General features: G+C 41.1%; 1 protein-coding gene across 1 annotated transcript; it reads left to right on the plus strand.

Annotated features, from left to right (window-relative positions):
• Window positions 1-4,268: 4,268 nt before the first annotated feature.
• Antxr1 (ANTXR cell adhesion molecule 1) lies at window positions 4,269-231,028 on the plus strand. Its single transcript, XM_076833319.2, has 18 exons — window positions 4,269-4,746; window positions 32,776-32,847; window positions 37,583-37,654; window positions 61,320-61,401; window positions 62,053-62,086; window positions 63,428-63,507; window positions 66,234-66,302; window positions 67,717-67,797; window positions 80,577-80,637; window positions 91,993-92,091; window positions 107,664-107,733; window positions 109,132-109,210; window positions 135,756-135,851; window positions 152,106-152,147; window positions 165,363-165,458; window positions 165,982-166,149; window positions 174,874-174,954; window positions 227,200-231,028. The coding sequence occupies exons 1-18, from the start codon at window positions 4,595-4,597 to the stop codon at window positions 227,458-227,460; spliced, it is 1,695 nt and encodes a 564-aa protein (XP_076689434.2). The 5' UTR covers window positions 4,269-4,594; the 3' UTR covers window positions 227,461-231,028.
• Window positions 231,029-288,087: the final 57,059 nt, after the last annotated feature.

Here is a 288,087-nt window from a genome sequence, read left to right on the forward strand (position 1 = left end):
TGGGTTGGGGCCCACTTGAATGGGTTTCATCTCTGCATTGAGGTCATTATTAACAGAGCTTTGGGCTGGGGTTTGGTTTTCCCTGAATTAAATCAGAAGATAAATTGGGCTGAATTTATTCTTAAACTAGAATTGCCTAAGCTTTGGTTGAGGGATTAATGGGATGCTTTGCTCAACAAGGCTTTGACTGTTACTGGGCTGAAATTGTGGATGGCTTGGCCTTTGGGATACCATCAGGGCATCTTGCCCTAGACTGTGGTTCTGCATCTGGGCTTAACTTTATTACTAGTGCCTTTGTTTTTTCTATTGGTAAAACCTATTACTTGGTTGATTTGAATTCTTCAGAAACTTTGTTATTCCAGTTGATAAATTGCTTTTGGAAATACCCTCTTTATTTTTTGCTGATAGTAGTCCAGGGACCAGTGAGACCTCCAAGAGTGGATATATTTGATTGACACAAAATTTACTGGAAAGTATCAGATTTGTCCCTATTGTGGCAAGTATTTCTAAGAAAATTTTTTTCACAAATTTTTCTTGGATAGTTTGTTATCTGGAACTTTTTCCAGAATCTTTGTCAAGAACTCAAACAGCACTTGAAAGTCCAGTGGGATTCTTGAAAGGTTAGATGAAAAAATTATTAGGATGGCAAGCTTCATGTTGGACATCTTGACAAAAGGGGCTAGGTCACAATTGTTAGGGAGTGTGAGAGTATGCAAGTAAAGAACCTATTTAATAATTTAATAATATTTAACAATTACTGTAAAATTCAGATACAGCAGTGATTGTAGTTCAGGATGAAAGCCTTGCTATGATGAGTCTAGCAAGACAAACTCTCCAAAGGAACTTGACATTTCTGGCATGCTTAAATATCTTGAGATTCTTCCTGTGGCAAATAAAACATCTGAACATTCACAAGTTATCTCTTGAAAGAGAGGTTTCCCCTTGCTATTAACTCAGTACAATCTAACATCCCTCACTTTCATTGGAATGCTCCTGGGTGGCACAGTGACATTCATGTCAAATCAATGGTTTTTTTCAGGGCTTATTCTCCTGACTTCCACAGCATGAGCACTATTGACTACTTCTTCCCTGCCTTGGCTTCCACATGCATGATTAATTTTCTCCTGCATTTATTCAACTCCAGAAATAACTATCCATAGCCTTGACATCACCGTGTAAATTGTTCTCTCACTCATTTAAATTTAAGAGGCAGGGGAGTTCCTTCCAAGTCTCATATACCTATCTCCATGAACCTTGGTCTATCCATCTCTTCCAGAGCACTGGAGTCCTTGAAAAGGAGTAGGGTCACGATATTTCCAATCAGGTCAGAACATTGAACATTACTTCAAAAGGATGGTAACATTTAGGCAGGGGACTCTGGATATTCAAATGTCTCTGAACTCTGAAATTAATCTGGGAAATTCTCTGCTGAGAGACTCTTCCCAAATCCTGCTCTAGCCTCCAGGGACTGATTCACCTCTCCTGTCTCTCTATGTGCACTAAGTCTGAGGTTACCAAATCCCAACAACCAAAGGCACAAGCTGATGCCAATTCAGAGCACTGGATACTGTCACCTTCCCCAATGAGCTACCATGCTAAGATCAAACAAGGGACTTCATTTACCATTGTTGGAAACTATGGACATCTTTGTCTATTTTACATCTTCCCCTGAAAAAATCATATGTCTGTAATTCAATGTCAAGTTCACTTCATGAGAATGTTTGGGAGACATCTCCTCCAGTGAGTGAGGCAGCCTGGAATGGATTTCTCTGAGATAGACAAAGAGAAGGGTAGATCCATTTTAGGATCTGGAGATGATCAACTTGTACCAATAGATATCTTTTTAGAATCTTGGAAGAAAAGCAGAGGCAGCTGATACACTCAAATATTTTAACCATTGCAACTACTTCCCTCTCCTCTTAAGCACCATACTTGTCCTAGGGGAGACTCTTTCACCCTCTCCCCTTCCCTATACATTTATTCACATGAAATATACCCCTGCCTCCAGAATGTGGGCCTTCCCCTGTCTTTGATGTGGATGTCTCTAATTTGAAGACCTCTATTAGGACACCTCATGCTTCCCCTCTTCTAGCTAACTTCATAAATTATTTTCCCAATGAAATGCTCAAGATATTCCCCTGTCACTCAAACTCTTAACCAATCTAAGAGGGCCCTGGGGGCACGAGGATGAGAGAAGACTTTCCTAATGCCTCCCTGATTCTTTCTGCCCCCGCCCCCAGTCCCTTAAGGGACATTCAAGCCCCTTCCTGCCAATCCCATAGACATTCTCCCTACCATATTGTCCTAGCTCATATTCCCTTACTTTCCTGACCAGTTAGTTCCCTCTGGTTTCCCAGCCTTCATGTACCCAGCTAATTTCTATAGATTTCCCCTTCTTTCTCATCACAGGTCTGTAGCAGGAACAAGATGGGTTTTCCATCTTTTGAGGATGACAAAAGTATAGAAAAAGAAGACTTGGATAGATTAGAGTATTTTTAATCCCCACAGTTATTTTTTTCCAGAAAGCAGTAATTTACAAAATATGAGTGTCAATGAGTATCATCTGAAAAGAATAGTTTCATGGTCAAGGAAATCTGGGAAACAATTAAAAAAAATCTCCCCACAGAAATATCCAGGCTTTTAATAGGCATTTATTAGTTATGTATTATTGCATAACAAATCGTCCCAAAGTTAGAGGCTTAAAACACCAATAAACCTTTTATATGGGACAGGAATCAGGAAGGGCTAGCTGAGTGGTTCTGCTTTGAGGGTGGGGTGTGGTCTCTGGTGAGGTTGGAATCACCGGAAAGCTTGACAGGACTGGGAGATCCACTTCTAAGATGGGAGACTCACATGGCTGGCAGTTGATGTTGGCTGTCAGCAACGAAGCTCAAGTTTCCTGCTGTCTGGATTCCTCCAGAGGGCTGCTTGGGTGTACTCATGATATGACAATGGGTTCCCCCAGAGTGACCCATGGAACAAAGGGGAAAACACACAATCTCCATGGCCTAGCCCCAGAAGTCACACACCATGAGTTCTGCAATATCTTATTAATTACTTATGAGTCAGTCATGTCCATCTGGAAGGAATGTGAATACCAGGAGGTGAGGGACACTAGGGATCATTTTGGAGGCAGGCTAGGGCAATGCATTATGAGTCTCCAAGACTTGTTTGAAAATGCAATTAATGCTGCATGGAGCATTTCAAGACACTGGGATTTCATGGTATACACATGAGAACCACCTTGGATAGTTCACTGGTGTGTGTCTTGAGGGATCAAAAGTAGAAAGGAATATGTGTGTTGGTCTGGGGGAAGAATCCTAAACAATGAAGCATGCATGTGCATTGAGGACTCCCAGAGTTGAAGGCAGGGGAAGGTAGATCTAGGGTCCTATCTTGAACTGGGGCTCAGAGACCACTCTAAAGAAAGATTCTGCAGTTTAGAAAGGAGAGCACAGGATATTTTTTTTTTTTTTTTTTTTTTTTTTTTGCCAGTCCCAAATGTACACTTCTGTAAGCTGTTTACTTCTTCTGTCCTACATCAAAGATGGGGGAAGAAAGTCAAAGTTCATGGGCTGAAAGGATGAACTGTTGTCACGGAACCCCTAAAATATGGAGATGGAGACAATGTAGAGGGTTCAGCTGTTCCAAGCCGGGAGCAGAGGGAGTAGGAAACTTTGGACATTAGGCGTGCTGCTTTCAAAAGAGTCCTAACAATCTCTTTCATGATCTGGACTAAGAGTATATAAGGTCACTTGATAATTCAGATCACAACGACTTGTTTTTCTCTGCTCGATTTGCACAATGGTCTGTGTTTCCAAGCCTGGAGCCGGAGCCACAATGCTTGGAGGAAATGAGTTCTCATCAAATGTTTACACTGCCCGTATCCGCAGACATAGAGAAGGAAGAGAAAGTATAAGAAGACTAGAGAGAAGGGAGAAGTGGTTGGGTGCGGGGGAAAGGAGGAAGGTGCACAAGGAAAAGAAAGGAATAAGAAAAATATGCCCTTTACCTGAAAATGATAAGGAACATAAGGTTGGTACCCCGCATCTCTAAGTCTCCCCAGCTCCCTTCTGAGCCACACTCCCAGGGACCCCGGTGCGTGCTTTCGCCATCTCTGGCCACAAGGTGGCACTCTTTGGACTTTGTGCCTCCAAAAAAAATAAGAAAGGGGGGTAAGGGGGAGGGAGAAAAGGCAAAGCACTGCCCCAACCAAGAACAATTTGAAAACCCACCCCATAATACTTAAAATCTGGGACAAAGAACCGTCAGGACGGAACTGCTTCAATTGCAAAACCTCCGCGCAGCCTGGGGAGCGGTCCCACCGTCCGAACCCCGGAGCAGTCTCTTTTTTGAAAAAGCGGAGTACAGTATTGAGATTCTTGAAACCTGAAACCTAGAAACAGAATCGAAGCGGAAACCAGAAGGAAAACCTTGAACTCCTCCAGACAATTGCTTCCGGGGAGTTTCTAGGGAGCGAGGGGGAATAAAGAGCCCAAAAGGAGGGGCCCTCGGATGGCGTGTCCCTGAGGGTCGTGGCAAGCTCGCGGAGCGTGAGAAGAAGACCCCACTCTCTCTCCCTGGGCTGTGGGTCATGGCCACCGTGGAGCAGAAAGCCCTGGTCATTGGCTTCAAGTGGCTCTCTTTGGCCACTCTTGTGCTCATCTGCGCCGGGCAAGGGGGACGCCGGGAGGATGGGGGTCCAGCCTGCTACGGGGGATTTGACCTGTACTTCATTTTGGACAAGTAAGTGCCATGAGCCTTTCACTCTAGGCTAAGCTGGTGATGATGCTTTCTCCCCGGTCAGGGCGGGTTGGCAGGGTCGCTTTGGGACAGGCGTGCATCTCAAGGGACCAAGAGGGACCACGGGAGGTGGTGGCGGCGAGTGCTGCGCCTTTGTTGGGGAGCGCTCCTCCCATCCCTCTCCTGTGCCGCCCCATCCCGCTGGAGAGGCGACGCTGCTGGTTTGGGGCACAAACTTCTTTTCTGTCTTGCTCTTTGTGACCGAGGAGCGTGCGTGCAACTTGGAGGATGCTATTGACTCACTGCGTTTCTGAGGCTCCTTCTCATTTTCCTGAGAAAGTCTTGCTTGCCAGAGGAAGAACTTGCAGACACTTTAAAGAGACGTCGGCATTTCAAAGTCAATGGTCTCTTGTTAAAAACCGTGTCCTACAAAAAATGCATTATCCTTGTCCCCCGTAATATAATGTGTGTTCAGCCTGGGCACTTAATGAAAATGCAAGATAGGGTTTCTCAACCATAACACTATTGAGGTTTAAGCTTGGTCATTCTTTGTTGTGGAGACTGTCCTGTACCTTGCAGGATGTTTAGTTGCAACCTTGGCTCCTACCCATTAAGATATCAGCCACATTTCCCCTCTGCCTAGTAAATTCTCTCTCCTTTGCCTTGAGAACCTCGGTGGAGGAGAAATCAGGCTCTTGATCATTTTGACTGGTGGGCTACCAGGGAGGTGCTGGAGCCCTGGTTTCCTTGTTAAAGGTGGAGAGTGTTTAGACTTCAGGACTTTGATCAAGGGAGAGCTGAACTCTGACCAGTTCAACACTTCCCAGATTCCCATAGGCTTGCCAAGCTGCACTCAGGGAAGCCCCTGCTATCCGTTAAAAAACACCTTCAACAATTAAAAAAAAAAAAAAAGCCCCTCAGAGAAGATCCCTGTTCACTAAAACCAGTGGAGCGCCTTGCAGTTACAGCGGTAGGGAGATGAATTTCACAGACTGGAAAGTATTTGGGAATTGGAAAAAGAGTCCAGCAAAATAAGCTGGCCAGCTAGACACCAAATGTGCTTTGCAGTTGCCCCTGGAGTTTGGTTTTTCCGTAAAGTCTGTTTTGAAACTCCAGATTCTTTGGATGAAAAGTGAGATCTCTTTCTTGCAGATTTATGAGAAGGTGGATACTGAAAATATAATCCAATACTAAGAAGTGGAATTTCTTTTGTTAACTTCTGGTGGCTGGGAGCACTAGATCCTAGACTCAGGGACACTGTCTGAAAACCCTCAGAGATGATCAGCATTTGTGTTGTTTTGAAAACTAGTTCAGAGGGGCAAAAAGAAAAAACTTGACAAAATGGGCAGAATCACCATTCCCCAAATGGAATGCCTCAAAACTATAATCAGTTCTCCCCAAAGCAATTCATACAGTGAATTAAACTTTTTAGTCTAAGTTCTGAAAGAATTTATTTTGGTGATGGCTGGAATTTAACAAAATGGTTCTAGGCTTATCTGATAGGGGGAAAAACACAAGTAAAAAGAAATAAAACATTTTTGGAAATGAATAATAAAGAAATACTTTCAAAATATTAAAAAAAAATACAAGTTAATTAAAACAGGAGGGTAAAGGCCAAAGAACAGAGAGACAAAAATAGAAATCCAAGTACATATAAGCATTTAGTGAAATTTCGAATCAGTAGGGATTTTTTTTGGACAAAGGGTTGATAACGTGTGGGGATCCAAAGGATAGATTTATACTTTATACCGCACACCAAAATAAATTCTAGAAGGACTGAAAATTTAAATGTTTAAAATGAAATGATCAAAGAGCTAGAATATCATAGAAGATCATTTAGATGAATATTGCTGTAATCTTAGGTTTAGAGCTTTTAAAGCATAATAATAGTATAGAAACTCTAAAGAAAAATACAGATTTAAATATATCAAAATTCTACACTTTCATAAATAAAAATGCATGAATAAGATATAATAACAAGTTACAGAAATGTTTGCAACATTAATCATTCTCTTAAGGTGATCTTACTATATAAAATGTGGAGGGGCCAGAAAGGATGTAGCTTAGTGCTAAAGTGCTTACCTAGCATGTGGGAGGTCCTGGGTTTGGTCCCAACACCAAAAAAGAAAAAAAAAATACACACACACACAAATATATATATATATATATATATATATATATATATATTATATATATATATATATATATATATGATATACATATTTATGTGTAAAACTATATGTAAATATATACATACCAACTATATTATATTTACATATTAAAACACACACATGCATCATCTCAATAAAAATAATCTACTGCATAATTTACAGGAGAAAAATATATATGAAAGTCAACAAATAGTCAAAAAAGTTCAACTTTACTAGTAATCAGAGAAATGAAAAAAAAATCAAACAAGATAAAATTTTGTTATTAGGTTGGCAAAGAATTTTAAAGATTCACAATATTCATTACTGGCCAGCTTGTAAGCACTGTCACATCTTACTAGGGAAAATATAAATTGGTACCCTCTTTCTAGACTTGCGGTGTTCAATAGAACTTTCTAAGATAATGAAAATATTCTGTGTCTATGTTGTCCAATAGGGTAGCTTCTAGCCATAGGTAACTGTTGACACTTGAAATGTGTCTAGGGAGACTGAGGAAGTGAATTTTTATTTTATTTGTTAATTTAAATAGTCACATGTGGTTACTGTATTGAAGACCAGAAGATAATTTGGCAATATATACCATATGCTTTAAAAAATATGATGGGGTCTACTTTTCCACCCAACAATTCTATATCTTAAAGATAAATCCAAATAGTCACAGAAAAGTACCTAAATGTATGCTAATGGCCGTGCTGTTTAAAGCAATAAAAAGTTGAAAATGACATAAATGTTCAACAACAGGGGATTTAAGTAAGACATGTAATATGAAGAGTATTAAATATGTATTGTATATTTTACATGCTGGGAAGATATTTTAGGAGAAATAGGCAATGTTTATACTCTAGGGAGAAAATGCCATTAATTACCAAACATTGTATGCATTTTGATTCTACCTTTGTAAAAAATGAAACACATATATGCATGTCTATTTACCTGATATGGTAATGGTATTTCTCTGCAGAAGCATGATTTTTTAACTTCTGCTTTTATGCTTTTCTGAATTTTTTTAACTTTTCTGTAATAAGCATACATTAATTATATTTTCAACAAAAATACATTAGTTTTTTAAAAATCAGGTGTGGAGAGAGAAGGTCTCTAACCAGTGTGCTGAGTTCCTTGCCCCTCTATTTATACAGGAAGTTGCTTCTTTTGTATTTACTCCTGAAATAAATTTTTGAATGTGCTAGTGGATCTTTTGAAGCACATTAGGGAACCCAAAAGGCTCAAAGGATAGGGAAACCTTTATAGGCACATACTTTTACATTCAGGTGGATGACTTTGAGTTCCTTTGGTTGTCCTGTTACCTGAAGACAGGGATAGTATGTGCTGAATAAAAACTTGCTAGGACTAGGTTGTCCATGTGTACAGCTCCAGCTTGTCACCTCGAGCCAGGCTAATTTATGTGACTGTTGAGTCCAGAGCTGGGGGATGGGCCAACAGGCAACCAGGACAAACAGCCTCCTGGGGTGGTCCCTAAAGATATAGTCTTTTGTCTTAGAAAGAACCTCCTGAGACATTGCTGTCCAGCACCCAACCACAGCAGAACAGGAAGGGAAAAAAATGCTGACTCGTTTTTTTCCTTGGGCTTCTAAGATCTGCTGACTGCCTAGACCCTGTCTACAGGCTGAGACCAGTGGATCACAGGGAATGAATCCACCATTCTCTTCTTCTCCCCAACCCTGCAACTGGTTCTCTTTCCCATGGCATTGAATTCCAGCTCATTTCGACTTCAGGCAAGATGCATCTCTGGCTTGGAGGGAACCCAGATTATGCATTCAATGGAATGTCATGTTTTCTCAACCAGGAGCAAAGACTGCATAATGATAACCTAGGACACCACAGTAACACAATAGGGCATTATTAGCAGCTTTGGCGACTGGGCTGCACTAGGCTTTGTACTGATGGAATTTCATGTTCATTTAAACATGCTTTTCTTGTTATAGTCAGGAAAAGTAGATTGCTGGGAATTCAATCAGGGATTTGAAAAGTCAGATTTGGAAGGCCTCTGTCCAGAAGAAAAACAGTAAAAAAACAGCTAACCTCTTCTAAGTCTTCCAGGCCAGGATTGCAAAGATTAGTGCACCCATTTGACCAATCCATGGACAAAAATGGCCCTCTCCTTCAGGGCCCTTCTGTTATTACAGTATACATTTATGTATCACACCTTGGTTTATTTTATATTGAGCTATTAGACACTTAATTGCAGAAAGTGGGTTTTCCATCTTGACTCTGGCTATAGTATATATGCCCTAAAGACTTCAAAAATAGAACATGGGGAATAGAACAAGAGAGTGGAGGAGGTGACAGGGTGGGAGAAGGCACTGAACGACTCTATTTATAGAACTTTCCAAAGTCAACACCTGTCATTTCTTTCCTGCACCCAATAAATCCTTACATTGAAAAAGGCCCCCCACAGCCTCACCATGTGCTCCTTACCATGGTAGCCCCAAGTCCCTTTTCCTTTTTGTCCAGCATCAGTTTTCACCTCTTTTCCCCATACACAGGCACCCCATCTTGCCATCCACCCAGACTTCCAACCACAGCACCCAGCATTGGGTGACCCCCTGGTGGTGATGATTTGTAGGACCCTTACTATGTGTTATGCCCCAGAGATATGGTCATGAGACAGATTTTTGTAGGTTAGACTGGAAACATCACTACCGGGTCTAGTATTGCTTTTCTGAGAAAATACCTTCTGGATTCCCAACTATCTACTCACAAAAGAAATTCTTTAGAGTTGAAACTTATGCAAGTCTCACAAACTCTTACACTCCTTTACAAGGACATCAGAGACAATCTTTTTTGGTAGGTAGAGCCAGCACAATTGCTGTTCCTAATTTATGGATGAGAAGAAAACCTTTGTTCAACCCACTGGGTTAAGTGACCTGCTCAGGGACGGGGATTAGATCATGACACAGCTAGAACGACGTCTGCTTCTGACTCCCAGCCCAGTTCTTTCTGTTCATCTCTGCCCTGCACAGTTGGGCTATAATGAGAAGCACATGGCAGTACAACTGGAGGAACTGGGTGGGTTCCAGGAGTTAAAATTCCCTGCATCAGAGTTTCAGTAAATCATGGTACAGAAAGCAGCTCAGATTGCTTAATTGAGGAACTACTGCTCCATGTTAAATCAGCTGCAGTTGATTGAAAGTTTCAGGAACTCCGACCCCCTGCAGCCCACCCAGATGCTGTAAGGATCTGGGGGAGGGGGGTGAAGTGATGCAGCTGACCTTGAGGTATATTAGGACATCTGGTTATCCTGCACTTAAAGGTCTGATAAGTTGGTGAATTGTTCAGTCTGAATCTGAATGGAAGAGGGAAACTCAAATCTGTAGATGGGCTAAAACACATGGATATAGCGTAGTTCAGAAATACTTTGGAAGATGGCTTAACGTAATGAAAATGCAAAATTGGCTCTGAAGAAGGAAAACGAGTCCATTAGAAAGTACTTTTAAAGTGCTGCAATAGTAACTTAAAAAGACATCAGAAAAAGAATTCTTCAGAGGACAGGATATTTTCCCCTCCCTCCCTCCCTTTCTTTCTTTATTTCTCTCTTTCTCTGTCTTGAGATGGATTCTGTGGTTAGATCTAAATGCTCCACCTAGGGGCTGCAGTTGTAGCTCACTGGTCGAGCCCTTGCCTACCTAGCATGGGTGAGGCCCTGGGTTCAATCCTCAGCACCACATAAAAATAAATGAATAAAATAAATGCATTGTGTCCATCTATAACTAAAAAATATTTTTTAAAAAATATTTCACATATTAGGTTCCAGATTTGGAGAAGGCTTATTAGACCAGGCAATAGTCAGTAGAACTTCCCACGAATTGGAAGGTTTGGCATATGGATCAAAAATAAAGTAAATAAGGCAAAAGTGTTTTGTTTTTCTGTCTGGGTCAGCCAAGTAATTATCTCTACTTTCCTTAGCTGAGGAGAACTGGTAAAACTCAGTGTCAGGCTGAGAATAGAATCCAGGAGTGCTGGAAGAAGACATCCGTCCTAAGATAACCTATAATTATCTCCAAATGCTAAAGGACTCCTAGTGGTCTAGGAATAAACTTTGGCATCCCTTAAGGAGACTTGGCTGTCACATAAATGCAAATGAGATTTGCTTCATGCTAATTTAGAACGTGTATCCATTTTTGGTGTGGGAGCAAGGGACTGGATCTCACTTCTCCCACTCATGATTCTGTAGCAAAAGAGAAAGAAGGTATTTGGGCATTACTTGTCATGGTTTTCTGATGTGTCAGGGTCATATTGAAAAAGTAATGAGATTTCTTCAGTTTGACTCAACTGATTCTTTCCATTCATTTAGTGTAAATACATCTCAGTATTGAACTTAGGAGTGGACAACAGTAAAGATAGGTATAACACAATACTTGATGCAAACAACGTCTGGTAACATTTTACCATTTAGTCTGTGCAGTTCTCACAATGTCTGTACAGTCACGATCATCATTTCACACATGAGGAAAATGAGGTTTAGGGAAGGTAGCCCAGGCCACTCTCAGTGGTGAAATCAAGGCTCAGCCCCAAGCCTCTCTGACTCACAATCTCTGTACTAAGATAAAAAATCCAAATAGGCAAAAGAACATTGAACCAGCCGGGCTTGGTGGTGCACACCTGAAATCCCAGCAACTCAGGAGGCTGAGGCAGGAGGATTTCGAGTTCAAAGCCAGCCTCAGCAAAGGCAGGGTGCTAAGTAACTCAGTGAAACCTTGTCTCTAAATAAAATACAAAGATAAAACCAATCTACAGCTTCTGCAATAGCCATCACTGAACTGCTTGCAGAACTTGCCTGGACTATGTATCGCTTGTATGCATTGTGAACTCACTTGTATGCATTGTGAACTATCTGTTGGTGCAGCGACTTGTGGTAGTGTTGGGGTATTTATGCTGATGGTGTCATCGGTGGTACAATTTTTCCAAAAGGAGCCGTCAATTGGCTTGGTGTATCTTCCTCCCTTCTGCTTATCATGATCGTTCAGCTAAAATTTTGGGGCCAACAGAGGTGAGGCAAAGAACCTCACCACCACCCCACCCCGATGGTACAAAGACCTCTCCACAGGTGTGGCTGTATACTGGACTGGTAGTCAGTGATGGGTAAGATCCAATTGCAATGGTACCAACCTAAGACAGGAGGCTGACGCCTTGAGGTCAGCTCATCTGATAACGGGTAAGGACCATATGTACTATTGGACAACCTAAGGCAGGCATGGTCCCTAAGCCACATTCTTGTTGTTTAAACAGAGAGGGGGAGATGTTGAGAGCCACAGCCAAAGGGGCCCCAGCAAACTTTCAGACTGCCAGCTGATGATTGGCTCACAGCGGCCCCAGCAACATCTAGCTGATTGGCTCCTCTGCGGTAATGCTCATTGGGCTGTTTCCCTGCCCTTTCAGGCCACGGAGCTGCTCATTGGGGGACTTTTTGGCTCCACCCATGTGACCCAGCCAATCGGCCTCTAGAGCAGGAGGATTGTGGGAGGTGGAGAGGCTGGTGGTAGTGAGAGAGGCTTGTAGGAAGCCGGTGGTGGCAGTTGGGCTCTGAGGGTTTTTCCTGAGGAGCTGTTTTGTTTGGCGTGTGTGGTTCTAAAAATAAAGTTCGTTTCTTTTGACAAGTGGCTCCTGAATTGTGCCCAGCCAGACTGCGGCAATACAAAATAGGGCTGGAGATGAGGCTCAGTGGTCAAGTGCCCTGGGTTCAATCCCCGGTACCCAAAATATAAACAAACAAACAAACAAACATTGAGCCAATCAGAGTTGGTGAGGTTATGCCATGGTAACAAATAGGCCCAATTTCAGTAAAACAGGAAGAGTTTATTCTCTGGATATGCTCCATGTTTGATGGGGCACAACAGGGGCTCCTCATGGTTGTTTTGGGAGCCAGGCTGGCAGAGACTCCTTCTTGGCACCTGTTTCACCATCCAGCTGCAAAGGAAGAAAATGCTGGAAAATGCCTTGCTGGCAGGGAGATGCTCTAGCCAGAAATGGCAGCATCCTTCCACATACAGCCCATTGGCCAGAACTAGTTCACATGGCCTCATCCTATGGAAAGGGACCAAAGAGATGTGTCCAAAAGAAAAGGAAAGCCAGAAATGGGTGGGCATGAAATGCCTCTACTGCAAACATAATTATACACTGCTATGGCCTGAGTAAGCAAGAAAGAAATAATCATAGAGATAGGGGAAGAGGTGAGACTTCTGGAAAAAGGTCAGTTTGGAGCTATGTCTTGGCTCTCTTCATCAGTCTGGAATTACTGTCAGACATGAGATTTCACATCTGCCCAGGGTTGGAATGTGATGCCTCCTGTTCATTTCCTCCTCTCCCCAACCTCCCCTATTTCAGGTGAAACATTCAGTGCAGTAGGTAGGGGATAAATTAGATTAAATGAAAGGTTGAAAGAGAGTTTAGAAGTGCTTCTCTGCCACCTAAGTTTACATGAATATTTATGAAAGATAAGAATCTCTTTTTCCATAGTTGATGGAATATGAGGGAATTCGACAGGCCGGGGAGGGAGAGAAGCCCTTGAAATGCTATAGCGGCTGAACTAAGAAGGATGCCCATATACTAAGACACTGACTCAGAGTTGAATCAAGTGTCTGGGTTCCAACTAGTGTTTCTCCAAGTGGATGCTGTTGGCATATTCAGTGAGATAGTTTTTCACTAGAAAGGACTGGAGGATGCTTAGCCTCTCCGATCCTTGCTATCTGAGTACCATTAGCCTTCTAGTCATGTGATAAACAATACATAAATACCCTTACATTTGCTTTTATTTTTATTTTTGGTACCAGGAATGGAACCCGGGGCACTTAACCAATGAGCCACATCCCCAGCCATTTTTTTAAAAATATTTTATTTAGAGACAGGGTCTTGCTAAATTGCTGAGGGTCTCTTTAAACTGCTGAGGACAGCCTTGAATTTGTGATCCTCTTGCCTCAGCCACTCAAGTTGCATGGAATAGAGGCATGTGCCACTGTGCCCAGAGAGATGTTATTTTAGATTGTGGTAAGAGGGGCTCAACATGATATAGAGGAAGAAAAGACAAGGTTACAGGTAGGTTGTGCTTTGCTCTTCAGTGTCACCAGGTCCCACCTCGTCTGTGTATACATGTAAGCCATGCTGTTCACTAACTCTGCTCCCTTTATGACAAGACTCCAGGCATGGACTGTACTCTGGTGCTTCAAGGCAATGAACAGAGCCCCAAACATAGGGGTTCAGAGGAACAGCTTTGATATTAGGTATTTCCATTTTCAAGCGTCAGCTCCATCATTCACCAATCATTATGAGCTTGGCAAATTATTTAAGTCTCTCTGAAACTCAGGTTTGTTTTTCATGAATATAATAGGCATTTTAATGTATGCTCACAGAAGTGTTATAAGGATTAAATAAAATTAAAGCCTTTCAAGAAATTATTTGGCACGTGTGTGCCAAGTGATAGATGGTGATGATGATAGGCTTACTGATGATGTTAGTAATGGGTGCTAGTGATGATAATGATGGTAAGGATGATGAGGCTATTCATGATGATGTTAGCACTGGTGACAGCAGTGGTGGTGATACAGTGACGTTTGTGATGGTAGTGATGGTGGAGATGGTGATAGTGATGGGGGGATTGTGATGGTAGTGATGGTGATAGGAATGATAATGATGATGGTGGTAAGAGATGCCAGTAGTGGTGGTGGTGATGGTGGTGATGGTGATGGAGTAATGGTGGTGGCAATGGTAATGATGATGTTTGTGGTCATGGTGGTAGTGGTAATTGCCCCTAGAGAAACAATGCAGTCCTCTAGAAAAAGACACCTCCTAGATTCTAAAGAGTCTAGGGTAAGGAACATGTCATGTCAACTTGGTATTTATCATACTGTGCTGGACTTGTGGAATTACAAAATGCTTGAGAGACATATCCTGATTCTCCAGGAGCTCACAGCTTAGTGGAAGAGACAGGCACTGGGGAAACAGTTAATCAAATAATTTTGATTGATATGAGGGGGATTTAGGAGGCTTCATAGAGGAGGTGACATTGAACAGGATTTTGTCACATTATAAACATATAGGAAAGGTAGGTGACATATCTTTTTCTCTGTGATATAAGTGTGACAGGAAAAGACTCTGGAGAGGGTTTGGATTTTATCCCATCGAAAGTATGTTTTGGGATGCAAGTTTGTAAAGACAGAAAAGGCAAGTGTCTCTGTGTGGGTATCACCTATTCTTGTAGAGAGGATGTGGAAAAAATAAATGAAATTGGAAGCTCTATGTACACAGTACCAATAGGACTTGAGTGACTTACTGAGAGCAAATGGGGCAGTAAGGAGCGTGTTTCAGAGGGAAAGAGCTTGGTATGGACGTGCTGAGTCTGAACATGTAGGACATTTGGGTGGAGACGTTGAGTAGGCGGTTGGATTGGTGACTTGGAACTGAAAATAAAGGCTTGAATGTTGTTAGCCCGAGGGCAGTAGTTGAGAATGTGGGTGTGGCTAATAAATAATATCAAGATATTATCAGGATTTTAAAATGTCAGGAAGAGACGCAGTTTGAAGAGGAAGATGGCTAAGGTCCAGGCCAGAGGACTTGCCAACAGGAATTGTCTGGGTAAAAGAAGAAGCGTCATGAATCAGAGCTGAGAAGAAGCAGTCGGAGCAGTGAGGGGGTGGGGATCTGGTGGAGAACTGAGCCCTGGTACCAGGAGGGACAGCCTTTCAAAAGAAGGGTGCTCATCTAGGAGTTTCCCCCCACAGTCCTTTCCTTCTCTATTCCTAGTCTTGGTGGCACCATAAACCAGGGCAGTACTCCTCTTTTTCACCCTGCAAGGCCTGACCATGTCAAATCCCACAGCTGCCCTGGAATACCCATTCTCTGGCTTCTCGGTGCCTATCTCCACCGTGTTTCCCCAGTTTACTGAAACATTCTCAAAACGACTCTCTTTGCCTCCTTTCTTAACCCCTCTCCATACCTTGTATTCTTGGCACTGGTCCCAAATTGATCTTTTAAAACATAAATATAAGCTCAACACCATCTTCCCCAAGTCCCACCTCTTGGCCATTAAACACCTATGAAACTTTTTCAGGAAAAATATAAACTTCTTAATAAATATGCAAGACTCTTATTGCTCGGTTCACTGTATGTTTCCCAGTTTCAACTCTGACCACATCCTGTACCTTTGCAATTTCTAATGAAACTACTGTGTAGTTTCTGAAACTAACCCGTGCATTTTCTTGCCACTAGCTGTGATGCCCTTCACCACTGCTCCTATCCTTACCCAGGTGGTGCCCACTTATCCTTTGACAAGATTACTCGTACTCGGTCCCCTCCCATCATTAGTTGTGGGCTGCCTGTGTTCCAAAAGTAGTTAAGAAAAAAGAGTTACCTCCCACATTACATCTTTATTCAAAATCCCTTCCCTGGCCAGGCAAGGTGGTGCACGCAAGTAATCCCAGCCTCTCAGGAAGCTGAGGCAGGAGGATCACAAGTTCAAAGCCAGCCTCAGCAAAAGCAAGGCAATAAGCAACTCAGTGAGACCTGTCTCTAAATAAAATACAAAATAGGGTTGGGGATGTGGCTCTGAGTTTAATACCTGATTAAAAAAAAATCCCTTCCATGTACAGAATTTCACAGCCCCATATAACTCATATCCCATAATAAGCAGTGCAGTGGTACATTATCAAGAAATGGAGAAGAAAATAAAGGAAGAGAAACTAAGAAGGGATGATGGGAGGGAAAGTAGAAGTACCGGGGACTAAAATGGAGCAAATTATTCCATCCATGTATGATTATGTCAAAATGAACCCCACTATTATGTATAACTACAGTGCAATAATAAAAGCATTTTTAAAAGAGAGAAATGTACAGGGAAAACTCCAGGGTTTGTCCTCCAGTGTCTCTTCCAGTGACCTTATTTTCTTTTCCTCATCCAAGATATGCAATAAAATGAACCCCTGATTAATAAGTACCTGTAGGATCCCTCTGGAATATGGCTTTCCCAACATTTGATGGCATAAAGATTGTGATCAGAATCATAACCATTCTGCCACTACCCACTACATAAAAATAATGAAAATATTAGGTTTATAGAAAACGTAGAAAATAAAAGTGAAGAATCTTGAGTGTAAGTTTCCAACAGTCACAGTCACCATGGATCATACTAAGCATAAATAAATGTGAGGTATAAAGATCATTGTTAACAGGACAGCCAAATGTTCTGATTTGTCCATGACAGCAATGGTTTATTCTTATTGTCCCAGAGTAAATAACAATGTCCTCTTTAATTCTCAGAAGTGTCTCCATTTGAGTTTTAAATTAAATGGTCTTCCTGAGTATTAACTGTCATATAAAATATCAAAGAAATAAAAGGGAGGAGGATTGAAGGCACCTTGTATACTTTGTTCCATTAAAATGGGGAGCTATGTCAGCACTCCCAGTGCCATTAAAGTGGCCCAATTTTAAACTTTTCCTGGAATCCCCACTTCCAAATTCTCATAATAATTAGTGAAAATTCTCTGGTACTGCTCACTATCTCAGACCCAACACTGAACCGTAATTATACATTTCCTGACCCCTCCATGCGGGGGCAGCATTGCACAGTGGTTAAGAGCACAGGGTTCCACATCAGGAAGACTTTATGAACAGTGTTTGGAACCAAGAGTATGAACTCTTAAGACTAAACCACCAGAGGTCAAATCCCAATCCTACCACTTAATAACTGTGTGTCCTTGAGCTTCTCAATGTGTACTTAGCTTCTCTGTGAAGTCAGTTTTCTCATCTGTAGAAAGGGCAACAGTAGTATGTATTGCATAGAGTCCTGCTCAGAACAGAGCAGGTCACAATGCTAACTGTGATGATGACATGACAATGAATATAAAGTGCCTAGAACAATTCCTGCTGCTCAGTGAGTACTCAGTATATGGAAAGTGTTGTAATTATCAATCTTTGTGCATTACTGAGAACCTACTAGGTACTCAAAAATCAGCTGGCTGAATCAACAAATGACACTTTCTAAATAGGTCCAGCAAGATAAGAACTAAAATGTTTTAGCTGAAATAAAGGCCTTGATGACTTTGGGAAGTGTTATTTCAGGGAATCATATAAGCCCCCAAAGTAAAATTGAATAGGAGGGGCTCAATGAAAATGAGAAAGTTTACAACTTTGGAAAAAGAAGCTAAGCATAGACAGCTTCTCCCTCCTTTGTCCCCCATTATCACCTAAAATTGACCCATCCTCCCCAAAGAGAAGATCTTAGGATGTGTCCAGGGGAAGTTGACATCCATAGGATGGTGGCACTGACATGCAAAACATAAGAAATGACACTAGAAAGCAAAACAGTGGACTGAGTCTGAAGGAGGTCAATCAGAGTTGACTTTCAATTCTGTTGCCAAGTTATAAAAAACACGGAGAAAAAGATTTTCAAGGAGTAATATTCCATTGTGTATATATACCACATTTTCTTTATCCATTCATCTATTGAAGCGTACCTAGGTTGGTTCTGCAACCAATCTAGATGTGAATTTAGGTTTAGCTATTGTGAATTGTGCTGCAATAAACATTGATATGGCTGTGTCCCTGTAGTATGCTGTTTGTAAGTCTTTTGGGTATAGACCGAGGAGAGGGATAGCTGGGTCAAATTGTGGTTCCACTCCCAGTTTTCCAAGGAATCTCCATACTGCTTTCCATATTAGCTGCACCATTTGGTAGTCCCACCAGCAGTGTATGAGTGTATCTCTGCCCCCCCCCATATCCTCGCCAACACTTATTGTTTTTTTGTATTCTTAATAGCTGCCATTCTGACTGGAGTGAGATGAGATAAAATCATGGCATTTGCAGGTAAATGGATGGAATTAGAGAATATGATGCTAAGTGAAGTTAGCCAAAACCAAATGCTAAATGTTTCCTCTGATATAAGGAGGCTGATTCATAGTGGGGTTGGAAGGGGGCACATGGGAAGATTAGACGAACTCTAAATAGGGCAAAAGGGAGGAAGGGGAAGGAAGGGTGCAAGGGGGTACAAAATATGGTGGAATGAGGTGGATATCATTTCTCTAAGTCATGTATGAAGACACAAATGGTGTGAATATACTTTGTATACAAACAGGGATATGAAAAATTGTGCTCTATACATGTAATATGAATTGTAATGCATTCTACTGTCATATATAACAAATAAGAATACAAAATTTAAAAAGAAGACTTTCAAGTTGAGAGTTTCAAGAACAGTTCCAAATCTGGAAGTAAGTTTGAAGTAAAGAGTGGGACACAAGAGGGACAAGAACATCCCCAGGGAGCCCTGTTGTCATTGTGCTTCATTATAAAGAAGCAGCTGCGTTGGATGGCAGAAGGGGAACCACCGAGGAGACACCTGTGGACACCAGGAATCTTCATGAGAGTGACTCTGTCCAGCATTACTGAGTCCCTCCCATAGACCCTGGGCCTCCTGAGGAATGGGAGAGTCCTGTGTTTGATTATGTGGCTACAATGGGGATAAGGAATGAGGCCCTAGCCTCAGTACAGTGCAATGTGAATCTGGGGTAGAGACCACACAAAAGAAAAAGAAAAAAAGAAAGCCCTACATAAGGCAAGCTGGAATGGTGTATCCATTTCCAAAACAAATAAACCTTGCAAAGAAAAAATTCCTTTGTGGAAATAATAAAGATCAGTTCTATTTCCCATTCTCCCCTGATTGATAAAACAACATAAGCTTACTTAGTCATCAAGACCAATGCCCATTCCCTAGATTAAGTTCTTGGAGAAGTATATAAGTATGAGATAATGCGAAGAAACAATATAATAATTATACACACATAAATATATGTATATTAGATACACCCATATAAAATGATATGCATATACATATGTACATACCAAATATAGTTTGGAGCTCAATGACACCTTTCCATATACAAGGATTAACAATAGAGCCTGCAAAATTTTAGTAAAGTAAGTGATTAAACAAAACTCTTGAGGTAAAAGAAGAATGTATTAATGGAAAGCATTTTCAGTAGTAAAAAAAAAAAAAGGTCAATTATAGAACCATGTGATTTCATCAAGGTTAAATAAAACAAGAAAATGTGAAACACTTTAAAATATGAAATGAGAAGACAAGGAAACCTAGAACAATTCAGGAAGTATAAAATAAGATAGTCGATTTTTAAAGTCACCTGAGAAGCAGTAAAGAGCAGATGGCAATGCAGAAAATGAAACAAATGATAAAAGCACATTTGAGAAATTCTCATAATTTGAACAGGAAACTGATTTAGTTAGATAAAAGTGATGAGAGAGAAGATGATACATAGAGAATGACAAAAAGAGATATTCAAAGTTACTGGATATTTTGCATTGTGGAAATATAGTCTAGAAGAAACATTCAAAGAGAACTTTTTTGAATTTAGAAAAAAGAACATAATGCTAAGAAGATGCATCTGAAGATGCAGATTGAATAGACTCACCAAGTAACAATTGAAATTATTTTTTAAGAGACTAAATAATAAAATATATCCTAGTGTACCTTTTTTATTTTAAGGACTAAAGAAGAATCATACACCAGAAGAAAACAATGTCCTACAAAAACTTTGCAATGTTAAATGGAGAGAAAGTGTGATTGATAAAATTCATCTTTTATGATGGGTAAAATTATTCTGGTGGATATGCAGACTAACAGACTAACTAATAGTGGATATGTACCTAACCAAGTGTCACTTGCAAGTGAAGAAAATATGAAAGCATTTCCAATAGATATGCATTCTTCTAGAAAGGAGAAGACAGATCATTTACATCAGGAGATTATTATCCAAAAAGCAAATCAAGTTTTAAAAAGACATTTATAATAGTTGTCACATAAAAGAAGTGGTAATGACCATGGAAACCTTTTCAGCAAAAGTAGGTCTTATTAGTATTTTCAATAAGTGTTGAGTTGATAGCCTCTTTAGCACACATGAGCAATCTATCACGAGAAAGGAACAAATTGAAAATGAGATTTTTGGAGAAAAAGCCTAGAATGTTTCTGAATATTCAAATCCATTGGCAGCAGTGACTGCCCAACTGAATATTGCAAAAATCAGATCTAGTTCATCTGAAGACAGTTTGAGAAACTTTTTCCAGAACTTAAGCAGAGGTATGCAAAAATTAAAGTTACGAAGAAAGAGCTTAGTAATACAAAGGATACCTCATGGATGTCAACAAGAATTCTATGAAAGAGCCTTTATGAGAAATACCACAGAAAACAGTCATGACACAGATTGTTTTCCTGAGCTACAGAAAGAGCAGAGTCTTCAGATCCAAATGATGGATGAAGTACTCAGCCTGATTTTTCAAAGTGATCAATAATTTTAAATAAATCTTAAAATATATTAATAAATAGGGAAAATATGCATTCTTCCAAAAAGGAAAATAAGAGGCTTCTCCAACCGAAAGAAAATGAGACTTGATTGGCTTTATTTTTTTTAACTCTACAGTAAATGCTCAAAAGCCTCAATAATTATAATCTTGAGTGAAATATGGTTTTTAAATTCCCTTAGCCAGCGTTTCTCAGACATGCAAAAATTCACAATGTATGCCATCCACAGGCCCTTGCTGAATAAAATACTTGAAAATACTGTATGTCAAAATGGAAAATATATTTGAAATAAAGTATGAGAAAAAGGCATGGCATAAAAGAAGCAGAAGTAAGGAATGGCCTTAGAAAAGTTAAGAAGTAATAATAATGTTATTATTATGTAGGAAGACACAAACCTTAGAGAATAGATTTTCAAAAGATAAAATTTATTCAGGATAGCAAAAAATAATTGCTCTTGCATTTATACATACATGGATATGTAGTTTATTTTTAGCTTCCAAACTCCTCTTCCTCCTCCTAAGTCCAACTACTAAGTCCCCAAGTCTGGAACACAGTAGTAATAATCACCCAATCTTGTTATTTTTAGACATCCCCTTAGTTAAGATTTCCCCAATTAGATTTTGCCTTTTCCTCACCAATAGAATCTGGGTGTTTGAGGGTGCTGACTTATCCTGGTGAGGAGATCGTTTGATTCCAGACCAGTTGATTTCATGGAAAGTTCTAAGACATCTTCAAGGAACAGAAAATAAACAGGAAAAGATAGAGCATTTCTCAGTTTATTTTAGGAAGCTAGCACACATCAGACGTCAATATCTACCAAAGATAGTATGTTCACAGGCAAAACTTTTACCATCTTTTGAATGTAAACTTTCAATCCTAAATTAAATACATTTCCAACAAAACTAGCAGTGTAGTAAAAGAATACTATATTACAACCGAGTAAAATTTATCCTAGAAATGCATGGATGCTTCAATATTTAGAAAATATTTTAAGATAACTCACATTTATTTTGACTGCTGGAGATGAAAACCACATTATCTCAGCCGAAATCTGAAAGACATCTGTCTGAATACTTCCACGTTCCAGGGACAGAGAAGATATGAATAATAATTAATCAAGCTGATTTAATAAATATATTTTGAACCCTATGCCCCTCAGAGAATAAACTTTCCTTTCAAATGCCCATGAAATATTTATTAGGTCACAAAGAACGCCTCCATGTATATCCCAAGGCACAATTTTTTCCAGTTCACATTCTCAGTAATAAGTAACAGGAAATGAGTGGCGAAGTACACTAAAACTTCACTTATCAGGGCGGGGAAATGTAGATTTTTTTTTATATTAGCTTGTCATGAGAAAGACATGATAGTGGATATAAGGATAGCAAAAAATAGAAAGTAACTGTCTGGGACAGAGGTTGGCAAACTATGGCCTGTAGTCTGTTTTTGTAAATAAAATTTTATTGTAGCATAACCACATGCATTTGTTCCCCTACTGTCAATGGCTGCTTTTGTGCTGCAAAAGAACAGTTCAATAGTTGCCATGGAGACAGTAGGCCGGCCCCCATCAGCCTAAAATATTTACTGCCTGGCCCTTTAGTGAAAAAGTTCCCTGAATCCTGGGCTGAGAACCTGTAACTCAATAGAGAATGGGCCCAAAATAAAGATACAAGGGTTAGCTTCATGGGTGTGGACCGGTACTGTCACCCAGGACCCTTGTTTACAAAACATTTGACTTAATGGGCTGCTAGAACCATCTTGAAATTCTCAATACTTTTCAAAGAGGCCCTGCATATTTGTTTTACATTGGATTCTACAAAGTATGTAGCCAGACCTAACTGATACAAAGAAACCCAAAGGAATAATAATTTTTTTTAAATTGTGGCTTATAATTAAATACTTCCAAATTAAAACTATAATGAAATCATTTAGTCCTTCCTCTGCCACCTCACTGCATGGTCTGGTTTACCTTGATGTGGATACAGTCTGTAGGACAGTTGCCTCCCTGAGACCCAAACATGAATCTCCCATTCTTGGCACCTGCCACCCTCTCTCTTTTCATAATTCTCAAGGAACAGAAGGGGCAACTGAGAACTCTCTATGCTTCTGTCTTCTTCCTTTAGCTAAAGAATTCAGGGGGGAAAAAATCTCCCTTTGGACAAAATCTTATTTTCAAACTATCTATCTTGCTGCAAAATCACATTTTAAATCTCAAATATTAGCTTTTTCTTCTTTGCATCACTGCTTGGAACAGCCAATCCCCCACCCCTGCACTGTGGTCCCTGGCAGATGGATACCTTGGACAGACATGGTGTGTTAGGTCACTTTCTGTACAAATGCCAGAGAAAAAGAGCACAGTCAAGTGTTAAAATATTCCCCCTAATATATATAAAAATGTAGTTATAAAAATGTTCATCGTATTGCTGTTAAAAGTGGAAAAAAAAGGAAGCCATCCTATGTACATGTACATGGATGTACATCCAATGTACATGTACATCTGCATGCATAACATGCAGATCTTGGAAATGATGCTCGGGAACATTATTTAATGAAAATTATAGTCGTGTTCATTAACCATACTAACAGGTAAAAAGAGCAGGAATCATAACCTATAAGTGGACAAAGTGGACATGCCTAGAGGAAAAGTCTAGAAATTGAGTCACTATAATATGGGCAGTGATTATACCTGGACTGTGGGATGATAGGTGATTTTTGTTTTCTGCTCTTTGCTTGTCCCCTCCTGTTTTCATTTCTAACAGTGAACATGTTGCTGTAATAATAGAGTATTTTAAAGTCCACTTCTGTGGTGCCCTCATTCTGAGTCACTTCCTCCCAAGTGATAACATCCATAGCCACCTCTTTTGAAGGGAGGAAGAGTGGCTCTTATGGCCTCATCTCTGAATCTGGAGAGTGTGAGAAATAAGTCACTGCTGTGCACTCCATTATGGGAAATATCTTCTGGGCAACTAACCCATTGTCTGTGTTTTTTTTTGTTGTTGTTCCAATTAGTTATACATGACAGTAGAATGTACTTTGACACACCATACACAAATGGAGTATAATTTCTCATTCTTCTGGTTGTACATGATATAGAATCACAATGAATCATGTACTCATATATGTACATAGGGTAAGAATGTCGGATTCATTCTACTGTCTTTCTTGTTTTTTTGGAGGGGTGGGAGTACCAGGGATTGAACTCAGGGGCACTCAGCCACTGAGTCACATCCTCAGCCCTATTTTGTATTTTATTTAGGGACAGGATCTCACTGAGTTGTTTAGTGCCTCACTTTTGCTGAGGCTGGCTTTGAACTCACAATCCTCCTACCTCAGCCTCCCGAGCCACTGGGATTACAAGTGTGAGCCACCAAGACCGGTATCCTTCTCTTATATTGAATTTGCACCAAGAATACCAATAGTTGATATTAGGAAATGTTTTTAGGCTTTTCCTGCTGTGTGTGTTTATGTGTGTGTGTGTGTGTGTGTGTGTGTATGTGTGTGTTTGTGTTGGAAAAGGTAGAGTGGGGATAAAGGAAACAGATATTTTGTTATAATATTGTTTTGATGTGACTCATGGAAAAAAATACACTTTACATCTTAATGCAGCACATATGTGATGCACATAATTGACCAAAAGTTTCATGCAACATTGCTTTCTGTTTCTACATGCAGTATATTCTGATATTTCAATTTTATTATTATTATTCTTTAAAGTTGGCAATATCCCACCAAACTGATTTCCCAATTCACAAGTAGATTGCATTCTGCAGTTTAGAAGTCATTGTTTTCAAAGCTATCATAACTAACGATTGACGAAATTCTTCACAAATCAGTAGGGTGGGGCTGGCCATCCTGGGCTGGGGTCTCCACAGCCCAGGAAAGAGCAGGATGGGTGGTCCCAAACTCAAGAGTACAGTACTTGGGGACTGGATTTGGGGCTGGGCCGGTATCTAAAGAAGTTGGAATGTTTGGCTGTGACCCCAGACAGTAACAGGAGGACAAAGGCTGAAGGCGTGGGCAGGCTTAGGGTTCCAGCCAGTTAGGGTGCAGTGTGAGGCCACAGGAAGGAGGAGGCCAAGGAGGAAGCGGGGGAGAGGGGCACACTAACAGGTGGGTGCAGCATCTCTGAACTAATTGTGGGTCCACTTAGTGACATGTGAGGCTGCTGATATACCCATGGCCTTCCCAGGTTGGCTGGGGACCTGTATGGTTCACTGAGGTCATGAGTGACTTCAGCTGGGTGGGGCTAAGGAAAAGCAGGGGCTGACAGTTTTTTAATTTCCACCCTTAGAGCTATTCTGCTTTTCTAGATTAAGAGACTCTGGCTGATGGTTGCAACTATAAGCCGCCTTCTTCCCTTTTATTATATTCTAATCTATATGCAAAAGAAAGGGAGACAATTTCAAGCCAGTTTGGCCCATTTAGTCCTGACTCTGGTGTGGCTAATGGAAAGAGCCTGTGTTTTCTGAGGTGCTAAACCACAGAGAGGTTTGGAAACTCTTATAAACACACAGAACAATGCATTTTTTTTTAATCCAGAAAACAAATCAGAATAAAATTTGGGGTTCTTTTTTTTTAGAGAGAGAGAGAGAAAGAGAGAGAGAGAGAGATTTTTTAATATTTATTTTTCAGTTTTCAGTGGACACAACATCTTTATTTTATTTTATGTGGTGCTCAAACCCAGCACCCCGCGCATGCCAGGAGAGCGCATTACCGCTGGAGCCACATCCCCAGCCCAAATTTGGGGTTCTTATTTTGCTCCTACTTTTTGCATATTAGACCCTTGGAAATAATTGAATGCAATGCCTGGTTCCATGCAGAATTTCTCACTGGGAACACACAGTGAGTGCCATGTCACAAAACTTTCTTAACTTCTTACCATGTTCCAAACACTGGAGAGAGCATAGCAAAACAAAAATAAGAAACTCTGGCGCTGCCCCCAGCAGGGACTCTCCTCACACCACTAGTGAGAACTGGTGACTCTCCCTTCTCTAGGTGGTGAGTGAGCTCTTCTGCAAAGGCACATCAGAAGACAGCATGAGAGGGTATGGACTCTGACCTGGAGTATTGAATTGAATATTAACCAAGTGCCCAAAATCCCAAGAGGAAGCCTGTACCTTCCACATCCTCCTGATATCCAGAAGACACATGGAAATCTTCAGGGACTAGAACTGTTTATGAGTTAGGATTTGACGACACCAAAATCAGAGACCTTTCACATTCACTGATTTCTAGAACGTGGAACTGTAACTCTCTGTAACTGTAGTTTACTCAGCAATTATGTGTTAAAAGCATTTCTGGAAAGAAAAATATCCACGACTAAGTCCAATGGAACATTTCGAGTCTTATTTGTATTTGGACTTAGAAGGAATTTTTTTTGTTTCTATCTAACAGCTTGGGACGACAACGTCTGGGCAAGCCATAGCGTCTGAATGTATTATTGGGACTCCATAGCTAGAATTTAAAGTCATTAATCTTAAATAGGCTGGCATGATAAATGAGATGTTTTATATAGTGTAAAGTGGAGAGAACCTGGAATTGGATTCACTCACTGCCTTTTCTCCAACCAATATCTGGCTTCTTCCAGCTGCGACTAGGACTCCACTTAGATCCTTGGGGTTGAGAAGAAGCCAAGGGTCTGAATTACCCAGAGTTGATTATTCTGGGAATAGCCCCTGGGGCAGTTTCCAAACCACAAAGTTGTTCACAAGGCAAAAGGCAAGGGAGACATGCATTATGCAGCAGAAAATTCAGACTGAGACAAAGTCCCATCATGCTCATCACCCTGGGAAAGGGGCAGGAACTCTACCGGTTCCCATGAGTATTTGCTAGAGGGTCAGAAGATGAGCTTTGATGCTTGAGGACTGTAAAGCTCAAATGTGGCACAAGGGGATGTATTTTGGTGAAGGCTTAGATAATTATGTAATAAATGATCACTTACACATACATGTACACATACAAAACAACAGACCTCAACATTGAGAATGAGATGGGAGAAGCCGGCCTGTCGGTACCATCCGGCCCCCAGTTTGCATCAAATCTTCCATTTTCTTCTTGAGAAAATTTGGCACCTGCCCATTAGAAAGGGTTTTGATGACCCCAGATTAAAAAAAAAAAAAAAAAATTAACACCCAGGACAGTCCTTTGGACCTGCCTGTTTACCTAACATCAACAAATCCAATGAATCTCAAAATCATAAATTCTACATGTCAGTTGAATAGAATAGTGAAAATGAAATTTTAAAAAAAATTTTATTTGTTTTAATTAGTTATACATGACAGTAGAAAATGAAATGTTTTAAGACAAAATAAAGTGTGACTTTTCTTCAGGTGACCCTGTTTAATAAATCAAGGAATGTGAATTGATTTGTGGGCTGTAAAATAGGGCCAATCCTTAGAATTAAGAAATTGTATTCCAAAGAAGGGAGGCAGGAACAGTGTCCCAATTTTAGTTTGAGTTCCTATTTAATTTGTGTTCCTCCCAGTAAAATTTCCATACTGCAAATCATCTCTACTGGTGAAGAAATCGTCACAGGTAGAGGAGGTAGTATGGGGGTTCCCCATTTATCCGTAGGCATCTTACCCTTCTCCTCAAATTTTAAATTCTGTTAATATAGACCAAAAAAAAGCACTGCATTTCAGAAGTAAGTGTGGATCTTGTTCAAGGAAATCTCTTAAGCCCTGTGCAAAGGAGATGTAGATTCTGGATTTGACTATGACTGCTAGACGGTCATGTGCAGCCTCTCCAAAGGCACCTGGACCACTCACCTGCTAGACCCTCACCTAACATCCCCAGGACCAGAGCATCTACCCAATGGCTAAAGAAGAGCCTCCCAGACCCAGTCTTAGAGAGTCAAAGCATACAAGGGAATCCTGTTCAAGAGGATGGCTGAGGTCCAGATGAAACGGTTTCCAGTGCTTTAAAAGCCCAAGGCAAAGATGTGCTTTTCTGGTGAGCTCTTGGGAGACTCCCAGCAGCCATTGTTTATTGAAGCCACTGTTGATGGTCAGGCAGACCCCTTCACCGTGGAGCAATGGGAAGGCTCCTTAGTTTCACACAGGGTCACAGGAGTTGTGTGGATCTGAATCCCAAACCCAGGTTGCTTATTCAAGCCAAGGTGATTTCACTTGTTGGCCAACAGGTTGGCAGAGGACCAGGAGGCTTCCATGAGAATAGAGGCATCCATGATATTTGGGAGCTTGAGGAAAAATATGATCACGATTGACTATCAGACAGTGGTGACAGCACATGGTGCCCCGGGAACCCGAGGCAGGCTCAATGAGTCCCTCTCTGTTGGTCAAAAGCAGCAGGTGGCACTGAGCTGAGTCTTAGACAACGAGTGGGAGTTTGCCAGTGGGGACAAGAGTGTCCCAAACAGACAGTACAAAGGCTGCAAGAAGGGAACCAACAAAAGAGATTGCTGTACCTCTTGCTCATCCTGACCCCTGCCCCTTCTCCCCAACGCCTCACCCCATCCTCCATGGGCTCTATGGTGCTGCCACATGAATCTACTGCATCCTCCCCAGCACAGCCTGGCCTGGCTTACTTCAGTGTTTCAAGAGGGTGCTTTTTCTCCCTTGTCTTCCCCAACTCTAGCCATCCTTCCAGATCCAGGTCAAAGACCGTCCCCTCCTCAGAGCCTGCACAGACACAGCAAGCCATTCCCTCTTCTTTGTTTCAAAAGCACAGACCTCAATAATACTTGTCATGACATGTGACATTTTAATTTATCTGTATCCCCCGTTCCACATTGAGTTCTTAGAGAGTAAGCACTATTTCTTATGCAACTGTGCCTGTTGGGCAGCTCAATAATAGTGCTAGGCAATAAATTATGTTTGCAACTTGAGAAATATGAAATCCTCAGTATAATTCCCCTGTTGCTGCTGGTTATACCAAATACTATCTCAAATTAGACGAAGTAGGGTTTAAAATCAGTTCATAAAAATAGAATTTTATTGAATATCTCTTATCTTTATATGGAAGGACCGAGGATTTTGATTGTCTACAGAGTCTTTTGTAAAATTCTAGAACAATGTATATTCTTTTTTTTTTCTTTTTTTTTTTTGGTACTGTAGATTGAACCCAGGGGTGCTTAACTACTGTGCCACATCCCCAGTCCTTTTTTATATTTATTAGACACGGGTCTCACTAAGTTGCTTAGGGCCTCACTAAGTTACTGAGATTGGCCTTGAACTTGTAATCCTCCTGCCTCAGTCTCCTGAGCTGCTGGGATTACAGGTGTGCACCACTATTCCTGGCCAATCTATGTTCTTAAAAAAAGTAATAAAAATTTAATAAATATTCAAGAGTTCTCTAAAATAAGTAACTATTAACAGATTTTCGCATTTGTTTTAATGGTTTTTTAAAAAGAAATATGCAGTGCGTGCATGTGTGTGTGTGTGTGTGTGTGTGTGTGTGTGTATTCACAGATTACATGTTGATGGATATTGAGGTCATTTGTAATGCCTGTAATCCCAGCTACTCAGGTGGCTGAGCCAGGAGGATCACAAGTTCATGGCCAGCCTGGGCAATTTGGCAAAAGCCTGTTTCGAGACAATTTTTTTTTTAAAGGGCTGGCAATGAAGCTCAACAGAAGAGCACTTTCCTAGCATGTGTGATGTCCTGAGTCCAATTCCCAGCATTATTACCTCCTAAAGTTGGGGTTATTTATAACACTTTTCTGTGGCAAACAATGCAGCAGTCACCATCCTTATTACACAAGATCCTTCTGCACGTTCCTTGTTTCCACAAATGATAACCCTGGTCTTAGGAAATGCTTGCTTTGAACCACACAATGCATTCCCAAATGGCTCTCCAAAGGAGTTCCATCAATTCCCATGTCTATCAGCAATATAAGAGGATTCCATTTTCTCACCAACACAAATATTGTCAGACATTTTCCAAATCTGAATGGTCTAAAGCAGTATTTCACAATTGTTTATGCATTTCTATGTTTACTAGAGGAGTTGAATATTTGTCATATGTTGAGTTCCCATCTTTTGTTTTACATAATCATTTCAAACATCTTTCATTATTTTCTTGTCTTTTAACATATTTATGATATCTTTTTATCATTCAGAAATTTGGGTGTTTCGAGTAAACTACATAATGCTTTTATTAAGAAATGATTTTTAATTTCCATACCTACTTTGAGAACCCCTGCACTGATCTGAGGGCATAAGAACCATCAATAATTCTCACAGATTTAAAAAAAAAAATTGTGTTTTTTCCATTAGATTTAAAATATATGTAGGGTTACATTTGGTAAGAAATAGGAATCTAACTTTTTTTTTTTTTTAATTTTAAAGAAAACTCTTTGTCACGGGATCTTGTGCCAGAGGATTTATTCTCCCTCCCAAATCTGAATTGCCTCTCTTCCTCGGTAGCCAGATCTCACATAGGTTGAGATTTGGGCTCTGTCAGTCAGCTTTCTGTTTCCGTAACAAAATACCTGAGAAAATCAGCTTATAAAGAGAAAAGGTTTATTTTGGTTCAGTGTTGGAGATCTCAGCCCATTGTCGGGACTCCTTCCTTTTGGACCAGTGGTGTGGCAGCGTATCATGGCAGGAGTAAGGGGTGGATGAAGCTGTTCACCTCAGGTGGCCAGGAAGCAAAGAGAGAGGAGGAAGAGGCTGGGGCCTGACAGTCCTCTTCTAGGGCATGTCCCTGGCAACCTAATACCTCCCACTAGACCCCAACTCTTAAAGTTTCTACCCCCTCCCAGTAGCACCAAGTTGAGGGCCAGTCTTCAACACTGGACCTTTGGGGGGAACCCCAGGTCTGAACTCCAGCAGGCTGCCAATGCTGTTGCATTCACTCTCTGGAATGTTCTATGCCAGGTATACAGGGGTCGTTATATTTGATAGGGAAAGCCCTCTCCCCTTGTTCTTCTTTTTCAGCATCATCTTGAATAGTTTTCGACCTTTGATCTTCATTTCATTTTACAATCGGTTTTTAAGTTTCACAAAATTTTTTTTTTTCAGCATTTTCCCTAGAATTGAAATTATAGGTTAACTTGGGGAAAGTGAGGCATCCTTAGCATATGGAGTCTTTAATTATATGACCATAACGTACTGTGTCACTTTTTTCAGGTAGGAAAAAAAAAAAAACTCTCGTTTCTGGATATGAGACAGAAAAATCATACTCTTCATAGAGATCCAGAGCCAATCAAAATAAGAATTCTTAGGAATCCTGTACCCTGGGAAGAAGGACGTAAAATCTACTTTGCCCATATTCCTCTTAAATGTCTATAAAATAGTTTGAGACAAGGAAAACATAGCAACAGGTAACTCTGTAGAAATTAATATTACAAAAAAAGTAATCGAAACCTAATGGGAAAAGTTTGAAGTATAGTAATAGAAGTAAAGTCTGAGCTCAGCAATTATTAGGTAGCAGGCAGAGATTTGGGGCTCAGCTGACACAGACCAGTAAGTGAAAGGAGGAAGCATCTCAGCAACAGGAGGGAATGGGTTTGAAGACAGAAAGCTAATATTAACTCACTGTAGCAGACTGAGTACAAGCCCTGCAGAAAACACACGGGAGCAGGACATGGTGGTGCACACCTGTAACCTCAGTGGCTGGGGAGGCTGAAACAGGAGGATCCTGACTTCAAAGCTAGCCTCAACAAAAGCAAGGCATTAAGCAACTCTGAGACCCTGTCTGTAAATAAAATGCAAAATAGGGCTGGGGATGTGGCTCAGCAGTTGAGTACCCCAGTTCAATCTCCAATACCGCCTCGTGTCCCCACCCCCACCCCCCAAAAAGAAAGAAAACACATAGAAACTAAATTGAAGTGGTAGGTCATATTAATAGTGAAACAGTAATCAGATTTAGGAAATAAAGAAGATCCTTTGCAGATCTAAAATCCTGTGATTATAAATGTTCTGGAAAAACAAATTCCCTCTTTTCAGCAAGAGAATTCCTTTTTAATATAATAAAAAGCAGAATAGGGTTTTTTTGTTTGTTTGTTTACAATATGATGAATCACATTAGATTTCCTTAAACGTTTGACTGTAGTACCTTCCTGAAAAGAACTCTACCAGTTAATTAATGATTTTTTGATTCCTTGCTAATGTTTTATTTAAGGATTTCACATCTATATTTACAAATGAAGTTGGACTCTTGGGAGTTTATTTATCTTTGTTTTCTCTGTGTTGATTTCACTTAAAAGAACTGTAATAACTTTCTCTTCTGCCATCAGAGGAATAATTTAACTAGCACAAAAATGACCATTTTGCAAAGATTTGGAACTGACCTATGAATCAGTGTTTCTGTGTGGTTGTGTGTCTTTCAGTGCATGTATGAAAAACACATCAGTATGTGGAGTAGCAGTGGGGATGGTGGAGATGGAGTTGGGAGAGTTCTTGAACAAAAATGTTAACAACTCTAACAGGAAGTCTAAACCGCCTTTCGGATAATTTCCAAAGCCAAGATAGGGAGCCCTGCTAATGGATAAGTCAAATGTAAAATGATAGAATATGAAGAGAAATAGCATGAGGTGAAGACAAATGAATTTCTGAGTCAACAATACCTGCTCTGTCTCCCTAGGTCAGGAAGCGTGCTTCATCACTGGAATGAGATCTACTACTTTGTGGAACAGCTGGCTCATAAATTCATCAGGTGAGAAATGCAGTGCTTTGATTTCTCTTATATTTCTCTGCCATGAGTAAAACCAGTCTGTCTTGTTGTTGTGCAAACTCCTAACCACTTTGGGGATGCTTTTTGACAAAGGTGAACTACCAAGTCTTGGACCAGGGACAATTTGTTTTGATCCATCCCATGTATTAGAGTAACTTTGATTTAGTGTTTTCAGGAGGAGCTAGATTTAGTTACGAAACCAAAATTTTTAATGTTTTTTTCCTCTGTGGTTGAATAATGTGTTCTTGTTAAAGGATCATTAACATTTTTCCTATACGGTGCATCATGCAGGAAGAGTGGGTGCATTCTAGCGGACTTGTATGTAGGGTGTTATCAGGTGTAAACTACTCATCTCAGTTTGCCCACAGCTTCCTGTTTTTCAAACCAAGAGTCTCCCTGGAACACACCTTAGTCCTGGGTAAATTGTCATGGTTGCTTGCTCCAGCCATGTACCCTCTCAGGTACAATCCTCTGAGCATCCTCTACACCACTTTCCCAGACAGGTTTAAACCTGATCAAGTTAAATACTGGGGGAGTCCTCGAGGTGCTCCTTTCTATTAAGTATGGTGCCCATGAGTCACACTTCACTCTCCCTGGTGTAGCCTCCAAGGGATAACACAAGTGACAGTTCTGTGGTTGTGTTCGATTCTTTATCTCAGAATACAGGGTATCCTTTGAGCCTAGGTAGTGACAGACGTGCTCCTCCCAAATTCAGTTATGGATCAACACGTACCTAACTGCCTAATTAGAAGGAAGGGATTAGGAAGTGGCCTGTCCTCAATGCCAAAAATTGGAAGCTGCAGCAGGAATCATTTAGACTCTGATGATTTGGGGAAAACAAATGCTAAAGGGAGGGATGGGAGTAAAAATACAGAGAAAAGAGAGAAGCAACATATGAGTGGTATTGCAAAATATGTAATAGGATCATTGAGACTTAGAATTGGGAAGAACAACTTCCCAATCTGTCTTTGGAGGTCTTCAGCAACCCCCATCTTGAATAGCTCTGGAGAGAAACCACTGTCCGTTGAAGCAAACAATCCAGGAGCTGGACAATGTCAGTTTTCAGAAAAGTCTTTTTGTCATTGAGCCAAAATGTCCTTTCCTGCACTCTCACCCATTGGTCCTTTGGAGTGTCTTAAAACACATCTGCCTCCAGACATTTGACAGTGTGTGCTCTGCCTCCATTTTTTTTTTTTTCTCATTTTCTGCTCCCCTGAAGCCGAGAAGTCCAGTGGGACAGACTTTGAAGTTAGGCAGATGTGGGTTTGAATCCAAGCTCCATTGTGCAACCATAGCAGTCTACTTACCTTAGCTGACCCCTGATTTCCATGTGGAGATTATCAAAAGAAACTGTGTGCAAACTTACTAACCCAGCACCTGGCTTAGAGTGGGCACACGTCTCTCCTGCAGCTGTTCCAGACTCTTCACTATCTTAAAGTCCAAAGAGGGGGAAGGAAGTTGGGACTAATCCATTCCCCCTTGCTTTCCAAATGAATAACTAAGGACCAGAGAAGTTGGTGTGACTTAATCTAGACTATGAGCCACTTTCCTCTGGCTGGCTGTCACCTCTGTCCTCCTTGGTTATGGCCCCCTCAAAGTCTGACACTAAGGCATTACCATCATGGAAACCCCATACGGCAGGGATGGTATTTTGTTGTCTGTTGGAGCCCAAGTGCCCGTGACGGTGGCAGACCCAGTAGCATATACATGCTCAATCAGTATTTTCAAATAAGTGAATGAATGGATGGTTTTTATTTATTCATTTTAAAGAATAGTCTAAGACATTGATACTTCATGGGGAAGATGCATTCATTAACAATGACTGACCATCAGTGGAATCCTTAATACTTCAAATCCTTTTATTTATCTTGATCCGCACCCCTCCCATCTTCTTAATAATGATTCTAATTCTGCACCACTTTCTTCAAAATGGAAATTCCCAAACTATGCCTCATACCCCTCATTATCAGAAAAGAGTCTACCTCATTAAGGACCCAGAGAAGAGTAAACGGAGTGATGACCTCAAGTTCCAATCTTACTCCTTAGAAGATGCTTGCACGTCTTTCCCACCAGTGCCTGAGAGCCAAGCAACCCCTGTAGCCAATCTCTCCATTTTGGTCCCACTTGATACCATTATCTCTAGTCTCCTGTGGGTCCTTGTTTCACTTTTGTATCTTCCTCTACTTTCCCCTGGCTCCTTCCTCACAGTTTACAGACATAAACTAACCTTTCTTGCTGCTTATTCCCCCCAAAACCAATGACAAGAAATCTCCTGATCAGCCCTTCAGTGTTGGCATTGGTCCTGTGTTTGGCTCATCTCCATTTTCACTGTAGATACTGTCTCTGAACAACTTTGCCACATCATAACAGTGTCCCAAAAACTCACAATGTTAAATTGTCTCCAGCCTAGACTCATACACCAGTTGTGTCCAAGACATCAAATCCATCCTTTTCAGAGCCAAACTCGGTAGTAGCTAAGGCAGTATAATAGAGTAGTTAAGAGCCCAAATTCTAGAATCAGAACTTCCAAGCCCCAGCTCCACCATTCACCCACTGTGGAACCTGAGGAAAATAGTTTTTAATCTTTCAGAGCCTCAGTTTCCCTTGATGGAAATGATGAATAACAATAGTGCCAATCCCATAAAGTTGTTCCAAGCTTAATGAGATCATACAGCCAAATCATGATAGTGTGTGGCACATAGTAAGAACTTGTTGAGATTGGCCCTATTATAATACTACCATCATCATGATTATAATTATCATTTATAACATGGTGTCCTGCTGCCCAACCAATGGTGAGGTGGTAGCAGGTAGCACAGGATCACGGCAGAGAACTGAAGTTAGTTTCGAAAGACCAGTATTCAATTCACCAGGTACTACTTAGGCTCCTACCAAGAACTAAACACCATGCTAAGGATTTCTAGAGATGTGTCAGATATGTAGAAATAATGTAGACTCTATCCTGGAAACAGTAGGAACCATTAGAGTTTTATAGCAGATAGGTGACAAGATCTGGAAAATAATTGGGAGAGAAGTGGGAAGAATTAATCAGAACAATGAATGATGCTAAGCAAGGACATGGGCTATGAAGGAATTGCAGTAGTCAGGTGATTGAGGCCAAGGTCCTAAGCTAAGAAAAGGAAAAACCACAGGCTTAAGAAATGTTTTGGAAAGTGGAAACTCTTAGCACCAGATCAGGTGTGGGAGGCAATTGTCTAGTGAAGACATAGTTTGATGTTCTTCTGGATGAACTATTTGGTCACCCAGAGGGAGCCCACAGGATGGAATTGCTTTGCCAAACCCTCTACAGTCTGGAATTCTTGCAGAATGGGAAGTATGTTTGGTCTTCAGCTGAGAGATGTTCTGTCTCCCCGAGTGTGAATTTTACATTGACAATGCTCGTGAACATTGCCATATAAAAACAATGTCAATTTGTTCATTAAGAATGACACCTATAAGAGACTGAGGCAGGAGGATCACAAGTTCGAGGCCAGCCTCAGCAACTCAGTGAAGCCTTAAGCAACTTAGTGAGAACCTGTCTCTAAATAAAATACAAAATATGGCTGGAGATGTGGCTCAGTGGTCGAATGCCCCTGAGTTCAATCCCTGTAACCCCTCAAAAAATCAAAATAAAATGGACTGGGCTAGGTGTCCATCAACAGATGAATTGATAAAGAAAATGTAGCATTGCACAGTGAAGTTTTATTCAGCCACAAGGAAAAATGAAATTATGTCATTTGCAAGAAAATGGATAGAACTAGAGACCATTATGTTAAGTGAAATAACCCACACCCAGAAGGTTAAAGGTCATATATTTTCTCTCATATGTGAAAGCTAAAGAGGAAAAAGGAAAAGAAAGATGGTGGCCGATCTCATGAAAATCAAAAGGAGATCAGTGAATGAAAGGGCCCAAGGGATGGGAGGTGGGAAGTGCTGGGAGGTGATATTGACCTGATTATGTTGTTATATGTTGTATTGTATGCATGTATTATGTAACAACAAATCCCATCACTATGATAGCTATAAAGCACCAACTAAAAAATGTGGTAAAAATTAAAAATAAAAAGGATGGGGGATGTAGCTCAGTGTTGAAGTGACTCTAGGTTCAATCCCCAGTACCAAAAAGTAAAAAAAAGAACCAGAGAATGAGACATACTGAGTGGAAGAGAGAGTCTGCGGCCAGTCAATTCATTCTCTCCTTATAAGATAACCTCCTTGGGAGGCTAAGGAGAAATTAAAAGTTGGTGATGATGTCACTTTTAGATCAAAGGAAGGTCACGGTATGAGGTCAACAGATGGTGGCATCAAAGGGCTACAATCTGAGACAGTCCCTTCATTACAGGATCCACCAGGCTACTGTGGGGACACGGTCAGACTTTGTCTGCCAGAATTTCTGAACCTATCGACACCTTGCAGACCAGGCTCCCAGGGCCATGCTTCAGACGACCCAGGGTCGTGATGGACTTTGTCTTTCTTTCTTGTAATCCATTCACTGAGCAATAGTGTCCAATCAGAAGTGGCTTCCAGAAATACACAGCAGGTCACCACCCCTTTGGTTTGTTCACAGCTTCAAGATGAGTGCTAGTTAAATGCTTGTAGGTCCTCAGCTCTGGCAGCCATGATTCAAAGAGAAGAACTGGTCGGAAACCTTGGTGGGAAAGAAGGGTGTGCTATGGTCTTTTCTGTCTGCCTTAATGGAATTTCTTTCCCTTTCCAGCCCCCAGCTAAGAATGTCTTTCATTGTCTTCTCTACTCGAGGAACGACCTTAATGAAACTAACAGAGGACAGGTAAGATCCTTCTCAGCTCTGTCTTTAGAAACCCCAAGTTCCTAAGTAGCACTGGGATTTGTACTCTGGTGCCTTAGCCTGTTGATCATTTTAATCTAATGGCTTTCTCATTTAACTGAAGCCTTGAACTTTGTATCTGGATCCTTCTGCTATTTTACTCTCTTGTGGTTTGTGACAGAATTTTTTAATGTTGAAATTTTATCAGTGACTAAATCATATTAAGATAAATATTACGTTTGGTAATTCAGTTTGCTAACTTGGAGCAAAATGTTAGCAAACCGAATTCTTGGGAGGCTATACTTCCTTTAATTTGTTTTTTAGATTAGGGTTTCAGAGATATGATGAGTGTACCATAAGAGAAGCAAGAGCTTGAAATATTATCATAGGTAATTTCCAAGGAAGAGAATGGAAAGGGAGGGTTTATGATACTAAAAAAAAATAAAAGAAAATTTGAATTGGGTAAGGCAAAAATGTTCACATAAAAGGAGTAGTTAGACCCAGCTTAAAAAAATACTCCTGGATTTAACCACATTTTACTTAAAGATGAAGACTAACAATAGCAAGGACAAGTCATTTTTTGATAGTTAGGATGGTATATTGGAGAGGAGAGAGAATAACTTTATTATACTAATGACACTATACAAGTTTAAAAAGTGATAAAATCCATATGAGGAAGCACTGTTGGGGACAGATTTTTATGTGTACATATAGGAAAAAGGAAAGGAAGAAGGACAAGTGTTTCAGTCCATGTTTTGTTGCTATTAACAAAACACCTGGGGCTGGGGTTGTGGCTCAGTGGTAGAGCACTTGCCTAGCATGTGTGAGGCACTGAGTTTGATTCTCAGCACCACATATAAACAAATGACTAAAATAAAGGTCCATCAACAGCAAACAAATAAATAAATAAATAAAAATACCTGAAGCTGGGTACTTATAGAGAAAAGTCGTTTCTTTCATTCACATTTCTGGAGATTCAAGAACGTGGCACCAGTATCTGCTCAGCCCTGGGGAGGGCCTTCTGTCTACATCTAACATGATTGATGGCATCATAGTGGGAGTGTATTCAAGAAGGAGAGATCACAAGATGAGATGGGAAGTCAGAGATAGTTGGGGGCCAAGCTGACTCTTCTTTAAGGACTTACTCATTCAGGAGCCAACCTAGGTCCTGCAAGAGCCTCTTTAATCTCTTCCGGGGGGGAGGGTGTCCCCATTGACCTAATTACCTTCCACTAGACCCTCCTCTCCACATTGCCCTGCTGAGGACCAAGCTGCAGGCATGTGAACCTTTGGAGGACCCACTCAAACCATCTAAACCATGGCAGAAAGTAGAGGGAGGGCAGGAAAACTTCCTGCTACAACATTCTTACAGAAATTTACAGGGTGGAGTCAGATTTTCTGGCTCAGATTGGAAAATCTAAGCTAGTTTCCACTTTTTTCTATGCCTTTGTTTCCCATCTAGACGTTTTCAAATTCTGTTCCTTCTTACATGCATGCATGCTATTGCAGAACCAAGAAACCCTGTTTTTAAAAGGCTCCACATTCTTTCTGGTTTATCCTGCAGCCTTCTGTTAAACAGAGAATCAAAAACCCAAGTAGCCTGTGTGGCTTTCCTTTAGGATTGGTCAAGAATTTTGAAAAGCTGAACGTCTCTAGCCATCTGCAAGACTCCCAAGTCTTACTCGGTGTTTCTATGATGCCTTTAGTCATAAAGGTATGCAGGGATGTCTTTGATTCAGAGATGGGGAACACAGGAAAGACCTGGTTGATTCTGCCAGTAGCCTCTGCTTGTCTCAAGGTGGAGCATTTGTGTTTGAGTACACTCACTTGGTACAGAGAACTATGAATGGCTCTTTAAATCAGCTGTCACTGCTTTAGTTGCCCACTCCTCTCCTACTTGGATAATTGGTAATTCTAAAGCTAATTCTTGCCGATGGATGCTGACCTTCCTTGCAAGGGGATATCCATATTTATCAGGTCAAAACCCATATTAGTTCTCACTTGTGTGAGTTCTTCACACTCGGCTCCAACCCAGGGCGTCGCAATGTAGCTTCAGGCTAACTGCTGTTCCATGTATACACCTTTGGCAGAGAGAGAGCAAGCTCCTGGATCATTTGTGTGCTGTTGCTCACAGCCTCTGGGAAGCTGGGAATCATCACAGGGGGGTTAGGGATATATAAACACTATCAGAATGTCTGGGCTTTCTTATCCATTTTGGCTTGTTGTGTTTGTTGAAATTTGTCATCCTCTGAAACTACTTGAAAATTTTTTTTTTACCTTAATATCACAACTACAGGTTTCCTGTGCCAAAGAGATGCAGAGTTTAAAATCTGTTCTTTGCTGGAAACTGTATTTAATAAAGGCCAAATGCACACCCAACAACAGCCAGGGACGCCTTGTTAAAGACTGAGATTGACATGGCCACTGCTTGGCTTGACTCAGCTGGCAGAACCCAGGGAGGTTCATTGGTGCTCATCCAACCTTATCAACCTAGAGGTGTGGGCAAGGGAGCTCTCTAAAATGCCTTCTTAGAAGACCGTCCAAAAGAATGAGGCTTTCCAGGCTATTACTGCCTGTGATTTACATGACTCACAGTGTCTTAGTTAGGCACTGAAATCTGTACATTTTTATCTTCACCATGTCTCCATAAGACAGTAAAAGATTCATTTAATCTGTATAATCTTTGAAGAAACTTAGAGACTTTTTAAAAACTTGTTTAAATACAATATGTGAATTAGCAAAGACTCATTTCAACAAGAGCAAAAGATCTGGGGTAAATTAAAAGAAATAATATCCAAGATGTATTTGCATGTAATTCTTGGGATCAAATATGCATAGTGGAGGCAGGGTTGTGGCTCAGTGGCAGAGCACTTGCCTAGCATGTGTGAGGCACTGGGTTTATCCCCAGCTTTCCATGTTAAAAAAAAAAATAACAACAAATAAAATAAAGTTATTTAAAAAATACATGCATGAAAACTATGGGAAAGTTGAATGGATTGAAAAAATGAATGTAGTGTGTTAAGATGTAGTAAACAAACTATAATTAAAATAATGATACCATTTGTGATATTTGCCTAAGCACTTTATGTATCATTTCTTATAATTTTGATAATGACTGTTGGTCATTCGAATCATAGTTTTATATAAAACATAGTTTTTCTCTGCTTTTAAAATTTCTTCTTTATCTTTAGTTCTCAGAAATTTGACTAGGATGTGTCATGGCATGATTTTGAGTTTATCCAGTTTTGGCTTGCTGAGCTTCTTGGATCTATAAACTTGTATTTTTCCTCCAATTTGGGAAGTTTGCAGCCATTACTTTTCAAGTATTTCTTCTATATCAATCATTTTTTACCCTCTTCCTGGATCTTCAATGACTCAAAAAATGTTAGACCTTTAGATTTGGTTCCACATGCTCCTGAAATTCTGTTCATTTCTTCTTTCTATTTTTTTTTTCTGTTCATCAAATTGGGTAATTTCTGATGACCAATCTTCAAGTTCACTCTTTCCTCTGTCACCTTCCTCTAGCTATTGAGCCCATCAACTTAATTTTTTTGTTACAGATATTTTGTTTTTCGGTTCCAAAATTTATATTTGGTTCTTTTTGAAGATTTTATTTCTCAGCTAGAAAATTTCAATCTTTCTGTTTATTTCAAGTGTGTGTACTGTGATCTCATGGAATACAGTTTTAAAGTCTGTGTTATAATTCCATCAAATTATCTTTTATCTTTTAAAAATTCTTTTCTCTTGAGAGTTGATCATATTTTCTAGGTGTTTTGTATGTTGAGTAATTTTAGAGTATAACCCGAAATTTTTGAATTTCATGTTGTTTAGATTTGGGATCCTGTTCAAATCCTCTGGAAAATGTTGACTTTTTTTTTTTTTTTTCCTGACGTATGCAGTCATACTGGTTAGGTTCAGACCACAAACTCTATCTCTTCGGTGGCTGCTGGTTTCAATGTTTTCAGCTCAATTTTCAAAGACTCTACTGAACTCTTGTATCTGTCCAGAGTCTAAAACTGTTCATGTGCAGTGGGGGGCAAGAGCCTGGGACTAACACAGCTTCGAATTGGGGGATCCCTCTCAACTCACCCTCTCTAGGATCCCTCCGCACATTAACTGGCCCATGGGAACTTCTTTCCCAAATCCTCTAGCAAGAAAGACACGGTTTCTGTTGGAGTCTTGGCTACCTACACTGAACATATAGTTCTCCACTGAGGCTTCCTTGGGAAAGAAGGAATAAAAAAGAGAAAGATGGATATTTTCTCCACATAAGGGGTCCTTTTCCAGGGGTTCTCAGAAATTTGGGGATTTTTCTGGCCTATAAAGGCTACATCTCAGCCACGGCCATGTGACTAAGACTCACCTTCCGGTTAAGACCATAAGAGAAAAGAGGAAAACTCTATGGAACTCACCTTCATTTCTCCAGGATTAAATGACTTCCCCAATCCACCAGCTTTGTGAACTTCTTGAAGTTTTTCCATGGTTATTTCTTTATTTTAACCAATGGGTTTTTGGTAGTCAGAGACATAGGCAAGTAGCAAGCACACTATATTCATTGCACCTTGAGGTTCAGTGAATTTAGATAACTTGCTGAGGTGAAATAACTAGTAAATGGCAGAACTAGTGTCCTGATTTCTGGATTCTAAATTGGTCCAGTTCATGCACTTTGATTCATCTCATATTGCTCTTCCAAAATTTTTTAGCTTCCTCAGTTTAAACAATTGACAAATGGTAACAAAATGTGTAGGTCATTTCATTAGCATAAGAGTAGATAATGCTAATTTATGCACTAGTAGAATAAAAGAGTATAGTGTTAGCTTCTTCATATGATTCCCTGAAAACTCCAAGAATAGTCTTATTTTTGACATTAACCAAAATACTTTTAACTTTTAATCATTTGGAAATGAGAACATGTCCAGGAAGTCCAATAATCTATTTAAAAGAAATCAGGAATAAGAGGTAATACTGAGGAATGATAGTGATCAAATTACATTGTTATAGCATGAGCATGTAAAATATGTAACCACAATCTCACCATTATGTATAATTATAATGCATCAATAAAAACTATGGGCAAAAAAAATGAATCCATGTGTACTTTGTCGTAATAACATGGTTGTAATTTTTTCTTTTATCTACTAGAACAGTGAAATTCATTAAAAATATTTTAAAATATTGGATTATTATTATATTTCTGGCTATACTTGGTTATGATATAGTCTTTTCATGCATATCTGAATTCTGTTTTGTATATATTATTCAGAAACTTTATAAGTTTTTACCATAATTGAGATTGTGTTGCATTTGTTCTTTTTAGGAATATCTTTTTAGGTATTCTTAATTTGTTTTCATTTAAATTATTACTTCTTTAAGAGTTTATTTATGATATAAGGTAAAAGGCCAACATCCAACTTTTATCCCCAAGTGATTTGCCAGTTTTTCCAACACCATTGTGGAATAGTTTTTAACCAATCATTTTACTAAAAAATTAAACTCTTTGCTAGATTTAGGTCCATTGGTAGGTTTTCTATTCTATTGCTATTCTGTTCTTTTTCTATTTCTCTACTCAGATCACATTGTTTTGATTAGCTTTAACATCTGGAGGGCCAGTTTCTTCTCAATTCTAATATTGGGCAAAAATCTCCTCGGTCTTTAGTGGATTTTTCCAACCATGTGCATTTTAAATACTTTTTTATGTTCTAAAATGTCCTTGGGATTTTTATTTGAATTGTATGAAAAGTACAGATTAATCTCAGCCACAATGACTCTGCACTTTTATTATATCTGCTTATTCTCTTACTTCAGGACATACCACTTTTTCTTTTGTGCCCCTCAGTCCGGTTTGTTCTGAAGGTCAATTTCATACAATGGCTGTTAACTTTATTCCCAGGCATTTTAAAGTTTGCTTCCGTTGTGAATGGAATATTTTTCTGCTTTATTGTCTGGATTGTTCACTAGAGCAGTGAACTCACATTGTGTGGTCCACGGGCTTCTATTAAATTCTATACAATGATTTACTGAAATAATCATGTCACTGGGTTTCTATGGAGAGAGGATGTGGTTTGTATCAGAGGCAGCCTGTGATGCCACCATCCCAGAAAAAGCTTAAGAAATACTGGGGGAAATGATTGGTTTTATAGATATGTTTCTTGTCCCACTGTTTTAATAAAACATTTCATGAATTCTGATACTTATCCTAATTACCTGATGATTTGTTTCTAAAATTTATTCTTTGTTTCTGTTTTGTGTACTTTTAGAAATTTTATGATTTATTATTTTATTCTTCTGCTATTAATAATTCCTTCCTTGTGCTTCTTATAGCTTTTCTTTTCTTATATTTTTGAGATGGGATTTTATTCATTATATTTTCTTCTTTATTAATAATCAAAACTATATATGATTACAAATTATACATTAGATCTGAACGTGGTTGTTGAATCTCTCCTGTCCTGAAATGTCCTGTTCTCATTGTTGTTAATTTCTAAATAGTTTGCATTCAGAATATTCTCCTTGATTTAGAATGATTTAGGAGGGTGTTTCACCATTTCCATGTAATTTTTGTTTATTCTTTTCTCAATTTCTAGAGTCATTGAGTTTCTTCACAGAATATGGTTGAGGTCATTTTAGGTTTTTTATTTATTAGTTTTTATTGATAAATTATCAAATGACCAAATTTTATCTGTCATCCAATGATGTTAGAAAATATTGATGCCCTGATGAGTAGAAAGTTTCATATAAGAAATATATTAGTTAAATTTTCAGATATTTTATATTTTTGTTTATGTGGTCTGTAAAAGTGGACATTTTGAAGTTTTCTACCATGACTATGTTATTTGAATTTCCAACATAATGCTTTATTATTTACACCATATTATTTAGCTCATTTGCATTTTTATTTTATTAGGGAGTGTACTTTTTTTTTTTTTTTTTTTTTTTTTTTTGTACTGGGCATTGAACTCAGAGCCACATCTCCAGCCCTATTTTGTATTTTATTTAGAGACAGGGTATCACTGAGTTGCTTAACACCTCACTTTTGCTGAGGCTGGCTTTGATCCTCCTGCCTCAGCCTCCTGAGCCACTGCTGAGATTCCAAGCATGTGCCACCAGCCTGGATAAAGTATACTTTTAAAGAATATAAAATGATCTTTTGTCACCTTTTATTAAATTTAAATTTTGTTTATATTTTTTGATATAAATTGATGTATTCATTTTCAACCCTTCTTTGCTATTTTGTCTAATTTTCCAGTGACTTGAAAAGTATAATTTCATTTTCATTCTTATAATGATTTTTTCCCTTTATAATAGCAAAATTAAATAATATCTTTAGATTGTCTTTGCTGATTTTTTAAAGAAATATTTGCATTATATTTTGCAAGCATATAAAAAATTATTAAACTTGTAAGATTCATTGATTTCATTCAATATATATGAACCATACATACACACTTTCTTCCTTTCCAGGACTTGAAGTTTTATTATTGTCTTTAAATTTTTCACTTTGCTGAGTCATTTTTTAGGTAAGACTTTCCTGAAAGTACATGAATATTGAGGTTTCTGTGTCTCTATTTGTCTGAAAATTTCTGTTTTTTCATTTATAGGTAAATATTTTAATTAAATAAAAAATTCTCATATCTTGTTGATCATTTTTCTGTTTCCTAAAGGTAAAAACCCATTTATCAGCTCTGCATGTAGCAGAGAAATGAGAGGTGCCAATTTAATATCATTCTTTATCTGTAGCTTTATTTCTTCTCTTGACACTTGTAGAACTTTTTTCTTTGTCTTGGATATCTTAAAAAATGTCTACAGAATATATCTAAGAACAAGACGTTCTTTTAATTTTGTATAGCACTTTGTATAGTACGTAAGCCATTCTATCCAGATGCCTAAATTTCTTCAGCTTACAACATTTTTCTTCTGTTATTTATTTTATGATTTCTGTTCTTCTGTCTTTTCATTGATTTTTTTAGTTTTTATTGATAAATTAATCAAGATCTCTTTTATATTCTAATTTTTAATCTATCATTTTTCCTCTAAGTTCAGGGTATAGAATTCTTACTGGTTCTCTAATTTATTAATTTGAATTGTTTCTTTTCTTTTCTTCTTTCGTTCTTGTAGTATTTGACTTTTCACCACTTTGCATTTTCAACTGATAAATATCCTTCATCTCTACAAATACTTTCTTCCTCCTTAGTTTTACCCTGTGTGTGTGTGACCTTGCTCTTGTTTTAGAAATGGAATGTCTTCATCATAAATATGAATTAGAATTCGTTTGTACCCCTCTGTTTCTAACGTGAGTTTATTTCAAAGAAATTTTTTCTCAAATTCCTAAATTGGGTCTTTCTGCCCAGTTTCTGAGACTTTTCCCAAAGAAAGGAACCATTGGGGCTTTTCAGTACCAGGACTTAGGGTGGCTTATGTTAGATACTATGCAAGTTCATGATTGAAAATGTTATGATCTCAGGCGAAAGAAAACGGGTAAATTCAGAGGTAGTGTAATTTTTTCTTAGAGACCCAGCAGTTTTTCCAAAGTAAAGAAATGGAACCCAGATGAAGATGGTCAGATACAGGCATTGGATCCCTCTGGAGAACTCCCCACTCCCTTCTCATGACCTGGAATTCCAGGGTAGGGTGTCTTTCCCTCACTCTGATCTCAGCAGTTCTGCTTGTGCCATGACTGTGACACCCCTGCCTATCTGCCAACAGTGAGAAAAACATTTTCTTGATTGCCCTAGATTTTTTTTTTTTTTTATCTACATAATTTGGAAAGAGAAGTGAGAGTTAAAATGGGTAGACCGAGATCACTATCTTTGACTGGAAATGTCTTTCTTCCAAACTTTGCAAGATTGAAAAACAAAGCATAACAAAACAACCATGTGCCAAAGAATTACTTTATTTTACCCAGCCCACTGACCTCACTTTACCACTGAGAAAAACGATTCCCGAAGAGATTGAGCTATTTGCCCCAATTCATTCATATTCTCAGAGACAGCCCAGGTTTTTGCTTTATTCACAAAATTTAAAACACTAAACCCAGTGATTTTCCATCATTTACCATAGCTACCTAGTACACATTGCTTTTATATATAGGTATATGCATGTGCACATACATATACATAGGTGTGTAGCCATATATAATCTTTTATTAAGGGCTTACTATGTACCAATAACCTGGAATATTTTCCTCATCTATAATAATGAAAAATAATTGTACCCACCTAACAAGATTATTATGAGAATCTCTCCATTTATTTTATGTATTAGAGTTGGGGATCGTGAGACAGAAGCCTCAAGGCCATTCTGCTGTACAAGTGTAGGGGCCTGGGTTTGATCCAGGAAGCGTTTCTCCCCAGAGGCCATGTGGATTGCTTACTCACCATGTTATTTGATTTCCCACAATTTTACTATTATGTACAATTTTAAACTTGTTTAAAAAAACAAATCCAAGAGCACACAATTCACTACCCAGACGCTTTTTGACTTCTTCAGGGAAACAGTTCCCTGAAAGCCCAGGCCTGCCACCCATTTCATCTTCATGGTCTTGAAAGCTGGCGCTTGGAAATGTTCCTCGCGTTGAGGTAAAAAAGAGGTGGCATCAGCATTTCACAGATGGGTGAAGAGGTGCAGGATCCTGCTTATTGCTTAAGGAGGCAGAGCGCAAGCCAAGAATGCTTGGCTCCAGCTGCTGAGTGGAAACCGAGAGACCACACTTCTCTCTCCCTCTCAGTCATCCTTTGGTTTGGTTGAGAGTGTGGTTTTGACATTAGTGTCACAGGGGAAAATGACATATTCTGGACGCATCACTTGATTCCTGGAGCAGAATGATTACAGGTTGCCATTACCAAGAGACAGAGTTCCCAAAGCCTTTTCTAAATTTAAAAACAACGAGAGAGAAGAGTCATCAGATATTTAGTGCTTGAAAGAACTTGGATTCATTCCATGTTGAGGTAGTATGCATTCAGTGGTGAGAGGGCTTCATGGCAAAATTCAGAGAAATGGCAAAGCAGTGGGGGGATTTATTTATTCTCTTGTTCTGGTTATTGAAAGTCCATGAACAAATTTCTTACCTCTCTGTGCTCTACATTTTTTTTAATCTATAAAAATGAATATAATGATAGATTGTCCCGACCCAACAAAGTTTTGGGAAGAATTATCAATGCAGACATGTAGTAAGTGCTCAATAAGCAGTTGTTACTAGCATAGTGGTTGTTAGTGATTTTGATAAGTACCTAGACAAACCGCATCTCGAGTTATCACAGCATATTCAACAGTTTTTCAAAAACGAGACCCTGTCCTCCCTGGTTCATGCCCTTCTCTGAAGTTTTTAACATTTATCTTGTCTGCCCCTGTAAAAAGGTAGTGGTAGAAAGTTCTGCTTGAGCATGAGGCCAGATAAAAATTGCTGTCTAATAGTCAAGAAAATACAGACATTGTCTTCAGAAGACATTTTGTCTGAAAGCTCTCCAGGTTGAATCATGACAACAATAACAAGAACCCACCTCGGGTAGCTTAATGGATCTGGAACACGCTGACTTGTGAGGGTGTGATCTCGTGTTTCTCAAACTTTTCCTCTGGAGTCCTTCGGTTGGTAGAAGAAAGAACAAATCCCCTCTTGGGGCCCCAGGGTATCATGTGATATAGTCTTGAAAGGACGGAATTTCTTCAGAGTTCTTTATCTCAAAAATTCATGTGTATTTATATTCAGTTGCATAATATGCCAATATTTTATATTATATAAAACTTACATTGAGTTCTTTCTCAATTTTGAAGTATGATTTATGCTCCAGAAAAGAAAAATGTGTTCTTCATGTCTTTGGGTAAAGCACACTGTTACAAACTCTAGGGAAAAAAAAAATGTGTCCTTCATGTCTTTGGGTAAAGCGCACTGTTACATACCAAGTTTGCACGCTACAGATGAAATAACCAGAATACGGACTTTGCACCAGGATCCGGTAGGGGTTCCAGTCTGGGCTCCACCACTCTGTGCATGTCACTGCATTTCTCTGGATCTGTTTTCTCATAGTTTAGTGAAAATAATAATGCCCACCATACGGTGTGAGGCTTTTGCAAATAAACGTATGGAAAGTGCCCAGCTGACACCCTGACACAAAAGAGGTGCTCAGGAAATATTTCTTATTGATCCACCTGCTATTCCTCATGTGGCAAATACAGACAAATAAAGAAAAAGAAAGAAAGAAGGAAAGAAAACTGACAGAGTAACAACCAGAAACATTTCTGTTGTCTGGTTGAAAGGAGAAAGACAAATTTCAAAGTTGTCAACAGAACCAAAGCATGCTGGCATTCTCATATCCAAAGGTGGCAGCCCAAACCAGGAAACTTTTTGTTTTCAACAAAAACAACATCAGACAGTGACACTCCCACATCACCTGACTCTTTACACCTAGCAGCCAACGGAATGGGCTCTGAGGCTTGGTCTTAGTGCTGCCTGAGAGATACCCTGAATGACTCCTCACAAACTCCATATTCCACCCTGTTCTCACCTCAACAAGTATCTTAAAATTATTAAATATTTGAGGTGTAACAAAAGTATGGAAAAAAAGTAAATGAAACCCCTTTACCCACCACCATGCTTGTGAAGTAAGGTATTACAGGTAATACCCTGTACATACATGTTCCCTCCTCTCTTTTCAGCAAAGATAATCACTATCTTGAATTTGGGGTCTTTAATTTTAATAGATGTATACTTTTATATACCCATAAATATTTTTTCATATTAAAGAATATGCTCATAATGTATGTATTTTTCTTGAATTTATTTTTCACACTTAACTTCATGTTTTTGAGACCTTTTCCATGTAGATCTATGTGCTTAGCTTATTTGAACTATCGTATCCTTTTCTAATGAATTAGATTCTATTGTGAGGATGAACCACCTTGTACCTTCTATGTTCTCCTATTTGTGGACAATTAGTTTGTTTCCTGCTTTCTGCTATTATAAACAATGCTGCAGAGGACCTTCTTGTACTTGTGTCCCGTTGAGGGGTAGAGGTGGGCAGAAGCAAGAATTTCTTTATGTTATATACCTAGGGAATTTCTAGGTCTAAGGGTATGTGATTATATAATTTCACTAGGTATTACTTCATTGATCTTCAAAGGGTTGCACCAGTTTTCATTCCCAGAGTGATTTGTAAGAATTCTTGTTGTCCCACACCCTCTATATCTTGATATTATCTCCCAACTCTTCTTCACAAACAGATAATGCCCACATGTGACTTATGGATGAGGTTATCTGATATGGATCTAGTATGTTCCTTTCCACTTCCACATCTTTGCAGTCCAGTGTTGCTGTAAAGGTGATAGAAAAACACTCTCATTGGTAGAGAACTACAGTCTGTGCTGGCCTACACTAAACAGACGTGGTCTGGCCACAACAGAAGACTCTTGCCTGTCATCCACCTTAGGGCTATCTTTCCCAGCTTCCATCCCAGAAGCTGATGCTGGGTCCACCAGTCTCTGCTGTGCAGGACTTGTCAGACTGCCACTCTTTTGTGCCCCTCCAACCCTCACTGTGGTCATTGGCACTGAACTCCAGTCCATCATGCTGATCATTCTATATGCCCACCAGCAGCAGGAGAGATCTTGAACTCACAGGAGCATAGAACTGAAGGTTCTCATAAGAGAAAACTACACATTTGTGCAATCCTGAAAATAGAGTTCACTCTCCATAACTCTCATCGCTTGCAAACTGTGGCTGAGCTGAGGAAAAGAGTCAGGGATAGGGAAGATCTTACATGGTGTGTTTCAAAAGTCAAACGGAACCACAAGAAATCACGTGGTGAAACCATTGCACATAAAAGAGCTAAATAAAGAGGAGTTTGAACAAATGTATCACCCTGTGAGTAAACTATCCCTCCTGTCCTTTTAGTTAGCTTAGGCTGCAACCTTTGGAAATTCCTTGATGGGCTCTTTTTGGTGAACTTAAGTTCTCCATCATGGGCTACTCCTATCTGCTCAGTGTGGACTTTTCAGTTTCCAGCAGATGCCCAGATTCTGTTTCTGTTCACTCTCTGTGGTCCCCACCTAATATTAGGTGTAGTACTCTGAGACTTGATAGATCCTAGAGTTCTATACTTCTGTTGAACATTTGAGAAAACTCAAGTTCAGGGAGGTTAGCTGGCATAGCTCAGAAGTGATGAAACTGGAATTCAGTCACGAATCTTCCACAGAAGTCGGTGCCACTTTGAATAGACTTTGGTATTGAAGCCAGGGGGAAAATGATTACCTTGCACAATAGTGTAGGTGTGAGAATGGGGGTGGGTAGGTTGCTGAGTTCTAGAACATTCCAACCTTTAAAATTCTAGAAGAGAAGGAAAAGTCTACATAGAAATCTGAGAAACAACTAGTGAGGTAAGAAAGAGCATGGTGCCATGCAAATCAAGAGAAGAAAGCAGTTTTAGGTGATGGAGGAGTCACATGGGCCATGCGGCAAGAAGTAGCATAAGATGAAGCCAGAGAAGTGACCACTGGGTTGGCAGTGTGAGAACCTTGACAGGAGAAGTCTTAGTGCTGTGGACACGAAAGTCAGCAGGAGAGTCGAAGACTCTGAATTTGAAAATGAGGAATAAAGATATTTTCATCCCTTTCTCTAAAAGAAAGCACACCCCAAACCAGGGATTCTGGAATGAACAACTTAAAGCAAAAACACAAAGCTCATCACTGAAGGAACCAAGAAACATTTAAATCATAAAAACACTACGTCTGAGGGCAGAAGGAGATAGGAGAGTGATAAATGATGGGGCAGCATGGAGAAACATCAAATGTCACAAAAGAGGAATAAACTGAGAAGCCTCTCAGATGCCTGGAAAGCTCAAAGGACTAGAGTGACAATGGGGTAGTCAAACTGCAGGCCACCAACCCTCTCACCTCCTGCTTGCAGTCTAAGGATTACCCCTTCTCCACCTCCACCAGGGAGGAGAAGCATAGTCCCTGGCAAAACCGCACAAGAAATATCTGTTTCGTGGTTAGGGACACCAGGCTCAGACATGATCATGGAAACATCTGCATAACAAATGTCACTGCTTCCAGCCTCCCCTCTTGCCCAATTCCAGACTGGACACCTAAGGAAAGAGTGTGAAAACTACTTCCTTATAAAAATAAAAGTCCTAGAGGAAAAAAAAAATGTCCCTACACTGATCCTTGAAGATCCTCAGCAAAAAAAAAGATTGTTTGCAAAATCCAGTCATCCACCCATTGACATGCCCCACCATACCCGTGGAGCTGCCCACATGTCTTTTGGTCTTGCTCCTTCAGTGTGAACAGCCAGAGATCACTAAATGAGAGGCCTCGTCTGGAGAGGCAGGAAAGTTAGGAACTGAATTTTAAGAAACTATGTCATGAAGAGGGGTGGTATGGGAATATGTGGGGTCAAAGAGGATTTTTTTTTAAAGATGAGACATACTGAATTATATTACTATGCTGGTGATCAGCCCCTCGTGTTTTGCTTCCTCCCTTGAAACAAATGTGCAAATATTTAGTAGCCTGTATGGTTCGTCTGCTTCTGGTTAGGATATGGAGGGATGTGAAAAACCTTCATTTCCATGGTCAACCAGAATGGCCCAGACAAAATAAAATTCATATGTTTCCATGGGGCTGGCCAAGACACAGGAAGCACCGATGAACTGAATTAGAGGGAAACAAGCCTGTTATAGCTCATCAGAGATCCACCGAAGCCGCCATATTTGAGGTTGGATGGCTGGTGTGGGATGGGCAGTTGGGAGAGTAGGTCTACCATGAACAGAGATAAAGAAAAATCAGCATGCCTGGAGGATGGGCCAGACTCTGAAATGAGAAAAGAAATCTCAGCCTCACAGACTCACCACGCACCCACACCTCTGACATTTTTTCAAAGAAAATAGCAGTGAAAGAATTGATGAAAGTAGAAAGAAATCTCTTAGTCACGTGGGTTCTTGAAGTACTTAGATTTTCTAGATTCTTACCAGAGTTGAATGAAAGGGTCAGGAAAAAACATCTGAAGCTGCACCTAACCCAACCCCAACTTAAATACTGAAAAGAGCACACAAGCAGGGAGGGCAGAAGGCCAAGGGTTGGACTAATAACAGGGAGCACATCCTAATTAGAGCTGCGGCCCTGCCCAAGCTCTGCCTAACTCAAGGAGGAATTTAAGTGACCAGTCCCTCACCCCAGCTCACAAACAATAAAGGGCTTACACTCTGTAGTGAGGAAACAACAACAAAAAAATTTATATTGTAAATAAACCCCCACAGGTTTTTTTATGCACAGTGTATAAAACACAAATTAAATGATTATGACTGTGGGAAGGAGCAAGGAAATGTGACCCATAGTAAAGAAAAACACAGTAATAGAAGCAAACCACAGATCATGGCTCAGTTATTGGCATTAGCATACAGGGACTTTAAAGCAACCATTACAACAAATACTAAAGAATTCACAGAAAAAAAAGATGACTAGAACTGGGAAAGATAGATAAGAAAAACTCAAAGAACTAAGTGAAAACTGGAACTCAAAAATATAATATCTGAGTAAAAAAAAATTCATTTGATGGGCTTAAAAGCAGATTGGATACAGCAGGGAAGAGACTGTGAATTTAGAAACAAGTAAATAGAAATTATCCAAACTGAAAGAGGAAAGGGGAAGATTTGGGCATTAGAGGAAAAGAATATATCAGGTCCTATGATTTTTGGGCTGATATCAAGTTGTCTGATACTTGTATAATCAGAACATCAATCATGGTACTCCCCAGTTAGATCCAAGAATCTCAACAACTTCTAAGCAGGACAGATACAAAGAAAACATCACCTAAATGCTTCAGAGTCAAATTTCTGAAAAAAAATTAAAAACAACCAGAGGAGAAGTGCAAAAGACCTTTTGCAAACAGGAACAATATTGAGAATAACAACTTATGTTCATAAAAAATATACAAAGACAAAGGACCAATGTCTTTAAAAAGATGAAAGAAAAAAAGTCAATTTAGAGTTCTATTTTCAGCTACAATATCTTTAATTGAAGGCAATATTAAAACATTTTCAGGGAAAACTGCATTTTCATTTGCTGATAAGAGAATTCTTACAAATCTACACTACAAAAATAAAAAAAAAACAAGAAGAATAAAAACAATGGGTAATGGAATTCTTCAGGCCAAAGGAAATTGACACTAGGTGAAAATTAGGTGTGAGAAGGAAAAGGGGAAAAGAAGAAGAAGAGAGGAAGAAGAAGAGGAGGAGAGGGGAGGGAGAGGAGGAGGAGAAAGAAGAAGTGGCAGGGAAGAAGAGAGTCTAAGAAATGATCAATATTTAGGAAAATCTAAAAGGCTATTGTTTATCTTTTCTTAATTTGATAAAGGGACAATTTACTGTTTAAAACAGAAACACTAACACTGTACAGTAGTCAACCCTGCCCCCACTCTACCTATGGTTTGTTTTCCCTGGTTTCAGTTACCGAAGTCAACTGATCTGAAAATATTAAGTGGAAAATTCCAGAAGTAATTCATGAGTCTTAAATCATGTGCCTTTCTGAATAATGTGATGAAATCTTGCTCTATCCTGCTTTCATCCTGCCATCGATGTGAATCATGTGTGGCCAGTGTATCCACACTTTGTATACTACCCACCCAATAGTCACTTAGCTCTTTCAACTGTCAGATTGCCTGTAGTGATTATTACAGTGCTTTTGTTCAACTAACCCTTATTTTACTTAAATAATGCCCCCAAGATGCAAGAATAGTGATGCTAGCTATTTGAAATATGTGAAAGAGAAGCCACAAAGAGCTGCCTTTGGGTGAAAAGTTAAAAGTTCATAAGAAAAAAAAATTGTATGCTGAGTTTATTAAGATCTATAGTAAGAACAAATCTTCTGCATGTGAAATTGTGAAGAAAGAATAAGAAATTTTTGCCGGTCTTGCTGTTATACCTCAAATTGCAAACGTTATAGTCATCGTGCATAAGCGTACGTATGTTAAGATGGAAAAGGCATTAAATTTAGGGGTGGAAAACATAAAAAGAAAATATGTTCCAAATGATAATGACATCATGTTGTGCAAGAAAGCATAGAGCCTATATGAAGACGTCAGCAAGAGATCCCCTGAAATGAGTGACCCCAACTACTTACTGCAAGTAAAGTTGATTGCATGGATTCAGGAACAAATTTGGATTGAAGAATATAAAATGTATCGGACAAACTGCATCCGTATGCATGGGAAAAAAACATACCTATAGTTATATATGCATAGTTCATATATATTATGGTTCAGCACTATCAGAGGTTTCAGGCCTCTACTGGTCTTAGAGCAAAGCTCTGGAAGATAAGAAGGGACTAGTATATTCTGGAGTTCATTACAAATATAGAAATAAAATGTATGACAATAATAGCACAAAAGAGGAGAGGGAGTTATATAGATGTATATAATATTAGAGGGTTGTCCCTTATCTGAGAGGTATCAAAATATTACATATTGTAATCCATAAAGCAATTGCTAAAGAAGAAAAATGAGAAGGAGATAACAATAGCTATATATAGCTTTATGCTTTTAAAAAGTCCATAGTTGATATTAGAAGAAATCTTAATCAATGCAAAAGAACATAGGAAAAGAGAAACGAAGTGATCATTACCAAGTAAATGACAAGATAGAGTGATGTAATTTCAATCTCAGCCCTGTAAATATTTGCAATAGATATAAAGTGAACAAAATATTCCAATTAAAAAGCAGAGAATGCCATACTAGATGAAGAAGCAAGAGCCAATATATCCTTCATCAATTGCTGCATTAAAAAAAACCACAAGTATTATTAGTTTGAAATATTAATATCTTGTGCTGGTTTCACCTGGACTTGTTTATGCAACTTTATTTTCTGTAGGATTCTCTGGTGAGGAGATTTGGCTGCGCTAGGAAAGATAATACATCCGAGAGGGTGGAGGATCATTCCTTCAATATGGGCTTCCATTCCCAAGGAAGCTAGAAGACCAGGTTTCCTCCTTGGTGGCTGTAACATTCCATGATGGTGAACTCCCATGAACAGGTGTCTTGGCTTTTGTCATATCTACTGATGCCTCCTAGGCCAACACAAGTGACATGGCCAAGTGCAGAGGCAGTGTAGGAGAAGACTATTCACAGACAGGAATTCTGGAAGGTGTGGTCTCTGGGGGCATTAGCGAAACAATTCACTGCACTCTTATATAAGAATTATAGGACACTCGCTTTAAATGTAAATATGGTGAGGGTAAAGTGAAAGAATAGAAAAAGGTATACTGTGCAGATGCTAATCATGGTAACATTGCAATGGCTGCACTGATTTTAGACAAAGTCAATGCTGAGATAAAAAGAATTTACTAGAGATAAGAAGTAATCAAAGAAGATCCATGTGTCAAAAGCAAGCCATGTGTCAAAGAAAAATCACAAGGGAAATTGGAAAGTGTTTCCAACTGAATGATAATAAAACCCTAACATGCTGGCATTTGTGGGCTGCAGCTAACACAGTGCTTAGGAAAAAAAGAACAGCTTAAAAGATTTGAAACCAATGATTTCCTTCTTTAATTTATGAAGCTAAAAATGAAGAACCTATCAAAATCATAGTAAATGAGAAAAGAAAATTGAAAATAGAAAGTAGAGAAAGCTACAAAGCATAAATTTGAGTATTTTAAAAAATAAATTGACAAATTCCTAGATTTCTAAAGCAGGACAGAAAATACAATTCACAAATAATACCAGGAATAGAAAGGGGGCTATTACTACAGATCCTACAGATGGTAAAAGATAAAGAAATACCATGAACACCTTTATAGAAATGAACTCAACAATTATAAAGTAGGAAAACAAACTCTGTGCATATATATGCTATATTTAAATTGTATCTCATTTAAAAATATAGAGAAAGGCTTGGTTCAGCATGCACCTTATCACAAATCATCTTGATCTATCCTTAATAAAAACCCCCAAAGAAATTATGATTTACATAAATTATAAACAAATAAAAACAGGTTGTTGTTTATTTGTTTGTTTGTAGAACTTCATTACTCCAAAAGTAGCAGCAATTTGTTTTTAATCTGTGTTTTCTATTCTGTTCACACATTTTGATTTTCAGTCAAGGGCCTACAGCCATTGGCCATCTGGAAATATCGTTAGAGGAAGGTTAGTGGTAATAAATCTCAACCTGTGTTTCTATACAAGCTGAGACTCCAAAGCCAAAAACTGTGAGGAACTTCAGAAAAGTTCAAGTCCATGGACATTCTTGTACAAGAGACAAGAACGTTGACAATGCAGAGCTGATGTCGGGTTATTTGGGGAGTGGGGGTGGAGGTGGTTTTTGTAGGGGAAAAACACGCTAAATGCTTCATGAGCCCAAGGGGGGTTTTTGCAGTGGGAGTATCAGTAGGATATTTGTTGAAGTGCTTTTTGACATGCATGTATGTGTTAAGGCTTTCATCAGCAAATATTATCAAAATGTCACAGCACAACCCAAATCCCAGAACATAATCTTCCTAAAGTGTAGAAAAATTCCCAGATCAACAAAAAAGTCCAGAAGATAACGTGATTGATTCTCCCCATCCGCTATCCCTACAAACAAGCATGCTTGGTGCAAAACATGTGCTCAGAAACATAGTAGTGGCAGTGAACAAATGATGTACCCAAAATGGAATAATTCCTTTAGCAATCACCAACTCTGTGCCCATTATTAAGTGTTGTGGGAGTCACAAAAGAAACATAAGACAGTGGCCTGAAAACCCTCAGCTCCTAAGTAAGAACAGTGGCAGACATGTGAAACCACCAAGGAAAATTAAGACCTTTTAATAGCAGTTTCTCTCCTAGGATTTTCAGCCTGTCTCGTTTCCCAGGAAGATAACATTGCATCTGGAAATAACTGAGTTCTCAGAGAAGTTCTTATCATCCTTTAAAAGATCTCTCTCCCAATTTTCTGGTTTCTAAGAGAGTGCAAAGAATAGACCTTTAGTAATAGTTCTGGTGTCCCAGAATTAAAACAGACCTACGATTCCCATGAAACCATCTGTTTTGTTTGTCTAAATGTTGTGGGTGCTTAAAAAACAGGCTGGGAGTGAGGAGGTAGGGCCACGAGCTACGTGATCTCTTAAGAAACTGGTATATCGGGAAGTTGTGATCGCTGCTCCCAGTTCATGAGCTCCTATCTCAACAGACACAAAGCATCAAGGATAAGGACATTTTCCAAAACAGCCTTTGCTTGTTCTGGTACAAAAAGAAAGAAAGAAAGCTCAAGAAAATGCTTATAAAGGAAAGGAAGTAGGCTTAGAGAAAAATACCCCAGTTCCCAGACTTTATTTGGCAGGGAAAAAATATAGTGAAGCCAAAGAACCTTTTCCACACCCCCAATATGCCCCCCCTTTTTAACCCTATTTTTAAAAACTTCAGTCTTAACACGGTCTTCCAGTTTTTGTGTTACCAAAATGTTCTCAGATCTCACTAGTCCATAGCCAAAGAATAAGATCATATATACTTTTAGTGCCCAATCTTCTCCTACCTAGTTGTCAGAAATTACCCCCTCTCTAGTAGGGCCCCCCACTGTTCTGCAAGATTTTGTGGTGCTATGTCTGTGTGCTCAGGAACAGAAACAGACCCTGATTTTCCTATCCCAGACTCACCTTCATGTCGCTTTGCCACTGCCTCTGCTGCTGAGACCCTCATGGAATTGCCAGGACAGGGCGGCCCTCTGCCAAATGACTGCTCATGCCATCCACTCCCCGCCCCAATGGCCTTGGGGAAGGACATAGCTCTTTTCTTTATCTCTCCTCAGGCTGCATGGGATGTTTCCTGTTTCTCATTACCAAATAACAGAGTTGAAATTTAACTGTGCTTTTTGTTGGGTTATATTGGAGGTAATATAATGAATACAATACAAAGAACGTTTTAACCATTGAAAGGACCCAGATTTGTCCTGATGCCAGTTACCAGGCCAGCTTCTGCTTGACCTTCCTCCACATGGCCAAGTAAAGTTCTTCATCCCTTTCCCTAGATTGACCTCTTCCCAGGGTGATTAACAATGGAGATGTTCATTCCTTCCATCCACCACTTCAATATTTGTTGAACGTCTATTTTGTTTCAGGCACTCCAGTGGACCCACAAGCTATAGTGGGGACCCAAATGCACATGGTCCAGCTCTGATGGGGTTTAAAGTCTAAAACTAGGTGGGGGAAAACACTATATAAATAATTACCTACTTAAATATTATGGGTTACAAAATGTTCAAAGTGTCATAAAGTGAAAGTTATGGGATCCCATGAGAACGTCTAATAGAGGGAGATCATTTAGATTGGGGAAGGCTACTTTGAGCAATTGACATTTAAGCTGGAACTGAAATTTGGGTAAGAATTAGCCCTATGGGAGAGTAGCTCAGTGCTTGCCTAACATATGTGAGGCCGTCGGTTTGATACCCATCATCACAGAGAAAATAAGTAGCCCTATAACCTGTTTCTCGGGCAGCGGTGATTGCTGATAAGAAGGATCTGTCACAGAAAGGAGCATGGGAAGAGCAAAGTGACGGAAGGAATTAGGGGTAAAGGGGTACAAGATGAGGGTGGGCAGGGAGGCAGGAAACATCCCATGTAGACATTGCAAGTCCCCATGAAGGATTTGGGAAGAGCTCCCAAATATAATGGACCGTTACTGAAGTATTTTGAGTAAGGGAGGGAATGGCATGAGTTGGTGTGTGTTTTAGAAAGACTCCATGTATATTTTAAAGGGGACAAGAGGGCAAGTCCCAGTGATCTAAGCAAGAGATGACGATGCCCCAGACCATGTTGTTGTCAGAAGAGATAGAGAAGCAATCCATGGTCTAGATATGTTTGCAGTAGAACACCGGAATGTGCTGCTGGCAAATGTTGGAGAATAGGAAAGAGAAGAGTCTGCCTAGAGGTTCAAGGAAGCCTTCCAGTTCTGCCTGGGGCAGCTGGGAATGTGGTTCAATATCTGAGCACTGATAAGATAACAGACAACAATCAGTACATTTCCCCAAGTCTGAGTGAAGTCATCTTAAATATTCCACCATTGAAGGATCTGCAGCCTAGGGACAGGCCTCAGCTAAGCCTTTTTCAGTCTGTCTTTTAAAATCTCCACCAGTCAGGTGATCCAGCCTCGCCTGTGGCTACCATCACATCTGTTTTCACATGAGGTTGGTTTTTCATTGGAATTTCTCCCCAAGCATTACCAGGATGAACTCTAATGTTTCATTCATTCATTCATTCATTCAAGATAGAGTTTTTCACACCAATTGAGAGCAGGACCTCTGGGATTAAATCCCACCTCTGCCACTGGTGAGCTGAGAGGCCTTGGACAAATTTCTTAACCTCTCTCTCTCTGATGCAGTTTCCTTATCTGGGAAATGGAGGTTACAGTGGTATCTACTTCAAAGAACTTAAGGAGATGAATAACATTCCAGGTGTTCAGAACAGAGCCTGAAACATCATAAATACCCAGTTGATGTTAGAAAAGACCATTGCTCTTCATATGAGGTAGATTTTAGATGTTATTGAGAGCTGCCTGCTTCTCCAACACTGTTCCATTCTGGGACACTACTTCACACAGTAAAAATTTTAAGCCTTTTGGGGGTCAGACAGATTTGACTTCAAGTCTCTGTTCTCCTACTGAACCTCTATGAGCTCAGGCTTTCTCACCCACATTGGATACAGAAATCCCCACCTTGAGTGGTTATCACAAGGGGGGGAGTCAGAAATCTTTGAGCAGTGCTTTGAATATAGCAAATGCTCAATAAATGCTAGGTTATTTTCCTACCCAGAAGGAGCTTCCCTTCCTAATTTAAATACTGCACCTCCACCTCTGCCACTAAAGAGCCCTCAGTGGGAGGAAGGCAACTTCAAACCCTTTCGTAGGCTTACAGTTTATGAACAAGGTTATGGTTTGTTGTTGTTTTTTTTTCATAAATTATACTCTCTGGCCATTTTGGGCACAATGTGGAGCAATTTAAAAGCCAGGGATATGAATGTGGGCATCTTATTCTCCAGAGAGAATGGTCCACAACGGTTCCACTTGGATCCCAAACCACTCATGTTTTCCAATACCAGTCCCGCTCTTTCCCATGCCATGTCCCACTTCCTCCTCCTGCCCCCACCATCACCTTGAAGGACCAGAGTAAGAAAACACAGGCACCAGCCCACAGAAAACACTCTTGGTCATCCTGGAAAGCATAGATTCCTCGGGTCTTTATTTTCAAAGCTGACTGCATGGTTTCCTTTGGCGTAGCCGGGCATGTGGCAGAGTTTGCTCTGGATGCCTCTCCCTCCTGCCGGTGGCCTTCCTCTGGCTGCCTGGTACATGCTTTTTATCTGGTTCACATGAGCTACTTGCCCTTGCGTACGTTGTTGGGACCCCTCTGGAGCAGTTGTGTTTTAAGACTCATTTCCAGCACCAAATGAAAACTTTGTCCCTGTTATGGGGAGGGAAAACTTTCATGAGCAAACAGAATTTCCTGCTGAAGTGACCTTTCCCTCAGCCCTTGAAATCTCACTCATCCTATGCTATGGCCAACCCTAAATGGATAATGTAATATAAAGACTTTCCCTCGATGGTTTTAGCGGGACTTTGGGGGCAATACAGCAGTGGCCACAGAAATATGATGACCAGCAAGTAAGACTTTCAACAGCAAAGTAAGCAGTGTTGTTAGAAGACTAACAGGGTATCTTTGGATTTCAGGGAACAGATCCGTCAAGGTCTAGAAGAACTCCAGAAGGTTCTGCCAGGAGGAGACACTTACATGCATGAAGGATTTGAAAGGGTAATTTAAAGACCATTTTAAACCCCAGGCATCAAGTGTGATGTTGAAATGTCAACATAGGGATGACTGATGAGATAAAGCACATGTTTTAAGGCAACTGAATAACACCCAATGGCAAGATGGTACAATTTTTCTCCCTATAAACTTGCACTGGTTAATTATATCCAAAAGAACTAAGGAAATGAATTTCTTTCTTCCTTCACTGACACTGATGAAGGCCTTGTTAACTAATGATTGATGTCGCTCATGACTCATGACACACCCAAGTCCCCTAATTCGCAAAGGGATCTTAGTTGGATGGCAGCAATAGTGACTGAGCTAATTTCAGTGTCTTTAAGAGACACTTTTGTTATCTTAAAGCCTTTTGTTATCTCAAGCAAATCAGTATTATAAGTGGGATTTTCTTGCTGTCTAGCACTCTACAAGTCTAGACTCTGAGAAGTGAGACATTGATCCATGATCACAACTGTATTGATTAAAATTTAGAGGAACTTTACATGAATATTACCCATTGATATCTGGGTGAATTACACGAAGAATCAAGACTGGGGCCAGGCCTGCATACCCAGCCCCACAGCCTATCACCCAACATGGTATTTGGAGTGACAAATAGTGGTTGTAGGTCTAATGGCTTATTCATGTATTTTTCAGGCCAGTGAGCAGATTTATTATGAAAACAGTCAAGGTAAGATTGTGGTATAAATTACCATTAAGACATATTTAGGGCTGGGGCCATAGATAGTGGTAGAGCACTTGCCTCATAGGTGTGAGACACTGGGTTCGATCCTCAGCACCACATAAAAATAAGTAAAGATATATTTTAAAATATATTTAACATTTTTCTGTGTTTGTTTCTGAAAAAAAATGTCTCAGTAATTTCATATTTCAAAAGACATGAATGATACTGTCAATAATCCTTGGATACACACTCCATTACCAAAAAAGAATGCATAGAAAATGGCACATACCAGATCAAATTCTACTGTCCTGGGGGTGCCAATAAGAGTTACATAAAAATAATTAAGATCCCATTATGAACACAGTCTTTAATTCCTATGAATAATTTTGCATGTTGAGTTCATTAAAGTAGTAAATGCTTGGATGGATTAGTAAAGTCTTGGGTTTTTATGTCAAATCTTGTTACCTTGTCCTTCTCTGAGTACCAAGCCTCTTCATTAACTGTGTTTGAATATATTAAGATCAAGATTTTAATTTGTTTTAAACATTTCTTCATTTAGATAAAAAAATGCTTAAAATATACTTAGTAGAGTGTCTAGCAACAGAAATATTGACCAAATTTGTTATCGTTTGAGCTATTATAACTACAGTGTCTTTCATGGGTAGGCTTTGTTTATCTCAAGCAAATCTCTTTTAAAAAATCAATATTGTAGTGGGGATTTTTCTTGCTAGGCCTGTAGAAGTATCCACTTCCTGTTTGCATTTAAACTGCAACAAATACAAGGGAACCAGAATGAACACCAAAACTTGCTGGTATAACTCAACCATGAGCATTGTTACTAGAAGTCTAAATAACACTGAAAGAATTCTAATAAGTTTTGCCAGCTGCCATACCGCTTCCAGTCAGCCTGTGAATCATGATGCCTATTACTTTTTGCCAAAGTGCATTCAAGGGATAATGTATGTGGTCAACTACAGCATGTGAGAGGGACTAGTAAGCCCGGTGGTAGAGGCCTGGGTGACAATCACATGCATTGCTAACAAAAAAGTAATCACCCATGGTTCACTGGAGCTCTTGCCAGTTATTGATTCAGTGACCATTTCACCAAGTCTGACTATTTGGAGAGATGGGACTGAGAAACACGGAAACCAAATTTATGCCTCCTTGAGGCTACTCTGATGAAGTTTTCTCCAACCTGAAATTGCTTCCCAGTCCCCAAAGAAAGGATAGTATTTCTCACAATATTGACTTCCAGGTGGTTGAGATGATAAGAGATCAAATGCCAGGGCTAAGAGGGGGTTTCCCAGGGGGCAGGACGACTGAGTTGGTCTGTGTTGTTTTGAGCAGGGTACAGGACGGCAAGCGTCATCATTGCATTGACTGATGGGGAACTCCATGAAGATCTCTTTTTCTATTCAGAGAGGGAGGTAAGTAATGGCCTGGCCTTGTCTAAACACATACCTGGGGGCAGGGAGGTATCTCAGTGGTAGAGCATGTACTTACCATGTGCGAGGCCCCGGGTTCAATCTGCAGCATCCCAATATAACAAACAAAACTCTTGAAACAGGGCTTGTCTTTGAAATGGGCTGCACTCTTTGAGATGAGCCTCTTTACTCAGGCAAAGTGATAGATGTTCTCTGTAAAACCCCTGAATGAAATAGTTTCAGATGTAAAAACAATCATAATAATTCATTTTTTAAAGTGAAGTTTTATGTCTTTCACATGGTAGATGTTTTTCCCCTTTCAAAATTTTGCATATTGCTTTGTGCTTAGAGGGATAAAAAAATATCTATTGTGCCTTTATTAAAGGCATCGTATTGCTTTAGCAGTTTTGACATACTATTTGACATACTTTTAAGCAAAAAAAAAAAAAAATGGTACCGTTTTTCCTCCATTTTTCCTCATATTTTCTTCTAAAACAAGAGGAAGAGAAAGAATTGCTTAAAATATGTAAAAGCCAATCTTGTCCACATGTGCTAACCTTTAAGATTGTCCCTCCAAGAGCCAAAGTTAAACAATAATTGGTGACAGATTTTACTGTATTCTCTCCTTCTGTATTTCTTCTTTGCCTTGATTATCTTCTCAAAATACTCTTCAAAGCAAGTGAAGGAATTCTCTAAATGAAGCTTCCATTAAACTTAAAAAAAAAAAAGGTTTACTCAGGAATTATAAAGTTGTATTTACACTTAGGAAATGCCTTTTATCCATGTTTTGGACTTGAACTCTATGTATAGGTTAGGAAACATGTTAGCTGTGGGAATGTGCTGAATGAAGCCTCATCAATGCACAGGCTCACTCAGGCCAAGGTAGAAAGAAACACAGGAAAGGACAAGGTAGTGGGGGAGAGAACTGCTGGGTCTGGGAAAGGATTTTGTCATAGTGTTACATGTGCCTCAAGCTCTCGACTACGATTTAGTTTAATTTTAGTTCCCTCTGCAAGTATGAAGTATGTACTCGTTCGTTCACTCAGAGCTTGGCATGTGTTGAGCTCTTGTCTAGACACGAGAGACACTGGTAAGCAAGATGCTGTTGTTGCCCTCAGGGGTCTCACCGTAAAATAGTTTGGCTTCATTATCTCCCTCCTCCCACTGGAACAGAGGATGGCCCAGCATGGGGAAAGACACAAGTTCATGTGACGGACACCCCTGAGTATTTGGGAAATGATACATTTCTATATTCTAAGGTCAAAACTATGTGATGGGAATGCAGAAATAATAGCCAAATAAAGTAAAAACCCTCATAAGGGAAGAGCTGAAAATAAAATAAATAATGAGTGTCAGTGGCTTAAAATAGGGGTTAGTAGAAAGGCATTTTAGGTATGGCACATACAGACTTGGAAAAATATTTGGAATGCCAATGCCAATAGAAGAAAGCTTTACGAAAAAGATAAAGCTCAAGAAGATATAAAGAAATTAAGCTTTCCCATTCTTGATAATTCTATAGAAAGCCCAGCTAAAGGAGAGCAGTCAGAGTTGTTACAGATAAGGTGGGTGCTAGACTAAATCTAAACATTTATTTTATCCTGAAAGCCATGGGGAATGTTTCTAACATGAGTTTTAAAAAGAGATGTTTCTGTTATTTCTCGAATTCAGTGTTAGACACAAGTAGGTTGGGGTATTAGGGGAGGGAGGGAGGATAACACAATTCAAATCAACAAGCACAAATTGAGCACTTACTATATGCTCACTATTGATTAATCACTGAGTACCTACTATATAAGCCAAGGATTTCCAATTTTTGTTCTGAAACATGGGAGAATCTGGAAATCAAATATCAGAGCCTTTAATAAACCAAATATTAAAATCAAGCCTAAACCCAAATGTTATTCATTATGTTGCCCTTTCTTTTAAAAAAATATTATTTTTTGTTGTAATTGGACACAATATCTTTATTTTATTTATTTTTATGTGGTGCTGAGGATCGAACCCAGGGCCTCGCACATGCTAGGCAAGTGCTCTACCGCTGAGCCACAACCCCAGCCCTTATATTGCCCTTTCAATGATTAATTATTGAGAACACAACATAATGAATTGGGTTCACTTATTCAAATATAGACCTACCATTAAACTGATTTATTTTATAGAAATGAAAAAAAAAGCCTTATTCATAGGGAATCCTGACATATGCAAGAATCTATATTGTTCTAGGCCTTCTGAAACAAGCTGTGCTTGTATTATCTCATTTAACCCCCAAACCACTTTACAAAGTAAAGTCAGCCATCAAACTCAGATATATCTGGTCCCAAAGGTCACATTCTCTTATGATACTATGCTGCCATTACAAAGAAAAATGTGTCCAAAAAAATCTGTTAAAGAATGGAAAGATGTTCTTTCCTCAGAATATTTAACATGACTCATCTTAGCCTTCAGTTTTCCTTTCTTCCTCTTGCCTTTCAAACCCCTTCATCAAGACTCCACTTCAGAAGATCTTTCTCAACACCTTTTGCTGGAGCTATCACTCCCCTTACTTGCATTAGGTTAGAATGGGATGCCCCCTGGAGTGGGAGCTCTTGGGGACAGAGATTGTTTCTCCAGTGCAATGCCTGGCATACGTGCTCAATAAATACCTAATTGTTGAATCTAGTCTGACAAATCCAAGAGGAGTATTCTTGCCACTGCTTCTCTTTCTAATGTCTTTTGTTTCCCTGTCCCAGGCTAACAGATCCCGAGATCTGGGTGCAATCGTTTACTGTGTTGGTGTCAAAGATTTCAATGAAACACAGGTACGTTCATGAATTTCCTCAGATGTGGGAACATACTGACTCATAGAGAACATATATTCAGTATAGAGGGTGCATCGGCAAGAAAGAAATGCCTTAGATAGGTTATTTTTCCAGAAATGCTAAGCAGGAAAGAATTATTGGATGTGTAAAGAATGTGAAATCACTTTTTGAAACACTTGGGGTCTTCAACATGAACCACTTAAGCAGCATCTTTCTTGGTTGGCTTTCTTGGTGAACATTAAATTGCCAAGGTGTTAAAACAGATCTGAATTAACTTGAAAACATTTTTTAGAATAATTAAAATGACAACAATTTTTTTTTGCTATAAAAAATACAATGCATGGTCAATAAAAAAATACAGAAATAATTGGACCAGTGGTCCAAAAGATGCACAAGTACATTTCAGTAAATCATGAAAACTTGCTAATGACTGAAATAAGTGCTCCTCAACATTGTTCCTGATTTCTTTTTGTTATAATGGCATAAGTAAATGCTTATGATTATTAAGAAAATAAAACAGAATTACAAAGAAGATAATAGTAAATGCTACTTTTAGAATAAATTTGTATGCAATTTGCACTGAGAGGTATGAACAACTATATATGTATGTTTATATAATTGTTGATAAAGATAGATATAGATAGAAGGATTATGAGTAACTTTTATTTTCTTTTTATATTAACTCTCTTAGTTTTTCCTAAGTTTTCACAATGAGTATGTGTTATTTTTGCAATTGGTAAAAACAGTCAGAGCTATTTTTAAAACCATGCCTGCCAGCACTGAATTTGACTGGGGCCCTCCCCAAACTATACAGAGATGGAGGTTGGGATAAAGCTCTCAGATCAACTTCTCTTTGCCCTCTGTCTTCTGCCCCATAAAGCAGGAGCAGTTAAAGTTTTTGCTATTAAAAAATACAGTGGTCCATTCCTTTGTCAACAGTTTCAGTGAAATTCAGGGGTCCACATTCATTGACCTAACCCAACACCAAAGCCTGAATCTATTTTTAAAGTTGCTCTGAAAGGAAACTTGAGTCTGCTTGATTCAAATAAAGTTGCCAACAGGAATTTGGGTGAATGGGAGAAAAATGAGCCAATGGCATATCCCCAAATCCATAAATATATCAACCCAGGCCAAATGTTCATCCATCTGGACAATCTTACCTCTGCTCCCAAGGAGAAAAGTATTTAAACAAATGTAAAGGCTGGAGCTGCCCCTCAGTCTTGCTCCAGAGGGGCTCCTGGTAAGCTCATTACTGCTGAAGGCTCTTCAGAGATGCCCTGGAGCCCACCGAGGGCCTCACATGCCTCAAGCTTCTAGAAATAGGTTGGGCCCCTCGACCCAGTAGCTTTCCTAAATTCTCCACCTCCTCTCCTGACATGGCTCCATGTGATTCGTGTGTTTGCTGTGTTCTCAGCTGGCCCGGATTGCGGACAGTAAAGATCATGTGTTTCCAGTGAATGATGGCTTCCAGGCACTGCAGGGCATCATACACTCCGTGAGTAGAGCTCTTCCTCTGAGGTGGACGTGCGTGCACATTCTATCTCCAGTCTACAACAAATACCCCTGTCCCCTCTTTCTGAGGCTGGTGTTTTTCTGCTAGAGAGAACGTTCCCCCGTATTATCTTTGGGTCTACCATGTCCCACATCTTCCTTTGGCCTTTCGTGCATGTTTCTTTCCATTCTCCTTTGCCAATTCTACCCTAAAATGCAATACTAAAAAGTGAGGGGGTCCCTACCCAGGCAGTGAGCCAAACTTCAGGCAGCTCCTCACTTGTTCTACTGGACAGACTGGCTGGTGGTGTGCTTTTGACTGACCTCATTAGAATCAGCTGCTGTGACTGAACACTAGCTGATTCTAATGGTGGGCCAAGGTTGGGAACTCCTGCGTTAGACTGCTCACGGGGCTTCACTGTTTTCCAGAGTCTGCACAGTCACCATCCCTCATACACACACACACACACACACACACACACACACACACACACGTGTTATTCTGTAGCCCTTCTCCTGGGAGGTGAGCAAGACACTGGCTTCCAGAGCCTCTCTCTCCACTTTCCATTCACAGGCCAGGCCTTTGGACCAGCTGAAATTTTGGATGCTGCTGGTCTTTACACCCTCAGCTGGAAGGCCAGTGTGTATGTTTTCTTATTTGTAAAAAGGGGCTGATGATTAAACTGACATTATAGTCTTGCTGGAGGATTTTAACATTATTGGTGATATATCTAATATTTCTCCATGCACATAATAGGTACTCAAGGCACAAGAATAATAATTTTTTTCCCATTTCCTATCATTATATGATCCTCTAAGCTTTCTTGAATGTGCATAAAAATCACATGAGAATTAATACCAATTCCTAGGCCCTATTCCCAGAAGATTCTATTGCTGTCAGTGGTGGTTTATCCAAGGAATCTGCATATTTTAAGTCTCATTTTTAAAGAATAAGTGCACAGGGTATACTTTTGGAACATTGATATATGTGACCATAAGTTTTCAGAACTGTGAAAAATAATCCCATTTCAGGTTGGACATTTTTATCTTAAATGTGTGATGGTTTTCCTATTGAAGATGTGGTGGTTGGCAAGGAACAAAAACCCAAACTGCCTTAGCCAGAAAGTGGAAATTATGGAAAGCATAGAAAAGAATCAGGTCCAATATGGGACCAGTTATGCATTTTGCTCCAAATAATTTATAGGGTCACTGTAGCACACTTGGTTATATAAGCACCAAGAGCTACAATACATATAAAAGAACAACGCAACAATACAGAATATGATTAACAGCAGGACTTGGGGCTGACCACGAATCCGCTAGAAGCTCAGAGGTGGATTATTCTGGTGGGAGTCTTCATGAGAGAGTAGGGCAGACCTAGCTCACTGAAAGCTCAGTGGGGTGTTGGTGGGTGGCACCAGAGGGGAGATGGCAGGACCTCTGCCTCTTTCCCAGAGGCTGGAAAAGAGCGGGCATCTTCAGGAGGCAATAATGATAATACCTGACTATCTAGCAGGAATGTTTCAGGAATAATGGAACCTGGACATTGATTGGATTGGAACAAATTTGCAAAAGTCTTGAAAGGGTTTTTACTCTAACCTTTAAATTTTATTTTTCTTTCCTCTTTACATGTAATAGTTGTACTTATTTATGGGGTACAGTGTGGTATTTCAATACGCATATATAACATGCCTTGATCAAATCAGCATAATTAGCATTTCTATCTCCATATCATTCCTTTGTGTCTGGAGCCTTTGAGTGCCTCTCTTCTAGTCCTTCATAAAGTAATGGAACATTTTTAACATGCAACAAACGATATTTTAGGAGAAGATTATTGGCAGTGTCTACATACATAGGAAGAAGGTTGGCGACACCAGATGCAGTATCAGGTAGTGAGGACAGTAGACCTACCTTCAGATGATAGGGATACATCTTTTTATACAATTTTTTAATCTCTAAGATTTCTTATGAGCCATGTGCTTAACATTCAAGAGTTTGTTCCTACAAAAAAAAATTAGATTCTTTTTATCTGCGTAAATCAGTGTTGTCCTTGAATATTTTATCTTAACAGCTCTCTCATATTCAACATGAGCCCCGGATGTTTGTAAAACTCCCCTCATTCCCAAACAGAAATAACTCCAAGGATGTGTTAGAAGTTGAGCAAAACAGTGCCCCAAAAAGGGAAGAAAAATAATTTGAGACTTCAGTCTCCAAACGTTTAGCTGAATGATAACATTCTTGCAAGCGTTTATCTGGGAGTTAGACTAGTGGTTTTGATCCTCCCAGTACTTGAAACCCATGTTTATGGCAGTTGTTAATTGGTTTGCTTGGACAGAGAAACAGGGACAAGGCATAGCAGGGCTCATCTTTCTCAAATCAGACAGAAATAATTATGGCCTAAAAGCCAGCTAACTATTTTTAAGAAGTAGGTTCATTTCCCCTTCTGGATACGGAAAAGAAAACCCTCATTTTTTGCCCCATCTGAAGCATCTATTCCAGCTTGTTCTCATGGAAGTTGTTTTGCGACTAGTAATTTTCTTATAATCAAATAGAACTGGGCTTAATTACTCAAAATAAGGTTGCAGAGCAGCTTCTAATAAGCTCAAATGGTTTACAAAGTTTTTTTGCCCATAGAGATGGTATTTTCAAACCTCAAATGAAGATGTAGGGGTTAATATTCATTCATCCATCAAAGATGCATTGAAAACCTTTCTGACCATTCAGTTAAAACTAACTCAGATAGTGGCTGTGTCCTGTGGAGCTTATGATCTAATGAGAGAGACACATAAAAACAACTGTGTGTGTGTGTGTGTGTGTGTATAAAATTATAATGCATATAAAGATATACAATTAAAACTGATAATGGTTAAAAGAAACAGTATTTTGAGAGTAGGAGTAAGGGGTTGACAGAGAACCCAAGCTCCTTTGTAGGGGTAACCTGAAGGATGAAATGAAGCCATCCATGAGAAGAGAATAGCTACAATGTTCATAGCAGAGAACTGTCCTAAGATGGTGCAAAAGAGAGTGAAAGAGGAGTGTCAAAGGTGGAGAATGACAGAAGATGAAGAAGCACACAGAACTAAAGGCTGTGGAACTGACCTGAAGAACAGCAGGAACTTACAGAGAGATGCGGAGTTTAACGACAGAGCAATCATGGCTGCAGTCGAAACTCAGGAGATCCAGACACTGTGGCATCTTATCCACGTCTCCTGTGGATGGTGAGTCCCCAGGCACTCAGAATCCGTGGGCACCAGGACTGTGCCCGTGTGAAGAAACAGCACCGACTTCCTGAGCATCTCTCTCCACCAGCTCCGCTGCTAGGATCTCTCCAGCCACTCCTAGGAGAAGGGTTTCTATCCCCAGTGTACAGGTGAGGGGACTGAGCCGCAGGAAGTTTGGGTAAACCTCCATGTCTGCCCACACATAGCGGTTGAGTGGGGAATTTAAAACCCAGGTCTGGCTCCACAGTTCCTGCCCTCTCTGTGATGCTCAGCTGTGCAAGTCTAAGGAAATGGGAAGTCACTGCTGGATCACCAGGAGCTGATTATCCAGGGATAGTCATCCAGGTGGATGAACTCAAGTCCCCCGATGCCTTAAATCTGGTGCCTTCTTGGTCTTTTCACAATTTCTCAATCTTCTCTCCTTTAAGGCAAAAGTACTTAGACATCAGATTTATAGAATGGGTTATCTTTCAAAGTGCTATTGCTTGGGCTGGGGTTGTGGCTCAGTGGTAAAGCGCTTGCCTAGCATGTGTAAGGCACTGGGTTCAATTCTCAGCACCACATATAAACAAACAAATAAATAAATAAAGTCCATGGACAACTAAGAAAATATTTTTAAAAATATGTTGACCCTTTATCCCACTTAATATCATTCCATTTATAAAACCCACCAAGTAAATATCTGTATCCCCATTTAACAGGTGAAGAAACTACAGCTAGAAAGTCCACCCAAGAGCACACAGCTCTAAAGGGGAAAGCAGGGTGGGAACCCGTTCTGTGACTCCAGAGCCCATGCTTTCTCCCGCCTCTGTTTCCTTACAAAGGTAAAAATAATAATAATAACACAACCCACCAGCTAGTGAGTTTTTATCATATACCAGGCACTGTGAAAATCATTTTACACAATCATCTCATCAGATTCTCACAAGCACCATTTGCTGTTGATATAAAGTAGATACCTTAAGTTCAGAGAGGAGACCAGAATCCCTGCAGCCTGGTCTGGGTGCACAGTAGGTGGGTAGGGAGCCTTTGCCTTTTACTGCTGATGGAAAGCACCTCCAAAAATCTCAACTACTGTTCACTGGATGAAGTTTCCATGATCATGAGAAGGTGACAATTTGACAATTAGCCTCAGACGTTGGCAGACATTTAGGCCAGGCATTTCTCTTAAGCTATTGTTTCTATTCAGCGAATGAAAATGTCCCAATGTAATAAAAATTCCCATATCTGGAAAAAGCTACAGAGATCACAAAGGGGCATGTTCAGACCAAAAGGAACACCTTTCCTTCCACATCTACATAGGACTCTGCCTCTGAGGACATGAGAGTATTTTTAGTAGCTTTTGCAGAATACACTGATAAAATTTTAAGGAAAATATGTGAATGTTTGCAAGTTCATAGCCCTAGAAGCCAATAAAGCTGTAAAGGAAGAAGCTATTCCTTTGCCTTCCTTTTGTGGCTTGTTTTGGGGAATTTCCACAGACCATAACTGGTGAATTTAGCACCAACTCTTATATGAAAATATGAAGCAAAGATTCCAGTGTCTTTGTCTCCTTTTTAAAGTGCTGTGGGCAGTGAAACAGGAATCTGCATGAAAGCTGAGTTCAGATAACACTGAAATGGGTTGGCAGCTTTGAATCCCAACCCTTGACCCAATTACCATGACGCCTTCTCCCAGCTGTCCCCACTTTGTGTGCAGTTGAGGGCAGTGTCTGGAACCAGGAACACTGTCTACGAGAGGGAGAGCCCAGTTGCTGGCACCAAGCACCTCCACCTAGGAGCACTTTCCTGCCCTATTTAATCCTGATTTGGCTTCCTATTAATAAGAGGGTGAGTCAGCACATGGAGCTTTCTGCATGTTTGATCTGCAATAAACAGCAAGCATTGAGCAAACACAACAGCATTTGCAAGAATTTTTTTGCAAGCTTTGGCATAAACATCCTTGTTATCATGAAATCTGTAAGATCATCAAAACTGAAGAATACGTCTGTTCCATGGTATATATCAATTTATTTTTATTTATAAAAACTGGATCCCATGCTGATTTCTCCCTTTCACTCATGGGAAGGTAGAAGAAATGTACCCACCAAATTCTGGCCTAGGCCCTAGAAAAACTGACAAGAGGCAAAGTCTGTCTGCCAGGCTTGCCTCCCACCCACCCTTCCAAGACCCGACTGGGAACTGATAAAGGATTCTCTCCAATCAAAATCCATGTCACATTCCCAAGATGTGTCTGGCTGTTGAACTGGTCCTCTTTGCAGGATTAGAAGACAGAAGGCACATTTCAGCAGCAGCTTAAATCAAGTTTATTTATCATTAGTGGAAACCCCTGCACCTTTGCCCCATCTTGATTCTGTCTCAAGGTCTGTCTGAATTCCAAGGCACTGCTCAGTCTCCTCCAGGGAGCCTGCCCTGGTCTCTCCTCCATCACAGACTCTGGATGCCTTGAACTTCAGTAGCATCCGTCCTCAGAATCTCTTGCATGGCACTTGGATCCCTGCCACGCTATACACCATTCCTCATGGACAGATGCTAAATTGTGCAATCCCAGAGTCTGCCCGCTGTGTCATATTTCCAGCACTGTGCATGGCGTATTTATTAATTATAAAGGATCCCAGAGGACTGTACAATATTCCTGACCCATGGAAGACCTACACTGCACAACAGATGGGCAGTTCTATGGCTCTGTTTCTTGTAAAAATCCCCTCAGTGCCCCCCCGCCCCCCGGCACCGACTCTCTCTTCCAAGATTTCATCTAGAAAAGATGGCATTCTGGACTCCATTCACATTGCCAGGACTGGATACAAAATATAAATAGAATCAATTGTAGTTGCTGTAGCAGGGCAGAAAATCTTAAAAAAAAAAAATCGTTTGCCTCAGCAGTCATTAATTAGACTCAGACTTTGCAGACACTCGGGCCAGGCAGTTTTGCTAAGATGTTGGTTTCTATTCAGCTTTTTTAAAAGCCTCAAAGTAGTACAAATCCCTTAGCTTGAACAGGTACAAAGATGCGGAGGGGGCTTATCCCACTCCTGTGCAGCTCCTTCTTCACCTAGGAATCTGGTAAGACCCATTGTAAAAGCAACAGCAGAATTTTAGAATAAAATCAGCTCCCACAGAAGGCCATTCCCTTCCCCAGCACACAGGAGCCACAAGCTCATCTTACTAAGTAAACCCCGTTTTGGAGTTCACAGCTATCTGAGCTTTCCTTCTGAAAATATGAAAGGAAAATGGCTTAGAGGGAAACAAAAAAAAAAAATGAATTTCCTCAATTTCAGAAGCTTGTTTGTCCTTCACTTCTCCAGACCAGATGCTCACAGTGTGTGAGACTAACAGAGAAGAACAGCATTTGTGTAAGCGAAGCTGAGTATCCTTCCTCAGCAAAAACTTCTGCATGTTCTGAGGCAAAGCTTTATTGTTTTAAATCCCATAACCTTTAATGATGTGTTTTGTGCATGTAAGAGTCTTTATTTGGTATAATGTCCTAGCATACATAAAACCATGTATGAATTCCAGAGAGATGTGTGGATAATTTTCAAATTCTATTTTAGAGTCAGACTCTGTAGAACTGACATGAACTTAGGATAATGGCCAGTGTGAACAATAGAGGTGGAGTGGCATTTGAAGTGTGGAATGGAATTTAATTAGGAAAAGTGAATATGTCTTTTTTTTCTAACATTTTACTAATAAATTGTACAGTAAATCACTTCAAAATTCACAGAAGCAACACTGACAATCTTGAATTCATAGGGGAGCCACTTTTATGTCCCAGGCTACCTGGATGTTCCTAAAAGCAGTGATCCCCAGGCTTATCCAACATGCTTTCTGCCATCAGCTGTGATGGAGGGTGTGATCCTTCTGAGGAGCCTGAGTCCCACCTGCCAAACACAGACCTCTACGTTTTTTTGTTTTTTTTTTTCAAGTAAAGAGGTCAAGGCCTTTTACAAAAGCAGGCCAACCTAGATCTTAGGGGGAAAGGATACACTTACAAGGTGACTGTTGAAGAGATCAGCGATTGAAGAAATGGAGACGATGAAGCAGTCCTCCCAGGAAGGCAGTTCCCAAAGATGGTCTCGCTTAACATGAAGAGCCAGTCGCTACAGGATGCAGAATACGATCTTGTATTCAGATGACCTTCTAATTCCACTTCCAAGGGAAAAAAAAAGGAAGCTAATACATAATGTGCTATAATCCCATTTATAAAGCCATGCAGGAAGTGTGCCATTTATTCATTTATTTATCCCATAAATATTTCTTTAATGCCTACCTGTGCCAGGTTAGGCATCATGGCTATGGCAGTGGGAGAAAACAAATCCAATCCTTGCCCTGGTAGAGTTCATAATCCACAAAGACAACAACCAAACAATCAAAAAACCAAATATGTGATTTTGAACTATGAGAAATCCTCTGAAGGATGGTGGTTTACACTAAATTGTAGGTAAGCGTGGTGGTACTGCACTGGTCAGAGTAGCAGGACTTAGTGGCAGAGTTTATATTGAAGTAGTAGATGACAAAGAGAGCAGAGTAGGATTTTTTGTCTTAGGAAACTAGACAGATGCAACCTGTCAACAGATAGCTAACCATCCTCAAACCAGCCTACTTCATAAAACAAGTACATTCCCCTCGATGTAAGGAAGACATCAAGGAACATCCTCCAAAAGACTTTTTGAAAACATGTGAAAGCAAAAGGCCCCTGTACTATGAATGGAAAAAAAGAGGATCATCCATGATGAACCCACACAACAGGAAATGGCCAAGTAAAGATTGACTGCTTGTGGCGTGCGGGAAAGAGGCATGTCTGTCCTAAGGCAGAGATTCCTAATAACTGTGCAAATATTCACGTGTTCTTTAAGGATTCTTGAGAAATCTCTGCATAAACAGAGAATTTTATAACAAAGGACATTAGATTTTTAGATTCCAAAGAGAGCAAATTCTTTTATACAACCTGGACTGGTCCACAATGGATTTCACTTAAGCATATTAAACAGCTCTTTGAACTTGGCAAAGTCCTTTTCCAGCTGCTACCTCTCTTGCTCCCCCAATAATTCAAGAAGGTTCGCGAAAGTAACCCTACCAGTAACAACACATTGCGTTTAGTTCTTTATGGATTTAAGCCTGCTTTTTCATCTGTTTTCTTATTGAAATCTATCCAAAAGTTGGCAGGAAAATAGTTTAACATGGGTTCAGTCTCCACTATATGATTAAGCATGAGGCTCCAGTGAGTGACTGAGCAGAAACATATATGAACTGTGGTTCCTGCTCAAGGGTTGTAGCAGCAGTGGTAGGTAACGACACACAGCTACCATTCTTTGAATATGTGTCAGATGTCCTCCTGTGGGATTTTTACCAAGGTTGTTCAGAACACATTTCTTGGTGTCTTATTTTTACAAAGTACACAGGCCAGCTGGTGGCCAAAGGGTTGGAAAATAGTTTAACATGGATTATCTGTTGAGCGATCAATTTTGTCCAGTTCTGTCTATAAGACAAAAACCTTATAGCTTGCCTTGATCTCACTCTGCCTCACCTCCAATCCCCCATGAGTTTTATCACCTAAGTTCAATTGATTTTACAAACTCAATATCTCTGCATGCACGTCTCTTATTTCATTGAACCATCATGCAACCCTTTGAAGTCATGTTTTCCTTATTCAGTTTTATGGATGAGATTCTGAGGTTTAATAACCTGTCCAAGCCCAATTGCCAGTAAGTGGTAGGGCTTGGATCTCAATATAAATACATTCAGAGCTCAAATCTCTTCTCTATCTCTGGAGCCCAAGTTCTTGGTAATAATAGCTCACATTCATCAAGCACATAACCAGGTTCCAGGCACTGTGCTATGCTCTGCCTGCATGATCTTATTTAATCTTCCCAGCACAATAACTTTATGCTCCTGCTTTTGGTAGTATATCATGATCCCACTCTTACAGATGAGGAAAGAGATTCAGAGAAATCATGGGGCTTTCCCAAGTTTACACTGCTCAAGCCCAAGAAATTTGATTCCAGACTATTATTCAGTGTGCTCAATTGCTTCCCAAAATTGGGGTTCAAAAAGTTCAAAGAATCATCAAGGAGCCTAGATCAGGTAAGTGTAGGATCACAGCCAAGACCCAACTCCTCACGTGAGATCATATCTGAAGCATGTGACAGTATCGTCCTGGTCTTTTATATGAACCAGTTATACCTCACCTGGATGTCACCTCAACCCTCTGTGAGTCTCTTCCTTTTCATCTAGTGATTTCCCTTTAGAGATTCCCCAGAGCTGTGTCTACATCTCCTCCATAGCTACTGTTGCCCGGGGCAGGGAAGGAAGCCTCTACCTCCTCACTGCCCTATAAGGCTGCAGTTCCCTACACTGACTTGCTATCTGCTACAGTTCAGACAGACTAATTACCCTGTGACTGGGCTGCTAATAATCAAGGGAACCCCCCAAATCCACTTAGTACCATTATGACTTCCTACTTTTTGGAAGCAGACGTTTGAAACAAATAGAAGTCAGCATCCCAGACAAATCCTGCCCATCCCCCTCACTGATAAATTTTACTCTATTGGCTGTAATGCATCCCTTCCAGATGTTTTAAATTAAGATTGGGAAAGCTGTGTTTTTACTTGATTGAATCACAGCACTTGGCTGACATTTTTTGGCCCTTGATGCACTCCTTAGATTTATCAGCTAATTGCACACACTTTGAGAGAATAATATAGCATATGTATGTTTTGACAGACTCTTGTTAGTGTGTCTTAGTGGTCAAAGATTCACTGGTGTTTCTCTTACTGATCCCTGGTTAGATGTTAGAGTTGGTTCAAAAACATTGATCCAAATCCAGAAACTTATGTACATGGAAATTTTATATATGTGTCTTGGGAAATGGAGACAGGATAAATCCGATTATTTAGTTCTTATTCTTGGACTGTTTTGAAATCTTTAAGTTGTGGGTGATAAAATAACTTATTAGGAGATGTCCAGTGCCTGAGGAATTTTATTTAAAATGTCAAAAAATAGCTTCATGTTGTTCTAATGCCACTATTTACCAAGGTTTTGCCTCTGAGTTAATTCTTCAAATGTGGCCTGTTTGGACACTCATGCCTGAGGACATGTCAAGAGGGGTGACAGTTCCCCTCAATCATGGAAACCACTGGCTGAGATGGCCCATGAGGCACTAAGAGCCCAATGGCAGAAAACTGGAGATAGGGGAGATCCTCACATCCAAGTGCAGCAGCTGTCATTTTGGATACAAGTCACTGTGCCCCAGGATCCCAGCAAGCCCCAGTCCTGGGATATTGCTGAAAGCATGAGTCCAGAAAGGCAGATGGACCACAAGAAAGGGAAGATGTAAAAGCCAGCAGGGAAAAATGGGTGCCCTGCATGTGTCTTTGGGGTCCCTGATGCCAAGTCAGACTGAAATTGAAGAGAAAGCCAGAGCTCACTGTTGACTCCAGGTGCCCAGAGCCAGGTGTGTGAGGACCACAGACTCCAACAGAGATGCACGAGGGATACAGGAGTCTGGAACACTCGCTTCCTGCTGTGGTCAGACAGGCTTAGGGGCCAGTGGAGGTACCAAGGTTGCACCTGTGTCTGGAGGGCAGGGGGCTGGTGAGCCAGGGGCCAGGAATTAAGGCATAAACTCAGGGAATAGCTCCCAACTATAGAATTAGTAAACAGATAGGGGAAGCAAAGTACTAAAATGCCATGGAATTGTACAGAGTGAATTCTAGAAATGCCAAAAAAAGAAATGCTGCTTTGCATGACTTAGATATACAGAGTTACCTAAAGGACATGGTTGTAAAGGAACCTGTTGGGATAACTTTTAATGTTTTATCATTTAAGCATCAGATAAAGATTTTTCTTAAGCTTATTTCTTCATTTCCTTTCACAATGCTTCTCTATGAGGACGCCCAGATTTCTCTCTGGAATGGGTAAATATTAGCTCTTCTGAGACATGGTTTTTATTCCACAGATTGAAACACTCATAAATGTCTGACTTTTTCACTTGCTACTAGAAAGCTTGGAATTAAGTCCACTCCTAGCGAGGAAATAAACTCCTCAGAGCATATTTTTGTGTGTGCTTTTCTCACTCACTGTATCATCTTTCGCCTGTTTGCCCTTGAATCCATTCCCCCATTATAATTTATTGCATCTTTATTTTATTGTGTCTTGTGGTGTATGTGTTGCTTAAGTTGGAACAAGAAACATATCTAACTAAATGTATCAATGCAAATAAATAGACATACCCCAGTGCAAAAAGATGGTTTCTTCTTTTACAGTTTAAATTTTATAATTACATCATTAGTCGCTTTAACAAATGTCTTTTCATGAATAGAAAAAAAAAAAATGGTTTCCTTCAGACCCCTGAACCATCTCCAATTTCAAAGTAGTAAGCCCCCAGAAATGATGTCACATTTGGTTAGCAAATTAACTCAGTGTTCTATACTTGTTTAAAATATTTGGTTCAAATTTTAGGATCTGTATTCAACAAGAGGCAGGATTCATAGCTAGTGGAGAGAAGTTAGACCGGGCAGATGCCCTGCTCTGGCCAGAAGTCTTCATTACTAATTCCCTGTGTGGTCATTGCGTTCTTCAGACTCCCAGTGAACCCTGCAAGGCTCATTTCCAGAGTAGAGTACATTTCCACTTAACTAAGGCTCAGGTCCTCTTGAAGAGAGGGGTACAGCCCTCTGCCACATCCTCTTTCCAGATTTTTCTTACAAAAGAAGAATAATCTGTGCAGCACCTAGGGACAGTTGGTCATCCGCACCTTAGCCCTCCAGCCTTATCTATTATCACTCTTTTATTTCTACTTTTCAAGCTCTTTTTGTGGTAGCTGAAGGGGTCTGTGCATTTCTACTTTCTCACTTCTGCTCCTGCCATTCCCAACCTGGACCCTAACATGCCCTTGCCCACCTCTCTCCATCTCCTCTCCACCCTCAGTTCCCACCTTTTCCATGAAATGTACCTGCCCAAACTATCTTCCCCAAGAACTTCAGAGCTCCCACTATGTGTCTCCTCACCCTCGATCCCACCACATAACTGGCCATTGTCATTTATCATGTCAAGTGTACATCACGTTTCAAGAACTCTTTATCAAGCCTCTACTGATAATTCTCTTTTTTTCTATCTCTCCTTTTCTTTCTTTCTTTCTTTTTTTTTTGGTACCAGGGATTGAACCCAGAGGCACTTAACCGCTGAACCACATCCCCAGTCCTTTTTTTGTATTTTATTTTGAGACAGGGTCTCACTGAGTTGCTTAAGGGCCTTGCTAAATTGCTAAGGCTGGCTTTGAACTCACCATCCTCCTGCCTCAGCCTCCCGGCTGCTGGGGTTACAGACATGTGCAACTGCTCCCAGCTGCTCAGCTGCTGATAATTCGTATTCATAATTCTTATAGGACACCCAACAGCATCTAACACAATCTGGCACATTAATGTTTGGTGTTGATGATACTAGTAAAGATATTACCCTCCCTTACACCTACTGCTGCTTCTAAAGGCTTTGAATTTTCCTATCTGTATCTCAGTTATCTCTTAACAAATTATGCTGGACATTGACTTTTTTATTTCTTCTCCTAGATTTTGAAGAAGTCCTGCATTGAAATTCTAGCAGCGGAACCATCCACCATATGTGCAGGAGGTAAATTGATATTAAATGCTAATTGCTTTCATACCACTGATATTTTGAATTCAAATCGCATGTTTACTTCTTTGGTGGGGAGCGGTGAAGATAGGGCAGGAAGAGGGTGGGTGAAAAAGGGAATATAAATTGCTAGCTTGCTTTTCTTCAGGGAAAGAAAGAAAAGAAAGAAGCAACATGTCCATATTTTTAAAGTTTGGAAAAGTCCATGCAAATACTGTCCTCGTGGTACCAAATTACAAGGGAATTCTAGAAATGCTGAATTCCCACACCAGTACTGAATACTGACCACCAGTCTGCCTCTGGAAAGAAATGGAGTCACCCAATAAGCACAGTGGGGCATGCACATAATTTCAGCAGCTCTGGAGGCTGAGGCAGGAGGATATCAATTTCAAGGGTGCTATCCTTTCTACATAGTTAATGTATTTACTTAATTGTTCGATCCATAAAATGGTAGTGTATGACTTCAGTTGTCCTGATAGAAGCCATGATAATTTTGTCATTAATACAGGAAGTCTCTACTTACACTCAGAAGCAGCCTTTTTAAAATCACAATGTTTTCTCCAAGTGATGAAAACTGGGGTCTTGCTCTTTCTGTGTTTTATAATAGGCTGCCTGAGACGTCAGCCATGCCAGCTCCTCTCCTATAATTCTAGACAGATTTCCCAACACTCTTCCTTCATTCATTTAAAAAGCATTGTGAAGCATTTACTGCACACCAGGGACTGTGGTGGGTGCTGGAGATACAAGAAGGACCAACTGTCTGCATGAGTCCCTGTTCCCTGGGGACTTTCATCTTTCAATATCGACAGTTCTCTATTGAGATCAGCTGTCTGGCCTCAAAGAATATAAAGTGTTGATCATTATTTGCCAACAGAAAAAACAGGCAACCCTGATAAGACAGTGAGCCTTGAAGGAAGACCTTTCAGGCTTATCAGACACTATACATTTCAATGCTTATGGCATGTTTTATCAGTATAAATGAGGGAGTCGCCTGAGGATTTCCTCCCAGTTTCTATATGTTAGGACAATTGAAAGACTCTCAAGGAGTTAGACACTAAGTAATCTGCCAATATGAAAGTATTAAGTATTCATATAATTACATGAAGTTAGCAAACCTGGCATCTAATTACCTACATACATAAATATAAATATACTAAATGCATATAGATATTAACACATGAAGATGTTAGCAAAAAAAAATACCTGATGACTATTCAGAAATATGTTAATGTTCCAAAGAAAAACAATAAAAAATTGCCTATTGATGTTTAAATAAATTGCTACCTAGCAATACAGATGGCAGGGGAAACTTTTTTTTTACCCCTCCAAGGAAAAAAATTCAAAGCTTCACAATTTGAAAAAAAAAAAATATGAACCTGTCAGAACCTTTTAAGGGGCTTCTCTGCATAAGGAGCTTCAGTGAGACTCTATTAACTTCAATCATCACTTTAGGTTCTGTATGCTTCTAGTACAGAAAATGTGTGGGTTATTACAGATCAGTCTTGTGTATTGTGTGAGTGAGCATCATACATTTTTATAGTTCCCTGATTTTAAAGCAAGTGGAAAACAAGGAAGCCTTCCATTGTGCAATTATCCCATTCATGAAGAAAACCCAGACTTCCAGTTTAGCAATCCCACTGGGTGTGCTGCAACCGCGTGATGCGCAGAAAGTCCAAAGTCCATGAACACAATTTCTAATTCACGAGCATCATCGGCTCCCTTCCTGTAGGCATCCTGAACACACAGGAGGAAGCTTATCTCTCCCCACTGCCTGCTGCCTCGCCAAGTGCCTGGCACTTAACACGTGGTCAGTAAAATTTGGCTGAACGTCTTGCTTCAAGCCTTCCCTAAAAGCCTTTTGATTATTTGAACCTCATTGACTCCTTTCATAAGAAGTTAATGTCCTACCTTGAACTGTCTAATGAAAATAGCACAATTAGAAATTCATAGCCAAAAATAGAACAAGACCAAAATATAAGTAAAAATCTTAACCACATGGACAAGAGAAAAGCGCTCCTCTATAATCCTAGTCTCAGCAAGTAAAACAAAATCCCTTCACATACCATTAAGGTGTTCAAGACTATAAAAGCACTGCATATATAAACTTGAATATGGCGCAGAAATGTGAGGGCCACAATACCTGATCCTAGGAAATTAGTGGATTTTTTAATACATTTCTTTTCTTGTGGGGGATTTTTGTTTTGGTTTTGGTTTGGGTTTGGGTTTTTTTGTTTTTTGTTTTGGTACCAGGGATTGAACTCAGGGGAACTTTTTCTGTATTTCTATTTGTTTATTTGTTTGTGTTTAATTTGAGATGGGTTCTTGCTAAGTTACTTAGGGCCTTGCTAGTTGCTGAGGCTGACTTTCAACCTGTGATCCTCCTGCTTCAACCTCCCAAACTGCTGGGATTATAGGAGTGTGCCACCAAAACTGGTTTAATACATTTTTTATTCAATAAAAAAGAAAAAGAAGCAAAATTAAGAATTAGTAAAAGTTTTTTTTTAAAGTTAAGTGAAATACAAGAAAAAAGTTTAAAAATGCACTAAAAAAATTAAACAAATTAAAGCAATTTAACTGATAAATTATTCCCAGAGCTATTTTCTTGGTAGAACCAAAAAGATAGATAAATCTCTGATAAAGTCAACCTAAAGGATCTTTCTTTAGATATTTTTACCATCACTGGCATGTTTGTAATATCACATATTATAGACAAACTATCCTGTATCAGAGCAAACCATCCAACTCTATTTCCTTTATTTCTAATAAAGAAAAAAAGTAACACAAGACACAGTGATGGAAGCTAGTCCTAAAATTTGAGAAAAGGAAATCTCCTACTTCTCTTAAATCAGAATCATAAGGGTAAAAGAAGGACTGGAAACGGGAAGAGCTGAAAATGAAATTGACCAAATTATTCCATGTACATATATGAATACACCATAATGAATTTCACCTTGTATGTATATCCATAAAGCACCAATTAAAAAGTAAAATAAATGAGTAGAAGAAAGACCTTTGAGGAAGAGAAGCAGGAGAAGGGAGGAGACAGTGAAAGTGGAAGTACTAGAGATTGTAATGCAGCCAATTATATTCCATATATGCATGAATATTTCAAAAGGAACTATTACGTCTAATGATAATGCAATCATTAAAAAAGCATTTCAAAAACATGCTGATTACAAAATAACATTTCTAGGAAGAAAAATCAAACCTCTAAAGGATAGCCTTACATCAAAAGTTCTTCCACGGGGTTCCTGAAGGTCAGTCGTTGACTGTTCTCTGTAGTCAGCAAGGCTTTCAGGAAGCATTGGAGCCCATTGCATTGTCCATGGCCTTGAGATCCTGGAGCCAAAACCTCAGCATGACTCCTCTGTGATTTTCATTAGGCTACTTGGAGGATCTAGGGCTTACCAGGGATTTCCATGAGAGTGTTTCAAAAAGCATGAACTGTGGTACAAAACAAGGTGACATTATTGTCATCAACATCATTTTAATGAGGATTTAAAGGTTAAATATGGTGCTAATCATGTCATATCTAGATGAGAAAAACATGCGTGTGTGTTTCTCCACTGAAAGATAATCGGGGAGGACATTGATAGAGTTCAGAGTATCTACTAAATAACTAATTAATTCAATATGCGTTGTGGGAGAGGGTAAACAAGGAAACAACTGTTCCCATTTCTCAAGTACAATGGTCGGACCAAGCCCTAGACAGATCTTGAAAGAAGGCAGAATTTACTTTCATCCAAAACATTGTCTCCGAGCCCTCTCCCCTCATTCTCTAAATTACATGCCTTCATTGGCCCCCAGAGCAACCCTGCTAGGGAGCCCCACCCAAGTCTGTCTCTGCTGACGATGACATTCCCCCAAGACAATGATCTCACCTGGCTCTTGCCCCAACTCAGCCTCAGCCGTGGTTCTGATAGTAAACTGAGCTCTGAGAGAGGCCGAGAGATAATGCCCTGGGTGGACAACAGAACCCTGATACCACATGGGCCTCTAGGTGCAGGGCTGCAAAGAAAGTGAAATGTCATGAGACAAATAGAAAAGTTTCAAACCTGGTCTGAAACAGCCAGTTTCACAAATCAGCAGTTTTAGGCAAATCTGACTTAGTCACAATTTTTTTCAGGGGACAAGAAAACACAAGGACCATCCTAGCTCTCTTGATAGCCAGTAAGAACGCCTTTGGCCAAAAAGGACTGATGCAATCTTAGGGTGCATCAGTAGTCATCTAGGTCCTAGTGTGTGGGGGGTTCAGACCACATGGTCCAAGGACCATCCTTAAAGAATTGCAGTGACAACTGCGTGTCCACAGGAGACACAGTGATGGAGCTGAAAACCATGTGTAATGATTCATTCATAGTGACTTTCTTTTTCTCTCCCTTCCTTCCCTCTTTTTATCCTTCCTTGCTCTTTTCCTGCTTATTTCTTCCTTTCTTTCTTTCCGGCAATTCTTAGTATCGACTATGGCGATGTGAAAACCTATGAGTACAAAAACTCCCTGGACTTGCTCCCAGTCCCCTATGAAATGCAGTCAGCTCTGGGAGGTTGCCAGATGCTCAAATAAATGACAAGACCATGCACTGAGCAATATAGCAGAGGTCTGCTCCTGCCCAGTGGAGATGAGATGCTTGTGAAATGAGGAAAGATTAAAATAACCAGAGATTAGACAAAGAATTGAGACTCACAAGAGTATCTTCCAATGTCTGGAGGATTCCCATGCAGAAAGGAAATGTGAGACTCATTAAGCATAAGCTTCAGGAGACCACCACCGGAGAGGCTGGAAGACTTCAGGGAGGCAAATGTTGATTTCATCCATGCAACTTTCACAACTCAAGTTTTCCAACAACGGAGTGGATGGCCTGAGGTCTCCACCTCTAGGATTATGTGAGCAATGGCAGAATGGCCATCTGTAACCAGATGCTATCCAGAGGAGACCTCCATTGGGTCTCTTTTTACAACTTGAAGTTTCTAAAGACTCCATTCAGTTTTGGCTAAGGTATTAATGGCTGATTTGTTTTTTAATGACTGAAGAAACAAGTACTCCTGAAACTATTTTTCATTTTAACTGGAGATTCTAATACAGAGAGACAGTTGAGGCAATATTTAATCTGTTCTGGTTAAAAAAAAAAAAAAAAAACCTCAGTCATTGATGAAATTATCTGGGAAGAGGAGCCTTCTCAGAATTCCACTCTCAGGAATTATAAACTGGCAACCTCTGGACCTTAGCTAATCTGCACACATGTTCTTTTTGAGCCACATTGAATTTTTTGAAAATTTAATTTATTGCTAACATTTGAAAAATTCAGATTTTGCCTAAAAATTCATATTTTCATCTTGTTAAAATCAGATCTGGTCATATGGGACCTGTGTTTATTATAAGGTAATGGTTATTAGGGATTGAATAACTTCCCTCTAAAAGACACATGTACTCCCCACCAGTCCCTGTTGTTACCACAATGACTAGAACAATTATAGTGTTGCCATTTAGCATGGTGCTTACATCACTGACTCATAGTCCCTCTTTTTAAGTATTCAGAAGTCATCTACTAGTGGAGAGCCTTTACAGCAACTTTGGCATCACCTGCATTTAAGTAATTCTGCTTTGCTCACAATATGGACTTTTCAAAAACTTCCTAGTTGGGTGCAGTGGTGCACACCTATAATCCCATCCACTTAGGAGACTAAGGCAGGAGGATTACAAGTTTGAGGCCAACTCAGCAACTTAGCAAGGCCCTGTCTCAAAATAAAAATTTTAAAAGGGCTGGGGATGTAGCTCAGTGGTAAAGCACCCCTGAGTTCATCCCTATTACCAAAACTTACAAATAACAAGTTCCTATTAGATATTTGTACAGATTAGCCTCTGTGTACTTAGGAAAATTGGCCCTATAATAGTTTGGCTCCACCTAATTTAGTCCCTTTCTAGGAAATGCATCCTGAGCACAGTTTAATTCTGGTCCAACTCAGCCTCAGACTTGCATAGATCACAGTATGCTGTGTAAGCAAGTACTCCAGGAAGGAACTAATTGGAATCAGTGTACAACCTGCCAACTGCTTTGCATTTGAAGTTCACATAAGAACATCCAGAAAAGGAAGTTGTAATGAGCTTCTCACATTGACAGTCACATCATTCCTACTGTGTTCCCCACTGGTTCTGATAGAGCTGGGTGAGTTAGCCCACAGGGAAAATTGTTTCAGGCTTCATATTTACCATCTGGAAATTAGCTGCTTAAAATAGACACATTCAGGCAACATCAGGTAGTAGTTCCATTTCTTTCTCTTCTTGTTTTCCAAAGCACTCATACTGGGCCACTAGGCTTCTGAATGGATTGTTTCATCTCTGCTAGGTCTTTCCTTTCATTTAAAGATATTTCCATTCTCATTCACTATTGGTTGGAATGTAAAATGGTACAACCACCTTGGAAAATAATTGGGTAGTCTCTTTAAAAAGTTAAATATATGCCTACCATGTGACCCAGCCATTGCACCCCTAGGTGTTTAAAAGAAAAGGAAATCTATGACCAAAGATGTATATACAAAAGTTCATAACAGTTCTATTTGTAAGAGCCCAAAACTATAAACAACTCATATGTTCATCATCTGGTGAGTGGATAAACCAAATTGTGATAATACTCAGCAATAAAAAGCAATAAATTATGTGTAAACCTCAAAATAATCATAGATGAGTCTTAAAATAATTATGCTGAATAAAAGAAGCCAAGTCCAAAAAAATACTTATTATATGATTCTGTTTTCATAAAATTCTAGAAAATGCAAACTCATGTACAGTTACAGAGAGCAGATCTGAGGTTGCAAGGAATTGGAGGTCGGGAAGAGCAGGAAGAGAGATTAAAAGCAGCACAAGGAAACTTCTCATCAGCCATCAGAAAGCGCCTATTAAATATCAGTCTGTATATTGTATGTTAGATGTTCATGCCACATTAAGCATTAGTAGGAGAGCAAATTCAAACTAACTCACAAGATGAAATTGCACCAAGAGTAATTTGGTACAAAAGTCTTGAGTGAGCAGAGCAAGCAGAGAAGATGTAGCTGTCTCATTTTCCAATAAGGTGACTGATGGGCAATCTTTACTGAAGTCATCTCAAAGCTATGTTTTTCACATTTTTTTAGAAAAACAAATGGAATAAAAGCAAAGAAAGAAAAGAAGGAACAGAATGGAATAAGTTTATCAAACCACTGACTTTTTTCCTTGGGTTAAATTGAGCTATAATGCACATACTATAAAATCCACCTTATAAACTAGACATTTCAGTGGTTTTCAATATATCAGAGAGTTGTGCAACCATAAACACTATTGATTCCAGAATACTTTCATCTACCAAAAAGAAACTTATGCCCAACAAGCAGCTGTTCCCCCTTCCTCCTCCCTCCAACTCTGGCCTAGATGATCTATTTCCTGTCTCTATGGACCTGCTAATCTGAACATTTCATAAATGGAATCATGCAATATGTGGCCTTTTGTGTCTGACTTCTTTCATTTAGCAGACTGTTTTTAATGTTCATCCATGTCATAGCATGTTATCAAAACTTGATTTCTTTTTATGGCTAGATAATATTCCATTGTATAGAATAATATTCCATTTTATAGAAATACTATATTCATCAGCTAATGGACATTTGAGTTGGTTCCCATTTGAGTCTATTATTTTACAAAGACATACCATTTTACATACTCACCAAAAATGTACACAGCTTCTAATTTTTTCACCAGTACTTGTTATATTATTATTATTATTATATCATGGATTGAACTCAGGGGTGCTTATCCACTGAACCACTTCCCTAGCCCTATTTATTTATTTTAAATTTTGAAACGGGTTCTCTTTAAGATGCTTAGGCCCTCACTAAGTTGCTAAGGCTGGTTTTGACCTTGCAATCCTCCTACCTCAGCCTCCCAAATCGCTGGGATTACAGGCATGTACCACTGAGCCCAGTTATCCATTTCTTTTAGTGTAGCCATCATAATGGCTATGAAGTAATACCTCATTGTGATATGCATTTGCATTTCTCTAACGACTAATGATGTTGAACCTCTTTTCAGTCATTGACATCATAAAATTAACAGTATTAAAACTGGCTGACTCCTAAGTAAATAACTACCTTGTCCTTCCCCTTTATTCCCTGTGTCAAGATGTATTATTTATTTGTTCATTCAGTGAGCCCATATTGAGGCCAACTCAACCCTGGGTTAAGCACAGTCAAGCATTAAGAAGAAATAGAAATGCCTGATGTTGCCATCAGAAAACTTATAGTTGGGAATAGAAATGACTAAAGAATCATAATGAATTTATATCTTTTAAAACATTCTTAAATGATATGTTTCGTAAAAAATTAAATCAGGTAGAAAATTCCTCTCTAAAGTCCTATGGTCCCTAGACATTTCTGTAGAAAACTGTAATCCCAAATGAAAATTGCCTAAAAACAATGAGTCTTACGTATTTTGAAAGGTAGAACCAGGGCTTTGTGGATAAATGAAGTTAAAGTGATATATCCCAGTTCTAATGTGCCCTGGCTCTCACTTGCTGGTGGATTCTTTCAACAGCATTTAGTTACATAACATCTTTGTGCAAAGAGCTGACACTCTGGTTGGGCTGCCGGGTCAAATGTTCGGTTTCTGGAAACCAAATGTGTGCACTAACAGAGAAATTGTACCAGGCAGGCTGGAAGCTCGTCTCTCTGCTCTCCTGTGCTTCCCAGGGCCTCCTTTCCTCCACCTCCCCAGGCCTGGAGATTGCATTCTTTGGTTTCCACCAGGGCCAAACCATGGATCCCTGCTGTCTTTTTTCCTAAACTCCCTGAGATTGGGCCAAGCAGACATGTGTGCAGCCTCTTTTATAGAGGATTCAGCAGCTGAACTGGTAATGCTGGAATATGGTGTTAGGGAAGAGACCTTGGCACGCAGTCTGCGTTTCCAAAGTCTTCTCTGCCTTTGCTGATTTTTGAGGAAACAAGAGAAGTAGGCATAGCAGCAAGGCAGAAAAGCATTTGGAATCAGCAAAAACATCCAACAGCAGATGTCTGTATGTCTAGCATACAAACTAGAGACAGAAATAGGTTTCTTTAGACTTAATTGAGCAAGTAAGATGAAATGATTCTTCCACAATGCTTGCCATTTAATAAAATGCTTGTTGAACCAACTGAATAATCAATCACATGCCTGGCAAACATATAAATAAAAGTATTAAATCCATCTTTCTAATTTCTAAATGTAGTAATTTTGTCTAGGCATCAACATGCATAGGTAAATCCTTAATAAGACCTATGGTCCTGAGAAATCATATGCCCACGACCTTCATTAGTATAATTCACAGCTTAGGCTCTGAACACTTGGATATAAGTCCCAGTTTGCTGCTTACTAATTACGTAACTCTGAGCAAGTCATTAAAATGTCAAAATCTCGATTTCCTTATTGTTAAGGTCTCTTATGCTTCTAAAAGCATTCTGTTCTTATTTGTACTCCTTGTGGTACATGCAGTGCCTCCGGGTTCTTTTACTTAGATTTCAGTTTCTTGCTTCACATCCAGGCCAGCTCCACTTTTCTGCAAAATGAGCAAACATGCCTGAAATTAAAATAAAATAAGGTTCTAAAAAAAAATCATAACCCCCAACTTCTAAGTTACTCATCTGTCACAAGACAATGAGTATCTATTTTAGCATAATGGTTAGGAGGAAAATGGCCGATTTCTACGAACATGGCATTTGGTTCCTGGCAGACCTGGATTCTAGTTCTGGTTCTGACAGTTATTATCTGTGAAATCTTAGACAAATTACCTGACCTCACAAAGATCAGTTTCTCATTTGTTCTTCCCTGGGCTGCAGTGAGGTTGAAGAGACATCAGACATATTCAGGGTTTAGCACTGGAGCTGGCACACACTAAAGGATTAACCATCAATTATTATGTCCTGGCAAACAGGACTTCTAAATTAATTTCTTGGGAATGAAAGTGACATAGACTCAACAGTTATTTAACTCCAAAAGAGTCCCATATGCTAGTTCTCTAATTCCATTCTCCCTCCAACAAAGTCTCCATTTGGATAGCAGTTTACAATTGAAGATCCATTTGCACAAATACTGCATTTTTTCCCTCTGACTTTTAGTCTGTTTCTATTTTTATATGCCATATAGCATTATCCCAACCCCCAATTTTTGTACACATAGGAGTGATAAAAATAAAAGAAAGTGGAGCATTGATCGTTAGATATCATCAGTTTTGAGCAAATATTCCTAAGTGTTGAGCTAATTTGTTAGTTGTTTTTTTCTTTGATACAACTATTGTAAATAATAGGTTTTTATTCATATACATTAATTCAGTGTGCATCAGTGTTAAATAATATGCAGGCCTGGGAAATATATTATCTCTGCTATTTGGAGAGAAACAAGTGCTACACTCACGGGCCAGTGTCCGTTCAATCAGGTCTCGCTTGACAATTGACCATAGATGAACAAGACTTGCATATATTGCTATGAACAGTTATGCCAGCCCCAGGTGCGGTGGCGCACACCTGTAATCCCAGCAACTCAGGAGGCTGAGGCAGGAGAATCACAAGTTCAAAGCCAGTCTCAGCAAAGGCGAGGGCCAAAGCAACTCAGTGAGACCCTGTCTCTAAATAAAATACTAAATAGGGCTGGGGGTGTGGCTCAGTGGTTGAGTGTCCTTGAGTTTACTCCCTGGTACCAAAAAAAAAAAAAAGAACAGTTATTCCTATATAAACCTACACACCACCACTGTGTCCCCAGCAGAGATAGGATTGCAGCAGCATATCCAACAACTACCACTAAAGCGGTGTTTTTCTAGTTGGGGGATTAAAAAAAGACAAAAGAACAACAGCAGACGTTACATAATTACATGCTGCACTGTGCAGTGCTGGCTGAGAAAGAAGTGGTTTCCAAAAAAATGTTAGGCACCCTGGGCTCTAGAGAAATCCTTTCAGGATCCCAAAATGTAAAACAGACCCAAGGAGACTTGGGTTGATTGAAGAAGGAATGGAGAATCCCTCTCTGTGGCCCCTCTTGCTGTTTTTAAAAACTTCCTGGGCTCAAAAATACAGGTAAGATTTGAATGGAAAGAGGAGGGAGGAAGGTATTCCAATTAGGAGGACCCTCAAGAGGAAAGGTAGGAAGTGGGGAGTTCATTAGACCAGGTAATAAGCCTTGGTCATGAACACCTGGTGAGAACAAGTGGTCGGTGGGAAAGGGAACAAACATGGTTGCTTTGGGTTTCCAACAAATATTTTAAGCCTGGCGAAAGAGCTAACAAATGCTGTTAAGTTAAAGCAGATTAAAAGCTTAAGGGTGATGGTCAAGTCATGTGTCCTGTCAATTCTCCATTTCAGAGTCATTTCAAGTCGTCGTGAGAGGAAATGGCTTCCGGCATGCCCGCAACGTGGACAGGGTCCTCTGCAGCTTCAAGATCAATGACTCGGTCACACTCAGTAAGTCCTTGCAGAATTGGTGGATTTTCCAGCCTGCTTCAGGGGAGGGAATTCCCAGCCCATTTTCCAGTAAGGCCACACACATCGAATCTGCAAAGAGTCTTCATTACTGGAAAGTTCTCCAGCAGGGCACAGTTAGCCCTATGGTGCCTTGGTCCTGATCAGAAAAGGTGCCCCTCTGCGTGGGCACAGCACTGAGGGTGCCCCACTTGGGCAGCCGGGCAAGGCTGTGTGAGCCTCCAGTTCCCCACCAGCTTCACTGCTGCAAGCAGATGTCCTGCCCCGGCCCTCAGGAGGAAGAGGGTACTTGCTTCCTTGTCCATCTCCGTCTATAAAGTCAGTCACTCCCAGTTGGCTGTGTAGGCACTGAGTAATCAGGGTTTGTGGAGTTGAGGTTTCTTAACAAAGCATTGCAGACTCTCCAGTGGGAAAAAAAAAAAAAAGAGGTGCCTTAAATTTATTAATCCTGAATAAACCAAAAGCCAAACTATTAGGTTTGCATGCGTAGATTCTGGAACATCTTTCCATCTGGATGATTCTTACTTGGAGTAGCCAAGAAACTCTCATCATGGTGAATACCTTACATGAAATACAGGAATATGGAAGTAAAACGAAGTGCATTTCATGAGAAAAATGAATTGTCATAATATTGGAACCTGCAGGAGACATTTGCAGCAGGCAAGTTCTTAGTTGAAAGCCATGTGTGATTCATGGGGCTGTCCAGGAGAGTTGGGGAACACTGACTATGGGAGTTGCAGATGCCAGGAGCAACTGGTTATTGTTTGCATCTGGCATCCATCATACAGATAATTATTGATTCTGCATCTGCAATGATAAACAGCACTCATAATATACTGCATTTTCCCAAGTGCTCTGTGCTCTCAATGCTGCATCATTTTGTCACCGTGGCTCTAACAGGTAGAAAGAGCAAGGATGAGAGGACTCGCATTTACTGGCTGACTGACCACTCACACTAGTTCCATCCTCCTTAGACCCCGGGGAGGGAGGTCTGATCCTGTCTTTAAAAAAGAATTGAGAGATGTGCCTTTTTTTTTTTTTCCTCCCTGATGTCTTAAAACTCACTTGAATATTTAAACAGAGATATTTAGTGGCTTTCTTGCAAACATCTGGAATTCCTGGCCTTGGAATAATATCAAACATTGGAAGCATTCAGAAAGTTTTTCTAAAAATTGGAAATGGTCTCACATATCCAAAAAGTGCGTGCTGTTTGAAAACATTGTGCAATGTCCCTGAGTAGTCAAGGTGTGACAGTTGGATAAGTGCTCCCTGCAGAGTTCTTTTTCCCTTCAATTGTGATGTCACTTAAATCTGCATTCCCTCTCCTGAAACCAAAAACCCAAGTCTAATCAGAAATTCCTGGGGGTTTAATTGCCTCCCAGACAAGAGAGCTTTCAAATTCAACTTCTATGAAGATAAATGGAAGTCAAGGGGTGGGAAAAAAGTGCCTATTCTGTAATCCATTACTTGAAAGGTCCCACAAGATGCTCTGTTAGGATAAGATGAAATGCCAATGGACAGTAACATTTTGAAGGCTTATTTTCAACTTTAGCATGGAATTTCATTTCTTATGAAACCAGCTCATCCTCTTACTCCCTCCTCTCCTTATATATACTTACCAACACATGCAAAGGCTCTCAGCCTCATTCATATTCAAAAAGAAATAAAGGTCATTAGGTTAGGCAGTTGGCTTAAACCACAAATCTAATTAGCTTCCAGTACAGCACTAACAGTTAAAGAAGACTTTAAAGTTAGGAATAAAATAACAATACAACCCAGTTCACCACTGTTATGTAACATTGATCTGAGGTGTTACATCACTGTCCAATAGAACTCTCAGAGATGATGGAAATCTACTGAAATGCTAGCCAAGATAGTAGCCACAAGCCATAGGTGGCTGTTGGGCATTTGAATTAGGGCTAGTGCAATGGAATAATTGAATTATTAATTTATTTTTATTTTAATCAATATAAGTGTACTAGCCACATATGCCAGTGACTATCATATTGGCCAATGCCACGAGCATTACAATACCACAAGAGAACAGATGAAAAATGTCACTGCTTTTAACATATTTGTATTTTCCTAGAATACTAGAGTTAGCAAAGCTACTAGACTAATAAGAAGATTATCAAGCTCGATGTTTTCAAAATAAAATACCTCACATAAAACAATCAATAGCTTTACCAAAACCCAATAATGACCAGTTAGAAAATATCCTAGGAAAAATATAGCAACAACAAATATAAGCCAGGAACCGTGGGACACACCTATAATCCCAGTAGCTTGGGAAGCTGAGGCAGGAGGATTACGAGTTCAAAGCCAGCCTCAGCAACAGCAAGGCACTAAGCAATTCAGTGAGACCCTGTCTCTAAATAAAATTCAAACTAGGGCTGGAGATGTGGCTCAGTGGTTGAGTGCCCCTGAGTTCAATTCCAAGTACCAAGGGGAAAAAATAAAATAAAATATATATAATCTAGTAAGAACTAATTTGATCATATTTGTAAACATATTTAAAAAGAAAGTTACAAAACTTTGTGAGGGAGATGAAGAAAGTCTGAATAAATAGAGAAGTGGTATAAACTGAAGGCAGGGCATAGGTTCAAGAGGCAAAGCACTGGGAGAAGACTCCTGGCTCTGTGGCCTTAGCAAGTCAGTAAACATCTCCATCCCTCAGTTTCTCTGTCTCCAAAATAAGTATGGTAACAATGGCACCTTTATCACAGGTTGTTATAAGGTTTAAATGTGTGAGTTAGGCTTAGAACAGGACCTAGCATCCGTAAGCAGCCAATGGCTACTGGCTGCTGGTATGACTTTATGATTATCACTGTTATTAAGTGGACCAGTAACTGGGTGTTGTAAAAACATCAACTGTCTTCAAATGAATATTTACTTTTAATTCAGTCTCAATGAAAATTCCAGTGGGGCTTATTCAATTAACGAAATAAGTCTTAAGTTTATATGGACGAATAATTGTACCCCAAAAAATCCAAGGAAAAAAAATGTGGAAACTTGCCCTAATCAATTTCAGGAAGTATAAAAAGCTGCAGTAATTGAAACAATGTATAACTGGTATCATAATTGACAAACTGAGCTTCATAATGTGGCCCATAAACAGTTATGTACTTATGAGAATTTAGAATAAAATAAAGTGACCTTTCAAATCAGTAAGGAAAGAGTGAATTATTCAAAAATCACTGTTGAGACATCTGGCTAACCACTTGGAAAAACAATTAAATTTGATTTTTATCTCATACTTTACATTAAAAAATTCCAGATGAACTACAAATTTTAATGTGAACATGAAAACTATAAAATTACAAGAAGGGAACAAAAATAAATATTTGCATAATTGCCTGGCAGGCAAAGACTTTTTAAGCATGAAGGGACATACCATGAAAGAAAATTTCAATAGTTCATGCAAATGTTTTTAAATTCTTCTGTTACCCACTCCAACAAAAAGCAAAAGGAAAACAGAAAACTAGAAAAAATGATTTATTATATATATAAAACAAAGGGTCAGTAAATATAATATAAAGATAGCTCCAAATCTCAGTTTTTAAAAAAAAAAAAAAAACTAATTATCAATAAACATATGAGGGGCTGGGGATGTGGCTCAAGCGGTAGCGGACTCACCTAGCATGTGTGCAGCCCGGGTTCGATCCTCAGCACCACATACAAACAAAGATGTTGTGTCCGCCGAAAACTAAAAATAAATAAATAAATAAATAAATAAATATAAAATAAATAAATAAACATATGAAACTGCCCCGTGTAAACAAGGAAATGTAAATTTAAATAATCAATTGCCATTTTTTACTTTATCGAACTGGCAAAGATGAACAAAGACATAATACCTAGTATTGGTAAAGACGTAGAGGAGAAGGTTTTCGCTTACCATCAGTGAGACACCACTTAGAACTTTTTACAATTCTTAAAATGAATTAAACTGCTTTTGTACATTTTTGACCCAGAATTTCAATTTCAACTTCATCAAAAGAAGTGATTGGGAATGTTCACAAAGACTGGACATGTGGCTATTTATCATAATATAGCAAAAACAAGAGGAAAACATCTAAATGGTCTAATAAATATTTCACAATACATAATCTAATATCAACTACACTTCACCCCTAAATAATTAAATAATGTTGTACAAGAATAATTCCTGATGTGGAAAAATGTTAATGATATGGCTTCACATGTTAGAATCAGTATCTGAATACTCTTTTTGTTTCTCCAAACAACATTTACATATAGAAAGAAGCTTGGAAAACATATCAAAATGTTAACAGCAGTCACCTCTGAATGAGAATGCTATTATTTTCTTCTTTCTATTTGTGTTTTCTAAGTTTTCGACTATCATATATCCCTTATATAATAAGCAAAAAAAAGCTCACTAAAGTTATTTAAAATTTAATTTAAAAATTCTTGTTAATTATATAGAACTAGCATACATCTTAAAGTTAGTGCTTGGTCGGTTCTCCAATCAACAGGCCAAATTCACTGCTGGCCAAGAAAATATCTTGGAAATCTTCACACAAACTTTATTTATTCTGGCTGCACTTTTTCCTACTCCAGTATTCAGTATGCTGTGCCAAGAAAAGATCTACTTTCAACTGAAAATCCATTTGCAGAGAGATTAGAATGCTAAAATGGAGACACTGGGGTTTGAGCTGAGAATTGATCCATTTTATGCACAGTAAATAATAAATGGACGTTTTAGTAATGCAATAATGAAATATTTTCAGTCTACCAAGTAGTCTAACCCTGGCATTGCATGGAGACACATGACGTATGACTGTAAACAAAAAGAAACCGATTTTTTACAAACTCACTAATATTTCATATATAGGCCATGCAAGAAATCTGTTTCATGGTTTCATAGGCATGCTCTCATTCTCTAGGCCTGGTTGCACTTTACTTTTCGTATAGTCCCAAAGGATAAAAGTTCACCCCCTTTGAAGATATTTTCTCAAACTGAACATTAGTCACAAAGGCTAAGAGTTCCAAAGATGGGTTCAGTGTCCCCAAGAAAGACACTCATTTGAATATGGAAGTTCCAATGTGTGTGTTTTTAAAAATCTGACCAGATTTCCAGAAACTACATCTTAGAAAATATCTGGGCTCCAGGGTTGCTGAGGACCCTCTAAAGAGATCATGAATATACCTTTGGTGGCAGATAGTGGGGAAGGCAGTGGGGAGGAGGAACTGTAAACTTCCTAAACAGAAGCGTATTGTTTGCTCTGTCGTGGGTTATGGTATTGTTTATATTGGTCAAAGATACTAATGCAATTTAGATGCATCCCTGGGGCTCCCGGGTCATATGAAGAGGATGAGATTATGCTTTGTGTAACTCAAAGTGAAGAGACATAAAGAAGCCTTGAGTCTCCCTGTTCTAACTGGGGGTGCACATCTGCATCACTAGACAGCAGCATCCAAATGATAGCACCTACTGATCGATAAGCACCTATCTTGTGTCTGATATTGTTCAAGTACCCTCCCTATCTCGTCTCAGCAGCCCAGTGAAGGTAGAGTTACTTGTGTCCCCATTCTTTGTTGATGAGGAAATGAACTTAAGAGAAGTGAAGTGCCCAAGACCACCCAGAAGGCCAGGGGTGGAAACAATTTGAACTTGGACAGTCTAGCTCCAAAAGCCTTAGACCATTTATCTGCATGGCTTCTGAAACATAGGACCCCCTGCACCCCCCAAAGACCCTTGGCTCCCCATGCCTGGGTGACTGATGTTACCTAACTGATGCACCTACTTTAGGGACATTGATTTTGACAGATTCTCCCATTCTTGCAATGGGAAACTAAGTGAGCTCATATTTACCAATATCACAGAGCATGTTAGTAAGGCAGTAGAGACTTGAACTCAGGCTCAAGACAAAAAGACCCCAGACCAAGTAAGGAAGAACCCCAGGCTTTAGAGCATCTGTGCCCATCACTGACAATGTGATCACAGGTGAGGGTCCCTGAGTGGGCATCGTTTTCATGAGCCTCAGGAGCTTTTTTGTGTATCTGGTGGTATCTCTTTCTCCTTTGCCCATCCTTTCAGACAGACCTCTGGTTTTTCCCTCTGATTTTTGAAGTGGCTCATGGAAAGAGTGTATTAGTGCATATTCCCATCTTTGAGGCCCAGAAAAAAAAAATAGAGAGAGATCAGTTAAAATTTACTGCAGGCATATGGACTGGTGTAGAGATACTCCACCACAGGCAGCAAGGTGGCAAAAATTTTCATTTGGGATAAGGATAGCTCATTCTGGGGGTAAGTTGGCACAATGCAAAATGAGCTGCAGCAATGCCTGTCAATAGTCATCTCGACTTGGCCCCTGCTCTACCAAATGTACAATGGTCTCCAGGTGAAAATTGAAAACTTCATGCAGATTCAGGCCCACAAAGCACTTTTTTGAGGCATGGTTGGGAGGGAGGTATGCTTAAGAACTCCCCTGAACCCTGCCTTCACCCTAGCCCTGCTGTCCTGAGTAGGGCAAGTTGGCATCCCAGAAGTCTGGGTTTTCATGCACGGTGACCAGCAGGTGAATGGTGGATGATGCCCTTCCTCATGCTTCCTTATCATTTCCATAATTTTATGGAAGAGAAAGTGGTAAATCTAATAGTGGCCAGATTCCTGGGAACCCTAATCAGGCTAATAATATGTATCCTTTCACGCTTGAAACATTTTTTTCAACTTGAATTTAGAAAAAAAATTGGCTGCTGCTGAGAAAAAGGAAGAAAGTGCTACTGGTAGATCTCTCCTCTGTTGGATTCAGCTCTGCCCTATCCTGTGTGCCCTAGTAGCTTAGGGGCTATTCTCTGTTAATCAAGTGTATACCTAGCTCTCCTCCCATGTCTGAATTTCTATGCAGGTTTAGTCTTTTAAGAGAAATCACTGTTAGGTACAAGCTGAGGTCATGATCGTAGGGAAGTCTTTAGCCATTTTGGTAGACTTCCCTTCCATCCCAATCCCAAAGGTAAAATGCTTCCAAACCTAATTGTGCACAGCTGCAAGAGTTCATGTGTCAGAAGCCACATACCTTGTACATGAATCCTGAGTTGTCCTTTAGCAAGTAAAAACAAAGCTTTAAAAATATATTTATCCTCAGTAAATTACAGCTGTTTTGAGTGCAGCAGTTTTTCTGACCTCAGGATTACAAAATTTTAAAAGGCTGATACTTTACTTAGAAGATAATTTGTAAGTTTTACAGATGTCAGCAGTCAAGAATTTTTTTTTTTTTTTGGTGTGGATTTATTAAGAGGATAAAATGCTCTGCAGGAACCCTGAGCCTCATTATCTTCATGTAGTTTGCAACACCCCAAAACTGCCTTATCAACTTCAGGAGATATAAATACAAAACACCACAAAATTGTGTATGCTATGGTCCCAATTATATAAAAAATAATACACATAGAAAAGAATCTAGAATGGTATACCCCAAGGCATTAACAGTGTTTATCATTGGGAATTAGGATTATCAAGGATTTTAACTTTTTACTTATTTTTTAAATTTCAACTTCTTTACATTTCCCAGACTTTTATATTAAATGTATATAATTTTGCAGTTAATAAACATAACAATATGGTTAGGTGATAATTCACATCCCAGAAAGTCAGATTAGCTGTGCTGACAACCAGTTCTAAAGACTGGGGTTCCCAGAGCTATAGGGGTCACAACCTTGCATGGGACTTGGGAAAATATAAACCCAACAGAGACAATCCAGAGGGTGCCAGGGCTGCTGCATCCTGGGCCCACCCTCCTCTGGGATGCATGGTCTTTGATCTTTTACTTCCTCTCCTTCTGGGGCCAGGATGTAATCTTGATGCTCTTGAACACAATGACCAGATAAGCCAGAGTCCTTCTGGGACTGCCCTTGTCTCTGCGTCCTACATTGGTGTTTAAGTATGAGATGCTCTGACTCCACAGCCTTCTCACCCACATCATCTTGGAGCCCAGGCAGCTACATAAGACCCATTCCCAGAGTGTCCCATTTCTCTTATAAAGCAGAGTGGCTCAGGTGTTATGCCATCTACCACTAAGAAAGAACACCTGGTCCCAGCTAAGCCTACAGGGAGGAACTTACCAACTCCTCTACTCACTTCAGCCAGGACTTGTTCTCCAGTTCCTCTTTAGCCGTTACCCCTTCCTCCTTTACTCCTCATCTTATAATACCTGTGTACTTTCTGGATATTGCAGCACTACCCAGAGGGCTGTGAATTACCCAGTAACATCTCCAGGTCCCTCTAAAATGGACAAAAGAAAGGTATTAGGCCCTGGTAGACATTATTCCAGATTTTTTTTTTTTAACCTCAGGAGTATTCACATTTGGGGCTGGATAATTTTTTCTTGGGGCGTGGGCTACCCTGTGCAATGTAGATGCTAATACCATTCCTTCCTCAGTTGTGACAAAGTCTCAGACATTGCTGATTGTCTCCTCAGAGGCAAATCACTCCCATTTGAGGATCATTTCACTGTATACAAGTCCACAGATCCTGTTTGGATATATGACTTGCTTCTTGTCTCGCTATCCTATATACTCCTGACCTAACCTGATGGGCAAGTTGTAAGACCCACTCAATTTTCAGACACATTTACACTTTGTGTTATACAGATGATGAGGCCAGTAGTACCCCACCTTAGTAATAATGCTTCACATGTGTTGAAGGCCTATTAAATGCTAGACATTTAATACCATCATTGTTAACTTTTACAACAATTTATGAAATGAGTATTATTCCCATCTTCTAGGACAGCACTCTGAGTTATGAATAGGGTGAGAAGGTTTGCCCAAGATTACACTACCATTGAGTGGCAGAGCCATGATGGCTGTCGACAGCACGAGCTCTTCATGGGCTTATTGCTCCCCATCCTATTCTACTCTGCCCCACAGAACAGGATGGGAAAGCAAGAAACATATCCTGGATACCTAGAGCATACAGAAACTGGTGAAATAGTTATGTGTAGACCCAGCCTGTCCTCTTATCTCATGGCAAGTAACCAGTGAGGTCTTCCAAGGAAATTCTAAACGACTCCAGGCCAGGAAAGGGGTGGGTGGGTCTAAGATATGTCTAAGGATTAGGCCACCTGCACCTTCTACCCTCTCTTCTCATTTTGTTTTGACTTTCATTACTCAGTCCTCTGACTTGACAACCACGGTTCAGATTTTCCAAGTAGAAATCATTCTCTATACTTTCAAAATCTCTGCTTTGTCCTCTGAGGTAGAGTTTAACATCTCTGTCAAAAGAATTCCTTAGCTAGCCAGGTGCGGTGGCTCACACCTGTAATCCCAGCAGCTCCAGAGGCTGAGGCAGGAAGATCCCAAGTTCAAAGCCAGCCCCAGCAAAAGTGGGGTTCTAAGTAACTCAGTGAGACCCTGTCTCTAAAGAAAACACAAAATAGGGCTGGGGATGTGGCTCAGTGGTCAAGTGGTCCCGAGTTCAATTCTCGGTACCCACCCCCACAAAAAAAATCCTTCGCTTCTTATCACACCTACATATGAAATCCTTCCAGGGCCAGACACATAGTATTACCTAATAAATGCTGGTTGCTTTCTGCTCTCAGCACTGGAGCCTGCTGAGCTTTCAACAAGACTCCTACGTTCGTGAATTATCATTGAAGCAGCCCCAGTAGGACAGTCACCTCCTTTCTGGCTGGGACTCCAGAAAACTCAACCCAGATGCTTTGAATTTCACCAACTTGGAGTCCTATTGAATATGATTTTACTTCAGATTTTTTCAAATATTTTGCATAATATTTAAAAGCATAACTTTTTTTCTAAACCGGTTATTTTTGAAGGCAGCAAGGAGGTGGGAACCGCCAGTCTAGCTTGTCTGCTCTCCTTTCATTTGGAGCCACATTCCCAAACCAGCTGATAATTTGGTGCTGGACAGTTATCCTTGGCTCTGGGATGCCATGAAAATGCTCCCTAGGCCCAGGGGACATTGGAAGAAACAGCAGGGTGAGCTCATTCAGTTCCTAACCTCTACTATTTTTCCCACTACCTAATGCAAATGTCACAATAGGAATGTAAACTCTACTTGGGGGCTTACATCAGCTTTTGGAGGGTTTCAACAAACTCCCCCAGATAAGACTAGGGGTTATTTTTCTTTTCCTTTTTGCCAGAAATAAATATTTATATCAAGAAAACATTGCCAAGACTTGGAAAGTATTTGAATTATTTAATCAGCCCTATAAAAGGATTCACTCCAATCAGTGTTTGATTTGGCTAATGAATTTTAATCCTGGTTTTATCCCAAACCCATTAGAAAGTTACCAAACTACAGGGAAGAATTCTGGAAACGTTCTTCTTCACCAGTCCCAAGGCCAAAAACTGGGAATGTATACACTTGAGTGTATACTTCAGAACATGGGTCTGTTCCTGTTAGATCAGGGCCTCCCAGAAGGCTCTGGACCTTATCACAGGGCTCTTCAGCCCTAGTTCTCTCTCCTGGAAGGCATACCTCTGGTGGTATCCAGCCTTGCCCATTGACAGTATTAACCATTCACCTCAGTGTGAAGAGCCTTAGTTTCTGGAGTACTTTTGGCTACATCATAAGACCAGTTGGATTGACCCCAACTAGTCATTTCAGCAATACCTGAGTTCACATTGCAGCTCTGATACTTTCTCATGGTGTAGCACTAACTCAACTAATATCTCTAAGCCTCAGTTTCCCAAACTGCAAATAACCATAATGGTATCTCTTCCAGAGGGCTGTGGAAGCACCAAATGAGACCATGGCTATAGAACAGTAGACAAAGTTATTGTGTGTGTGTGTGTGTGTGTGTGTGTGTGTGTGTGTGTATATACACACACATATATATACACACACACATATACACACACACACACACACATTCTCTAAAGGCTTTTATTTTTCTAGGAATTCCTGATGTCTAAAAATATGTTAGTTTTGCAGAACAATATATTAAGCAATCAGACATTTTGAAATTTAAAACCTTCAGTTCTTTGACTTTAAACCACACATTCATGTAGTCTATTTTAAAGATGTGAATATCCATGTAATAGAGTGACATTTCCTGGGTCCTTATCAAGTGCTAAGTGTCATGCTTAGTGCCTTCATATTTACCCCCCCATACACACACCTCTGTGCAGTGATGCCATCATCACCAATTACAGATGAAGTCATTCCCCAGTTGTATACTAGTAAGGGGAAGATCTGGGACTGTAGTCTCAATCTGTCGATTCCCAAAGTCTCCTCTTCCCTCTCTGTGCCCTCTGAATCCAGCTTCTGGGATGCCTACCTCCTAGGTCTGGGGTGCTTGGTATTAACTGATGTGATGACCCTCATTGATCCCCAAGTCCTGATTTAAATCAAGCTTCTGTTTGGTTATCAGACTCCTGTAGACAGATGCTTTAGGTTAACCTATGTCATGAGGATGCACAGAATCCTGAAATATCATTAGGAATGACAAGAAAATTTATATTTCAACATCATCTATTAGTAATTCCATTTAACTTCTGGTCTCCAACTCCTCACACTTCCTTTATTTCCCCCTCTGTTGCAAACAAGAGCTCAGTAGGCTGCCCCACTCCTCCTAGCCTCTCAGTGCTAAGGAGCATTGAAGTGGCTGCCTGGTAGGCAGAGAGGCAGGGGCCTGGGTTGTCCTCAGAGTAGATTACGGTCTCATAAACTATACAACTCGCTGGCTTTGGCACTAGCATGGCCCCTGAGCCAGGCTTGGCCCAGTCAGGGAGCAGACGAGGAAGGCTTTGTGCCCTGCTTCCCAAGTGGACATTCCAGGAAGGAGTCAGATGATCTGAGTTATGGAAACCAAATGGCCCTCCTTTGTTTAGAGAGAAAGAGGAGGGGAAAGGGAAAAAAAAAAAAAAGCCACTCATTTTTGTGGTAAAGTGAAAACAGGCTCCAAACCAAACAATCCCTCTGAAAATGCCAGCTCCTCAGAGCAGCCCACAAATCTTGGAGGCTGACAAACTGCTGAGAGGAGGTATCAGAGCTGTCCTGCAGCTATGACCAGAGCTCTTGGTCCTCCCAGCAAGGTGTTCCCTCTGCCTTACTCCAGAAACATTTGGACTCCCAGGCAGGAAAGGAGAAGGAAAAGAGGAGTAAGAAATACCTACTTATCTAGGCCATGCTCCTCCTCCTTTCCAATTGGGATGGAGGGAAGGAGACAGGAGGTATCCAGCCCAGAAGTGAGCTCAGACACTAGCTGAGGCAGGAACTTGGGCCTGCAGCCCCTGCATTCACCCTGGCTCTGCCCCTGCCATGTGCCACCTCAGACACCCTCCTCAGCGTGACCCAGCTCTTCCCACAGAATGCAGCCCAGAGTCACGAGGCCTCTTGTGGCTGTTCTGTGGCTGCCCGAGGTTCTGTGGGTTGGCTCTGTGGGCAGGAAGCTGCACTCCCAGGTATTGCTGGGCATGTGCAACAGGATAAGCCATGGCCACGAGGAAATAAATATAGGTTCTGCTCAGCGATGCCTGTCTGCACTTTGATTTGTTCTCTAATGCAAGTGTTTCCTGGGACGGAGAGTCTTTTAGGGAGGAAGGAATAATGCAGAAGAATTCGATTGTAGTCCTGGTTTTGTCTCCAACTTGCCATGTAACCAGAAGTCACAATTGTATCCCTGAGCCTCCATTTGACATCTGAACAATGAGCCTGGTGATCCCTGCCCGGCCTTAGCTCAGGTGGAGAGACTGGGTGATCCTGGCTGTCATCCAGGGCGGCAGAACCGCCTATCAGATAAGCTTGTGGACCGCAGCCAGCCTGCCTGGGGGCAGATTTAGGTGCCCACATGCAGCTCTGAGCAAGCTACTTAATCTGTGTGTTCTCACCTTTAAAATAAAGGGAGCAGTACCCCTCTCTAGCACTGCTAGAAGGTTAGATTTGACTGAGTGATACATGTGAAGCATTTAGAAAGCACCCACACGTGGCATGCCCCAGGTGAGCCCAGCTGTCATGGTCATCATAGCCAGAAAAAAACCAATAATGCCAGGTTCAGGCACTGCATGACCCCTACTGTCATCATGAACTTCACAATTTTATATAACACCCCCTCCCCATTCTAGTACTTCCACAGTCTGCCAACAGTTGATTCTCAATATAGTGGAAAACCTCCAACAGTACCCCTGTTGCTTTTAGGAAAAAAAAAAAATCCCAGAAAGTCCCACTATGTCCCACCCAGCCTTGGTCATCTAAACCCACTTCCCTTTCTAGTCTCATTTTGAGCCATTGTGTGTCTCGATCAAATTCAAGTCTCATTGGCCTTTTACCTCAAAAGGTCTGGATTTCTTCCTGCCCCAGGACTTCTGCAGTGTCACCTCCCCACCTGACTTTCAGGTTTCAGTTTAAATAACTTTTCCTCAGGGAAGCCTTTCCTGCTCAACCAGATGAAGATCAGCTCCCCTGCACCTGTGTGTGCTCATCCCGGTTATAATTAAATACGAATTTATATGATTACTAGCCTGTTAGTTCTTGAAGTCCTTAACACAGTGCTTGGAACATATTAGACACATAAAGAACATGTGTATGTATTTTTAATAAATATATTTTAAAAATATGTTGAATGACTATCTCTCCTGTGGCTCCTATAAAATTCATGAAATTCTTTTCTCAGGGCCCATATTTCTAGCACATCATGGGGCTTCAGCAAATATTTGTGGGACATATGAATGAACAAATGACTTGGAAGAACCTCTACTTTTCGCCATAGGAAGATTTCCCTGGACAGCATCCTCTTCCTCTTTCCAAGAGGGACACAGTGCTTTCATACGTCCTCTAACTCCTATCCCAGGGGAGTCTGTCCCTAAATCCAGGCATGAAGGAACCAAGGCTTACTAATCTCCACCCAGGCAAGCACGTGATGTCAAATGTATTCTGCAGTCATGACTTGCACAGATCCTAGGAGACAACAATTTCACAGCAAAAAAACAGTTGCAGAAAATTGTCCTTCAAAAATATATGTATCCCCTTTGTATCTTCTAGCTATGGGTAGATTAAAGAGACAAGTTTTATTCATCCTTGTTTGTTTGATGGGTCATACCACAACCTTCTGTAAAGCTTGTGTAGCCAATGAACCCTGGGGCATGAAGGATTGACTGTTGTCATCTGAGTCTACTAACTTGTCAGCCCTGCCTCTGTGCCCCAAGACACAATGAAGTTCTTAAGGAGTTTGAGATTAAAGGTACTTGAGTGTTTTTTTGATCAACTATAAGAGTGAGAATGTTTCCACCTCTGAGTCTCCCTCTCCACTGTAATTCATTTTCCATAGCTATATCTGCTAAATCCTCCAAATATATCACTTTGATTTTGCTCCGAAACCCTCCAAGTTCTTTTCATATTTTATAGAACTGATCCCAAATCCCTCAGACTAACTCAGAGAACTTGGGCCAAACTTCTTTCTATACTATTGATACCACCAGTTAGAGTTCTGCTCCTTCACATGTTGAAGCATAACAGAGAAGCACGCCGAGGCAAGCATGTAAAGCAGGGTTTATTTAAAAAGGGGGAACATAGACTTCTCCCAGGAAGGAGAAGGGGGCCATAGTTGGTATCCTGGTATCCCAAGAAGCAGCCAGGGTGTTTTGTCTTTTTATATGTCCTAGGCTTCCTTGGTTGTCCTGCTTTCTCACCCTTATCTCTCCTTCCTCCCTACATGACTAGACTCAGGAAATGCTTGGTGGGATGGCCAAAAGGTGGGAAACAGGTGGGCTGAAGGGGGAAGGGCAAGATGGAGTACCCCTGACACAATAATCAACAACCTTATAGGTCCCTTTAGGGAGGGGCAGGTTACCTTAGCCACAGGTTGGTGCAGGAGCAGTTCTTGATAAGGGTGGAGGAAGGGCTGCGAAGGAATTAACATTTCAGTCCCCCAGGGGGCAGTCTCCAACTTCCTGGACTCACTGAAATTGGCCTCCTTGATCCAACCTGACTGATTTTACCTATCTATATTGACGACCTGTCTAATTCTGGCTTCACTGTCTTTTCAAGTCCTACTTACCCCCCTGCCCTGGGACACACCTCATTTGCCCTGTCTTAGTTCATGATAGTATCCTTATTGTCTCTTACCCTTCTCTCCACTAGCAAAGCTCACGGTTTGGATTTTCCTGTGACCTTACCATGTCACCCATGTAAAAGGAGCTCCCTGACTTCTGAAGCCCAGTGATATTTTGGTCTAGCTACTTTTTGTACTGGTCACACACTTTTTCCACGAATATGGCTTCTTTCTCAAACTAGACCTAGACATGAAGTACATTAGGAACAGTCCAGTGTTTCCCGTTTCCCCTCAGTTATTTCTGAGGGGGAAATAAACTCAAATCATAACTTATGAATTCAGTCTCTAGTTGCTCTGACTGACTCAACTGAATACAGTGGGGTCAGAAGACTAGTATGCAGGCGGGAGCCCTGGAGTTCACTGCTAATGGATTTTAGAGCACACGTAGAGGTTGTATTTCAGAAAGTGCTTGGTCTTCCTCTCCCTGGATTTTTGGTCAATGATCTCTAGAAGTTAATAGATTTGAAATTGTAAGCTTGTCTCACTCCTTTTAACCCACTCACTTCCTTCTTTTTACAGATGAGAAACCCTTCACTGTGGAAGATACTTACTTGCTGTGTCCAGCGCCTATCTTAAAAGAAGTTGGCATGTAAGTTTTTGCCAGCAATAATCTCTCAGACAGGGAGGAGAAGGGAGGTGGACCAGACAAAGGGAAAAGAAAATTTCTCTCTCCATTATCGTGATGGAAACTTTCTCTAGATTTCCTGCAGTAATGATGGCGCCAATGCCTAAAGAGAGCCAGGCACTAAGATCATTGTTTTACAGAGTATCTCTCTTCATCCTCCCCAGTTCTCCATAAACAGATGTTCCCATTATACAGATGTGCAGACTGTGGCTGAGAGAATTTGAGTAACTTGCTCAAATTCACACAGTAGTCAGAGGAAGAGCCTAGGCTCAATTCCAGGTCTTTCTGACTGAATCACAGCTATCTTTCTAGAAAGTTCGCACATGTATTTCCCTACCCTCTCATCCTGCTCTTCCTGCTTGATGGTTGTTATCTCCTCCTGAGACATAAGGAAACTCAAAAAGAAGGCTTAGAAAGGTGAAATGGGGCCTCAACTGGTTCCTGACCAACTGAGACCCCAGATTCAGACTTCACTGTCACCTTTAGCGCCCCTTCCTTACTTCTCTGCAGAGCATTGGGTGCTCACCCAGACAGCTCCCTGAATTCATTTATGGGGGAAATATCATGATAGTAAGTGCTCATGCGAGTATGACCAAAAGCCTGTGCAGAAGAAAGAGAATTAGCACCTGAGCAAGAGAAGAATTAGGTGGGGAAACAGTGTCGGTGCAGAGGACAGAAAACAGCCTTTCCAAAATCGTATCGATGACAGCCTGTTGATAAGATTGGCTTTAAGGGAAAAAAAAGTGGAAGTTGTTCTTCTGAATTCTGCTTTTAATCACTTAATCTTATTATAAACCCTTCTGTTCTGGTTGTCTGACATCAACTTATGATATCACGGATTTCACAAACTAGCTCAGGGTCCTCGCTGCAAAATGTGAGCTCATGTTTGAGTTCTCACAGAAGGGAGGAGGACACAGCAAATTAGTTTCTCTACTGTTTTACCTCTGTGCCTCTGCAGGATGGTAACAAAGCACCCCCATCAATTCTTAGAGTCCAGATAACGACAGCAGAACATCTAGCCAGTTTATCTCCTTTGACGGGATCACTTTTTAATAATACTTTGTCCTATTACAATGTGACAAGTAGGTTCAACAGAAGCGGGCTTTGCTCATTCAGTGCAACTCACCACAATATAAGGCCTCAATGCCTCACCTTGGGATGCTAGCCAAGCATATCCTGACACCATTCTAGATTGTTACAGGTGGATGGGTCAGAGAGACTATCCTCCACATTTCATAAGGAGAAGTCTCGGACCCTTTAGGGAAGAGCCTACAGGGTAGTTAGAAGCAGAAGCCAAATGAGACCTGTGTATCTGGCTCTCCACCCACTGTTCATCTCGATCTGTTTCCCCTGTTATTTCAGGAAAGCCGCCCTACAGGTCAGCATGAACGATGGCCTCTCTTTCATCTCCAGTTCAGTCATCATCACCACCACGCACTGTGTAAGTCAGAACCTCTCCCTTTACTAAAGGGCTCATTATTATCATCGCCAGCATTTCTCAAACACCAGTGTCCACATGTGTCCCTGGGAAGTTTTCTGGTTCTTTTTTTTCTGTGTGTGGAGCTGTGATCCTGGCACTGTGAGGCCAGTCATGGGTTGGATCAGGGAGTGCTATGCTCTGGAATATGCCAGGAAGCCTGTGTTGGGTCCTTGGGTTCCGCCTTTCTGGTGTGGAGGGAGAGCCCCGAATGCTCTGGCCTGGCCAGGGGGTAAGAAGCACCAAGTCGGAGCAGTAGTGAGGGTCACTGCTTGCATAGAGCACTCTTAAGAGAAAATGAGCAGAAAGGATTGGACAACATATTCAGAAAGCATGTCTTAGGGAGCTTTTCTCTCAAGGGAAACAGGAAAATTGGCACTGACTGGAGGAAGATATGGAGTTTATAGAAGACTTTGTATTTAGGACAGGACAAATTGAGAGTTGTTTATATGATTGGGTAAATAATCCAGAAGAAAATGGAAAACTGATGGGGCAGGAGATGGGGAGAAGGGACCCCTGCATTAGGGTTGAAGAGGCAGGAGTGGGAACTACTTTCTCTCTACCACTATCTCAGAGAGCTCTTCTCTGGATCCTTCGTGTCAGGTAGTTTTCATTTCTGGCTACAAGTAAAATCACCTGGAAAACTTTTTAGGGAAAATAATGCTGTCGACCTCATGCCAGACTGATGGAGCCAAAATCTCTGGTGTGAGCCTAGCTTTGGTGGTTTCAGGCCTCCTTGAGGAGGTGGGGTGCAGCCTTGGCTGGGAACCCTTCAGCCTCTGTAGTTGCTCCTGTCCATGGTCACTGTCACAGGGCTCAGCCTGTCAGGGACAGCCAGGGCTTAGCTCATGTAAAGAATTTAGCCCCTAAAATGAGCATTTCCACATCAACCTTTGTCTGAATATTTAGTTTCTTTAACCAAATTCACTTTCTCCATTAGATCATGAAAGCAACTGACTGATGGTCAGTTCAGGTAGTTGCACTGGTTACCACCTTGTTGCCTTTGGAAGACATCTTGGTAAAACCCCACCATATGATATAAAAAAATGAGTTACATCATAAACAAAGAGGAAGCCAGGCCTCATAATGGGAGACACTTACTTCTTCCTAATTCCCTCTACTCTCCTTCTTCATCCTGTATTAATGCCAAACCTATTTTCCTGGAAGCCCAGAAAGTCAGTAAAATGGATATAGATGATGAAAAAGTTTAAATTGATCAAAGCAAGAAACTAAGATTGTCACAAAGAAGTGTCACCACTGAGAAATGTCCATGTCTCGGGCATCTGGTCAACCCTCAAAACTGACTACCAGAACAATACTCCACCAAATTTGAAAACTGTATGCAGAAGCAGTGAAATTTCATCAAGTGTACCCTACCTGAAATTGACTCTTTTGGAACCTGAAAACCTGCAGGAAATGATTAAAATACCCCAAATCCAATAACTCCATTCCAGATTCCTCCCAGCTTTTGAGTGATCCAACAATATGTGCCTGTATTTCTCATTATGTCTGACCATACCACAGAGAAATAGCTACTGCCCTTGAGACCACAAGAGCAGGGCAAGAGGAAGGCAGGGACATCCTTGGACTAAGTTCTGGTATTACAAATATAGGACTAGAAATTTAAATCTGGGTCTCTAAGAAGAAAAGGTGCCCTTGCTAATGTACTACAAAATTATAAGAATTCCTAATAAGATCCCACACTATATTTTCCCAACTGACTCTAGCCTCTGTTTACATCTTATAATACCCTCATCTGATTTCATATCAGTAAGTTTTCTGTTCAGTTGATCCTTGATTAAGACTACCTTATATAGTTTGCATCATTTCATTTTCTGTATTATTCTATAACAAAATTGTACCCCCCTAAGATTTGAGGTCCACATCCATTTATTCATTGATTCAACAAATACTCATTGATCACAATGGACTAGGCACCCTCCTGGATGCTTGGGATACATCAGAGAACACGACAGACAGAAATCTCGGTTATAGAGAGAGGTTGGACAGAGAATAGTAAACATGACAAAGAAATTACATACCAATGTTAAAAGGCAACACATGCTAACAAAAAATAGAGTAAGAGGGTTTTGTATTACTCAGATGGCCAAAACATGGACATTTCTCAGTGGTGTTACTTCTCACCACAGAGGGTTTCGTGAGTGTGTTTCAGTGTCAATCAACTAAAGGATACAATAAGGTGTCATTTCAGTAGATACCTGGATAGCAAGGAAATTAACCATGAAGCTATAGGAGAGTGGAACATTCCAAATCAAGAGACATATTGCTAATACCCTGAGGCCAGAGAGCCCTGGTGTTCAAGAAAGAACAAGAAGTCCATAGTCGTCCCTGGCAGAGAGTGAGTGAGAACAGCAGCAGGCAGTGAGGTAACAGGGTAGAGGGCAGGGCTTTGTTAGGACTTGGACTTTCAAGCAGAGGAGCCTCAAGTTCTAACACACATTTGAATCACCCCAGCTGCTGGAATAGCCTGTGGGGACACAAGGAGACAAGAATGGAAGCCATGTGACCAGTTAGGAGAGTCCTGGCAATATCCCAGGCTAAAGACAGAGGTGGCTTAAATCAGGAGGGGTCAGTGGAGTCGGAGAGAAGTGGTCAGAGTGACATATATTTTTAAAGTAGAGCTAATGGATTTCTGGAAGCAGTGGATATGGCTGAGAGGACAAGAATCAAAGATGGCCCCAAGGGATGGGTTTCAGTAACTTCAAGAATAGGGTTGCCAACAACTGACAGACAGGAGGAAGACTAAAGGAGAAGATTTGGGGTGAGGAGGGGAATTGGGGGATCTGTTTTTGCTGTTTACTGGTTGTGTGACCTTGGCCAAGTTATTTAGTCCCTTTGTGCTTCTATTTACTGATGGTTAGAAATAAGATATGTGGGTGGTGGTGCACGCCTGTAATTCCAGTGGCTTGGGAGGCTGAGGCAAGAGGATCACAAGTTTAAAGCCAGCCTCAGCAACTTAGTGAGGCCTTCAGCAACTTAGCAAGACCCTGTCTCAAAATAATAAATAAATAAAAAGGGGCTGGAGATGTGGCTCAGTGGTGAGCACCCTGGGTTCAATCCCCAGTGCAAAAAAAAAAAGATAGTAATAGTTTATATCTCCTACCGTACTGTGAACATTAAGTGAAACTATACATGTAGCTATGGGATAAGGCTTGGCAGGTATGAAGTGTCCAATAAATGTCAGCTATTTTATAGTGGAGTCTTAATCAAAACTTTTGATGTAACTGAAGATTCCTCTCAGAGAGTTGGCTCCTTGATTCAGAACTCTGTAATAGCAAAGGGGCTCTTCTGAGACAAGATGCATCCTTGGGAGTACAAGTTTGTCATTCAATCCAGCTCAAGTGATGGGAGGGGGAGCAGACCAGATGGCCAAAATCACCCAGGAAAAGAAACTTTCATTCAAACATATAACTGCAGCCCCTAGGTAGGCCCTACGCAGATGCTCAAATGAAAGACTGAAACCATCACCGCGCAAAATTGAGAGGCAGGTGGAAGGTGTGGTCCCTCGGATGAAGTAAGGTCTTGGACCTGTGTTTGTTTGGAGGACACGGTTTTTAGATCAGAAATGATCCCCTGGGTCTGAGTAAAGGGTTAGTCTTGTCCGTGCCAGTTGCAGCCTGCCCAATCCATCACCTGGAACCTAAAATCATTTAAAATATGTAGTTGAGACTTTCTTAGCTTTCTTTGGTGCCCGTTTGGACCACTGCTTCACAAGTTTTCATGATCCATGGTGAATAACTGTGGTCCCTGCCAGAAGCAGAAATTCCATGAAGTTTTCCGGGAAAGAGATTTTTCCCTTCAAGAATTAAAAGATTCCTATGCAAATGGTAAACTTTGCTGTGTTCCCTGACTATAGGGAATGGTCAGACGTCCAGAGTCCTCTGTCACCAGCCCATTCAATGCACTCCATCTCGGTCATTTAAATGATCTCCCTCTTCCTCCCCAACCCTAGCCATAGATCAAGAAAATCAGTAATATGGCGCTGCTTGAAGGAAGTAAAACAATCTATCCTTTTAATTAAAAAGCAAGCAAATTTTAGTACCTTAACTTTTCATGAAGATTTTTCTTCTTTTAAATATTTTACAATTCTGTAATTTCCCACCCAAAGAATATAAAATCCAGGGAATCATCCCATAACTATTTCTTGAAAATATCTGGGACACTCCAGCGTCCCACTCACATCTTAGAAAACTGCTGTTGGATTGATGAGTCCCACAGGCCTATAATAAAGTAGAGGATTGTGTGAGTCAGGTATAAATGCTACAGGCTTTCAAAGGGGGCATGGAGCCAGGAAAAGGCATGAGGTTCTTAGAAAGGAGGCTATTCCTGGGGGTGATTTGAAAAATGACCAGTATAGGTAAAGAGGTTGGAAGAGATGATTACCTAGAGAAAACAAAGCTGAGCAAGGGCTAGATGTATTGCTGGCATAGTTTTGGTTATGGTTCCTCACAAACTCCATTTCTTCTTTTTCTCTCATTTTGCATCAATTTCCCATGCCTTTTGACCGGGAGCTATTTCTTGAGTTGCCAACTATTCCTCTCCTACGATATACATCCCATGTCCTAGATCTTGGTCATCCTCTATGTGATAATGAGACACAGTAGGTGCTTATTACTGCTAACTATGATCAGGATTTGATTTGTACTATATTTGAAAAAATATCACATTTTTTTTTAAAAGCAAGGGAACTTAAAGAAAGACCCAATGTTCTAAAATCAACGCTAAATAAATGGAAAGCTATGTCTTTCCCCCCTGATTTATATGAAAAAGAGTCTGGCTACAAACAGCAACAAGGTTAATTAAGTTTGAGAATACCTATGTCACTGTTCAGAGAATTTCTTTTTTGGATGAAGGTAAAAACTCAATGAATTTGAGGTGTTAAAATAAGAGCCACTGTCATGAAGTCATTCTTCTTTAAGCCTGAGTAGTAGTTCATTGTGTATATGTACCACATTTTCTTTATCCATTCATCTGTTGAAGGGCACCTAGGTTGGCTCCAAAGCTTAGCTATTGTGAGTTGAACTGCTATAAACAGTTATGTAACTGTGTCCCTGTAATATGCTGATTTTAAGTCCTGTGGGCATATACCAAGGAGTGGGATAACCAGATCAACTGGTGGTTCCATTCCAAGTTTTCTGAAGAATCTCCATACTGCTTTCCATAGTGGTTACACCAGTTTGCAGTTCCACTAGCAATGTATTTTCCACTACATCCTTTTCCTTCACATCCTCGCCAATATTTACGGTTACTTGTGTTCTTGATAATTGCCATTCTGACTGGAGTGACATGGAAACTCCGTATAGGTTTGATATACATTTCTCTAATTGCTAGAGATGTTGAACATTTTTTCATACATTTGTTGACCATTTGTATTTCTTCTTCTGTGACATTTGCCAGCAAATGGGTGGATCTGGAGAACATCATGCTAAGTAAAATAAGCCAGTCCCCAAAAGCCAAAGGTCAAATGTTTTCTCTCATATGTGAAAGATAACCCACAATAAGGGGAGGGTGAGGGGAAGAACAGAAGTTCAATAGATTAGACAATGGGGAGTGGAGGAAAGGGAAGGGGGATATGGAAAGGAAAGACAGTAGAATAAATCTGACAAAATTTTCCCACGTACATATATGAAAACACAGTCAATCCCACCATCATGTACATCCATAAGTTATATCTAACTAGAATAAGATATATTCCATGATTGTATAATTAAATGGATTCTGCTATCATGTATGACTAAAAGGAACCAATAAATTTTTTTTAAAAAAAGAGCCACCCACTGCTCTATAATTATGGCATAATGAAGGAATTAAAAATATAGGATATTCTGTCCAAAATTCTAAATTCACATTCTGGCCCCTCTACTTTCTAGGATGATCTTGCCCAAGTTAACCTTGCCTGTCTCAGAATTTATCTTACCAGATTATAATGGAGATTAAATGAAATATATAAAAGGGATTGGAGTTTATAACAATATGTCTAAGACTGACAGCCATTTATTAGTTTATTGACCTCATTCTCTTTCCTTTCCAACCAAACATCCCTGCCCATTAAAATATTTGCTGGACATACCCTGTGGCTTATAAACAAACTCCTTCTCCTGATGAAAAAGCAAATTCCCTTTTGAGTATATAATAAGCCTGAATTTTAGGAACAGATTGGCTATGAAGATGTTGCTTCGGGAATAAGGGAATTGCCAATAAATCAGATTCAGTGATAAGTCAAACAAGGTCGATTTGAAGCTTCTGTGTGCTGCTTTTTAAGTGAATCTAGTAGGAACATATGAGCAACATTTAGACTATTGAGAAGCATGAATGAAAACAAATATTTATTAAAGTGGATGCACTATTAGAACATGGAAAATTCCTATTATCTCTAAAATATTCTGTCGGGCTGAGCATATTTGGAGGCCTTCTACCGTAGCAAGTACTATTTCATGCAAATGAGTCCTGCAGCCTCAGCAGAGACTACATTAAGCCTGACACACCTCACCATTTCTGCCATATGGTTTGGTTTCTATGGAGACACGCCTGCTACCAACTTATTTCCCTAGAATTTTTGAAAACATTTTATCTTTCAGATTTTTATGAATGCAGACTGATCTTTCCCCAAAACAAGTGATATTTTCTATAAATATTTGTTTTGACTCAGAAAAACACAGACAGAGACCTGTAACACTCCCCCAAAGACAAAGAATGGTCTGGTCTAAAGTGTCAATAGTGCAATGGTTGAAAAAATTCCAAAGAATCAGAATTTCTTGGAGGGATTCTGCATTTTAATAGGTTTGCCAAGTAAATCTTAAACACACAGGACCCTTACACTGTAATCCCCTAATTCTAATTTGTCCTCCAAAGTTTAAAAAAAATATATTAAAATTTATCTAAGAAAAATGAGTTATCTTCTTGATTCTCTTCTAATCCCTTTCATGTAAGAATTGCAAGATTTTAGTTCAGAACCCACCCTATATGCTCCTTCTTTTGGAATCCTTGTTTTGATAAAAAGATAGGAATCTACCGGAAAGAATAAGTTTAGCCCAGTATGATCAAACTAGCAATCTTCTCACTTTTGTGTTATCAAAGATTGGAAAATTTCCTTTCTAAATTCTCCTCTTCTTTATTCCTTGTCCCTTCCTGTCCCCTTCTCACACCAATGCCTAGAAAGTCATATATTTGTTGCTTATTTTAAAAAGAAAGAGCCCAGTTACTATCAGTATTGTTTCTAACACTCATGAATCCTGGTGGCTCTCAAGAAAGTGGGCCTCCAGCTGCCCTGCCCAGTTGGGGCCCAATTATGTCATAGCTTTGGGAACAACTGGAGACTTTAAAGAGAACACAGCCATTGGAAAGTGCAAGTGTCTTAGGTACAATATGGCCTACATGCTTCTTCAGGAAAAACAGACTATGTCTTGTTCACTATTTCAGTCCAACACCTGGCACAATGTCTCTAGATATTTATTTAGAAAATAACTGATGATCAAGTAGAAGAATGAATGGACTCCACCAAAATTCAGACTTAGACCATGATGGCACCTGCCGGTAGGAAAGGAAGGGAGCCAGCATGAGGTAGATTAGAACAGGAGGCCCTGAGCTGGTTGGAGGTTGGGCCTCCAAAAAGAGTGGCCAAAAGTTCAATCAAGGAGATTAACATAATTTTTAAAAGATCCATCTGCCAGGTAAGAAACTTAACCAGCACCCCCAAACAAAACAATAGTCAAAAAAACTCTCCAGAAGAGCATCCACTCCCCTTAAACCCCTGCTAGGGATGCAGACCTGGAGAAAGGGTCTAGAAATAGCCTGTTCAGACTCAACTGGATCAAGATTCAGAACAGGCCTCCAGTCTATGAGGGTGTGCAGCCCAAGGCACACAGGAAGAACTGTAGAGACTGAGAAAGGAGGTCACTGTGAAACAGCTCTGACTCATGGGACATTGGCATAGCCTGAGCTCATTGTGGAATATCAAAAACTTAGACTACAGCAGTACAACTAATATGGATGCCACCAACCAAGACTGAGGGTTCACAGTCTGCTTGAGTAAGGGCTGGCTCCAAAGGGAATGTGCTGGAGCTCCCAATGGAGGCTAGCTACCGTAGCTATGGGTAAAAAGCTACAGAGGAAGGACAGGGACCACTCTCAGACCTGTCTGCAGAGTTTTATCCAAGGCCTTTTCCCAGGTCCATTTGCTACGTCAGTACAATTCCCCATGACCAATTGCTTTAAAGGAACTTGAGAACACAAAAATCCAGCCTGGTTTTGTAGTCAGACAGCTCTCTAGGTAAACAGAGAGCTGGCATGGACAGCTTTGCCAAAATCTCTTGAATTTCACCAGCCTGGTAGGGAAATAAATCTAGTAGCCTGTTCTGAGTGGTAATCTCGCCTTCCAACATAATAAAAAATTATTGCACACTCTTCAGAGAAGACTTTTTTCTTCTATTTCTTTTCCAAGCTCAGGAAAACAGTCCATTAATCAAAACAGATATCTGTCTTTTGGATAGATCATACATACCAGCAGCTATAAGTGTGTAGGCCTCCTCATGAAGGCAAGAAGTACAGGGAGGAGGTTGTGGGTAGTGATATAACAGTCAGAATGACACCAGTGTAATCACAGTGTATTACACCAGTCCTGGTAAGGACTCAAAGAACAGGCAGCCCTTCCCCTCCAGAAGCCTATTGTATCGTTGTCAAGGCAAGATATACACTCAAGAGGCAAATATTGCACAGTTTGGGAATTTAGAAATTCCCCCAACCATTCCAAAGATGCATGAGGTTCCATGCAGGTCTTTGGAGAAATAAATTAGCAAAAATGTGGCACACTCTGAAGAGTGTCAGTTAATGGGCCTTGTGAGTTACTTCCAAGTTACTCAAGAAGGCTTTTCATCCATTTCTACAGAGGGGAATGGACAACTCCTCCCAGAAATTCAGGGATAACATGTAGATAGCTCATAATTTTCTCAGCTCAAAAACTCTATATTATGAGTGTCTTTTCCCCAACAAGACCCTCCCCAACTGTTTCTCAATACCAGGAATCAACCCTTGAAGGGGAAAATGCCCTCCCTAACAACCAATTGAAGAGACAGAACCAAGGCACACACACACACTGGCTTTCCCTTGTGGGTTTCTTCACCCCAGCAACATTATTCCACTTCCCATCCAATTCTCCCACACCTGCTCCTCTCCTTACTCATTAAGTTTCACATAACCTGGAAAGGGAAGTCCGGATTGGAGGGGAGAGAGGAGCTATGCTGAAGAGAGTTTGAATGACACAATGTGAAGTTTGGGCTCCAGGAAGTCATTCAAGAGAAGTACAGCATCACTATAGGGAGACTCATTCACAGCAGTGGTGTACTCTAAGTGTACATTAACTGTAACAAAAAAGCATCAGTTTGGAGGCCAGTAATTTATAAATTTGGTCATTTGGAAAAGAAATAGGCTCTAGTTCCCTTTTTCATTGTTTGGGCTGAAGAAACTGAGCACCAAGAGTGAGTGACCGATCCACAGCCCTGGGGCTGCAAATGAATCTTTAGAACCTCATATTCAGCGTTGAAAAAGAATGACCAGGTATACACTTCTTCCTGCTGTAATTAAAAAGGCCACGTCCTTTGAAATACATGGCTTAGTAAAACAGGAAAAATGAGACTGAGCACAGGCTTTGGGGTCAGATCAGTGTGGCTAAAATTCTTGTTCTGCTACTTACTGGATGTGTAACTTGAACTGAATAGTGGCACAAGGCCTGATACACAGGGGATGCCCGGTGTTCATTTTCTTGCCCCGATGAGGCCATCTCTGTAAGACTGGCACAGTGGTCTTCTAACTTCTGGCAGAATTCTCGGAAGTGTGGTATCTAAAACTAAGGAAGTGATAGAAACTTACTGAGTAAAGATAAAAATCTCCATTTGAGTATTGTATTCTCTAGGGAGAACCCAGAGAAACTGAATGTGTGAGAAATATTACCTAATATGGCACTTTAGGTAGAATACAGACCTGAAGCTCTTCAGCTTGGAGACATATTTAGCATGGAGACGACATCCAGAGGGCTGTTCTAAAACGAGTGCATCTGCACATGTGGAGTCCCAGTGTTGTGGGAAACAGACCAGTGGAGAAGCAGCAAGCAGCCCTCAGAAAGGAGGAGAACTCCAAACATTATTTTATGCGGGTGGGCCCAGAGGAGAACAAACTCCAAATTCTGAGCCCTTGCCCACAGTCTCTCACAACATTTGTATGTGATTTAGTGTCATCTTAGACCCATCCTATCATTGGTTTCGTTTGTCTGTTTGTTTGTTTTAAATTCCGAATCTATGTGACCATGACTGAAGGCCTTGTGTTTGTAGGGGGTTGTCTCTAACATAAAGTATGTTTACAGAAACAGAAAAGAAGAAATACTCTTTTCATAGGCATCGGTTAACTCTCTAGCCTTGCAAACCTGGCATAGGGGTGTTTATATTTCAAGAGGGAGTACTTAGACTCCTAGAGACAGTTATTTACAATCCAAAAGGTAAGGACCTATGGTTAATTAGAAGGGGAGGGGAACTGACACTTTCCCCAGGCATTGGTTTCTTACCGTAACATTTTTATAATTTCACTTTATAATCACGTTTGACTTTGCCTTCACACCAACTCTGTAAATTATTTATTATATAAATCCAAGAAGTAGAATAGGCTGAGAGACACAATTTCTCACTCAGTATTTTTAAAGTCAGTTCTTTCTTTCTTTCTTTCTTTCTTTCTTTCTTTCTTTCTTTCCTTCCTTCCTTCCTTCCTTCCTTCCTCCCTCCGTCCCTCCCTTATCCTTCCTTCCTTCCTTTCTTTCTTCCCAGGCCTTTACATATGTTTGGCAAGTGCTCTACCACTGAGCTACATGCCCAGCTCTTTTACTTTTTTCTGTGACAGGGTCTCATTAAATTGCCCAGATTGGCCTTGAACTTGTGATCCTCCTGCCTCAACCCACATCCAACTTAAAAAGTCCTTTCTATCTGGCAGCTTCAGGGGGTAGTGAGCTCCCTGTCCTCCCTATTCTCACAACTTGGCAGAACTGTGTAAAGGGCATTCATGCATCAGATAGGTGGTCCGACTAGAAAAGCTTTCAGACTGATTCCAGTGCTGAGTCTGTGATTGCAGATCTAAGAGTATGTCAGTAAAGGAGCAGGGTAAATATTATCAGTCCTCCAGAGTATAACCAATGAATTTGGCATTTACATTTTGAAAATAAATATGAGAGACCTTTGTTGGTATTATTAGAGGCAGTTGCTCAGAATGGTATTCAGATTGGCCAACTTCTACCTCATACAAGCGAGATCACATTTCGGACCAGAGTGACTGAAACTCCTCCTGAGAATAATCTATTTTCAAGTAACCTGAAAACATAGCCTTTCATTAACAAACAGTTGGTACAACAGTCACAAATCATTCTCCTCTATTCATTAGCCAGTCTCAGTAGAACCATAGAGAATTCAAATTAAAAAAATTAAAAAAACAATGTCCTAGTATTTTTTATTATTGTTATCTTAACAAGATAGCCTGTGGTTTCATGTACTGTCATTGGAAAGGGCAAAAGACCACAGAAATATCAGAATGCAGAACTCAGATCTCAAATATTGTTTATGAACTGGAATAAAAACAGTTTGCCAACATCTCTATTTTGATAACCCTTGTGTGCATAAAAATATCTTTTAAACATATTTTGGAGGATTCATGCTGATTTGTTTTTCTTGGATATTTGAGAAATTGACTTTTCAATATTTTTATCACGAAGTATTTTAAAGAATGTTTGCCCTAAGTTTGAAATTTCCTTGTTTTGAGAGTAAATGAGGAAAAAAATGTTTTTCTGAAACTAAGCTCTAGAAAACCCTGAAATAAGAATATAGTAATATGGTAGAAATAAAAGTGAAATCCGTAAGCAAAATAAATGTAATAGAAAAAACCCTGATGTTAAAAAACACAGATTGACAGATTGTGTTTTAAAAATATTCAGCTATATGCTATTTACAATAAAATATATATTCAATAAAATATTAAGAAAACCTATAGATTGAAAATAAAAATGCGAGAAAAGTTGTACCCATTAAAATATGAAGAAAAGAAAGCTAGTGTGAGTATATTAATATGGATAGAGTAAACTTTATGGCAAAAAAAGAGAATTTTTGATAGAAAGAGAACCACTGTGTAATGTCAATAAGTACAGTTAACCTAGAAGTTATCATAATTCTAATTTTCACTAAATGGCATACCCTCAGAATAAGGAAAAAATTGAGACATGAAAAGAGAAATTGATAAATGCACCATCATGGAAGGAGATATACATACATCTCAGTAATTAATGGATCAGCCAGACAAAAGAATTTATAAAACATAAATGATTTGAATAATATGATTAAACATAATCTAGTACACACACAATCAGGATCAGCATAACACTCCGAAGCCTGGTGTTGCATAAAATGAAAGGCTGTATGTTAATGACAAAAGGTCATATTTCATCAATTCTAAGACACTTTTCCCCCCACATTTTAACAACTCTGAAATTGAGATGCCTCAGCTTATCAATAATGTATCACAATTTAAATGAGCAATGTTTTCTCCCCCTAATGACTCATAAAATAATGAGGCATCCTACGATGGACCAATCTGAAATCCAGTGAAATATTTTCTATCAATCTGTACTGTACCAAAAGTGAGGATAATGAAACATGTGCTCAACAGAACTGATTAGTCATTTCCTCTCCACACTCACCCCTACGCACAGTGGAAAGTAAGAACCTAGGTTGTCTCTCTTGGAGAATGGCTTCCTGTCTATAGCAACTCTGCACCCAACAGAGAATACCAATTCCTTTTCAAGCACACTTTTATACTTTCATAAAAATAATTATGTATTTTTATAGGCCAAAGCCAAGTGTCAGCAAATATCAAGACAGCCCATACAGACTACATTCGGGAATGAAAACAAAAATTGAAAAGCGATGACCAATCAAGTTATCAATCAATTTTAAAATCTTACATGTTTCAAAATTTCAAACACACATCCAAATCATTTATGGGTTAAAGTAAAATCATAATGTAAATGAAAAAAATACACAGAACTGATCAACTACCAAGATGCTCTATACCAGAATTTAGTTAGGATGCAGCTAAAGTGGTTTCTGAGAGGGAAACTTATAGTTTTAAGTGGTTTTGTTAGAATAGAAGAAAAGTTGTAAGTCAATTAGCTAAACATAAATTTTGACCAGTCAGAGAAGAAGATGAGAAAATACCTTCAAAACACAGAAGGACAACAATAATAAAGTAAAAATAGAACAGAAAACAAGATAGAGAGGCAAGGAAGGAATTATTTGTTGAGCCTGAAGGAGATGAAACAGAACGACACATATCCAAAGAACTGTGTCATCGCTGGTCAAACTGGATGGGAAGATGAGCCACCTGCAGTGTTGCTACAGGTTAAGGGCAGTGCTGGAGGTCAGTAACCAAGGGAACCAGGAAGACACATGCCCACTGAGTTCATCCCTCCCCTACTTCTGTGTCTTCCTTCCTAGGGAAGTATTGTATATTGACATTTCATTTCCCCCATTTTTATCACCAAATAAAATTTACCAAATTACTATGAAACCCTCCATTGGTAAGGCTCTTTGTCCCTAGCACTCTCTAAGTACTATGCTTCTTTTTAAAATTTTTTATTTGTTCTACTTGTTGTATATGACAGCAGAATGCATTTCCTTTCATCATACAAATGGAGTACAACATTTCAATTCTCTGGTTGTACACAATCTAGAGATGCACTATTCGTGCGACCATACATGTACCTAGGGTAATGATGTCCATCTCATTCCTCCATCTTTCCTATCCTCCCCTCCCCACCTGCCACTTTGCCCAATCCAAAGTTCCTCCATTTTCCCCGTGCCTCGCTCCCATGATAGATCAGCATCCACCAATCAGAGAAAACATTCAGCCTTTTGGGGGATTGACTTACTTCACTTAGCATAATATTCTCCAACTCCATTCATTTACCTGCAAATGCCATAATTTTATTCCTTTTCAATGCTGAGTAATATTCCATTGTGTAGATATACCACAGTTTCTTTATCCATTCATCTATTGATGGGCATCTAGGTTGGTTCCACAGTGTAAGTGTTGTGAATTAAGCTGCTATAAACATTGGCATGGCTATGTCATTATAATATACTGATTTTAAATCCTTTGAGTATAGACCAAGGAGTGAGATAGCTGGGTCAAATGGTGGTTCCATTCCAAGTTTTTTGAGGATTCTCCACACTGCTTTCCAAAGTGGTTACACCAATTTGCAGTCTCACCAGCAATGTTTGATTGTATCTTTTTCCCCCCATATCCTCCTCAACCCTCATTATTGATTGTATTCTTGATAATTGCCATTCTGGCTGGGATAAGATGAAATCTTAGAGTAGTTTTGATTTGCATTTCTCTAATTACTAAAGATGTTGAACACTTTTTCATATATTTGTTGATCATTTGTATATCTTATGGAAAGTGTCTGTTCAGTTCCTTAGCCCATTTATTGATTGGGTTGTTGTTGTGGGGTTGTTTGTTTGTTTTTGGCATCATTTTTTGAGTTCTTTATATATCCTGGATATTAATGCTCTATCTGATGTACATGTGATAAAAATTTGCTCCCATACCGTAGGCTCTCTCTTTACCTCAATGATTGTTTCTTTTGCTGAGAAACAATTTTTTTTTTTTTTGCTAATCCATCCCATTTATTGATTCTTGATTTTATTTCTTGTGCTTTAAGACTCAGGATCTAATCTGACATGATGAAGATTTTGGTCTACTTTTTCTTCTGTTAGGTGCAGGGTCTCTGGTCTAATTCCTAGGTCCTTGATCCACTTTGAGTTGAGTTTTTGTGCATGGTGAGAGATAGAAATTTAGTTTTATTTTGCTACATATGGATTTCCAATTTTCCCAGCACCATTTATTAAGGAAGCTATCCTTTCCCCAATGTATGTTTTTTGTGCCTTTGTCTAGTATGAAATAACTGTATTTATGTGGATTGGTCTCTGTGTCTTCTATTCTGTACCTTTGGTCTACATGTCTATTTTGGTGCCAATATAATGACATTTTTGTTACTATTGCTCTCTAGTATAGTTTAAGGTCTGGCATTGTAATGGCTCCTGCTTTACTCTGTTTGCTAAAGGATTGCTTTGGCTATCTGGGTCTCTTATTTTTCCAAATGAATTTCATGATTGCTTTTGCAAGTTCTATGAAGAATGTCATAGGGATTTTAATAGGAATTGCATTAAATCTGTATAACAGGTTTGGTAGTATGGCCATTTTGACAATATTAACTCTGCCTAAGATCACATAATTACTATGCTTTTTAATGTATAGTTTATGGTTCTATTTTTTCTGGTTTCTCATTATTTGGTATTACACATGTGTTTTCCATTCTAGCTAGCCCCCTTTCTGATATGACAACTTAGGCTTCTGGGTGCTCCAATATCAGACCATCAAGCTCATATAAATTGTATCTAAAGTAAGAATTCCTAGCCTCTGAATAAGAACTTGAGAAAAAATATGTGTGCCCTGAGTACCCATATTTTACTGAAGGACCGGTATGTATGTCTGTGCGTGCCCGCTCCTGGGTTATCAAAGTCATTCAAAATGGTTGGGTCTTTGAGGCTAAACCTTCTAGATTAGAAGCCCCTGCTAAGAAAGGAACTTGATTGGAGGAGTGCAAAATTGAAGGAGGATCCCATAAGTTTGGGAGCAGGATGAAAAAGATAGGAAGAAAAAGGGGAAAGAGAAAAAGAGAAGAGGTAAGATTAACAGTTTGGCAAAAGGGACCAAAAACAATGAAAGCCTAAGAGCATCTTCTTTCTACCAACACTGAAATAATTGCCAACTATTTAAACAGTCCAAAACTGTCACAACCAGTGGGCTAGACTATCACAGGATGGGAGGAGACCCATCCTGAACTAGACCATATTGTCCTACTTGGCAATGTCACATTGCACTAACTCCCAAGTTGCCCCAGGGTCGTTATGTGTATTTTCTAATCAGGGTATTATTGGGGAAAAAAATAATTCGCACTTTTTGTGTTTCCAAAAAGCAGGCAAACTCTTCCTTCTGGTCACTATAGCATGATTAAGTCCTAAGAAAATATATTAGCACTTTTCCTTTTATAAAACAGTTTTCTCACCTATGCATTAGGACAACAAAGAAATTCAAAAGTCAGTGATTTAATTTCTTTCTCTGCAAAACAAGGGTCAGTGCCACAAGCCATACATAGCTAGCATTCCTTTTCTGTCACTATGGTTGCTAGAACAGATGTTAGTTAACTCAGTGCCCAAAGCAGTGGCCTCAGTGTTTTGTTTCCTTAAAAAAAAAAAAAAATTAACTTTAAAGCACTTGAATAAGGGACAACTAAAATATTCTTGATATTCTTTTACACACAACCCAGCATCAGGAAAACTGCTTCCTTTGCAAGCTGGGGAAGTATGAAAGGTATAGTGAAGGCAATTTTATTTTACCTGCATCATCCAAATTCATGAACTTAGATAAAAGATCAACAAAGCTCAAGGTTCTTGAGATTATTTATAAAAGGTACAGACTTGGCCAAAACAGCTACAAAATGCTGCTTATGATATTTGCACCTTGCAACTCTGGTAGGCCCTCACCCCACCGTCTTTAAAATGTGTATGTCACTGATCCTCAACAGATAAAAATGTGTGCAGAGGAGTTCATACTTCCTCACTTTACACAAAACTATGTCTGTCCATATCTCTCTGCCTTTGATAACAGTTCATTTTCTTTCTGGAGTACCCTTTCTTCTTTCCACCTACACAATTTCACCATGGCCACAGGCCTGCCAAGTGCTGTTTGGACCCGCCCCGTGTCACAGGCCTGGACAAGCCTCTGAGCTCAGGCCCCGTAGATTGGCAAATCTTCCAGAGTTGACCTGTATCTGGCCTGCTCTGCTATCTGAGCAAGCCCTGTACTTTGGTCATGACTATCCAGCTAGATAATGACCACGTTCAGGATTGAAAGCTGACTGTGTTCATTTTTCTGGATTTCCTACTATTGAGTATGTGGCAGAAAATCAGTAGAAAATGTTTTGTTGGTTTTCTGATACTCCGTTATGCATTTTAAAGATGTTGCCTTTAAGAAAGTGACCATGGTCATCCCTGATAAGCATCTACCTTTCTATCACCCAAACCCACCCTATCAAATTCATAATCTTAAACAACAGCCAACAGTATATAGTGGGCGAAGTTTACTTATCAGCAATAGGTAACAGTGATGCTGACTAATATCTGAAGGGTGATCAATAAGACTAATTGAGCATATCTATTAAATAAATAACACCTTAAAGATAAGCAGGCAGATGACCACATTGAATGGGAAAAATTGAAAATTAGAAATTGGCCTTCCTCATCCACTGTCATAATGCCTGAATATTGCTAAGTAACCTTTGTAATCCTATTTCAGTAGCTCACTCATAAGAACCAGGGCTTTCTGATTAGTAACAAACAACATCTTGTCTGCATTATTCTCTGGTTTTGATTCACATTCTCTATGCATTTCATGGAAAGAAAGGAAAGTGCTAAATGAATCCAAGATTCCCTTTTTACACCCTTGTCATTGTAAGGGACATGCACTGTCATGACTGGGTCAGAGTGACAACAGCATCAAGACAAAGTTGTAAAACCTTGATATAAGAGTGTTTTCCCATGGTAAGGGCCTCAGAGCTTGAGTCTGAAGGAATATGGCATTGATCCCACCCTAGCTGCACACCGGTGATGGCTTATCTAAGTTCTTCTTGGAATTACTCATATAGGGGACCAAGTATTAAGATGTACAGCAAACTAGAATTTACACGTCCAAATAATTTCTGCTCCTTCCAAGTATTTACCTTGGAAAGCTATATGCTTTCTCCAACAGCACGGTCGCTATTCCAACTATTTTCTGCATTCCTGCTTCACTGTTGCTGGAATTTGAAAGCATGGTATACCCTCCATAGGGGAATAAGGGAACATCATTATCATTTGACTTCAAAAACTCCTTAACTTGTGGAGGCCAGGTCTGGCAAGTGGTAGAGTATCCAATTGGGAACCTTCTTGATGAAAAAAAAATGACTAAGAAGTTCTTAGATTTTCTTTTTGTGTCCTGTAAATTGGTTTTAGAAACAGTAGGGTGGAGGAGGGGGGCAGTTCCATATTGCCTTGAGCAAAGGCTGCATCATTAGAAGGAGTCTCTAACCTCCTAAGCCACTAGTTTGGAGGGAATTCAACTCATTTGCATGTGGGAGTTCTGTTATGTTCATTACATGAACAGCCTCATTATTTAATAGTCATGCTTTTTAGAAAAAGTTCCACAAAGGCTGAGGTTATTCACATCTAATAGTTTTTTTTAGACTGCCCACTTGTTGGGCTGAGGGATCTAATAGCTTTAGTGTCTGTCAATCTTGTTGCCATCTCTTACCTCTTGGGTCGCAAGATTGAATCATAATATTTAATTGTGTTACCGTTGTAAAGGTTTGATCAAATCTGATGAAAGCCATAAAGTTTACCATTAGAAAATTCACTTGGACTAGTGAGGGTCTTAAGAATATGGACTTCTTGAATATGTAACCAAGAATCCCACACTAACACCAGAGTTTCAGTCACAATTAGCATGAAGTTGCTCCCAGGAATCAAATTCATTTACCTGGTCCAAGCCTGGATACATCACTGGAAACTTGGGTTAGACAAAGAAGCAAGAGGAGAATGGGAAGGGGGGTCCCAGGGATTGAAGGATGGTAATACACAAGGATATTTACATGTTTTCTCATGAAACCCCAGAATCAATCCCAGAAAGAACTGGGTTGTCTCAATTTCACATTGTAGAGAACAGGAAGGTTGAGAGGTTGGATAACTTATCAAAGTCCACATATTCACAAGTGAAAATATTAAGATTCAGATTATCTTTTTCTGGTTCCAGAGCCCAATCTCTTTGTAGCGAGGTTGGTGCCCCGGATGGGAGCAGCTTCAGGCAATATTAGCTCTGGTAACATTTCTGCCACCCACTAGCTACAGGAGACATTAGCCTGCTAAATTCTCATTTCCCTCAAACTAATAGTTAAATCCCTGCTTATTAAGTCATTTTGTTTGAAACACTATACTATGCCTGAAAGGTTCAAATATGAGTAAAGCAGATACATGTGTTTAAAGGACTCATAGTGGAAGAGACAAGAGCATAATGATATAATTTTCATAAGCTATAGTAGAAGCTAAGTCAGAGATAGAGATAGAATTAGGATAAAATAAGAGAAGAACACAAACTCAGAATTCAGTGGTGATATTTGCCCTGTGTGTTCTCCACGTAGCTGTGGTTGCAGAAACCATGTCCATCCTTTATGCCATTGCTATCTAGTATGTAGAGAGCACTTAGCACATAGTAGGTGCCATAAATGTTAGGTATGAATGAATCAGTTGGTGTCTCAGCTAAGACTTGAAAGATAAAAAAGTTATGCAAGTAATAAAAGTTAGGATATTGGGGAAGAACATCAGAGAAGGCAAGCAGTATAAAGTTCCATCAGAGCACAAAACTCAAAGAGGGAGATGGTGAGAGAGGCGGTTAGAGAAATAAGAGAGGCCTTATGTGGACATAGGACCCAATATCTTGTACCTAGTAGGTCCATGTATGGATTCAGGAATTGTATGGACCCCCTGAAATTGTCATAAAAAAAAAATGTGAGCTTGTATGTACATGTGAATGTGTACTTTTCTGAGGAAAGAGATGTATCGTTGTCACCAAATTCCCAAATGTTGAGAACTTTTGAAGGCAATGAAGAGCTGAAAAAGAGTTCAAGTTATCAAAATCACATTTAAAGCGACTGACTTTAACTGCAATGTGGAGAATAGAATTACTGGTAAGAAGACTGAAGTGGAAGAAACCAGTAAAGAGATCATTGCAACTATGTATGAAAGGAATAATGAGATTCTAAACCTGACCCATGAGACTGGAGATGAAGTAGACAGAGGCAGATTTAGAGAAGTATCTAGGTCAGAGAAGCAGGACATACTGATGGAGGTTGTGACCCTGGAGAAGAAAGAACAGGGGAACAAAAAGAAAAGTCAGATTCATTTCCAGATTGCTAAGTAGTACCATTAAATGAGAGGATGAGAACAAAAAGGGTTTGGGGGGCAAACATGAGCTCAATGTGAACTGTTAGTGTGAGATCTCACCAGGGCCTGGAACAGGGAGAGATCTAGACTGAGAATAAAGATTTAAGTGATCAGTGTCTTGGTGAGAGGAAATGAGGCAGACCATGGAGAGTGTTGGAAAGAAACACAGCCCTGGACCAAGGAGGGACCTGTGGGTGGCACAACACTGTGAATAGACTTAAGGCTGCTGAATGAAGACTTAAAAATCACACACACACACACACACACACACACACACACACACACACGCTATTTTAAAGTGGAAAAATAAAAAATGATGGCTACTGACATTTAAGGGGCCTGGTACCAGGAGAAGCCCATAAGGAAGGTGGAAAGGAATAATCACATAGGAACGTGGGGGGCGGGGCGGTCCAGAGAGGACTGTCACAGATGCCAGGGGAATAGGATTGCAATAAAATGCAGGGTGGGGTGGGTGGATAAGTTAGATAATCGCTAAGGTGGCTTCCAGGAATAACAGTCAGAATATATAAGCTCCGAGAGAGAATCATTTTGGTCTCCAAGCTTGCCCATCCAGAACTTCTCAGCAGCAATAAAATGACTTAAATTTCACCTTTCAAAATAAAACTTGCCCGTGCTCTGCCAGTTTTGTCTGGGCAAGAAACAGAGCTCAGAGCAGCTGCTTCGGATGGGTCTAAATTCCACTTCAGAGCACTGGAATGTGACACCTCCTAAGCACCAGCCTTGGCTTGGGGGGGGGGCAGTTACTCAGGCTCCAGCCTCCCTGAGCTCAGCTGCCACATCCTCCAACTCCCTCTGCTCCCAGGGTCTCTCCTTGGAGCGGGTGAAGCCCCATGTGTTCCTAGTCTGTGATCTCTGCCCCTGTCCCTCTCACAAGCCATTGCTGAAGTCACAAGAAGGATAGACCAGAACTGCCCTGGCTGCAAGGTCTCTTTCCCTTGGGGGCTCCCAATGGTGCTTCAAAGACACCTTCACCTTGTTCTAGAAAACTAGGGAATGCAAGGAAGAGGAGAGGAAGCCCCACACTATCTGCCACGTCCCCGGGCGCCCGTGGAGGGGAGAATCCAAAGCAGCGGCATTGCCAGCTCTTGAGAGCACTCGTGGATCATCAGCTATTTTCCTGTCATACTCTGGCCAAGACTGGCTAATATCCCTTCAGTGTGGCAGAATAAACCCTACTAATTCATCCTTTCATGTTAAATATTTACAAGACACTACATGCGTATGAAAGCATCCAACTGGCCTCTGTGCTTCAGTGTGAATACTGAGAATCTGTCCGAGCTAGACCCCAAAACTATGACAAACCCAGCGCCCTGCCAGCAAAGGCTCTGAGAGTTCCTTTATTAATAGATGGAGCATGCTGTTGCTGTCAAAATGTAAATGTTACACTTACCAGGACTCATTCTGGACACCCCAGGGGTGGTGGGGGTGGGTATCACCATAGTGGGGGCAATAAAACGTGTCTCTTCCCTGCCTGGATTCTGAATAAACCGAGACATGAGGCCAAAATATGATATATGAAAGCCTCAGTGTTGTCTTTATGACTGAGCTGAAGACCTTGGCAGAGTGTGGCAGCAAATGGCTAGAAACTGGAGCCCAGAATTAAATAGATTTACCAGCTCATCACAGGCCTGGGGCCTGGCCAGGAAGATGCACGGCCAGAGGCCAAGTTTCTGGGAGCTGATTAGCTTCAGCTTTAGGGACCCTCATCTGAACAGGCCCTTCTAGGCCTTTCTAAGGCCCTGGGAGGAACCCTAATAATTTTGCTTTTGTATTGTAATGTTATTTATCTTTAAGAGGTTCTTCATCCCCCACCCCCAAATTGTGTAAGCATCAGGCCTCGTAAAACCTTGCCTGGGGTAACTGAGGACAACCCTTCCTGTGGATTTCAGGCTCCCCAGAAAGAAAGGACAGAGCTCATCCCAACATGCCCAGTTTACTCTTTCCTTATTTATTGAATGAGTAAAGAGGAAGAAACAGGCCTAGAGTCAGACACACTTTGTGCCCCAACATAGAAAGAAGCATCAGGAGCGAGTGAGAGAGGTGCCCTTCTTGACGGACAGTTCTTCAAGCCCAGCAGGACAGTCAGTTGGCTATACCCCATGCCATGGGCATTAGGTAGAATCCAGTGCAAGTCCAATGCAGGATTTCACAAAGTTTCTTTACCTTGGTTGAAGTCCCCCTGGTTTCCCGCTAATTCCTCTCCATTTTATGCTCCTCCCTTTTCCATGGCAACCCCCAAAACAAAACAGAACCGAGCAGCAGTGTCTGAGTTTATATCATCCAAGGCCTGGCTGTCTCCTATCATGTTGCAAACAAGCCCAGACGGGATTCCTCACCCCCATCCCCTGCCATGTGTCAGAAATCCAGAATCCCTAGATTCCACCAACCAAGTAGGAGAAGTCTTTGTTATTCAAGTTTCCAAATCTATACCTTTGAGAACAATGCCCTCCTTGTCTTCAAAGTAATGTCCTCCTTTCAGGATCTGGGAACAGAAGGAATTCAAGAAAGCCATGAGGCAGGGATTTGGCTATTCAAGGCAGGCAACCTCCCAGATTGACATCCCAAATAACAAATGCCCAGAGGAGCAGGGCTGAGCATATTGTGCCCTGGAATTTTTTTTTCTTTTTTTTTTTGCGTATCAGGGATTGAACTCAGGGGCACAAAACCACTGAGCCACATCCCCAGCCCTAAGTTGTATTTTATTTAGAGACAGGGTCTCACTGAGTTGTTTTAGCACCTCATTTTTGCTGGGTGTGGCTTTGAACTCATGATCCTCCTGTCCCAAGTCACTGGGATTACCACACCCTCTCCTATGAGGCTTTTTAAATGAAGCTCATTTAATTAAAGAGGATGCAAAGAAAGCACTGAGCATGGCTGGAGAAATGTCACTTTGCATAAAACCAGGAACTTTTCTCCAGGTGTGGAGCACAGTAATGGTTAGCTATTGTTAGTGAAGGGAGTACTGAGTGATTTCATAAAAGGCAAGTGCTCGAGAATGACACTGTAAAATACCATCCCTAAAGACTTGGGCATATTAGCAACAGCCTCCTGCCTGTCCTTAGACCCCTGATCCTTCCCTCCTCGGGTTCTATACCTTTTCAGTATGGACAGCAGTGCCCCAGTGCTCCCAGTTTATAGCCACCAAGGGTTCCCCTTGACTCAGGATAGAAGCCACACTGGGCTTGCAGGGTCTGTCACAGCAGGGATTTCCCCCTCCTTTCTATGCCAGCAGACTCCATGGACCTTCTCTGCCATTCCCCCACCCCATACCTGCCTGACCCCAGAGCTTTGTGCCTGCCCTTCTGTGCAGGAATGCCAGCTTCTCCTGTGCCTGCAGGCAGCAGCTCCTTGGAGTGTCACCTCCTCTGCTAAGTGCTAGTTCCCAGGCGCTGTTCTTCAGCACTTGGCTACTTTCTAATAGCGATACCCTGCTGGTTAAACAAGGAGCCAAGTTGCCCACATTTAAATTCTGGCTTCTCTGTGAGGCTTTGGACACGATTCTCCACCCCCTCCTTGCCTAAGTATTTTTATCTATTAGAAAAATAAAATCATTGAATTCAAAATTAAATGAACTGGCATATGGAAAGCATGTTAGTATACAGAAAAAAATAATCACTGCACATAGTAAGTGCTCAATAAGTATTAACTATACTAATGACAATTATTATCATTATTGTTATCTCACCAGAATGTAAGCTCTTCAAGAAAAGAACCTAGCCCAGTAGCACCCACCTGTAATCCCAGCAATTCAAGAGGCTGTTTTACCCCCCAGGGCCTCCTTCTCTGCACCTTGCCCCTTTCTAAGCCCTCCACTGCAGCCAGGCAGAACTGTGGCTCCTGAGAGGCAGACCAGAGGTGGCTGAAGAAAAGCCAGCCAGCCTCATTCTGTGCAAATCTGAGAAATCCTCCACTGTGTCCCTTCCCCGCACCTCAGTGGGTGTGTCCCTCATCCTTGCCACTCACGGGGAACCTTCTCCTTCCACAAGGACATAAACACATGTCCTCACAATTTCTTTCTCTGAAATGAAAAAATAGAATATGGAAATTGTGTGTGATATGAATAAATGGCATGCCAAGTCTGGATAAAAGGCTACTTGTTTTATAAATTTCTCAGTATGCCAGAACCACTCCGTTTTGCAGGTAAGGAAAATGGAGACTCAGTGACAACCGGTGACTTCCTCAAGTCCCTCCGCATACCACTTGGGATATATTGACGGGTTTATGCCCACGTTTATATTCCAAGTGCAAACAGATTTATGATCTGAGATGCCCACAGTATTCATTGTCCAGAGAAGCAGAGGGAGAGAAAATCACAGCCCAGTGTTTGATAGGACGGCTTACATCAGATGCCCAGATGTTTCCGTCTTCATCTTACTTATGTTTAATCCTCACTGGTGCCACGAGGCAGATGAGGTTTATTACCTCCATTTAATGGAAAGTAGAAACAGAGATCAGGAGGATTGTCCTTGACTAATAATAAGTTTAGAAAATACATGTGATTTCTTCCCGTCACCACCAAGAGCTCATGTTATGATGTGACAGGGACAGAGAATCCACCCTACCATGGTTGTGTCCACCCGTCTGGCCCCTGTGCACTCCTCCCACCCCTGCCTCAGCCCGGCCCAGCACCTGTGTTTCCAAGACTGTGGCTCCCTCAGGGGCAATCTGGCCTTCCCAAACCTTGGCTTCTTGCTTGGGACTGGGGGTGTTGAATTCCCTGGCTTTTCAGTCAAAGACATTCCAGAGAATTCCAGGGAGTCAGAGCTGCCTTTCAACCTCTTCCAGTAGCCCCTGATGAGCATTCAAGTGGGAGGGACTCACCTCCAGCTCTGCCCTTCAATCTGCTCTGTTACCCTGGAAAGACCACCCAACCTCCCTCCTCTGTAAGTGGGGCAGGGCCACAGCTTTGAGAATCTGTGAACGGGCTCCCCTAGAGGCACTGAAGATCACGGGAAGGTCACCAGCTTCCGTCCTCCTAAGCCCATCTCTGGACCTGATAGATCCACTGACCTGGATAAGAATCCCTGGACTCAGTGAGCTCTGATACCAGAATGGGCACCGGATTTTTAAAGAGGAATTGCAGTGATTTTGTTTGCTCATTATGACATGATAAAAGAGGAAGAAAGAAAATACAGGTTTTCAAAAAAGAATAAAATTGTCATAAGGTTACTCTCAATGAAACTACTGCTAATATGTGAGTAAATATCAGTAAACTACCAGTGAAAGAATTCAGTAAACAATCAGTTTTTCTGTCCTCTGACTCTTGACCCATATATACAGAAATTCCCTCCTTATTCCAGGAACGTTTTCCCATTACATTTAAATATTGTTTCACAAAATAGTGGTGACATAGTACCTGATTTCAATGGTAATTCTATAATGCATTATTTAGCCTTCCCAAATTGTTAAACATTTGTGTTCTTTTCCTCTTTTATTAGTATTATTATTTATGCAAACATCCCTATTTTCTTAGGGCAAAAGTCAAACTGTCAGTTGAAAGTGTCAGGACACTTTCAATATCCTAACGATGTGTCCCTAGGCCCCCCTCCCCAGAGAGCTGTGCCCATTTGTGCTCTCAGTTGCTGGCAGGGAGGGAACGTGGAGGAGACTTAGACCTGTGATCTCAAGTGGCTTCCTTGAATCAGCAGCCTACAATGCTGATGCACAAAGGAACTTCTGTTTGCAAATGTTAACCACCATCTGAGCCACAGCAACCCTGTCTATTTTCAGACTAGCTTAGGCATGCTTGGAAATGGGTGAAATTGTTCTCGAGTGTCTCCCTCCCTCCCTCCGTTGCCCTGACAGCACTTGATCTGACTCAGCCACCCCACCCTCACCTCCCAGGTTCAGCTGCAGTTGCCCTCCTCCACTCCCAGCATCTCAACCTGGGGCTCAGGCCTTCCATCCATGGCCTTGGGAGTCTGCTACATGATTTGTGTGACTCGGATTGGGAGAGAAGGCAGAATCCTGAGTAGGACTGTCTGAATCTGCCCAGATAGTGGCTAGAACATCAGTCTCAGTGAACTGGGGGCTGTCAGTGGGCAGGGATAAGCTCCAGGGACAGAGGGCAGTGGGAGGCCATCTCAGTGCCCTGTAGGGTTACAATTCTTACTTAAAGAGAAGAGCAGGGCCTTCCTGAAAAGTCAAATCCATTTCACTTAAACATTGGCTAAACCGAGTATGTTATGATGCTATTCACCCAACATGCTGAGCAGAGTTTCAGCCTTGATCTTGGCAAACTGAGCGCTTCTCTGGGCCTGAGCTCTGCCCTTGGTAGTGGGAATTTGGGGAGGGAAGAGCTCCCCGTGGTCCATCCTCTCCTGACCGCCTTTCTCTTGGCCCCACAGTCGGACGGCTCCATCCTGGCGATCGCCCTGCTGATTCTGTTCCTGCTCTTGGCTCTGGCGCTGCTTTGGTGGTTCTGGCCCCTTTGCTGCACTGTGGTAAGTACCCCAACCTCGGGTCATGCAAGGCAACAGTGACATGAAGTCCCCAGGGCCACCAGTAGGGAGAAAAGGATCAAGAACTATAGCAGTGGGGAACAAATCTTACATATTTTATTCAATTTGTGCAAAATCAACATAAACTGTCATTGATCAGGGGAACCACGAGTCGTGAGTAGTCAATGTGGGTTGGGGTGTGAGCTGCCCTTAGGCTCAGCTCTTGGTAGGGCTGCTGGAGGGGCCACTCTGGGTCTGGTGCTTAGGAAAGATCCACAGCATGCACAAGATACCCTAAGTGATGAGTGTTATTGGACATGCAGTAAATATACAGTATATGAATGTGTGTGTATGATGCACGTGTGTGTGCACGCACGTACACACACACACACACACACACACACACACAAACTTGTAGAGTTGCCTCAATTGATACACTTCCAAAACCACCATGATCTTAGTATGTATTCTATCTGAGGGAGTGTCTCGGTGCCTCTTCTTTTTTTACAATCAAGAGAGGCATCCAGCCAGGTACAGAGGCACTCTCCTATAATCCCAGTGGCTCAGGAAGCTGAGGCTGGAGAATTGCAAGTTCAAAGCCAGCCTCAGCAACCTAGCAACTCAGTGAGACCCTGTCTCAAAATAAAATATAGAAAAGGGATGGGGTTGTGGCTCAGTGGTTAAGCACCCCTGGATTCAATGTCCGGTATCAAAAAAAAAGAAAAAAGAAGAGAGGCACCTATCTTTATTTCATTAACTTTAGCTTACATTTATAGGGCACCCCTCCTGTCTCAGTACCACTGGTCCAAGCACTTTGGCTAAAAGATCAATAAGAACCTGCCTCCTCCCATCACTGTCATCTGGAGTCACCACATGTCTCCAGCATCTCCCTAAATAGCTTAGTATCTGCAATAACCTGCCCTGTTGATTCTGTGCCAAAAAGATATATGTCTTGTCATCAGTTTCTATCTGGGGAGGGATACCAGGGATCGAACTCAGGGCACTTGACCACTGAGCCACATCCCCAGCCCTATTTTGTATTTTATTTGGAGACAGGGTCTCACTGAGTTGCTTAGCGCCTCACTTTTGCTGAGGCTGGCTTTGAACTCACGATCCTACCGTCTCAGCCTCCCCAGCTGCTGTGATTATAGGCATGTGCTACTGCACCCAGCTCTGGTCATCAGTTTCTATTCCCTGGTCCCTAGACTATAAAAAGCCCCAAAAAAGTAATATCCAACTACAGAGTAAAGTTCAAGCTCCAACACATCTAGTTCCACCTGTGTGCCCTGCAGGCCCGTGTGAGTCGCGTGTGCGCTGTACAGTGAGTTGGAAGAAACCACCACTTGCTTGGCTGCCAGGGCGTCTTCCATTCCCTGTATTTCAGTCCTTCCAGGCAAGGGCCAGCAGGGGAAATTAGACAGGGACCCTCTCCAGGACAGTGGCCTGTCCCGTTCTATCTCTGATACTCCAGCACATAGCACACAGCACCAAGGACTCAGGTCAGTGGGCAGAACTGAAGTGAACTCAGACCACAGCCGTGGAGAGCGCTGGACTTGAAAAGGAGGGGAAGATGCCTCCGAATGACATTTTAAAGAGGTGGCAAATAAATAAATGAGATGAGCAACCCAGCCAGCCAAGATGGGGACCATGTGGCAAGGCAGACAGAACCCGTGTGTGCAGGGACAGACCCAGGACGGACCCAAGTCTCCAGTCAATTAGTACCATCCCGACGAGACTGATCTTCCCAAGATGTTAAACAGATTCTTGCCACAGCAGCTCCAAGAGTTAAATGAAGTTTTGAATTCTTAAAGCCGTACAACCATGTTATTTTGAGGATCAAAAATCCCCATGAGTCAGCCAGAACCCTTTCTATGATGATTCAAAAACATTCTGAAGGGAAAAAAAAATCTTGCTGCAAACTCTTAAAGAAGCAGGTGGACAGGGATAGTGGCAGCAATCAGGGAACACCAGGACATCTATTAGAATACTGTTCACCTTTGATTTTTACAGTCACCTCTTAGGTGGGGACAGCTGGGAACAATAGGGTAGCCTAGCAGTGCTCCACCAGCTTGTGGCTGTTTTCTTGGGCAAGTTACTTAACCTCTCTGTGTCTCAGTTTCCTCTTTGGTATAACGAGGACAATAAAAGCCTGACCTCACGGGAAGATGGCAAAGATTAAAGAAGTTTATACACATCATGCTTAGAAGCACCTAGCACAGAGCAAAGGTTGTGTATCATTATTATTATTAAAAAAATACTTGATAGTAGCCGGGCGCAGTGGCACACGTCTGAATCCCAGCAGCTCAAGAGGCTGAGACAAGAAGATCACAAGTTCTAAGCCAGCCTCAGCAAAAGTGAGGTGCTAAGCAACTTAGTGAGACGCTGTCTCTAAATAAATACAAATTAGAGCTGGGGATGTGGCTCAGTGGTCAAGTGTCCCTGAATTCAATCTCTGGTACAAAAAAAAAAAAAAAAGAAAAAAGAAAATACTTGGCTGAAATAGGAATCTATTTATGTTGTATGACATTCAACTTATATCGGTGGGAAATATTTCTCAAAGCAAACCTTTCATTATTGGAAGCAGTATTACCCAAGGCCAGATTGTTTTGCAATTTTCAAAATATTTTTCAATGAATTTATCTGGTTAAGTCCCTGTTGCTTTGGAAAGCAGCCCAAATGTCTTAATGTGGTCTAGTTTTGTAAGTCCCTAAGGATTTCTTCATGAGGGAAGATCCTGGAGATGAATTTTCCTGTTTATAATGTCTATAAAACTGCCCCCACCTCCTATTTCTGAAAGCTGGCCTGGGCTCCAATGCTTGATGTGCCCCCAAACTACTTGTTGATCCCTTGTCTCCTTGATGAGTGATGAGGTTCTGAGGGGGGGCAGTCATGGGTTGTCGGAACAGGAGTAGGCAGGAGGGCAAGTGTGAACCTCCCCCACGGCCCTGGGTCAGAAGTTTCTGGAAAGCTTCTCTGCCCTGAGTGACAGCCCTCGTCAGCAGTCCTCTAACAGAGGACTGTTGTCTTTGTAAACAGGGTCCCCAAACCTCCGTTACCCACCCTGACCCTCCACCAAGTATGAGAAATGCCCAGGATATGGCACCAAAACTACATCTTGGTGTTGCTGGCAAAGCAAAAAAAGCAGGAAGACCCTGCAACTTGTGGGCTGCAGGCTGCATGAGGCCAGGCTCTCCCCTGCCGCAGTGTTCTCCTCAGGAGTCACCCAAAATATCTGACAGTCTGCAAGACCCACCCCGAATGGGGCCAAACATTAACCCCTCAGTGGCTGGATATGGGAAAGGGATACAAAGTCCTGGGTGGCAGGGCAGATGCTTTTAACATCTGAGCATAAAGAGCATTTGTACATGCAGTGACCAGCATGACCAGACGACGTGCAGTGGATACTGTCAGGCCTGCCCTCTGCCTTCGCATGCTTTCTGCTTCCTGCCGATCCTGTCTGGATGAAGCTGATGGAGGAGAGTGGCTGGTAGTTACTCCCCGTCACATCTTCCTTCTCTTAAAGGACCCCACTCTTATCTGGGCTCTTAACTCCCAGCTGAATGGGACTTAGATTAACCTATTATCAGCCTAGCTGAGTACAGTCTATCAGAAGTAACTGATGGAAAGAGAGGGAAATGACCCAGATCGAAACCTTCAGTGCCTCCCAAATTGGCTATCAGTACCCTTCAGGGGTACCTTTGGCTTCTAAGAGCCCTACATTTAGTCACTGGCACACACACACACACACACAAAAAAAAAAAAAAAAACCCACACTGAAAGCAAGTGAGGCAGTGGAGTAGGCACCCTCTAGGCTTAATTGAGTTTCCAAAATGAAAATTTGTATGTCATTATTCTACCCGAAACAAAGCCTCACCACAGTTCCACAGGGGCTGTCGCCAGAGCTCCTCCGGTCATGCCAGGCCCACTCCATCTGCTCACAAGTTAGAATCAATATTGTTGAAATCCCTAAATTGAACTTTTCAAAGAGGAAGAAAAGGAAATCTGAATAAGAAGAGGATCACGGAAGAAAGTTGAAATGTTTTAGAAGAGTGAATGTTATAAATAACTTAAGTATTTACAGAAAAAAAAAAAAGCAATGATTCAGTGAGAGTGGGCACTACACTGTTCTAGAAAGTACAAGCTGTCCTGAGAGCTCACCTTCACCTAGCTGCCAGGGTGAACCTGCAGCCCAGCCAGGCTGAAAGCTTGATGCACACAGGCAAACGCCTTCACACCCTGCCCCTGTTTCACAGGTAGTGAGACGGGGTCAACTCTGCTTAGCCCTGGAGACTGGCTCCTCCACATCAAGAATCTGGAGGAGGGAACCAGTGCCTCCTGGTCTGTCATCTACTGAGTCCCTGGCCACACTCCCAGGAACACCCTCAATTCCCTACCTCAGGGCCTGCCCATCCCTACACCCAGACTCACACAATTGTGTGTTTTCTCTTCATTCCCAAGACACTGATCACCTTGGGAAAGAATTGCCCCTGGGTGCTGATGGGCCAGGACACCTTTATGAGGCCTTCAGCAAACCCCAAGCTCATGTTTGTGCTTTGTCCTGGGCAGAATCACCAACTCCCATGACTTCCATTACTTGATGAGTTCACCCATCACAGGCGTTGGCTCCAAAGGACCTGGCCACATTATAGGGGCCCCGTGGAGGGCCCTCACATGCAGGCATCTTGCCTAACATGTCCCAAACTAAATTCAACCATGGAAGTGACAATAAAAGCTGCCCAGTGCAGAGTGATCCCAGGTGCCTTCTGTCATGCCTTGTCTGATCTCACTTCAGAGTCTTCTCTCACACCTCATCTTGCCCCTCACCTCCCTCCCTCTACTCCAGCACATGCACAGTACCTAACACTGAGCAGTTGTTTATAACATCGTTGAGGAATGAATGAATGAATGAACTCCATTGCCTTAGTCTAGGGTGCTCCCACTTGGGCTATTTCTTTCTAACTGCTCTTTCGGTCTTTCTCATCTTCACTCTAGAGATTTTTCTTTAAAAGGAAAATCAGACCTTTTGTCCTGCACACTCCCCTGTCCAAATCCTCTTGACTATTTAGTGGCTCCCAAATAAAGTTCCAACTCCTTGATGTGGCATGTGCAGGCTCTTCCTAACCTGGCCCTACTTCTCCAGCCTGGCATGTCCTTTTTCCCTCCTGTGCATGGACTACCTTAGCACTGTGCCTGCCCTTCATGGCCCTGATAATGCTGTTATAACTGTCTGCTTGTCTGTCTTCACCTGTCAAGGTGAAGCTGTTGGGAGTTAACACTGTAGATTCTCACAGCATAACATAGTGCCTCACTCAGAACTCTTGAATAAATCTTAGAATCTATTGAAGAGTTCAGTTGAATGGAGGGTCATCTCCAGGCACACCCTTCTCTTTGGGGACATTGGCACATGCCATGTGCTTCTTTCCCATGATCTCTTGACTCATCGTGTTTTCTTCTGCTGAAATATTTTCATCTTTCTCTACTCTGTCAACAATTCCTCTTCAAAATCATCTCAATGATTACTCACTCCATCTCAGAGCTTGCAGCACACCTCCCCCACCCCAGGGAAAATCAGCTGCTGCCTCAGGTGGTTTCCTGAGCACCTTTATTCAAATCTATCTTAGAACATTTGTGTATCTTATCACAGTGTTCATGTTTTATGTGTATTTCTGTAACTATACTGTGAGCTCCTTCAGGAAAAAGGAAAATTAATCACAGAAAATAATTCTAAAATGGAGTATGGTGCTTAGTACATTATTTTTTTCCCAAACTATACTAAAAAGTTGTCATCATGGAGAAAAGTTTAGATACAAAAGAAACCCACACGTAATTTGATGGAACTCTGTTGGATGGTGGTTTCTTGAGTGTTTGTATTGTTGTATTTCATAACCTACATATATGTTAAAGGCAATATTTATATGCATAAATATTTCATACAAAAGACATAACCATTTCTTTAAGTCCTAGAAATATGCCCAATATATTAGGAAGGTAATGGTATATCTGGAATCTGAGTGAAAAGATCTTACTGTATTTTGTAAGATGAAAAATATGGAAACCAGTTGCACAACAGTTTGAATATATATAATGCTACTGAACTTACACTTAAAATAGTAAGAGGCAAAGTTTATGTTTTGTGGTATTTTCCACAACTAAAAAGAAAAAAAAATCCTGCTATGAGCTTGCAGTTCTTCTGCAACTAATTAAGCCTTCATGCTGTGTAGGTCAAATCAAGGCAACATTATTTCTGTTCAAATAACAGCAGATATTTTTATTCAGTCTGTTAGGAGATGATCATGCATTCAGAATTTCTCCCTATGTAAATAAAATTCTGTCATTTAATTTTCAATGACTTTGTAGGTATCTTATGTACAGTTTTTAAAGAATTATGTAAAGGATCATGTTTAATTCACTTTATTGAACTTCAAGGATAGTTCAACAAATAAATCTATTAGGTATCTCCAATGACAAATTGCAAGGGGAAAAAATTAATTGAGCACTTGATATACCTTAAATTGAAGTTAAAAATAAAGTCCTCAAATAATGCTCTCCACCTTAAAGCATAACATTTAATTTATAGGGCCAGAAGACAACCAAGCCTAACATCACCAGAAGGATTTACCATCAGTTTGTTTAATTAAAACATGATTCATACAAGCAGCTCTTCATCCAGGCTAATAGTGCTTTCTTGATCCCCTTCCAGCCTCCACCCATTCCCATCTGGGCACTTTTTACTCTACAGCTTAAAAGATTAGTTCTCACTACACACAGCTTCTCCATAATCTGCCCTGCCCTCCCCTCTGGAGCTCTGCACCTCACACCCCCTACACCCAGTCCTTTCTCATCCCCACCTCTCCCTAATGGTTTCCCTCATTCCTGCTGAGCAGCCTTTCCACTTGCCTTATAACCCACTCTGTCCTCAGGGCTGCAGGTGCACTAGAAAGAGGCAAGCTGCTTTGAAGATGATAGTTTCCATTACCACATCTGCTTCTGTGAGTTAAAAGAATAAGCAAACTCATTGGCAGTAGTTTCCCCCATGTGAAAAATTAGAATATTGGCATCATGTCATCTCTACGGTTGCTTCCTTACTCTCTAACCTTCTGTAAGTGACTCTATTCCCCCTTCCTAGACTGTCTGGTCTGTGGTTCTCAAATATGGTCATATATTGAAATATCTGAGGGTACTATGGTGCAAATAAACATGGACAGTTTTTCCAAACTATGTCCACAGGACAGTAATACCTTGCAAATGTGGAACAGGCACACCGTAGAACAAGAGATAGTGAAACCGTAAGTTTGAAAGACACCATTAAACTAAGTTAAATAATTATCTTTGTTGCAAGGCTTCTCAGAGCCTTAAATAGGATAAGTTGCATTGTGAATCCCCAAACTTATTCTGATCCTGGAACTCTTCCTTGGCCTATCCCTACCCAACCTTCCAAATACTGACAGCTGGAAGGACACTGGTATTCTACCAAATATATTTGGGAAACACACTCCTAGAGAATGTTGAAACAGCTGAAGTTCCTGGATTATGTGGAACTTCCAGCCTCTTTCCTGCCCTCCTCAGAGGCTGCACCAGTGCTAGAAAGCTTGAAAATACGTGAAATATCATCAACATATCCTCGTTCCCTGTGTTCCCTGCTCAGATCCCACTGGCACTGCTAGTGGCTGGAGTAATCTTGCCCATGACCCAGGTAGAGTCCAGAGGCTCCTCTGCCAAGCCTCAGGGGTTCTGAATTCATGGATTTATTTTTATCATTTCACTTACTAAGTTTTGCAATGACACTGAATGTCATCTAATGGAGAATATGCATGCTATTCTTCTAAATTACCATGTAAGTCACTTAGGACTTATCAACTCACGTTAAAATTCCTGCCATGGTTCTCACTTAAATATTGATGGCTTTTAAACAATCCCAGCTTCACGGAGATAAGAAACTAAAAATTATTTGAAATTCAAATTCCAAATGGGAAAAAAATTGAGCTCATGTCTTTGAAAACTTCTTTTACTTCATTCCAGATCAACACCCTTAGCACCAGCCTTTGCTAAACTTTTATAGTGTAGAAGTACAAGCTTCAGGCAGAACTGGGACAGCACTGATACCTGACACCAGCTCTAATATTTGTGAGGTTTCCATTAAACTTCATCAGTCTGTGTAGTGCGAAGATCCCTTCATCTCCCATCAGCTAGCCTCTTACCCTTCCTGAATGTCTTCCATATCACATTGCTCATTTTCCCTTGGTTTCTTGACTTTTATTAGAAGAATTTTTACCTATAAGGTTGGGGAATCCAAATGGAAGGCTAGAATATAAAAAGCAAGCATTCCTTCTACCTGTGATATTAAAGCCATTGGCAGATGGCTTTTCCATCTGAATTGGCATTTCTTCTACAAACTACTCTGTTCCAATGGCTTCTGCTCTCATAGAACCTACCTGGTAAGGGAAACAATGGCTAAGTTGGCTGTAAGTCATCAACTCAGAAGTTCAAGGATAAGCAATGATCTTACTCCAATTTTTTTTGGCCATCACAATACATCATTTATTTGAACTAACCCTACAGAGAATGCAGGAAATAAGCATTTGTGAAAAATCAATTACTCTTGACTCTGCTGCAAAACAAGAACAAAAAATATAACCTGCATAAATCAAGTAAGAGTTGTTTTAAATGCAGAGCCAGACTCACAAGAAAATAAGAGCTATTTCCAGGTCCAAAGTGAAGGATCTGGAAATCAGAGGATCAGCTGATCCTCAAGCAGTGGCTATCCAGGGAGAGAGTTTCTGATCACAGAAACCTATAAATTTGGTTTAATAGCCTTTCCTGAGTTTTTAAAAGCTTGGGAGTTAGAATTGAGTCTTAGGCATTAAGTTGGGTCCTTGAGTGAAAGGAAGGGTTTGAAATGTTTCCTTGAGAATTCATGACCATAAACTCTCAGAGTCTTTGAGTTCAAATGTATACTCCTCGGGGTTCTGAAGGTCACAAGCAGAGAAGAACAACTTAGGAATCTGCAGGAGGAATCTTAAATCCTGTTCCCTCAACCCAAGCCTCATCAGATTCTCGGAATAAATGCAAATGACACATGAGCTCACGATCTAGAATTACCCAAAACCCAAGGTATATTATTAATCAGTCTCTTTGGGGTTGTACCATACATATGGAAAGCACCAAAGACCAGAAATCAGATAAAAAAGTCAGGCCCTGTCAGCAATATTTCCTTTGCTCTCTCCAAAGTTAACAAGAGTTGTTAAATAGCAGATGCACTGAGAATTCTCTCAATGACACTATTTCTCCTATAACTTAAGTGTACTCCTAAAAATATCACTGCATTATGGAATTTTGGCCCATGAAAATAACAGAATTAATGGTTCAGAGCAGAACATGTGAAACTGTACAGTCTTATAAAAATAATATGCTAAAAAGAATAATAAACTCAATTAATCATCCCACTATTTTAAATATATTAAATTCTTAATAAAAGTGCTGCAGTAAAGATAGCCCTTTGCCTTGATTGTTATAAAAATCAACATTTGTGGGCACAAGTACAGCCCTGCACTGTTGCTTGGAGTTAGAGATGAGTCGGAAGGAAGGAGATTCTTAGGACCAAGTGTCGCAAAACTAGAGGTGAATGGCTGTGACTCATTGTCTTGTTATTCCTAATACACTGGCTTAAAATAGAAAATGGGCTTCTGTTGTTCTGCCAGGTTCCTTTTTCATTAAAAAAAAAAAAAAAAGGCTATTTATGTGGTTCCGAATAGGATTCAGTGCTATGAAAGCACCATTCTGCTGCTCAGCCTTCCAGCCTGTTCTTCACAAGTTTCTCCTGTAAAGAAACATGGAGGCTCAGAGTTCCACTGTCTTTCCTTCAATTCTCAGCAGGGTCTCCCATGAAGCTTCATGACACCTGTCGCTCTCACAGCCTCCTTCCCTCTCTCTTCTCTCCCCCACGCTGAACGTTCTCCTCCTCTGTCCAGTCCCTGGTTCCTTTAACCAGGACATACCCTCATATCGAGGATGCTGTATAAAAGCTCTTGTGAAGATAAGAAATGACACACAGGAGCACAATCTATGTTTGATCCCGCAGGGGTAAACAGAAGTGAGAAACAGATGAGATGTGCGTGAATATTGCAGACTTCCCCAGGTCATCAGTGGAAGCTGGACGGCATTTTTACATTAAGCCTATGTTACTCAGTGGCACCAAATATAATCACCTTGTGAGTTTCAGTGTATGATGGTTAACATTATATTATGTGAATTTTACTGCCACCACCACTAAAAAACAAATAAAAAAGCCCAAAATACATATCAACATCTCCTTTACCTCTAGGAGGGAGAAAAAAAAAAAAAAAGCCCTATTTCAAGCTAACACAATTTCACAGTTTAGTAAGTGTGTTTTCCAGTTTACCTACCTCGTGGGATCAAATTCACATGTTTCATAACTGTGTCATAATAGAGACCACCTGTACTTTTCAAATTTTAGGAAGTTTTCTTGGAAATTAGCTCGGGATACAAAACTGGGAAGTGGAATCTACTTGGTGACAGTGACTTAAGTGAATAGAAGGGGACATAGATGATGTCTAGTAAATAATCGTGATTAATTATTAAGTCCAACCCATGACACTAATGGAATCCCCATGATGCATCCAAGGGTTACAACCTGCTCTTGGCAGTTGGGTCTATTAGCAGCTTAATCACTAAAGAATCATTTCAATGGGGAATTGAGAGACCAGAAGTGAGTCTTGCATCGTGTGCTTACTTGAGAGGCAAGCAAGTTAAGGCCATGAGAAATGTTTCCTTTCCCATTCCCTCAACAGGAATGCCCCTCATTCATTCATTCCAGAAACAGTGACTGAGTAACAGGAGCTGAGCTATGTGTCAAAGATAAAGCTGGCCAAGTGTACCTGTATCTTCTAGAGGCACAGAATCCAGAGAGATGCAAACCCAGCTCAGGGAGTTCATTGCCAGTGGTGCTGCTAGTGAAAGATCTAAGCCCCCGATTCCCAGGGAACCATTTGCCTGGAATTTTCTCAGTACTGGGTCCAGGATTCAAAACCATACCATTTCTGCACACCGGTGTATACAAATGCTCACTAGAGGAAGCAAAGGGGTACCTACAAGAAGAACTGAGAGTCTCCTCCATTGCAGTTTTATGTCTTCCCCACAGAAGGACAATGGAGGCCTTGGAGAGCCCAGAGTTCCTGACAACAGAACAAGAATACCATCATTGTTAGAATGAAACATTTCCAAACCTGGTGTTTCTATCCATAAGCAAATGTCAGCAGAGTGCCTGTCTGGTCTGAGGCAAACCATACGTCCCCACATATCTAATTCACGTGTAGAGTTGTTAGACATAAGCTAATTTGCACTTCTCAAATGTGGTCCACAGACCAGCAGGCTCAGCATCAGCTGGGAATGTCTTAGAAATGCAAGTGTCTGGCCCCAGACCTGCTAATGAGACACAGAGCAGTGCAGCCCAGAACATTGATGCTGTAAGAAACCAGCCAGGTGATTCTGATGCTCAAAAAGTTTGAGATCACTGGCCAAAATCAGAGGACAGGAGCTTGATTTTATTCATAAAGTAGTTATCTCAAGCAGTTCTCTTGGATTTGGTCTAAATAGCAGAGTTGCCTGTGTGTCAAGGAAGTTTTCCTTTGCAGCGACCAAGAGACCAGGCCTTTGGTGTAGAGGAGGTACAGAGATGTCCCAAAGGCAGCTACTAAAAAAGGAACGCTGAGATGCTACATTCAGATTAAGAGGAAAAGAGCCAATAAAGAGTTCCTGTTTAGACCCCACATCAAATGCCACAAGATGATCATCTTCTCCCAGGAGCTTGTCCCTGTTATCCCATAGCCAACTCCTGTCACAGGGGAAGAAACCAATGATAAGAGCAGGAGGAGAACTGTGAAGTCATGGTGGGGGATTTCTTAACAAAGTGACAGAGAAAAAACAAGGGGCCCTGTTTGTCCGCCTGCTCCTCACGTAGCCTGACCCTCAACATTAAAAGATTGAGGAAGGAGCACCCATGTTAAAATGTGGATGGACCATATTTGCATTCCATTGCACAAGACCATAGCAGTAGGTTTAGCAAGGGCAAAGAGAGGCAAGAACAGAACTTCAAATTAGGAGCAAAACTTTAGTACTTTCAGAGGGGGAAAAAAAAGGTATAACAAGCAAAATAAACTCACCAGATGCTTTACAGAGGTCCAGCAGTTGAAGTTGATAAATAAACCACAGTGGTTAAACTTTGCAGTTATCAGATAGGTCCTGGTTTATGGGGGTTTTCTGCTCTATTCATATCATTCTAAATAAATCTCCACATCTTTCGTCACTACTGCTTCCAACAGCTACACTCAGGGGTGCACATGAATATGGGGCTGGGGATATACTCAGCTGGTAGAGGGCTTGCCTTGCATGCACAAGGCCCTGGGCTCAAACCCTTGCACCATAAAAAATAATAATAAAATAAAAATTAAAACTTGAATATGATTTCAATCAATTAGAAGTAAGATTTCAATTTCATAAGAGTCTACCTGGCCTTTCTGACTTTTTAAAAATGTGTACAACAGTCTTTGTTAGATCTCACCCACTTCATGTCCACCTGAACAGAGATAGATTAGCTCAAGTCATTGATAAGAGAGGCAAGGAGATGCCTCTCCCAACTTAGAGAAATTTTAAGAAATTCTCAGGTAGCAAAGAAACACTAATAGAATCTAGAAGTTTCATCCATCTCATTTTTCTTATCCCTTTTATTTCACCAGCTCAAATATAAGTGTAAAAGGGGCACTAGGGAAGTTCTGCCACAGAGGCAAATGGTCACTTTCTGACCACCTAAAGATGGTACTTAGTGGGGAGGGGGTGCTGGCCACCCTCAGCACTGCCATTCACTTCTCCCAAATGAGGCCTATAAATATGCTTGTTGGGGTGTTTTCTTTTTAAATATTTTATTACGGATCTCTTCAATCTTATCCATCTTCTCCTTGTCTCTCTTAATGAGGCAGAAACTGAAAACCCCACTACAAGCAAGAAGAACCTCCCAAAACCTACACAGAGGAAATGGGTCAAACCCAGCCCCAGCTCTGTAGCAGATGCTAACTTGTGTTCTAGAGAGAAATCAAGACTTTCTGATCATGCTGGTTGGAAGTAAAGAATCACACAATTTACCCTTTAATTATGATTTTAAATGATACCTCCCCCCACACACACACACACACATTGTGAGAGTCCAGAAAGGGGACTTTGACCATTCTGAGAGATTCTGGGGGAGATGCACTTATTAGCGATTGGTCAGTGAGCTGGGAACAGAGCATGCAGGGGTTTGACTGAGCTTTATAAAGGGGGAGATGAACAGGCAAAAGACACTGCAGCTGAGAAGCTGCACAGTATGTAGAAAGAGAGAAGATGTGGAGAAGTGTTGGGGCAGGTTGGCATTTTTATCCTTTTTCCCCACAGGAAAAAGGTTTTAAGTAGTGAAGGCTGAGCTCAGACCTTTGAGATGTGTGTTTCTAAGGCCACTCATGAGCAGCCAGGCTGCAGTGGTGCTGCAGGCTTGGGAGTGAGGCAGGCTGTTGACCAAGCAGCTCTCAGGCAACACAGGCTCTGTCTGTCCATGGGAGGCACCAAGAGGGCTGACATGTCCCCATGCTCAGAACACTCCTTTGGGTGGCCCATGTGTTGGTCTTGGCATAAGAATTTGGCCCACTCACGGAGAACCCATCCAGCTTCACTGCTTGGAAATAAATCATTTCATGACTTCAAGTTCAGCCTGTCTGGATCACAAGAAAAGCCCTCTTACCATCCTATGGGCAAGCTGCTCCCTGTCTCCAGGGGCAGACTAGTGGTACATAGGCTTAAAGCAATGGGAAGACCTCTCCTCATTCTTGCTGAACATAGTCAGACACCCAACCAATGAGACCAGATTGGAAGTGCCTAATTCCTTTCCACTGAACATGGTGGCATTTTTTCAGAAGTTGAAGTATCCAGCTTATAATGTGGAATCTTAATTATCAGACTAGTCCCCTTTGATTAATATTTAATGTCATGTATTTTGGCATTGTCTTTTGGGTTCCCCTAAGAGTCTGGCACATTGTAGGATGTAGAAGAGATACTCAAAAGATACTCAAGCAATACTTAATAAAGTAAATCAAGCATCAGCCCCACAGATGGGTTGGTCTAAGTGGTGGGCCACTTGGTGCAGCACTTCCTGACCATTGTCTTGTGCTGATATATACAAGACTACTGGCTCCACTTGAATCCCTGGCCACCTGAACACCAGCCTTCCATCTCACTCATTTTATGAAGCTCTGTTCTCTTGGGACCTCCATCTGTTCTCTTGAACCCACCAAACCTAGCCATCTGGTAAATGCAGGGGGTTACTAAAGATGTAATAAAGGCAAGAGGCAGACAAGAAAGAGAGAGTACTAACAATTCGCCCCATCTATGGAGCACTATCTGTACCGAGAGTTTAACACACGTAACTACTCGTCATGTCTTAACTGCTGCAAGATTAATGTTCTTGCCCTTCTTAACAGATGAGGACAGTGGAGCTCAGGGAGGTTGAGGGATTTCTCAAATCCTGACAGTCAGGAGAAGGCAATGTGGGATTCATGTTTGAGAGTTGCACTGTGTTTCCATGGAGAGAAGGAGCAGCTCTAGCACTGTGAAGACAACAGCCTGTCTGCTCTGCCCTAGCCTCTTCAGAGCCACTTGCTTTGCACACTGTGCACAGGGCCCATGTTAGCATTTGCTCGTGTCCCCAAACACCCTGCTGTCCCTCTCACGCCCCTCTCTTCATCTCAAACCACTATCCTCAGCTCCTCACCCCTCCAGTTTCCAGGCATTTCCTGTTTTAAAATAATTCGTTACTTCTGGGACGATGGGAAATTAGCATGGGGCAGTCACAAGTCTTCCCCCAGAGACCTCCTGGAGGGATTCTGAGCCAAAGTTGAGTGGGTGAGCAAAATCATGGCTTCCCACAGCAGCCAGGAAGTGGAGGCAGATGAAATGATAGCTCAAAACCCCTGGAGGCCTTTATCTCTGCCTCTTCAATTAATTGAATACCATACTTTCAGATGGCTGGTGTCTCCGTAGACAGGATGAAGTTGGCAGGTCTCATCCTACAGAGATGACATTGCAGATTAGGGTAGGGTGAGTGACAGCAATAGAGATCAGAGCCCTAGTGAGGTCTCAGAATTATGGAACCAGAGGAGATGTATGCTTGGTAGGGAAAGGGTGAGGAGATTGATGCCAACTAGGCAGCCTGTCCTACAGTCAGGGACAAACTCTCTTCCTAGAAGTCTAAAGAATGAGACCCATGGATAATGCCTGAACGCCCATCTATGAAGTGGACAGCCCTGATGCTGAGACATCAAGAGAGATATAGGATGGAGTTTGGAACTTACCAGAACCTTCTAAAGAAAAACAATGCATGTAGGAGACCCCTCAAAATCCTGATGATAAACTTTGGGTGAGGATAGGGAGCCCCTGAGGGATCACAGTAGATAAAGGCCAAACTGCCATGTCAGAAATCCTAAATTCAATGAACTGCAAGGACTTTCCTTTTATGAGTAGAGTGAACAAGTTGGGACAAGCATGTCATCCATTCATCCTCCCCTGTCCTCCCCTGGGTCATCCATCCTCTCATGGATTAGAAGAGGTTCCTAATTATTTGCCTGCCCAAAATATCCATGTGTCTCTCTTCAGCCCTGATGATGGGCAGCTGCAAAGTACTGTCTTATAAAACTGTTATTCAAATGTTTATGACCCTAAATGTCAGAGAAAAGGAGACATTCTGCTTTTGCTACCTTCTGTCAGGAAATGCTCTGACTGACCAGCACATCCTCTCTTCATGGGTATCCACTGAGGCCAGTGACATATCTGGTTCATCTCTGCAATGCCATCTTAACTTCTGTCATTGTTTGTTGGACCATTGGATAAAGGGAAGAGGGCTTCAATATAATACATGAAAGATTGGATGAATAAATGAGTGAATACATTTGCAAGGCAGCTACCTGGGGAAGAAGTGACACTCTTACCTATAGAACCTATTTCTCTGTACAAAACTACAGTATTAAGAATGGGTTATGCTTTAACTCACTGAGCTATTCGGACCAGGTAGATCATGGCACTGAGTAAGTCTGCCATGCTTGGAGCCATTCCCCTGGTCCTATGGTCATACTTCCAAGGCAGCCTCCTAAGAGCAGACCTTTTAGAAAGCAGGTGGCTGCAGATTTTCACTGACCTATTCTTTCTTTCTTTGTTTTTCAGATTATCAAGGAGGTCCCTCCACCCCCCGTTGAAGAGAGTGAGGTAAGTGACCAGAGCAGGGTACAGCCAGGTGGGCAGAATGGCAGAGTGGGGCAGAGAGCTGACTGGACTGGCCAGACACCTAGTCCCCTGCCAAGCAGAGCTGGGCCCCACAGCATGTGAAGCAGCAGGAAGGGAAGCCTTTGGCCCTTTCCTAACCAGGGAAGCCAGGAACTGAACTAAACTGGCAGCCAAAGGCAGAATGGTTTCTTCCTACAAAGATAAAATGTATGATGCATACATAAATGTTTTCTTTTATCAGTACAATTATTTAGAGCTATAAGGTTCTAGTTTTTCCTCTTAAACATTTTAGGATTCGCTTCTCACTGCAGAATTCCACTGTATGTGTGTAGATCAGGGCAAAGTTGCCACGTTCTTCAAACAATCATGGGTTCTAGGAACAACCCAAAGCTGAAGCATTTCATTTTTCTTTAATTTAAAACAGTATTACCTAAAGATGTGCCAGGCAGTAATGAAAATATGCTGGAGGAGGATATGCTAATATCCTGGCCTTGCTTGCTCTTAAATCCTCATCATCTAAAGAAAAAAAAAAAAGTTTATATTCTACTACTAACTCATCCAGTAAGCAGTTCTGATGCAAGGGTGACCTGGGGTGAAATACAATGGAGGCATTTAAGGCATAATGTGAGAAAGATGGGTCGCTAGGCAGGAATGCATAGCAAGTGGCTTTTCTAATCTGGGAGAGCTGGACTCCCTAGAAGTCTCACCTGCCAATTTAGAAACCAGAACACAGATCCAAAAATTTAGTGGGAACCAAAAACTATATTAATAAGATTTCAAATTCTTACCTCAATCCCTAAAGACTATCATGGTGTGGAAATCCAGCACCACCCCCTCACCCTTCCCTTTCCCAATGCCTTTGTCAAGTTTCCTACATACAGAAAGGAAGATGATTAAATTTAAAATTTCCATGCGTCTCTTATACCCTGGACCATATGCCTGGAAGCCAAGGGATTTAATAGCTGCAATCAATTAAAGCACATCTTGTTGGAATGCTGACTTTCTGCCCAGAAATCAAGGGAGGAAATTATGTTGCTGTGCAAAGAGAAAGGAGGAAAAAAAGAAAAAAAAAAACTCTCTTTACATCCACAAAAGCCTTCCAGAAAAGGCACCATGGCTAGTTCCATGATTCCAGTTTGGCTTTGCTTCTGTTATGTGCAGCTGTCTCTTAGATTCCCGAAGAAAAACAGAGCTAGAAGCTCCCACAGTGGGGCTGCTCTGTTGGCCCTGAAGTGAACAAGGTTCCCTCCCTCCCTTACATTCAGTTAAAAGTTGTTGCTCTTTCTTCTGATGCTGGCTCTGCATTTGCCTTTAGAAGGCGACGTGGCAGCCACCGAGGCCCCAGCACAATAGAGCCTTCAGGTATGAGACTGTGAGAGTCTAGTTTACCCCAGGATCCAGAATCTAGCATGGAGTTCCACAGACAGTGCAAACTCAACAGCGATTTGTAGGATGCAGCACTAAACCCACCTACACCATTTTGGAGCCCCCAAAAGAAAAGAAATAGCTAAAAGCAAGAAAAGAGAAGTAGTTGGGTTTTTCCAGTTGAATCGAATATTTTTATAGAGGTTGTACTTTTAACCAGAGAAAACAAACCTGCTGTCTGAAACATAATGACAGTCTTGGAACACTTGCGACCTGAAGGTTTGCATGAGGCTTCAAGGAGCTCTGGGCTGTCCCCAAACAGGTACAGGCTGTGCTGATCACCTCAGCATGTATGTTGGCCCAAATCTCTTTCCTAATATATTTTGGCAGGAAAAAAGGGAAGAAATCCGACAGAAACAAATAGTATAACTTAGCCCCTGCACAATTCTTTATACAATACTCTGAAAATGGCAATCTGAATCTAACCCACTGTCTCTCCAGTTCCCTGGGTTCAGATCCCAGCACTGCTGTGAGCATGGCTCTTGTGCACCTATTGCCCCCAGACACACTGGGATTCTTTCCTTCAAGCTAATTCCTCCGTCTGCATAGCTGCAATCAATAAAACATGACTCTTCTCTTCAGCCACAACTAACTGGATCAGGAGGGGGCACTGGACCCAAGCATAGCCAGTCCACTGGTTGGTTGTGATCTGTGGTTAATGATCTATGGTCTACAGTGAAAAGATGAGTTGGACCAAAGATATTCCCAAGTTGGGAACTAGGAGATAGAAATTGAGAGACTGAGGCTGTATTTTCTGGGGACAGAAGTTAATATAAGGGCCTGGGAAATACCAGCAGGGAGAGAGAAATTAATTTCCTTTCTCCTTCTCCATAGTCTCAGAGTATTTCATAATGTCTTCCCTCAGCATCAAAGTTTAAGCCCATCAGCTACTTGAAGGTCAAGATTTATGTCTAATTATTTTTTGACTTATCATCAAAGAGCTTAACATGGTGTCTAAGGCTCAAGCAGTATGAATTCAGACACTCTGTGAACAAGTATTAATCACCCAAACTTTCATCAATTCTATAACCATGGCATCCTAAGGAAGGCATATCTACTATATAAATAACTTAGAGAATGAAGACAAATGTATAACTCTTTATACTGATCCTTTTTAATATGGAATCCTCTTTAGTAATGTAAAAAAGCAGGACTTGCTGAGATTCCATGTAACCAACAGTGTGTTTAAAAAGAGTATGAAAGAAAAGGTCACCTGAAATTTGGAGATCTTAAAAAAAAAAAAAAAAAGTAAGGAAGTTCAATGTTAACAACTCAGAGAGGAACATCCTGGGTTAAGGCTAGTCTCTAGTTGGCACCAGAGGGAGAATTTTTCACCAGGTCTCTACTCCAAGTAATTGGCAGTTTAAGGGAGAATGCAGTAATGAACTACTGGATTTGATGGTTTTATTTTCAATGTAAAAGCTTTCCGTGGATTCTCTAACTATATTTTAGTTTTTATCAGGCTCACTAGGCTGTAAACTACTCAATGAATAGCTTTTTTACATGATGCATTTTGATATTCCCTATTAAGAGGACTACTGAGAGCTCATTGTAAAGATTCATAAAGTTGTCTTCATTGTCTAAGTTTAGTTCTTTAAGCAAAGACATACCTCCCTTAGGACATGACAGTTACAGAACTGATGAAAGTTTTGGTAACTGATTCGTAACTTGTTCATATTTATGGCACAGAGAGGATTTGACTTTGTAGAACTATTAATTGTTTTGAGACCACTTGAGCTGTTAATTGGGGCCAGTTCAAGGCTAATTCAAGATGAATGGACCCAGTAGACTTTGAAAGTCCAAGATGAATGGACCCAGGTAGATCAACTTCTTCATGGGCCCCATTCTCCCTCACTCCCAGAATCTCTGCCCATGGACTGGAATTTACTCCTTCTCTCTCTCTAGCTGACCTCCTCCATGCTGTCAAAACTCTGGTTTGTAAAGGTCCCTTCTGTTCTGACTCTCCCTGCTGGTATTTCCCAGGCCTTTATGTAAACTTCTGTCCCCAGAAAATACAGCCTCAATCTCTCAGTTTCTGTCTCCCAGTTCCCAACATGGGAATATCTTGGTCCAACTCATCTTTTCACTCTAGACCATAGAGCATAAATCACAGATTGCAACCAACCAGTGGACTGGCTGTGCTTGGATCCAGTGCCCCCTCCTGATCCATTTAGCTGCAGCTGAAGAGAAGAACCATGTGCTTCCTAACAGGCCACAGCCCCCCTCATCAAGGAGAGAATAAATTCCCTTGGATGGAAGGAGATGTGGGACCTAGTGTAGACACCATACCCTCTCTGGTGTAATATGGTTTAATAAACTAAACTTCGGTCTCATTAAATACAAACAGCTAGGGGCCTAGGGATATAACTTAGTGGTAGAGCATTTGCCTAGCATGCACAGAGCCCCCAGAAAAACAAACACACACACACACACACACACACACACACTACAGCTAACAATAGCTAAGAATTTATGCCATATTCTTATTCCACCTGCTGTTCAAATGGGTTCTCAAAGATCCTACTGTCCACACATTTGACAGGGAAGACATAACAGGAAGCCCCATGACTAAATGGAAAGTTGGTTCTGGCTCAGCCCTGTGAAGTGTCATGTCTCAGATACACACAGACCTTCATATGAAGTAAACATAGTGGGAAAGAGAAAACTCCTCTTCACTCCCATCTCTTTCTTAGTGAAACATAGAGCTCCCATGAACACCTACTGTTTTCTAACTTGATCATGCTGACTTGGCCAGACCCAGGCCAGACAGATTAATGGTACATTTGATTTGATGAGAGCAAAACAGTCCCTTCCTGGAACCTAGACCCCTCCTCCTCATTTCCTTTTGACGCTCTCTGTCTTAATCAATTAAATGTATTGTCATAAACAAACCAAGAAACTACCCAAATTAGAGGCCTCGGCAGTGAAAGTTTAAACATTGTATTTTTTAGCATCAGACAAATTAAGGCCTGTAGGCTCTGATATTGGGAAAATTAAATAGGATAGAGGTAAAAGGTCTGTGGTGTTGTAGGGACAAACGAGACAAGGCACCAAAGACAGCAGGAAACAGTTTTATTTGGTTGCAGCCAGGTTCAGAGGGCACAGCTTTTTCAGTAATCACTTAATCCCCTGAACCCCGAGTTCAGGTAGTTTCAGAGTTTTATACCCAGCATGTAAGGGGAGGGGCTCAGAAGTTCACAGTCTGCAGAAGTTCACATAAAAGCAGCTTTTTCTTTCACTGTTCTGGGCAATTTAACCCTTTAAGGACAACACCTGAGAAGGGGAGAGCTTCTTCTCCCCTTTCTTTCCTCTCCTGCCAGCTGTTATCATGGAGCCCAGTTGGTAACTTATCTTAAAAATGTAGACATCTCTGTGAAGCCCAGCTCAAGGCCAGAGGCCTTGTTTTCACATTTCTACAAACTACTATACAGGATATGTTTGTGAAAAACTAGTAAGAGGGTGTCCAGCACCTGGAGTGCTGGTATCTTCTCGGCCAGTGGCCAAGTAAAACAGGGCAACAGGAAAATAGGAAGGTTATCTACATTGAACTCTTTTGCAGAGACTCTTTTGCTGACAGTCCTAAAATCAGCCATGGTGAAGATTTCTGGAGAAACTCAGCTAAGACTTTTCTGTGGAGAAAGGGGGTGCCACTTCAGTGGGTAGCCACCGTGTTTTATAGATACTTAAAATTCTTATTATTTCAGAAACCCCAGAATGAGTGCTGCTGTGTGCCATAAGTCTGAGATTCCATGTAGGAGCTTGCCGTAAGAGAGGATATAACAGCAGGCTTATAAGGTGGACCTAATTGGCCCTAGTTGGGATGAAGATTAGAGGTTCTCCATTTACAGAACTGAGACTATCAAAATTAATACTAATAATTATTAATAGGGATAACATCTACTGAGCATTTTTAACTATCCAAGAAACTGCACACAAAAAATTTTCTAGACTATTTCATTTAATTATTCAATAACCCTAAAACAAAGACACACTATTATGACCCCATTTATAGAGGAAAAGATGAGGTATGAGGTTAGAATAGTTGTATTAATCAACTCTCTAACCCTGTGACAAAATACCTGAGATATTCAACTTCAAAGAGAAAAGGTTTATTTTGGCTCCTGGTTTCAGAAGTTTTAGTCCTTGTTGCTTTGCCACAATACTTTGGTCCTGTGGTGGAAGTACACTGTGGCTGAAAAGCAAAAGAGAGTAACAGGAAGGGGTCAGAGTCCCAGTATCCTCTCTGTGGACACACCTCCAAGATGTAACTTCAGTGTGTTGGCCTTCATGATCGTATGCGAACAGATATCACGGTGCCATGGACCAAGCCATTAACAAATGGGTCTTTGGGGGACATTCCACAACCAAATTAAACCAATATTTCATCCAAGATTACACTGTAATTAAGTGATGGGACTGGGCTTTGAACTTGAACTTGGAGAGGAAGCATAGTACAGCCCTTTCTCCCTGAGCCTGGGGAGCACATAGGTCCTACAGTCAGCAGCGAAGCCTCCATTCCAGCAGGAGCCTCAGGAGCTCCTTTCTGGGATGTCAGTGTAACCTCACCTAGACCCAGGGGGCACTCAGACAGGGCCCATAGCCCCTTTTAAGACTGATGTGAAGCCAGGTGCAGTGGGGCACACCTATGGTCCCCAGGCACTCAGGAGCCTGAGATAGGAGGACCGTGAGTTTGAGGCCAGCCTGGGCAACCTAGCAAGACCCTATCTCTAATTAATTAATCAGTTTATTAAGTAAAAGACTAATGTGAAGACGGCCATTTATTTTCTGTGCCCTCGTGTGACTATTCTAATTTCTCTGCTCTCATTTGCTCTTTTGGTCTCTTTCCTGGCCTGTCTTCCCTTTCACGCTCCCCCATGGCCATGTTTCAGGACTACGCTCTAGAATGCAACTCCCTGGGTTAGTGTGGCAGGGGAGGGAAGGCGAGGGAGAGAGACAGCGAGCATGGACTTTGTATCCAAGAGCAGAGGAATGTGTATTAAATACACTGACACTGGGTGGGCATCCAAAGAACAATGAGCACCTGGCTTTAAGTGCTGAAGTTATTTCCAGGTTTATTATTGGGCTCACTGATCCCTAACAATTTCTCTGTGGCAAGAAATTTTGAGAGAGGAAAACCGAGCTATGGAAAATTAGACAACTTGTCTAGGACCAGATAGGTTAGACTCCCCAGTATCACAGACCTGGCACCTCTCTATGTCTGCACAGACACTCGAGTACCCCCCACCCTGGAAGGTCTTCTTGCTAGTGGGCATCAAACACCTATTCTGTCACACACACAAATGCACCCTTACATACGTGTACACTCCAACCGGAACAGGCTCAGAATATAGTATTCAATACCTTTTTTTAAAAAGGAACATTCCTCCTAAGAAAATTAACACTATTCATTATTGAAGAATACAGAATATGCCTGGGGTGGTGGCTCATGCCTGTAATCCCAGCCACTCAGGAGACTGGTGAGAAGGATCACAAGTCTAAGGCCAACCTCAGCAACTTGGGAAGGCTCTGAGAAGTTCAGTGAGAACCTGTCTCAAAATAAAAATGAAAAGGGCCGGGGATGTGGCTCAGTGGTAAAGCACCTCTGGTTTCAATCCCCAGTACCAAGAAAGAAAAAAAAGAATACAGGACAATCAGTGTGTTGGCCTTCATGATCGTATGCGAACAGATATCACGGTGCCATGACATGCTAAATGCCACCCAGAACTAGGAAACCTTAAATCCCTTAGAATTGTTTGTATGTACAAACAGAAGTGGTGCCAAATTTTTCTGACCTGCCAATTCATTCCTTGGAATTCACCTCCAAAACTGACATGAAGGGGTCTCTCTGGCTTATCACCAAAGATCAGATGAGACAGTCCAGCCAGTTCTAGTTTAGTTCTGCCCTCCAGAGCCTCCCAGGCCTAGAAGTTTCTGTGGCCTTTGTCCCTTACTTCATGTCACAACCTCCCAAAACTTACTCCTCTATAAATGCAAACCACGTGTGGACAGCTGCATTCTCCTCAAAATATATCACTGTGCTGACAAGAATTGGGGACTCAACGCCAGTTGCTTGAGTGAGTGAAGGGAATGGACAAATAAAAGGCCCTTGTTTGTAGCCATAGAGGGTTCATCATATGGGTTTAAGGTATATCACAGTTGAATAAAACTTAAAATTAATTCAAAAGTTGATTTTAAATTATTTCCCTGTGGCTAGATTCTGTTTCAGTTATGTTCTTCTTCTGTTGGTACCCATAATGAGTTTGGGATTGAGAATCCTCTTGGTTCAAACTGGCCATCTGGCTCTCCTAGCAAATGAATATTAGGAAAGCAAGAATGGTAAAGAACTTGAGTTGAGGGCCACCAGGTACCCTGCACAGAATAGGGGTGAGGGAGGGTCAGTATTCACATCAAATCGGTAAAGTTGTCCAGCGCACAGTCTCTGTGGAGGAGGGAGCCCCAGGATCTGAAACCTCACCCTTTCTAACTACTGGTTTCGCTAATAGTTAAATAGTTTGGGTGAGTAAAGGTCAATACGAGGAGCTGTGAGAACACAAGAAGGGAAACCGAATTCTCTGGGGGATCAAGGAGTTCTTCAATGAATAGGTTACATTTGAAGGATGTCCTAAGGGATGGTAGAAGAACTGGGGAAGTGTTTTCTAATGTTGAATCATGGAGCTGGACAAAAAGCCTAGCACAATCAGGAAAGATGGAAAAGTTCAGTGTGTGAGGACAGCATACGACTCATCCAATTATGGGCTAACATCAAATGCATACACCCAGACTCCAAATTCTACAGCTGATTCTTCCTGAGCAGGACCAGGTTGGGGGCACACCCAGGTCTGCTTGAGGACAAGCAGGTTAGAATTGGTCTGTTCTATCTGAGGAATGTGCTGCCACTTGTGTTACCCAAACATTAGCCAATGTGGGGCCACCACATCCTTTAAGATTTAAACTCAACTTCCCCTGTTGGGAAACCAGCATCCCTCCCGGTCTTGCGGTTTCTCCCAGGCACCACTGATTTCTACTCCTTGCAGCTTCTGCCTTAGGTCATCTCCACAGTTTGCTAGACACCGTCTGGCAAACCCCAGTCCTACAGAGGGGCTTTCATCAAAGTATGGGGCTGGGTGACCACACAGTGCAGCCAGCACATAACTTCTGACAACCTCTTCTGTCCCTGTCATTCCCACTACTGGGAGGGACTCTAGGTCACCTCTGCCAGTGTCCCCTAGCAGTTAGCTGGTAGTTCAGTTCCACTCTTTTCTGCTCCTCTTCTGCCCAAACCCCAGATTCCTGCTACTTGCTCATATAAAACAATATGTCTTAGCCAGTCCTGTCCCCAGTACCCATTAAGGACATCAAAATTGTTTTTGTTTTGTTTTTTTGCTTAAAAGAGAAAGAAAGAAAAAGAGATGGGGAGGGAGATTTGAGAGAAAACTGAGAATTTCTAGATACATCTTTAAAAGGCAGGGTAGGGGAAATGTCCCAAGAGGCTTTCTAATTTACTTAGTTGTAGAAATTCACCCCCAGGTATTACTGATTGTTATAGTGGACTTGCTGGGGTCTGAAATGTTATTCCATCAATTTTTGGTCAAATGAAAAGAAACATCAAAGATTTCCTACCCTTCCCGGGGATTGCAAAACCCTCCAGTTCTCCAAAATGTGTAAACAGACCCATGCTTGCTGCAGAGGAAACTCTGACTCTCCCCTTGGTCAAACCCTAGGCCTTTGTGTTGATTTGTGCTTGTTGTTGCTGAATTTGGCAGGCAAGCTGTGGCCAGAGGACTAAAGGATGGGCTTGATGATCAGGAGCATGTGGAGCAGACTTTTTACATCTAGGCATTTCCTGTTGTGAACGCTGGCCCTGCGCATGCTCACAGGGATGACCCGCCCTCCTTCCCCAGGGCCCCGCCCCACTGGAGAGTGGAGAGATGAGTGGAGGGGCTCTGTGGTGTGCAAGGAAGGCAGCTTTATGCTTGTTATTATACCTGAGTATTCAGGCAGTTTGAGAATTAGAGGAAAAATAATTCTAAATCGTTCTTGGAGTTCATAGTAAAGTATGGGGGGCGGGGGGTGTCAGCGTCTGGGTGCTATCCCTGGACAAGGCATCAGGAGACCCCTATATCGGTCACTTCTGTTGCTCTAGGTCTTATAGTCCTCTTCCATGCAATGAAAAGCCCCCCTAGATGGTCTCTGATGTTTGCATTCCTGTAATCTAAAAAATTAGGAGACTCATGTTCATTTCAGTCCCCTATTGAATAATGGGGGACTTTTTGCACTTTCTTACTTTCTTGGTGCTGATGTGTTCTATTGTAGGAGATAGCATTTCTGTTATCTCTTTCAGTAAACTGTCCTAAATCAGGGATGCGAGGCTCTGTAGATTCACACTATTATTTTTTATGTATCCGTGCAGAGACCTATATGTCCACCTTTACTGGTAATGTGTAGCCATATCTGTAAGATATATAAGATTCCTGCTTTCACAGAAACCTTCTGCAATTAGAGCATAAGGTAAAATACTCAACTGGTATTTTATTATTTGGGAGGTCTTAGTTTTATTTTGTCATATTTTGTAGTCATAAATTATCACAATAGGCAGGTACAAGGATTGAGAAGCAGAAAATTAGCATTTATCTGATACCAACAAATGATGGGAAAAAGCACAACACAAAGGGACAAAACCCAGAACTTGCAGTGAGGCTGCCAGAGTTCAAATCCAGCACTGAAAGCTGAGTGACCTGTCACTTAACCTCACTACTCACAGTCTCTAAAATGGGAATAATAACACTGCCTTTCTCCCTGGCTGGTGGTGAGATTAAATAGTTACATGAAAACACTTAGAAGAGTGATTGGCACATAAATGGTAAAGGCTGCATAAATTCAGTGGTGTGATCATGAATTCAGTGTGTGCTCTTTGAGCACCTCCCATGCACTTCGAATACAAAGGTCAAGAAAATCTACTCTGCAATCAGGGATCACAGTCCCTTGGGGAAGAAGTACAGATCTATTTGGAAAAGAGAGGAAGATACCCAAGTGTGGCAAATCTCCTAGTCTGCTGTGATCACTGTGTCCTTTAAGATATATATTAAATTTAAAGCTGGGCACAGTGGCATATACCTGTAATCTCAGCAGTTCAGGAGGCTGAGGCAGGAGGATCCCAAATTCAAGGTCAGCCTCTGCAACTTAGTGGGGCCCTAAGCCAGACAATCCCAAGCACAGCACTTGACTCCAGGAGTCTCAATGTGCTAATATGTTCCCATCTTGCTTTGGAACCTCTGGCCCTGACCCCGCCCCCTTCTGCTGATTGCTTTTTCTTGCTTTGTGCCTTGCATCCAGCATAAAATGCCCCTCTTCACACAGTGGTGGCCTTATGTAGGACTCCACCCTGAGTGTGACTCCCCAAATGCCACCCACCAAGGCTGTGAGAAGCAGGCTTAGGCATTTTGAGCAATTTGATCCTCTTTGGCTCATTTCCTGTGCTTTACAGACCTCCTTTTCACCTTTCTTTCTCTGCCCAGGAGAGAAATCAGGCACTTCTTCATAATCCACTTGTGACTATGAATAATGACACTTTTCTCCTTCAACAGGGATAATTTCAGCGACAAGATGAATAGCAGTTTTGCTAGTTATCCTTCCCTTTCCACCCATAAAACTACAAGATCCTCTAGTTTTCACCCTTCTTCTTAAAAGATATAAGAACCAACTTCCTGCCCCTGAGCTAAGTCACAGACATTGAGTTGGCTGCTTTGTTTGAGGCATCTGATTTCTTTCTTTACAAATTCAGCCTCCTATTAAGTAGTGCTATTCCAAAAGCAGAGATAATAGATGGTTCCCAACTTACAATGGTTCAACTTACAATTTTTCAGCTTTACAGTGATGCAAAAGTGATACACATTCAGTAGAAACTGTAGTTCAAACTTTGAGTTTGGATCTTTCCCTGGCTAGCCATATGCAATATGATAGTTCCTTATAATGTGGGCAGTGGCAGTGAGTGACAGCTCCAAGTCAGCCACACTATCACCAGTGCACTGTGCCGCCAAGCTGCGGTGGGCAGTAGATTAGGTATGTTAGATGCATTTTCAACTCAAGATTTCCATCTCACTGTGGGTGTATCTGAATATATCCCATCATAATCCCTGGAGCACCCTGTGATAGTGAACACAACCAACAAAATTTATGTGGAACTTACCTTCTAATGTGGGGAGATTGACAAGGAAAACTTCAAACCATGATAGGATCCAAAGTTAAAAATAAAACCAGTAGCAAGTCACGGTGGCACACGCCTGTAATCCCAGCAGCTTGGGAGGCTGAAGCAGGAGGATCAGGAGTTCAAAGCCAGCCTCAGGAAAAGCGAGGTACTAAGCAGCTCAGTGAGACCCTGTCTCTAAATAAAATACAAAATAGGGCTGGGGATGTGGCTCAGGGGTGGAGTGCCCCTGAGTTCAATCCCCGGTACCAAATAAATAAATTAAACCAGTAGACTGGGGCTACTTTTAGAAGAATGTCCAGGCCTCTCTAAGCAGTGACCAGAAAGAAGATAGGGAAGAGCATTCCCTGACAAGAGGGCAGCTTGAGCTCAGGCCCACGAGACAGGAGTGTGCTCAGAGTATTTGAAGAGCAGAAAATGGCAAGTGGGCTGGAATGCAGGCAGAGGATGCTGGTGGGGGAGAGGCTGGAGGGTGAGCAGAGGCATGGCAGCAGAGTTTGGACTTGCTATGCTGCCGTGCAGACAATGGATTATAGACAAGTAGGAGGGCAGCAGCTTGGTCGGTTAGGAGGACTCCACTGTATCCAGGTGAAAGCTCACGTGGCCTTGTGCCCAGGGTGGTGGAGGGGGAGGCGGAGGTGGAGGGATCATTTACAAGTAGGATCGACAGAACTAGCTGATAATTGGGATGGGGGGGTTGTAAAAGGAGTAGCAGAGGGAAAGGGAGAATTCAAGAGTAATTCTCAGGCAATAAGGAAGACGATAGGAGGAATGGGTTTGGGTGGGGAAATCAGGACTTCTCTTTGCCTTAATGTCCTTGAGATGTTTATTAGCTCTTCAAGAAGACATGATTATGAAGTCACATTAAGAGTTCAGAGTAGTCAGGACTACTGTTTATCAGCATGTAGGCAAGATAAGAAGAGAAGCCCTTTATCTTGGTCTGGTTTCTGCCACTGTAACAGACTGCAGGAGACTGGATGATTTATAAAAAAAAAAAAAAAATTCATTATGAATAGTGCTGGAGACTTATAGGTTGGGAAGTCCAAGGTCAAGGGACCCACATCTGATGAGGGCTCTCTTACTATGTCATCCTATGGTAGAAGGTAGAAAGGTAAGAAAGTATGTGCAAGAGGAGGCCCAACTCGCCTAAAAAGGCCACTCTTGATAACTAACCTGTTCTCCAAATGACATTGTTCCTGAGGGAACAGCCCTATTGACCTAATTACCTCTTGTTAGGCCTCACCTCCTAACACTCTTGCATTTGGGATTGTGCCTCCAACGCATGAACTTTGGAGAACACATTCAGACCATAGCACCCTTCAAAGGAATGGAGCTGCCGAGGGAAACAGGTCCCAGAAGTGCATCCCAGCCTTCCTTGGCAGGCCTGCTTTTATTTATTTTTTTTAATGCATATGGATAGGTTATGTGACTTTCCCAGGATCCCAGTAAGCCCTGGGATTTAGCCCTGTACTCCACAATGTCTGCTCCCACCCACCCCCACCTTGCCATAGTGGACCCAGACACGTGGAACAGTGCCTTGTCCTTCATGTATCACAATCTCTCTGCAGGAAGAAGATGATGATGGTCTACCTAAGAAAAAATGGCCCACAGTAGATGCATCTTACTATGGTGGGCGAGGTGTTGGAGGAATTAAAAGGATGGAGGTAAGAGGACAGCTTGGTGCATACTTATCCTCGTTCTGTCTACACCATGATGGGCCCCAAAGCAAATGGCGACATCTCCTGCTTTCGGTCTGGTGGGGAAGTGGATTGTGAGGCAGGAGGATGGAGAGATGAGAGGTGCAACCTTTTAACTGTGCACCTCCCCATCTTACCCCCGTGAGTCAGAGCAAGGTCACACATAGGACAAATTCCCCCACTGGTTTCTTCTCTCACTAAAATCGCATCCAAAGTTCTTGCCTGGCCTTGCCTGGCCTTCTACACATGCTCTCCCACTGCCAGGACAGTTCCTCCCCTAAATATCCACACCCATGGCTTGGGCTGTCTGTTCCTTCCACTCTCCTTCTTTTTTCCACAGCTCCCCTCTTCCCTGGCCCTCAAAACCCACAAGCAATGAGGCATGGGTCGCACAGGCAGGGCACATCACATGGTTGTTTGTCAGCCTTATTCCCCAAGAGCAGCCTATTTTATTTTTTCACTTTGTCTTGTTATATTTTATTTGTATTAGGTTCGTTGGGGAGAAAAGGGATCCACAGAAGAAGGTGCCAAGTTAGAAAAGGCAAAGAATGCAAGAGTCAAGATGCCGGAGCAGGAGTATGAGTTCCCTGAGCCTCGAAATCTCAACAACAACATGCGCCGGCCCTCTTCGCCCCGGAAGTGGTACTCTCCCATCAAGGTATGTCTCTCTTGACTCCAGATGATTCCCTCTAGGACTCGCTCTTCCTGGCTGAGAGCAAATCTCCTTTGAAAGTTTTCCACCATTTTTCTTCCCCCCGCAGCTCCAGATCTTAAAATCCTCATTGGCTTCGTAGGAAGGTGAAGCTGCAGGAAGCAGCTTGGGGTTGCAAATGGCTTTTGAATTCACATAATTGGATCAACCTTTCTCTCACCCTTGTCCTTAAGCATCTGTGCCAATTCTCAGAAAGCTCTAGAAAATATCACTGAAAAGACACAATGCCCTCGTTTCATAGAGAAGAAAACTGAGATAGGGAAAGTCCATGCTGTGCTGGGGACTAGAACTCAAGGCCCCAGCTCAGGGCCACAGCCTCTAGTTCCATGCTGCAAACAGACTGGGCCCACTCCAGAACTTTACGTGGAAGGGTATGAGAGCCAGCCTCCCAGGCCACCCCATGTGCGTACACGCGCACGCGCGCACATGCACACATGCAGACTCACCCCTGCCCAGTGACAACAAAAATAATTGTTATCATTCACTAAGTTATTTGCTAATTTTGGATGAGCACTTCTCTTACAAAATCAAAAGAAATACCATTTCCAACAGTAGAATGAAAACTTCATTGGTAGTCATTTTTTCTCAGCCAAGTTCACTCGGGTTCACCACGAATTGCAATGCATTTCCACTTTGGTTTGCCATGTTTAAAGCAGTGAGATTCTTTTTTAAGATAAGATTCCCCCTGAGGCAGTGGGCTGAACTCTGGGAAGATGTGGGCGAGAGACAACTTGCTTGAAGAACAGCTGTTTGCTCCTGATTCTTTTCTAATGGGGAACATGCAGTGGCGTGCGTACATGTTCAGACAGGAAGGAGCCGAGGAGATTCTCGGAGATGAAGAAGAAAGGGAATTTTCTATTATGTTGTTTTCAGGAATCTGTAGTTTGTGACTAACACGGTATCTTTGGTTATAACTGAATTTGTGTTTCTATAATCTTGCACGTTGAAAGAACATGAATTCTGTTTGAAGAAGCCACTTTCTGCCTGAGTGTATGTTATTCCTCTGTTAACTGGTAGTTTAGGGCTAAGCTTCCTAAAATAAATAAAGATATGAACAAATACATTTAAAAATCCAAAAACATGTGGCTTGGGAGGCTGAGGCAGGAGGATCGTATGTTCAAAGCCAGCCTCAGAAACTTAGCTAGGCCCTAAACAACTCAGCAAGACCCTGTCTCTAAATAAAATTTAAAAAAATACAGCTGGAAATGTGGCTCAGTGGTTAAGTGCTCCTGGGTTCAATTCCCCATATCAAAAAAAAAAAAAAAAAAAATCCCAAAACATTCCAACATCTTCTTGGAATTAATAGTGGTTCAATGAGGTTTGTCATGTGCCTGCTATGCACCAGATACTGAATATTCAGAGATTCTCAAACCTGGCTGAGTATCAGAATCACCTGGAGGTGTTTTCAAAATATAAGTGCTTTCAAAACCCAGAGTCTCACACAAAAAAAATCTCCAAAAGCATATTGGCCTTCATGATTTGCCCATGTTGTCTCATCAAATGAGATATCCTTTTGTTCCCCCAATGCCTCCATTTTCCGATTTCACATCCAAACTCCCTAACTGGTGGTAGTCTTCAGTCACCCCAATGACCACTTCGTCTAGAGTCCTGGCTCTTGAGCTTCCTCCTTCCTCATTCTGTCAAATCACTGGCTCTTAAAGTCTGGTCCCCCAGACCAGTGACATGAGCATCACCCAAGAAGTGCATATTTGGGGCCCCACCCAAGTCCACTGAATCAGAAATTCCAGTGGTATTATATTCCTGGGTTTTAATAAGGCGTTAGAGAAGTTGTCACCAAAGGTTCCAGCCAGCATTCCATAGGGAGTTCTCAGAGGACAGGAACTGTGGTGCCTGGACTGTTAAAATAGGTAGAGAGGCCATGGCCAGACCTCAGTGATTTGTCAGGAATCTCATCAAGGAGATCCACATGAGATTTCCACTGTGGGGACATTGTCATCACCAACACAACTGCTGGTTTAATGTTAAGTGATTGGGAATCACAGTGTCATGGAATCACCTATAAAGCCTAGTGGGAAAAGCCTGCGCTGCTGGTGGACTTGCTGAGCACCTGGGCAGGACTCCCTCATTAAGACACAAGAAAAGTATAAGAGCGCCTTTTGCCTATGGAGCAGGTAATGCCGACACTTCCTTACTCCGTCTGCTAGGTGGGAGATGGATGAGAGCCATGGCTGTGATTACTCAGATTTATGAGCTTTCTCTCCACCAGATTTCACCCCTGGCAGGCACCAATTAATTATGCTTTGAAGCCTCAGTAAACAGCACTGTGCCAGGCAGAGAGAGGGACTCCACCAAGCCTTGTTAAAGAGCTGAAGCATGCAATATAATTATGAAACCACTCCCAGAGCGTCCTGCCAGCCCAACCACACAGCTCACATTAATACTCTCTGTCCAGGAAGGTGACATTCCTCTTGCCATCTTGGAGGAAGGAGGAGAAAAAGAGGTCATTTAATGTTTATCTGGGCTGAGTGTGTGAGGAAAAGGCAGGAACAAGAAGAATAGAAGTGCTGAAAAGAATTCAAAAGTAATAGTGTGGGGGCTGGTGTTGTGGCTCAGGGGTAGAGCGCTTGCCTAGCACTCGCGGGACACTGAGTTTGATCCTCTGCACCACCTAAAAATAAAATAAAGGTATTGTGTTCAACTACAACTAAAACAAAATATTTTTTTAAAAAAAGTGATAATGTGAACTCTTGATTTGGAAAAAAGACAGATGTGCCATCAGAACCTCAGCCCCATATAGTTTTAACAAGACGCATGCTCTATGCTGAGCACTGTTCTAGCTACAGTGCCTATGTCACTTGCTAGCCCCTGGGACAAAACATTTAACCTCATGTGGCCATAATTCTGCTCTCCCTTCTTGAACTTTCTCACAGAGGTCATCACAGTGCTGGGTTGAAACAAGGCACACTCCAAATGGTTGAGCTAACAAAGGGTAGGCAGGGTTAAAGACCTCATAGAGGTAGAGAGACCCTAGGCCCTAGCAACATGATCTCTTGCACCCCTAGGCCTATATGGCAAGGAGGATATGGTGACACTAGAGCCCAGTGACAGCCACAGCTCTAGAGAAGAGAGCACCATCTGGAGCTATGCCATAAGCAGGAATAGGCAATCTAACCCTGCCCCATCACCTCATGTATGCCCACAAGCAAAGGATGGTTTTGACATTGTCAAGTATTACATGGGGGGCTATATAATATCCTCAGCTTTGACTCTTGACCTACAAAGCCTACAATCTTTCCTCTCTGGCCCTTTCCAGAAAATGTTTTCAGATCCATGGCCTCATACGATTGTAGCCACTGCTGAAGAGGTGGAAGGGGTGGAGGAATAAGCATCTCAGCTTGCTCTCTTTCTGGGTCCAGTGCCACCTATTGGCCTAAGGAAGCCCATTGATATAGAAGCAGGTTTCCAAGGCCTGGAGCAGGGAAGACAGAGAAATTCAGATAAATGATAGAGACAGACAACTCATGGAGAAAGATCTATCTACACTGTGCCCACCTTTCACTCCCTCTAATTGGGGAGAACATCTCCATCTAGCAAAACTTTCCACAGGCCCTGGGAAGATTCCTAGCTGCTCCCCAGAAAAAGTGACCAGAATCCTACATCTCACAGGATTGCCCTGGACTTATTTCCTTCATGCATTCCATGAACTCTCAGGTGAGGACAGTTTCTGTGAGGATGCCCAGTGAGACCTGAGCGAGGGAAGAGGCTACAGTGGGCTCTTTTCCACCCACCGTCCCCCAGTCTAATTGAAGGCACTGACCACAACAACCACACTTCCCCCATCCTCATTCCAGGCTCATGATCAGGAAATTTTCCCTGACAGTTAGCCTGCATTTTCCTTTGCTTGGGTTTTCACCCCTGGATTTATAACACCCCATGCTTCTCATTAAATTGGGACTGATCATTTTAGACAAGTTAAGTCATGCCTGTATATATGGCCACCAGCTAGATTAAAAGCAGAACCAACTGTAGGTTTGTTGGAAAGCTTACTGTCTTCAGAGAAACCATTTTTCTCCTTCTCCAGTAGCTTCTTCACATGACTGGAAGTGACAGAAATGACAGCCAAAGGACAAAAGCCAGCACCTGCCCTGCAAGATAGGCAGATTGTGAGGGGCAGGGTTAGCTTGTCCCACTTGCAGGGCCTGGGAGCCAGGTGGTTTTTATTTATTTCCCATCAGATCCCTAGTCTGACCTTGACCTTGTAGTCAAGCAGCATTCCGTCATGACACTGCACTAGATGAAGCTGTATGTAGCTTAGCAAGACATATCAAAGCACTGAATGTCAGATGTGCTGTTGATGGTGAACAAATTTCATCCCTCTCGGGCTACTTTTTAGAATGATTCCAATATTTTCTTTAAAAAAGACCCAAAGGGGAAAAAAAAGACTAGTAAAAAATGACCCTCTGTGTACATGTGCAGGGAAAGCTTCCAACCTTATCCATTAATTTAAATCCATTAAATGTATTCATGAATTTCATTTGAGCCTGGGTCACACTATCTACCAGGTGTTTATTTCAAGGTTAAAAAAATTCAGGTGTCAGTCAGTAGTGGCCCTATAAGTTGTACCACCCTCAAAATTCTCAATCTCTGGCTAACTTCCAACCAGCCAAGGCAGACACACCAGAAGAGAAGACACAGATGTTGCTGGGCTGGGAAGAAAAAAAAAGAAAGAAACCCAGCCACAAACACCCATGCAGCAGGGTGCTTTGAATGATGGCCATATAAACATCTCCAGCCCAGACTTACTGTGGAGAAAGAAGCAAAAGCCAAGAGTTTACATACAACTTCCAGTTTGTCTTTGTGAAATTATTGTCTGAAGCTAAGTGAGATACAGTGTGGAAGTCTGGAATGGGTAAATTTTTCATTTTGCAGTCAAACTGTATTAACCTCATAGGAAAGAAAGCTATTTTTAAGTGTCATCTTAATACACTCTGGCAGAGGGTTCCGAGGTTTGTGGAGAAATCTCTCTGTTGTAGTGTCACAGAAGCAGTTGGGCATTTCGCCTGGGAGTGAAGACCAGTGTCTGAAACGCATCCTGTGGAGGCGGCTCCTGCAGGGTCTGCACCCAGACCTGATAGACATGAGGTGGCACCAACCCGGAAGGCATCTCCCAGGCTACAGGGAAAGATGGGAACCAGTGGGGAAAATCCCCTGAGAGACTTCTGGCCTTAAAGGGATATTATGAATAAGCCCATTTGTCACTTTAAATTCCACTATCTTTAAAGGACAGATTTCTGTCTTCATTCAGAAAACCAAGGCCCCCGGAGCCTCTGCCCCTCTCCTTGACTTCCATCAGTTATTTTTATCCTCTTTTTGTACCCCTCTTTCTCTGAAGCTTACTTCCTACCTGATGAAGGAGTAGATTACCCACATTGTTTTTCTGCAGCACAGACCAGGGACCTGGGGTTTTTCTGTGGGACAGTCAGAACACCAAAGATACAATGGAACTAGCTAGTCTCCCTTTGGCCAGAATTACCAGTGACAATGACTCACGTAATGCACACACTGCAGGTAGGGTAAGGTTCCAAGTGCTTCCAAGTTGTTTATTTCTCACAATAAGCCTTGAAAGTAGAAACCATTACTCCTTTCATTTTGCAATGCAAATAAAAGCCAAGTCCTGGAGAGGTTAAATATTTGCCCAAACTCACTCTGTTAGTAATAGTTCCTGGTTTATTTTATTAACCACAGTGCATCCATTTGGGCTAGCAATGAAATTCTATATTAATTAATAAACAAGAGAGGACAAGGAGCCTAGAGGTAAAAGAACCATCAGAATACTTCACAGAATGAGTGACAGGTGATGAGGACCTGGGTCAAGGCAGACTGGGGTGGGACTGGACAGGGCGAGATGACTGGAGAGCTGCTACAGAGACCATACCCAAGGCATAGTCGGTTTTGGACATGAGGAGGTGTCAGAGAGGTCAGCGTGGTCCTTTGATATCCAATGTTCCCATCCATGAACCAAGGCAGGGTGTGCAAAAGCAAGAGCAGGTTGGGAGAGAAAAGAGTTCATTCAATTTGTGGAGTTTAGGCTTTTGGGGTTTGTTGTTGTTTTGTTTTGTTTTGTTTTGTTTCAGTACCAGAAATTGAACCCAGGGGCTCTTAAACACTGAGCATAATTCACTACCTTTTCTCCTGGTGCTACACTTCTAAGTGGTTTCTGTTCCTTCACTATGATACAGGTTTAAAGTCTTGCTGAGTTAATTAATGCACTTCTTCAACAGCCCAGTTGTCTTCCTTCAGCTCCATCTCATTGCTCCCCCTCTATCAGGGAGTTAAGTGATCAGTGCACACAGCACTGTGGGTGGGCTGGATTACAAAGTCAAATCCTGGGAGCTGGGAGTCCCTCCCTCTCCCTCCCAAAAACGGCGCAGGAGGCAGCCAGAAAGCCCACCTGCTTATATCCTGAACTATAAATGCTTATCCCCAAAAAATCGTTTAATGAAGAAAACCATGCCTAACACAGCAGTTGTTCTAGCCAGTGTCCTAAAGTCATTTCAAAAATATTTTCAAATGCTTTTGTAAATTTCTTTTCAAAGGAGAGAAACATTACACTTGGCAAGATAAAGTTTAACCCACAGGAGCTTGAAGAACAGTTGATAAGGTTTCAGGAATATAGTTTTTAGACGTGTGTATAAGCTGCCTGAGAATTATTTCAGAACATAAAGTCTTTGAGATGATTGAGAAGTTAATGCTGCCACTATAATTGCTTTGTGTTGTAGAACTTGAATCCTCAAGACATCCACAGGCTTCCCAGCCTGCCATCCAAAGATCTCTTCCAGATCAGTGTTGTCAGACATTCCTAACACCCGTGTAGGAAAGACATTTTACATTTTGATCCAGATTATGCCACACAGGCACCCCCATACACACACACACACACACACACACACAAACACACACCACACATGCACAAAACTAAGAGGAAGAAAAAAATCTTCCCAAAATAACATTTATTCTCACTCTGTGCAATTAACCCTCATATTCTATTTTATTGTATTTCTTAAAAATTGTAGTCTTAACACCCAAAAATTGATCTCATGAGAGTTTAAAGGGTGGCAACCCACAGTTTAGAAACCCTGTTCTAAAGATTTACCTTAAAGCATTCCAGCCAGAAGATCTGCATGAGGCAGAATCAGCAGTTGGTGTAATAGAAAGTATATAGGCAGCAGGCACAATGGTGCACACCTGTAATCCCCGTGACTTGCAATTTTGAGGCTGGCTGGGGAAACTTAGTGAGACCCTGTCTCAAAAAATAAATGGGCCAGGAGTATAGCTCAGTGGTAGAGCACTCCTAGTTTCAATTCCCTTTACCTCCCCCAAATCACATTAGCTTTAGTGATTAGGGCTACACTGGTTTCCTATCATTGCTGTAACAATTACTACAAACACACAGCAATCCCTACAAGCTCACAGCAATACAAATCATCACCTCATAGTGCTAGAGATCAGAAGCTGAAAACAGGTCTCATTGGGCTAAAACCAAGGTGTTGGCAGGGCTGTGTTTCTTTTGGAGGCTCTAGAGAAAATTTATTTCCTTGTCTATTCCAGGTTATGGAGGCTGCCACACTCATTGGCTTGTGGTCCCTTCCATCCCCAAAGCTGGCAACACTGGGTTTAGTCCTTCTCACATTGAATTCCTCTGCCTGCTTCTTGTTGTTGTTGTTTTGTTTTGTTTTTTCAGTACCAGGAATTGAACCCAGGGGCTCTTAAACACTGAGCATAATTCACTAGCTTTTCTCCCGGTACTACACATCTAAGTGGTTTCTGTTCCTTCACTATGATACAGGTTTAAAATTCTGATGAATTAATTAATACACTTCTTCAACAGCCAAATTGTCTTCCTTCAGCTCCATCTCATGGGTCCTCCTCGGTCAGGGAGCTGAATGATCAGTGCACACAGCACTGTGGGGGGCTGGTTTACAAAGTCAAATCAGCCCTGATCCTCCTGTCTCCCAATCTGAAAAACCCATGTGGCAGGATTGGGCCCGTCTGAGAAACCCCTATTCTCAAGATCCTTAACTTAACCACATCTGCAAAGTTCCTTTTGCCATGTCAGGTATCCTATTCACAGGTTCCAGGGAGCAGGGGTCACTTTATCATGAATTGAAAACAGCCCTGACATATTGGTTCTTTCCAATTTCAGCTAATTACATGCCTCCCCACTAGGGTTATTTTGGAGCCTAGGGCTCCTGCACTAACTGTCCAGCAAATAGAAGGAGATCTGTGTCCCATGGACCTTCCACTGGGCCTTTTCCTTGCCCATGCTCAGGAATTTTCCTGAATTTGTCATTATCTATGAACTTTAGACACCAAGTAGGAAGAAGAAATTTTAATGCAAGTTGAAAAGATTGACTGTGATATGAACATATGTCCAGAAATGTGGTAAGGACAAAATCCAAGAGCCTGAATGAACTTTGTGTTTGCAAATGTGTGGCTACACCCAGGTCTCAGGGTGTATTCTTCATGAACATCTTTTGTGTGTCTCTTCTCCTCCTACATCACGGAGCCTGAAAGTCACTAGTCCTATCACAGCTAAGCTGGCAGAGGTGTGCTGGGCACATGGGAAGAAGCATGGGAAGGCCCAGGGTCTACAGTGGCCGGCAATTCGTCTGTTTCATATCTAATCTTGGTGCATTTGTTTTATTTCAGGGAAAACTCGATGCCTTGTGGGTCCTACTAAGAAAAGGATATGATCGTGTGTCCGTGATGCGGCCACAGCCAGGAGACACGGTAGGAGTCCTTAGTCCTAATGCACACACACACATACACACCCACGCACGCACACACAGTTTTGTTCTCTTCCTTGGTCTTGGTAGAACTCCATGTATATAAGTCCAACTATTAGTTCATATTGTGACAAATCAGATACTAATTTTAAAAATTCTGGTTTTCATAAGACAGAAATATGTGGGGTTTAATTCCTAGAACTTGAGAGCTTCTCGATTTTCAGGTAGTGAGTGAGTGAGCAGGGCTGGCCCACACTTTGGGCAGTCCCAAGAGGGAAGCCTGCTGATCCTGAGCCACATTGGCCAGGGGCAAGGACCAGAGTGACAGTTTCACACAAACAGGTGACAGAATAAGGACCACAGAGAACTCCTGCCACTTTCCAGCAGGTGTTGGGTCCATAGGGAGATCTAATACCCTGGGTGTGGATTTATCCAGAATTGATACGGATAAGCTTGGAGTGTCTCCAACTAGGAAGTGGTTTTAAAGGAGGAGACAGAGGAAGACCTTAGAAACCATCCAGCCCATGCCTTCATTTTGTAAATGAGGAAACGGATAAGGAAAGTTACATAACTTGTACTGGTTCAGAAAGCAAATAACAATGCTGGAAGCAGCCTCAGTTCCATTGAAATCATAGCATTGCTATTTCTTCTCCTAAGAGCTAGTCTCTCCTCCACAATTATTACAGAGCAAGACTTGGGACAAAATTCTGCCTCCACTGCCAGCAACCTGCATCTTCCATACTCATCCTTGGGAATCAGGCTCACTTAACCAAAAGCAATATAAAGCTGTCTAACCTTGAATTCTTTTCAAATCAGTCAAACTTGGGATTGAAAAATCACTTTTTCCTGACTGGAAATCACCCAACCTCTTGGTATTTCATCTTTATGAAGCAGATAACAACAACTGCTTCGTAGTATGACAAATGCTTCATGCATCTGGCCCACTGCTGAGCATTCAATGACTCTCCATAGGTGACAAATATTATTATACTTATTGTGGTGTGCCTTTCTGCTGTCTGTGGATGCTTGATGCACAAATTCAAGCTATTTTACAATCTGTGTGTATTAGATATGTCTCATCATTGCCTTGCCCACTTCAGTATGACATCACCAACAAAGTGGAGTGAAGCCTGGTACACAGGTCTCTTGCACCTGGTGACATTGGGCATTTTGTGAGGGAATTTGATCTGAAGTTTCATAGTTTGTGCAGACTACTGACCAGCTGACTGTTTAGGCTCCAAGTTGTAACTGAGACAACAGGAAGGTGTTTTGAAACCAGTTTATATAAGTGTTGGGTCGACTTGGCCCTTAATGGCATTTGGAATTTGTATTTTTTTCTGTGAAAGTCAACAAGAACCAATTTCTATAGCAACTTATAAAATGAAAACTCTACAATTAACAGAAATGAGCATAAGTTATAACATTAGTACTCAGGGAGGGTGTTTGGTCCTATAGATGATACATCTGTGTTCTGTGGAAAATGAAATGTTTTTAGCATTCCTGAGACTCATCTAATAGATTAAGAAAAATAATAGTAAGATATCTGAAGTAGGGTTCAGCAGTACCATTTTGTTACAAAACATACTGATTTCATGCACAATCCTTTTTTTTTTTTCTTTTTGAGCAACTGAAAAACATCTCCCCTAAAATATGTTAACATTCCATTCCCCACTGATCAGTTTGGCAGAAACAAATCCACAAACTGGGTCAACAGAAGAAGTAGAAGGAGTGTTGGAAAAAGGAAGGATAAGAAGAAATATCATTAATAGGATATAAGCACCAATAGTGTTTAGGGCACAAGTCTGATTGTGTAAATCCAAGAACAATGGAATGAAAACAGAATTTCCTCTAATGAATCACACCTAAATTGAATCTCTTCCTCTTTACTAATTCTGAATGAAAGTCTATATTAACATTTGAATGAGAAACACAATACCAACTTGAATTCTCATTCCCAGTCACAGAAAATAATAGATTTAAAGAATAGGAAGTCTTTAAGGCAGAATAGGTTTGAACATATTATTAGCCCTCTCACAGTTTATGACTGTTCAGTTTACTTTAAAATGGGCTTCCTTTATAGAAATCCTGCCAAAATTGCAAGATACATGGGGGAAACAGATGCAGAGAATTGTGTCCATGTGTTCACGGAGACAGCCATAGACTTCTCTGTGGGCACATGGAATTACACAAGAACAGTCGCAGAAGAAGTAGGAGCGGGAATCCAAAGCTGCCTTATGGCTATACAAAAAAAAAAAAAAAAAAGTTTAGGGTCAAGGAGGACCACAATATAGTTTGGTCCACATGCTCCCTCTGCTTTGTTTTACATAAGTTTAACAGACTCGTTACAGACCTGCATGTCTTACACGGTGATGACTTGAAGAATTCCTCAGCTCTGATTTATGGGACTGACCACATTTTCCATAAACTCCAAATGACTACATCCAGCCACGTGCTTGTGAACAAGAGTCACAGGTTCTGAATTTTTCCTTCAAAACAAAACAAAAACAAAAATCACCTAATTTCATCCTCAGTGACGTTCTAAATGGCTTCCAACACATGTTGACCTCGTACAAACCTGGCAACTCTTCCTCCTCAGTTCCTGCCTGCTCCAACCTCCTCCCAGCTAACACACCCCTCACTATGGATGTCAGCACAGACCACCAACAGAGCCCCTGAGACAGCCCAAAGGCCTGAGTGTCTCCAGCATCCACCCCAGAGCCGGGGCTTGAGAGGCCTGAACCCAGAGCTACCACCCTTCCCAGGAACTGGCACCCAACCTCAGAGTTGGCCAAACCCCCATGTCAGGGAAAGAATGAACGGGATGGAAGGAAACATGACAGCTTCCCATCTATGTGACCTGTTTTCCCCTTTCAGCAGGGGTGGGCTCCAGTGTTTCTTAGAAGCCCCCAGGAAATCCCTGGGCTAACGTAAAAGAGAAAACACCAAGAGAAACTTTTAAGCAGCAAACCAGTAACATGTCTCTTCCTGAAATTTTGCAAGTTTACTAGGCATATGGTGTCCTTTGCCTAAACCATCCCCTTACTTCCAGTAAATAGCTACTGGGTGCTCTTTCTAAAACATGGAACTCAACATGCCCTTCTCGGCTCCAGACTTGCAAAAAAAAAAAAAAAAATGGGAAAAGTCCCAAATCCTTAACTTGGTTTAGAAAGGCCTACTGTTCTGGGCTGGGGTTGTGGCTCAGTGGTAGAGTGCTCTCTTAGCACATGTGAGGCACTGGGTTCGAACCTTAGCACCACATTAAAAAATGAAATAAAGATGTTGGGTCCACCAACAACTAAAAAATAAATATTAAAAAAAAAAAAAAGAAAAAAGAAAAGAAAGGCCTACTGTTCTACTTAGTCTACTACTTACCCCAGGTACACTCCTTAGGAGGGATTAATTCCTCACCAAGCTCTGGACGTTCCTGTCTCTTTACCTTTTCACATTGTAGTTTTTGTACTTTGAATTCCTTTCCCATCTTCTCTACTTAATAAGCTTCTATTAACTTGGTAATATTGTTCACCATCTCCATGGTGTCTCTGTAAACATTAAAAGTCACTGGCTAGACCTATGCTTTAAAGGGGACATTGCCAAAGCAGAACACACTGGACAGAGACTAAGTGAGGAAGTGTCTTTCCAGGATGGTCCCCAAGGCTTCCTACTCACGTGGGCCACTGTTTGAGTTTAGAAAATGTGTTCACCTTCCAAGGACAAGTGATTGAAGGAATTTAGAATGTCTGATCTGAGAAAGCAGATTTAAAGGAACTGTGAGAACTTCTTTAATTGATCGTTTCTTGGAGGTCCTGTTATGCCTCTCAGCTGAAACCTGTTTCTGAATCACTTCACCACGTTCAAGGAGTAAGCTTTCACACCATCGCATGTCCTTGCCTAATGTCATTTTAAAAGATTGTGTTTCACTGTGTATCCACCTTTTTTGGATATTTATTTCCAAGTAATTGTTATTATAAATGAAGACACAATCAGTATCCTTATCTTCAAATCATTGTACACATTCATGAATATATCCTTAGGTAAGAGTCCAGCTTTCTACTGGATCAGAGGGTATGGAAAATTTTAAAGCTCTTATATGTATTGCCAGGTTGCCCTCCTGAAAGATTATACAAATTAACCTTCTTGCCAGCATCTGTAAGAAGTTCATTTCCCCATATGTTCACCAGCATTATTGAACATGATAGATGCTCATTTCTTTTTCACACTTTCTATTGCTAGTAAAGTGGAACAATTTTTCAAATGTTTATTTTTTTCTCTTTTATCAATTGCCTTACAGGCTGTTGGCCCATTTTCCTATTAGATATTTTAGGGTTGGTTTTCATATGGTTATTTTTCTAATTCATCTTCATTCATATGTTAATCAAATATTTTGAAGGTCTACTGTATGTTAGGCCCTGTGCTATGCATTAAGTATATAGTGCTTACTCATGAAACAAAGTCTAGCATTATATAGAGAGTGCCAACTTTTTTCTATTCTGTTGTTTATCTTTTAATTTTTTAACAATATATTAAAGTTATAAGTAATATAATTATTAGATAATTTATCTAATAGTTTGATTAAATTCACATTCTTAAGTTATCTAGTAATTTTATCAAATATGTAAATCTTTGTAATTTCTGCCTTTGATGTCAAACTTAAACAGTCTTCCACACTCCAAAATTTCCACAAAATTTTTCTTCTACACTTACCTCTCAGTATTAGTTTGGGGCAATAATGTACGTTGTTACCTCTTCTGTATTTTCCTGAGTGTTTCAGGGGAAATTTGAGAAATTGTTATGTGTCATATTAAACTAGAGGTCCTCATTATATTAACTAGAAGCCCTAACAGAATCATGTTTTCCAAACCAGAACAGTGTCTTATATCTTGGACATGTTGAAAGTGATTTAGATTTACTCTGGGACATTGCGATAGACAGAACCAGAACTATGGTTAGACGCTCCAGCAAAGCAGATTTCATCTTAAGGAACTGAAGAATGTGAGTTTTAGCAACAGAACAAGGGGTACCAGAGACAGATGCCCCAGTAGCTAACCTTACTACAGGGGGTAAAACACAGTTCTAAGTCTAAGTTAATATTTCTCTACTATTTAACCACCAAGTTATTGTTCTCCTATATTTCTCCATAGCACACCTATTGACATGTCTGGGAAATGAGTAGTCTAGCTTAATTCTAAATAGAAACTACAGTCAGTTTTAGAGAAATCCTTCCCAGTTGCAGACAGTCCTGTGCCTCGATGAGTAATTTCAGACACAAATAGGTCAGGAAATTCAGAGATCAGAGTTCATGGACTCCAGAGATTTCCTCCTGATTTTAAAGCACTGATGAGCAGGTCCCACCCCACAGAGTCTACTGAATTGTCTGGGGTGACGTCTTGGCATTGGGGTTTTAAAAGCTCCCCAGGTGATTCTAAGGGGCAGCAAAACCTGAGAGTCACTGAGCTGGTCCAAGTTCCAATTTTTCACTCAGGCAGCATCTCCTCTTGCCTGCCTGAAACCATTTAGAGGTAACTCTTTACATCCCTTCAGGACCCCTAAGAGTCTCACAGACAAAGGGAAATGGATAAGCATAATCTTCATGTGCTATCAGCAAGCAGCCCTTTTCCTCTAAGGAAGATAGTTAACCTAGATTCTGGCAACTATTATTGCTACTGCTTGGCTAAAGAGGATGGCAATGAGAAAACAGAACTCTCCTTCATGTCTTTCCTGGAAGAAATTCAATCTATGGACTAGCCGAAGCCCTCCCCAGTCTTTTTGCTCCAACATAAACTCCACCCCCTTTGCTTGCTCCTAGATGACCCACTGGGGCTGGATTTCTTTTTTTCTTTTTTTTTTCTTTGTTTTCAACTCGTTAGCTACTCTCAGAATTGGCATCAGGAGGCTGGTGCATTCCATTGCTATCTGCACACCCAACCCAAAGGCACACTCTGAGCTTGTTTTGCAAGGCTGGGTCTCTTCACAATCAGAAGAGACCCGAGGAAACACACACACAAATGCACATAAACAATGTTTGAAATGCAACTGAAGCACAGCCCCAGAGGTTGTGAAATCTCTCCAGGAGCTCCAGCCTTGGGGCCGCCTTCTGCACAGCTGTTTCTAATAAGGGATGCCTGTCACATGGGCACTGTGTCGCCCGGCTGTCGCAGAGACTGACTTGAATTGGCCTACCCAGGTTATCTCCCAGGGGGAGCATCCTTAGCCTGGTCCTTCCAAAGCAGATGAGTCCCTTGGAGTGTGAGCAAGCCTCAGAGAAAGCAGGTACTCTGTTTCTCTTCTCCTCCCTTCATTTACCCTGCATTTCCTCTTTTTTTCCCCCTTCACTGCCAATTTCTAAGGCTTGCCATGGCTACCTTCCTTCAAACAATCAAGCATCTTTTGCACTCCCATTAAGATTCCATTTCTGGGCTGGGCACTACAGATACCTACTAGCATAGAACTTAAATCTGGCTTCCTGGAGCTCAGTGTGTGGTATGGATGAGAAGAGAGTCAAGCATTCTATTAACTGCAAGTGGTTCCAGAAGCACAAACCCCTTCATGATAGCTTTGGGGGTAGCTATGATCTCCAATTCACAGAGCACAAAATAAAGTTCAGAAAAAGTTCTTAACTTTTCCAAGGACATCCATCTAGAAAGAGGCAGATCTAAGGCATGAATTCAGGACTTCCAGACTTGAATGTCCACAGAGGGGACTCCTGAACTCCTTCACAGGGTCTGGCAAGTCCCCAAGCACTGCTCAGTTTGAAAGAGTCTATGATGGAACAGAGCACGTGAGGTGTGAGAAATACTCCCAGCAAGGCCTCTTACCAGCCTTGGAGTCAAGTGGATTCTCAAAGTGACATCTGAGCTAAGACCAGAAGGGAGTGGGGGAAAGGGAGTACTTTAGGGAAAGTGAAGCCGGAGCAAAGATCTGACAATGAGACTTCAGTTCCTTCAGGGAGACGTCAGGGGCGGGATGGAAGAGGTCAGAGCTGGCCATGCTGCGATTCACCAGGGAGGAGAGCATTGGGAGGGCAGAGTGGACTTTGCTTTTTAACTTCCCAGTTGGCAGGGCCTGTGGAACATCCAACAGAGGTGGCCAGGAGCAGGCCAAGACTGGGGTGAGGAGCGGGAGGCATCTACAGCAAGAATTCTAAGGAGGTGCTCACTCCCAGGGACATGCACATTCAGGATCAGCACCAGCAGGGACCAAGGAGCAAATACTCCCTTAAGTGTGGTTTCCTGGGTACCCACACACCTCACCCTGGCCCTGCCTTGTGCAGGAAGCAGTTTTGTTCCCATGAGAGTTCTGAGCTGGAGGTGCAGATCTGGGAGTCATCGGCAGGGCAGTGGAGACCAATGTGAATAGATGGGAAACCAGGCAGAGTAGACAGAGAAAGGAGATATAGGTTAAATCTTGAACTCCAAGGGTCATATCCTAGAAGTGGAGTGGAGAAAGGAAAAGGTGAGCAAGAGGGAGACTTAAGAAGGACCAGACAGAGAAGGAGAAGTTGCAGTGAGTCTGGAGTCCTAGAAGCTTTGGGAAGATGATACATCCTGGAGGAGGGCAGGTCAACAATGTCAAATGATGGAACATTTAGAAGCAAGCTGAAAGCAGTCCTCTAAGGAGATGAGTGATGAGGAGGTCACGATGATCTGCTGTCTCAGGAAGTTTAGCAGAGAATGGAGGGAAACCAAAGCAGGAACTGGAGGAAGTCTGGAGTTGGAAACGGTGCTTCATCTAATTAGAATAGGGAGACCTGAGTGTGATTAAGTTCTGGTGACAGACCCCAGCAGAGGAAGAAGTTGAGCAGAAAAGCTCCTGGATACCATGCAGGAGCCCTTGGGAGAAAGGAGTAAAGATCCTGCAGCCAGGAGGATGTGGGGAAAAAAGCACACTAATACACTGCTGGTGGGACTGCAAGTTGGTGCAGCCGATATGGAAAGCAGTATGGAGATTCCTTGGAAAACTGGGAATGGGACTACCTTTTGACCCAGCTATCCCACTCCTCGGTCTATACTCAAAGGACTTAGAAACAGCATACTACAGGGACACAGCCACATCAATGTTTATAGCAGCACAATTCACAATAGCTAAACTATGGAAACAACCTAGATGCCCTTCAATAGATGAATGGATAAAGAAACTGGGGTTTATTTTAATGCTGGAATATTATTCAGCATTAAAAGAGAATAAAATCATGGCATTTGCAGGTAAATTGATGGAGTTGGAGAATATTATGCTAAATGAAGTTAGCCAATCCCCCCAAAAAAACAAATGCCGAATGTTTTCTCTGATATAAGGAGGCTGATTCATAATGGGGTTGTGGGGAGGAGCATGGGTGGATTAGATGAACTCTAGATAGAGCAAAGGGAAGGGAGGGGAGGAAGGGAGCACGGGGGTAGGAAAGACAGTGGAATGAGATGGACATCATTATCCTAATACATGTATGAAGACACAAATGGTGTGACTCTACTTTGTGTACAACCAGAGATATGAAAAATTGTGCTCTACATGTGTACCGTGAATTGTAATGCATTCTGCTGTCATTCATAACAAATTAGAACTTAAAAAAAAATCCTGAAGCCAGGAAGTGCCATCTTCCTTGGTGACCTCAGTGGTGGAGCCCAGGTACGGACAGGGGCACAGGAAACCAAAAGGATCCTTTGACACATCCATCCCTGTGCTGAAGGAACAGGGCAGCTACAGCAGAGTGCCTGAGGAGGGAGAACGAGGTGCGGGGTGGTGGCAGGGACTGCCATGCCTGGGAACCTGTTGCTCCTGTCAAAGCAGACATCTCCACTTTGTGAATGAAACACGTTTTTTTCTGGACTCAATAAAAGGACATTTAAGCTGGGTGCAGTGGTCCTCTTCTGTAATCCCAGCAGCTTAGGAGGCTGAGGCAGGAGGATCACGAGTTCAAAGCCAGCCTCAGCAAAAGCAAGGCACTAAGAAACTTGGTGAGACCCTGTCTCTAAATAAAATACAAAATAGGGCTGGGGATGTGTCTCAGTGGTTAAGTGCCCCTGAGTTCAATCCCTGGTACCAAGAAAAAAAAAAGGACATTCAAATAGATATGAGAGTTCATTTTCTTCCCTTCCTTCCCCCTGAAAATGGCAATTAATCTCAGAGACTTAATGACAGACATCTCAACACATGAAAAATGTTTCACCAGGATTATTTTCTTACGTTCAAATCAGCAATAATGAAAATAAATCAAGTTATCTGCAAATTGAAATTGTTATGCTAAGGTCAAGTTTTTCTTGTACAAATGACAATGCGTTTATATTGGCTTTGAAAAAACAGAGATCTTGATAATTTCTGTCGGTGTCTAACACCAGGCTGTAAGGCCCCAACAGATCTGGAGAGAAAGTCCGGTTTTGCTGGCCACTGACTCTTGACCTTTTATAAACTTTTGTAAGAAGTGGGTCATTTAAGAATAAGGAAAGAAACAAGCAAATTATAGGAAATATTCCTAGAGGGTGTGATTTACTTTGGCACAGCACCTTCTCTGGATGTTTGAATTCTCAGTAGTATTCATTTGGTTCTCACCCCTGGAAATCTTTCCTTCACTGTCTCATTGAAAGGGGACGATGAGTACTTTGAATTCTTGGCACAGTTTCCTAGATTTGGAAAGAACAAGTTCAAAACACCCTGTCCACAGCCAGAACCAAACTATAACCAAAACCTGAAAACTTTATCTTATTTCAGAGAAGTCAAGCCCAAAATTGATGCTGCAAAAATATAACAGCTTGCTTTTTATTTTTTTCTTGTACCAGTTTCCTTCCATAATAGGAAGTGTATCTGAATGTGCGGTAATTGGTGGTGTTGAATGTTCTCTCTTCTACCTGTCTCCCTCCCCACCATTTTTCCCCCTCTCTCCTGAGCCCATAATCAAACTACCTTTTTTTACAAGCATATGCATTCACACATACTCCTCCTTCTCCTCCTCCTCATCATCATCATCTTGTAACTTCTTTTAGGACTTTTGACTTCAACTTGCCTCATCTCCCAAGCAGCTGTAAACAAGGCAAGTTCAAGTCCTGGTATCGAATTGCAAATAGCAAACAGGAGAGAAGTAAATGCTAGAGTCTGAACAAGAAAGAGCTGGGTAATCAAGTATCCTCTTCAAATTCTTATTTTTTTTTTCCTTCCAAACAGAATCAGGATTGAGGGAAGTAGGGCTTGGCTCTAGGGTCAAAAATTCACCCAAGTGCATAATATTTTAAGAAGTATGCTACTTTATCCAAACATGATGTTTATTGTCTAGCTACTTGGCCTCTGTGGGCCTTTTCCTTCAGCTGATGGCATTGAAAAAAATCACCTCTAGGGACAATCTGCAACTCAGTGACAGACCTCAATTGAGAATTGTCACAACCAAGGCTAGCAGCAAGTTCTGTTCTAGCCTGAAAATGATGGATTGAATCATAGATATCAACACCTGACCCAGGAGATAAACTTGGAGAATTAGCCATATAGGAAAGAGCTATCCTGCTATGTTCTTTCACATGTACTCATCTTCTCTTGACAGTTCTGTGACCACCTTACTTCAACCTGACCCACAGCCCCATGGATGGGCTGGCTGGCAATTTCTTATAATCCCAGTCCCTTAGTTTTAGGTGGGGAGGAAATCAAGGTCTGGAGATCCCCTAGCCCTCCTAGGTACATTATCTCATTTGTTCTCCATCAACACCTTACTTTATCCTTCCCTTGCTTATAAGAAAGATGAGGTTTAGATAAGTTTCCTGCACTGTTCAAGATCACAGAGGGTGTTAGTGAAAGTGGCAAGATCAGAACCCACCAACCCTACACTGCCTATCTCCTGTTGAATCCTCATCCAAGGTCAGGAGAGGAAGGGGCAGTTGAGTTTGGATTTGATGTTTTGAAAAGAGAGGACCAAATCCAATTTGAGAAGGCAGAGCTATCCTTGGCCCCAAATCCCCTCCCCTTCTGTCCTCCTCCCTTCTCCCATTTTCCAACATCTTCCCATTTTTATACCCTGCCCAACATGCCTCATCTGCTGAAGACCTCCCCCACTGGCCTGCTTTTCTGCACACTGTGTTGTGATCCCCAATTACCTAATGGTCTTTTTTCTTTCCCTGGATTTCACCTCTCCCTGACTTCCCCTTTAACCATCCACACACTATGCTATAAGAGTATGCTCATTGATTCAGTGGAGAGGAATTCATTCATTCCTCTTCATCAGGCACCAGGCTAGGCAGACAGGACTTGACATGAGCAACAAAGCCTTGTGGTGTGTAGGTTAGAATATTCAGGAAAGATCACTAAATTACAATTTCATATCAAATGTTTGAGGCCAACCTGGGTGATAAAGTAAAAAGTAAAAAGGGTTGGGGATGTACCTAGATGGTATTTTCCTAGCATGTGTGAGGCACTGTGTTCAATCCCAGTGGCCCAAAAGATAAAATATAAATTATAATTCCATATGATTTGAGGTTCTATGGGAACATAGAGCAAGGAGAGTTAGCCCAGGCCAGGGTGTCAGGGAAGACTTCCAAAGAGAATATTTGGCTGATACCTGAAGGATCAGTTCTTAATGAGGGAAAGGACTTCTAGCTGGAGAAGAAAGCATGTGTGAGGGTCCAAATGCGAGAAGAACTGAGAGGAGACATAGGCCAGCACTCCAGAAAGGAAGGTGACAGCAGCCACACCCCACTCCTGCCTTTGCCTTTTCTGATAGTCTAATCACCTCCTTCAGGTCCTCAGTACTCAGCTGAAGTCCCACTTCCTCCAAGACCTAGTCTAATTGCTGCTCATTGTCTGGCTCCTCCTTCCTCCTGTGCTTATAGCTAGCACCATAAAGGTTAGTATCAAATTAATTTTAGCCAACACTGACTTTTCACTCCCTGACAATGCTGAAACCTGAGAGAAAGGTCTGTAGCTCATAGATTTTTACTTTCCCTCATGACACTGAGAACAAGGCTCAGATTTTTTCCTTGTTTGGGAGATTATGCCTTTATGCCTTTTTCTGCATCCCCCAAGTCAAGCAGTTGGTAAACCTTTATATCGATCCCTTCACAGGCAACAGTGTTATAGTAGTGAGCAAAAAGACCTATTGTAAATACTCTTTTACTAAAGAGAGAAGGTCACAAAGTCTTCTAAGGGCACCGCTAGGTAAAATGGGGCTGATGGAAGCTTATTGGAAGAGTAAACTTTCATTTCAATTGCTATTCATAGTTTTCTCATTGCCATTTATTAATTACTTGGACCTTTTTTAAAAAACGTGTTTGAAAATAGAACGTTAATCAATAAAACAACCCTTTGAGACTTTACTGGTCTCATCTCAAGTAAATATCATAAGAATGAATTTGTCATATTAAATGTTTTTCCGTTTTTCTTTTTGGCTAATATACCACTGAGAGCAATGTCATTTTCACAGTCCACAGTAATGACAGAGTTAGCCTTGGGGTGCTCATTCCATCCATCTAGGCTTCAGCACCCCTGTCTGTTTCTGGGTTTCACTCCACATCTGGATTGGGTTGCCCCACGGAATGTTGTGGCCCTGGCAGCTGACACCAATCACTGGACTGGCATCCCTCCTTTTTGGAGGACTCTGAGCTTCAACCTGAATGCAAGCTTTAAATGGGAGTAAAACTTATATAAGTTTTTCCATATACTCTCCTGCTGACCCAAGGTGAATTATAAAGGGAAACTCTAAATGTCAGAGTCTGGAAAATTGAACATAATAACAGACAACCATTCCTTTTTGTGGTATAACTAATAAAATTGGTCCCCATGGAAAGTCCACACTGGAGTCATCCCTATTGCTACACAAGACAAAGTGTTTCCCTTCTTTTTTTTTTTTTTCCCTAGCAAGGGAAGTAGCTATGACCAGGTTAGGGTTCTTAGGTATAGTGGTAGAGGGAAATAGAAAGGAGGGTGAGGAGTAATAGCAAGTGTTTCAGAACTTATGAGGCCATTGTCTCAGGGCCTCATCTTGTCCATTGGCCTAGAGGATGCCATGCTGTCTCCAGAGATAGCCAAGACAGCTGCAGAATGGGGACTAGTTTCTATGCTATACAGTAAGCATACCATCCCCCAAAATAAGCCAGGAAAAACACACAAGAACTCCCTGTAGTTCATGGTCCCCACTGCACCCCATCAGCTAGCTACCCTACTTGTTCTGCACTGGATCCTCTGTTGGGGAGTCCAGAAATTGCAAATGAGCTTGATACTAAGTCAAAACAGAATCTCTGGGAGAAAAAAAAAAAAAAAACTTACAGGTAATTAGCATCCAGCCAACGTCCCACACCAGGACACTGATAAGCAACATGGAGGCTTGTAAAAGAGGTAACCTGCCTATGTGAAAATTCCAGTTTCACCAAGCAACATTATGCTCAGATAACTGGAGAGGCCAGTACTGAGCTGAATGTGCTGACCCTCAGAGTGTCATCCACAGCCAGGCTTTGATGGCTGTCCTTTATGGAACTCACCCAATCCGCATCCAAAAAAAAAAAAAGTCCAAGACTAGGCTGATAATGGATCTATGGTTCAAAGGAGAGCACATAATTTTCAGACAGCTTTACTCCATGGTCATTCTCTTGCATTCTCAAGCCCATTCCATTGATAATATGTTTAGTTCTAATCCATTTCCAAGTTTGATTTTGTTTTAATGGCAACAGTTTCATTATTGAAACTCTTTAGCTTTGTAAACTGTGGCAAAAACTGTTCCTCTATAAATAAACAGAACTTTTCATAAATCTTCCCCAGAAATACTAGGATCAGAGGATTTTATTTTAAATGAGCAATCTTCCTAACCACCACTTCTATAAGTTATGTAGAGAGATAGAAAGATGAAGAGAATTGAGATAGATAGATAGAAACTTCAAATACAGTTTGACATGTCTTAATGAGTCTGAGGAGACCAGAGGATAAAAGTTTTTCCATGATAGCAATTTAAGTCTTAAAAAGAACTTTCCTTTAAGCTCTCCACTGGCCAATGAAAACATTACCAAGACTTTGTCCTTTTATATAGAGTATAACACTAGGCAACCTGAGGGGGTTACAAATGAGCTCATGTTTTGTGAAATGGTTTGTGATCTCCCTTTTCTCTGACACAAGGAGCAAAAGAGATTTTTAGACCCAGAACACCTCAAAAGTAAAATCTAGAACAGACAGTCCAAGGAGAGAGCCACTAGCCCCATGTGGCTATTCAAGGTGCCCTTGAATGTGGCAAGTCAGGAAGGACGTGCTATAAATGCAGAACACACTCTGGATTTTCCAAGATAGACACACTGGGTGCATATATTAAGTTAAACATCATCTCTTATTACAATGAATTTCACCTGTTTCTCTTCATATTTGTAAATATAACCACCAGAAAACTTAAAACCACCCATGTGGTTCGCATTGTTTCTGTTGGACCATGAGGTCCAGAGGACTTGCCTGGGAGACACTTCAAGAGGAGGATGACAGGATTCTGGATCCTTATTGCATTTGTGGATGCAATAAGAATTTCAGAACTGATGATCACTGCCCTTCCTAGATTTCTGTGACTTTATCTTTCTGGGCAATTCCCACCCCAAACTTCTCTTGTGAGCCAGAAGTCTTACATGCTCCAAAATAGCATGGTAGGTTTTGTTATGAAAAAACAATACTTAACAAAGTCTTTCTATTGCTTCTTTCCTACACCACTATGGAAGAAAATAGGGCTTGTAGCATTTAAAACTTTGTTCTAAATATTTGTATATTTATTGGATTATGTGTTCTACTTTATCTTTGAAAAATTCCTGGAAAGCAAGCAAATGTTATGAGCAGCTGTGGGTTCTGAACATAATTTTCCCCTCAAAAAGAAAAAAATGAAAAAAAAAACACTAATTACAAATTTATTCTTAGGGTATTTGCTTAACATGAGACTAGTAAGGCTCCAGAGAGTTGTTTTTTTAACCTTTTTATTTTCAAACAACTTTTTCAAAAGTCAAAGTTATTAATCAATGGCAGTGACAAAATATGTGATTATCTCTATTTCACCAAAAAGGAAAATGACTTGAGCAATAATGATAGCTAGTGTTTGCCAAGAGCCACATGATTTGCATTTATTTTCCTCTTTTTTTTTTTTTTTTTTTAAGTACCAAGGATTGAACCCAGAGGCACTTACCCACTGAGCCACATCCCCAGCTCTTTTTATTTTTTAATTTGAGCAGAGTTTCACCAAATTACCTAGGGCCTTGCTAAGTTGCTGAGGCTGGCTTTGAATTTGTGATCCTCCGCTTCAGCCTTCCATGCTGCTGGGACTACAGGCATGCACCACCACGCCCAGCTACTGCAGCTATTGTTTAATGCATTTCTTTGGTAATTCTGTTCTTGTTCCCATTTTACACACTAGGGGATTCTTTACAGAGGACTCCAGAGCTCGGGTCTCAGTGGAGAAATCTATTCATTCCTTACACACTTATTTGCTGTGCTCAGCACTGATGAACAAGGGGGATATGTCTTTTCATGGAGTTTGCACCGTAGGGTCCACAGCAACCAAGTGTTAAGTGCTACACTAAGGGTTAAATTAGGGTGTTGAGTAGAAAAGGGGTGGCTGTGATTCTCCCATGTGATTGGAAAAGTGGTCTCTAAAGAGGTGACTTTGAACATGAAATCTGATATCTGATGACAAGAGGAAGCTGGCCATGTTAAGATCAAGAGACAGTGAGGGAAAGCCCGAAAGGCTAGAAAGAGTATGCTGGAGGTGCAGAGGCCAGCACAGGCCAGGGTAATGGATATGGGTGGGCAGTGGGCACAGAGAGGAGGGCAGGGGTAACGGCAGCAGGGCTTTTAAACGGGGGAAAGGCATTCAGCTTGTACTCTGGGTGTAAATGAAAGCTTCTAGAATGGAGGGGCCAGCAGAGGAGAGACGTGATCAAATTCACATTCTACAAAGACTGCCCTTGACACTGAGGCAGTGGGAGGAATTTTGTAGGGGGGCCAGAGTGGAAGCTGGGGGATCCGTGGGGAGGTTGGTGCACCAGCCTTGGCACAGCAGTGGGCCTGTGTGGCGAGGAGCAGATGGATTCTGGAAGCATTGTGGAGAGAAAGCCAAGGAGTCCGGCTGACGGACACTGTATTCTTCTTTACACCTCCTTCACCTCCCACAGTGTCTTTCCCCAAACACTCCATAATAATTCTCCAAAAGCAGAATGCAACTTGAGCAGATTGTCGTTATTTATCACCCTTTTCTTTTGTTTTGTTAACTCACTGTCCTGCCTAGCTGTTAGCCTCTTATTCCTCTTGACCTTGAGAAACACATCCGTAGTAAATAATAAGGCCTTGGTGTATTCCAAAATCTGTTTGATGGAAATTAAAGCGAAGGGATTCTGTCCTTTCAGTCTCATTTTGGCTGGCCAGAAGACGAGCTGTGGGTCCATTCATTCGCCCTACTACCATTGAGAAACTGAAAAGGCAGAGGAATGCAATGTCATATATGCCAGTCATCTGCAAATGGACCGAGCATCCTTAGACACAGCATGGGGTAGGCTCTCCTACATAGGGAATGAGGAAGGGACTGTATTAAAGAACCAAATGAGGAGCTGGGTGCAGTGGGATACACCAATATGCCCTGCTACTTGGGAGGCTGAAGCAGAAAGATCTTAAGTTTGAGACCAACCTAGCAAGACCCTTTCTCATTAAAAAAGAGAGAAAGAGAACCAGATGGTGTGCCACTAAGTGGTTATTCATTTACTGCTGCTGACAGTAAGATGAAGAGAGAGATCATGGATGGAAGGGCAAGCTGGAGGCCAGGGTTGATCTGAAAAGACTATAGAGAAGAGGTGTGACTTGAGCGTTTCCTTAGAGGATGCTTTCAGACCTTGGCTAAACAATGAAAACAGGAAGGGTATGAAATCAAAACGGGTTACCAGTCAGCAAAAGTGTGCATGTGCATGCAGATGTATATGCAGCTCCTTCTCCAGCCAGTGAAAACTTTTTCTTGGCATGAGCACTAAGCTTCATTAATACCCCAAGGGCAATAAATGCTGTCAGTTCTAAGGAATGAGAACTCACCCTCCTTCATTTACTGACACAGCCAGTTTCCTCCCAGGAACACACAGAGATCAGCCATGGCAGCAGCAGGTGTTAGGCACATCTGCATACACTCCACACCCACCTCTTTCTTGACATGAGGGAGTTGTTTTTTTTTTTTTTTTTTTTACTCCTTCACATCAATAAGCTACCCTCCCTCTAAATCCTTCACTGGCTCCCACTGTCGGCCCACACAGGGTGTGCTTTGCAGAACACTTACTCTACAGTTGTCCCTGAACATCAAATAAATTTGGGAAATGCTGCACTCACAATGTAAGGTGGGTTTTTTTCTCTGCGGGACTTCAAAGATGCTTTAATGAGCTGGCGTGCTTTGGAATGCCTCAAAGGGGAAAATCTTACGCACCTTTTCCCAAATTTATAAATTATTCATCTGTTTTCACAGAGCGTCACTCAGGAATGAATGTGCTTTTGGAGACATTATGGGAAATGGTGGGCTGAGCAGTATTTGCCCTGGTGCCCTCCAGGCAGTCAGACCCTGCCTGCCTCTCAGGAGTCCTCGAAGACTTTTTTCTAGCCCACATGCCTTGTCTATTCCTGCCTCTGCACTTCTGCTCACATCACCCCTCAGCCCCATTACTATGTCCCTTCCTCTCCTCCCACCGTAACTCTGCCGGAGTTCTTCTTCTCTAGAAAGCTTGAGATGTCTCCTGCCTCAAAACCATGTGACACTGTCTTATGTCACATGCATTTGGGATCTGATTTCTACCACTTTCTATCTCTAATATGTGGCACATGGTAGGTGTTCAATAAATTCCCTATCAAAAAAGAGGAGAAGTAGGAAGGAGGTGAAGGAGGACAAGCACCAAGAAAGAAGAGAAAAAGGAAGAGGAAAGGAAACCAGGGAGGTGACAAGCAGAGAAAACTTCACAGGATCTTAGCATGATACTTTTTTCTGAGTGTAGGTGGGAGGCAAACCCTGGGGGAAGAGCCTCGACTGTGGAAAAGAAGATCTACAAGGTTCCCCTTATGGGACCTGCCAAGGCATGTGGACATGGCCCCATGTGGCACTTGGTTGAAGGGTGGTGCCCATTTGTAGGGCATCAACTGTAAGTGGTAGGTACACTGAGATCAGGTATGCAGGTTCAGACTGTCACCATTCCCCCAACCTGTGCCTCATAACATACATTTCCATTATTCATTTCTTTGTTGGTTTTTGAAAGCAGTGCAATACACTCTACAGTGGTACTAAATGTTGAAATTAATATCTACAAATTATAATTTAAAGCCCGGTACAGTGGCACATAGCGGTTATCCCAGCAGCTCAAGAGGCTGAGACAGGAGGATCATGAGTTCAAAGCCAGCCTCAGCAACAGCAAGGTGCTAAGCAACTCAGTGAGACCCTGTCTCTAAATAAAATACAAAATAGGGCTGGGGATGTGGCTCATTGGCCAAGTGTCCCTGAGTTCAATCCCTGTTATCCAAAAAAAAAAAAAAAAAAAAAAGTACAAATTAAATAAGTCTAAAGCTACTGCTATAAGAAGCCTAATGCCAAAGCCAGTGTCTTGCTTTTTCAGAGAAGAGGCCCAAAGGCCTCAGAGCAGCTTCAGTCCAGGACACTCACTACATGGGCTGTTTGAAGCTTGTCTTATGCTGGGCAGTTGGTAATCTCATTCTCAGGCAAATGGCCAGTTGCCAGAGATAAAGCACAAGAAACATTTCCATATCGATTTCATTATTCTAACTCACACAGAAATGGCCACCCCTTTTAACAAACTTGTTCTCTTAAAGGAACTAGACTTTCTGCAAAGGCCAGCAGCCAGGCCAGAGTTCCACCCTGGAAAAGTTCATCCTATGGAAGCACAGCTGGACGGGTTCCTCAGACTCCGTCTCTGACACTCCGTTAATGCCCAGATGTACTTCTTTCATGCTTGTGCATAAATTCCATTTCAGAGTGTCAGGGCAACACCTAAATCAGGCTCCCAAATGCGGTTCGTGGAAAGAGCCCGGGCCTGGACGCCAGGAGTCCTGGGTTCCAGTCAGCCTTCCCTCTGACTTTTACAAGCTGTGAGCGGATGACCGGGTCCCAGGTGCCAGCACTGAACGACAAACATAACAGGCCAGCATGGGGCGTGGGAAAAGGCCAGCCCAGCCCCTCCGGTCCACAGAGAGCCCACAGCAAGGCAGGCTTGGCCAGGGCAGGACTAAGGCCAGAGCAAGAGCAGCAACTCCACACTGAGTCATGGGCAGCCCTACAGGGTCAGGGCACTGAGTAAACATGGGTGAGAGTCCACAGCAGGAGAGTATTCCTGGGGCCTGTGTGGGGAAGAAGAAAAAGTGACCCTGGAATCCCCAAGTTTAGGGAGACCAAGCCCCCCCCCACCCCGCCCAGAGTTTATTTGTTCCCAGCTTCCACATCACTTGTCCCCAGTTTATGGGACAAGAAGACTTGGTCAAAATGTGGCTGAGTTGTGCTTTCCTTGGCTCCTTGTAAATTTTAATCATTAGAGGAATTTTTCTCCTACCACCAGTTACAAACATAGCAGGCCCTAGAACTGTTCGGCCTTCTTGTAGATTATTGGCAGGTCCTACATCAAAAACACTCTGAATTCAGTTGTTAGCAAACCCAAGCCAGGAGATAAATCAAAACCTCAAACTTGATCCAGCGTTCAATCTTCACTCTTCCCCTAGCCAAGCTGGACCCTCCACGCTGTGAAGAGGGAGGGTGGGGCTGTCTCCTCTGTTCCTCTACTTTGCTCTTCTCCCCAAGTCCCCTCCGCTGCCTGTGAACCAAGTTCTCGCCCCTCTCGGGCAGGGCCAGGTGGGCAGAGGATTTTCCTTGAACAGGGTCCTTGTCAGGCCACTGTGCTCTGTGGGCCCAGCTGTGTGTAAGGCTGCCTCGTTTTCCCCACAGGCTGCCCTTTGAAGCTTCTTTAGGTTCCTCTTTTCTGGCGTTTTCTTGACATGGACAGACATTACTTTATTTCCAGTGTTTGCTTGTGACAGTTTCCACAGCCTCAGGATCACCCCCAGACTCCTGCTGCTAAAGTTCCCATATCTGGCTGAAAGACTTCTTGGGTAGATCCAAGGGGACCCCCGCCCAGATCCCTTTCTGTATGGCTCATACCTGGTCCTCGGGAGTCACTCTTATAACCCAGAAATAGCCAGCCTCAATGCAGCCACCTGGATCCTAGCCCCACAGGCCAGATGGCCCTCTCAGTCATGAGGGTTCTGTGTTCACCATCTTCAGGGGACTCATTTCCAAGATCTCCAAGTAACCTCATGGGGACAGCCCTCCTTATTGAGGTGAAGCCCGTGGAACCCTCCCTCTTTCCCCTAATGGGAGGACGTCTGGAGACACAGAGCACAGTATCCATTCTCCCAGGCTTCTTTATAGATCCTTCTCCTGTCCTGACCCCTTATATAGCCTTCATCTGAGAAGTTCAAGCCTCATGGAGCCAGGGTATAGATGTGTCCTTGGAAATCGGCTTTGGTTGGTTAGGCAACTCATTGGAATCTCTTACAACCTGGAATCTAGTCAAAATTTCCATTTTAACATTCATTGAACACTGATCTCAGATTTTAATTACCTACACATTTAAATATAAGCCTCATGGGGGCACGGTATATCCATTACTATAGCCTAACATATAATAGGCACTTCCTGGATAAATATCAAGGTAATGAATTAACTACTAAGTAAAGTAGCCCCTTCACCCGCCAATCTGTAAGCTTTAGGAGTAGGAACTGAGATGATTTTTACTCATTTTCTCCCCAGGGTCTGCTAGAATGCTGGCCAATAGTAGGTACTGAAAAAAAAATAGTTCTTAATGAATTAATAAACCTGAGCAAAAGACCACATTTTTCCTAGGCAGGACGCAGGACTCATGGAGGCTCCACTGCCCCAAAGCATTTCCTCCATCCTTCCTCAAGTTCTTCACCTGACCACACTGCTTACAACTCTGCCAGTCTCGGATTCTCTCTGCCAGTTTGTGTCTTTTGACACATATCTCCACTGGGTAAATGGGAGCCATTTGCACATAAGGCAACTGGATACAAGAAAGGTGCCGGAGGACCAGTGTCAGGGGCCTGAAGAGAGCTGGGAGGGATGCCTGACAGGCAGGGAGATGGTGGGCCACAAGCAGGGCACTTTGAGAACTGGCCACAGAGAGTGCATGTGCAGGAGGTAACAAGGAAATGGGAGATACAGCCAATAATTTTTAAAGTTTGCCTTTAACACTCCATCCTCCCACATGATTTTTAAGAATCAGTGAATTTTTATAGCTAGAGGGAATCTTAAATAGTATCAAATTCTGTGGTTTTTCAAACAGGTTTGAGCCCAAAAAAGAGAAATCCTTATTTAAATGAAATCTTACCAGAAGCCCAGTGTGGAAAAACAGATAAGTGGATTTGGCCTGGTTCTAGGTGGTCAGTGGGTACCTCCACACACACTCACACAAATATGCACATATACAAATATACATACATAAACATACACACATGCATACATACACACGTATTCACATAATACAATTTAATAAATCATTTAATAATACAATTTAATAAATCATTTAATAATACATTTAATAAATCAAAAGAAGAACCCTTTCATGGGGCCATGAAAGACTTCCCCACGAGTTTAATACCACCATCCAGTATTCCCTCAGTGCTGGCTATATCCTGGACTCTTGTTTTTCACTCACAACAAATGACCATTGTCATTGCTACATTAACCAACACTTAGGATGCTGTTCATTCACCCTTCTCTGAGCCTTCTCAATTACAATCAAACATCCAATTTACATCATTCTGTCTTTCCCCTAAATGTGTTTTGAGACATTGTATGAGATGATTTTCTGAGATGTAGACAAATTACATCTGTCCGCCCTCCTCTATGAATCTAGTAAGGCTTGCAGAAAAAATGAGGTTTGGCACAGTTCACTCACTGTGAACCTTTGCTCACAGAGATGACCACTGTTTCCTGTCTTTGGAACTTAGAAGCCATCTGTTTAATAATTTGTCCTAGCTTCCTGCCAAGCCCTGACATGCATCTCTCCAGTCAGCAGTTCCCACCAAAAATGCTTAGGGCCTCAGGGTCTCCATCCTTGCTGCTGGCCAGTGTCCAGATCACAGAAATGACTTCTTGGTCACTAATGCCTTTAGGCTTTATCAGAGGGTACAGGCCACTCGACTGTTGAAAGTACAATACAGTGTAATTATTTCTGTATCAGCAACACCTATTGAGAGCTCAGGATTGGTTAGCTCAGAGTGTAAGAATAGAGACTTTACAATGAAACAGAACTGGGTTTGCAGCCCAGCCCTACCTCTCACTGTGTGGTTGTGGCTGATGGCCCTCTGAATCTGGAAAATGAGCTCATGGGAGAGCTGTGAGGATGGAAGGCAATTTTGTGCATTTTGTGCATGAAGCACTGTGGCTGGTGAATATAAGCATGATTGTTGTTATAAGAAAATGACCCCATCGATCCACTACTACAAGCCAGGGGTGGGAATGGGCAGGCCTCCAAGAAGGGCTCATCTGTGAAGGGGATATTCTTGCATACACAATACAATGGTTTTTCTAGGTTCTAGGAGGTGGACAGGAAAGACTCCCTTCCCTGTAGAATTTGAATTCTCGTGGAAAAGAAATCATGAGAGAATATTTTTCCCCTTTCAGTCACCTGGTTTGTGAATCTGCTGCCCCCATTCAGACCAAAGCCCTAGAGGACTGGCCCGGGGCTGGTCCTAGAGTAAGGACTTTCCAGAAGTTCACATGGGTTATCTCATGGGCAGATTCATCAAGGTGGCTCCTTGTCCCCAGAGAACTCAGTAGAAGCAATTCAGAGAGTCTCCTTAAGTCTCCTGCTTTAAGGAGACAGGGACAGATGGCGGCCCCTCAGAAGGACAGTACAAACCCAGGAGGCAAAGGGTCCATGTGCCCAGTCCTCATGTCAAAACTGCAGAAATGTCACCCATGCCTTTGTTGATGACAGTTAAACTGCAAGATTCAGCTGCAATGGGTTTTAGATATTCTGGACCACTTTCAAAAGCCAAGATCTTTTCAAAGTACTTGAGCTAAAGGCAATAGTACTAAGGCAGCTGGGAACTCTTTTATGATTCAATTCTGAAAAAAAAAAAATAATAAAGGCTAGGTATACTTTTATATTCTCATACTAAAGGGAAGTCGTCAGGGAGATTCCATTGTGTTTGTTGGTCTGAAAGTCATGGATCCAACGTGCCATAGTCACAGATGCAGACTGCTTAGAAAATTCAGAATCCAGCTCTTCTCACCGGGTGATAGTGACATGGGTGGATAAAAAGCAGAAAACTGCAGGGAAGACCCCTGAAGGCCAAGGGTGCAGCCAGGCCCACTTTTTCATAAAGCACCTATCCCCATCCGGGTGACGGGGCTGTTCGATGTCGCATTTCCGGTTCTAACACTGACCAGCTTTCAGCAGGATTCAGAAATCACACTGGGAACAAAACCAGGACAGCCGGGAAGCCAGCACCAGAAGGTGAAACCCGGCCCAGAGCATCTGGCTGCTGTAACTTACAGCATTAATAAAAGGCTTGCAGAAAACCAAAGGCCTATTAAATATCCCTGCCCCACCTAGACTCACCATTTCATTGGGGTGGGGGCCTCAAGGCAGAAGGAATATAAATGGTGCCAAAGGCTGGAACAACTTTGCTCTGAAAGGCCCAGATCCAGTCAAAACAAGCCAGGAGCCCTGATAGCTGCTCTGTTTTGACATCAGAAAACCATTCTTGGTTTTGCTGATGGTTATGATTTTTATACGTGTGTGTGTGTGTGTGTGTGTGTGTGTGTGTAATGGACTTAATGCTTAAAAGAATTAAATCACAGTAAGATCCAACATCACAACTTCTGCATCTACCATGAGTGGACATCTTCTCACAAAGCCAGCGAGCGTCTTGTTAGAAAGAAGTCCCCAGATCCTTATCAGGGTCTGGTGATCCTACTCTTAATTTGGGGCTCATTCAGAGTATGCATAGGCAAAGTGAGCTGCAGGCTTGTGCTGTAATTAGAAAGACTTTTCTGGAGATAAGTATCTCCCCAACCTACCTACCAGAAATTTCCTGAGAGGAGGAAGATTCATCCCTTTGACTTAAGGACCTTGAACCTAGTTAATATCCTAGTACCCAGAAGGAGAAAACACACACACACACACACACACACACACACACACACACACACCCCAATGATGAAAATTAAGGTATCTGTCTCCCTTAACCAACTGGCTAAGAGTAGCTATTTAAGTTCTTTAGTTTTCATATTGCTGATAATTGGGTCCTTTGCCATAAGCCAGGCACTGTCTTCACATATCCCACTTTCAGCATATATTGAAATGGCAGGTTCTCTTGGTAGGCCTGATTCAGCAGGTGCAGGGTGGGACTTTGTCAACTGTTTTTAGCAAGTAGCTTAGATGAGGCTGATTCTCAGGTTACTCTCTGGAGAGGCTTCCTGGTTTTCCCAAAGACCTCCTGACTGTGGTGTCCCCACTAAGAGAGAGGAGCTGATCACCCAGGATAGAAAGAACCCAGTTGCTTTCTTGGGCCCTCACTTAACACAGCTGTTTCATGTTGGCCAGATGGTCTGTAAGCTCCAGGTCCTGTTCACGTAGGCTGTAACTGGGCCGGGGCTCCCCCATGCTAGCTCCATAGTACCTCCTTAATTGATTATGTTTATTTAAACACCAGACCTGTTGTTGATCCTAACTACCTTCTCATTTAATGAAACCTCTTGTTCCAGCTTATCCAGTTTTCCTTAGCACCCTGACCGCATTCTCCCATGCATCTGTTAGGCACCCTCCAGCTTGGAGTCATCAGGATGTGAGGTGCAACCTGCCCATGAACCCTGTTGTCCATCTGTGAGAAGAACAATTACTTAATTTTCCCTTGTGTTGTGAATAAGGAAGCAAATCATTGCATTGAAGTCTCTGGGTCTTTGACACTAGTAAACTTACAGCCGTATATAGGACATAAAAGGCTTTTTCCACCATATAATGAAGACAAGTTTTGATAATTGCTCTTAAAGCAGGAGTGTATGTGTTATTCTTTATCTATAACTTTTTGGGAGACATATTCCACATCTTGGCTTAAGTAGAATGTACTTCTTAAGATGAATGGGAGTGGCATGTCCACTCTCCTGCTGGATTGTCAAGACAGATTCCGTTGTCTTCCTGAGTGGGCATTGCTGGGGGCCAGTCTTGGCTTACAGCTTGTCTCCTGGAGGTCCCCATATTCCAGTGATTTCTTTCTCTTTATCATATTTATTTTGAATCTTTTGAAAAGATCATCATTACCTCAAATAGAGAAGGTGAATTTGTTTGATGTGTGCTATGCACACAGCTCCGAAGAACCATCTCAATAAAGTGAAGTCCTATTAAAGAAAACATTATTTAAATAATAAAGGAGATGAATGGAATGTCACAGGAAAGGCTTTATCAATATTCATTTATTCACTGAGAAGTGGAAACAGGGGAAGACATTTGTTTTGTTTTGTTTTTTTGCAACAGTGTGGAACCCTTAAATTACACCACACATTTATAAGAGCTGCCTATGAACCAAGAACTAGTAAGAGCCCTCCAATTATAGCAGACCAGAACCCGGTGGATACAGTTCTCCAAAATAGTCACCTTTCATTGAGACCCACTTCAAGACACCTTTCAAAAAGTAGCTGTACAACTTTATGTGCTTAAATACAGTACAAATTTCACATAAGTGATATTAGAATTGGGGGGACTTTTTAGCTCATTACCAATGTGAAAGATGATTTCTTTTCATTTTCCAGATAAAATCCCATTTTGACCCTCACACATAGTTCAATTTTTAATGTGAGTGAGAGTAAAAGCAGATCTACACGTGAAATAAAAGGGATTCGGTGAAGTCTTAGTTCTGATCACAGGATAGTTCATCAAAGACTCTCAGAGTGAGTTAAATTTTGCGTGAGGTGAGGAGAACCCTGCTTCCTACAAAGTATGAGAAAATGGGGAACCCATGAAATGTGGAAATGGTGAAATGTGGAAATAGAGATATGATTTCTGAATATTAACCATGGCCCTGTTGGGTAATGAACCTAGATTTCTCTTTTCTTTTTTCTCCATAAATGTTTTAATGCCCTTAATTGCTTTTATATAATGAAAGAAGTGATAGTTTAAGAGAGATAAAGAAGCAGATGTGCACTTTAAGAGATAACTTTAAAACCACATCAATGATGTCTGAGCTAGACTCCCTCCCTGTTAGGTGGAAAAAATGTTCTGGCTCATTTCATTCAAGTCCAATTGGGGAGGTGTGAGTAGCTGGTCACATAGGGACACAGAAGTTCTCTGCAGTGGCCACTTCTGCTTTTATTATATACAAATCACCTATACTTCCGCAGCCTCAGGCTCCAAAGACACTCATATGCAAGTTCACCATTGTTTAACAAAAAAAAAAAAAAAAAAATTCTCCAATCCTCTGGCTGTCTCCTTGTCTAGTGCGCTCCCAAGGTTTTGACACTCAGAGCTTTGGTATGAAACTCAATCTTCATTTGTTTCATGATTCTTTTTTCTTTACCCAATGACAGTGGATGGTGAGGTAATGTTTTCTGGCAGACTAGCCCAAGATTTGAAACTTTTAAAAAGTGAAAAACATTGAGAATTTAAAAAGCCCGTGTCCAGTATTCTTTCAATGACTTGATTAGACAGTGATGTTTTTATGCCAGATGTTAATTCCAGAGTGATGGGCCCATCATTGTCCCCAGCTGTCTCCACTGCAAAGTTGAAATTACTCATTCTCTATAATGATAGCAATAACTCTCTAGTTATAAACAAAAACCCAAGAAAACTTTGTCCCCCACTCACCCGCCAGGGACTATTTAGGAGGCTACTCCAGCATCAAGTTGGGTATCAGCCAGCCAGAATAGAGTGAGGAGTGATCTTGAAGTTGCTAGATGGTTAGGAAAGGGGTGAAGAGAGAATGGGCAGTGGATGAGGAGGCGTCTTTGCCTAGGTTTCCTTAGATTCCTGCAGAGCAGGGCCACTATCCAGGCCCTGACCTAACAAGATGAGAGATCCAAAGGTAGGGCTGTGTTCTGGAGTGGTGGGATTGTGACATTTTTGTTCTATAAACTACTTTTGCCTGGTCCAGAACCTTCTGTGAGGTTGCATTTTGCATAAATTATAATTTCATAATCACTTTTATACCATTTATGTTCCTTAATGTGCATTCAGTTAAGAAGGGGAAAGGGGTATCCCTTTATGTATTTAAAGAATGCCTTGGTGATTTGCTCTGACAAAAGGGGTAACTTGCCCTTGACGGCAGTATCCATCTATAAGACACCTTGGAGGCCCCTGTGGAGAAGCAAGGAAAGGGCTCCCCTCCGACCTAAAGCAGTTCTGAGCTGACCTCAGGTAACCTCTACTCTGATGGCCCCTGGGAGCCTGTTGGAAGATGGCCCAGGACTTGGAATTGCTTCAAGGGTGTATGAATAAGGAGGAAAGTTGTTCAGTCTCATGTGACCAACAACTGGAATATTAGCAAACCAGAGGAAATGCCATGCCTTCCTCAGAGCCAGTTCCTTTTCTTTAGATGACAACTTCCACATGGGCATCTAGCTGACTCCCTTTCCTGACCCCCTGCAGCCTTCCTCTCGTGATATTTTCTCTTCCGTCTGGTCAATGCCCTTCCTACTAATTTACCAACCTGAGGAGATGAAAATCCTGAATGTTCCCTCTTCATTATTACACACATAGAAGGACATAAGGAAAGCCACGATGGAGGGAGGGGACTGCACTCAGCACATCAGCAGAACAACTCCGGATTGTCTCCAGGAAGGCCCCCCCTCCAAAGGCCACCATTGAAGCTTGGTTCAAACCAGGACAGCACTTCTTGAAGTATCATCATCATCACCACCACCAAAATGACCCCTAAAACAGTTTTAATTTTTGAGAAGATTTGCCTAAAGTGAAAAAGTGCTTTCATATTTTCATTGTGTGTTGCTCCCCGGAAACCAAACCACAAACTGAGATATTAAAGAAGAAGTATCTGCTATCAAGCAAGACCCTGCCTAGGGAAACGTGGCTTGCCTTGAGGGAAAAATGGCTAAAAATTACAGATGATTTGTTTGATCTCAGATGTAGATGGGCACTCAATTCCAGTTAACCACTGGGTATGTGGTGAGCAAAACCCACATCTCTACTCATCCCCTTCGAGTTTTAAACACTGGAACACAAATGATGTTCTCATCTCCACCTGGTCCTGCAGATAGCTCTGTATAGTAACAATTTGGCCATGCATCAGCAATTAAGATGGAGGGAGGGGGCCGATAACTACTGTGTCAGTAGCCTTTGAGAGATGACCTGTGTCAATATGAATTCTAAGAAGTTATTTATAAGCCTAGAGACTTAGGGATTTCCCTTTTATTCCCATAAAAGATATTGCCCTTGTCAATTGTCAGGTTGCACCCGATAGTTCAGATTGTCTACTAAGAAGTGATGCTTATAGACTGTCCAATCTCCTTGCAAGCAGTAAGTTGGAACACTGTTGGCTTTGATTGACTGAAGATGGTTCCAGCACACTTTGAAAGTAGACTCAAGGTAATCCAGATGGTAATTGGTCATGAAAGTGTTTTGTTCATGAGAAGAATGAAGGACTGAGTCCTTTTGCTGCCCTTCTATTTAACCTTATCAATTTTTACCTCTCTACCCCTCTCCCCTGCCCCCAAATCCCCACCTACTGGTAAATGTCCATCTTCCAAGTTGCACAAACTGGGGTTGCATTCTATTCTCAAGTGCCCTCCATGCCTGCTATTCTCTTGGGCATTCTTTGCACAAGAACACAAAGGAGTGCCGAGTGTGCTGCACGGTTCTGTAGGACAGTCCTGAGATGCTTGTCTCTTGGTTCACATCCCACACAGCTGCTCCCTGTCCCCAAACATGTAAATCTGTGTCTCCTAGAAGCTTGAAAACATCATTTTCCTCTGAAAATTACACAAGAGACAGAGGGGTGTGACTTTTATCTTTTAAGAAAGTATTCCTCAAAACATTAAAAACTTAGTGATTACTCCACATTATATTTTATGTGAAGAGAAATCTACATGGAGATTAAACTAGTCTCTCTTGGGCTCCTTGCACAAATGTGGGAAGGTGAGCCTCAGGCCAGAGGAGGTCTGGATAGATGTTTGGTGCCACCTCCCTCCTTTTTCTGTGTTTCTCCTGACCCACGTAGATAAGCTTCTGTGCTAATCTCCCAACCATCTCCTCCAGCCCCTTCTCCAGGGACCTGCACATTTTGACACTTTTGCCTCCCCCAACACCATGAATATTTGACCTTCCTGTATCCTTTTCTCCAGGCCACCATCAGCCTCAAATTTAACTGTCTTTTCCCTGGCCTCCAAAAGAGAGATAATTATGTTGGTAAACCCACATGTTGCTTGGTGTCCATGACCAGGGGCTTTCCCTCCTGGGTGACATCCTGACATTTGAAGAGGGGTCTGCATGAGATGCCCGCAGAAGATCCTAGTGTTGGACAGGAAGTAAGGAGAGGATGTCTCAAGGCAAGGAATCTTTGGGGTTCTACTAAAGTCACTCCCAGAGACATTCACCTCATGGGCAGGGGAGGTGCAAAGAAAGAGATGGTATGAAAGAGAGCGTTGAGAGGAGAAAAGTAAGGGGTTCAGAAAAAGTGACAATGCAGACTCCAGAGCTCCCTCTGCAGCTTTGCAACATGATTCTTCAACCCCTTTCAGCAGCCTATTTATTGAAGACCTAGCAAGTGTCTCATGCTATTCTAGAAGCTTCCTTTAGACCACATAATATGACAAAGCCTCTGGCTTCAAAGAAAGAAGGCTTGAAAACACGCAAGGACCAGGTGGAAATGGTGATGGCCAGAAAGAGGACACATTGCTCTTGCTGTTGGACTGTTTGTTTATTCGTAATTTTACCACTTCACAGCGATAGCCCCCAGCACATCGGAATGAGCCGTTCAGGATTGTGGTGTCTTCCCACACTGCCTCACAGCTGCATTCCTCTACCTCTGTCCCAGCCACATTGGCCTCATGAATCCTCTCCCTTAGTGAACTGGGAGGGAGTAGGTGGCTGTGGCATTGGAAGGGAGAGTGTGCCAAACCATTAGCACCCCCCCACACACACACACTCACTGCAGGGTCTTTGAAGGCTGAACAAAGATTGCTCTTACTAAGCATGAGGTCACCTTTCTTCTCCCTGGACTGCCTGAATTCACAGAGTGACTTGGGTTCTCTGGCTGCCTTCCCTCCAGGGCTGATCTCTGTCACCGGGCTCCGGGAGACCAGCTGGATTCCTGGCCCCTGAAGATTGGGGACTGGTGAAGGGCCAATCAATTAAAGAAAGACACAGAGTAGGCCATGAAGCCAGGGAGGAGACAAAGGTCCACCTAGTCCCATGGGGCACATCAGCACATGCCTGTAACCCTATCTACACAGGAGGTGGAGGCCAGGAGGCTTGCAAGTTCAAGGCCAGCCTGGACAACTTAGCAAGACTGTGTCTACATAAAGAAATAGGTAAAGGTCGAGGAAGTACCAAAGTGCTCATCAGTCTGTAGGAATAGGAGAGCCTAGGACTCAAAACAGTGGCCAAGAAATAAGGAATTCTGAAAGCCAAGAGCAGTAACATAACCCATGAGGAGAGACTAAAGCCCAGACAAGCACCTGTTGTGACTTTTGCCATTCTGTTAAGAATCTTTACAACCAGGAGGGACCACTGAAATAGAAATGAAGCAGGCAGTGCCAATCAGAGTCTCTCCAGGTAGAGCTCTCTGCTAAGTCCGCTTTTCATGAGCCAATAAGATTAATTGGTAATTAGCAACAGTCTTTATTCATAATTTTAAAAAGTCATTACCGTCTTTATACCTTGCATCTTTCCAAAGGACTTAAGATAAAATTCTCCCTTTTAAAGATTTTTCCTGTGGTATTAAGTATGAGCATAATAAACCATTCCTTCTCAAATCATACGTAACCTAAGCTCAGTCCAGGCTGGGGAGGAGGATCACAAATATTGAATTAATGAGGTGTTTCCTGCACCATAGCAATGAAATCTTTTTATACTGGGTCACGGTCTCATTTCAGGTCCAACTCTACATGGTTTCATAATTAGGAAGAGTTCTGGGGCCCCGTGGAGGCCTGAAAACAATTTTGAGGTTGGATAACTTAAATTAATGCTTTTCACTCCTAAATGAATCCCAGATTTTGAGTGCTATAAATTTTCCATTTCTCTTGACTGACTGCAAACATCAGCCATGATATTTTAGTGCTTCGACTACTGTCTTCCTTTAATTTCAGTTTGAGAGGCACTTTGGCAGTGTCATAGGAACTCTTACCTGAAAAGCAGTCAAATCCAGGAAACAATCAACAGGCTCTTTGGGGCCAGCTGGACCCCTGTCACCTATTTCATGTTGAAGAGGGCAGCCAACTACCTGGTCAAAATTAAGAGACACCCCCAAAACCAGCCTGCTTCCAACATGTTACCACAAGAGCCTGCCATAACACCCCAGATGCCCAGTATCAAAGCCACTCCTTTAGAATAAAACACCATCTGTAAAGGTATTTTATTTCTTGGGTTACATGATTTTGGTTTACAGGATAAGCTAATTTAGCAAAAACTCAAAATAATAGATGCTTAATCAGGGTAGCACTTTTTTTTCTCACACAAATACCCCTCCACGCATAAACTGTCCAGAGTCAATATGGTGGCTCCACACTGTCAGGGATCCAAGCTACTTCTGTCTTGTTTCTCCTCCACCTGTAGAGTGTGGTCCTCATCGGCATAGTCCAACCATGTAAAGGGGGAAGATGTGCCTCTTTCATTAAAGGCACAGCCTAGAATTTGTACATTTCACTTCCACTCACATCCAACTAACCAGAATATAGCTTTAGCCACACCTTGATGCAAAGGAGGCTACACCCATCTGCAATTCAGGCACCAATGAGGTCAGGCATTATAGCATCATTTACTGCCTCTGAACCACCTTACGCACGGGGAATGTAGTCCTACTAGGTGGCCATGGCCCAGTGAAACTCAGGTTCTACTACCAAAGGAAGAAAATGAAAATAGATACAGGAGATAATCATCCACTTTGTCCCAGTATACTTTTGGGTTGATGGAAAGATAGAGCCTATCAAGAAATAAACTACCCCCCCAAAAAAATAAACAAGAAAAGAAAGAGACCACCCTAGTGAATCCAGCTCATTGGCCAGATTAGAGTATTGTCACTTAGCATAGAGAAGTATAAACGAGGGGCACAAGGACAAGCAAGTTTTGATTGGAAGGAGATATGGAGATACCCAGAGCCCTTCTTCAAAAAAGTTAGTCAGAGGGCACTAAATTCTGTAGAAAGAAGAAATAGAGGCATGAAAATCTGGGTGAGAATCATGGGAGCTGAGCAGCCTTGGAACCCAAAGCCAATTCTCAAATGCAACATAATTCTGGTAGCTAACTCTGAGCGGCTGTGCTTCTTGATTCATTCTGCCCTAGATTAATTCCAATCTGAAAGTATATGTTAGTTAAAAGAAAGACCATAGAGTGTAAACAGACCTGGATTTAAATCTCCATTCTGTCACTCACTCACATAGAGATGCTGGACAAATTAGCCCTTCTGAACCCATTGCTACATTTTTTGAAACAAGATAATAGTGTTAACTACCACTGTTAGAAGGACAAAATGAGACGATATATGCAAAGCCTCTAGTACCAAGCCTGGCCCAGTGTAAGCACACAGTGAATGGTAGATGAAATTAGTATGAGCCAGGCGTAATGGTGCACACCTGTAATCCCAGTGGCTCAGGAGGCTGAGGCAGGAGGATCATGAGTTCAAAGCCAGCCTCAACAGAAGCGAGGCACTAAGAAACTCGGTGAGACCCTGTCTCTAAATAAAATCCAAAATAGAGCTAGGGATATGGCTCAGTGGTTGAGGGCCCCTAAGTTCAATTCCCAGTACCCCCCAACCCCCAAAAAAATAATATGAAACTTTTTACCTCATAACAAGCAACTGGTCCCTCTAATGAGTGAGCAGGGAGCTTGGCCAGTGTGAAAAGGTCAAGGAATGGGAAAATGGTCCATGACTGAGGTGCTGAGAACCTAGCAGTTGCACCCCCATTTGGGGTGCCTGTCTTATTATTCAGACTGCCATAACAATATACTGTGGACTGGGTGGCAAAGCAACAGATATTTATTTTCTTAGTTATGGATTCTGGGAGTCCAGAATCAGGGTGCCAGCATGGCAGGTTCTGTGAGAGCTGTCTCCTAGGTGGTGTGTTCATATGGCCCTTCCTCAGTGTGTGCACATGAAGAAAGAGAGCAAGTTTTCTAATGTCTCTTCTTATTAGGACACTAAACAGGAGGGCTCCACCCTCATGACCCCTGATCGCTTCCTAAAGGCCCATCTCCAAATACCATGCTGTTGGGGGTTTGGGTTCATCATATGAATTTGAGGGGACACAAACATTCAGTCCATAACAGAGCCACCCATTGGCCACACTGTAGAAATCCCAAAAGCAAAATTATTGATTTTTTTCATTAGTATTATCTCCATCGGGGAAAAGCACTTTGACAGCTACAGGCATAGGAAAAGAACTCATCCTGAAGATGGCTTTTCCTCACATTGTGCAAACAAAGGAAATGAACCTTCCTCCATGAGCTTGAATATACGAAGGAGGATGAGGTTTGAGCCATGCACCAGATGCATAAGTAATTTCATAATTTTACCTTTTCACATCCAAGCTAAATAATACTCTTGGCCAAGTGATCTTAGTCAGTCTATCTTCTGGCACCAGTTTTTTAAGGCAAATAACCTCAACACAAATAAAATAATAAATAGAAAGATGACACTAATGATGGTTCTAAGTAGTTAGAGTCATTTAACTGGAGTCATGGATGAGGGCAGGAAAAATACCCTCCAGATTATTAATGGGAGAGACAGGGAGAAAGGGAAGACTGCATAAAATTAGTTTGTCCTGGGTCAGACTTTCTCTCACTCAGCACGGTCATGCCACAGTGTTTTTTTTCTAAATCTTAGAAAAGTGCATTAAAGTAGTAGTTTCGCTGAGACCCATCCAAAATGTCGATTAAAACCAGGTTCGTTGGAGGAGTAATTGCTATGCTGCTTGGCAGGACCCACAGAGTGTACGTTGGATTTCAGGTCACCAATGAAGAGAAGATGATCGGTGCCAGTGGCTGGGTTTTAGGAGAGCCAGATTATGCAACAGTATTCAGGGTCTGCCACACCAGGTCACCATTCAGCATGACTTTCTTTCTCTTGAACCAACAAATGTTATCAACCTTTTCTATTTTCTAAAATGCACTACCCGCCCCTCCCCAAAATAAATAAATAAATAAAATGCACTTCCCAGGTTATCTCTGCATAAGTCTTTGTCTTGCCACCCTGAAAGGTCTGAATTTTTAAATCTAGTTCCTGTTTAGTGATGGCACATTGGTCACCTGATCCCTTTTCTGGATCTCTTCTCTCTAAATCTACTTTGTTTCTTTAAAAAGAAAATTTTTGTCAGAACTAAATAAATATAAAATAACATGCCATGGTTTTGAATAATCGTGAGAATTAGAGGGGAGATTTAGGCATCAGACAGAGAGGTTTTGTTTGTAAAATAATTTCTGATATCACCCAGTATGTTTTTATTCTTTTGGCTAGAGTGTGGCTTATTGATCTTCCTTCTCAACTTATGAATGTATTTGTTAATATGAGAAATAATTAATTGTAAGTTTAGGCAGAGGTTACACACAGCACTTAACAGTCTTTCCTATGACTTTAGGACAGAGTTCATTCATCCCCATTTGGGTTTCCTCTCTGTCAAACTATTTATTAAAATATTTTTAAAGACTTTCAGGCCAAATTGGCAGTTTGAGCATATGTGCTTCACCTGACTGTAGAATCAAGGGAGACTTTTCAACCTCCACTGGCAGCAAGAAAGCAGGTGGCAGAATGCCACAGACCCAGCTTACAAGAGTGAGCATGCACAACTGTAAAAAGGCAAAAGCCTTTCAATATTTGCAACACCTTTCCTTGTCTTTCTTCAGTTCAGGCTTCTCATCACCATAACAGCCTTCATTTCAAAATGAACAGTGCAGGAAAATATCAAGAAAACAGAAAGGGCAATTTGTGATGGTTACCTTTGGGGTTGTAGCTTTCTGTCATTCCAGGGACCTCACCTTTCTCCTGGGGGCCCTTGGATCTAGTGGTGCAAAGTCCTAGCCACTCAGGCAGTGAGTAGAGCACAGATCTGAATCCTTAGCAGCACCTTTGGGAAAGGTGCCAAATTCAGACTCTTAAAAAAGGAGCAGAGTGGCAGGTAGGGGGGGAACTTAGAACAACTCCAGCTTCCACAAACCATGAGAGAGCCTAGTAGGCAAAGAGATGAGTTGTTACTTATTTCAGTTTTGTTTTATAATGAACCACTCCAACATGTGACTTAAACCACAAGTTGTTTTTTCTCCCAGTTCTGTGGATTGACCAGGTTCCATTGGAGAGGTCTCCTTTGAGGTCTCTCATGGAGTTGCCAGCAGATGGTGGGTGGAGTTGAAATCATCTGAAGGTTGACTGGGCTAGACATCCAGGAGAACTTCTTCACTCACTCATCTGTCCTTCACTGGTCCTCCATAGCACCTCTCTCTACCATAGCCTGGACTTCTTCCATGGAGGCTCAGGGCACCCAAACCAGGAAGCAGGAAATGCCAGACTTCTCAGAGTCAGGCTCAAAGCTCGCATATCACTTCCATCATATTCCATTATTCAAAGCTATCACATGCCAATGCAATTTAAGGGAGTAGAGACCTAGATTCCTCCTCACCACTGGGGGAGTGGCAGGGCATACAAAAGGGAAGGAATTAAAGGCAGCCATCTTTGCGGGCGAGCTACCACCACAGGAAGCAAGAATTCTTTGGAACAGAAGGAATTCTCTCTGCCCAGTTGGCTCTGAGAGAGGTGCCTCCCCGCTGCTCTTGGGTGGCCCAGCAATTGAAACAGCAAAGTAAAATTAGAGCAAATATGATTGTGTAAAATATTGGGGGAAAGACTTAATAGACTCATCTCACCCTCGGACTTCAATCAAACCGATGGAAAAAAAATAAAGATGCAAAGGCTTTCATCTAATCCAAAGGTGATTAATGGAGAATTTGTTAAAAGCAGTCTTCAAATAGAGAATTCACATTATTTTTTTTTTAATTTGTAAAAATTGACGATAACTTAGGCCACAAAAAAAAAAACTGAAAAAAAGAATAAACTGTAATTTTTACAGGCCACATTTTCCCATCATACCCCCCTCCCCCCCAAAAAAAGGCTGCAAGTTAGCAATAAGAGATTTAAATTTGTCTTTTTAAAAAAATTACTTAGAAGTCTTAAAACATTTTCATAAATTGCTGTCAGGTCTAAGGAGAAACCAAAACTGCAGTTCACTGGGATTCTAGAAAATATTCGCAATTGGAACATCATAATAAAAACTTGTGGGATTTGGAAAAGAAATCATATTTTAAAATTCTTTCATTATTAAACAGGAAAAAATGAAAACAAATGAAGTAAGCATCAATTACAATTTAGAAAAGAATATGAAAGAAATATATAGAAAGCAGAAGCAAAGAATCTATAAATATAAGAACAAATTAATGAAAACAAAGAGAAATTTGGCACATTTCCCAAAGAAAAATTAGTCTTTTAAAACTTCTTTGGAAATACCCATATCATTCATAGATATTTGAAAAACAGATCAAAAAACTAAAACACATAAAGAGTGTCAAAAGGGGTATTACCACAAATAAAAAGATTTGTTTACCTGTAAGAATTTCCTGTGAACAAAATACAAATCTATGCAATTGTTTTACAAGAGACAATACATTATGGAAAGACTTAAGAAAATATATAAAACCTAAATGGGGCAATATCTTTGACAAAAATATTTAAAGACTTCAAAGGACTGCAATCTAGAAAAACTGCCTGTTTAGAAATTTTTTGAAATTTATGCTTAATGTACCGGCAATGTTTGTGCTATTTCAGAAATATACAACATATTAAAAGATAAAAACCCTCCCATTTGTTTTATAAAGTTGACATAACCCTGTTGACAAATAGTACACCACAAAAGGAAAATGGCCAATCTCACCTATGAAACTGGCCACAAAAATCCTACATTGAAGATTAGCAATTGATTCCAGAACTTTTCTGTTTATTTCAGAAATGTGAAGAGAATTTTTATTACAAAAATTTATAAAATTCTTCATAATAATAGGTCAAAATAGAAAAAATAGGATGATCTTGATTAATATAAGAAAGATATCTGATGAATTTTAAAAAAATTTTGTGGGGGGGTACTAGAGATTAAACCCAGATGCACTCCACCACTGAGCCACATCCCCAGCCCAATTGTATTTAATTAAAGATAAGGTCTCACTGAGTTACTTAGCACCTCGCTTTTGCTGAGGCTATCTTTGAATTTTCGATCCTCTTGCCTCAGCCTCCCAAGCCGCTGGGATTACAGGTGTGCCCCTCAATGCCCAGCATCTGATGAATTTTAAAATGCTACTTTTCAAAACTTTCAACTGTGAATAGAAAATTATTTTATTAATATGAATTTTAAAAATTAAAGTTTATCTTGTTTATATCAAAAGTTTTTTTGAGTTTTTCATTAAACTCTTAAGCTAGGAATTGAAAGATATTCTTAACACAAGTATGAATATCTAACTACTTTATTTATGAAATAACTAGAGACTAGAATAAGGTGAGGATAGCTGACATCACTTCTGTTATTAACATTCTAACCTATGCAATAAGACAAGAAAAATAAGAGATGAGTGTTAGAAATTAAAAGACTAGATCAAAGAAAAAAATATTCAATACAAAAATCTATATACTAATACTAGGATATCAACATAGATAAAAATTAAATTTAATAACAACAAAAATAAAAGAAGTCTAGAAATACAATTTTAAAAGAAGGTTGACTAGGCCAATTTCTCTACAAACAAAACATCAGTGAATTGTAGACTTTCTGAAGTTTTCATCCATCTGGGGAAAACTTAAATCACAACATTGAACTTCATATTTTTTTTTTGGCATTTTTTTCCTAAAGCTCCCACCAAAGTTTCTATGATCTTCCTAAGCATCTAACCTTCCTTTTTTTTCTGCTCTCTTTCTCTACTTTTTTAACCAAAAAAAAAAATTAACTCTTCTCTTTCTAATTTTCAGAGTGTTTCTATAAATTTGAATATCCTAAATTTGCTAATCCAAACCTACATTAGTATTCACTAAACAAAGCTAGTCTCATTACTTAATACACCCTCCTTAGAAATAGCTGAAGTTGTATAATATAAAACATGAGTTATTTTATTGAACACGCAATGCTTTTTGTTAAGTATGAGTGCACCCAGCATGCTATTTTTGATTGTCTTCTCACATGATCTTCCTGTGTATGCTTTCCTTCTCGACTATTTCAGACTCCTATTTCTATTGAAGTGATTTCAAATTCTTGTCTCAATTTCTACCCATCATTATGCCACAAACCCACACACATATCTGTATAGTGAACATCTAGACTTGAAAGTCTCTCAAACATGTTGTATTTAACATATACAAAACAAATCACTTAAATCACAACATTGAACATATACCACATTATCTCTCACAATCGATTTTTGTTTTCTCCATACTCTTCTTTGTTAATACCACCTCTATCTTCACAAATACCCAGCTAGCTGGGAGCCATTATTAAATCCCACTATTTCCTTATAAATAATATGGAATTGCTAATGGAAATCTGTACCTTCTAAATCTATAGTTCCTTTCCAACACCATTAGCTTTCCTTGGAACCCTCTTTTGTTTTTCTCTTAGACTTCAGAAACTGCCCAATTAGACTTTTTTGCCTTTGATCTGTTCCTTCTCCAGTTCATCCTCTTCCACTTGTGCCAGAGAAATCTTTATAAACTCTATTTCTTACTTCCTTTCCTCTTTTTCTTCTATAGGGTTAAGCCCAAGTACAATGTCCTTCACTGTCTGACTCAAGGTGATGACCAGCCTTACCCATTTCCGTCCCTCCAGGCACTCCTCCACATTTCTCATTAAGCTATCACATTTGCTGTTTTATATTTCTGTACCTGTGTAAGTGTTGTCACTTTTGCCTTGAAAGGCCTTTTTCCAATCCTTTTTTTCTAATTGGAAAACCTTTCCTCTTTCCATCAAAACCCAAACCAAAGAATCTCTGAAGACTTTCTTGACCTCTTTGAAGACTTCCTTGACATCTATTCTTTTCCCTTCTTCTCAGCATTCATTCCCTCTACACCCTATATTTCATAACGTATTCTTCACCTCTATACTAAAGCCTGTGCTGTATCACATTGTAATTATTAATTTACACCTTGACCTCCCTATGAGAGTGGAAGTTCTCCAAGTCAGGATTCATCACGTTTGATTTCCTCCATATTTACCACAATTCCTAGAGCAAGGTCCATTATTCCTATTGTTAAATTAGATGATGGCTGATTTTTCACTGATATTTGGAGAAAGATCAACTCTATATGGAATCTCAAGATGACCTTTTATGTTACAAAGCTTCTCTCCTTTGACACACTTTAGTTGGACTTCTCTGAGCCTTCTTCTAAACAAGACTGGTCATTGGTCCTTGGCTATTAATCCTTGGCTATTCATCCTTGGTATTGTAGGTTATCTCTCTCCCTGTCACAATAGTTCCAACACCTATGGCAATGGTCCTGAATAAAATCTTCCTTATAATTTTAACAAGTATCAGGATAATATTTTTCTTTAACATATACCACATTATTCATTATAAGGATGTTCCTTTCTGCATAAGTGAAAGTCTTTGAGAGTGATGCTTCTAGACTATTTTTTCAGTCTACATATCTGAAATTAATGAAATATGTTATTTACAACCCATATGAGTAACTGGTTAATTTGTTCTTAGTAACTTACTCCTATGTCAAAATTTAACTGTCTATATCAGGATAATAGACAATATTTTTAATATCTCAATGCATTTTTATCCACACATAAACACATGAGGAATTGGTTTTATATTGAATGTAAGAATATGTATATCTAAATTACTAGTCCAGAGTCTCTGGAGAAACAATCAAAATAGTATAGAGGTACAACTGAGAGGTTTATTATGGGAATTGGCTCAAGTGATTATGGAGGCTATGAAGTCCCACAATCTGCCACCTGTATGCTAGAAAATCTGGAAAGCTGGTGGTATAATCCCAGTCTGACAACCAGGGAGCCAATCTCATAACTCCCAGTCTGAGGCCAAGCACTAGAGAACTGGAATCAGGTGAGACATTGGGCAAGTAGTTGGGGGAAGGATGCTTGATGTATTAGAACTTCTAAAGTAGGCAGCAGTGGATGAAGAAGTTGATGGAGGTGGGTGCAGATCACTGTCAGGCATCTGACTTTTACTTTGTATAAAACAGGACCACCTGAGCGTTTGGAGCAGATGAGAGGCATAATCATTTACGTTTCTAGGAGAATCATTCAGGTTGTGATGTGAACAATAGACTTCAGGCACAAAGACATAAGCAGCGGCAAATAGTTACGAGGTTACTGCACTAATCCATAAGGGGAAATAACAACAGTTTTGACCAGTGTGATAGCAGAAGAAATGGTGAGAAGGAGGTTGGATTGTGAATATATTTTTAAGATAAGCCTGCAGGATTTGCTGATGGATTCAACGTTGAATGGAAAGAAAGAAAGGAAACAAGAATGGCACCAAGGTCTTTGTCTGAACAACATGAAAAATGGGATTACTGTTTGCTAAGATGGGAGGGATAGTGATTTGTAAGGTGGGAACTGGGTAGGAAGAACATCAAAACTTTTGCTTTCAAATATGTTAAGATCTAGAACTAGCAGAGTCTCAAGAAAAAGAATCTGGAGCATTTTTTTATTTGTTCTGTTTAGATATGCATGACAGTAGAGTGTATTTTGACATATTATACATACATGGAGTATTATTTAGGATCTCATTCTTGTGGTTGTACATGAGTGGAGTTTCACTGGTCATGAATTCATATATGAACATAGGAAAGTTATGTCCAATTCATTCTACTATCTTTCCTATTCTCATCCCCCTCCCTTCCCTTCATTGTCTAATCCAATGAACTTCTATTCTTTCCTCCCCACCCCTTATTGTGTGTTAGAATTCACATACCAGAGAAAACATTCAACCGTTGGTTTTATAGTGTTAGCTTATTTCACTTAACATGATAGTCTTCAGTTCCATCCATTTACTAGCAAATGCCATAATTTCATTCTTTATGGCTAAGCAATACTCCATTGTGTATATGTACCATATTTCCTCTATCCCTTCATCTGTTGAAGGGCACCTAAGTTGGTTCCATAGGCTAGCTATTGTGAATGGTGCTGCTATAAACATTAATGTGGCTACATCATTGTAGTATGTTTAAGACCTTTGGGTATATATTAAGGAGTGGGATAACTGGGTCAAATGGTGGTTCCATTCCAATTTTTCTGAGGAATCTCCATACTGCTTTCCAGAGTGGTTGCACCAATTTGCAGTCCCACCAGGAATGTATGAGTGAATCTTTTCCCTGATATCCTCACCAACATTTATTGCTACTTGTATTCTTGATAATTGCCATTCTGACTAGAGATGGATGGAATCTCAGTGTAGTTTTAATTTACATTTCTCTAATTGCTAGAGACTTTGAACATTTTTTCATATGTTTGTTGGCCATTCCTATCCCTTCTTCTGTGAAGTGCCTGTTCAGTTCCTTTGCCCATTTGTTGGTTGGGTTATTTGGTGGTTTTTGGTGTTAAGTTTTTTGAGTTCTTTGTATATCCTGGAGATTAATGTTGTATCTAAGGTGCAGGTGGCAAAGATTTCCTGCCATTCTGTAAGCTCTCTCTTCATGTTCTTTTGTTTCCTTTGCTGTGAGAAGCCTTTGAGTTTGATACCATCTCATTTACTGACTCTTGATTTTACTTCTTGCACTTTAGGATTCTTGTTGAGGAAGTTGGTTCCTAAGCCATATGATGGAGAAGTGGGCCTACGTTTTCTCTTTAGGCACAGGGTCTCTGGTCTAATGCCTAAGTCCTTAATCCAGTTTGAGTTGAGTTTTGTGCAGGATTCAATTTCATTCTGCTATATATGGATTTCCAGTTTTCCCATTTGTTGAAGAGGCTTTTCTCCAATGAATGTTTATGGTGCAGCATTTTAATTTTTTTTCTTGCCAAAATAGCAGTAGACTGAAAAGCTGCAGATATGCCTGTGCAGTAAGTTATGCACTTAGATTTTTAGACATTGGAACAAATTATTTATAAAAAAAACAGTCTGGACTTTATTTTTTAAAACCACAGAAGCTGGGTAGAGTGACACACAATGGTAATGCCAACAACTCAAGAGGCTGAGGCAGGAGGATCTTGAGTTCAAAGTAAGCCTCGGCAATGTAGACTGTCTCAAAATAAAAGGATTTGGTATGTAGCTTAGAGGTAGAGTGTCCATGGGTTTAATCCCTTGTAGTAAAAAAAAAAAAAAGAATCTGGAGGTATAGCTTAGTGGTAGAACATACAAAAGGCTCTGGATTCCATCCCCAGTATCACCAAAAAAAAGAAAGAAAGAAAGAAGGAAACCACACATCTTTCCTTGAATGTGCTATTTATAGATGAGAAACTATAATAATATAAAAGTCCACTTTCCCTAACTTGATCCATGAATTAAATTATTATGAATAACTAAAGTGGTAGAATAAACACTGAGAATAGTGAAGATAATCTTGAAAAGGAAAAATAAATTTATTTTTATGATATAAATATTAAAATATATTATAAAACTATAATAATTGGAACTCTGCTGCTATAGATATGGACAGATACATTGGAAATATGGAAAGTGATGCCAGAAACTAATATAAGAACTAATGAGAACTTACCATGTGATTAGGATAACATTAAATTGATCAGAAGATGGTAGATGGGATTGGCACAATTGGTTAACCATTTAGAACAAGATGAAATATAACTGACTTCGTATCTCTTACCTTTTACCAAAATATATTCTAGATGATGATAATTAACACTTTCTGAGTACTTTTATGTGTCAGACACTGTTCAAAGTTATTCATAGTTTCAATTAACCCTCATGATAATCTCATGAAACAGAACCAGTTATTTAACCCCATTTTATAGAAAATTTAAAAAGTGAAGTTAGCCAATCCCCCAAAAAAACAAATGGCCAATATTTTCTCTGATGTAAGGTGACTGACTCATAGTGGGGTAGGGAGGGGGAGCATGAGAGGAATAGATGAACACTAGATAGGGCAGAGGGGTGAGAGGGGCAGGGGGTTAGCAATGATGGTGGAATGTGATGGACATCATTATCCAAAGTACATGTATGAAGACATGAATTGGTGTGAACATACTTTATATAGAGAGATATGAAAAATTGTGTTCTATATGTGTAATAAGAATTGTGATGCATTCTGCTGTCATGTATTTAAAAAATAAAAGCAATTTTTAAAAAAAGAAAGAAAGAAAGAAAAGAAAATTTACCAAAAAAAAAAATAAAATAAAGGAATCAGAGAGGTTAATTTTCCAATATATCACAAGTTTTGGATCCTAGTAGTTTGGCTTTAGAGTCTATATTCTACAAACATAGAAAAATGAAACTATAAAATAACTTGGAAAAGAAGGATAATGAAGGCCTCCCCCTCCCCCAATATTAGAATTGAACCCAGGACCTTGCATATGCTGGGCAGGTGCTCTAACACTAAGCTACCTCCCTGGCCTCAGAAAGACTTTCTAAAGCATATTCAAAATAGACTCTGTGGATTGATATAAATGATCATCCCTATAAAAATGTTTGGCTTCTATATATCAAAAAAATACCCTGAGGGGGCTGGGGCTGTAGCTCAGTGGTAGTACACCTGCCTTGCACTTGTGAGGCACTGGGTTCGATCCTCAGCACCACATAAAAATAAATAAATAAAGATATGTGTCTATACCATGAATAAAATCAAAAAGCAACTCACAAGCAAAAAAAAAAAAAAGTAGTTTACATAGCAAGATTTCATCATTACACCATATTACACTATAAAGAGCTTTTAAAATCAGGCTGGGGATATAGCTCAGTTGGTAGAGTGCTCTCCCTGGGCTTAACCCCCAACATCACACACACACACACACACACACACACACAAAGAGCTCTTGAAATTAACAAGAAAAGCAAGATCAAAATCTCAATAAAAAGTGGGAAAAGTGTGTGAGCAAGCAAGTCACTAAGGGTGAAGAACAAAGGATTAACGAGCAGATATGTAAACAGTATTTCCTCTCACCAGTAATGAAAAAACAAAGTTGGGCATAATTATACATCCCTTCTGAGGGTTCAGTTGGAAGAACTTTTAATTAGAAAATTATCAGTGAAACTTCAGGGAAACAAAAGCTACCATAAATAGCATTGGGGCTACAAATGAATATTTCTTTCTTTTAGAAGAAAATTTGATGGTATAATCCAAAACTATTAAAATGTGCATAGATTTTGACCCAGCAATTCTACCTTAAACATGCATCCTAAAACTGTTGATGGATGTATGAAAATACTCATTCATAGGTGATTTTTATCACAGCATTGTTTATAATGAAGACAAATTAGAATTTTAATGTCTAACAATTAAAATTTAATAACTGCATTTGGTGCTTCCATGTGATAGAAGATTATGCAGCCATTGAAAACAGCAGGGGAGACATGGTCCGAGCATTTATTTTTTATTTTTTTTAATTTTTGTACAGGATGATCCCAATTTTGTACAGGATGATCCCAATTTTGTAAATACGTGTGTGAGTTCTGAAAAACTAAGCACAAAATGTTAATTCTTACTGCTATTACTTAGAATTCTTTTCCCTTCCTCTTTTCGTTTTTGCATTTTTCCAAATTTTCAACAAATATGAAGCTTTTAATCAGATGAAAAAGGGGGATTTGATTGTTAAGTTATATCTCAGGAGTAATTCTTGACAAACCTTATGTTTATACGTGTCCCACTAAAGACATGCCATTTTTATTTCTACCCATTCCTTCATCTTTCTAGTTTCCTCATGTTACAAAATATTTCCTTTGCGCTTTCATCTTACCCTTAGTCTTGGCATCCAAAGACGTTATTATGGAGAGCGTGCCAACATGTGTGTCAGCAGAATGAATCAAATAACCAAGCCCTGCCCTTGGGTCTTTTTCCATGGACAGGACATAAAAGGCAAGCTAGATAGGAGGCTTAGAGAGAGGCCAAGTTTGAGGTGGAGAAAAGAAAGTTGAGAGAAGGTTCCGGAATCACAATTCACAACACACCATCTCTTTGCCTTGGCTCCGGCTTCGGTGTTGGGGAGGAGCCAAGGCAGGTGGCTGTGCCATTTTGTCTCTGTTATAGAATAGGCCTCTGACATGAATGCTGTGGCCATAAAAGCCAGAGTGTGGTCAGGTTTTGTTTCAAATGATTGACTGAGGCTAAGGTGTAGGGTTCAAAGAAAGAAAAGGACATGGGAGAGCTGAGAGAAATGCAGTTCAGGGGCCAGTTCATGCTAAGGACGTTGGATATTATCCCATAGAAGATGGGGAAGTGTTGCAGGGTTTAAAGAGGCAGATAGCTTTGAGTGTGAGAGGGTGTGGTGTGTGTGTGTGTGTATGTGTGTGTGTGTGTTTTATATGGAAACCAGGATATCAATGGAGAAGGGAAAGGCTGAGGGCAGAAGACTAGTTTTCTTGGTGGCTTCAGTTTTAGAAGATGAGCAACAGTGAAAGTTGGAGGAGCTCTTGGAAATGAAGGATCTTTCGAAAGTAGAATCAGAACTACTATCTGTTTCTATCTCTAGACTATATTCTTCATGGGGACAAGCACATTAACACTTTCTTATCACTGTCTACAGTAACTTATGAGATATCTAGGATGTAAATGACACTTGGAAGCCACTGATCAAAAGGATGCATGCACTCTGCATTAACCAATGAAAAGAATTATATGCAGGTGAGAAGGCACTATTAAGTCGCCCAATCCAGGCCTCCATCCTCTCATCACTAGAGCACCAACTTCAGCAGATTGCGTCAGTTGCCTTCAATAAGCCAGTGATCTTTTGTGGTCTAGCCTGAGAACTGCCCCCCAACTACAAGAGTGACTTAAATTAGGAACTATGCTCCTAATTCCAAACAACTGGCTTGTGAACAAACTTTGGAAACCCCATCCATTTGTAACTTGAGAAAGACCTATAGCCCTCCAAAGAAGACAATCAATGGGAGAACTAGGCCAGGCAGAAAAAAGGTATTTGTCAGAGGAAACTTGGCATATATATTATGCTTTTTCCATCTAATTATTTTAGTATTCTCCCTGTGCAATCCAATTTCCTTAAATGACCTCTGTTCATAGGAAACTATTTGGTTTAATCTGTGGGAGCCATGGCATATTTTTAACCATCTCCTGAGGCCAGCTCCCTCTCCACTGAGCGTGCCTGATACCCAAACAGATGTTTCATAACACTCAGCACACATGAGCTCACCCCTGGCTAGTCCTTTGCACACAATCAGCCCAGAGCTCTTCTCCCACAAACCCAAATTCAGAGACTGGATCGGACCTGAATCCTTACCACTGTAACATAAGAGCAGAAGGTGAAGCTTCCAATTTGGAATGTCCAATTTTTCAATATTTCCCAAATCAAATGAACAACTGGGAAATATGCAATACAAAGAGTTAGCCAAACTAAGAAATACAAAAAGATGTGCAAACTGGCTGCCCGAGAAGAATTCAAATTAATATATCCAAGTGAAGGGTTCCAAAGCCACTTTAATGTTGATGGAATCATAAAATATTAGGGCTGAAAGGTCTTGGACACCATCTAGCTAGTGCAACAACTTTATTCTACAGATGAAGGAGATGAGGCCCACAGAGAGAAAGTGTCTTGCCTGAGGTTCCAGTGGATGTCTCTGGCAGATCACTTGCTAGCCAACCCTTAGGCAGACCACAGTCCCAAGTTGCCAGTCTCCTTTCTGCTCCCTGGAGCATCAATGTCTGCAGTCCAAACCTGGGAAGGAGCCAGAACTTGGTCAACAATCCCAACTCTGCCATAGTGGTTTCAGAGTGTGTCCCCTCTGATCTGGGGGCAGGGTTTTATGGAAGGGCCATTTTCTTGGGAGTATGAATAAAAAGTAATCCAAAAAGTACTTTTAAAGGTAGCCTGTCAACATTTGAAATGTGAAAAACAAAGGGAGCACCTAGGATCCTTGATGCTCCTCCATTAAGAGGCTAGAAATGGTCAAAGAGGTTACTGAGGGTAACTTAAGAATCCTTAAACTCATAATCGAATTAATGGACCTTGAAATTTTGAGAACGTAAACTTACAGAGGAAATCTGAACTTTCTAAGAAATCTTGCTCCAACTCAGAGACCTGCAGGTCTGGGAGCATCGTTTGTTGAGTGCCAACTTGAATTTTGCAATGTTTATAGCAGCACTAGGTTCAAGAGGAGACCTTGAGCATGCCTCAGAGATGTTCACCAACCACAGACAGTGAGAAACAGTCAGAGAACAGTAACAAGTGCCATGTTAACATTCTTTCATTGAACAAGTATTTATGGACGGTTTAGGATGGGCCTGGCTAGACTCCCTGCCGGAAAAGAATAAGAAATTACCTGAAAGCTGTAAGCAAGGACCAGATCACAACAAGGTTACACATGCTATTGGAGGTGTTTGCATTTTATTTTAAAGACATTAGGATCACATTGGTCATACTGAAACCTGTACACTCAATAATGAGAAATTATACCCCATTTGATTCAAATGTATGATATGTCAAGATCATTGTACTGTCATGTGTAACTAATTAAAATAAATTAAAAAAATAAAAAAATTTTTAAAAAATAAAGGCATTAGGAAAGCCATTGAAGAATTTTGAGCTAGAGAGTAATTTATGGACTTACATTCTGGAAATTTCTCTCAACAACTGTGTCAAGAGCTGATTGATTGTGCTAAGTGCTATATTATGGGATGATAGCTACAAGTCCTTCAAGAAACTGTTTGCACTTATCATCAATATCTAGGTTAATACAGTTAAAAAGGAGATGAATTCCTAAGGCAAGTAGAATTAAGTTTTAATCCCACTCAACCTCTTCCTGACTGTGTTTGTAGTCTTTGGCAAGTTATTTAAATGGGTATGAGACCTGTTTTCTTCTGTACAATCAAGATGAGGATACTCAGCACATACGGTTTTGATAATAAAGAAGATGGTGTATCTGGACATTTCTAATAATCCTCCTGATCTCTTAAGAGATACTGCATTTTCTTCTTAGAATTTTATCAGAGTATTTTGTTGCTAATGTGTGAAAATAATCAACATTCATGCTTTTTAAGTGAGGAAGGCAAGGTAAACTGAGGTCAGAGCCGAATCTTGGCTCTGAATCAAACCACCCAAAAACAGTACTCTTAACTGGGTTCCAAAGACCAATGTTGTGAAGCGAGAGCTCCAATCATCCTAGCAACCTTTTAACCAAACACTGGTGCAGATTTGCTGGCATATATGACATTGAGAACATCTGGCCTTTCTATTATCCTCTCACAAGCAAAAAATGATGTCGTGTAAACTGATCTTTAGGCCAATTATATGGTCTAAGTGTTACAGCATTTGTGTTGGCGCCTCTGGCACCAGGTTTTAAGAACTTAATTTGTAGCCACACCCTTCTTATGGAGACCTTGTGTCTTACTGTAAATGGCACCCCCACCCCACCACCTTACCCTCCCCCTCCGTGCATCTGCTGAGTCTGAACCTTTTTTCAGGAAGATAAATACATGTAAATATATCATTCTTTCAACTGTATTTGCAAAGCACGTAGGAGGTCCTATAGGACATAAGTTACAGGAATGATATAACAATGGGAGAGGAAAAGGGAGCACCAGAAGCAGGTTCCAGGGCTGCTTCAGTCACATCCCATGCTACATCCCCCTCCCCATTACAAATTTTATTATAGAAGCCAGGTGCAGGGTGTAGACATTATAGACTGCAGTTCACTCAGAAAGTGCTAAATTGCCCCAGGGGTGCATCTGCTGAGTCCAGGAATCAGAACACTTGACAGGACCTCCAACCGGCTGTCTACTGTAGACAAAGTCATTACTGTGTCTGAGCAGGGCATGAGGTGCAGGGCACCCTTCCAGACCCTTCACCAGCAGTGATTAAGGGAACTCTCAGAATGTCTGCAAGTGGCAGGTGGTGTGATGGTCTCCACCCACGTCACACTGTGGGGAGTCCCACCAAGGGTGGGAGACAAGGCTGTGAGCTTGCCTCACCCACCCCCTGTCTGTTCATGGGAGTTCTGGGCTTTTATATTCAGTTGTTTTGTCCTAGGGTCCATAATAACCAGCATACCAGTGCTCTGGTGCAGGAGACCCGTGGGTGTACCTCCAGGGTGTAGGAAGGGCACCTCCTTGCCTTTCCTGTGCCCCAATTCCCATAACCCTCTGTTGTTCCATCTTCAGATGACAGATAGGAGAGATCATCTTTTATTTGGTGAATTATTTGGAGGATCCTAATATGGCTTATAGACTCCTGATCTGTCTATGGGCAGAACAGCCTCTGGTAAAAATGGTAGGGTCACAATTGGATGGAACCCGAAAGTGGGCTTCCAGATCTCTTATCTCCTTGCTTGCCCAGCCCAGAGACCAGCATCAAAGGAGATCTGCAGCCAGATGGGGACCTGAGCCCAGGTACCAGCAGTTCTTTCCCCAGACTCAGAATTTCCCTTCATCCTTAAAGGAAATGAATCTCTCTGAGGCTCTTGGTAGGAGTTTGATGTCTAGGAATGAAGGGCAGAATAGGTAGTACAGTAAATCCCCACTCTGAGTTGTCATGACAGGAATTTATCACAGATGGTAACCATCAGGCTATAACGTCTTGAAGGAAAGAGCTTCTCCTGCATCATAAATAGACTGTAACCGTGGCTTGGATTTATGAAGCTATAAAAGACGGTTGCTTGGACGGCAGGGAATTTATACTCCTCAGTTACAAAACCAATGTAAAGCCTGAAAAAGTTGAACCTGAGCTGGAATACTGGGTGAGATAGTGAGAAGATGACAACAACTTACTTCTGCAGTTAGTGGACCCCCAAGCAGAACCCCAAAATGTGAGGCCCTGGCCTAATTTTAAGAATTGCAAACTCAGAGGAAACGGGATGCAGACATCTACACAGGGACTTGTAATTCCCAAACCAACTGTAATTTCCAAACCAAGTCCAGTCAAGCTTGGTCTTTCCTCACCAAGATTCTCTGGCTAATGCCCTGTCTTGAAAAGGAATGTTAGCTCATGCTAATGCTGCCCAAGCCCCTGCTTTGCCCTAATCTCTTCCAACAACTCCATTTTGACCAAGGCTCCCTACCATGAAGAGCAAGCAGCCCATGAAGCTCTGGGTTGTGGAGCATCAAAGTCCAAAACAAGGCCACTCCCTTGTGGAAGCTTCCCACCTAGCCAGGGAGGCAAGGCATTGACAGATAAAACACCTGGAGGGTCCACACCCCCAACATTGGCCTAGATGAAACTGGAGAAGAACTTAGAGGAGCAAAGGGTCAGTGGAAGCTGAAGTTATCAGGGGGAAGAGGGTGGAGAACAAGGGACTTTGGGTATGACCTGCAGGATGAGTGGGGAGGGGCACAGGTGAGGGAGGGTTTGCTCAGCCCTGTCATTTCCCACAAGCATGCAGCATGTCCCTGAGCCAAGTGTCAAATGACACACCCCACCTGTCCCTCTAGTCCTAGAGCCAACGGTTCCTTCAGTTCTGCAGCCTCCCCCTCCTTCAGGTCCTTCCCCAAAGGCCTAAAAGAGAACCACTGGGCTCCCTGGACATGCCCCACACTCAGGGTCCAACACCACAGGATGAGCATCCATGGAGAGGACAAGACAGGAACAGTCCCAGGCCTCTGACATAGTCCATCACGATAATGAACTTTCAATGAGCAGGACAAGGAGAGAGGGGAAGCGCTGTCTCAGAGAGCTGTGACCCAGCTGGTCCCCAGGGGAGGGATTCTGACAGCATCCAGGACACAAGTAGAAACAACAGTTTGATTCCCCGTGAGCCCCGGGGGCGGGGGTGGGGCACGGAGTCCATAGGAGCCACACCTGCTCCTGCAAGGAGGAAAGAGTCTTAGGGGGAAAGTGGAGGGGGATTGCACCCTAAAAGGGAAGCATGGTCAGCAGGAGACTCCCCCCTTACAGAGCCAGCCTTGGGCAGAAGAATCTGAATCCCCGGTGAGGGAGGGTGGAGAGGTGACATCCCTGGAAGACAGGGCTACTTGGGGGTGGCTTTAGACTTTGAATGTTTTTTTAATTGTATTTTTTTACTTATACATGAAAATAGAGTCCATTCTGATACATTTATACAAGCACAGAATGTATCTTATTCTAACTAGGACCCCAGTCTTGTGGATGTGCAGGATAGTGAGATTCATTATGGCATATTCATATATGAACATAGGAAAAAAGTTATGTCAGATTCATTCCATTGCCTTTCCTTTTTCTATCCCCCCTCTCTTCCCCTCATTCCCCTTTGTCTACAATCCACTGAACTTCTATTCTACCCCTCCCTTGTTGTGGGTTAGCCTCCACATATCAGAAAGAACATTCCACCATTGGTCTTTGTGGGCTGGCTTATTTGACTTAGCATGATTGTCTCCATATCCATCCATTTACTGGCAAGTGTCATAAAGTCATTCTTCTTTATGGCTGAGTAATACTCCACTGTAACCTTCTCCTGCCTCCAGGAGTGTGATTAGAATTTTTTTTTTTTTTTTTTTTGGTTTATAAAATTTGGGGCCCCGTCCTTAGACGCCAACTCTGAAGGTTCTGAAGTCTATTCTGGGTTATGTGACCTTGGCAAAAGGGTCTGATTTTTCTGAGCCTCAGCTTCCTCTATGAAATGGGACACTTGGTCAGAACATGTGGCTGGCAAGGCTGTTGAGATTAACTACAGCGACCTCTATACACAGCTTGACCCCCTGCATCCATTAAGGTCAGTCCTTCTCCCCTCCTCCCCACCACTACCTTGAGAGAATTAAAGACTCCAGGAAAAAAAATGAATTTTAACAAATAATGTTGCAACAGTGTAAGGAACTGGGGTTAGGGGGGACTACTTTGTCATAATGTCACCATATGCCAGTGGAGCGCCCTCACTGGCAGCATGGCTCCTTTCTACTGACCCACTTATTTCTAGCCGCCTCCCCACCTGCCCTGTTGAACGGCCATCAGCTCACACATCTGTCTCTGATTCTCTTCTAGGGGCGCTGTATCAACTTCACCAGAGTCAAGAACAACCAGCCAGCCAAGTACCCCCTCAACAACGCCTACCACACCACCTCCCCACCCCCTGCCCCCATCTACACACCCCCACCTCCTGCTCCCCACTGCCCTCCCCCTCCCCCCAGTGCCCCCACACCTCCCATCCCCTCCCCCCCTTCCACCCTCCCACCCCCTCCTCAGGCTCCTCCTCCCAACAGGGCACCACCCCCCTCCCGACCTCCTCCAAGGCCTTCGGTCTAGAACCCAAAGTCCATGCTCTGGGCTGTCTCAGAAACTTGGGGGAGGAGGCTCCTCGGTGCTGTTAGAACAAGTCTTTCCAGCTGGAGGAGATAGTGGTAATCAAGCCCACCGATGCTCACACACTTTAAAAATTGGTTGGTGATGCCAATACACTGACAATTGTGATCGGGCGGAAAGAAACAGAAACATTGAATTGCCTGGAAACAATCATGTTGCAACTGCAGCCACATTTATGGCCAGCCACCCATCGCCTCTCGAAGGTTCCAGAGGCAGTGAAACTGCCAAGATGCTCTCAGCAGGATTGTGTCTCACGGAGAACAGAAAGAAAATACGGAGCAAAATGCAGAGACAGATAAGAAAAGACACTGCTGGGTTTCTCAGTGCCACCCTCCCTCTTCCACTCCACCTCAGTGACTTGACCCCAAATCCTTGGCCTAGGAACCAAGGAATCCTCACCCCTGTGCACCGCCCCGGAAGGTGAGACCTTTGCCTGCAACGTTGGAAACACATGGAGTCCCCAGGGTGACAAGAAACTCAACGTCAGACAGGTACCCAAAAGGATGTTCTCCTGGGATTTACAGATGTGTAAAAACATATGCCTTGTTCTCCTTTTAAGTTCTCCCAGTTTCTTTAGGTAAGGAAGGGAGCAGGTGTCTGCAGATGGGAAAGGGAATGTTGCCATGTTGATGAGTAAGTGAAATCAGTCGTGTGTGTAGGCAGGGGAGTATCAATGGGAGCATCAGAGAGTTTCTAAAACCCACAGGCCATCAGTAGCTAGAGGTGGGTGGCTTTGGCCAGATGTGATCCCCTAAATCAACAGACTGTGGCAGAGCAACCTGTTAATGACTCATGTTGAAAACCAAGCTTTGGCTTTGGTTTAAATCACTAGACATAGGATGAAGTGATTGAACCTATTTTCCCGAGACAAATGAGTTGGATCTTCCCAAAACAGCATCATTAGCACCTACCACATGATATCACTGGTTTTTGGTTTTGGTTTTTACTTTTTCTTTCTTGATAAAGAGATGTCAAGGTAGAGCTGAGAGACCACAGTCCTGACATAAGGAAATTATTCCCAGGTTCTCAAAAAAAGACGTGTGTAGATGCAAATCTATTTCTCCTTGGCTTTTCAATATGCTCACAGATAACATCGCTGTTCAGCGAAGGGAACTACACAGGTAGGCAACATAGAAATGCTCTGCCTGAAATACCCACCATGCCTGGAACCCACCCATCTCTCCAAGTCTTTCCGAATCTGCTTAATCAGTAAGCCTTGTAGTCACTTGCTAAACATTGAGTTGTATCACCCACAGGTAAAAATAGGTCAAAGACCTGCTCAAAATGATCTCCCCCTCCAGCTTTCCACAGGTCCTAAAAGTTTGTCCCAACTCTCTCATATTCTTAAAATTTCTCTGGAACAAAACAGAAAATATAAAATTAGTGCATTGGGCTGTGGTCTCCAAAGATCCCTGGAGAGCCCATCAAGCCAGCCTCATCCCCTCACCTAGCATAGAACAGAGGTGTTGGGCCAGGGCATGCATTCCGTCAACACCAGTCCTTGTGCCCATGAAGACATTGCTGGTCACAGCACTATTGCCCATTCCATGTATGACTTTTTCACAGTCCTTCTCAAGTCACAACTCTGAAGACCTGCCACTCACTGGTCAGAACTGAGAGTGATAAACCCTATTTGCATCCCTACCCTAGAAAGCCAGAACACATAGGGATTGTGGGGGGGAACCAGAAGCCCACCAGCATCAAAGGTACAGTCAGGAAAAGTAGACCTAGGAGAGTGAAGGTGTAGTGTCAACACCAAACTGACACCTCCAAGCTGTACCTCGGCTGCCACTTCAGAGGTGGTCTTCAAGACTTAGGAAGGCAAACCTTCTCCCCCTCATCCAACCCTACTGCATTGTCTATTTTTAGAACACAAGGCTTCCTCTTTAGCGTAGTCCCTCATGAAACAGGGGTCAGAATGTCTCAGCCACCTGCAGTGACATGACTGAGCCCCAGAAAACCATTCCTTAGACGAATGGGTTCCCTGGGCTCACAGCATAAAGATTTTGAGCCCACGGCAGCTGTTTTGACTGCTGGCAGTACAAAACAGCCCACCCCCACACCACTACCGCAGGACTCATGCGGCCTTCAGAAAGTTCAAGCCAAGTAGCTGACATTGTTGGGCCTCAAGATGGCGGGCCTCAGGTGAGAAGGCGATTTTCAGGATCTCAACAGCATCCGCCAGATGCCCCCGTGCAGTTTCCAAGAGGTTGTGGCAACACTGTTTTGATGAAATAGGGAACTGCCAATACATGATGATTTTCAAAAGGATTATCAGGGTTTGTTCTGAAAACTGACCCATCAAATCATCCCTAGTCATTCAGAATTACAGTTAAGAAGGAGAAATTTCTATACACTGTATGAACAAGGTAATACTCTTGTAGTAGGCTGTTACAGGCAGGAAAATTCTTCAACTGGTTTACCAAAAAAAAAAAAAAAAAATCATTTCTGTGTCATTCCCTGTGAAAGACAAGAGACTTACGATTGTGATCAGGAAACTGCACAAAATTATTGTTTCAAGCCCCGTGTTATTGTCCTTATGAAGTCTTCTTTTTTATATAAAAGCCAAATTTTTGTTGTATATATTCGTATTCCATGTGTTAGATGGAAGCATTTCCTATCCAGTGTGAATAAAAAGAACAGTTGTAGTAAATTATTATAAAGCCAATGATATTTCATGGCAGGTTTTTCTACCAAGCTGTGCTTGTTGGTTTTTCCCATGACTGTATTGCTTTTATAAATGTACAAACAGTTACCAAAACGACGAGACCCTTGTTTGCACAGCATTAGTAAGAAGCTTGCTGAGAAGTGTGGTTCCTCCTGTTGACATCCAGATGGCAGTTTCTTGCATGAAACTGGGTAACACACTTCAGTGAGACCCAAGGTCTCTCTTTTACCAAGATCAAGAGCAGGGTTGGTGGATAAATTAATTAATAGTCTTGGATATCTAGCCTTGGGTAACCTCATTGTAAATGTGATTAGAATGAGCAGAGATGATCTCGAATTGTCATGTATATACTAGGTTGCAAGCAGTTTATCAGATGGGGGATAATCCATAAAAAAATTAATAATTATGAGATAATAAGCAACGGTTTCGGTCCAGTGCCAATTCAATTTAAAAAAATTAATGCTGTGTAAAATGGGTTGAATTAGTTTGCAAACTATATAAAGATATAGAAAGCAAAAAGCCTGTTAATGCACATGAGGTGGGAATGGAGTGTTCTAGTCAATTGCCTTTCCTAGTTATCTGAGCTCTGCTATATTATCATACTTGGATAACCAATTTAAAAGAATTAGAATATGAGTTTTTAAATACACTTAACATTAAACTCTTCTCTTTCTTTTTTTGTGATAATTCAGTTATGGATATTCAGTGTCATTGTTATAAAAATTTTAAAAAAAATTATCACTGTACCATGCTGTAGGAGACTGGGCTGAACTTGTATAGTGACAAACTCTGCTGGAAATTGCTTTTTAAAAAAATAAAATAAAAATAAATTCCTAAAATCAATTCTTTTGCTGGTTGTGTGTTATAGAAACAAAATGCAGTCCATTGTAATAAAACAATTGTCAGTTTGTACATTAAATTACATTTCTCAAATTATTTTATACTCTTCACGAAACTCAACTACTTTGATTACTGTCATTTCTTTCAACATTTAAAATATTCTTTATTTGGGCTGGGGTTGTAGCTCAGAGGTAGGCATGGGATTCAATCCTCAGCACCACATAAAAATAAATAAAGGTATTGTGTTCATCTAAAACTAAAAAAAATATATTTTTTTAAATTTCTTTATCTATGGTAATGATTTTCAAATTAAAAAAGTAATCCTTACTAAATGAAACAATAAAGTAAAAAAGTAAGAACAGAAATATAGACAAAAAATATACTATGCCTCAATGGCATATCACTCTGCATTAAAATAGAACAAAATTATGGCATTTGTATGTAAATAGATGGAGCTGGAGAATATGATGCTAAGTAAGCCAATCCCCAAAAACCAAAGATTGAATGTTTTCTTTGATAAGTGTATGCTGATCCATAATGGGGGTGGAAGGGGAGCATGGGAGGAATGGAGGAACTTTAGATAGAGCAATAGGGAGGAAGGGGAATGGAGTAGGGATGGGGGTAGGAAAGGTGGTGGAATGAGATGAACATCATTACCCTAGGTACATGTATGAAGACGAAAATGGTGTGACTCTACTTCGTAAATAACCAAAGAAATGAAAAATTGCGCTCCATTTATGTACTATGAACTGAAATGCATTCGGCTGTCATGAATAACAAATTAGAACAAAAAAATAAATTTAAAAAAAAATTGTATTCTGTCTGTTAGGATTATATTTGGCGACCAGAGCAGGAAGGTAACTATGATTCTACTGACAGAGTCCAGAGATTTGCAGCTGTCCAAGAAACCAGATGGCATTATAGATAATGTTGTAGAAAATGCTTAAAATATTTTTATTGTTTCTGCATTTATGATACAACTTAACTGTATTCCTTTTAACAGCTTCATTTCAGCTCCTCCATTCAAATTTTTCAGAGGGAGAAGAACATTTCTTACTAGCTCCTGAATTTATTTATTATAAGCATTGAATTTATCTTAATTGGAATAAAACCATCTGTAAACAGAAAGTCATGCCATAATTTTTTCTAAAATTTCATTAATATTCACTTTAAAAATCTTTGGGCATGTGCACATTTTTAATTGACATCCTTTTTTAAAATTTGTTCTAATTAGTTATACATGACAGCAGAATGCGTTTCAATTCATTGTACATAAATGGAGCACAACTTTTTGTTTTTCTGGTTGCACTGATGTAGAGTCATACCATATGTGCAATCATACATGTACCTAGGGTAATGATGTCCATCTCATTCCACCATCTTTCCTACCCACCCCTGCCTTCTGCCTTCCCCGCCTCTCCTTTGCCAATTCAAAGTTCCTCCATTCTTCCCATGCCCGCCCCCCTCCCCATTACAGATCAGCATCTACTTATCAGAGGAAACATTAGGCCTTTGGTTTTTGGGGACTGGCTTACTTCACTTTGCCTGATATTCTCCAGCTCCATCCATTTACCTGCAAATGCCATCATTTTGTTCTCTTTTAATGCTGAGTAATATTCCATTGTATATATGTACCACAGTCTCTTTATCCATTCATCTATTGAAGGGCATTTAAATGACATTCTTAATATATGTTTTTGAGATAATCAGCTAGCAATTTAGAAGGAAAAACAAAAGCTGGAGCCCCTAGCTTACTCCTTACATCAGAATAAGTCCCAGCTATATTTAAGTGTAACAAAACCAGGAAGGTAAGTACCAGAAGTGAAAAAAACTGTTTTGTCTATGGTACAAATTTTGAAATTCCACATATTGCTTACATGACCAATCATTTTTCTTATGAAGTCGCTTTAAATACCTTGAGTAGTGCTCCTGTGTATGAAGTTAAATAAAGAAATGGATCACCAATGAAAGGAGTAAGATCATTTACTGCCTGCTCACAGTGAGCCAGAGTCTGAGACCCACAATTGTTCATCACTAAATCCCATTTTCTGTCTTCAGATAAATCTGTGATTTATGGCATAAAACTTAGATAGAAAACAATCAGAATAACACTTTGCCCACGTGCATATTGTAAACAAGGTCAAGTTCACAGTCGCCGAAGGCTTGATAAAAGGGTATAGAGTTGGTGTGTGCAGAACAGATGGTTTTCCTTCTGACCACAGTTGTGAACCACTGCACCCCCATCCTGAAGTAAATCATAACTAAATAAATTAGAAGTCCCACCAGATGTTATCTTGGATGTCTCTCCTTTGTCCTCAACATTGCAAATGGTCACCAAGTTATATGGCTTCTTCCCTTCCTACTTAACTTCAGACATTTTAATTTTGTACAGCATCTCCTTTAACTACTTTTAAGTGCCATTTCATAGTGTAACATCAGCAGATAACAAGATTTTGTCTGTCACTCTAGAGCTCCAAGCAAAGATCTATTCAAAAAAGTTCAATTAATTGTGCACATTCAGGACGTCAACAGTCACCGTTAGTTGGGATTTTCTTGTAAACATTAAAATGGATGTAACTCATAAATAAAACATTTCCACTTGGTTAAGCAGTTTATATTCTTGCATTTCTTTAAGTACAAGAAATATTAGCTGTGAATGCTAAGAGTGCAAAAAACTTGACTTTCTTCTCATGGAAAAATTATAAAGCAAGAGAACCGTCAATCACCCATGACCAACCCTTTCAAAAAAAATGTGTATCCCCAAGAATAGCTTATGCAAATCTATTCAGCCTCTGCTATCACATATCTTTAAAATACAACCATTTCAATATATCTGTCCTTGTGAATGCCACTCCAACTTTGAAGGATTTGGAGCTCATATCTTTTTGCTCTTAACGTTATGGAACACCTATAAATACTACAAAAAAACAAGTTTGAAATTAATCTGCATTTCCAACAGAGCTTTTGTGGAGATAAACATTTTGTATAAATCCAAAGAGTGGTTTTTGGAAGACCTAAAGGCATTCCCCTTCATCCAAAATTGCAGGAATGGGCTTCTCCTGCCTGGACTCGATTCTGTTCACTTCTTCTTGTTCCAAATGGTGGCAAAGATGGTGGATTTCACACACTAAGTGAACAAACTCATTTTGAAGGAAAGTCCTGTGGGACCCAAACTCTCTCCCTGGAAAGAAACTTTCTTTACTACTTCAAGCATGCATATGTTTACCACAGATAATCCTTTCTCAAGCTAAATAGAATAGAAGGCCTAGAAGATTCTTCATTTGAGAAACCTAGAAGGCCTTTTTCACTCTGGGCAAAATTGGGTGTAAAGAGCATTTGTAGGGCATTGCTAGTGTTTATGTTCTATTTATCCCAGTGAGGTAATCACTACAAAGAACAAGATCTGCAGAAATCCAGGGAGACTTGATCCCACTTCTACACTTCTCAGAAGTCTTCACTCCTCCTGTGAAAGACACTGGAATGGGGCAGGTGACCTAACTCAGTGGTAGTGTTGTCTGCCTTTGCAAGGCCCTGAGTTCAACCCCAGGGGGAGCTACTGAAACAATTGCTCAGTTTTAATGGCCCCTGATCACTCTGTTATTGTTGTTTCTGTTGATTTTCACAGCATTCTAATGTAGTGATCAGCATTTTTATGTTATATTTCTATATTTGCTTTTAAGAAATCCTTATCCAATCTTGAATCATTAGTTTAAAAAAAAAAAGTTGGGGGGTATCCTGTCTAGGCATTATGTCCTAGCATAATTGACTTAAAAAATTTTTGTAAGTTCCTTAGCAAGTTAGACATCATGAAAAAACTCCTTAACCTCATAAAAAGTAGCCACCAGAAACTACAGAAAATATTCTACTTAACATTTCAATATTAAAAGTATTTCCTTTAAGCCAGGTGTGGTAGCACATGCCTGTAATCCCAGCAACTCAGGAGGCTGGGGCAGGGGGATACCAAGTACAAGGCTAGTCTCAGAAACTTAGGGAGATCCTCAGCAACTTAGTGAGTGAGACCCTATCTCAAAAATTTTTAAAAGGGCTGGTTGTGCCTCAGATGTAAAATGTCCCTGGGTTCAATGCCCCAATACAAAAAAAAAAGTATTTCCTTAAAAATCAATACAAGAAAGGGATTTCAACCATCACTATGATCACCACCTATATTTGGTCCCAACCAGTACAATAAAGCCATAAATATTAAAAAGTAATTACAACAATGAGAAAGAAGTCATTTTTTAAAAAAATTAATTAAAAATAAATAAATGATTAAAAAATGAGAATGAAAAAAATTGTTATTATTTAGAGACAATACAATTAACTATCTAAAATAGAGTGCTTGCCTAGCATGTGTGAGGCACTGGGTTTGATCCTCAACACTACATAAAAATAAATAAAATAAAGGTATTTTATATCTATCTACAACTTTAAAAATATTTAAAGGATAATAAACTACCTAAAAATTCCATGAGAATTAAATATTTTAACTAATTAAAGTATTATTATAACTAATTTTAAAAGACCAGTAGGTTGGCTAAGAAATGGTCAACACTAGTTAGAAAAACAAAAGAAAATTGTCCATTCATAACATGAATGGGTGTATGTGTGTGAATAAACATATTACTATAAAGAATAACATATATTGGGCTGGGGATGTGGCTCAAGCAATAACGCACTCGCCTGGCATGCGCAGGGCGCTAGGTTCGATCCTCAGCACCACATAAAAATAAAATAAAGATGTTGTGTCCACCAAAAACTGAAAAATAAATATTAAAAAATTCTCTCTCTCTCTGGGGATGTGGCTCAGAGGTCAAGTGCCCCTGATACCCAGAAAAAAAATCTAAATTTTAATCAAAAAATAGACAAGCACAGCCCGTATATGGTAATATAATGGAACAATATTCATAAACAGATCTGTAAATATATGGAAACTTAGTTTCTGATAATGGTAGCATTTCCAAAGACTAATTCTTTAACAAATGACTATCTAATCTGGAAAAATCAAATAGAATTTCTCTCTTTGCTACATAGAAAAAATGAATTCCAGATGGATTTTTTATAAAGAGAATGCAAGAGAAATTTTCCTGCTTCCAACTAAGAGTTACTGTGTCCATTAGTAATACTGTGTTATGAATAGAAGGTTCTTATCATCTTGCTAACCAGGTGGGTCTCATCTCCCAACAAAGATCATGAAAGGGTGGGAACAGAAGTGGAAGGGCAGAGATGAGTTGATTTCTTTATGGTTGAGGTAGGAATAAGGAGAAAAGAAGAGTTAGGGTCTTCTCACTGCCCACCACCGGGACTGAAGCAGGACGTGTGTTAGCAGGGACTCTCGCCTGACTACTGCCCTCATACAGTGCCTGTGACATAGAACTTACTCCACCAATGTTAGTTGAGTGCATGAACACATAAATGAAGAATCTCCATATGTCCAAATGTCCAAGTCAACTAGTAATTGACACGGAAGTTATATCTGGGACAATGTTTTCTTTCAAGAACCAGAAGTAACCAACTAGATCTCATTTCCCCCATAGCCTTTGAGCAAAAATTCCACCGTGTGAACTCTCACTGGGCGGTATAGAATGAATTCCTCTGAAAACTCATTAACTCGGTCAACTTACTGGGTGACTTTTCAGTGCAGACACAATTCTCCCACATTCTATGTCAGTTGAGGTCAGGTCCTTTTTGCATTTGACTTTGAAGGAGAAATAACCGTAGATGCCAGGAACTTAGGGTAGGTGCCAGAAGAAAAAAAAAAAAAACGCCAGCACTGGCAATCATCAAGAAGAACCAACTCCAATTTGCCTCGTTTGTTTATCAAATGTCCTGTCCCAGGGCCAGAGCCCCTGCCATTCAATGAACATGTAGAACAAGACACTGGGCTTGTGTCCTGGGCTCACTGCAAAAATAACAAGAATCCAGAACCAAGGGTCAAGTTGTCATGATACCTATTAACGCTTCCATAAACAAAGCAGCTGTTTATTTGAAGACTGACACTCTGATCGTTCCATCTGCCCCAAAGGGCTTCACTCTCTCCATCATGAGGAGGTCTTCTTTCTTCTCCTGCTGAACGCGTTTTCTGTTTAATTCAGTCACCACGACTGCTAATGTTGTTGCCTCCGACAGACCACAGAAGCGCATGCTCACTTTCCTTTTTCTTGTTTAATTCATAAACGTTATTTTTAGAATGCTTTTTGGTCCACAGAAAAATCGAGGCGGTGATAAAGACAGTTCCTTTATGTTCCCACTTCCTCTCACACCGTCTTCCCTCCATTGGGTGCAATACATGTTAGACTTGATGAATCCTCACTGGCACCTTATGTACCGAAGTCCACAGTTGACATGAGAGTTCGCTTTGTGCTCTACAGTTCTGTGGGAAACAGGCATGTTTTGGCACTTGAACGTGTATCCATTATGATCATACAACAGCATACAGTTTCACTGCCCTAAAAATCCCCTGGACTTTACCTGTTGATCCCTCTTCCCTTCCCCCACCCCTAAAGCCCCTGTACATTAGTTAGTCTTCTCTGGAAACACAAAATCAACATATATGCATATCTTTATGCACATGAGAGGGGATTTATGAGGGAATTAGCTTATGCAATTTCAATGGCTAAGAAATCTTACCACAGGTCATCTCAGGAATGGAGACCCTGAGATGTTGGTAGTATGGCTCAGTCCAAGTCAGAAGGCCTCCGAACTGGAGAAGCCAAGGGTGTAACTCTCAGTCCAAGACCAAAAGCCTGAGAACCTGGGGAGAGAGTTTCTGGTTAAGAGTCCTAGAGTTCAAAAGCCAGAAAGCCTGGCAGAGGTAGTTGCCACTGATCATTGGGAAGGAGATGGGGCCTGTTTTTCATTTAGGGAGTGCAAATGATCCACTATGATGGGTTTTAGAGCTTCCTGTGCTCATTTTTAGTAGGAAATAGGCAAGAAAAGCAATGATGGGTTAAGAAACAGGGCTCAGGTGCCACAGGAATAAGCATCCGGGTGACCCCAATCAAGCACGCCATCTAGACCAGTAGAGACACTGGCTGAGAGCAAAAAGACAGCATGAGTAGAAAAAGAGGAATGAGGAGTATCCATTCCGCCTTAAGATCAATGATAGCAATAGCAGCTGTCGTTCATCCCACAAGCATCCCTCACCAGTTTCCTGGGAAAGGAGACAAACCAGAATGCTGGAGAAGAGGTACGCAAATATGGTGGCAAGTAGATCCATGTGACACAAAAGTGTGGTCAGTGAACACTGTAGTACTCTGCTCAGAGCCCCCCTCCAAGGCCAACACCTCGTCTGCAAGCTGCCCACAGTATCAGCTACCAATGGTTCATAGCTGACCCTCTTCTGAGACTGCCTCCTAGCCACAAAGGATCGCCTTGGCCATGTTTCATGCCTCCTTCATGACCAAAGACCAAAGACTGGGTGATGAAAGGCTACAAAAACCTGATCAGTTGCCTCCGTTTGGGAAGGATTATCTCAGCTTCAGGTCTTCTTGTAGATCAGCTGAGACCTCTGCTGTAAGAGTTTTGCAGATCTGCCTTCTCCCTTCCTCACTTTACAAGAAATAAACCTTCCTCATGCAACTCTCTGACTCAGTCTATTTCCAAAAAACTCAGTCTAACACAAAGGTTCCTAGCATGGGAAAATATTTGCAATGATTTGTGAAATCCTTTATACTGACAACATATACTCACTTTCCAACATTTGAGCATTTGCTAATCTCTATGTGCCAAGAAGCATCCCAGGCTCCTGAACATTTATTATTTCATTTAATCTTCAAGATAAGTCGGCAAGGTCAGGAGATCAGTTACAAATGTTTGGGACTATGTTATGGTTTGGATATGTCTCCCAAGGGACATAGACCCAAACATTTGTAACTGATATGGTGATCTTCATGTGTGGGAGCATGGTCCTCAATGTGGCAGTGTTGAGAGGTAGTGGGACCTTTCAGAGGCCTGGCCTTTTGGGAAGTCACAAGATTGGCCCTTCCTCCTCGCTTTGGCTTCCTGTCAATGTGATGTCTTGCCATTGTGCTGCCATCCACCATGAGTTGACACAGCACCATAAGCTGGACCCTCACCAGAGCCAGCACTGTGCTGTTTGGACTTTACGCCTCCAAAACTAAGTTAAATGAACCTTATTTCTTCATAAATACCCAGCCTCAGGTATTTTCATCATGAAAAATGGGCTAATCCAGATGGCCAGGAACAGGTGCCTGAGCATGTTGGCTTTTTCTTCTGTGTGCCCTAAAGGATATACTCAATAGAAAGAAAAGTAAATGGACACTTTACCATAAACAATGGTGAGCAACAAAGCATATTTTAAAACATTATAAAATTGATTAACTGTTCACTATAAAAAAAGTTTAAAATGTAAGAATAAAATTTTACAACATTAATAAAATGGAAAAATTAAAAGATGTTCAGTATATCATTAACCATCAAAAATTCTCACCTTGGTCATAAAGATGAAATATATAACAAGTAACTCTGGAAGAATTCAAATAATTAAACTTAACTTTAAAAATTAAGATACCCCACTAACAATTACAGAAATACAAATTAAAACTACAGTGAGATTCCATCTCTCTCCAGTCAGAATGGCAATTATCAAGAATAATGCAACAATAAATGTTGGCAAGGATGTGGGGGCAAAGGTACACTCATACATTGCTGGTAGGACTTCAAATTGGTGCAACCACTCTGGAAAGCAGTATGGAGATTCTTCAGAAAACTTGAAATGGAACCACCATTTGACCCAGTTACCCCACTCCTCAGCATATAACCAAAGGATTTAAAATCAGCATATTATACTGACATGGGGACATCACTGTTCACAGCAGCTCAATTCCCAATTACTAAGCTATGGAACCAACCAAAGAGTTCTTCAATACATGAATAGATAAAGAAAATGTGATACGTATACATGATAGAATATCACTCATCCATAAAGAAAAATAAAATTGTAGCATTTGCCAGTAAATGGATGGAATTGGAGACTATCATGCTAAGTGAAATAAGCCACCCCCCCCCCCCAAAAAAAAAAACTAAAGGCCAAATATTCTCTCTGATATGCAGATGCTGAGTCACAATAGAGGTCAGGGGAGGAGTGGAGGTTCCCTGGATTGGACAAGGGGGAATGGAAGGAAAGAAGAGGGAACGGGAACAGGAAAGACAATAGAGTGAATTGGACATAACATTCTTATATTCATATGTGAATACACGACCAGTGTAACTCCACATCATGTACAACCACAGAATGGGAAGTTATATTCCATGTATATATGATATGTCAGAATACACTCTACTGTCACATACAACTAAAAAGAACATTTTTTTAAAAAACGTTAATGATGAAAAAAATTAAGATCCCGACAAAGGAACATAAATAAGATCTATACCTCCCAAATTAGCAAAGAAAAAACAAAGGGAATATAGATAGCTTTGTGAGTCTAACAGAAGGCAGGAAGTGATGAAGCTAAGAAGTACAGATCAGAGATGCTAGAATACTGAAAACAGAATTTCCCCAAGTCTCTGGGGTGAAGGGTCTCTGTGTAAATTAATCACACAGCTGGTTATGACAACTGGAAGTTAGAAGATAGAAGTGGGACAGAGGCCATGTTCCCACAAACTCATTGGCTGTTTTCTTTCTTTTTTTAAAATTATTGTTAGTTGTTCAAAACATTACAAAGCTCTTGACATATCATATTTCATACATTTGATTCAAGTGGGTAATGAACTCCCAATTTTACCCTGTATACAGATTGCAGAATCACATCAGTTACACATCCATGTTTCACATATTGTCATCCTAGTGTATGTTGTATTCTGCTGCCTTTCCTATCCTCTACTATCCCCCCTCCCCTCCCCTCCCCTCCCATCTTCTCTCTCTACCCCATCTACTGTACTTCATTTCTCTCCCTTGTTTTTTTTTCCACTTTCCCCTCACTTCCTCTTGTATGTAATTTTGTATAACGATGAGGGTCTCCTTCCATTTCCATGCAATTTTCCTTCTTTCTCCCTTTCCCTCCCACCTCTTGTCCCTGTTTAATGTTAATCTTCTTCTCATGCTCTTCCTCCCTGCTCTGTTTATAGTTGCTCTCCTTATATCAAAGATGACATTTGGCATTTGTTTTTTAGGGATTGGCTAGCTTCACTTAGCATAATCTGCTCTAGTGCCATCCATTTCCCTGCAAATGCCATGATTTTGTCATTTTTTAGTGCTGAGTAATACTCCATTGTGTATAAATGCCACATTTTTTTTTATCCATTCATCTATTGAAGGGCATCTAGGTTGGTTCCACAGTCTAGCTATTGTGAATTGTGTGCTATGAACATCGTTGTAGCAATATCCCTATAGTACGCTCTTTTAAGGTCTTTAGGGAATAGTTCAAGAAGGGGGATAGCTGGGTCAAATGATAGTTCCAGTCCCAGCTTTCCCAGGAATCTCCATACAGCTTTCCAAATTGGCCTCACCAATTTGCAGTCCCACCAGCAATGAACAAGTGTACCCTTTTCCTCACATCCTCACCAGCACTTGTTGTTGTTTGACTTCATAATGGCTGCCAATCTTACTGGAGTGAGATGGTATCTTAGGGTGGTTTTGATTTGCATTTCTCTGACTGCTAGAGATGGTGAGCATTTTTTCATGTACTTGTTGATTGATTGTATGTCCTCCTCTGAGAAGTGTCTGTTCAGGTCCTTGGCCCATTTGTTGATAGGGTTATTTGTTTTCTTATTGTTTAATTTTTTGAATTCTTTGTATACTCTGGATATTAGGGCTCTATCTGAAGTGTGAGGAGTAAAAATTTGTTCCCAGGATGTAGGCTCCCTATTTACCTCTCTTATTGTTTCTCTTGCTAAGAAAAAACTTTATAGTTTGAGTGAGTCCCACTTGTTGATTCTTGTTTTTAACTCTATGCTATGGGTGTCCTATTAAGGAATTTGGAGCCTGACCCCACAGTATGTAGATCATAGCCAATTTTTTCTTCTATCAGACGCAGAGTCTCTGTTTTGATATCAAGCTCCTTGATCCATTTTGAGTTAACTTTTGTGCATGACGAGAGAAAGGGATTCAGATTCATTTTGTTGCATATGGATTTCCAGTTTTCCCAGCACCATTTGTTGAAGATGCTATCTTTTCTCCATTGCATACTTTTAGCACCTTTATCAAATATAAGATAGTTGTAATTTTGTGGATTGGTCTCTGTGTCTCTATTCTGTACTATTGGTCCACCCACCTGTTTTGGTACCAGTACCATGCTGTTTTTGTTACTATTGCTCTGTAGTATAGTTTGAAGTCTGGTATCGATATACTGCCTGATTCACTCTTCCTGCTTAGAATTGCTTTTGCTATTCTGGGTCTCTTATTTTTCCATATGAATTTTATGATTGCTTTATCTATTTCTATAAGAAATGCCTTTGGGATTTTGATTGGCATTGCATTAAACCTATAGAGAACTTTTGGTAATATCTCCTTTTTGATGATGTTAGTTCTGCCTATCCATGAACAGGGTAGATTTTTCCATCTTCTAAGATCTTCTATTTCTCTCTTTAGGGTTCTGTAGTTTCATTGTATAAATCTTTCACCTCTTTTGTTAGGTTGATTCCCAAGTATTTTATTTTTTTTGAGGATGTTGTGAATGGGGTGGTTGTCCTCATTTCCATTTCAGAAGATTTGTTGCTGATATACAGGAATGCCTTTGATTTATGCATGTTGATTTTATATCCTGCCACTTTGCTGAATTCATTTATTAGCTCTAGTAGTTTCTTTGTAGACCCTTTTGGGTCTGCTAGGTATAGAATCATGTCATCCGCAAATAGTGATAATTTAAGTTCTTCTTTTCCTATTTTTATGCCTTTAATTTCTTTCGTCTGTCTAATTGCTCTGGCCAGTGTTTCGAGAACTATATTGAATAGAAGTGGTGAGAGAGGGCATCCCTGTCTTGTTCCAGATTTTAGAGGGAATGCCTTCAGTTTTTCTCCATTCAGAATGATGCTAGCCTGAGGCTTAGCATAGATTGCTTTTACAATGTTGAGGTAAGTTCCTGTTATCCCTAGTTTTTCTAGTGTTTTGAACATAAAGGGATGCTGTACTTTGTCGAATGCTTTTCCTGCATCTATCAAGATGATCATATGGTTCTTATCTTTAAGTCTATTGATGTGGTGAATAACATTTATTGATTTCCGTATGTTGAACCACATTGGTTGTTTTCACTAACAAGCAGAGCTGTGGCAATGACAGGCTTGACATCAGCAGTTTTGCTATGTCCACCTCCAGCTGTCGTGCTTTTAAAATACTGTGAATAGGTTAACTCAGAGAACAGTGAAAACAAGGTAGAATTTGCACCCTCATCTTGCCAAAGACAGAATGTTCAGTACCCTGGAAGTAGCCACTCCTTCCACTCCCCTTCCCATCTACCTTCCTCCTGTGCTTTCTTTTCAGTTTTACCACTTGAGACATATCTCTAAACAATAAATTTGCAGTATTGCATTTAATTTGAAATTTAAATTAATGGAATTGCACCATAAGTATTACTGCATCCCCTTATCATGATATTCATAAGAAACAGCCACGTTTCATTTATTGCCACTGAATGAATAAAATATTCATTATCACTATATTAATGACAATATCATTCTCTATCCTTTGCTCAATGAACATTTGTGCAAACATTGCTGCTGTTTGCAATCTTACATTGGTCTCCTTGTGTGTACATGCAAGAATGTCTCTAGAGCAGCCTTAACCAGAAGAAAACAAGCTGAATCACATATGAGGACCACAAGTGTAATTTTAAATTGCATATTAGTCACATTTTTAAAAGTAAAACTAAAGAGATAAAATTAATTCTGATACTATGTTTTATTTAAACCAACATATCCAAAATGTTATTGCTTCATCATGTAATAAATATATTTAAATAGATTTAAGTGAGATATTCGAAGTTTTTCCATCCTAAATCTTTAAAAGCCACTGGGTATTTTAAACTTACAGCACATTTCAGTGCAGTCTAGACACATTTCATGGACTCAGTAACCACTGTGGTTAGTGGCTACAGCATTACACAACACAACAGTTGAGTATATGCCAAAAGGTAGGATTGCTGGGTCATAAGATATGCACATTTTCAACATCCGTCAATAATGACTATATTTTTCCAGTTATTGTACCAATTTACACTTTGACCAGAAGCCTTTTTAAGAATTCCTGTTATTCCATACCCTCATCAAAACAAGGCTTTTTCCAAAACCTTTGATTTTTGCCAATCCTGTAGATACATACTGACAATTCATTGTAGTTTAAACTTGCATTTCTCTGGTTTCTCATGAGATCTACTATCTTTTTGAATGTACATTGGTTATTTATGTTCCTCTTCTACATCACCATGTCTGCCAGATCTTTTGCTCATTTTTCTATAGTGCTGTTTATTTCTAGTATCCGTTTTTAAGGGAGATTATATGTTCCAGAACTAATTTTTCACAGTTATAGGTGCTGCAAGTATTTTTTCCTATTCTGTGAATTGTCTTTTCACTCTTTTCACCTTAAGATTCTTTTGAAGAAGAAATACAAATGGCCAGAAAATATTTTTTAAGTGCTTACCATTTTTAGCAGTCAGGGAAATGTAAATCAAAATTACATTTAGATTTTATTTATCTCATTCCAGTTAGAATCATCATCAAGAATACAAACAATAATAAATTCTAGTAAGGATGGGGGGAAAAGGAACACTTATACACTGTTGGTGGAATTGTAAAGTAGTATAACCACTATGGAAATCAGTAGGGAGATTCCTCAATAAATTAAGAATAAAACCAGGGACTGGGATTGTGGCTCAGTGGTAGAGCACTCACCTAGCATACATGAGGCACTGGGTTTGATCCTCAGCACTACATAAATGTAAAATAAAGATATTGTGTCCATCTAAAACTAAAAAATATATATTAAAAAAAGAATAAAACCACCATAGGATCCAGCTATACCACTCCCTTGTATTTATCCAAAAGAATAAAAGTCAGCTTTATAGTGATATATGTTTATAGCAACACAATGCACAATAGCAAAGATAAAGAACGAGACTAGGTGCAACAGATGAATGGATAAAGAACATGTGAGATTTATGCATATAAATATATAAATCCTTAAGTACTATAATGTGATATATATACATATATATATATATTAAAATTTTATTCAGCCATAAAAAATTAAATTATTTCATTTGCAGGACAGTGGACAGAACCTGAAAGCCTATGTTAAGTGAAATAAGCCAGACTCTGAAAGTCAAGGGGCTTATAGTTTCTCTTATATGTGGACACTAGAGAGAAAAATGGAAACTAAAGGCAGGATCCTGTAAAATTAAAAGACCATTACAGTATATGAAGGAAACCAGGGAGAAGGAAATAAGAAAGAAAAGGAGGAGTACTGGAGAATAAAATTGACCAAATTATGTTTTGAACAATATGTCACAATGAATCCCACAATTATGTATAATTATAATGCACTGATATAGATTTAATTTTTAAAAAGATTCTTTTGATAAATGGAGAATAAAATAGTAGTTACCAGAGCCTGGGAAGGGTGTAGGGAGAGGAAATGGAGAGGACGGTTAACAGCTACAGTGGTACCATTGCATAGAAGCACAACTATGGCTGACAACAATTAATTGAATATCTCAAAGTAGCTGGAAAAAGAGGATTTTGAATAGTTCCAACATAAATAAATGACAAATATCTGAGGAATAGATATGCCAATTACACTTATCTGATAGTTATCTACTGTATACATATAATGAAATGTCCATTGTACCCCATAAATGGATACAATTACTATGTCTATAAAAATAAAAATGGGGCTGGGGTATAACTCACTGGCAAAGCTCTTGCCTAACATGTGTGAGGCTCTGGGTTCAAACCCCAACACTGCAGAAAAGAAGTTAATTAGTTAATTAAAAGTGAATATGTTTGGGGAAATTTTCTTCCGATAAACAGAAAAGTCCTTGATTTTTAATTTAATCAAATGTATTAATCTCTCCCCACATGAATTGTGCTTTTTGTTTCTTTTTTTAAAAAAATTTCCTATCCTAAGATAGAATTCTTCTGTATTTTTATCTGAAAAACCTCCTATAATTTTAGATTAATGTTGAAGATTTTGTTCTATTGTCCTATGGATACCATCTTGTTGTGAAAAAGTCAACTGTAAATGATGACTTCACATTAATTCATCTCTACTCTCTAGTTATTTTTAAGACCTTTCCCAAATCTTTAATATTCTTCAGTCTCACTACTAAGGAGAATTTCTTTGTAGTGCTGTAATTTAATTTCACGGGCTTCCTGAATCTGAAGTATGCAAGTACAATTTCACCAATTCTAAAAAAACCTCAGTCATTATCTTCTCAATAACTGCCTCTCCCCATCTAAAAAAGTTGTTCATGTGGGTATGGGAGCAGAATAGTAGTTACTAGAGGCTAGAGAGGTTAAAGGGGAATGTGGGGATAGTGGTAAGTTAACAGTATAAAACCAGTTATATAAAAAGAACAAGTTCTAGTGTTGTGTGGCATAGCAGGGTGATTATAATTAACAATAATATTGCATATTTCAAAGTAACTGAGAGGACTTTGACAGTTCCCACCACAAAGAAATGATAAATGTTTAAGGAGATATGTATTATATTTATTATGTATTATAATACATGATACATAATATGTATTATGATTATTATGTATCTTATTTTGTATCCATTAAAAATAAGACTTTTAAAATTTTTAAATTGCCTCTCCACAATCCTCCTTTTCTTCTAGAACCCTAATTGGATGTAAGTTAGACCTTCTCAATCTGTCTTCCGTATCTCTTAACCTTTCTTATTTCTACCTCATTATCTCTATTGCACACTCTGGATAATTTCTTCAGATCTATCTTCCTATTTATGGGTTTATCACTTCATATGATTTTATCTTTAAGCTATCTGTTGAGCTTTTAATTTCAATATTTATATTTGTCTCCATAAAAAATTTAGTTGGTCGTTTTAGAATATGATGGTATGTCTTTCATAATCACTTGGACCTGAAATTTCCAACCACCATTTTTTCTCCCTTTTGCATATGTTAAGCATGTCTAACTTACATTTTGTATTTGAGAATTTCCAAATCTAAAAACTCTACTGGCGTGATTCTGTGGAATTTTTTTGTTCCAGCTTTTGTGTTCACTCTATTTATACGTGACCATCAAAATAAAAGCCACTCCTTGAAGAAATAACTGATTCCAGGCTTGAGACACACAAAATACAAGATGAGCCTGGAATATTTTGTCTTATCAGAAAGTAAGAAATTGTTCAAAGTTAGGGTGATGACAAAAGTACCAAGTGACCAGAATAAAAAAGGGCTCTTATTTCTCACATTTGGGAAATTTCTAACAACATAATAAATAATGGTAGTGGTAGAATATACTTCTACAGAAAGAAATAAGAATTCATGAGTCCATACTGATTGGTGATAGATAGATAGATAGATAGATAGATAGATAGATAGATAGATAGAATTCTTCATTACAGTAGAATGTCTTACAAATTTAGAAGAATGAAATAATTAAAATCACACTTGGATAACCACAGTATAGTAATGACCGCCTCAAGCAAGAATAACAAATAGACATTAAAACCACTGGGCAAGTGTATGATAAGAAACAGAATATTTACATAGTCCTAAAGTGTTATGATTTAGATATGTGGTGTACCCCAAAATCTCATGTGTGAGACAATGCAAGAATGTTCAGAGGTGAAATTAGATAATGAGAGCTGTAACCAATTAATCCATTGATATGGATTAACTGATTGGTAACAGTAGACAGGTAGGGTAGGGCTGGTAGAAGTAGGTAACTAGGAGTCTTTGGGGTTTATATTTTGTCCTGGTGAGCAGAGATCTACCCTCTCTGCTTCCTGGCTGTCATGTCCCTAGCTGCTTTTCTCTGCCATGCCCTTCCGCCATGATGCTCTGCCTTACCTTGGACCCAGAGCTATGGAGTCAGCCAGCTACGGACTGAACTTCTGAAACCATGAGCCAAAATGAACTTTTCTTCCATTGAGTTGTTCTTGTCAGGGGGTTTTAGTTATCCATTTCATCACTGTGACCAAAAGATCTGACAAGAACAACTTTTTAAAAGAGGAAGTGTTATGTGGTACTCAGTTTCAGAGGTCTCAGTCCATAGATGGCCCACGCTATTCCTCAGGGCCTGAAGTAAGGCAGGACATCATGACAGAAGAGTGTGGTAGAGGAAAGCATCTCAGGACATGATACCAGGAAGGAGAGAGAGAGAGATAGAGAGAGAGAGAGAGAGAGAGAGAGAGAGAGAGAGAGAGAGCGCTCTGCTCACCAAGAACAAAATATATATGCCAAAGGCAAAACCCCCAATAACCCACCTCCTACAGCCACACCCTACCTGCCTACAGTTACCACCAGTAAATCCCTATTAGAGGATTAATGCACTAATTAGGTTAAGACTCTCATAACCCAATCATTTCACCTGTAAACTTTCTTGCATTATCTAACATACAAGCTTTGAGGGACACCTTTTATCTAAACCATAATATCAGGTATTTTGGTTACAGCGATAAAAACGAACTAAAATACAAAGCATCTCATCAGAGATATTTATAAATTAAAAAGGAAAACTGGGCCAGGAGTAGAGGTACATGCCTGTAATCCCAGCAGCTTGAGACACTGAGGCAGGAGGATCGTGAGTTCAAAGCCAGCCTCAGCAAGTTAGCAAGGCCCTAAGTAACTCAGTGAGACCCTGTCTCTAAATAAAATACCAAAAGAGCTGGGGATGTGGCTCAGTGGTTAAGCACCCCTGGATACCTGCTCCCCCCCAAAAAAAAAGGAAAAGTGGTTACTTTATCGTGAAGAAACATGACAGATCCACCTTAAGCAAGTGCCCTGGTTCACCTGTGGTTTGGTTGAGTCTTCTAAGGGTTCATGTGCTAGAAACCTGGTCCTCAGTGGGATGATGTTGAGGAGTGGTATGGAGTCTTTAAGAGGTGATGCCGAGTGGGCAGCAATTGGGTCCTTAAATGACCTGCCCTCAGAAGGAATTAAGTTCTTGTGAGACCTCAGCTAGTTCCACATGAGTGCATTATTGAGCTTCCTGACTCACCATGTGATCTCTCTTGCACACACTCCTGCTATGATGCCATCAGCCATGAGGCTTTCACCAGAGCTAAACCAATGCTCTCACCATGTCTGTGAGCTCAGGAACTGTGAACTGAATAAACCTCTTTTCTTTATAAAGTACCCCAGCCTCGGGCACTTTGTTACTGAAACAAAAAATGGACTAATACAGCAAGTAATTGCAAATGAAAAGGTGAAATCCTGTGCTCTGGAGTCCAGTGAGAGGACCCAATGTAGCTTCTGTAAGGTCCTTGCTCAAAACCATGCAAGCTTAATCCAATCAAGAGGAAACACCTAGTGTAAACTGAGGGAAAGTCTATAAAGGAGCTGACTATGGAAAGAAAGATTATAGAAATCTTTCAGATTAAAGGAGATTGAAGAGACAATAAAACAAATGTAGCACGTGGTCCTGGAACAGAGAAAGGATCAGAAAGTTTTGTTGTGGGAAGTGGGGTTCCCGGGCACATTACAGGGGAGGATGGTGGCAGCTGCTTTGAAGGGTTTACCTGGGTGCCTGGAGAAGGCAGCCCCTGCACCAGAGGCATAAATTGTAGCAGAACATCCCCAGCACCCCAGGGGACCATTCACCTTGCAAGCCTCACCAAGCCCATGGCAGACAAGGGCTAGCAGTTGCCAAGGGCAAGGGGCAAAGTGAAAATGGCCTCCATGGGCCAGTGACCCAAGTGGGAATATGAACATTCTCTCAGAGGAGCACTAGAGAAGTAAAGAAGAGGACCAACACCCAGCATCACCTGAAATTCTAACTGGCTTACTAATAATCCCCCAGCACAAGTTAGAGATCAATACACAAGGGCAAGGTTCCCTAAGCCCACCCCAAAAGGTTTGCTATGAAGGCTTGGGATGAGCTTGGGATGAGCGTGTGATGGAATACTCAGACCCTTAAAGTCCTGGAAATTAGCTTAGGTGATGGATTCCAGGAAAAAGAAGCAAAAGAAGACAGAAAAACTTTAAGAAGATGTTGCAAAAGCTAAATAACTAAAACAGCATTGAAAGACTGAACAGGCTCTGCAACCAGAAGAAAATCATTTGGAAAATTCTGCAGCTCTATAAAGACCCACTAAGATTTCTCTTTTGGATTTCATGACAGTATTTTTCTTTTTTCTTTTTTTTTTTTGGTAAATAAAATCTGGCTATATGGATGAGTCATGTTCTGACCTCAATACTGTAGTAACTTTTTGGCTTGGGTATAGAAGTTTGTTGGTGGTCTGTTGAGAGCTATTATAAATTATCATTTATGATGCTACAAAATCTTTGGAAGTGAGTGAATCCCTTGCCATTCTGCAGCTTATGTACTGAAATAAAACATCCTATGGAGAAAAACATGATGAGATTGTGAAAAATATTGAAATAATCATTTTAAATGCACTCCTCTCTGGACAAAGGGAATTTAGTGTATAAATGCTAGAACTATTCTCTCTGACATGAAAAGAGAGCATTGGCTTAAAAGAGATATAGTATGTTAATCACTTCTTTTATCATTATTTCTTATTTCTTGGAAAAGAATTCTCTCTGGCTTTCTCAAAACAAAATAATATCAAGCAATCAGTTCTTCTATTTTCTACATTTTTCTGACTTCAATCTTAATTATCAAAACAGTGTGCATTTTAACCTGTCTTCATGAAGTTTCTCCCATTTTTTTTTGACTATGTAGAATATCATTTCCTATATAAAACAAGTTTTCTATTTAGGAACACTGCCATTTTCTTAAAAGATGATATGTTGAGAAAGGTAACCCTATGACTTCAAGGTTGCAGTAAAGATGGTAAATGCTGTAGTAAGAAGATGAAGGAGAAGGAGTGGGAGGAAGAAGAGGAGGAGGAGCATAAAAAAAAGAAGGGAAGAAAAATTCTGTTGTCACTCTTACAAAAGGCATTATTGGAGCAACTGGAAAAACTTGAATGAGATCTGTAGATTAAATGAGAGGAGTGCCTTCATGTTCATTTTCTGAATTTTATCTTTATACTGTAGTTTTATAAGAGAGTATACCTGTTTATCATTGTACTATAGTTATATAAGAAAATACACACACACATACACACACACAAACATCCAGAGAGAAAAATCTAAATATGGTTGTAGACACAGAGAACGATAGGTGTAGAAAGACATAGAAGTAGGTAGAGAGATGGAGACACGCAGATGTAGATGTAAAGATGAGTGACAACTATGTGGAATGTTAACCACCTTCATATGTGGGAATCTGGGAGAAAATACTCGAGGGTTCTTTGTATTGTTCTATCATTTGGAACATTTCTGTAAGTGCAAAATTATTCCAAAAATAAAAAAAATTATGAAGAAATTAAAATTGCAGAAGACAAAGTCCAGAATCAGAATTGGAATCAGATCAGTCCTGATTGCCACGCCTGTTCATCTCCCAGAAGTGAGGCTGGTCCCAAGCAGAGGGAGGCCAAGGACAGCCTGAATTGAAAGGAACCAGAATCAACAGAAGTGGAGAATGAGGTTGTGAACAGTGAGCTATGAGAGGAGAAATGGGCAATGGTGGGGTACAGGCAGATGAACCACCACCAACACCTACAAAATCACAAGAACATGCTAGTTACAAACAACAGGTTAGCAGAGACTCCTGGAGAAGAGACTCTGTACAAAGGTGTCCTGAGCAAGCAAAGTAGTATGTGCTATCCAGTTTGTTAGGTCAGCTTTGGATCTGGGAAAAGAAAAGGCAAACAAATCAGTTGCAATTAAATGTAAATTCATTTGATTGATTAAGACTTGTTGAAACTCCACCAACACATATTGGTATAAATCCTGCAAATCTGTGCTGGCCAATACAGTAGTCATTACCCCTGTGTAGCTGTCCTAATTTAAATTATTTAAAATTTAAAATCAGTCCATCTGTCACAGCAGCTACATTTCAAATGCTCAATAGCCTCACGTGGTTAGTGGCTACTGAATACTGTCCTGCATGGCATAGATAAAGAACATCTGTATCTTTTGCAGAAAATTCTGGACATTCTAGAATTCTGCAGAAAATACTGGACATCACAACTCTAGAAGCCAAACAGCTCATCATTCAGAAAGATAGCTGTAACTTCTTGTTTCATAGTCCTTGACTCATGGAAATGTCAAGAAAAACATGGGACATAGACTTCAATAAAACCCAAACATTCCACTTCCTGTTGGATTCAATATTGGGAAAGTTCTTTGTGTCAAATAGAAGCGACTCATCAGGAAGAAATAAGAGGAAAAAGAACCTTGAGATTGTGGCAAACGTTGTGGAGAGGACCCGGATATTCCTACGTCCTCTAAAGTCACATTGACTTTATGGTTGATTTACATTTTCCATCACCCTCCACCCCGCCTCCGCACTGTGGAAAATATTGGTCATGTTCCATTCATTACACGGAATGGTTTGGCAGGAATAATTCTTGACCAAGACAAAGTTCCAGTAATAATGTCTGTAATATTATCCAAGGAAGTAAGGAAATGGACCTAAACTTCCACATTAGGAACTAAGGACTTAGAACCTTGAGTCATCAGGACTGGAAGACACTGAACTTCAGATGGCTTCATACCCTAATTGACAAGTGATTGCCCCACTGCAAGCTGAAGTTAACACCATCTGCAATCACCAGTGGATTTCCTAAATATACTCAAGTAGAACCCGGGGTGGGGTTGAAGAGATTATTACCATTTATGCAGCATTTAACAGTATATAACGCACACCTGTAATCCCAGCAGCTCAGGAGGCTGAGGCAGGAGGATCACAAGTTCAAAGCCAGTCTCAGCAAAAAAGCAAGGTGCTAAGTAACTCAGTAAGACCCTCCTCTAAATAAAATACAAAAATGGGGCTGGGGATGTGACTCAGAGATCGAGTGCCCCTGAGGTCCATCCCTGGTACCCCCCACCACACACACACACACACACACAAATCCAGCATGAGAATAATACCATAGATTTTTAAAATAATCTGTAGCATTTTTAATGAAATAACAAACATTTGCATGGTAATAATAAACACCAACGTTAAACAGCAGTAACCTCTAGAGCTGTGGGGTGGCTCAGAGGGAGAGCACTTGCCTAGCATGTGCAAGGTCCTGAGTTAGATTCCCAGAATCACAAAAAAGAATTGCAATGACCTCTGAAGAGAGGGAGGAGAAAGAAAGACATCAGGAAGAAAGCCACGGAGCTTCAATCGTGTGTGTAAACATCCCATCTTCTTCTAGAAATCTAATGCAGGGGCAGCCTCATGTGAGAGTCTGGTAGAACTGTTGGTGGGGACAGAGGTGTCAGTTACTGTAGCCCTTTTGTGCTTCTATTTGGTTAAAATTTTTCATAACAAAAGAAGAGTTTAATAAAACAAATTCTACTTTTCTCACTTGGTATTTGTGTGATCCTGAGCTTCCTTTCCTTCTAGTTGCAAATCAGACTAATATAATACCTCCTGGCTGGGCTGTTGAGAGGTCAGGAGAGAAGTGACAACCTCAGCAACCAAAGACACTCTCACTGAGTCAGCCCGTGGAACAGACACCTCCGGTGCACCAAGGGCACCAGGTACAGACACGGGCACACAGCCCTCACACCTTGCTCTTAAGGACGGGCTGGAGATGAGCCATTTTCCTCTGGACTGGAACCCACTGGAGGAGGGAAGCTGGATCCTTGAGGTTCCAGTGAAAACAGAAGGAAGGTTTGGATTGTAAGCCTTTCTGCTTACTTTGGCTAGCCAGGCCTGCTGTTTCCACATCTGTCCACAGGTCAGGGGAAGCAAAACTATGTGAGTGTAAACATCAGCAGCAGTTTTTGCACCTCAGCACTTTAGGAACCCGGATTCGACCCTGTGGACCTATCAGGCCAGCCCACCACCTGCAGGGGCAGGCAGCCCTGGAGCAGATTAGCGACTGGAAATAGCTGAGAGAAGGCAGGCCAGCTGGGAATGGCTCCTGCCTATCCCTCACCCACCTTCCAGCCAGCCAGGTGTCCTCTCTGCACCCCAACACTCTTGCATGCTACCTTCCCTGCCACTCCTGTCCTCTGTCCCTCCTGGAGTCCTCGTTTCTGAGAATGCTCCTCATTCCCTTCTGAGACCTGCTTCTTGCCTGGAGCGACCTCCCTTAAATCCCATCGTCCCAAGAACCTTGAACCTCATACCTCAAGGCCCAGAGGCCACACTGAAATCCTCCAAACCCCTCCCACCATCCATGCCCTCCACCTTGCCTCAGGAATGCCATGAACCAGATTTCCAGGCCCAGTTCCCATGAATTCCAATGCTTCCCAGAGTGATGGGCTTGGCTCTCTTTTCTTTCTTTTTTTTCAAATATCCCTTATATTTCATAGAATCATGTCAAAATGAACCCCAATTTTATGTGTAACTATAATGCACTACTAAAAACATTTTTTAAAAAAAACAGAGCCCAGTGTGTCGATGAGATCACTGTTATTATTTTTTATTGGTTCTTTTTAGTTACACATGACAGTAGAATATATTTAGACATCTCATACGTACATGGAGTATAACTTCCCATTTTTGTGGCCGCACATTGGCTTTCTTTTCAGACCATGTATTCTCTTCACCATCTATTTCCACAATTCCAATTTTCCTTATGAGCCAGTGACTCCCAAATCTGTAGCTCCAATACAGATAGCTTCCCAGAATTCCAGACCCATCTTCTCTATTAGCTCTCATCCTAACTACCTAGACAGGATGTAGTCTCCTCAGCTCTACCATGTTCAGTTCTACCACAATCTCACCATCCCATACTGCTTCATCCTCTTTCTCTCCTCTCTCCCAGCATGCTCATTACATACTCTCAAATACAGCAAACAAGCCACCAGTGGCACCACCACATAATCCTGACCCATCTTCTCCTAACTTGCATAATGGGTCAGTTTTCCATCACTATAACACAACACCTGAGATAAGTAACTTATTTTTTAAAAAATGGTATATTTTGGTTCAAAGTTTTGGAGGTTCCAGACCATCATTTATTATCTCTATTGCTTTGGGCCTGTGGCAAGATGGCACATCATGTCAGAAGTTTGTGGTTAAGCAAAACCACTCACCTCAAAGCCAGGAAGCCAAAAAGATGAAGAAGAAAAAGGGACCAAAGCCCCTTGATTCCCTTAAAAGGCACATCTCCAATGACCTAAGCACCCCCCATAATGCATCACCTCCTAAAGTCTCCTCCACCTCCTCCCAGCAGCCCCATCTTGAGGACGAAATATTTAACACATGGACATGTGGGGGACATCTATCCAAACTATGGCTAATCAGTGACCACATGCAGTTGATTCTACCTCTGGAAAAAAAAAAAAAAAACTCTCATAATGTCCTCTTCTAGCGCAGCCTCATTTCCACTTCTAAATTCAGAAGCCATTATCTATTGCCTGATGCATGGTACAATCATTTCCTAAGTTTCTCTGAGATTTTTGACTCTAACATTCTTCCAAATGGTGACTCCAGAATTATGTCTCTAAAACACAACACTAATCATGTCACTTGTCTGTCCTGAAACCCATTTGCAGGAACAAACCCAACATTTCTTAAAACCCCTGTTCATCTGACACCTAAACAAAAAGAATGAGTTCTGGAACCAGACTTCAAACCCCAGCTCACTCACCTATTAGCCAAGGTCATGTAAATCTGGGCCCCAGTTTTCTCATCTGTCGATGTGAGTGGAGACAGCACAGGTGAGACACGTTAGCAGCCATTATTAGCTTTGCAATCCAAAGTCTCACCATTCTCCACAAGTGCCCTCTGTTCCATCCAGTTGTTAGATGTTTCCTGAAATCACCAAATTCAGCCATGACTCTGTGCTTAAGTACTTCCTAATCCTTTTGCCTTTCCTTTCTCTTCTAAATCTGTTTGCGGAAACAAACCTCAAAGGGGAGAGTCACCCCTGAGCTGTTTGAGAAGTCTTCACTGGCCTTGAGCCCAGGAGATTTTGATCTGGCGTTGCACACTCTTTTGTGGCCCCTCCCTCTTAATGGTTTGTGCAACGTGTGTGACCTCAGTCTTCAATCCGCTAGAAAAATTGCTCTGTAGTTCCGGAGTTAGGCGAACCCATTGGGCTTGGACAGCCCACCTCCTGCCTTATATGGCAAAGAACATTCTGTAGAACACCTTTGATGTCTCCCCCATATAAATAAACCAAACACAGGCGCTTGCTATCTCCCTTCCCAGTGGCTCTGGAGGCTGAGGCAGAAGGATCACAAATTCACTCACCATCTAAAGTTGCAGAGCCGTCGTGCCCGGCTTTTCAAAATTACATCCCTGTGGTGTGGTCTTTTCGCTGCCTTCTTCTTTTAGCTTAATTTTGCAGTCACTTCACTCCATGCAGAGGAAATCCCACTCAACAGCCTGAGCGGAACACCCCAAAAAAAGCCTTGACACACTGTCTTCTATCCGAGCACATCATCTGCTGTATGTCTGTACCACAGCACTCACCATAGATCAGGAGATCTTATTATTTTGTCTCTTCCTTAACTCCTACTCCAAGTAACTACCTGACAGGAAGAGACTATGATTTGTTTATCTGTTTCTCCAGCAGTTAGCACAAATGAGCATGGAAGATTCATGGTAGATAACTATGCAAAGGACTTAAAAGTGGGGATCTGGGCCTCAAAAAGATGAGATGTTCGGTTAGCTCTTCCCAGTGCGTCTCCATCTTCACGTACCAGCAACACCACAGCTGAAAGGAACGATGGGCATATAAATGCCCTGAACTGTCAGTGAACCCAAGATCTTTCCATTCTACCCACTGAAACCATCAGAACATTCCTGAATCAAGAGAGCATGCTGCCCTACAAGACCTCACTAAAATCAACAGTAAAAATGCTTAAAAGTACATTATAATCACTAATTGAGTCTTCACCAATGGACAATACACTCAATATATTTCTGAAAAACAGAATACATAAGGAGCTGGCATGGGATAAAACTGGGTAGAGGATGATGTGACCTCCAGGAGTCACGGAAGGGCAGCTAAAGAGGGAGAGCTACCCTAGATAACTCTGGAGAGGTCCCTAACTCAGAAATGCCAGGTGTTGGAGAGTGGGGGTAAGATGAAGGGCCATAAATAAGATTACTGGAGAGTCTGTATAGAGAGCTGCTGTCCCCACTTGACCTCTTGCCGTGCAGAGCTCCTGGAAGTCTGGAATTCTCTAATAACCCCTGCGCTACCCCAAGCAGAGCAGAGGTTCTTCTCTTTTAAGAATGAAATAACTAGGCTGGGGTTGTAGCTCCGTGGTAGAGGGCTTGCCTAGTATGTGTGAGACACTGGGTTCAATCCTCAGCACCACATAAAAATAAATGAATTATAAGATATTGTATCCATCTACAACTAAAAAAAAAATATTTTTTAAAAAAAGGATGAAATAACTATCTGGGTGCACATGCCTATAATCCCAGCAGCTCTGGAGACTGAGGCAGAAGGATCACAAGTTCAAAACCAGCCTCAGCAAAAACAAGATGCTAAGCAACTCAGTAAGACCCTGTCTCTAAATAAAACACAAAATAGGGGCTGGGGATGTGGCCCAGTGGTTGAATGCCTCTGAGTTCAATCGCTGGTACCAAAATAAGAAAGAAAGGAAGACGTACCTAGAGCAGCCAGCATAGGGCACGTGGAGTCTCCTTGGTGAGGTTCAATGTCCTGCCCACTCTCCTTAAAGCAGACTGATAAGCTCTGTCCCATACGCAGACCTCACCATCACTTTGTCCCATTATCCCTGATGTGGAACACCCCAAAAAACTTAAATTAAGCAACAAATATGCCACTTGTGGTAATTTTGAATATGTATAAAGTTTGCAGAAAACTTGGGATTTCATGGGTTAAATATAACCAAATTACATAAAACTCACTAGACATTTCAGAAAAGCCTACACTGTGAAAGAAAAAGACCCAGGCAAACAGCAAGAAATGATCAATTCAGAGGCAGAGGAAACTAACCCCTCAGAGAGATGTGACACAGTGTCACACAAAATAATAATAAAACACGGAACAGTCCAAGAAGAAATAAAAAAAAAATATATCAGAGTGATTGAGAAATAAAGTTAGGAAAGCTTCTTAGAAAGGAAAATATTTAATAGAGGAAAAAATATAAAATACATAGAGAATCAATCCGGAAAAATTCATCATCTGACTTGTAGAAGTTTTAGGGGGTAGGAGAGTACAGAAAACACTGGGAAATACAGAAAACACAATAATTAAAAATAATCTTAATTATTTTTAAAATATCCCAAAATCCCAGAATTAAAAGACACATGTCGGTAAAGGATCAACCCAGAACATCACACAAAAGAATAGATAGCTAGGTGATAGAGATAATAAATAGATAGAGACCACCAGATGGTGAAATTTCAGGACCCTCAAGTACAAAGAGAAAATGCTAAAAGTTTCCAGAAATTGGGGGGAAATGTAGTTGTCTGCAAGGGAGGAAGAACCAGGATGTTATCAGATCACTCACCAGAAATACTAGGTTTTTAGAAAACAGTAGGACAAAACGTCACATTTCTGAGAATAAATAAATAAATAAATAGTTTCCACATAGAATTTTATACTCTGCCAAACTCTCAATCAAATGCAAAAATTAGGACAAAAATTGGATTTTGAAGAAATGAAAAAATGTAATAATTTTTAACAAATATACTCCAGTGAAATAAAAGGGTAAAAAAAAAAAAAAAGGAAAAAAGAACAAGACACAGAATCCAAGAAATAACCCAGTCCACAGAAGTTCCAGATAAAAGCTGTCAGTATGGTAAGAGAGGAATCGACCAGATTGGTGACAACAGAGTCCTCCAGAGAAACAAAGTTGAGAAAAGGGTAGACGCTACAGATTTGATATTTTCCTTGTTATTTAAAAAAAAACTAAGTTTGTAACTCAGGCAAATAATGCAAGAAAAACAGAAAAGCAGTTTTAAGTTGCAGGAAAAATTTATAACTGGACAAGAAATGAAATATAATCAGAATTCTTTACTTGAATAATGCAATGAAAATATTTTCCCATTTATAATGTAAATTTTATTATTTTTAACTTTTATACCAACATGTGTGCAAAGCCCAAAACATGATTATAAGTATGGTTATATTTTGCATGTGTATGCAAATGAAAAATGACAAATGACAAGGCCAGGAGGTGATTTTCATATATGAAAGAGAATAAAAGTAGATATTCCTATAAAAATAAATTATGGTATTAAGAGATGCTATCTATAAGTGATGGAATAAGAAATAAAAAGGTGAACATAGTATGGGTGGGGTGGCCCACACTGTAATCTCAGTGACTCGGGAAGCTAAGACAGGAGGATCGCCAAGTTCAAGGTCAGCTTTAGCAACTTAGCAAGACTCAAAATAAAAAATGAAAAGTTTGGGGATGTGAATTCCAGAGGTTAGGTACCTCTGGATTCAATCCCTGTTACCAAAGACAGAAAGAAAGGAGAATGTTCTAAAATTAATTGTGGTGATGAGTTGATGAGCGCACATCTCTGAGAATCCACTAAAAGCTAGTGAATTGTGTGCATTTAAAGGGTAGATTTGATATGATACGTGAATCATATCTCAACAAATCTGTTTCTAGAAAAGAAAAAAAAATGTGAGATGGGAAAAGAGCAGCACGCTTTCAGAAATTAGACAGCAGATGGACAAATAATAAATAACCTAAAGAACTGGGTGGGTGGCCAGTTCATGAGAGATGGGAACATTTTATTGTCAGCCTTTCTGTAACATTTTGTTTGTTAATACATAAATGTATTGTTTGGATTGTATAATTTTCTTTAAAAATTTTAACAATTCCTAAACACAAACTTGGAGCAGAGGGTGGGGGTGCATATTTGTGGCATCGCTTGCAAAGCCCTTTGGAAGTCTAGAGCGCCTGCAGATTCGAGGAAAGCATGTACACCAGAGAGAGGACTCTGTGCTGTCCTCTCTCTCACAGCAGCACTGGGTGAGAAAGGACAGCACAGAGTCAGCGACCACAGTGTGGCCATGTGATACCTGCTGGAAGTGTGGCTGCCACCTGGAAGTTGAGGCTGACCCAGAGCAGAAGCACTTTTTGGACACCCCTGGGTGCAGACACCAGTGACTCAGTCTTCTGTGAAGATCAGGTAGAAGACCCACCAACCCCTCGGGCCACAGGAGCACACAGGCGTCCTCCACCAGAGTCCCCAGCCAGAGTCCCCAGCCAGGGCTTAGAGCGCAGGAAGGCTCACGACCAGGCTGAAAGAGAAACGTGGCAGCCGCCTACCATCCCAGCCAAAGGCACCTCTCCCCACACAGCAGTTTTCAATCCTTTTGGGATTAGGTCTTTTTCATTTTGCATTTTCCTTCGCTTTTGCAGAAAAAAAAAAAAAAAAATGGCTCCAAGTTGGACTGGCTTTTTTTTTTTTTTTTTAATGCCACGAAACAGCGCTGGCCACATAAGCACTGTTTTCGCCGCCTCTGCCTTAACCTCTGTTTCTCATCTGGCTGCAGAGAGAAGTGGCTGTCCCTCTGCCAGCACCCTGTCTCTGGGAAGAAAGGAATGGAAAATGTGAAGAAATTTCCTCCCCAAATCCCAGCGAATCCTCAGCATAACCGGTGAGAATTCGCTCCACACTGAACCACGCTGGAAAAAAGGACAAAGAATAATGAGACCAGAACGCCTCAGTACCTGGCAGCCTCTACATTTAAGGCAAGACCTTACTCTGCGGACCCCAAACATGTTGTCGTGTGGGAGGGGGCTTTTCAAATGGGACTGGATGAGTGAATCTCAAGGGCAGAAACCCTGTGGCGGGATCCTCATGGAAAAGTGGGACTAGCCATCTAGCAGGAATGTGCAGACTTGGAGTTGAGGCTGGAGGTGGAAGACAAGAAGGGGAGTGGAATATTCATGATACAAGTGAAAGGAAAAAGAAAATATAAGTAAAATGGGGCAGTGATGCTCATTTTTCCTTTAATCTATCTCATTACATTCGTCTATAGCCATTCTACTTGAGAACAAGAAAAATCATATACAATGAAAATATACACCCGAAGTATGGAGCATAATTTTTAGAGTATTTTTATACATAATTATGCTCAGGTGAGTCTTTTCCTCCAAATGGAATCTTGAAATATCAACTTCTCTCTTCTTTCCTTTTTAGGCAATGAAGATGTATAGTGCAAACATTTTGGAATCAGCCATATCTGGGTTAAAGTCCTGAATTTGCCATTCATTGGCCATGTGACCCCAACCCTAAAATCACTCCACCTCTTTGGAGCTTCTCCATCTAGCTCATGAAACTAGTAATAAGAACTAACACTTAATTGATCATTTTCTGTATACTAATGTTCTAAGCCCTCTGTGTACATTAACTCTTTTCATCCTTGTGACAAATTTTTCATATATATTGTTGAATTTTATTTCCCCAAAATTCATACATGATAGTCCTAACTCCAGGTCTTCAGAATGTTACCTTGTGTGGGAACAGGATCATTGCAGGTATAATGAGTTAATATAACATTATATTAGAGCATGATAGGTTCCTAATCCAACATGTTAAGAACTGTTAATCCTTAGAAACAGGAGAAAGTTGGACACAGAAACACTCATTATAGGAAAAAATGCCATGTGAAAGAATTCCAGAAGTTAAGAACAGACCCTTCCCATGCACCTCCAGAGGAAGCCTGGCACTGCTGATACCTTGATCTTGGGTTTTCAGCCTATGGAACCAAAACATGCAAGAAATGGCTGAGCTAAAGATTTAACCTTTGCCTTAATCCCTACTTTACGCTGGTAGTGGTACTTAATAAAAGAAAATAGAAAGAGAAAAATAGAAGGAGACAGACCTCAATGGATCAGTGATGCTTTATTAAACAGTGGAGAGGGACATTTTCAAGAGGAAAATGGTGACTGGCTATAGCAAGGGTCTAAATTTTCTAGGGTTTATCAGGGCTACATCAGGGAGGAGTTTGTCAGATACTTTGGCAGGTTTACTTTGGGCAGGCAGGGGGACTTTGGCAGATAAGGGAAATTGTGAAAAGACAGAGTTCTCAGTTTCCTTCCTCTACCACCCCCCAGCCTCCCACCCCACCCCCTGATGAAGGGTTGTAAATTTCCATCTTCTTCATAGGATTGTCAGAAAGAGCCAATAAGATAATTCATTTTAAAAGTTTAGCTTTAATTGCTGGGCACAATGGCACAAACCTGTAATCCCAGCAGCTTGGGAGGCTGAGGCAGGAGGATAGCTAGTTCAAAGCCTGCCTCAGTAACAGTAAGGCACTAAGCAACTCAGTGAGACCCTGTCTCTAAATCAAATACAAAATAGGGCTGTGATGTGGTTCAGTGGTTGAGTGCCCTTGAGTTCAATCCCTAGCACCTCCCCCCAAAAAACGTTTAGCTTTATTACAAGCACATATTAAATGTTAAACAAAATAACTATTCTTATTTAATGATAGCTCTATATCCTGAGTTATAAGCCTAATATTCATCACAAATTCTTCAACTTAGTTATCATGACCCCCATACTACAAAAAAATGAAACTAAGGCTCAGAGTTAGTTTGACTAGGATTCGAAAACCAGTTCTGTCTTGCTCCCAAATCCGTACCAAACTACCTCCAATTTCTATTTGTTCCTCTTCATTGAATTCCATTCCAAAAAGAATGTTAATAAGCCTTTGTTGAAAAAATTCCATCCAAGCTCACTAGCTGGACCATGGCCATTCTTTTGGAGGATTATGATGTGAGACAGATGAAGATGGCTCCATTCCTGAGATGGAAATGGGTCAGATGGGCGCCAATGCTGCTTGGGTCACTGCAGGCCTAAGTACAGTTTTACATGGGACATAATAGAGCCTAGCCTGGCCAGAGGATTCTATTAGAGCATACAAACTAAAATCCTTTGTATCATCCCTAAAGAAAAGGGGGACAGTAAAACACTATGTCCCTGAATGCCCCTTTTCTGTTCCCAAAATCCTAGCCAAGTTAAGGAAACAATGAGAGCAAGCCTGGGCTGCAAAGTCCAAAAACATTATCTTGAAGGACACTGGTGCGCGCGCGCTCTCTCTCTCTCTCTCTCTCTCTCTCTCTCTCTCTCTCTCTCTCTCTCTCTCTGTCATGCTGGGAACTAGTGCAAGTTAGCTTTATCTGCAGCAAGCTGCTTTCTTGCATGTACACCAGGACAGATGCTCCTTGAGATGCTGGTCAGACAGACTAACTATGGGAGCTGATGCTGATGATGTCACTGCTTCTGCAGCCTAGCATAGAAAACCCCTCTCTCCATGGAGACTGGCATGGAACTGAGGGCACTGTGGAAAGGATATGTGTCACTCATCCACTGGTCACCACTGGACAAAATTCCATGAGAGAGAAGGCACTGCTTGGCAAAGCACCTGGAGGGATAGAGATGCCATCTGTTCCCATCTGTGCAGGCTATTGTCATTGAACTCTCCTTGAGCAGTCACTGCTCTCTTGTAAGCTTTCCCCCACCGTATCATGTGTCTCTCACGCTCTCTGAGCACTTTCTTTGGCCTTTCTGCAACAACTCCATTACCCTGGAACAAATGGGCTGTAGACCTGCGACCCGTCATGCCACCAAAACTTAACTAGTAGAATGGAGTCAGAGAAAAATCTCTCCATTAAATAGGGTTTGTTGAAATTCTAATGAAAGTTCTTACACAAGGACCACAAAAAAGCACAAATGTAAAGGAAATATTTACAAATTTGAGTCAATGATTGTTTTTAAAATTCTTTGAAGCAGAAGAAACTATAACAAAGAGAAAAGTCAAATCCAGCACAGAAATGTGTTGGCAGTGAGTATAATTAACAAATAACTGGTATCCAAAAAAAAAAAATTAAAACTCCCATAACTCAGTAAAAGCAAGAAAAAGAGCCTATCAGGAAAGATATCAATATGGATAAACCTCATAAACATATATTGAGTTTTAAAAGCCAGGTAAGCTGGACATGATGGTGCATGCATGTGATCCCAGAAACTCGGGAGGCTGAGACAGGAAGATCACAAGTTCAAATCCAGCCTCAGCAACTTAACAAGGTTGTAGGTAACTTAGCAAGACCCTCTCTCAAAAAAATAAAAAGAGAGATGATGTGGCTAGTAGTTGAGCACCCCTGGGTTCAATTTCTGGTACCACTAATAAATAATAAGTTATAAAAAGATGTGTGTGCCATTCATTTGACTATTTATATAAAATGTATAAAGATGTAAAGCAATGCCATGCATTGTCTAGAGCTAAGAGTGTATGTAGTAAATCTATGAATATATGCAGGCCTGTGATAAACACCAACATCACAACTAGAGGGAGGCAGTTTCAGGTGCGTTTTTTTAAAGTTTCAGATGCATTGTTTTAAATTTAAAATTTAAGCTAGAAGGTATCTATTAAATTATTCTCTCAACTTTTAATAAGTCCGAATTTTTTCATAATTAAAAAAGTAAGAACTTTTCTAATGAGAATTATAGGGCCAGACACACAGTAGGGTCCCGAGGAAAGAAAGTTGAGAGCAAGCATCCACTTCGGCTTGTATTTAGGGCTGTGAGCACTGACAGGTGTTGGGAGTTGAAAAAGATAATGAGACCTTTAAGATCTATTGATGCTCTCGAGTGTTTTGTGACTTAATTGGAAAAGAATAAAATCAGTGTTGATACCGGACAAGAGGAGCAACAGCAGTAAGGCCATGTTGATAGGTGGCAGTCAGCTCCCCAACTACTTGCCCAGGGGCCCGGAGCCTGCAAGCTCATTCACCCACAGAGAATTGAACACAACTTGTCCTGAGCTGCAAGCCTCGAGAGCTAGCTGAATCCCTGTCCACTCTCACCCACGTTCCCATATCTTTTTTTTTTTTTTAATATTTATTCTTTAGTTTTCTACGGACACAACATCTTTGTTTGTATGTGGTGCTGAGGATCGAACCCTGGCCGCACGCATGCCAGGCGAGTGCGCTACCGCTTGAGCCACATCCCCAGCCCCCCATATCTTTTTTCACTAGTTAAGTTTTGTCTGAGGGGCTGAGGTTGTGGCTCAGTGGCAGAGCGTTTGCCTCACACATGTGAGGCTCTGGGTTCGGTCCTCAATACCACATAAAAATAAAGAAACAAAATGAAGATTTTTTTAAAATTTTTTATTGCAGAATATTATAAGTATTGGGGAAACTACAAGTAATGCTATAACAGACACCCATGAACATGCCAGACTTATTCATATCATTTTAATGTTGTTTCATATGTATTTTGTCATTTGTCAATATAGAAAAATCCTCACCACACTGACCACACCTCTTCCTCTTCCACCAACTCCAGAGGGAACCACTATACCAATATTGGTATTTATTCACTCTTTTGGATCTATAAACATAGAATATTGTTTTGCAATTTAATGTATATAAAACATTGACTTTCAATTTTTTTTTACTACATTCAATCTACCAAATGCATTTATACTTTGGCCTCATAACCACACACACACACACATACACACACACATGCAAACACACGCGCGCACACACACACACATGTGTGTGCATACAGTTGGCCCCCTCTGTATCCACAGATCCCACATCTATAGATTCAACCAAAAACAGATAGATAACATTCAAAAAATTGTGCCTGTACTGAACATGTACAAACTCTTTCTTATCACAATTTCCTAAACAATACAGTTTAGCAACTATTTGCATAGCATTTACATTGTATTAGATTTTCTAAGTAATCTATAGAGATGATTTTAAGAATACAAGAGGATACAAAGATGGAATGTTCTCTCTGATATGTGGATGCTAACACACAATGCGGGGGAGGGAATTGGAAGTTCACAGGGGAACAAAGGGAACAGAGGGGAAATGGGAACAGGAAAGGCAGTAGATGAATCATATCAGACATAACTTTCCTATGTTCATATATGAATACATGACCAGTGTAACTCCACATCATGTACAACCACAAGGATGGAAAGTTATTCTCCATGTATGTATAATATATCAAAATACACTCTGTCATGTGTAACTAAAAAGAACAAATAAAAAATAATAAAAATAAAATAATATTTACAAAACAGCAAAAATAAAACAGGAGGATGTGGGTGGGGTGGGAGATTATATACACACATATATATTTATTTCTATTTTAAAAAAATATTTATCTTTTAGTTATAAGTGGACACAATGTCTTTTTTAATATTTATTTATTTTTTAGTTGTAATTGGGCACAATAACTTTATTTTATTTATTTATTTTTATGTGGTGCTGAGGATCGAACCCATGGCCTCACACGTGCTAGGCAAGCACTCTACCACTGAGTCACAACCCCAGTCCCGTACACAATGTCTTTATTTTACTTTATGTGATGCTGAGGATCAAACCCAGTGCCTCACAGATGCTAGGCAAGCACTTTATCTCTGAGCCATAACCCCAGTCTTTATTTCTATATATTTTAAGTTTTACATTCTACCCTTAGATTATAATCCAGCTAGGGGGTGTGTGTAGAGGGAATTAGGAATCTTATTTATCTTTTTCCATAGTTTATTGTCCAAGATCAATTTATTTATGGTCTTTACTTCTTTCTGGTGCTACCTCTGTCATAAATTCCCAATAATTGCTAAGTCTATCCCCACATTCTCCATAATGTTCACTGATAGATCCCTCTATCTCTATGCCACCACCACACTATATCTTTGTATCATTTTAAATACCATAACTTTGTAAAAATATCTTGAAATCTGATAGGGCAATATCTCATCATTATCCCTATTATGATTAAGTTTTTATCTTTTTATAATTTCCTCTTTCATGTGAATTTTTAGATCTGTTTTGTCAAGTTCTGTCACACATGTAATCCCAGTGGCTCAGGAGACTGAGGCAGGATGATTGCAAGCTCAAAGAGACCTCAGTAACAGCAAGGTGCTAAGCAACTGAGTGAGACCCTATCTCTAAATAAAATACAAAATGGGGCTGGGGACGTGGCTCAGTGGTCAAGTGCCCCTGAGTTCAATCCCCAGTAATGCCCCAAAATAATTCTCTTGGGAATTTTATTAGAATTGAATGAATTTTAATAAAATGGATATATTTTACAGTAAATCTTTCTATCCATTAATATTGTATTTTGTCTCCAATTGTTTAGATCTGGGTCAATGTCTCTTAATAAATTGTTTTTTGAGTTTTTCCACAAGAAAACTCATATATTTATTTCTAGAAGTTCATGGGTTATTATTGTTATTGTAAATACATTAACCAAATCTTTTAAATTTTTGCTAGTGATTTTGTATATCAAACTTGTTTCCAGCAACTTTGCTAAACTCTTGTTATTTCTCTTTTTTTTAATGATGTTTTTAGTTGTAGATGGACACAATACCATTATTTTTATTTATTTATTTATTTTATGTGGTGCTGAGTATCAAACCTAGTGCCTCACATGTGCCAAGCAAGTGCTCTCCCACTGAGCTATAGCCCCAGACCCTCTCTTTATTTCTATAATTTTGCCTATTTTTCTTAAAGATCTTCCATGTTGTTTTTCATATAATCTCAAATGATGAAAATTTTCTTTTGTCCTTTCCAAACCTTTTTTTTCCTACATCCACAATGACTGGGAAATGCTGCTCACAGGAACTAAAGAAGAAGTGAATCTGCTGTCTCTACAACAATGCTAGAATGGAGGAAATAAAGCTAGTACCAACTCATGACACATTGGTGATTGAAGTTTTTCAACATACCTGCTTGAATGTACACACTTGTACAATTTTTTAATGTTTCTACACATCCTTTTTTCGTGTCATATTGCAATTAGATTTTCATTAATTACCTCCTACCATGGATCCTAATTACCTCATCCAGGAATGCTACTGACTTATTATTCCTAGTTTCTTCCATTATCATGTCATTATAACAGAAAGATTATTTTGGTGTCCTAGGCAACCAAATTTGGTATTTGAATTTTCTTTCCCTCATGATCAACCTAATGCTAGCTGGCATATTTTACAAGGGTATATAAATCACACTAACCTTCAGTTGATTGAAGTATGCAAGAACAAGATGTGAGCCTCCTGTTTTTTTTCAGAGGCCTGACTTTGGGAGGTTTTTGTACTTTAGAGGTTGGGGGGTGGGGGTAGAGAGTTTTGTTGTTGTTGTTGTTGTTGGGGGTAGCAAACTGCTTAATTTAGTTTTAGTGTACTTATTTCTAAAATCTGAACATGAACACAAAAATGTTTTATTGTTAGTGTTATTCCCATTACTTTTCATAACGTTAGTCTTTCATTGAAGCTTCTATTTTTTTGTTGTCATTTTATCTATTTCATCATTTAAACATTCCTATATTTTAAGGTCTCTTTCAGATTATTTTCCATGATTTCATGTTTGGAGTTGTGGACCTTTCTTTTTTTTTTTTAAATTAATTTTTATTGTAGGTTGTTCAAAACATTACATAGTTCTTGATATATCATATTTCACACTTTGATTCAAGTGGGATATGAGCTCCCATTTTTACCCCATATACAGATTGCAGAATCACATCAGTTGCACAACCATTGATTTACATATTGCCATTCTGGTGTCTGTTGTATTCTGCTGCCTTTCCTATCCTCTACTATCCCCCCTCCCCCCTCCCCTCCCCTCTGTGGACCTTTCTATTTGGCGTGTTTGCAAACTCTTTTCCATAGTGGATTCTTCTACCATGTATGTTGTAATTTTTTACTGAAAGCTCATCTTCAACTGAGCTTTTATTTTTCAGTGGGAATCTTGTATGACCAGAGTGATTTTTCAATCTGTCTGCATGTATCCTAGCAGTAACATAACCAGAATCATTCTTAATATGGATTTCTTAATTTAGGAAGAAATGTGTCCATGTGTACAACTCGTGGACAATACCAACTCAGTCTTTGAAACTCTCTAAGTGTAAGTTTGGGATTTTTACTTTCTCACAAAAGACTGTTTTTTCATCAAAAACCCAGGCAGAGGCAAACTTCCTTGCCATCTAGTCAAATCAATGGGTGGATTATTTTTCCTCATCCTTTCACTGAGGTCTAGCCCTACAATTGCCCCAACTTCTTGCTTTCTGGTTTAGTTTCCTACATGGCTCTAGCCCAGTGTCTTAACTCTCATCTCTGCATGCACCCTACTCTAGCCTAATAGCAGCACAGACAGACACACCACACCCCAGGCTTGCTGTGGTGCTTGCTCACCCTTCCCACTATGTTTTTCCATTTCTTCTTCAGTTTCAGCAACAGGGCTAATTTGATTTCCTTTCATCTTACAGTTCTGTGTGTTTGTAGTAGGGAAGCTCTACTTTATTCTGCTTCTCCTGAGGCCTCCTCCCCACAGGCCCTCGGAACCAACCAAACCTTAAAAACTCTGATAGAAACAAGGTTCTGATGACTAGGGGGTCTAGGGTAAATTCTGCCTGCAGAAAGCATCTCCAGAATTTGGCCAGAATCTTTCTGGAAAGAAAGGACTGGGTCTGTCTGATTATTGACTGGATAATTTCTGCTTAACAACCACCTTTCTGTTCTTGTGCTGGAACAGAATCGGAATGCTTCTTCCCTGCCAATTTCAGGGAATGAGATCATCCTTACAAGATCCTTGGGGAGGTATTAAGTCAGAAATATTTCACAAAGGAAATGCATGTGGCATCTGAGACTTGAAGAGACTCAGTAATGGATCCTCTCCTTTGAAACAATCCCAATGGGGTGATGTTGCTGTTGTTGTTGATGTTGTTTTTGCTGCTGATAATGATGATGCTTTGGGAACAAAGCACCTCAGGTTTTCATTTTGCTGGTGTTTTGTTTTGTTTTAAGAAAAATAGCAATGATTCAGGAATGTTGGCCCTTTATGGAGCAAACACATACCTTCATGGGTCAGCAGGGTGAAGGGTCATAGTTGAACATGCTGACAGGTGCAAAATTGTCTCTTTCAAATAAGTTTTGTTATGCAAAGTCAAGAAGGAAGTCAATAAGTATCTAGGAAAGGAGACTCATGAAACACAGAGTTCAGATTTTAAAATTCATGAGAAAGATATACCCTTTAAAAACAGTTAATGGCACTATGTCTTTGCACTTAAACTTATAATAATCAGCACATTAAATGTGTAGAAATGCCCTTGATAGCATTCCTAGCCTTTGAATGTACTGACATCTTTCCTCCATGATATTTTCATACACCTATTCTTTGAAGGTCTTGAACACCCTCCTTAGTGTAAGAAGTTACTGAAAGGAAAAGTTTGGGGAGTCTGTCACTCACACTTTTTATGACTTTAACTCAATATTCTATACATCTGGAGATTGTAATCTCTTGAAGATTATAATCTCAGTGAGTGAAGATTTGTGAAACAAGATTTTTCAATTCCAGATCCAAAATTCTTTCCTTAGGAAAAATGGGATGGAGCCTCTTCTCTGGGCTGGGAGGCTCAACTAGATGTGTGAGCTTGTGCGTTCTCTGCTTATGGGTCTGGCAGCGCTGGGTAGGCAGTGATGATGAGCATGCCATCTTCTATTTCTGCCACTTGTGCCTCTGAATTCATATCTCCCACCAGTCACACCTGCCTGGTGGAGTCATGAAGAAATTAGGAATTATGAGGAAATTCACCTCTTTTCGGTCAGGGAGTTCAACCTCATAGTGAAGTGTCTTTGGGGAGCCATTAGCTAATTCCTGATATCCCTCAGGAATCTTTCAACATCCCAGAGAAATAGCCAAAGAAATTTTTCTTAAAATTTTCATTCATATCAGTCTAAAGCCCATTGTTCTACACTCTTTTGAGGTATTAATCTCCTGCAATTCATAATTTCTTTTGACAAGTGTGTCTGTGGGCCATTGTTTGTAACACATGATCCTATACCTTGGCAGAGATTACCAAAGCATGAGAAACCAAGCTATAGACTGGTTTCTCTTCTCTTGGCCCAAGAGAAACCAGTCTATAGCTTGGGTAGAACCAGATAGAAATTCTCTCTCTAAAGAGAGGCCCAGAGGTTATGATAGATGATAGAGTTAGACCTGTAATTCCAGACCAGGCCAGAGTTGTGTCATGGTGAACTGAGCCAAATGCAAGATGCAGACAGATGCCCATAGACCGGGGAAGGTAAACTACACCCTTAACCTAAGGTCAGACAGAGGTGGCATGCCAACCGTATGAGGACTTATATGCTTTACCTTGCATTCAAATACCAGATTGGGAGAGAGGAGGTATGGAGAAGAAATCCCAAAGGACAAGCAGTTACCACACAGAAGCAAAGGCCCACATGATTACAGTACATTTAGTTTTGAATATTGCCACAGAAATCATTGTGAGAGGAGAGAGAATCAGTCAATGCATGAAGGGTAGCCACACTTAGGGACCATGTAACACGTCTTAGTCCATTGAAGCTACTATAGCAAAATACTTTAGACTGGGTAATTTATAAATGATAAAAATGTATTGCTCACAGTTTTAGAAGCTAGAAAGTCCAAGATGGAGGCATTTAGCAGAGCAATTGTCCAGTGAGGGTTCACTCTCTGCTTCAAAGACGGTAACTTTTTGCTACATCACCATATGATGGAAGAAGTCAGGCAGCTCTCTTCAACCTCTTTTATAAGGGCACTGACTGATCCTGCTCATGAGGGCAGAGATCATGTTCGTCAATTCTCCAAAGCCCCCACCTCTCAATACTATCTTCAGGGGGCAGGGCACTGCTATCCAGACCATAGCATCTGGAAAAGTACATCTGGCTGTTAACTTTTTAAAAATATTTTTAGTTGTAGATGGACACAATACATTTATTTTGTTTATTTAGTTTTTTTTATGTGGTGCTGGGGATCAAACCCAGTGCCTCACACGTGCTAGGCAAGTGCTCTTCCACTGAGCCACAACCCCAGTCCCTGGCTGTTACTTTGACTTTCATTTTTCTCCAGCTATTTCTGATTTCTTTCCTTACAGCACCCCACACTTTCCCCTTCCCTTTCAGGTGGAGATCTGCTCCTTTATCACTGAAAAGATGAAATCGACAATAGGAGAGCAGTCTGCAAAGTCTTAGTTGCATCTCCCCACCATCCCGAACTTCTTTCCTGTTACAGAGGAAACATGTATCTCTTTTAAAAAGCTGAGTCTTCAGGATGAACCTCTAGATTCCTCTTCCATCTTCCACTCTCCCTTTTGTATCTTCTCTCTCTCTCTCTCTCTCTCTCTCTCTCTCTCTCTCTCTCTCTGCCCTCCCTCCCCACTCCCTCCCTCCCTCTCCTCTGCCTGTGTAGGCTGCAGGGTCTCCAATTCTAACCCCCTTCCCCAAGCCCAACATTCCCTCTGGCTGCTGCCCTGCTTCCCTTATTTTCTTTCCAGCCAAGCAGGGATAGTCTGACACCTTCTCAAGTCTCAGTCTATGTCCATCCCATTGGGAAATTGCCTGGGGGAACAAGGAGACCTCTCAATTGCAAAATCTGACTTCCTGGTTCCAGCCTTGCTCTTGCATCATCTAGCGCGGCAAACCATCTCCTCTCTACTGGTCACAGCCCAAACAGAACACAGATGGCACAAGCTGGCTACTTTGTCCACACCAGCACAGATCTCTATAAATAGTCTTTATTTACAAGGGATGGTACAGCACACTGGGGCCAGCAACAGACAGGAGGACAACCAGAACCATAGAGAGCAAGCTCTGTACAGGATAGTGCCCAACATGAGCTGCGGCCTGTGATGGAAGGCAAGAGTCAAAGAAATACCCCAAATTGATCTTTTCCTTTCCTCCAACCTTCTGTAGTGCTCCTCCACGGCTGGACCCCAACCAGAGTCCAGAAGGCAAGAGAGCTCATTGCTGGCAGTCCTGATAGGCACTTCTCCCCAGCACAGAGCACAGTGAGAAGACATGGCGGGGGGGGGGGGGGGGGGGCGCATCCAGGGCCAAAGGGAAGGACCCAGCACTCCCACCCCTCCTCCTGACTCTTCTCGCACCATGTTAGGAGCTTGAACTGCTTACCCCTGTCTCCTGCCCAGCTTCATCCCAGTAATCCTGTCACCCTGGCTCATCTGGTTGTTCTCCTGATATTCTAACCTCACCTTGGCAATCTCCCCTCCGCTCTTGCGTCTTCCAACAGCATCTATCTTTTCCTGGACCTTATTCATTTTTTGCTTTCACAAATAAACAACTCCTTCTCCACCCCACTCTCTCTCTGCTATTTCATGTCCCTTAAGGTATCCATAAGCTCCAAAGTGGTGATGACCCAGTTCTGCATCTTGAACTCTGACCCTTGCTAACCTCTCACTATACACTAAACCCAGAGGTCACGACCACACAATTTCCCACAGGAAGAATTTTAAGGGCCTCAAGTGCAACGCATCGCACACAAAACCCAATCTCTTTCCCTCTTCATTAATAGCAGGCAGCTTTGACTTCTCCATTTCCTTTACAATCTTGTTCCTTAAAGGGTGGTCCAAAACCTGCCGAAGGGATGTCTCCTGGGAGTTTGTTAATAATGCAGAACCTCTGCCTGCCCAGACTTTCTGAATAAGAAGTTGCATTTTAGTAAGATCTCCAGGTAGCCTGAATACCTGTAGACACGCTAATTTACAAAACATGTTACAACCATTTGTTTCCATTTAACATTGTGTTAACATGTATTCTACCTAAGGACTTGATATTAAAACAATGTTAATGCTGCTGGAAAGAGAAACCCTGTGGAATCCTCTACTACCCTCATTCACTGCTTTGGAACTTGTCTTAGAGGACCTTGCCTTAAGCAGGTTGATGCCATTGTAAACTTGACTTTGTGCCTTCTAATGGTTTTAAGAAATCCTGACCTGTCTCCTCAATCCTTTGTGCCAATATCCTTGAAGGATCATGAAAGGCACCCAGATCACTCTTTTTTTTATTAAAAAAAAAGACAATTTTGAGTATTCAAAATGAGAAGTCCCATCATCTGAAAATGTCCCTGGTGATATTTGCCACAAAGAAATATGACGCCTAATTAAATGGACTCAGATTTGTATCTTCCTGAGCCTCAGTTTTCCTCATAAAATGAAGTGGAATGGAAACTCTCATAATGTTTCTATAAGGATTAGGTGTGGCAAACTATGAAAAATATGCACTCCAATTGGTCAGTACTCGGATATTCATTGGATGATTAAAGGAAGGTATTTAAAATGTTCTAAGCTTCAGTTCAGTCATAGGTAAAATGAAGAACACGATATCAAGTTCAGTAGGTATTAGTCCCCCAGAATTTCTCTTCCACAGCTCCCATACACTGTCACACATGCACATGGACGTACACATACATAGTCAACCACGTGCGCACACACGTAGGCACGTGAACTCACATCTATGTGCACACACTCATGTACACACATGCATGTAGAGAGACCTATGCACACACACCATGTTAGGAACTCGAGCTGCTCCCTGTCTCCTGCCCTGGATGACTGCAGAGCCTCTCCCCCCACACACCCCCACCTCGCTGCGCCTTCTTACCCGCTTTCTACACAGTCACATGAACATTCCAAAATTCAAATCTGATCATTTCACTCCTGCTTGAAATCCTCACAGACAGTCACACCAAGGTCACGCTACACTTCTGAACACACCATGTGGTTTTATCCTTCCCCACCTTGGTACACACTCTCTCCTCTATTGAGAAGTCTCTTCTCCAAAGTAACTAATTCCAATTTGTCCTGGCTCAGGTCTCCTCCTGCTTTCCCACAGGCTCCCTGCCTGCTGCTCCCTGCTCTGAGCTGCATCATCCCGACTCTCCCTAGACTCCAGGGCAAGCACCTGCCACATCTGATGTCCTTTTAGCATCTACTACCCCCAAACCCTCTGGGCACAGTGCATGCTGGGCAGGAATTCCGGTTCCAGGAGAACATAAGGGATGTCACTCCCCCATGTCCCCTACCCCAAATCAGTGGCAGTCACAGAATCCCCAGAGCTCATGGGACTAGAGAAAGACCAAATCACCTCCTGTTCCCAGTGCCATGTGGAGGCATCAGACCGTTAGGCTTTGTCCTTAGAGTTTGGAACTGCATAGTGGAGAATAGAATCTACAGTGTGATCCTCGCCAGACATGGACTCCTCTGTGTGCAGAAGCCCCTTGGAACCCTCCCCGCCTACCAAGTGCCCTTGTCCAGCGTTCATCCATGCCCTTGATGCCCAGGTTCATCCCTGCTGTTCTCACACACATTTTTCCTTCTTCTCTCAAAGCAGAAAAACAGCCGCCCTTTCCTAAAGGCAGGAATATAGGGAGGGTGGAATGGGGTTTCTTGTTTGGAAATAGATCCAGATTTCCTTTCCCTGAGCTAGGCGCCACCCCACTGGCAAAACCCCCAGGCATCCCACAGGGGGTGAGAGGCCTGCAGGTGCTGCCATCCCAGCACCCCTGCATGCAAAGGGCAGGGGTGACCAAAGGAGCAGAAGCAGACCTGAGGGAGAGCGAGCAGCTCTGTCCCCACCACGGCTGCCTAGAGGAAGAGGGCTGTGGTCTCCCCATCAGCCTCCTCTGTAACAGGTTCCATTGATGCAAACGCTGTAGACACCAACCTCAATTTTACGTGGGGAAAGTCTGCCATGGCCAGACATAGAGCTAGAGGCTTGGAGAGGGATGGGGGGGGGGTGGCTCCAAACAGAAGCCCTGCCTGGCCTCTATCATGAAATGTCTCTGAGCTTCACTCAGGGCTGGGAAGTACAGTGGGTCTGAAGAAAGTAAACAAAAGTTCTTGCCCCGAGAGCCTTACTAGGGGCAGGACATAGGCCCACACAAGGAAAATGAAGAATCCCCCAGGGCTGGATGTAACCAGGACCTAAACTGCTGGACACACACACACACACACACACACACACACACACACCCTACTCTAAAACCTCAGAGGGTGATGGGTACATAGAACTGGTCATGAAGGTTCACCAAGGGGGGACCGGAGGGATGCTTAGGCAGCAGCAAGGGCCTTCAGATGGGGAACAGCATGGGTGAAGGTCACAGCAGATCTGCAGGGAAGACAGACTCTCCCTGCAACATGGATTTCTGCTCATGACACTGGTTATGGTTTATTTTGATGAATGATTCACTTTGAAATCAGCCCTGCCAGGGCTCCATGGGGCTTAGGAGCCTGGATGGACTAAGTCATCTTCCTTATCCAGTCAGGTAAACAAACACAGAGCAAGGCCAAACCACCAGTGAGTGGCTCATCAGACCAAGGAGAGGAAAGGCAACTTAGTACCATCTTTCTTTCCTCCTTCCAAGTGTGAAGAGGAAAAGGTACTGAGGACTGAATTAGGACAAGATATATTCCATGCTTTCACAATTATGACAAAATGTATTCTACGGTCGTGTATAACTATAAAAAGAAAACAAGGGCCAATTAAAAAATGTCCGAGGAAGAAACCTGGCCTTTGGAACCCAAGAGCAACTTCACCACCTGTATTTTAATACACTTGACAGTGACACTAGTAAGAAAGGTAGCTAGCTACAGGGGAAGAGAGGGACTATTGCTCAAATACCACCTCCTAACCTTTGATTGATTTGATTGGCTGATCAGAGCTCCCTGCAAGATGAAGTATTCTAAGCCAAAAGAAAACTCAGTGATTAATTTAGTAGCTGTGGTGGGCATCTCCTAAAAGGATTCCCAATGATGTCCCCATTCTCATCTTTGCGCCCTGGCATAGTATCCTCCCCTTGCCTATAGCTGGACCTGGTTATGAGCCTCTAATTAAGAGAATACAATAAGAACCGTGGATGTCACTTCTGAGATTTGGTTACAGAAGTCTGTGACTTCTCCCCCTGCTGCCGTGCTCCTCAGCTTACTATCTCTAATGAAGCCAGCTACTTGCCCTCCAGAGAGGCTGCCAGCCAAAAGCCAGCCATGAGCTACTGCAGCCAATAACCAGTATGAACACCTGGAAGGGATGTTGCCCAGGTGAGTCTAGAGATGACTGTGGCCCCCATGAGACCCCCAACCACATCCTGTGGGATCTTGCAAGCTATTCCAGGTCCTGGCCCACAGAATTTGACACAAAACTCATTTTGTTCTGAGCCCCTAAGTTTCGGGGTGATTTGTTTTGCAGCAATAGATAACAAGTACACTTTCCAATCAGGCTTTCAGGTAGAAAAAAACGAGATCATGTGTGTGCCTGAGCGCATGCCCAAGCCTGATACAACCAGAAGAGTCCCTGAGTCTGAATCTCAACTCTTCCCCCACCCTGCCTGTTAATGAGAATGTCTCCTGATGAGTTTAGAACAAGGTTTTCTGATAGTTCAACTTGAGAACTGCCTTAATTTTGTGGGTAGAAGTGCTGGGTGAAGCAGAAATTTTTACACCAGACTCCTGTGCATAGGCAGAATCCCTTTGGCGTAGACCTTTCTTCTCATAAGAGTCGGTAGGTGCGAGCTTGCAAACATGCAGAGATTAAGCACCCAATCCAGGAGACGGGGTGGGGGTGGTATAGCATACAGCAACAGCTGGTCACCATGGACACTGGCTAATGGGTCCTATCCAGGGAAGCCCTGGTCCCCAGGAAAGGCTGTGCAAGATTCTGGAATGCTTAACAAGGCTTTCTTCTCACTAGTACCACCGCCCCTTCCCACTTCTGCCTCCCAGTCCCTCATAACCTCTCTTCTACTTTTGGTCTCTATGCATTTGCCTATTCTAGGTACCTCACGTAAGTGGAATCATAGAATATGAGTCTGGCTTATTTCTCTTAATGTCATCAAGGTTTATCTGTGTTGCAACAAATATGACAACTTCATTCCCTTGTAAAGCTGAACAATACTCCATTGTGTGTATAGACTACATATCACCTAACCATTCATCTATCAATGGGTATTTTTCCCATTTCTACCTTTTGATTATTGAGAATAATACTGCTATAAGTGTGGGTGCACAAATATCTATTCAAGTCCATGGTTTCAATTCTTTGGAGTCTAGATTTAAGAGTGTAATTTCTAGGTACTATAATTCCACGTTCAATATTTGTAGGAAATGTTACTCTTTTTCCACAGTGACTGCACCATTCTACCTTCCCACAAGCCACGCACAAGAGTTCCAATTTCCCTTCATCATTTTTTTTCATATTATCCCCTCCTGATTGGTGGAACATGGTACCTTATCATGGTTTGTTTGCTTGCTTGTTTGTTTCTTTTTCTGGTACTGGAGATGAAACTCAGGGTCTCGTGCTTACTGCTCAAGTGCTCTACCACATCAAGTGCTACATCCCCAGACTTTTTTTATTTTTTATATTCAGACAGGGTCTTGCTAAGTTGCCCAGGCTGACCTTGAACATGCCATCTTCCTGCCTCTTAGCCTCCCAAGTAGCTGGGATCACAGGTATGCGCTGCCGTGCCAGGTTCTCACCATGGTTTTCATTTATATTTTCCTAATAATGAGTAATGTTTAGTTTTGTTTCATGTATTACTGGTCATTTGTTTAAAAGACAAGGATTTTTGAACTGTCAGCAGCTAATTAAAGTCATGCATGGCGTCCTGCTACTTCCTTCTTCATTTCTCTGCCCCTCCTTTCTTAGGAACACCCCAGTGGCATTCAGGTCTTTATTGGCTCAGCTAAATCATATTCAGCCTGCGAGTAAATAACGCTATGTTTAAATAAAGTTTTATTTATAAATTTAAAGATATTTGATCTAAAGATTGCTTTTCATTTTGATATTATGCCTTTCTTAAGCTTTTATATTAAAATATTCTGCCTTTTAAGCAGGTCAGGAGCTGGGATGTATCTCAATAGTAGAACACTTGCCTAGCAAGGCCCCAGGTTTGATCCCCAGCACTGCAGAGAACAATAAAAGCAGATCAGAAGATAATGTGTCCATCTACAACTAAAAAAAAAAATGTTAAGTGTTTGTCATTTTTTAAGATCCACTGATAAAATAAAAAGGTAGGAATCTTATGTAAATCTCCAAATTTTTCCAAAACTTTCAGGACTGAGAAAATAACAAGTCTGACAACATTTGTGTTAGTTATCTATTGATGTATAATAAATGATTCACAAATGTGGCAGTTGAAAATAATAAACATTTGTTTTTTTCCAAAGTTTCTGTGAGTGGAAAGAGCCGATTCCCACTAGCTCTGGGTCTTTCATGAGGTATGATTAGTGTGTGAACTGGATATGGTCTCATCTGAAGACTCAGATGAGGAAGAAAGTCTCATTGCCAAGCTCATTCATAGTGCTGGCAAGATTTGACTCCTTGCAGGCTTTTGAAACACTTTTTTTCCTTGAACTGTGGGGATAAAACCCGGGGCCTCATGCATGCTAGGCAAGTGCTCTGCCACTGAGCTACATTTCAGCCAAGTTTTACACTCTCTTTTTTTTTTCCTTCTTAAAAGGTACCTCTCATAAACCAGGGTTTCATTTATGTATTTGTCTCTCTCTCTCTCTCTCTCTCTCTCTCTCTCTCTCTCTCTCTCTCTCGCTCTGTGTGTGTGTGTGTGTGTCGCTGGGAATTGAACCCAGGGCTTTGTGCATGGGAAGCAAGTACTCTATCAACTGAGCTACGTTCCCCCACCCCCAGTTTTGCAGTCTTTTGAATTAAGGAACTCCATTCTTTCCCTTATGTCTCTAAAAGGCTGGTTTCTAGAAGAATAAGTCAGCCAAAAAGCAAGAGAGGGCAAGCAAGATGGAAGCCAGAGTCTTCCAGAAGATGCCTCTGCAACCATAATCCAGAATATGGGAAAGCCATATGGGAAAGAAGAAGGACCGGTTCAAAGACAAATCGTGATGCCTTGCCAAGGTGACCTTATTGTGGACCCAGAGAAACAATATGGAGGGGCAGCAAGCCTTGTTTAGTGTTGCAAGAGGAAAGGAGAAAGGGCTGGGAGCCACCACTCCTACCTGCACAGGTATGTTGAAAAGAAGCTGAGGGATGGTGGACCCCTGGCTTCCATTTTCACCACAAAACTATAGAGAAGCTACCAAGAACTGGGGGAGAGGGGCAGATGGTGATGTAGGAGACTTGAGAACAGAGAGCTTCAAAATAGCTGGCGTGGAGAACAAGAGACAGATGTGAGCAGAGAAACTCACATAAAGTTATGTCCTAGCTGGGACTTGAGCCTGGAGAAGATTTTTTTTAACTCTGCATAAGCTGAACTTCAAGACTCCAAGCAGTTTCTATCCATAACAAGGAGTTGATACTTATAAAAATCCACCCCAGAGTCAGACTGGACTTTTCCTGGGAAAACCATCTTGCATGAAGTAAATGACCAACTTGTTATCTCTGCAGGGCACTAGGAAGCCACAAGGAACCTTGTGTATCTTGTGGGGAGAAAGGGAGCTGGACGGGGCTCTGGGCATCCTATATGCACATATAATGTTGCATCCCTGAGCCAACCAGCTACAACCAGACCACAAGTGGGCTGCTGTCCCTCTCAGGAATTAGATAAACAACCTACTTTCAAGTGTCCTAGGCAAGACAGATCCTTGCCACCAATCACTCATGGAGAATAAGCAGCAATTAAATGGGACCTAGACTGCCAAAGAATTCAGAATCATTTCCACCAAATTCTACTTTTAAATAAAGGTCAAAAAACCCACTATACCTTGAACCTTTGTTTTAACGACAGCCAGTGTTAGCCCCAGACCAGGACCCTGAAACAGACTGCATACTTACCTTAGAGACACAAACATTCTTTGCTGGTCCCTAATATGCTGTGGACCTGGAAATAAATCCCCAGCCTCACTGACCTGAGCTATATTTCTTATGCCCAGAAGGAACAGGAATAAAATGGAAAAAAAAAAAAAAAGGTGTGAGAGAAAAAAATTTTGAAGAGAATGATATTTACAGATAGGCTCACTGTCTTTCTTGCTTTAAACTTCTGAACTTTAAAGCCTTGTCAGGTGCAAATTTGTAATCAGATTGTCAGACACAGAATTTTCTGGCTGGGGGATGGAATCCCTCCAGCTTCCTGAATTTCTTATAATCAACTCCATGGAGATTTAAAATACTGTGCAAGAGATAGGCTTAGCCATCAAAAACCAGGAAAGAGGGGGACGTGAGCCTTGCATTACTGTAGGAAGACTTTTTGTGTGTAAATCCAGCACCTAATTCCGCACGCCCACTTACGGTGATACATCAGCCAAGAACCGCGCTTTCCGAGGCTGGTGTTCCCACAATAAGCTGGGACTGGGAACCCATCTCTCCCAGGCAACAGCCACTTCCTGGCTCCAGTTAAGAAGCCAGAAAGAGAAACCACAGAAACCTAAAGGACAGGAGAGGACGCCTCCAGTCTAGGTGCGTATGCTCCACAGGCACCACTCGCGCGCTCCTGTCCTCTCACCCTGGCTGGGAGGCAGAGTGGCCAGGCGTCGCAGGTGAGTTCTCCTGAGAACGTTCTGAGTCGGAGGTGGGAGAAGAAGGACCGGTTCAAAGACAAATCGTGACGCCTTGCCAAGGTGACCTTATTGTGGACCCAGAGAAACAATTTGGTCCTGGAGATCATCGCCCCTTTCGCGTCTCCAGACGCCCCCCAGTGGTCGCAGCGCACCTTGCAGCTCCACCGTTCCCTTGAGGGGTTATAGCAGCCACACCCGGGGTGAGGCAGACAAAAGATGATGCCGGGTGGGAGGCCCTCTAGGACCCCTCCTTCCAAAAGCAGCACCTTCCGCAGTAGGCTCGGGCGGCTGGGTCTGGGCTCCAGACACGGGCGGAAGTGGTGGCCAAGGAGGAGGGACGCTCCCCACCAACAGGGCCCAGAGAAGTGCCTGGAGCTCACAAAGAAGGGATGGCGAACTGGATGAGCTCAGGAAGCAGGCAGAGGACTGAGAGGCGACCAGCCCCCGCCCTCCGGGGTCTGCAGCATGAGATGCTTCCCGCGATGACCATTCAGACATGTCTAGACCGCATTGGGTGGATTCTGGAGACACACACACACACACACACATACACACACTCCCAGGTCCATGCACACCCCATTTTTGCAGACATTTTGCTCCTCGCAGAGAAAGAAAAATAAAGGATAAACGGCAGGGCCTTGGGGGCTACTTTTCACTGATCTTCCTCCCAGCTCCTGCGGGGCTTTGCAGCGTTGCGCTGACAGGGTAATAAGGCACTGCCCCCTGGTGGCCTCTTCCCGCCACAGCAACTGTTGTTAACTTGGGCCACTGGCTGTAAATTCTTTGCTCTGTCAGTTTGTGCAACCCTCTACTCCACCCCTGTCACAACCACCTGGGATTTGGCACAATAGCATTTTCTGGTTAAGTTCACTTGTGGAATTGTGGGTTCTAAGGACCTCCATAGTTTCCAACCAATTAATTTAAAAATTTCCAGGGAGTCTGGGCCACTCTGACAGTCACCATTTTCTCTTGCTGAGATAACCCTTTCTCTGCCCCTTGTTCTCCTTCTCTCCCTAGTCCTCTCAGTTCTGAGCTCCACCATGGCCCCTGTCAAAGGCCCTCCTACATAGTCCTGCTACCCTGCTCTTCTTGCACTCCACCTACTCAGAGCTGCCCTTTCCATCTCACAGCAAGTGACTCTCTTAAGTTCAAGTTGGTGCCACCAACAGATGACGTCTTTCTTCAGGTCACTTCTTACAGTCCATGTCAGTATTACCCCCGCCGCCATTCCAAGGTCTCAAGTTAGGCTCTCAGACTAAAATTCCTGCTTTATTTTCAAGGTAAGGTTTTTTGTTTTGTTTGTACATTTTTAAACCTGATCCTTTCAGCTATTGGATTGATTGAGAAAGTATGGGGTATAAAAGATAAAGGCAGAGAATGAGGACATTTAGATCCCAGGCCTGGTGCTTACCAACCAGCTCTGAAACCCTGAAGTGGCATCAGTGGAGAATTCTGGTCCTTGCAGATGGAGGTGGACTTTAAGTGTGCTGAGCTGACCCAGAGGGCAGTGATGAAGCAACAACTGAGGAGATCCTCCTGGGCTGCCCCAGGGCAGGTGTAGATAAGTGGCCAAGGGTTCAAGAGGGAGAAGAATAAAAATAACTTTATCCAAGCTTGCTGAGATATCTGATCACTTCATGTTCCTAAGAAAAGAATTCTTGTAGCATTGTAAGTTCCCTTCTTTTGACAAAATTTCTAAGCGAGGGGTGTGTGACTTGGTGGAGCACTTGCCTAGCATGCACAAGACCCTAGGTTTGGTCCCCAGCTCCTAAGAAGTGGGGGAGGCAGTCTTTATAGAGACTCTGTTGGTTGAGGAGAACAAAGGGACAGTGTCAGGTATGTTAGAATCAGGAACTCTCTAGTGATATGGGTACTTCAACTGGATCCAGTTATTCCTGAACCAGATCTTCCCCAGCCTTTCTAGTTACTTGATCCAAAAATAAACCTTGTTCCAGTTGCATGACCTAATAATAGATCTCCTTTTGTGCTTCAGTTTGAAAGAGTGGGGGTTTGGTTACTCATAACCAAATGAGTCATCTTACAATATGGGAGCTTATTAAAACTTCCAATAATTGGATATGGACTAGCAAGAGAGTGGCCTCTCAATGAGTAGCAATACAAAGACTGCAGAGCTATGAAGAGAGGCAGAACAGGTAGGTGGGTAGAGTCCAGGTTTTATCTGGCATGCAAACTGAATTAAAGTAGAAGTCTTTCTATACTTCTCGTTTTTTATTTGTCTTTTGTTGTTTGTTTTGCAGTCCTGGGGATTAAACCCAGGGCCTACCACATGCTAAGCAAGAGCTCTACCACTGAACAACATCTCCAACCGTGTTGATTTTGAAACAGGGTATCACTAAATTGCTGAGGCTGGCCTTGAACTTGTGATCCTCCTACCACAGCCTCCTGAGTAAGTGTGATTACACCATACCCAGCTCCTGAAGTCTGTCCTTCTACATGCTCAGTGTGGTCCAGTCCAGGAGACTATGGATTAGTGAAAAGTCTGTTTTGCATTTTCACACAGTAGGTTGATCACCTTCCCAACGCTAAAGTACCTCTCACTCTACCCTTCAAGATATTGGGACTTAACACTCAATTTTGAAGTATTGTGGGTGCCAGAAAAGAGTCACACACAGTTTAAAAAAAAAAAAAATCTACCCAAGTCCAAATGGCATGAACTAGCTACACACAAAGAGAGAAGAGGCCCCTGTGGATTGAGGATTATTAAATATGAAGTATGTTTGTCAGGAAAAAAAAACTTTGTTTATATAAACATTAGAAGCACCGCCATGGTAACGCTGCTTGGTTTACTCGGCAGCCCAGTATGGCCTCACAGCCAAATTACTGCCTGCTTTTTCACTGCCTGCCTACATTTTTTTAAAAAACATCTCTAGCCAAAATTCCGTGATCTGCCTGCTTGGTTTCCAAGCTCAGAAAATATCATTTAAAAGTACCAGGGAAACAAAAGAAATTTCTGCCAAAGCTTCTAAATGAAAGCTCATTTCACACATACACACACACACACACACACACGTTTTTGCCAAACTACAGTATGCTTTTCTTTTTTTATGTGACCCAAGTTTCCTTAGGCCTCATAAGGTTGCAGGACCAATAAAATAACATTAACATATGAGCAATGGTAACTCATATTCCATTCGTTCTAGGTTTTTCTCCCACCTGCTCACAAAAGCTGTGAGCCTCCTAGAAGTGCTCCTGAGTAGTTTAGGGGTGTGCTTAGATGCAGGCTACTATATCCACTGCCAGTGACAGCAAGACCTAGCTCAGAAGAGATGTCCACTAGCTTTCCCCATCATCTCCAAGCTCTCCCTACCAGTCAGGGCATTTGGTAAGTGTGAGGCATTTGGTATGTGAAGAACACCTCTCTACCCTTTGTGTCACATTCAATTAATATATCCCAAACCAAGCTGTGGTGCCTCCTAACTTATTGGCTTTTTCACTAGGAGATCTCAGTTTACTCACATGCCCCTGCCCTACAAAGAAACCAGCCATGAATTCAAGGGCTAGTCCAGGTACTGGCTCGATTTCAGATTGCACTTCCCGTCAGCAACTAAGGGTTAATGTGTCACATCTGCCCCTTAGGAAGCCATTTATGCCCTCACCCAAGGAACCTTCTCGTTAGCCTAGCTGCCTCATTCAGTCAAGTCTGTACCCACTTATCCTCAGTCGGAGATCCTTTGTCCCTGAGAGGAGAGAGACCACTAGAGAAAGCAACAGCGACAGCCACCCTCTCTGTGTGGCCGTCTGAGGCAGCTGAGAAGACCTGGGCCTGAGCACTGGGGGAAAGGATTGCTCCACTCCAAGGGAAAAGCAAATTGACATCAGATTATTTTCCTACAGCTTTTCCCACTTCTTAATATTTGCCACATTGCATTCCACATTCCAATTTTCAAAAGGACAGGAGCATTAATAATATAAAAGAAAGAAGTGAAATTAACTGGAATCAAGAACTTTATTATTTTCAAGTGTAAAAAGCATGAGATTCATGGCTGAGCATCAAGTATAGCTTTGACCTGAAATGTTCTCTTAGAGATACCAGGGGAACAGCCTGGCTTAGAACCAGACCTGCAGGGATACTGTGACACTTCAATAAATCAAATTAAAGTTATGTATTAAGTTGGGTCAGATTTCAGATTTCTCAGTTTTTCTTATGTGGCTTGCTGTCATTTTTGCTTTCTTTTTAAAGGTTTCTAATTTTTTTCATTTAGTAGAGAATAAGGCCTTCTCTCTCAATTATCTACTTCCCATTTGGATCTTCTGAGTTTTAACTTCCATATGTTACACATATTAGAACACTAAAAGTCCATTTATAAATATTCGTTCAGGTAATAAGTGTTTAAGAGCTTCAAGGCCCCAATTCATTATCTCTTTTTGATATCAGCTCAGGCTTCAATTCACACATTTCCAATTTAACTGAGGGTAGAAAGAAAGAAAATATTACTTTTGGAGAAAAGCAAGTTAACTTATCCTGGTGTTTCAAGCCAGCATCCCAGTAAAAACTGATACCTCTCTTTAGTTCTAGCACCAGTTGAGGAGTAGGGAGAAAGACGCTGAACATTTTTTAACATAGATCAGAACTTCTATATCATTACTTCATTGAAAGTGCTGCGCATACATAAGCAAGGTACTTTTGCACTTCTTTCACTGAAACACAGATATGGCAGGGGCACACGGCACTCCCTCCTCCCATGTGAAGCTTCAAACACTACACTTGAACAGTTTCGGTCCATGCATGTAAAGAGATAAATGGTTCCTGAGCATTTTAAAGAATACATCCCCATCCCCACCCCAGGAAGACAAAGAATTGTGGCTCCTACATATTCTTGCCTAAGGTTGTACAATGGACCCAAAGAAGCTGTGGGATCTGAAGATGATGTTTCTGTTACCTACAGCTAGCTTCTCTTTGGTAATTGCTAAAAATGCATATTCCTGCACCCCCATCATCTGAATCATAATCTCTTTTGTTGACTCGGGAATTTTTTTGTTTGTTTCTTTGATCTTTTTAGACATGCATGACAGCAGAGTATTTTTTTCTGTTTTTTTTAAATTTTATTAGTGCATGCTAATTATTCAGAATAGTGACTTTTATTATAACATATTCATTCATGCATATAACTTATTTTTGTTCTTTTTAGATATACATGACAGTAGAGTATATTCTGATATATTATACATACATGAAATAAAAGTTATTCTAATTAGGATCCCATTATTGCAGTTGTACATGATGTGGAGTTTCACTAGTAGTGTATTCATATGTGAACATAGGAAAGTTATGTCTGATTCATTCTACTGTCTTCCTTATTCCTATTCCCTCTACTTCCCTTCCTTCCCCTTAGTCTAATCCAATGAGCTTGACTGATGATTTTTTTTTTATATCCCAGGGATTGAACTCAGGGGTACTTGACCACTGAGCCACATCCCCAACCCTATTTTGTATTTTATTTAGAGACAGGGTCTCAATGAATTGCTTAGCACCTCACTTTTGCTGAGGCTGGCTTTGAACTTGTGATCCTCCTGCCTCAGCCTCTAGAGCCACTAGAATTAGAGGCATGCACCACTTTGCCCAGCTTGACTGGGAATCTTCACTTTTTTTTTTCCTTTGGATGGGGTCTCACTGTGTTGCCCAGGTTGGCTTCAAACTCTCTATCCTCCCATCTTAGCCTCCAAAGTAGCTGAGATTACTGGCATGCATCATCACATTCAGAGGAATTTTTACTTTTTTAGCAGATTCTTCTGGCACATTACTGTTTGAGAGTTACCTCACCAAGTTCTAAAAGGAAACTAAAAAAGACAAAGTAGCCTTTTTTTTTTTTTTTTTGCAAGGTTATGGGAAACAACAGAGATCAGGATACCAATAAAATCCTTTAAGAGTTATGGTTGTGCAGATTTAATCCCAAATTCATATTACTAAATGGTATCAAGCCATTCATCAAGCCATGAATGAAGAACGTAATTCTGGACTGATAAGAGTCTTAGGCTCCTCACAGAAACAAACACAAACTCTTTCTAAAGAAAGGAGCATGAGTCTCAAAAAATTCCCCTATGTAATTTTCCACAAAACCCACCATCAAAATTTAAAAAGCACACAAAGAAACAAGGCACCAGGAACAAATGTTAACAGAAACAACAGACAACCTGGATATTGGAAATGTCAAATAGAGACTTTAAAATAACTCTGCATAGCCAAGCATGGTTGTTCACACCTGTAATCCTAACAACTCTGGAGGCTGAAGCAGTAGGATCACAAGTTTAAGGCCTGCCTTAGCAAGATCCTGTCTCAAAATAAAAAAGGGTTGGGAATGTAATTCAGTGGTAGAGCACCCCTGGGTTCAATCCCCAGTATTGAAAAAAATAAAGTCTGATATTTAAATAGCTGCTGTGGGAACCAAGAGACAATATGCTAAAGAAAATAACTGCCACCTAGAGTTTAAAGTCCATTAAAATAAAAACATACTTGAACAAGCAAAACTAGTTTGCCTCTAGCAATCTGTCATTAAGGAACAAATGTATAAGAAGCAGGAGAAATAAAGACAAATGTGGAAAAAAATCTAAATAAACATTGTTCAAAACAGTACTTCTGTGATGTTAAATAATAAATATAATTTATATCTTATTAACATGAGTATGGAAGAGGGAAATGAGGCTTAAATTCTATAAGGTCCTTTCATAGTCTAGAAGGAGGA

The sequence above is a fragment of the Callospermophilus lateralis genome, chromosome 14 (assembly GCF_048772815.1).
Source record: "Callospermophilus lateralis isolate mCalLat2 chromosome 14, mCalLat2.hap1, whole genome shotgun sequence".
Taxonomy (NCBI): Eukaryota; Metazoa; Chordata; class Mammalia; order Rodentia; family Sciuridae; genus Callospermophilus; species Callospermophilus lateralis.

Excerpts from the sequence above, each read along its gene's own strand:
- Antxr1 (XM_076833319.2), top strand. The coding sequence starts at position 4,595 with ATGGCCACCGTGGAGCAGAAAGCCCTGGTCATTGGCTTCAAGTGGCTC. Across the intron at positions 109,211-135,755 it reads TCATCACCACCACGCACTGT|TCGGACGGCTCCATCCTGGC; the intron begins GTAAGTCAGAAC and ends TTGGCCCCACAG. Across the intron at positions 174,955-227,199 it reads GGCCACAGCCAGGAGACACG|GGGCGCTGTATCAACTTCAC; the intron begins GTAGGAGTCCTT and ends ATTCTCTTCTAG.